Source organism: Tyto alba, unplaced genomic scaffold (genome assembly GCF_018691265.1).
Source record: "Tyto alba isolate M040663 unplaced genomic scaffold, T.alba_DEE_v4.0 Super-Scaffold_41, whole genome shotgun sequence".
Taxonomy (NCBI): domain Eukaryota; kingdom Metazoa; phylum Chordata; class Aves; order Strigiformes; family Tytonidae; genus Tyto; species Tyto alba.
In genome coordinates this window covers 3,234,555-3,489,116 of record NW_024881317.1, presented here as the reverse complement: position 1 = coordinate 3,489,116, position 254,562 = coordinate 3,234,555, and the positions used below count along the sequence as shown (strand labels likewise).

General features: G+C 48.0%; 2 protein-coding genes across 4 annotated transcripts; both read right to left on the bottom strand.

Annotated features, from left to right (window-relative positions):
• Positions 1 to 25,360: 25,360 nt before the first annotated feature.
• Positions 25,361 to 136,086, bottom strand: IGDCC3 (immunoglobulin superfamily DCC subclass member 3). Its single transcript, XM_042804314.1, has 14 exons — positions 135,772 to 136,086; positions 124,513 to 124,818; positions 74,080 to 74,224; positions 71,185 to 71,315; positions 65,544 to 65,681; positions 58,467 to 58,625; positions 50,398 to 50,563; positions 39,780 to 40,027; positions 39,077 to 39,241; positions 33,903 to 34,091; positions 33,548 to 33,652; positions 32,303 to 32,441; positions 31,613 to 31,820; positions 25,361 to 31,521 (listed from the first exon to the last, which is right to left on the bottom strand). Exons 1-14 carry the CDS (start codon positions 135,836 to 135,838, stop codon positions 31,357 to 31,359), a joined length of 2,331 nt encoding a protein of 776 aa, XP_042660248.1. The 5' UTR covers positions 135,839 to 136,086; the 3' UTR covers positions 25,361 to 31,356.
• A 4,650-nt stretch (positions 136,087 to 140,736) lies between these two features.
• On the bottom strand, positions 140,737 to 242,058 carry IGDCC4 (immunoglobulin superfamily DCC subclass member 4). Of its 3 annotated transcripts, none has more exons than XM_032994262.2 (20): positions 241,862 to 242,058; positions 206,055 to 206,384; positions 196,909 to 197,050; positions 191,256 to 191,389; positions 173,604 to 173,738; positions 170,822 to 170,977; positions 169,897 to 170,307; positions 168,969 to 169,133; positions 167,743 to 167,880; positions 166,095 to 166,268; positions 165,248 to 165,481; positions 160,040 to 160,147; positions 159,085 to 159,268; positions 158,268 to 158,395; positions 157,411 to 157,581; positions 156,740 to 156,877; positions 156,130 to 156,235; positions 154,917 to 155,151; positions 147,644 to 147,808; positions 140,737 to 145,793 (listed from the first exon to the last, which is right to left on the bottom strand). In XM_032994262.2, the coding sequence occupies exons 1-20, from the start codon at positions 241,965 to 241,967 to the stop codon at positions 145,263 to 145,265; spliced, it is 3,891 nt and encodes a 1,296-aa protein (XP_032850153.2). In that variant the 5' UTR covers positions 241,968 to 242,058; the 3' UTR covers positions 140,737 to 145,262. The 3 variants fall into 3 exon arrangements, with proteins under 3 accessions (XP_032850153.2, XP_032850154.2, XP_032850155.2); XM_032994263.2 differs by having other exon boundaries at positions 166,095 to 166,265; XM_032994264.2 differs by lacking the exon at positions 160,040 to 160,147.
• Between the last annotated feature and the right edge of the window lie 12,504 nt (positions 242,059 to 254,562).

Sequence of the window (254,562 nt, the reverse complement as noted above, 5' to 3'; positions counted from 1 at the left end):
TGGGAAATTAGGTTGGTTAAGCAGTTTACCCAAAGCCACTCATAACCTGTAGCAAAACTCAGAAGCTAGTCCTCAAAGCTACGGTTGATTCCTACACTTTTTGGGGGAGAGGGCCAGAATGTCACCTCAGCTATCCCGAATGCCAGTCTGCTGCTTTAACCACAAGACCGACCCATATCTTTTGGCCCATGTTCCCTTATTCTTTTGCTCATTGTGCAGTAAGGAAGATAGCAGGACTTGAAAGGTGGCATGTCCACCAGTCACTTGAGTCCATGTTCAGCTTTGTGTAGATCATTATAAAGGGGGAATAAAGGAATTTTTTACTTCTTCCAGACACATGAGAGGCTACAAAGTGCTGTCAGTTAATTCCTACTAGATGGCAATTTTCCAGGGGCTTCTGATGGCTTATGTCTATGATCAGGCACACAGAGAAGGCCTTTCCAGTTATTCAGGTGAAATTCAGGAACAACTCCACCAAAGTGAGTATAGTTTTGACTAAAAAAACAGCGTGTGAGGAGACCTGGGCTTACAGTGTGTAGAAAGGCAAGGGCAAAGGCATTAACGAGCTGACATTTGCTGTCTCAGAGGCAGAGGTCCTCCCTGTTTGAATTGCTGTAGCGTGTGATGTGTGAGGCTGGCGCTGGAGTTTTGCAGCGCTTACGGATAAGCGGTGGGGAGAGCAGGGCTGGTGCCACTGGTGGGAAGGAGAGGGGATCTGCTGCTGAAATTAAAACCAGCTGCTGAGCCGAGACATGGTCACTCGCTAAGAGCTTTGCTCCGCAGATTGTTTTTTCCCTATTGCAATACATGCAGTGTGCAGATAGTAGCACGTTTTAAGATTTATGATTGCCTGATTTTTCCCATTAATAGGGAGATCTGATAATTATCCATTTTAAAGTGATTGCCTAACAATAGGAAGGAGTATGCTTGTTAAAAGTAAACATAAAAGCGAGCTGGATCTATCTTAGGGTGCTGAGCCTTTGAATGATTTGCTCCTTACAGCAGTCTTTGATCTGCCACACTAGAAAATAAACTCAGTGGGAGACTGGATATGGGATATAGAGCAGTTCACCCCTGGATCACGGGCTCCAGTCCAAGCCAGGTCAGGAGCGAGCCTCCGGGTCAGCCTTGGCAGGAGCCGCCGTCTGCACCTCACCTACGTGGTGAGCCCGTGATCTAAACAAGATCGGGTCATCTAAACAAAAGGGATGTCTTCAAAATAGTCATGTCAGTGCTGCAGGGAGAGACCTGTGGGATTGTGCAGCAGTTGTCCCGGAGGCAAAGTGCTGTTCTGACTGCTTCATTGGCATAAGGCGGGCAGCTCCGAGCGTCGCTCTTTGGTATTGCCACGCGACGGCACGAGGTGACAGTGTTCATTAGGGCCAGGTTCCCTCATCTGGTAAAATCACCTTGCAGTACCTGGTGCCCCAAAGTGGCTTTGGAGCTTGCCTCTCCAGCCTACTCTTGGCAGCATGGCGCTAGCCATAAATGCTGTTCCATTACCTGCCCCTGCTGCAGCCGAGGCAGAGAGGCACGACAAGGGCTCGTCAATGCCCGGGAGACCCTGGATGCCACAGGAGCTCATGTGGGAAACGCAGCTTTGCAGCTCCAGGGTTGGGGGCTTTGTCTGTCCTTCAAGTGTGACACTGCCCAGCACCACAAACAACGTGTTATGTACAACTCCAGGGTATATTTTTTTAAAAGTACTGTTTTTCCATGACCCCGACACAAATCAGGAAGGGCTGTTATCTCAGAAATATTTGAGGCTCTATGTCTTCCCGCCTTCCAAGGGCTGATTACAAAGGAAAAGTTGTGCAGCTTTGTTTTGGAAGTGGCTGAATGCAAACGGCTTCATGTAGGAGACACAGCACATGTAACAGGTTGCAAATAAAATGAGCTCACAGCAAGCACTGACAGTGGAATATTGTAATGTTTTCTGGCTATGAAGTCTGAATTTCTGGCTATGAAACTCGATCAGAACTGAGAAGGGACATGGGAGAGAAATAGAAATTAAATGTGAGAACTGAAAAGCTTGGGGTTTCTCCCTGTTGGGGAAGTCACCTGGGTTTCTTTCTGACAGTTCCAAAAAGAGCAGAAAAGGGGATTTTGCTGCACTTCAGCTGTGTCAGATTTGGGGAGCTGGTTCTGTTTTATCAAGAGATAGTTGCCCAGGTTTTTTTTTGTGGGGTGTTTTACAGGAAGGGAAACACAAGTGAGAAAGTTCTGAAATCTCATGTAGCTCTGGCCAAAAATCATGTTATCTGAAATAACTGGTTGTCTGAAGTTTGGCCAAACCTCACTCTGCACGAGACTCAATGCCAGATTAGAGCTGTAGGGATAAATAACAAGACCTAGGCTGTCTGCTAGGAAACTGCACACCTAAAAACTGGACTTTTGAGCCCAGAAGAGCAGTCTGGTGTGCCTCCATCGGGAGCTGAAGGTCTCAAAGCGGTCAGTGGTGGGAGGTGTGCCCTTTTGCTGGTGGGATGTGGAGATGGAGCTGGTTGCACCCCACTCCCTAGAAACGTCTGGGCTCTACCTTGGGAAACATTAAGCCGCTGCCCATAGCAATTTTGCAATTAGTGTTTGCTTCCCTTTTAAACACCCGCCATCCTCTTTTATACATTTTTTTTCATGATTCAAACCAGCATATGACAGATGTGTGTTGCAGGAAGGCTACAAAGCCTTTTGCTTTAAAGGTGAGAGCAGGCAATGAGCTGTGAGATCGGCAGCAATCTGCCCAGCCGGCGGTCAGGGAACCGTGGCACAGACACAATTTCACGTGGCACAAGCTTGTGCGAGGGGCAGCCCGGTGTTGCCAGCTCCTGAGGGCAGCAAGGTCCTGGGGGCCTCAGCAGGATGTGACAGAGGAGGGGAAATGGAAATTAGAATGTGAATGACATAAAAAAAAATCTAAAAGAACGATCCATGAACTGATGGTGATGGATGAACCCTCTTGCTTCTCAGGACTGTTTGTTCTCTGTATTGAATGGGGTGTGTAGCTCTGGTGCAGCTTCAGCACCGTGTGAACAGTATGTAGGGAGCTGCCCGAGCAGCCCCACTTCTGCTGAGCTCCAAAATACCCAACCCGGGACCCAGAGAGTCCTGTCCACACCCTCACTCCACCCTCAAGCTTCTTCAACCCTCAGCTACGTGGTGCTGGAGAGGATAAAGCAGCACTTAAAGACAAATTTTGCTTGGAGAGGTCCAGCCTTCCCCTGCATCTGAGCATCCCATCTGCTGCGTTGTTTTTTTTTTTTTTTTTTGCGCCGAAGGATGCCTCTTCAGAGTGAAAATAGCAAAAGGAGGGTTTTTGATGTAAGTGGGGTGTGCTGTGCCTGCTGTAGCTCTCCTCGTACCAGGGAGGGGATGGTGCCCTGTGCTGGTTTTCATTTGCCGGCTGATGGCAGCAGCGCATCTGCACAGGGAGACCGGGCAGCTCTGCCTGCTCACCCGCCTCTTCCCTTTGCTGCTCTGACCACGGTGCCCCGAATGTTATAATTTAGAGCTATAATGCAACTTACTGCCCTTCTGTGAACCAGCCATTGCCTCTGATCAAGTAAGTTGTACACTGGAGAGTTACTGGAGAGTGGCATGGAAATAAGTCTGCTGCTCCGGAGGGGAGAAACTGCAAGAAACTTTCCTTGTCTGTACACCCACCTGCTGATTTGTCCCCTTCGAGCACAGCAGAACTGATGGATCATCTCCAAAAATAAATGCCAGGCAGTGAGTTGTTCCTCTTGTAAAGACAGGGTTGATATTTCCTCAGGAGCCAGGAGGTGACGGGGCGATTCCCTCTCCCTCGGCGGGGCTGTGGGGTTTGCCCCACTGTTATCCTGCTTTCCCTGGGATGTGTCAGTGCATGGCATTATGTTTAAAGGAAAAGAATATTCCCCTTGGATCCCCCAATGATTTTAGGGGAAGAAAGAGGGCAATACGCTGTTGTTATGTTCCCCACCTCAGCCTTGCACTGAAATATTTAAGCTCCCCCATGAATAATGCAGCTTCAGCCCCAAGCCTGCTTTGCACTTCACACTAACCGGGCCCATAAAACAACAGGATTGCTCCCGGCATACATTATGCTGTATGGGACATCTCCCACCGAGCAAAGCTTTGTTTTCTCTGCCACAAAGGCTGTTAGGATTTTTTCCCTGTCTCCAAGAGAGATAACGAGCATGAGAACTCTCGCTTTAAAATATTACTGGAAACAAGTCACCTGTGTTTTTTTACCCAGTGCTAACTAGATGCGGTCTGCACCGCATCTCCCACTTACGGTGGATAGCATGTAGTTTCCTTTTTATCCAGCTGCCGTGCCCTATAGCAGGAGAAAAAATACGCTGTATTTAGCTGACAGGCAAAGACAAGATGAGCCAGGTCACTAGACTGCACTTTTACAACAACAACCGGATTTATGTGATTTAAAGAAGAAAAAACATGCTGGGTGATTGTGTAGACTGAGTCTCTCTCTGAGCAGTTTTGCAGTGGCATACTCAGTGCCTGCAAGTGACTATTCAATCTGATTTACATCCAACTGAGAGAGGTCAGGTATTGCCAAGTACTGCGAGACAAATTGATGCATTAGGAGTCAGGATTGCTCAGTAACCCAAAATAGGAATTATTTCTTTCTCCTGACTAGGAATCAGGTACCTAAGATGCAGCAAGGAGCAGGGAGAGCATACTCTAATGGCTTGAGGCTCATACACACATAGAGCATATCCCTTCCTGTCTCCTTGTAAAATTCAGAGAGATTTTTGTAGCATTTTAATGACACTGCTATTCAGAACAGGACCCCTTTGGTGCAGGGTTTAGTTGCTCTCAGCCCTGCTGTTCGTAGTTCTCCCCTCCTCAAAGGAAAAGGAAAAATGAGGCAAGAGGGAAAAAAAAATGCCCCCCTCCCCTTCCCACGAAGATACCTTTACACTCACCCTAAACTACAAAGGTGAGACTCGATGAATTTTGGATTAAAAGGAGCAATAAGCCTCCCTGGACATCTGGTCCGTCGTCAATAATGACATTAGGATCTGTCACGTAGGAATTGCCATCTGTGATCCGGTCAGAGGCCTTTCAAAGGGAAGGAAATGGGAGGGTGGAGATCAAGGAATGGTTTGCTGCAGGGAAGAGTGACTTGCAAGCTGTGGAGGTGCACGTTCTCTTCCTTCAGCTCTGCAAATCACTTAATTCCTCCATCAGCTCAAGGGCAAAGGTAGAAAAATCTTGGGTTTTGGAAAACTCTTGGGAAACCTCTGCTGAAGGGAGGAGATGAAGTGGGGACAGGTAGGATTGTCTGCAAGGTGATTAGGAAAAAAAAAAAAGGGCCATACTGAGTGAGTGCAAAGGTTCATCCAGATCTGAACCCTCTCCCCAGTGGAAGCTGAAGGTGATGCTCAGAAAATAATAAAGAAGAAGAGAGGCATGCAGGGTGTTCCTGGTGTGCTCTGCAGCCTCCATTGTGCTCAGGGACTTCCCAGGTTAGATGGAGAATGTCTGAGTTGAAGAGAATCAACTGTGAGGTTTGCTGCAAACTACCCCAGCACAGAAAGCAAATTAAAAGTGCTGTCTGGACAAGGGTTATTGCCCCACTTCCAGGCTGCACACATCAGACTTTGACTTCTGAGGTGAGGCAAGGTTACAGGTCGCCTTCCCCGGGCTGCCCTGGCAGCACGCTGCGTGCCAGTGTGTCTCCCGCGCCTGCTGCTCGTGCTTCCCCTGCAAAGGTTGCGGCAGTGACTGCCAGGACCATTGCAAGTGAAGATGGAAAGAACAGTCAGAGGCCTAAAAAAGCTGGGAGAGGTTTTCCAGCTGCTCTGTGAATATTTTTCATCATCTGGGTTACACCACCTGCTAACCCTCTCCCAAACCAATGCTGTTTGGAAAGATGGGTGTCTCTGGAAACCCACCTGCTGCCACGGCTGCAAAAGCAATAACATTAAAATCACCAGGGACCCCGTGATGCTATTTTTCCACACGTTTTTTTTTTTCTCTTTCTTAGCTAGGTATAAACTTTCCCCATAGAAACCTAGGATTAATCCAATCACCAGCCCATCAGCTATTTATTTAAAGAGGTAAGTCCTCATCTTGTATTTTGGCCATCAATCCCTATTAGTTTCCCTGTATGGTTGATTGAATAGTCCATTGCCTGTACTAATAAGCACCCATTAGTTGTCCCGCGGAGCTTTAGTTTTATTAGAAACAATTCATGTCAGTCTAGGCCAGATGAAATGCTTTTAGCTGGATTATTTTGATTGCATTACTTGGAAGGTGGCATCTGAGCGCCTGGAAGGTTAGAGAGATGCAACATCCGACTGAGCTGCTTTTGCGTTAACGCCGGGGCATGTATGCAGTGCAGGAGAAATGCAGATGATACCATTGTGAGTGAGGTGTGGATCTGGTGCAAGGGCACACGGAGTGCATGTAAATCTGCAGAAATGGCCCTATGGTTTGCCTCGTTTAGGACAGTCTGGAAGGAATCTCTAAGGTTTTGAACCAACTCTTCTTGTCATCTTCTGTCTGGCTTTGGGCTTGCAAATGTCAGTGGATCTCAGGACTTGCCATTGGTGTTTCTTTTCCCTTTTAATTCTCCCTCTTTATTCTTCACAAGTCCAGAAACTCCCATTTTCACAGCATTTTGGGCTGCGGTAAGCTGTTTACAAGCAATTTGGCTCTCTGCTCTGCAAAAAAAAAAAAAAGTGTGGAAGGCAGGAATTGCTGCAAATCACTATTCAGCTGCTCTTCATCACGGCGGCTCTGGCTTCCATCTACCAGACAGCCCTGCTAAAAGGATAATAATGCTTTAAAAATTAGAGTCAGCCGAACAACTACTTCATAAATTCATGGACTTGCCCTGATCCTTTCCAGAAGTTTTTCTTTCAGATCGAGTCCATGTCATACCTTGGATTCCTTCCCTTTGGAATTGCTGCTGCTTTTCTACTTTCCAAGCACTCACTGGGTCACCCAGCTATGCAAAGCGGGGTACCAATTAACTTTCATTAGCTCAACATAAACAAGCCTTATTTTGAGATAATCTTGTGATCTCCCCTTCAGAGAACATGGGATAATCTCTCCGTGATACTGGGATTTTGTCCTTGATAAATAAACTGGTCTTGGAATCCTATTAAGAGCTATTCTGCCTCCCCCGAAAAGAGACAAACTCACAGATGAAAGAAACACCTGCCAAACTCGGAAGAGACCCTTAGCTTTGTCTACCTGATGGGCAACAGCTCTGTTTTGCAGGAGATGTTTCCATCTGTACCACTTCTGAAAGCAAATGAAGATCTAACACAGCCCAGGCTTTTATATAGGACTGATGGTCCTTCTCAGCTCATCAAATCCACCTCGAGGTACCAGCTGGCAACCATGGCAAATATACTGGGGGCTTGCTTGAGGTGTGGTGGGAAGGCAGCACTTGGTGGAGAGGCTGGCTGAGTGCGTGACATAGCGTCTTTTCAATCAAAGGCATGTCTTTGTGTCCAGGGATGCATTGCCCCACTGGGTTTTCCACATACCTCGAAGGTGGGGAGTGCTAGAGGAGCTGAGCAGGAGAGTTTCCACCGCTGCTGGCCGGAGGTGAGCTTCATCTGTATTGTTCTGCTTCATAATTTAGGGAATCTCAGCAGGAAGAGTACCTGGCTGACATCTTCCAGGTTTTTCAGCCTGGCCCCCCAAAGAAGAAGACCTCTTAGTCCGTGTGTCCTTCTCCCAAAATAACTCTGACCCCAGTGTATGACTTTATTTGCATGAAGAGGGGGAAAGAGCTCTCTAAAGCTTTCAAGTTTCATAAAATAGAGATTTCAGTCCTTGGAGAAGCCTAATGGCTTTGCAAACATTAAAGCCACTGTAAGACCTAATGTTTCAGGCCCTTTGAACTACCTTGGGAAGCTCTGCTTTGCCAGAGGGACTGTAGAGGGTATGTTTGCTGAGGAAATGTGAAAACCAGCAACCTGGCCAATGCTGAGCCTGCCACAGCTCATGACACAGGTAGCTTGGTCCATGTCCCCTCTCCTTTCTTTCTCTCCTAGCTCCATGCAACCAGGGCAGCCATCCCAACCATGTGCCCCAGCACCACCCACCCAAAAGGGAACAGTGAAATCCTTACACTTGCGTTGTTGGGTACAGAGCAAAAGAGGGACCCAGGCAAATCCTGTGACAAGCATCTCAGTGGCCACACTGAGAGGTAAGCCTTGGTGGGAGCTGAGCTGGTGCTCTGACTCCCATCAGAGGAGCCTGATGCAAAGCACATTTAGCTGAGACCCTGCGGAGATGCTGAGCATGGTCAGGACAAGGCTCCTTGGTGCCTGTCACATCCCTGGGTACAGCATCATCGGCCGTTAAAAACTGCATGTGCAAACATTGTCATCTTTGCTTGACTTCTTGGTTTGTGAGGAAGAAGGATCACTGCATTGATGGGTGCTTGGTGGCCTTGCCCTTGAGTTGAGAACACATTGCCTTTTGGTAGCACAGAGCTGCTGACTTCCCATGAATAAATAAAATCAGCAACAAACATACCTAACTCAGATAAGAAACACCTCTGTCTTGAAAGATACCCAGGTCTTCCTATGCCTGGGATTAAAGAGGAGCCTTGCAGAGAGGCAGCTTAATAATACACGGTGGAGGTCAGGCTCCAGGGAACCAGAGAAGGTTTTTAGGATCCACACTTTCTTGAAGTGCAGTTTTGTACCCTGCTTACGTCAGGAGTTTATTATTAATAACAATATTTTGCACTACAACACCTCCTCAGACATGAAGGCCCTGGAGCCTTTTGCATGGTGGCGGTGTGGGGTTTAGCCCAGGTTTCTCCTGTGGTTTGCTTTTTAATCATGGGGGGCTTGTTTTAACCTTTTTGTGCCTCTTCTTAGCAACACAACAGAAAAATAGACAATTTATTTTTGAGTACCACATCTGAAAATGGCAATGTGTTGGCTGGTTTCCCGTAGCAGGTTCCTGCCTCTTGGCTGATATATAGATTTTTAAGATGCAAAGAAATATTGTCTTAGCAGCAGTCTCCCAGACACCACTGCAATAAATACAAACTCTATCTTTTTAACAATCCCTGCTTACTCTTCAAATTTAGGGGCTTTATGTCATTCAGGAAGTTGTGACAATAAAAGAAAAACAAATCCATCAGTTGTGGGGGGAGTTTGAAAATGTTTTTTAAAAAGAAGGAAGATTAGATAAAAAATATTGAGTGAGGTGTAAGAATGAAGTCTCTTATTTTAGAAATCTGACAACTCCAGCAAAGTCAAATTGCTTCTCAAGGGATGTCGATGGGAAGAGAGAGCCCACCCAAGTCCGAGATTCATAAAAAAGGAAATAAATTAGTCTATGTTGTCTTAGATTTTTTTTTTTTTTTTTTAATTTTATTTATTTACTCAGAACTGTTGAGCTGTGAAGGACTCCAGTCCCTGCTATGCATCTGTAGGGTTTGTTGCGCACAGGCATCGGTGTCTCTCTGTAGCTGTTTTTATGTCTGAAAATAGTGACGGTGATCTAAACCTCTTGAGTCCTTTTCCTTCTTGGCATTTTGCTTTTGGCCTCCTCCAGGAGTTGGAAGGCAGAGGGGTGCTTCCCCCACGAGTCGGAAAGCACATCTCCTGCTCTTTGAGATGTACAAAAAGGGATTTTCAGGCTTCTCCAGTTCTGGGGGCAGAAGTATGAATACTTTTTTTGGGAAAGTATGAGTACATGAGATATATTAATTTTTCTCATATATCTGATATACATGAGATATATGAATATTTCTCATATAATAAGGCCTGTTCCCTTCCAGTGGTGTGTTGCTGTGTCCCACCAGTTCTACCCTGCCCAACCTTTTCTAGTGGCCATTAGTAATTTCCCTTGGTGCAAGTAGTAAATTTAACCCTGCAGATCAATTTTGGTGGATCTGCAGCAGGGTCCAGCTCTTGGCACAACTGCCACAAGAGGACCCACGAGCTGCTGGGAGAAGGGTCTCTCCTCCTCGCTGCAGAAACTGCTGGGTCTGTAACGTGTCTCCTGCGCAGCATCGTTGCCTGAGGACTGGCAAACATGTGTCCGATCTTCAAAAATAAATCCATCACAGGAGCGGGGAGCACACGAAGCTGCTGCAGATATAAAGGTCAAATTATAAAGGCCATGTTAAAATATGCTCGTAGGAAATGACAGCTTATAAGTACTCTGTTATCTAATTACTTATGTCAGGCAGATAAGCCTGGACAGCAATTATTTTTAACCTAAATCATGGAAACAGCTACTGTAGAAGCTTTCCTCGTTCTCAACATTTTTTTAAGTTACAATTTTGGGGGCAAAATGTGGAGCTTTGCAGGGCAAACAACTGTCTTAAAGGGTTGGTTGTTACTTTCTCCAGAGTGCGAAGGTGAGGATGCTGCTGTAGTTATCTTTTTTTTCCCCCTTCTGAGAGAAGTAAACCCTGTGCGTCTTAGTCTGCGGGCAGCCTGCAGTGCTGAGCTTTGTTTGCATTGCATATGGAGGCGGACTGGGGTTTGTTTTCCTGCTGACATTGCTGGAAATGGGCAAAGGAGAGAGCTGTGGCTGAAGACAGAAGTTCCTTATGCAGGAGGAGGGCAGCCCCTGGGTCCTGCTGGGTTGGTGAGATGAACACTGTGATTTGGAGAGGCTGAGAGTTGGTCCTTACCCTGCCACAGACCCATTATATGGCCTTAGGCCAGGTGTGGGACTGAGTCAAGGGACTGCACCTCAGAGAGGAGCCACTCAGGAGCACATGAGGCTCATTCATGGTCTACACGAACACACAAAAATGGAGATTACGCTCTCTGACTCCATCTCTAACTGCACCCAAAGTGATGCCCTGAGACGACCCCAAGCCCAGAGCAAGAGCATGGGATAGGAAACCACCTGGCCCTTTTGTAGGCAGGTGTCACAGCCTTTTGCTCCAGCCTGGCACACAGAATCCAGTTCCTCTTGGTCCAGCATCTGCTTCCAGCTTCTGCATGATCTAAAATCTTCCCTCATGTTGCTGGAGAGGTTTTCTAGCCAAAAATAGTTCTCTGTGCCTTATGGAGAGATCTTGGGACCACATATCGTCTTACATAGTGCTTCAGTCTCGGCTCTTTGACCTGTGCCTGGGGGAGCTGCCCCTGTTCTCTCAAGGTCTTTTGAATATCAGCAGAGACGTTCATCATCCCGGGGCCTCAAGGAAGGTATTGATCATGTATGATGAATCGGCGCATGTGTCGTGCGGGAGGAATGATTAGTTAATGGATGAAAGATGTGAGGGCTCGTGCTTTCATTCTGGGTTGCTGTTTGTTCCTCCTCCCTGACGGGAGGCTCTTCCTGCCGCGGCGGTGTGGGAGATGCAAAGGAGAGAGGAGAGCAAGAGACGGGCTGTGGGACAAGAGCCAGTGGGTGTTGGTGGCACCTTCTCCTGGGGACACAGTCTGGGTCTTCCCAAAAGGCACTGCCACAGTTGGAAGCTGGGTTTTGGAGAGAGGGAAGGTTAAATGGAATGCCACTTTGGTCCATGGCAGTGAAACCAAGAGGGCCTAGTGCAGCAAATGCCACAGGAGGACCCCTCGATGAAATAAAGTCTTTCTCCAGTTTTCCACCAGTGCCATGGAGCTTAAACAACCCTTTCATCTGCAGCACAGCCCCTGCAGCTCCAGTCCAACCTGTTAGCACCATGGTCTGAGCAAGAAAATGAACATCACTCCAGCAGTGCCCTTCCAAGCCAGATAGATTTCCAAATCAGGGGTGTTTATTCTGCAAGCAAAGTTAGTGTTATTCGACCAACTGAAACTGCTAACAATCAGCTTTGGTAAAGATCTACTGGTTTAAATTGAATTTTCCCTCTCTCTCCCACTCTCCAAGGATCTTTTACTTTAAAGAAGCGTAATTCATTTCACCTCCAAGGCTAAAATGTCACCTTCTTTTAGCTTTCCAACTTGGCCTGACTGAGCAGTGGGTTTGCAGCGACGCTCCAGCCATGTGGCATGGAGAGGTGCCACATTATGTGGTTCACAGGGACCACGAGGGACACGGGTGGGTACTTGAAGCAGCAGTGCTAAAAAATAGCCATAGTGGGATTGCTTTGGAGCTCCATAGCTTTGGAGACAAAGCAAGGAAGAAGGAGATATCATGTGCCTCTTGGTCATGCTGCTCACCCAACGTGCAAGAATTATTGCAAATAGTGATTTATTAAGTCTTTGTAAACCAGTGCAGTATCGCACGTCCCTGCTGAGAGCTCTTTTGCATGAGATGTTGTTCCAAAGGGCTGTTTCTGATTGATTTTTTTCACCCCCTGATTTTTTCCCTATATGAATGTTTTGGAAGAAAAGCGCATTATTCCAAATGTGATTAAGTCATTTGGAAGAGGATTATGGTGTTTTGGAATAACACCCTCTTATTCCAGAATGAGATCAGTCACACGGGGAGTTAATCGGAAACAGCTATTTTACCCCTCTGGGAAGCCTCCACCACCACGAGGAGCAGCCTGACTACCGGAGTCGCTCCCACTGCCTGCTGCCCACTGGTGCCTTCTTCCACCCGTGGGGTCTAAGGCCAGCTGGTGCATTATGGCTTGATAATTTAGAGATATACGTAAGTACTTCTGGGCTTTACTTTGTGTTTTCTCTATTAGTGAAGACCTCAGAGTCCTCCATAGGAATTGCAACAAATAGGCATTTTGTGGACTGAAGAGCGAGACAATTCATAATGGCTGTTGCCTTCAAGAGACCTTTGCTTCCCCAAAAGCCTCGCCGTTTATTTCAGTAAGGGCTGGATCAAACCACCCCGGAGTAGCATCTGCTCTCCACAGCATCGCTCTTCCCATCACCCGAGGGGCTGTTTCCCCACTGGTGAGCTTCACCCCTTGGCCACGGTCACGAAGGGCATCAGCATCGCCCATAACGCTGCAGCCTCCGCATGCACACGTGGCTCTGCCACCACAGCCACCGCACTTCATGATGCAGCAACCCAGAAACAATGGGCTTGCATATGCCACAAATTTTTTTTTTTTTCATCCTCTGATATGTATTTATTATTGAAAATTAAAGGGTTTCCTAAATTTTTATTTCCAAGCTGGGCCAAACACAGCTTAGGCGGTAAGCAATGCATATTTATTTCCAGCGCGAGCAGGAAAAATATAACTTCTTTCCTTGTGTTTCTATAATTTCTTTTCTGTGCATATGCAAATTGCCGGTTTATTTGTGCAAGATTTATGCAGCTAAATGATGGGGAATTATAGAGGCAATTCAGCACTTAGAAAGGAGGGAGACAATTGCTGCAATTTGCTTGTGCCATGCGCTAATTCCTCCAGAAGAAGCTTTTGCTCATTTATTTGCACCAAGCACCAATTTCTGCACCCCTAAGCAAGCTTGGGAAATTTTCTCTAGGGTCAGTACACTGCAAATGGTATATATTTCTTTCTGCCTGTGCTATCACCTCCCCATAATACTTTATAGCAATTAGTAACAATAATGAAATATAGCTGTGATTTCTCAGTGCTGGCAAAACGCAGCCAGTGCTTGTGAATCAAACACATTTTCTGGTCAAATTGGCCATTTAAGCATGCTGCTCAGGAAGCTTTAAATCTACCTCAATGGATCACGACGAGCTAAGCTCCGTGGGGGGGGGAAACACTGTTGGAAGCAGATTTTTTTCCCTGATCTTTTCACTGCCAAAATTGAATCTGCTCTCTGAGGAGATGCTCATGGGTTTTGGGGGGGGGGGGGGGGAACCTCTCACCCCAGTATGAACAGAAGCTTCGTGCATGCTCGCAAGGATCATCCTTGCTGACGCAGCGAGACGTTGGCTTGCAAAGCCACTGGCAGCAAGAACTGGGCCATTTCCCAGGTTTTCTTCCATGTACCTCCTGGGTGAGGCCGAGCAGGGAGATCCCACAGGGCTGGGATCATAGAGTCGTTTAGGTTGGAAAAGACCTTTAAGATCATCAAGTCTAACCCTTAACCCACCACTGCCGAACCCACCCCTAAACCATGTCCCTAAGCACCACATCTACACATCTTCTAAATCCCTCCAGGGATGGTGGCTCACCCACTTCCCTGGGCAGCCTGTTCCAGTGCTTGACAACCCTTTCAGTGATGAAATTTTTCCTAATATCCAATCTAACCCTCCCCCCCTGGTGCAACTTGAGGCCATTCTCTCTTGTCCTATCGCTTGGGAGAAGAGACTGGCCTCCACCTTGCTACAATCTTCTTTCAGGTAGTTCTAGAGAGTGATAAGGTCTCCCCTGAGCCTCCTTTTCTCCAGGCTGAAAACCCCCAGTTCCCTCAGCCGCTCCTCGTAGGGCTTGTGCTCCAGACCCTTCACCAGTTTCGTTGCCCTTCTCTGGACACGCTCCAGCACCTCAATGTCTTTCTTGTAGTGAGGGGCCCAAAACTGAACCCAGTGTTTGAGGTGCAGCCTCACCAGTGTTGATTAGGGGGGACGGTCGCTGGCCACACTATTCCTGACACAAGCCAGGATGCTGTTGGCCTTCTTGGCCACTTGGGCACACCGCCTGCTCACATTCAGCTGCCTGTTGACCAACACCCCCAGGTCTTTTTCCGCTGGGCAGCTTTCTAGCCTCTTCCCCAAGCCTGTAGTGTTCATGGGCTTGCTGTGACCCAAGTGCAGGACCCAGCACTGAGCTTAATTAATGCCTTAGATCAGATGCCCAGATGCAGGATGGAGACCGGACACAGGGACGGAGGTCCAGAGCCCCAGGAACTAACCTGGAGGTCCTCCAAAAGGACTTGTTGTAGTTAAATGTCACAAGACAGCTGGTGCCCAGCACTTAGGAGAAAGGGAAGTGATTTAGGTTTGGCCATTATCAGAAAAACATGTGTGGAGGACGGGGCAATGAGAAGAGCAGCCGTTTTCTATTAGGATAAGAGTAGGTCAGGTGTAGTTAAAACTGGGTAAATGGAGCAGGAAATGTGGCTGTATATTACTCACCCAAGATATATTGCACACATTAGCTTTGTTTGATCGGCTTATTCGGAGATTCGGTGCTCCGAGTGGTGTTTTAGGGTGGCCAAATCCAGGCTTTGTACTCTATTAAAATAAATATATTGCTAGTGTTTAATAAAGTCGCAGAGTTTAAATGTAACTGAAAGTCTGCGAGTGGTCTTTTCTGGAAGTCTGGGGTCTTAATGAATCCATGCCTGCGATGGGCTTTTGAAGGTGGAAGGTGTGATATTAATATTGTTTATGTAACAAAATAATTTATGAATATTCATTTAATGATGTTGTTACCGGCTTCCAATGTGTTTCTGCTCTCAGGAACTCTGACAGTTTTCTGTCCTGGCAGAGAGCTGCCTCATGCAAGGGCTGGAGGCCTTGCTGCAAGTGCTTGTGGGCTACCCCGTGCCGTAGAAATGCATCTGGGCTGGTGGAGCAAGGCTGGTCTGAAAACTGGAAGGCTGGCCTGAAATTCGGCTCTGAAAACTGCACTGTTTTTGCAGATGGCTTAAGAGAATATGCTTTTCTCTATTAAAAAGCCACGCGCACTGCAAACGGCATTATTGGCACCGGGCAAGTGAAAACGTGTTGGATTTTTTTTTGATGCTTGAAGCTTTTGAGTCTTGATGAAGTGTGTCTTCTCAAATGCAGAGAAGTGGAGAAGGAGTCGCTAAGGCGAATGGTCAATATACACTAAAATTAACTTGCATTAGGTGATCTTCTAAAAAATAATACTTTTTATCTCAACTGTATCCTATGCAACATCTTTATCTGCATTTACCTTTGATACTCTTTGACCGAGACCTTGGCGATTGGACAAGTTCTTTATCATGTCCCTGTGGCTCCTTCATAATCTCTGTGATAAATACGTCTGAATAATACGTGCCTCTGGCATGGCAGTGTCCTTCTTGCCTCTCAGTGATGGAGGACTGAGGTCCAGGTCCCTTTGAGGCACTTGGGTCCACACGGCCAGGCTCAGCCCATGGTTGGGTGACGTGGCAAGGGAGAGCAAACCTCCCTGGAGCCCTGCTCTGGGGCTCAGCTCAGTTCTGGTAGTCCCACATTTAGGTATCCCAGCAGAAGGTGCAACAAGTCCAGGCAGGGAACCTCAGCCAAGTGTTGGACCCATCCCTTCTCCACCTGAGAGCTCCCAAATCCCAGTCTCTGGAGAGGAGCCTCTGCTAAAGATGCTGCACATGCAAACAGAAAACCAAGCCAAGTGTCTTGGAGACTTTCCTGGCTCCCCATTCCCTGGACTGCCCCGGGGTGATGCTTGGTGCATCATCTGCAACCACCGGCCCATCTGTGGGCAGTAAATCCCGTGGCAGAATTTGGAGCTGACCACAGCTTCGTTCCCTCTTCGCCTCTGACAAAGCTTTATTGTTTCGGCGTGACCTGCTTTTAGGAGACCCCTGGGTTCCAGCCATATATCTGTCCCTGCCAAATCCTGGAGGGTGGCTGGGACCTCGGCGGGGTCAGCAAAAGGGTACGTCACGGCTGGACGGCAATTATCCCCCGGCTGGGAAAAGCCAGGGCCAAGGCTTTGCCATGACCTGGAGTCTTTTAAAAAAAAACTTTGAAGGGTCCCAGGCCAGCAAAGCACTGGGTTGCTCTGCATCAGTGTGTCCTCCACACCCTCCCCTGGGCATCCTCTACAAAAAATTTCCCTGTTTCTGCTTAGTGGTTACTTTATTTGGACATCACATAACACTTCGCCCTGCCCTGGACACCCCTGGGCTGGTGGGGAGCAGCCGTTGGCTCTTAGATGGGCACTTTCTAATGAAATCCTGCAGGACTGAAGTGCTGTGCTTTCATATCTGTGGGTTCATTGGTTTCTCGTTTCCCAGCTCTGGGCACCCTCTGCCCGGCAGTGTTTTGGTTAAACCCAAAGGAAACGGCAAACCACGAGTGTGCACACCGCGGGGCTTGTGTTAAATGTGAGATGAGAAGCAGAGCCTGGATGGTAACAAGCAAAATAAAACAAGGTGATTTGTATCTGGGACCGCTTGGGAGGGGACAGCCAGGGAGTGTTACTGTCCCCTGCCCGATGGGCTGGAGGGGAGGCAGCTACTCTGGAGAAAAGCCTCTGTGTGCCTCCTCCTGATGCTCAATAACGGTTTATTCCTTTAATCTCCTCCAAGAAAAAGCAGCCCAGTTCCCTCTCCTGGCCACAAGCAAACTCCATCCCTGGGAGCGAGTGGCAGCACCCAACCAGCCCCTTCTCGCATCTCCAGTGGGAGTGAAGGCTGCTGGCTCCCATCAATCCGCTAAAATTAAGAAAAAAAAAAAAAAAAACAAACCATAGGCAGAAGGTGCTATTTTGGGGGGGGAAGGATACTGTCACGCTGGGGAGATGCCAGTGTGTCCTGTATGCATTAATGAAACACTTTCTTTCCGGTTAGGACTTGAAGGATGCTCATTGAAAATCAGGCTGCCATGGAAACCAAAGGTGTTTAGTCTTTTGGGAATGCTGTTGGACGGAGGCAGGGAGAGGTACGGGAGGGGGGAGGAACAGCCTCTGCAGATGAGGCATTTTTAGCAAAACGCTTGATTCGCCGTCAGTCAGTACCTGTCTGTTGCGGGCGGCAGCTAATTGTGGGAGGGAAGGGTTTTATCTCTTTGCTGGATGCTTTTCCCAGCCCCAGGAGCCCCCTTGTCCCCAGCGTGTCCCTGCGTGGATGAGGCACATGGACCCTCGTGGCCGCAGAGGCTTTGTCGTAGCAGCGGTGCGGGGTCTGGAGGGGATCAGCAGCCACAGAGCTCTCAGCATCCTTCTTGCTTTCAGCACCGGGGCCCTGATGGGAGGGAGCAGGTCGGGGGGACCCTGGGCTGCTCAGAGCCCCCCAGTCCCGGCAGGATGGGTGCTGGCACCCCGGTCCCCAGCCCTGCTCCTCAAGGATGAAGCCTGAGGAGGTGCAACATGGAGAAATAATGGCATTATTGCACCTCTCCTCCTTGCTCTGTCATGTACCGTTCATTTTAATTAATGCAACACGTCCGTGCTGTGACAGCAAGGTTAATGAAGGTTAGGAGGTTATTGCAAAACAGTGCTGTCTTCCTACACCTTATCACTGCCCAGTGCTATCCCTGAGCTAAACTCCTGCTCCTTCCCCCACTCGTTCCCTTCTCCATCCTCTGGCTCTTGCTGGGAGCCTGTGGCCGTGGGCAGGAGCTGGAGGCTGAGCCCTCTCCCCTTTGGCCCCTCACCAGGAGAAGTACCTACCAATGAGTGTTTTAATTAGGATAAGTAAACGAGTTGCAGTCATTCTGTGGAGCATGCACGATGCAGCTCTTCGTGGTGGCTCATACAAAACCCTGCAACACTTGACTGTAGAAACTGATGCTGCTGGAGGTTGTCATTAAGTCTAATTAATTGCAAAAATACCGAGCGTTTTCCACTGGGCACCTTCTTATTAGAGGCTGTTGTGGCGGTCCAGTGCAGTGTGGGCAAAGCCAGGGAGCTGTGCAATGGCTCAGCCTGGGTTTGAAGGGAAACTGCAAGAAAATAGATCAAAAAAGCAAACCAGCCACCTTCTCTCCCATCAAATGTTCCTGAAATCAGCCTGTTTCTGCAGAAAAACTCGCCTTTTTTCTGGGTGTGATGGAACATCCTCAGCAAGGGGGGGTGAGGCTGTGCAGGGCTTTCAGTGCCGGCTGCCCGAAGAGCAATTAACTTGTGATTTGGATTTCTCCTCCTGCAGCAGTTAATGCTCTGCCAGTGTTTTACCACCATATCCAGATCCATAATTACAGTGACTGCACGGATCAATTAGCAGCCGTTTAAAGCCATTAGCAGCCCGGGCCCGTACAGCCCGTAGCTCATGGCCAGCAGCCCTGTACATGCCGAAACAGCATCGGGAGGGACCCGACCTGCAGTGGGCAGCTCCCTCAGTTTTTTAAAATTAAAATTTAAATCTTGTTTTCCTCATTGCACATCAGTAAAAATCTAGTGATGTCCTTAGCAGGGATGCTGGGCATCCCCAGGGTCCGGGGTCGAAGGCTTCGGTATGGATTCTCTGATGTCTGATAAAATTGGTGTCTGCCCACAAAGATACGCGAAGGCGGGCAGGACGGACTCGCACTGGGATTGCACAAACCTGCTTTTTCCTTTCAATTTGTGCTTTGTCTGGCTGCGAAGGTTGCATTTCACTGGGATTTCAGCATTGCCTCTTGGGGTTGGCCAAAAGGTGACACTTCTGCTTCATGACGGGCCGTTGGGTCGAAAACTTGTCCTTGTTCGGTGCTGGAAGAAGCTCAAAGCCCCCAAGGGTCTGGGACTGTTTTGAAATATCCATTTTCAGAGGAAAAACCAAAAAAGTTTGCTGGGGTCTCATTCAGGGGGATGAGGGAACCGCGGTGGGTAGCAGATGAAGTATGTGATGCATTTTTTAAGTCATAAGGGAAGACAAATATTTTCTCCGTGCCTCAGTTTCTCTGTAGAAAATTGAAATATTGCCTCTACCTGCTCGTGTACCCTGCAGTGCTTGAGTGACACAGATTCGGAGGTCGGTGTTTTAGGTTAAATGTTTTATCAGCCGCAGGACAACTGGGAGCCAGCCGGCTCCGGTGGGCTGGCTCAGATGAAAGGATGGAGATAAAGCTCCATGAAGTCATCCTGATGTACTGATGAGCGCAAGCACCTCAAATACAAGGTTTCCGTTCCTAATACAAGCATTTCCATTCACTTTTTGTCTTGTACCAAAAGAGGACAGCAAAGAACATCCAAAATATTTCCTAAAGAGGTAATTTCTTTGGAGGTCTCCCCAAAAAGTGCAGGTTAAAAAAGTCCTGGGAGAAGCTAGAGGTTGTTAACCAAAGCTTGTAATATTCAACATGTCACGTGCAGGGACTTTTTTTCCTCTTTTCCTTCCTTTGATGAAAGGATTTACCAGGTTTAATGGTGACACGTCCTGACCTGTGTGTCCCCATGTCCAGGGTGTCCTCGTCGGCCTGGCTGTCCCTGCGCAGAGCCCAGTGTCCCCAGCTGGGAGGACCCCTCTGCATTTTGAAAATGTAAAAGGCTGGGAAGATGCTTTTTTCCTTTTTGTCATCATTTTATCATAGCAAAAAAACCCAAACTGAAACAAAAACCTGCTATGAGAACTGCAATATTTTCAGTGGGGCTGAGGGACTCTGTATGCTGGAGACCCCATCGGGGCTGTGCTGGTCCATGGGGCAACTTGGGGGTCCCTGAGCGAAGCTGGGGGAGCTGCTTTCCCAAATCCAAATCATAAATCACACGTGACAACTCACTTGGGGCACCCTCTAAACCAGTGAGCAGCAACTGTAAATATTTCTAATCTAAAGGATTATTTTCTCTTTGGGGAGTAGATTGTTCTGTGTGTGTTTTACCTCATTTCTAGATCAGCGTATGTGGGGTTTTACAGGCACATGTGCCCTTGTATCTGCTCGTGGTTAGTCGATAATGCAAAAACATATGGGCTGTCGTGTACTTTTCCATGTATTCCTGTTATATAGGATACGAAAATAACTTGAGGGTTAAAAAAAAAATAATCTCGAGGATGGTATTGGTCGTGCTGGATAAAATCCTGTGAACAAAGCAATTGGCATCATTTCACTTGCAAATTGAGCAGCGAAGCAAAATACCATTTATGAAACTGTAATTTATTCTTGGAAAATCAAGCACTTACAATGTCGGCTTGTCGCAGGTTAAGTTACAGAAAAGGGAAAAAATAGATTAATGATGAACATGACAACATTTCAGGGTAAATCATCACAGCAAAAGCCTTTGAAAAGCTTGTACACTCCCTGCACAAACTGGATTTTTTTTTTTTTTTCTTCTCCTGAGAACACTAACTCAGTGATTCCTTCGAGGCTTGGCTGTAGCCAAGCAAGCAGTAGCAAGGTCCAGGGAGTTGCCTGCACCCCTTTTCCCCCATCCTGCTGCGTCCCATGCTGGGGAGGCCTCGCTGCCTTCAGAAGCCAAAAAGCAAAAACTGGGTCATTATTTTTTTCCCCTGCCTGCAATTAGTCCATCCCTTGATGATCCTCTTTCTTGCAGATGTGTATATTATATTCTTATAATTTGGTCCTGTGCAATTAAAACCAGGCAACGTGGACAAGCAAAATCACTCCTCCAGTGGGGACATCACCGGTGCCATCACTGGGGCATCAAACCCCATCAAGCTTCTCCAGAGGAACCACAGGAGGTGCTCCGTGGCCTGGTTCCTTGAAAAACGTCTCCCAAGGTCTCCTTCCTGCCCTGGATTTTACACCCCATCCCTCTTATCCCTTTTTCTTCTGACCAGGAGACCACTCCCCACCGCATGAGCACCCTTTGCGAGCTGGCAGACGTCGTGGAGTAGTTGCAACAGGGACGGGAAGAAAATTAATATAATTTACACAAGAAGAGAGCAGAGCTCATCAAAACAGATCAATAGGTGATTAGGAGGTTTGGCCTCATCTCCTGGCATGGGGGAGCTTCTGGACCACTTAGAGCCGTGAATCTCAGCTGGGGGTCACACTCTGGCTGTGTGTTTTATGTCTTTATTAAGGGAAATATCAGAAAAGAGTCCTAATCCCAGCAATTTCTGCACCAGCATCTTTTAAGGTCTCACCCCAAGCACTGGATCCTGCCTCTGCCTTGGGAACGGGGTCTTGGCAGGGAAGGAGGAAATTCCTGATCTTCCAAACAAAGTTTCAGATAAAGAAATTAATTAAATGGCCTCAAACGTATTATTATCGGTGGTGACCGTGTCGTGACCGGTACCCGACACGCCGCAGGGGGATGGGGGCTGTCTCGAGGAGTGTTTGGGGCTCTTGGGGTGATGCAGGGCCGTGGTCCCTGGGAGAGGATGGGGTCGGGCAGGCGGAGAACCCTTTGCAATGGGTGGGCAGCTGTGATGAGTTTGCAAGTGCTCAGCACAAGCGAGGGGACCGGGGCCGAATCCCAGCACCCCCATTCCTTTCCTCCAGCGCTCCAAACGCTCCGGGTAAGCCCCTAGATGAGGGTTTCATGCAACTGAGATTTAATTCTGCCTTTTGCAGTTTGGACAGGCAGATAATATCAAACGCAGCGGGGCGGCGTGAGCGGAGGTGTGCTTTTGGCACGCCGTGAAATCGCAGTCCCCACAACGAGCTATTTGGGTATTTCCATAATTCGGGCCGAGGCATCGCTCGTCTCCCCGCGGCGCTCGCCGAAGGTGATGGTAAAACGGAGTTCGCGACCCGAGGAGCTATTGCCAGCTGTAATAGTGTGTCACGTATTAAGGGAGCATGTTTGAAACCACATTATATTATTAAAATTCATAGGAGTGATTTATAGGGGTTTTTAAAAACAGCAGCTTGCCAATATAAATTGGCTTAGGAAAGTCAACTGTAATCCACCCAGGTCCAAATAATGACATTTCCTCCAATACATCCAAAAAGCTGAAAAGCAGAAAATAATATCCAGGCTCCAGAGATAAGGCGAGTACCCAAGGGAAAGAGGACTCTGAAATATTCATGCAGCCGTAGATTGGATGGTGGAAATGGCCGTTCCCAGCGGCTGTGTTTAAGGACTGATGAATTTAGTTACTGTACCTTTATATTTATCGCTCAATAAACAAGACAAGCTCCTTTAAGACGCTGAGCAAGACTAATTTAGCTATTTTAGCTCTAAGGAAATGGCTTTCTGGGCAAGACGAGGGCTTGATAATTTTGTATGAAATTAGGAGACTTTTAATTTAGCTGTGGCACCGAGTGTTGGTGGGCTCTGATGGAGCTGGGAATAATGGGGCTGGAGTGGCTCAGGGTGCCCGGCCCCTGTTTTGGGGGGGAACTCACACTGAGAGCAGGCGCAGCCTGTCAGGGCCACCTGCACCCGCTGATGAAGATGTTGCAGCTCTTGATTTTTAAAGATTATTTTTTGAGGCAGAGACCGTCGCTATAAAGTTTTTACAGCAGCCGTGCTGGAATTAAGCGTGGCTTCGTAAAAGTGTCAGCAAATGAAACTGTGATGCCCGAGTGGTATTAGCGCTAAAATGACCTTTTGGATAGTTAGGGCTTTATGGGATGTTATAAATTCTCCCTGTGTTGGCAGGGTTATAACTAGGACATTAGCGGTAACATCTTCTCCAGCAATACCTGAGGCAGAAACTCAGCGTTCGGAGCTGAAAATACCCAACTCAATTTCTTTTTTAGTATTTCTAGAGCTGAAGAGTTGATATGAGATGTTTCCAGCAGAAATTTGAATGTGCGTAGACAAAACAAGGTTTCTTTTATTAAAGATGAGTTTTGAACGCTCAGGTAGGGCTTTTTTTGAGACTACTAATATTTCCAACAGCCAAAAATCAAAGCGATTTAAACATATTGCTTTGGTTTTTTATTTCCTTAGTTTCTAAGACTTTAGATTAATATTGTCAAGCCTTTTTTTTATTGCCATGAAGGCAGGGAAAGTCCTTTTTTAATGAAAGCCACCAGCTTTATACAATACCTTGACTCTGCAGCTGCTATCTGAAGCACTGTATTCCACTGAACTTACACAAAAATCCCCCGAGTGAGCTAGCTCTGATCTTTTTTCACCTCTTGTGTTGCCACTGGGAAATAAAATCAGCTTTTATGCTTGTATTTATTATGAAGTATATATTTAGACAATCCGTACTGCAATTTAGGAGTTTCGAGAGCTTCGGGGAGTTGTTTGAAGCAACTCTTCACTCACCAGCTTATTGAAACCCTCTTTAGAAAGTGCTGCTGGGCTCGGTCTCATTCCTTTACCCCCCCGCAGCCCTTCACTTCTGTCCTTTGGCATCAAGAGCAGCAGCAGGAGGAGAGGACAGCACTGTTCTTCCAGCCAACTTGTCAATAAACAGTGTTTTCCCAAAATAACCTGTCCTGGGGATGGGCTTGGCTTTGTCGCTAACACCACGGAGACACTGGCTCCTCCGGAGGCGTCCCATGCCCTGGTCCTTGCTTGCAAGGCAGTTAATTACTTTCAGCAGCAGCTAATTGCCTCTGCAATCCTTCACCTGGCATCAGACCCCTCCATATGTTTAGATAAGCTTTCAGGGGGGACTGAAACCATTTTTTTGTTGCTGTTAAGCTGCTCAAAGCATCAACAGCCAGCATCCCTTGGGATGCGCAGTTTGCTCGAGCGTTGGGTGTTTAGTTTTTATTGCAGGGTACCTGCTGGCTCTCATTAAAAGCCCATCGCCACGAGTGCGCCCGGCATGGCCCTCGCAGCTCGGCAGTGCTGGCGGTGTGAGTAGAGACCTGGGAAACTCATTGCCTGGTGAAAGAAGGGCTCGTGTCGCTTCTGAATTGGCTGGTGGCAGCAGCCACCCTCGTCCTGGGAGGGACTTTCTGTCTGCGGATGGTGTGAATGAAGTAAGAAAAAAAAAAAAAAAAAAGGACCTGGAGAAGGCCAAAAGGCCAAATGTAATGTTTCCATTTTGGTGGTGAATTGATGCTCGTGGGCAGCTGGGCGGCCAGGACTTGCACCTTGGGCTGCACGGACGGGCACTGGCTCCAGCTCCCTTCCTTTGCACATGTAGCGCCTGAAAATTGGGCTGAAACAGTCCAAAAGTACAGAATATCATGAGTTGGATTTCTGGCTGGTGTGATTCGGCTGGCTTCCTTCAGGCCCTGCAGGGCTACGTCTGTGTCCCCACCGCGATCAACGGAGCCCCAAAAAATCACTATTAGCCCCGTACCAGCCACCTCTTCAAGTGGAATGAAGAAAACGGACCCGGTGCTGAGCCAGCATCAACCCCCTCCTTCCTCTGTGCAGCGCCGCAGCGCGCGGGACGCTCGCGAGAGGGTGACCCAGGGCTCACAGCCCCTGTTTTGGGGCAATGCTACACCTTCTGCATCAGCCCCGCGGACGCCGCTGTGGCATTCGGCTTTGGGCTTCACACCTGGCTGATCGGTACCTTGCCAATGGTTGGGTTTAACCACAAATGTTGGGTTTAACCACACTGCCCGAGCCGTCGAGGTTTGTGCCGCCGCGGTTGGCCGCGTGCCCGCGGCTCGGCCGTCGCAGACCAGTTTGCAGCTGGGCTGGAAAAGGCCAGAGCACGGCTTTAAGCTGAGGTTTCTGCAAAGAGCCACCAGGTAAAGCCATGCCCTGTTAGCGCCCAAGGCAGGGGGAAAAGCAGATGGCAGTAATAGCTGAGCAAGAGCCAAGATTAACTGGAAATTAATTTGCACCCTCCAAGCAGGAGGTGTCACACTGTGGCCCTGGAGCTTCTCGTCTCAACCACCTCCTCAGCTGCCAAAGAGACACCAGCAGCAGCCGATGCTCCAGCCTGCCCCTGCTGATGGTGGTGCCTGAGGTTTATGGGCAAAGCAGCAAAAGAAAAACCCCTCAGCCCTTAAAAACTGCATTTTAGAAGCTGTTCTTTGAGAGGACCAAGTTCACCAAAATCACCCAAAACTGCCCCACACGATCCCCGCACTGCAGCCGTGCACGTGCTGCGGCACGAAGAAAGCACCACTCAGGCTGAACCACTTGAGCTCATTTACTCTAGCTTTATTTTTCTTGTACAAGTAGCCACAGGCTAAAATCTAAACAGAGCAAACTACAAAAAAAACCTGGGTTTTATTTTATTTTTTTTTTTTTTTTATACAGAGCTAACAATCGTAGGATCAGTGGGATTTCAAATATCAAGACAGTTCAAAGTAAGAAACGTAGAAAATAAACAGTAGAAAAGTGCTTTGCAATTTGGGTTTTTAATATTACTCTTAACGGTTGATTCCCGAAGAGGACTGGGACAAAGGTTTAGCATTGTCTTTATTACAGAAGTAAAGATATTGCAAAGTTTAACTGATGGAAATACGATCAAAGTAAAAATCCCTCTTTGCTTTGTAAGTAAGACCCTGATCCAAAGCCCCATGAAATCAGGCTTTTCCCCAAGTCGCTGGGCTTTGCACCGGCCCCGTCCCTTCTTGCTACCCGCCGCTGAGGCTCAGACTCTGCTCCCAGAGGAAACCCGGAGTCGTTGCCCTGATTTCCAGCGGTACGGTGGGTTTTGGTGCCGAGGCTGATGCTGGTGCTTCACACGTCACCACCTCCCCGCCCGCAGCTCCAGCCCAAGCACCGTCCCTTTCCTTTCCTTTTTTTTTTTTTTTTTTTAATTTGGCGGGTGAGGGAAATAAATGAGCAGGCATCAGGTTGCTAGATAGGATCTTTAATCTGCCTTCACTGGCGCAGCACAGGGAGGGATAGATTTCCAAATGCTGTTTGCACAGATGAAGTAACTAAGGAGCAAACCCCCATGCCGCTGCCGTTTGTTTTCATAAGCTTTTAATTTCCTTTTTTTAACTGATCTTCCCAGATTTAAGTGCTGTCAGTCAGCTCAGAGAGGGCTCAGCCACTGCATCAATCCCCCTGAAATGCCCTGGGATGGTTGTCCCAGAGGAATACCTCCACGGGCAGCGAAAACCTTCCCTTCATCATCCAGAAGCAACACCGCTTCACAGCTTCTCTCCGCTTTTATTGCCAACTTAAAACATACAGTCCCTTGGTATAATTCTGGGTGGAAGCTTTAAAATTCCCAAACTGGTCCAGCACTTAAATACATCAGCATCTTTACAAAACAAGGAAGAAGAAAAATACGGTAGACAAATAAATACCTGAATCCAACAGCATGAAAATACCCTGTCACAGCATAAAACTATTCCCTGTTCAACTAAAGACAATGTGGATACTATCCCTGAGGTAGCAGCCATCTCTGGTAAACTTGAGAGCTCCAAGAATAGGTTGTGCCCATTATGGGTTACAAAAAAAAAAAAAAAAAAATCAGGTTTTGGATACTTTATTCCTTGCTGTAAGTTCATCTCACCACAGCCAGAAAAGCAAGAGGGTTTTTTTGGATCTGCCCAGAAAAGGCATCAAGTTGAATTAGTGGAATTATATGCTTGGAAAAATACTAGAGGATGAAATTCCTACCCCAAACGCGGGCAGTTGCCAGTGGCTTGTGCTGGATCCCACACCTGCTGGTTTTCCAGCAGTTTGATCTCTGGATAAAACTCTGATTCCTCCCATCAAGAGAAGGGGGACAAAAAGAAAGAAATAAGAAATCTGGCAAGCTGTTGCTTAAATATTTGAGGTGTATAAATGAATTATCGGGACGAAGGGAACACCTGCCATTACCTGATCTCTGGCACGTGGGCAAGGACGGTGCAAGGCACCGATAACGACCCTGGGACAGTCTGGCTGGTCTGGCCCTCTGGTCTGGGTACTTAAAACAATGCCTGGAACCCTTTGCTATGGCACCGCCCCACAGACGCATCCCCCCCATCCCATTTCTGGCCCCGAGGGGTGGGTTTGGTGGCCGGTGGGTTTGCGTCGTGGCTGCAGCAGAGCTTTGCCTCAAGGCTCTGGAGGGCTCGTCCCTCCTGGGATGCTGCCACAGCAGCTGCCACCAGAGGCACGGGGACATGCTCCAAGAGTAGAAATGCTCCTGGTCAATCAACAACCTGGCCTACGCCTGAAGGTGATTCTTTTGAAGAGGCCTCTGATGCCATGAAAACAGATACGGCATCATGGAAGACTTGAGCATTTTTGACGCCTGTAAAACTGCATCCAAACGACCGGCAGCACATGGGGACCTGCAGTCCTAAATCTACCCAAGTACAACATGTACCCAAGTACAACATGTCTACCCAAGTACAACGTGTACCCAAGTACAACGTATAGCCAAGTACAACACGTGTACCCAAGTACAACGTATAGCCAAGTACAACATGTCTACCCAAGTACAGCATGAACCCAAGTACAACGTGTACCCCAGTACGTGTACCCAAGTACAACATGAACCCAAGTACAAAGTGTATCCAAGTACAACGTGTAGCCAAGTACAACGTGTAGCCAAGTACAACACGTCTACCCAAGTACAATCGTGCCCCAAGCACAGAACAAAAATCTAGCTGTTTCACTCAAATACAGGGCAGCAGTTTGGATGAACTAAGGACAGACCTGAAGCTGTCCCCCATGCTGAAGCCAAACACAAGCTCTTTTTTTTTTTTCACTTCTTTTTTCCTTCTTGTTTTACAGATTAAAGGCTAGACGTACTCCAGGTGATGTTTTCCCAAGTTTTTGATCGACACAGTTTTGCCTCCAGCCTGGCTCAGGCATCAGTGAACGGCAAAAGGGGCTGTTACGTGTCACCTCCAGCTAAGTAGCTGCTAGAGGTACTCCACAGCACAAAGCCAGAATGTGCCACTTTGAGGGGGTTTTTGCCCAATTTTGTGGACTTGGGAGGCTTGGATAATTCAGGGAAGACCACGTCCTCCTGCTGGATCTCCAGACTTCAGCCTCATCCCTTCGGGGGCTGATGTGCCACAACCGTCTACGTTAGGTCCCAGTGGTACGGATTGACAAGAGCAGAAAAGAAACCCCAAAAAAGAGGAAAAGCTAACCATCTAAAAAATAGTCTTTAAAGATTTACATCCATCTTCAACCGTCTCAAACCAACACATAACCTGCATTGGTTTAAGCCCTCACATTTCTGCATAATTAAAAAAAAAAAAAAAAGAAAAAGCTCTATTCTTGACATACTATTGTATTTCAACTAGTCAAATGGCACAGCATTTCCCTTTAATAAAAGGAAGTAGTGACAAATACTTGTTACTATTACAATATCACAATAATATGATATTAAATTAATAGCATGTTCACAGCTCCAGGAAGTCTGAGCCGAAAGCTAGTCTAAATTCTGTGTTCACTTTGGCAACAGTACTTATTCAATGTGAACGTCGGCGTTACACACACAAAATAATAAAAATAAAAAAAAAAAAAAAAAAAAGGAAAGAAAAGCTGAGCTGGAGCGGGATGGCAGGAGGAGATTGGGATTTCTTTGATGTGAGGTTATAACTCAAACCATTTGGCATCTCTTCCTCCCTCCTGCCCTTTCCAAGCCCCAGCATCCTCCAGCTCCCACGCTGGGCTGGGCTGTGTTACTGGTCTTGCGTGGTGCCACCAGCGCTGTCCCCCGCGGTCCCTTCCCAGGCCACCTCCAGGTCCAGCACCGCGCGGGAAGGCGCATCCCCCCGCGGTAGATGTGAGCAGGAATCAGTCTGATGGCCTCTTTGGTGGGGTGGGGAGAAGCTATGTGAGGGTTTGATACGTAAGTTTACCCCTTCACTTTTTTTCTCTCCTGCAAGTTGCCAAGAGGAGGAGGAATTTTAATGGGAGGGGACTACGAACACCGAGCCTCAACAGCTCCTTGCTCTCGAGGTCAATGTGATTCCATCTGCTAGGGCCAAGCTGGATGATTTGATCTGGAAGGACAGAGTCCTGCTCACAGCTAGCCCAGCCCAGCCCCAGGACACAGCAGTGGGGGGAAGAGATGTTTGCCTGATCGTCCTGTATATTGTATTATTTACACAATTATCGGTAGCATCCCGTTGCCAAATGGGAAGGTGATGGGGGACATTTCTGACACAAGGGACTCTCCCACTGGTACCATTTAAAAAAATACAATTATTACTTTTTTAAACTTAAACTCATTTCCTTTCCTGATTCCTTTCACCTGTCCTTGCAAATTGATTTACCACCACCTATATAAAGAGTTCAAACCTACACATTCACCCGGTTTTCACCAACCCGCGCCGCGGGGAAAGGGCTGCCCTCCGGCACCGGCTGGCCGACGTCCCTGTGCCCCATTCATGTCCCCATCCCACCCCACGGATGACACCGGTCACACAGCGACTCACAAGGCTGCACCACACCAGGAAAACCCGAAAACCACGGTGGCAGGTTGGTGCTTGGTCTCTGGAGGTGGTGGTGGTGGTGGTGGGGGGTCACACACAAACCCTCTCTTTGGTGTCGGAGCTCCTCTGCCCACCCTGGGCATGGGGAACGGGGGGCTGCCAGCAGCCCCCCAGCATCCTCTGGCACGGAGCCCCGCTCTGCATCGCTGCCCGGGAGCCCTCCTCGCTTCATCCCTCCCAGGGAAGGGAGCCCTTTTCGGCTCAGCTCGCTCTTTGCGTGATCTCCTGCTAGCTGGAAATGCACTGGGGGCAGCTCAGTAGCATCTCAAGAGGTTTGGGAAGTGCTGTATCAGGGTCCCCCCCATAGGGGCTCCTGCTGGCAGGCTGGGCTTTGAAGGGACAAGACGGTGACAGCCAGGTTGCCACCTCCCAGGGGTGCGTTCTGCTGCTCGTGCTGGCACGTGCTGTAACTCATCCTGCTGAGAAGCAGCCTTGGGGAGCGGCACGCTGATGGGGCAGGAGGGTGCCCTGGCCCCCAGCGCTGGCATCCGAGCATCCCGTGCGCCCCGCTCCATCCCGAATACACCCAGGATGGACCCAAGCAGCCACCACCAGCACCCAAATCAGCCCTGCAAGAGCGACGGTGCATCGAGAACCATGGGGCATCAAGCCGCGTGCCTGTGACGGCCCCAACAATCTTTAAAGTAGAAAACCATGACACGAATCTCCGCCACGCAGAAATCACACCGGAGCCCCGCTACGTGCCTAGAAGTAAAGCTCATAACACTAGTGAAGCATCTTGCTTCGCGTGGGGCTGGGTGGGAGAGGCAGGAATTGGGGGAGAGGAGAGGACGGAGACGCACACACACCCACACACACACGAGTTTCTAGCACGCTTGAGGTAGAACATTGCTTTCAAAGGTTTGGAAGTGCTTTACATGGGAACGACGACAACAAAACCACCAAGGCGGCAGGTACAGAGCGTGACTGCTGAGGTAGGACCAAACTTGTACTGACCAAGTGCTACGCTACTTGTTTTTTGAACACGAAGGAAGACGCAGGTATTTCTGCTTCCCAGAAGACATTCATTCCGGTTGAGGTAGGTTCTGAGTTCACTCGGGTTGTCTGTCCAAGTCTTTCAGTAGCCCTCAGGCATCCTTTGACACACACACTCTTTTTTTTTTTTTTTTTTTTTTTCTTTTCTTTTTTTCATATTATTTAGAGTCAATCAGCAAAAAAAGTATCCTGAGAAATAGTGAAAGTGTACAAAATCATCAAATCCACGGAGAGACAGCCTTCCCGGGCCTCGATTTTTGGAGTCAAGTTAGAAGGATTTCTCCGAATCCAGTCTTCTGGAAATAAAAAATAGATCCAAAAAGTAGTCCTAAAGCTGCTGATCAGGAAAAAGTCTGGGATGCCAAGAGAAGGAGGCTCCACCATATCCCCAGTCTGTCAGAGATGGGAGAATTCGCCAAACTCTGCCAGGGAGTCTTTTACTTAGCAGCTGTGGGGAAAATTCATCGTGACCAGTCTCGATAAAGCTGTCATCGGAAGAAACACATCGAGATGCCCGAGAGAGGTCAGAAAGATAAACTTCACAGAGTTTCCAAAAGGCTGTATACATATATATATATTTATATATATATATAAAAATAAAGCAAAACAAAAAAATAACAATCAGACCGTAGAAATCTTCAATTGACCTGAGATTGACGACTCGTTGTAAAGACATCACCAGCCGTGGGTTTGGTTTCTGGTAACTCCTACAAGAGGGTTCGAGTCTTGGCAGTTTTATCCTTCATTGGCGGCACCGTGGTCGGGAGCCGGAGCAGCAGGGCTGCCGCCGCGGGGGCTTTTCGGGAGGGGGTCTGGCCGCTCCTCGATGATGCTGAACTCATCCAGAGGGAGTGCGGATAGCTGGGTGGTGGTGTGGGTGGCCGGCGGGCTGTGAGCCAACTGGAGAGAGAGAAGGGGACAACAATGACAGCGGCAGGTCACCGATGCTCTTAGCCACCCGTCCCGCGTGCCCCCATCCCGCTGGATTTACCGTTATTCCCTTATCCTGCTGCTCCTGGGACGCGGGTGCTGGGAACAACCTCTCCAGCTCGTTCATGTCCAGCTGCTTTCCATTCAAGTCCCGCTCGTCCCTGTCCCTGCGAGTGGCCCCGTTCAGGACGAGGCCCGCGGTGCTCCGCTGACTCCTGGGGATCTGCGGGGTTGACAGCTGCTCCTGCACGTTTTTGCACATCAGCAGCCTGAAAAATAAACAGATGGAGCCTGAGGGTGAGTAAACCCGGTGCTTCCCCACCTTCCTTCCCCTACGTCTGAGTCTGCCTCAACCCTCTGCTTCCTTCCTTAAATCCCTCCTATAAAGTCAGAACTCTTCCCCTCACTGTGAAATGACTTTTGCTTTACAGGGAGGGTCAAGGCTTGCCAGAGCAGAAATAATGATGCTCCTCCCAGGAAGTATCAGGTCCCTCCATGGGGACCAGAGCTGATGGGGTGTATCTGCGTGCCTGGGAGGGAGGCAGGAGCCGTGCTGCAAACGAACACCCGGCGTTCAGGGCCACAATCGCACGCTGCGGGATGCGCGTCCTGAGATGTGCACAGGGAACAGCCCATCACCACATCGGGGGTGTGAGACCCACCCTCCCACACCCCCCCCCCCAACCCAGGAACACCCACACGGCATTAGGGACCATCGCCCCTCGTGAACAGCGGCACGAGCAACCCCTACCTTCCTCTGTACCCAAACATGAGGAAAAGGACGCAGAATATGATGCACGTGACGCCGATGTGGATCCCAATGATGATGCCGGTCGTGGAAGTTTTGTTGTTCTGCTCGTCCTTCATGCAGTCGCACGGGGGATTCAGCACTGCCAGAAGAAGGGTGGGGAGGGGGGGGTGTGTGTGTCAGCGGTGCTGTTTTCCTACTGCTCCTTCCAGCTTTTGGGGAGCCCGGCGCAAAAGTTGGCGCCTGGATGGTGCTGGGAGCCGTGTGTGGGGAAAAGGAGAGCCGGGCGGGGGGGTGGGGGGGCAGCTGCCTGCCAGAGCAGGTCGCCTGCTCCTGGTACCCGAGGAAGGCAGTCGCAGCAAGCGTAGGACTGGAAAGTCCATAGAGAGCCAGGCCCATGGCTCGGGCTGTTGTCATTAGACACAATTAATGAACAAAAAAGACTCTGATGTTAATTTTTGCAAAACCCTGTGTCCGAGGTGGGAGGTGAGAGGCAGCCACCACGCCAGAGCAGGCTGATGCCTGGTGGAAAGCACCAAGCAGGCAGATGCCAACGAGATTAGTATTTACTCCAGCACAGACAGAGGAGTAATAACTATCTTTTGCAGATATTCCCACTGGAAGGCTTAAAAGGCTTCCAAGAGCAGCAGGATGTTTTTTACACATAGATGAATATGAAAGGTGTGATCAGTCAGAGATTCCCTCTAGAGAGTTCCCCTTTTCTGCCATATAATGGAGTGCTCCTGCTCTGCAGCTCTTCTCCTTTCCAAAGCCACGTGTCCTCCCTTCCTGGCACCAGTGAAGGTCAAAATATCCAGAAGAGCTCCAGGAGAGCAGAGACGCTTGGTGCACCATGTCTCACCCAAGACAGCAGCTCTTGGCTTATGCACAGGGGTTTGTTCATGTTCTCACCTCTAGCTCAAGCTTAGGGGACAAAACTGGCAATTAGAGGAACATTTGGTTTGTTTTCTCCCCCTTAGTAAATAAGTCATCAGGCTGGCCTGGCCAACAGGGATGGTGCAAGCCATGTGGCAGAGAAGCCACCCCTACCAGCACCAGGTGGTCCCAACCCCACAGAGTTTTGCTGCATCATTATTTGCGACGCTGAAAGTAAATGAGTGGCTGAAGGTGAGATGGGGGGTAGAGCCACGGGCGTCTGAGGACGTGTCTGCGGGACGTGACCGGCCTCGCCACCTTCCTGCACAGCGGTTTTCACAACCCACCACCGAGACTGATGTCCCGTCTCACCTGTCCTCTCCACGGTCTCCCTCAAGGACACGAAGCGGACAGTGGAATTTCCATCCCCGTGCTGGTTATAGGCGAGGAGCTTGACTTCATACACCACCGACGCATCTGTTTGGAAGGAGACACCAGAAGGGCATTTCAGGTTTAATATTAGCGTTATCTCCCCGAGTGCTGCTTATTTAGGAAACACACATCGTACCAAATACACAGAAGATGCTGCAAACAAGTACCTGCTACTGGGAAAGCACCCCAAAAACCTGGGGGAGAGCTTCAGCATCTCCTGTCTCATGGCTGTGCAACACAGCCGCGCTCTCCCAGGGTCGGGAGGGGACGTGGCTCAAGCTGTCACCATACTCACCCAGGTGGGTAATGTTGTACGCTGTCACGTTGCTGGGCAGTAGCACTGGACCTGTGTAGTGGGAGAGGTGGACTTTGCGGTAATACAGCTTGAAGCCTTCGTGCTGGCCCAGTTTGATGGAGGGCTCCCACGTAGCCTGGATGGCAGTGCTGTTAATGACTTTAATAAAGAGGGATGGCATGGCTGGGACTGAAACAGAGAGAGAAAGACAGTGGGTTGCATGTGCTTTTTTTAGTCTACGTGATGAGAAATTCCCCATCAGCCTTTCCCTGTGGTCAAGGCACCAAAAAATGTGCTAGACGAGACTGAGAAAAATCAGATCAGACCAGATCCTGGTTTAACAGCTTTGAACTTCTTCGGGGAGCTGTAGGAGTTTCCAGAGTTTCCTCCGCCCAGTTCAGCAAGCAAAGAGGCTACTTTTACACTCCGGTTGCAAGCTGATGCTCAGCCCCGTCGGGTCAGGGCAGGAATGCAGCAACTTTGGCAACGCATTCCCAAATTCCACTTTTTTGCCATTGGCCTGAGGGTAGTGAGGACCTTTCACAGTGCTTAATCCCCCCCGGGAGGAAGGAACCAGAAGGGATGGAGCTGGAGACATGCGTCTTAAAAGCATGCTAGGAACCTGCACTGGCTTGCAGGGTGCGTGGGAGCTGGCTCTCCCCCTTGGTTTTAGGAGGGAGGTTTGTGATTCTGTGCTGGGGACTTAGGAGAGAACCAGGGCATCTTCATTAACAGCCTTAAATACCTGAGGTCCCTGCAGAGCTGTGGCTGGCTTGTTTTGGTAGGCAGGCACTTACCTGGCCTTAGGGGCGCAGGGGGGTTTAGCTGGGAAGATGTCCCTGCTGCTGCCCGGTGTCACCGAGGCCTGATTCAAAGTCCACCAGGACGCCTTTTGCTCCAGTCAATGCCCCCAGACCCTGCCCTTGTTCTGGGGGTGTGCTGCAGCAGGGGGTCATGGCCATTCCCTCCCCAGGTCCCCCAAAAGCTGCCCGGCCCCATCCTGCCCCGTCAGCCTGGGCTGAGAGGCAAAGATTTACAAACCAAAGCCAATTTTCTTGTGGTTCAGATAACTGGGTTTTCCAAAGCTGGATCTGCACCAAACCCTGCGCAGTGCTGGGGCACACAGGACCACGTTTCCCCCCAGTCTCCTCCTTCCCCTCTCCCTCCCTTTCTCATACACTGATCACACCAATGCAGAGATGTGTCTCAGCAGGACATTTCACTGATGATTTTTTTTTCACCTCATTTTCACAAAACACCTCCAGGCCAAGTGCCCCCATCAGTTCCCCAGCATTTGGCACCATTCAGAAGGTGCAAAGCACCAGGTGCTGCAGGATCTGCTCCGGCACCGGGAGGGAGAAGGGGTTTTGGGCACTGCTGTACCAGGCAGCGAGCTCAGCTACACCCTGCAGCAAAATTATCCAGCAGAACAACAGCCTTGTTTCTCCAGCAGCCTCCAGGCTTTAAGGCAGAGCTATTTTTCCAATCCCACATGATTATAAACTCAGAAGTTCCCAAATATAAGGATTGCTGGGCTTGCATTGGACCAATGCTGTTTTTTATCTTGTTTTTCCCTGAAGGGTCTCTAAAAGATGAGCAGTGCAAACCCAGCCTTTGGCAGAGAGTTCAGCACAGCCACTTAGTGAGCGATAGCAAAAAGCGGATGAAACGTGGCCGTGTCAATCTAAGACTGACAAGAGCTAAAAAGGGCATTTCCTCAATTTAATAGTAAAAGCAAAACCACACAGCACAACAACTTGCCTTTTCCCAGGCTCTGAGAGCTCAAGCTTTCCCACGAGGAGATTTAGGGGAAGGAAAGACATCTCTCCTGGTGAGAAGGAGGGTCTGGGCAATCCTATCTCTTCCTGAAGCAATGCCTTCCTTCAGGTTGCAGGGGCTCTGCCTCACGCCCTCCAAATAAGCATGAGGAGGGGAACAAGTCCCTGCTGACTGGTGACCCATCTGCATGTGGATTGAGGAGGAAAAGCTCAGAGAGCAGCTGTCCTGGGTCAGGTTAACGAGGTCCCATCCTGCCTGAGTGCTGCCAGTGGGAAAAAAATGGGTTGAAGTACATCTTCTTGCTAGGATTTATTCTGGTGTGCATTTCATTGATGGGAAGGTTGTGCTTAGCATTTTCTGGGTGTAAAACACAGAGTAAATTCTATTTATACCAGAATGTACCATTCTTTCCAAGGCTGCATATTTTTGCAATCCAATTACATACTCTTTTTATTCTAATTCTCCCATTTCCCTCTAGGGCAAAATTAGGAATTGTCTGGATCCCCCCTCTGAGAAGTTGGACCCTTGCTTAAAGCATCATTTTCCAAATCACGAGTGAAAACGCCAAAGAAAGGGAAATCGCATTATCCCATGGACAAAGAAACACTGATGTGGGCCATCCTGATTTGCGAAGAGTTGGCTTTATTTTATGGTTGCAGAGCCTTACATTTAATAAAAATCACAAGAATATCTCTCCTTCAAAGTGTGGAATATATAGTATTTATTCAAACTTTGAGTATATATATATATATGTATAATATTGATTATATGTATGCACTCGCAGAATGCATGTGCTGTTTATAATGTTATTACACAAATAAGTGTATACAGATGGAATATATCTGCGTGTGTGTATAAATATATGTACACACACCAGTGTATAGGTGCTTCACAGAAGTATATATAAGACATAATATGGATCTACTATAAGTGAGGCATCTCCCTCATGCTAAGGGCTGGGATACTTGTTTTCCTCTTCCGTGCTGTTTGGAATTTTCCCCAGGTCATTTCAACTTTCTTCTTGAAGGCGTCTTTAGCCGAAGATGACTAAAGGAACAGTCTTCATCCTAGAGAAATGTCAAAAAGTCCTGGAGAAAACCCTAAAAAGCATTAAAAGACAAGAACAAGGAGTGTGTGCTGCTGAATGAAGCGGAAAGAGTTTGAGATTTAAAATACCACGGCATTTGTGAAACGGCGTAAAGGAGAACAACAGGGAGGAGACGAGAGGACCTTCCTAGTGAGGGAGGTTTATGGAGGACAAGGTTCACTTGGGCAGTTTTTCTACGGCGCCTTCCCTTCTACTTTCCATCCAAAATTATCACTGCCACAAAGGAAGGAGCATCGTGCTTCTAGAAAGCATTGGAGGCTTCAGCCAAACGCATGCTCAGCGTATTCCTAGCCCTGAAAAGCTGACCTCTCTGAGCCGAAAGCAGCCCCGCTCCTCAGTACCTTCACCATATTCCTCCTCCAGACAATACCAGTATAACATGGTCATTCAGACCTGTCTCCAGCTGGCAACATCTCTGCTGGCCACTGACACGCACTGCCCCGGCTCTGCCGAGCTGCCCCTGGCTGCCAGACTCACCTGCCATATCCTTCCCACGCAAGGCAGGACGTGGCAGCACGGTGACAGAGGACCCTGCCACCACGGGCCTTTGCGCCCACCTCTGTCTGTGCACATCCCACACACGTCGCAGCGAGCCGGGATGACAACCCAGAGACACGGCGTGTCGGGGAAATCCCATCCCTTCCCGAGGCTGTTAGGACAGATCCAGGGGCTCCCCAAGGCCAGGGGAGTCACAGCTCTCTGAGGCACCTCAGGAAGGCACGGGGTGAGATGGCTTGGCTGTGAGAAGAGCCAAATCTGCAGTGAAACCTTAATTTGGTGACAAAAGCCACTGGATCCTGGCTCTCTGACGTGTTCTCTCCCCTGTGAGCAGACGGCAATGGGCGCCCAAGTGAAGCAAAGCAAACAAATTGTGCCAGAACTGGGGGTTTTAAATCTCTTTTTATCTTCCTACAAGGCAAACGCAAGCTGGGGTTGAGCAAACTTAACCAAGCCAGTTTGTCCATCCTGAACATGGAGCTAATCGCTGAAGCTTTGTTCCACAGGACAAGCCTTTTTTAAAGGATAGCTGAGCAGGACAGTGATGCCTTGAAATTTCAGAGAGCCAGGAAATTTATGATCCCATTACTGGATACCTAACTATTTCTGTCATGACTGAAGGTCATAATGACAAAAAATCCTCTCTAGCTTGACCCAGACTTCTGCAGAAACACCAAGCTTTATGAAGCATGGCTGGCTTCTAGCTCCAGTAGCTGAACTCAGAGCATTGGGTCAAGGAGTTTCAAGTTTTACCTTGTGTGTCTAAATTGGAAGGAAAAACAAACTCCAAGGGTGACTGATTCCCTGCAGAGTACCAAGGAAAATAAACTTGCAGGGTAACAACCTGGCAGGGTGAGGATTTATTGGTGGTGTTGCTTAAATGTTGTAGTAAACATCTGCAAGGGATGAAAACAGAAAGAGAACTGGATCCCTCACCTGGAAGTCAACACAATCTTTCATTTGATCCTAAATAACACACTCACACCCCAGGCCCTCTCTGCTGCAAATTCACAATTACTGAGTGCTCATGAGAACTATGCAATGCTCCTATGAAATTAGTCTCAGTATGTGAGATGAGCCAGGATTCGGAGGTGCTGGAGAGGTACATGAGTCTCTAGGAAAACGTTCCTAAAATGCCAGCTGACAGATCACACTGGGGCTGCGGCTTCTGTCTGGTGTCTGTGTGCAAGGGTCCTGTATTAGAGTACCCACCTTCTTACTGGGGAAGCTAACTGGTGGCCACATCTGGGAGGCCAAGTCAGGGAAAAAGCCTTGGAGATCATCCTAACTCCCCACTAAAACAGAAGGCTGGTCCAAGTCAGGGATTTGTAGGTCAGGACAGCTCAGCTCTAGCGTGATTTCTCCAGGGTAGAGTAGAAAAAAATAAAATTTTAAAAAGTGTGGCACCTATCAGGTAAGAGCTGTGACTACCAGAGCTGCTGGAGGATGATGAGATGCTGCTTGAGCAGGAAATCTGTATTTAGCAAGCAGTTTAGGAAAAGCCCAGAGCAGCTGCAATGCACAAGACCAGCCAGACTTTCAGCTCACCCCCTGCTACAACATCAGCTGTGCGAGGCAATGCTGCGTTTAAGACAATCAGTAGACCCCCGTGTAACGATACAAGTGAGGTTTACACAATATCCCAGCGTACGAGGAGGAGCGGGAACAAGGAGCATCAACACCACAGGCTGTGCCAAAACGCTCCGCAGTGGGTATCGGGGTGACCGGCGCTGCAGCTACGCACAGCGGGTTTCAGCATCTGAAGGTCCAAGCGCAAAGCGTTCCTTACCTTCTCCCAGCGTGCTCACCACTGTGACTTCTGAGGCTTTGCTGGCACCCCGGGAGGTGTAAGCCTTTATATAGAAGCTATAGCTGGTCGAGGGCTCTAAATCAGTCACTAGCTGCTGGAAGGTGCTCTTGCTAACAGCCTCCTGATACTCCATCTCTACAGGATCTGAAGCACAAAGAAAGGGAGAACAGAGCAGTGTTAGGCTTTGCAAGATCACAGAATGGTTTAGGCTGGAAGGGACCTCAAAGACCATCTACTCCCAGCCCCCCTGCCATGGGCAGGGACACTTTCCACTAGACCAGGTTGCTCAAAGTCCCATCCAACCTGGCCTTGAACCCTTCCAGGGAGGGGGCAGCCACAGCTTCTCTGATAAGGAGACTAAACAGATGTTGTAAGTGGTAATTTTGGTCCCTAAGGTGGATATGTATCTGCCTACATCATTTTCTGCTGACATTTCTGTGTGCTTTGTTAGAGCCCCAAGCAGGCAGCAAGATCTGATCACACAGCTTCATCCTCCCCACCCTTTTGGTATTTGCATCAGCGTTACTGCCTCATCTCTGTCTTTCAGAAACATGGAGATGATGGAGAACATGGATGGCAGTGCTGTCTACTGCGGCACAGACCTGGTTTACCTAGTGGGCCATGTTGCTTTTAAATTACGGGAAGGCTGAGGATGCTCTGGGCCGCGCGTCGGGCACCATACCTGCAGCTTTCCGAATGTGCAGCACGTAGCCGATGATCTCCTTGGTGTTCTGCAGAGGCTCTTCCCAAGACACTTGGATGGTGGTTGCAGAGACTGTTTCAGCCTTCACGCTCTGCGGAGGACCGGGCAGCCCATCTGCCCACAGGACCGTCAGGCGAGCGCTGGCCTGCGTGGAGCCGGCGCTGTTCTCGGCGATGCACTGGTAGATGGCTTCATCCGCCTGGTTGATCCCGTAGATGGAGAGCGTGCTGCGTGGGGACACAACGGGGACAAGCATCTCACTGAACACTCTCTGCAGCAGATGTCCCTCCCCTCCAGCTATTCCACGGCCCCCTGTGCTGGCTTTGATGGCAGGGCATCCCACCTGCCTCTATTTCCACAAAAAGCCTCCAGGAAGCTGCGGGCTGGTGCTCTTGGGGAAGGAAAACCCCAGGAGGTGGATGCATCACACCCCGGATCCCATAACTGGGTAGGTTGTCTCTGTCTCAACTTGCAAAGACTGTGGTTCAAGTACAGCCAGATGGGGACACAGGGCGGGACAGGGAACGGCAGGATATGAAGCCCTGAATTCAGGAAGATCCCAGCCACGCTGCAGAGGTAGCTCTGTGGTAAGTGCATCCATACACCCAAACCAGCTTTAACTGGCTTAGTTCCAGTACACACCAGTGAGACCCATCCAGGCACCACACACAGTTGCTAAGCCAAGTATAATCAAGTGCAGCCAGAAAGCCCTCTGGTGATGCTCTAATTGTATTATAGCACATTAGAGCAGTCTTAGGGTAACATTGGGATTAGCTGATTTATCCGGCAGGGTTACAGTCTCAGCTCCTGCTTCTGCATTTTCAGAAACACAATCACCATGAGCCAAAAACCAAAGCTTATGAGCGAGATGCCGGTTTTGTCTGCAAAACCTCTGAGCATCTTTTTGATGCCGGCACATCAAAGCTTGCTCTCCCATGGCAGCAACCAAGACAGTTCCTCCAGCCTGCTATTGGGGACCTCCATAGGAGGCTCAGGTGCTGCTTTCAGCCCCCAAGATAAGGACAGGCTACCCTGATGGAAAACATCCCTGAAGGAGGGGGAAAAGCCAGTGATGTACCAGCTTCCCAAATAAGTGTGTTCCTGAGCCTGGTGCCCATCTCTGCATCACCTCTGGGAGGGATGTTTAGTGGCTCAGTGGGCACAGGGACAACCAGAGTCCTCGTACATGTGGGCACTTGAACTGAAGGACCTTTCTGAGCTGCAAGACCCTCTGGCAATGGCTGCGTACAACTGGAGCAAGTTCAGGGCCAGCCCAAGGCTTGCGCTGCCCAGTATCTTTAAAACAACACCAGCAAATATTGACTCAGAAATAATCGCGCAACACATCAGCTCTATCTCTTCTTAATAACATTTGTTCACAAACAGGGATCCATCAATGAAAGCTCTGCTCTCTCCAGGGCCTGCTCCCTTCCTCGGAAATCAAGCCTGGAACAACGCGATTCAATTTGTGTGAATAAAAGACCGCTCACCCCTGCCTCCCCTTTCACTTTAGAGCATCACCCAGACGTGCTCCACTCTGGATTAATCCCTATTTGTGCATCTGTATTTCCAGGCCTGCCCAGTTCATTTGAACTGTGGTTTGCTTCTGGCTTGGCATGAATGTCCGGGAGACCACGAGGCCTCCAAACTTCAGCAGCATCTCATTGGCTTATGCCACAGCTTGCAGGAGCTTTCTGGTTGCTATTTTTCTGTTAGAAATGACCCAAACCTAAACAAATCCACATCCCTTACTTGCTTCTAGGGAGAAATACATCATTTTCTTCTGTGGTGAATTCCAGGTGGACTTGGGGCTTGACTGCACGTGAGTAAAGCCCAAGCACCCCTGCTGATGTGAGGGGTACTTCACGGCTTTTTGGGGGTCATAATCAAAGCTGCCTTTTATGTAAATGAAAAATGGTACGTGGAAAGTGGAAATGATAAATAACCTGCCACTGCTTGCCTGTATGTCAGAACAAATGCTTCTTCTAATTGCAGCAAAATATTGGTCTTCCTGTATTAAAATTTATTATTGCTGTTGATTTAACATTCATATTTCTGCCTTGCAAATTATTGGGGCCATGGTGAGTGAGCAAATGTTTAACAGTCATCTATTTATGTCCTGTGCCTTTGTTTCCTTGGAAACATTGTAAATGGAATATCAAATGTGATGGTTTCAGCTGATATGGTGATTTTAGAGAATCGGCCCTAAGCTCCTCTCATAGCCACGGGCTCAAGGTATCTGATTAAATGGAAGGAGAGAGGCAGAGCGGGGAGGGGGACACAGGGAGCAAGGACCCGATGTGTGGCTCAACTGTGTCAACAAGGGCTGATTCCTGTGAGGACAGATGGCAGAAGGCAGGATTACACCGGCCGAAAGCTGTACTTGCAGCTCTGCACAAAGCAGATGTGTGGAAGGAGCAGCAGCGCTTCCTTCTGCCCTGTCAATGCAGGGATTATTTCCAGGCGGCCGCTGTGCATCTGGGCACCCAGGAGCAGCCAGGCCGGGCTGGCACACAAGTCGAGAGCGGCGTTAAGCTTCCCAAGCACAAAGCAGCCCAGGAACAACAAGGAGCATTTAGGCTTCGCTGCCTTCAAGTGTATTTATTTGCTTTACAAAGAGAGAGGAAAAGATGCGGAGGAGGGAAGAGGAGGGGCTGGTTGGAAAGCTGAGCAAGGAGACTGATGGCAACAGCATGATGCTGGGGCCAAAGACATCTCTCTCCTAGGAGGATTGAGGGGTGAGTGAAGCTCCTCTTGCATGACACAGATGTTGTGCTGGATGCCAGTGGTCCTGGAACAGGACAGCACTTGGCTACTGGGACCCAGAGCTGGGCTGAGCCTCGGACATCCCAGCTGCCTCTCTGCAGAGGTCCCAGCGTGGCCAGTAACACTTGTTATGCACAGTCAAGGCAGAAGAAATAAATAAAATAAATTTCCACAAAGTGGACATGGCAGGTAGCTGGAAACTTGCTTCAGGCTTTGAAAAGTTAATGTTCATTGAGATTTACAAGGTTGTCTTTGGATGTACCATGCAATAAGAGCCTTGGCCAGCCATTACCTAGGACCCATGTCACCTGGAACGATGTGCAAGCAACGGGGTCAACAAAACAACTGGATTTTTGGCTACGGCTATAAACCTGGGTAAGGAGCAGAAACTGAGTGTGGAGAAGTTGGTGAGCACAATGCCCAGAATCTAAACCCCAGCTCCATGAGAATAAGTGTTTTTTCTCTCTCGCTCCCTCTAACACCCACAGGCAGACCTTGAAAGGATGCTGCTGAGCTCCCTGCAAGCCCCGGCACGGGCTCTGAAGCACGCCGATAGCTGTGATGAGGAGGGCAGGAGCTGTCAGCGAGTTACATGAACCCCAGCATCATCCCAGCTGATACCTCTGCTGTGCATCCATTTTCATCTTAACTATTGACAAATTCTTCCTGCCTTCACCCACCACTTCACCCCGCCCCGGGATGCAGCGTAGCCGGGTCAGTGTTTGGTCCAGCAGCTTTCCCAGGTTTTGCTGCTTTTTGTCTTTTTTTTTTTTTTTTTTTTTTTACGGAAGCTCAAACAAAAGGAAAATATGTAGTTGCCGTGCGAGGAGGTGCAGAGCGTCTCTGCGTGTCAACCATCTGAAATATGCAGTGTCCTTTTATTTCTTCCCGTCAACAGGAAAAAAAATCTGTCACTTTGGGACATCTGCTGTTGGAAAACTTTCCCGCGAGTGCCAGACTGGCAGCGCCGCGAGCACGTCGGACGAGGCGAGATGCCAGAAGGCTTTCTGCTGGTCACCAAAGCCGCTCAGCGAGCCGAGGGCTCCATCACATCTCCGCACAATGCCCTGACAGGCATTGATAGAAGTGGGGAGAGGAGCTGCTGCAGATTCACACCCGGCTGAGCTGAAACGAGAGGCCTCTGCTGCTCGAAAGCCGTGGTATTCCCAAGCTGTCTTCCCAGTTCATAGGCAATCAGGATGACTGATCTGGCTCGGGTCAGGGGTCCGGGCCAGTGACCGGAGATCGGCTTTCCAAAGGCTCCTCTGAAAAAGTCTGAGAACTGAAGGAAGCCTCTTCATCGATTCAGCAGCACAAAGAAGAAGAGGGGCCCATCTGGAAGGATATCAGCATGCGCGCGCACACAGGCGCACAAAAGAGGGAGTGTGATGAAATTAATGCAGAGAGCAGGCTGTGGCTATCGGGGAGAGCATTTTAAGTGCCGGCAGCTACAGAAAGCCACCAGTGCTGCATTCAGACGCCCCGTCCCCGTGCCCTGCTCTGCCTTCATTTGTTACGGGCCGTGTTGTGCCGTGCTGCGCCGAATGAACCGCTCCTGGGCTGCTGGCTGGTGCCGTGCTGAAAAGGAGCTTTCTTCAGTGCTGGCTGTTGGTAGGTTTGCAGAAATGCCCTGTATTTTGAAGGTTGCCTCATAGAGGCTGAGAATAAGGTGCAAAGCTTGAAGAGTGACACTCAGCAGCCCAGAGGGACATTGCGTATCGTCCCCAGCCCTCTATAAGCACGTTCTTACACCTCCAGAAATTATCATGCAGGGCTTCCTAGGTGAAATTGGGTTGTGCTATGCAGGAGAAGGAGCCCTTTCCATACAAACTGATTTATATTTAGCAGGTACTGCAGCCCGCAGGCCAGGATCCCAGCTTGATTCTGTGATTACAGACTCACCCAAGCACAGTTTCTGGAGGGATGCTGCTGGTCCCAGTGGCACATAGGGAAGCAGCCCACCCTTTCCATCGGTGCTGGATGAAAGGGCCAGCAGACTCAGCCTGCGAAGCTGGTTAGAGATGCTGCTCCTTCTCACACCCCTGGGAGAGGACAGAGTCCAGCAAGATGGGGATTTGGCTGTACAATGTGTTTTCTGCAAATGGGATGTTGTAAACGGCGTCACATTTGCTACGGGAAGCACAGCAGCAGCACCATTTCGTCCTGAAGTGCTGACCCTTCTTTGCTGGCTTCGTGACACCTGGGTTTGCACCGTCTTGACACGACACATGGGCTGAGCCCTTCTGGGAACTCGCCACTGCTCAGGCACCACAATGGGGACAAGCAGTGGCTGGCTCAGGTCCACAATACAACTGGCCAGCCAAGTCTCTGGCCTTGGAGGCTCTGGGTCCCTTGCCTCAGCTCTTAGTCCACATCAGAGGTGGTCTGAGCCTTCCCAGGTGGGAATGGTGGAGCTGTGTCCTCCCATCCCTGCAGAGCTGGGAAGCGTATCCTGGCACAGGCAGGAGACAACAGCCAGAGCTGGCTGCTCCTTATTACAAGACTTGGTGGTTATCTGGTGAATGTGTTGGCTGCTGCTCAATAGGTTTTCACATGCCAGGGAGAGCAATCACAGATGTAACTGAATCCTGTCCCAGGGAGGGAGCAGAAAAGTCTTTACATCTGCAGGACCACAGGAAAGTACAAAACATCTCAGGAAAAGTTACTGAAAGGGAAGGTAGATTCCCATGTTGGTAGGGCTGCTAATGCAGAGGGCTGGGAGAGCTATCTGCTGCTATATGTTAAGTCCCCCAACCCTTTTTCCCAGCGAGGAGCACAGGTGTTGGAGAGGAGAAAAACCCAGCCTAACCCAGGGAAGGCTGACTTCAGGCTGTCCCATGATGGGCTCAGTTCTGCCTTGAAGGCTCCTGTGCAAGGACCATTCTCTGCAGCTGTGTTTTGCTGTATGCAACAGTTTGAAGAAATGCTGAAAACCCTGAACCAGTGATGCATTTCAGGAGCAGCTCAGCAGAGCAGAGCACAGAGAAAAATTACACGAGCAATGTGGTAGCAAGACAATCGCAGCCGCATGAGAAGGGGAGACTGATGCCCATCGCTGTCGGCTGCTCCAGAGCTGCTGCAGATCCCTTTTGTGGGATAGGCCTGTGTGATCCCAGCACGGGATCCCTGCTCGGTGCAGGGAAGGGACTTAGCAGGGCTCTGGGTGCTTGTGCAGAGACCTTCCTTGTGAAGGCCATTTCCATGTGTCTTCCAAACAAAGTCAAACCCATAAATTATTCTTCAATCAGAAGCAGCTGGTTCACATCCCAGTCCTCTACGTACTCATTTGTCATGCTTCTGGGAACTGAAATATGATTTGCTATACGGTCCCATTCCCATAATCACCAATGGTTTTCAAACTCATTCCATAAACAACCTGCAGGCTTGCCTGTCCTCCTTTGAGGCATCCAAATCCCTATAAAATCAAGAGTTTGTGGGGTGCGTGCACCATGATGGGATGTACAAATCCATCTGCATCTCTCCACACCCAGCTAATGTGGGTTTTTATAGAAAAAAGCCACCTTGTGAATGACAGGCTCTAGTTTCCCTGGGTTTGGTACCAAAAGGGCTGGCTGGTCCCACGTGCTTGGATGTTTGTGCTTGAAGGTCGCTCTCCATATCTGTGCTAGGAATAAGCGTCATGACAAGTGCAAGAAAAGCAAAGTTGTCCTGAAGTTTATTTACGGAGGAATATTTTCCCTGATGAACCCTGAACATTCACGGCCCTTGAAGTGAGTCATTCTCAGAGCACTAAAACAACTGCAAAACAGTGAGGAAGAATTTGAAAAGGAGACAGTTCATAAGCGAAGGTCACCGAGGAGAGCAAATGCCACCTGAGCCCAGGTTCTAACGAAGCCTTACAAGCCTTTTTCTGGTGAAACAAATGAAGTCCCTTAATTACCATTTTGTAAATAAAATCTTCTTGGAAAATCAATATTTAGAGCCTGCCCTCTCTGAAGATGTTGGCCTTTGTTCCTTGCTATTACAGCAATATAAACCCCATAGTGTGATATACTTCTAGGCCGAAAATTACCCCCTGAACCTGATTGGGTCAAAGGAAGAAAAGCAATAAACCTTTCAGAGCAGTAATTCGGGCACTATTTCATGCTTCCTTGTAAATTTTGCAGTAATAACCTAGAAAGCATGATTTTACACAAGCCCACAATTAACTCGGCCAGTAACTGCCCCTTCCTCCTGCAGAGATACACCTGATTTCAGGCCAGGCGGGTGATGCCGGGTGGGAATTTTGCTGGAAAAGCCTATTACACCTCTCAGGCATTTGGGTCATGATCGATCTGAATCACCCCTGGAAAAATACAGGCAAAATGCCGTCTCTGATCAACAGAGAAGGACAGATCCTGTGGCTCCTGGACATGGGGATGGCTCCACTGAAGTCAAAAAGGCTCTATCAGCTTCTCGATCTGAGAGCACGGTTTAGTGCAGCGTCACCCCAACAGCTATCGGCTCCATCCCCAGCCCAGGGACTGCATAGCAAGGCAGCCCCATCATCAGCTCCTTCAGTGATTTTTATTCACAGTTTTTAATGGAAAAACCCACAATTCCCTATGCCTGAGCCTTCATGAATTTTTCATTAACAATTATCCGCTATCCCAGAACTGCTTTTGCTTTTTGCTAATCATCGATTGGATATTTTGTTCCCACACAGCTGGCATTTTCAAAACATAACAACCACCTCTGGAGAGGGCACAGCAGAAGGCTGATCTTTAATGCTAATGTGCCCAGAAACCGTCAACACATCAGGTGATGAGAATTCACATCTGAGGGACCATGGGGGAAGAGGCATTTATCGGACGTAGCCCGTGAGACTTATTTTACTGTGCTGAAAGGCTGAAAGTTGCTTGGCAAGCAATCATCTGATGTCAGTAGCCAGATCCAATTCGCAGTGAAGCTAATCCTGAAGCTGCTGTCCCACCTTAGTGACGATGGGCTTCTGAAGTCCCCCAACCTTGAGGGTTTGCAGTTACTGCATATGGGAGACAGCGTGGGGTGGGGTGACGTAGATGCCAAAGGGCCCTTCACAACTTTCTGAAGCAACAGTTTGATGGACAGATCTTCCCATCAGCTGTGGGCTTGTGCAGACAGGCTACTGCCCGCAGGAGGGATGCCTCAAGCTTGCAGGAGCAGAGAGGGATCTCGAACACCCCGTGTTCTGCAGGTCTGGACCTCACTTCTGGCTGTGTTTGTTTACAAGAACGAAGTTGCTCATAATGACACATTTTGCAATCAATTAGCACATGATATGATTTGGGATGATTTACTCTTTTTTTCTAAAAATCCCTTTGGGGGCATTCAGACCTTTATTGCCATATTAAGCAGAGTTTTAATCCAAATGAATTTTCTAGGAAACCATGTAATCTAATTAGAAAGCTCATAGTGCAGTTTAGTAGCTTCATTACTAGTAGATTTGAGATCCATCTTTACACGGACAAATATTTTCCAAGTGCAATAGACTGATGAATCCAAGGCATAATCACAAACTGATTCTGCCTGGAACTAAGTGGGTTACAGCACTTAGTCATGCCCATGTGAATGAAACAAAGGACAACTTGAAAAAGCTCAGAAAAAAACCCAGCCGCTGGTCTGTTTTCTCCAATTCATGGAGCACCCAGCCCTGCTGTACCAGCGAGGGCATTTTTCAGACCGACAGCTTTGGAAACCATCAGGCATGGCCACTTGACTGAAGTTGGGGGTCAGAGTAGACCAAGACTAGTGCTAAAGAAGCCAAAAGTTCAACACGGTCAAGTATGATGGCCTTAGGGCTCAGCTTTACAATCGTGTTACTATAGCTTGAGAAGATGCCACGTGTCAGCTGAGCCCCAGTAACTGGCTGAGCTTCCCCAGCCTGTGCCAGATGCAATGTAATCTGATCATCGAGCTCGCAGTGGAAAAGACTGACACTAAATTGCATTAAATGATTCTCATAAGAAAACAATTACAGCGATGTTCACCAAGTCACAGTTCACATGCACATGTAGTGCAGCTCCAGGCGCAGGGACCTGGCCAGGAGACAGGCCCATGACCAAAGACACTATTTTTACTTTCCTCAAACAGTGAAGAGGAATGATTTCACAGGCAAGACATCTGGGCGAGACACAGGGCTGGATTCAGTGTGAGTTTTTTCATGGATTTAATGACTGCTTGTAAGGTCTTTGGTCATTTTTGACTCTGCTTCTTGGCCAATAAAAGGGGATGCACTAACTTCCCTTCTCCCATTTCTGCTCTGTTCATATCATAAGGGCAGACATGCCTCAGAAGCCCATGCAATGGACTAGAAGACCATGAGCCTGGATTAAAATACGTCAGTGCACACGTGAAGTTCCCCGAAGCTCTAAAAGCTTCCAGCTCGGAGAAGATCGCCACAGATTGAGAAGATTTTGTTACAATTCACACCTTATCCTTCTTGCAACTCACATCCTTCTCTCCTTCATATAACAAAGCTTTAAAAAAGCCTCACACCTCAAAAGCCGTATTATAGAGAAACTTAAAAAAATAAAATCGCTCATCTCTCTCGAGGAAAAATCCATGGTGCCTGCACAGCACTTCCCAACAGTCTAAACTGAAGGTCTGGACCCTCCAGCGAGGTTGGGTAGTTGTATTCATGAGATGCATTTATTAACACAGATAGCAGCTATATAATACCACAGTAATACCACAGAGTACAAATCTTTGCCAATAACTCTAGGTTTACAACACAGGTACTAGTCTTTTTTGGTATACTGTTCCATGCTATTTCCATAGAAACTATGCTGTCAACTTGTAATTTTCACACTAAGGGCATCCCACCATATTACCTCCTCAGCACAAACATCCACATCCCCTCACATGAAAATGCAGTTTAGTACTCTGAGAAAACACTCTCCACCAGTGAGATAAAAGACTGAAGTTTAGTGAAAATCAGCTTCTACACAAATATTATTTCAAATGTATTTGCATTTGCACATCCAGGCAGGTCAGTGTTCAGGGATTAAAGTGTAGTTCCTCCACTGTGGAGTAAATGTGGTCCCTGCCAAGTCCAGGGACATTTGACCCTTCCAGAAATACCCAGATGATGATCAGAACTGAAGACAAACTTTTGCTGGGTACCTGCATCATCAGTCAAAGTCTAATGCTGATGTCTTGGTACAATAAAGCACAAAGCGCTGAAATGTAAGCCTACAAAGTGCAGCTCATAGCACTGGAGCCCCAGTTAAATCCACAGACCTGCTTCTGAATGTTACCCCTGAAAGCCACCACCTCTTCCACTTCCCTTTCCATTGGAGGGCAGATAGTTCAAAATGATGGCTTTTAATTCAGACTCCCTCAAAAGCAGAGTGAGGGAACATTGCATCAGCCTGAAGGAGATTGTGACAGCAACCCACCCTGCCTGCAAAAGCCAAGCCAGCTCTGAAGCACTCCCTTTGCAGCAGGGCTGCAGTCTCTCTGGATCACTCCTGCCCCTCTGGGCCTTGAGCACATGAGCCATTGCCCAGCGCAACGGGGCTACGGTGAAAGCAGGGTTTGCACTGCTCACCAGGACGTGCTGCAGACCCCCCTGCTCTCTGCCAGCCTTCACCAACCGGTCCAAAATGAGCTACTGCACACATCCGCCTCAAATCTGCTGTCTGTGCAAAAGCTGAAGCCTGTGTGAGCCAACCTGCTCTTTGCCCAAGAATGACGCCTGCAGGGACAGTTACTTCTAGACCACCAGGTAGGTAATGCCAGTCCTCCACGTGCGCAGACTGATGCTGGGGAATGGCACAACCCAGCTGTGTGTCTCACCCTGCCCTCCACCCCGCGCTGCAGTGCCAGCGGCCAGTGCACGAGGACTTACCTGTTGTTATTCTTCAGCTTGATGTGGTCGCTGGTCTCCAGGATCTGCCCGTTCCTCAGCCAAGTGATCTGGGGGGGTGGTTCCCCTTGGGCCACGCACGTGAAGATGGCAGTAGTCCCCACAGGCCTGGAAATGGACTGGGGATGCTGCACAAACTCTGCGGGGGCTGCAAGGAGAAAGGAGAAGGAAGGTGAGAAAAGTCACGATGATCCCACTTTACCTTGGTACAAAGAGTAACTTTGTAGCTTGAGCTTCAATAAGCCTCATCTGCCTGGGAAGGTGGGATGCTTGGCCAACCCACAGCATAGGCAGCAGATAACTATGGTTTGGATGATGTGTCTGCAATCAGTGCAATTTGGTTGCCCATCCTGGCAGTCATGGCTTCAGAGAAAGCACCTGAAGGTCAGCTCAGTACTGTATGGAGAGCCAAGGTGGGGCCTGCAGGGTTCAGGCAAACAGCAACAGGGTCTAAGCCCACTCACCTCTCCCCAGTCTCCCACTGAAAGCAACCCCAATGATGCAAAATAATCCATGTCTGACAAAGGCTATTTAAAAATGCATCCTGCCTGTTAGGGGAGCAGGCTGGAGGGTGAGCAGTCTCTGGTCATTTGCACACACATACAATGGAAAGTGTGCATAACCTTTTGTAGCACGTGGCACCACACAGGGCCACTGCCCTGGCAGAAACGAGCCCTCTGATATGGGGACTTTGAAAAATCAGCATGTACTGACAGTATGAAGAGTAGTGAGGAAGGAAGGCTGTAACTACATGCATCAATTATAGCGTTTGTGGTTGGGAAGATCTGCTCTTTCATCAATGGCAGAGCTAGAGCAATGTCTCATGGCTTCACCCAAAGGACCCATATTGCATTAGCAAACTGCTTGCAGACGGACAGAAATGTATGGATGTGCATACACCAATCTAGCAGGTTGTTCTTTCCCCAGTAAACATCAGATTTGCTGCAGGCTGTCCTGGTAGCAATAGATTGGGGAACCTTTTTTACCCCAGATAGGTAGCCTGGGACCCTTGGGGTCCTGACAAGCTGGCAGAAGACTCCACCATCCCTGTAACTGCTGCTCACCTTGTAACCAAATGTTTTCACCTTTAAAAATAACGTTTTTAAACAGAAAGTGATTTCCCCCCTTCCAGCAGCTCAAAACAGATTTAAAATAATTTCTCAGAATAAACCAGCGTGTCAGCCTACAGAAAGCAGGGCCTGAAAGACAGTGCCAAATAGGTGAGTTTATTCAAGCAGTTACGCTTCAAAGGGCAAAGTGATAAATATACTTCATGTTGCTGCTGAAACCTAAAATCAGGTGGATCTGGCAGCAGCCGCAATGAAGACAAACAGATAAGAGGCACGGGCCCATAATGAATTTACTGACTAGCATCACATAATGGATGGCTGGTGTTAAATTTTTCTGACAAAAGCAAGATTATCCAGGGAAACACGCTCAGGGCCACTCGCTGGCATTTTCCAAGCATGGGGTTGGTGGGCTTTGCCACCAGCAGAGATGCTGGGATGGGAGAAGGGCGCAAACCGAGCCAGCAAAATGTGTTGAGGGGTGGCCAGGCTGCAGGCAGGAGCAGCTATGCCAGAGTCGAGACCTTGGTGGTTCGTGGCCAAAAACCCCTCAGGGTTTGCTGCAGGAGCACGGGGTGATAAAGCTGCGTGCACGCAAGGCACCAGCAGCACAACTCCTGCAAAAAGGCCAAAGCGCAGTGCGAGGTGTGTGTGTGTGTAAGAGCAAAGTCACATACATTTTAAGTCCTGCAAGCAGAAAAGACAGAGAAATTCATTGAAGAGCCCTTCTACCTCGAAGGAGCCCCCTCTACCATTTTTTAATAATCAAAGGGAAGCGGAGCATGGCAGGTCTGACTTATGTTAGCAGTAGGGGGTGTCCGCCGGCAGAGTTTATTGTCAGGCCACTTCTGCCAGTGCTTGGGTCTACTAATGAACCTGATCTCAGCAACCTAATGGACACATATTTCCAGAACCTCCTGCTAAACTTCCCCAGGTGCCAATCGATTCCTTGTCTTTCTTTTTCCCTCCTACATTCCACACACACACACACACACCCCCTGCCTTTATTTTTTTCCCCCTCTAGACTTATAAATGGAAATAAAATTCAGGATGGGTTCAATAAAAGTTGGAAGCATGGATAAGCAGGGGGAAAAGCCCCTCTTCCCTGCAGTGAATGGTCCCTTTGTGGCATACAGTGAGAGCATTAGAGACTTGATTTTCAAGACTTCCTTAACCTCCCGCCCCCCTCTTTGTGCTGGTGCAGTTTTGCAGGAGCAATTATTTTGCAAGTGGCTGTGCACCTCCCTGCTTTCATCTGGGCTCACGAGTTGCACCAGCAGTACTCGCAGGTGCAAACCCAGGATGCCAAGGAAGGGCACAGCGATCTTCCAGCTCCTTGCTGCTGCTTCATTAAAGATCCTGCCGTTTGGCTCTTTGCCTCCGCCTCCCCCCTCCCCTTCCCCCCCTTCACTAAATCTCAAACCCGCCATTTGTTCCAGCAGAACCAAAGTTTAAACATGGAAAGAAGCATCCGGCGTAACCCTTCTGGAATCACCGGCTCTCCTTATCCTCCCTTATTAGCCCGTGTCAAGAGGGAGTAATTGGAGCTGTGTCGCGTGTGACTCGGGGGTGACGAACGTGCAGCTGCGGCCGCTGGCCCGGCGCCAGCGATGCTATTCAGGACCACGGCCCCTTGGGTTCCTCAGGTCCCTGCTCCCCTCTGCCGTCCCTCCTCTTCTCTGTCTCGCTAAACACAACCAGATCAAAACCCCGGCCCCTGTTTAACTTGCTTAAACTCTCTGGGGAGCAGGCGGCCGCTCCTTTGAACGGCTGCCACCTCTGCTGTGTCGAGCCGTCCCTGCTCGGTGGCAACCCTCGCTGCAAGACACGGGATGCCCTTCTGCTGCCCCTGCTCCTCCTGGATTTCTCCAGGCATCGCTCTGTCCCTACTCATTTTGGCGCAGAAGGAGCGGCAGTGTGGAGCTGGAGCAGCAAAAGGGCCCAGGCCGCAGGAGAAACCCGTGGAGTTAAAAGGTTTCATTGTCCCCAACACCAGCCTCTGACAGCATCAGAGAAAGGACGTGGTCCGGGTGCCAACAGGGTCTTAACATGGGGACAGGCACGCTGCGAGGAGATGCTCCTCTGCTACCCTGGACTGGGCGCACCCGAGCCGGTGTTCGTACCAGTGTCCCCAGTCAGGGTGCCCTGAGGCTGCTGGTGCGTGCTCTCAGGGCGAATGGCTCCTTCCCGGGACAGAAGAATGTCTGCTCTGCTCCTCCCAGGTCCCCTCCCTGCCCTTTCAAAGGATTTCGACAGGAACTGAGAGTTTGCCACCTCTGGCCCTGGGTTAGCGGGAAAGGAGCAGAAGCGAAGCCCTGCCTTCTGCCAAGCCCTTCACCCCTCTCGTCATTCATAATTAATAGAGCATCTCATTAGTGCTCACCTCACCCTGCACGGAGCTGCTGTGGTCTGAATGCCTCTCCCCCTTCCACACTACATGCCAAAAGGCCATTGCTGGCAGCAAGAGGAAGCACATGTCAGCCCCCCATGAAGGTCTTAACAAAAATATTAACACAGATCACTGTTAAAAGCAGAGGATTCAAACCTGGCAAGGAGGAGCGTGCAGGATCCAGCCCCGGCTTGTAAAGTATGAAGAAACTAGAGTGTTGATTATTCAGGACTTAATGGGAGGGAGGGGATCATGCAGTTTTAATGAATATTTAAAGGCGTGACATTGGTATCAAAAAGCAGTAATACCATCCCAGAATTGTTAACAAAGTGCTTCAATAGCTTTTACTGTGCTCAACAAACTGCGATAGCATGAAGATGCACCGTAACAGCGGGGTACCAGGAGACCTGGACGGGCTCCATCTCTTTAGGGACATCTCAGCCCAGCAGTGACCCACCATCAGTCCTCTCCCAAGGTAACAGGGAGCTTTGCTGCCCTGCTGCGAGTTTGTGGTGTGGTGCTTATTGTGGCACCCGACAGCTCACCGAGAAGGGCTGTCCTAAGGATCAGGGAGCACCGACAACCGACACACCAGAGCCAGATAAATCCCTGCCCCGTGCACCTCAGTACGAAGCTGCCTTTAATTCTCAAGCAGCCAGAGTGGCAGGGTGAGGAAGGGAGGCTGAGGTGAGAAGGAAGAATAACATGGAAGCAACAAAACCTCATAAATTAGGGTTACCAGAACCTACAATAAGGATATAAAGGAGAAGACAGGTCAACAGGCAAATCAGTCAAGCACAGCATCAGAAGACAGAAGATTTAAGACAAAGAACTGCTGCCCACTTGGCTTCTCTCCATTGACTACAGAGGATGCCCAGATGCTTATGTGAATAACTTCAATAGTAAAGTTGCAGAGCTGGTGGGATTGCTAGGGCCAAAGATGGGACCTGGGACTGTGTCCCCTGGGAAACCAGCAGAGACCACTCAAGGGAGGCTCTCATGGAGAGTGACCCTCAGCCTTTGGTGGGCATCATGAAATTCTTGTCCTGGCAAGTTGCAGGCTGGAGCTCTGCAGCAGCAGGACATGTTCCCACATCACCTACCAGCATGTCCCTGGGAGGATGCCCTGGAGGGCTCAGGCACTCCCGCTCACCCCAGCATCCCGACGGACGAGATCCGAGTGCCCACCTGTCCCTGTGTGGTGGCTTTTCTTGAGAAGGAAAACGTGGGCAGGAAGGAGACTACTCCATGGGGCTCACTGACCCATGCAGCACACACTGAAGCTGATTTTGCAGCATGAATTTAGGGCTAAACTCAAGGACAAACCAAGTACCACAGAGCCAAGCCTAAAACACAGCAAACTGCAATACATCTGCTGCTGAAATTCAGCCCCGCAGCCAAGGCTTGCAATGCCAGTGAGCAAGAACGATGGAAGAAACATCAGGAAACGCAGCGGTGGCCAGATCTGCTGGACCAAGGAGAGCTGCCCGGTTCTGCCGGCAGAAAGCAAGGCAAACAAGGCAGTCATTGTCAGCAGAGCCTTCAAAAACATGTCCTTAAGATGGGCACTCATTTATGAGATGGGATCTCATTTTTCTGCATAGCTTTCAGGAGGAAATGAAGCGTGGAGTGGAGAACACTGGTGACCATCTGGCCATTCACAGCCCATCAGTTTGTTATGACACCAAACACATAATAAAGCACAAAAGATTGCACAGGAGGTAGAGAGAGAGCGCTTTGATATATTTTTTTTTTTTTCCTTGCCACCGAAGCCTGCTCTTCCCTCGCACCACACGCACGCACACCCTCCGTTTCAGCCGGCGATGCATTCGGCCCTTCGACAACTCCCCCCGTGAGACTTTCATTCGCAGCCCAGCACAAAGCAATATTCAAATGGCTGCGCCAGGATCTGAAGAGAAAATGGAAACTTTCTTGTGTGAGAACCTTACAAAAGAGATCAAAGGAGCCTAAATGGCCAGGGGAGGGCAGGGAGGGAGGGAGCGGGGGATTGATGCCTTTTCCTCTGAAGGGAGGAGGAATTCCCAGGAAGATAATAAGAGGGCGTTAGATGATCTGAAGGAGAGCCTGCAATGGGAAAGGACATTACTGCCAGAGCAAGAGCAGAGCCCTGCGCCGGGACACCTCTGCCCACGCGGCTGCTGTGATGGGGAGGAGGACCACCGCTGGCAGCAGGAGGGAGGACGTGGTCTCAGTCCCAGCCTCCCGCTAACTCCGTGCCTTACAACAGGAAACATCGCCCTTTCTCTCCCAGTTTCCCACCTATAAAACGTGCCTCCTTCAAAAGACGCAGGGCAAGTTAATTTGTGCCTGCAGGCACTTCAAGAGCCCCTGCATAAATGCAGCAAGTACCTGGCCTGGCGTGCTTTGAGGACGCTGTATTGTCCTAGCCCTGTACTAACTTCCTCTCCAACCAGGCTTTTGATAGCCCGCTCTTTGTTTTTATTCTCTTTACGGATGTAATTTGCATTGCTGACATCTTGACAAAGATAAAACCCACGGTCTCCCATGTCAGTCATTATTGCTGTTTTCTTCCCAGACAAACCTGAACGGCAATCATTTGTACCTCTCAGCTGGAAAATTCAGGCGAAATGAGATCCAGAGGAAGGAAAAGCTGCTTCCAGAGGGAGGGTGAGCAAACCTGGGATGAGCCCAGCTGCCTGGCCAGGGTCTGACATTACCTTTGCTGGGGAACAACAGCACCTCCAAAAACATGAAGCATTTTATGGATGGGCAACACCAGGGTGGGGTCCTGGACACTGCAGCTCATGTCAAAGGACGCATTGGCCACACTTCTCCGTACCACTGCCAACTTCTCTGCTAATGCTGGATGCAGGAGCATCCCCCTTCCACAGCGAGGCTGGGCTCCAATGGTCCCGTGATTACCATTTTAGGGCCAAATTCTCATCCTGGTTCCCTGGGTGAAAATCCCCAGTAATTCCACCCCAGATGAACTCCAACACTAGACCAGCTGCTCAGGAGCTGATGTTCAAATCTCCAAAGAGACTGAAAACTGCTCATCTGTAACAATGAGAAGTTTTGCTACCTTTCCCCCTCTCATGCAATTGCTAACAGGAGCAGTCAACAGTAGTCAATAGCTGTATTTTTACAACTTCACAGATTTTCCAGGTCATTTTTTCTGGCTGCCTGCCTGCTTCCAAGACAGCAGCTTGGCATTTGGGTTTAGGAGACCTTTGCTACATGCACCACGTACGGAGAGCTGTCCTGCAGCATCTCTAAAGGGCTTGTATCAGTACAGTGAGGTTGTTCTTAATGCTTGGGTTGTTTTTTTAGTAAGGGGACTCATAGGTGTACCCAATCCCAGCCAGCTGGGAGGCCCCCTCGTTGTGCTGCTCACCCAGAAATCCAACAGCAAAAGAAACAGTGAGTTTTCACCTCCTCTCATGTCTGATCAGCACCTGGGACTCAGGAGGCATCAGCAGCCCTGTATAAGCACCCTTTCCACACTGCTCCTCGCGAGGCAAAGGGGAAGAGGGATGCCAGCACCCAGGGACCACGGCTGCTGCATGAGTGGTGCAGTGCCAGATCACCGCCAGCGACGCCCGGGACCTGTCAGGTGAGCACGGGGGCTGGAGCAGGGCAGTTTCCCCATCACCAGCATGAAAGGTTCAATTAGCTCGCTCCGGCAGGAGGTATATAATTTTAGATTCAGGATATCATCAGTCAATAGTTAATGAGTGAACTGATGAGAGCGCAAGATGCTTTAAGTGGACTAGCTTGAAGAGGAGGTGAGTGCCTGTAATCAGGGGCGGATTACTGCCATTCAGAGCACACTGCCAGCTGGGTTTGCCTTCTGAAATACTTGCCTGGCTCCCCCCAGCATGGAGACTGGTCACACGAAGCATGTGGAGGGGGTTGGTTTGGTTTCTTAAGTGCTGATCTCTGGGCTGAATCACCCTTTACAAGTGTCATTTCAGGAGGACAGTTGCTGCAGGGAAGGGGAGCAACCTACATCTCCTGGACATTTTCCCCAAAGGGTGCTTTACTCATGTCGTGGCAAGGGGCTCAGACACAGTATCAACTGCTAAAGAAAACAATCTCACTGACTTTTTGGAAATTATTTTAGAATTACTAGTGCTATTTCAGTTGGAGAGCAATACTTGGTGACTGATATCACTACAGGAGTGGTATCTATCATAGAGAGGGGTCCAATATGAGAACAGTGCCCGTGTCCCCTTATCAATGACCATGCAGGGGTGAAAGACTAATTTGGCTAATTAATTCATCTACAGCTTTCTGCTGAGATGTACAAGAATGATAACAAGTAACAGCTGGTGTCTGTTAAGCCAAATAAATGCCTGTGATGGGGTGGGAAACCATTGCAACCTATGCAGCTGAGGTCTCAGCTGAACGATTGACTGGTTGCCCCACATCTGTGTGGGACACAGAGACATACACCCATCTGGAAAGCAAATCCTTTGTCTGATACCATAAGAGAAACAAAGTCAGCATCTGTCCAGCCTAACCCATCACAGTGCCCAGGTGACAGGTAAAGCCTGTGTAGAGGGCCCAGCGAAGCGGGCATCACCACTCCCCAAGCCCCAGGGTTTGCTCACCTTGTACAACGAGCCTGCCCTGCGCCGTCCTGCGCACCCGAGTGCCGGGTTTGTTCGCGGCGCACACGTAGATGCCAGAATGCTGCACGGTGAGGTCCGAGATCATGAGATTTCCTGTCCCCAGCACCTGGATCCCCTCCACACCGATCGGGCGGCCGTCTGGAAGAAGGGGAAAAGGGCGAGAGTCACACACTGGACCTTTGAGTGATGTTCTCCAGGGCACAGTCCTCAGTGAGGTCCAGTCTAAGTACTCATGGAGGAGTGGTGCCATGCTCTGGGATTTGCCAAGTCAAGTCAAGTGGGTTTTAGCTGATGCTCTTAGCAGAACTGCCTTCTGGAAAAAAATAGGATCCTCAGGTGTTTGCCCAAAACCAGACTTTGTGCTGCTTGGAAACCCAAGGTACCATCACAGGAAATGTGAAAGCTTTCAGCCACGTGTTCACATCAAGATGAAGCACCCAGAGCACTTTTCAACAGGACGGTTAAACAAAGTTAAATCTTACCAGCTTCTTACATTAGACTGAGCAGGGATCCAACCAGCTCAACCGCTTGCTCCAAACAGGAGCAGGGAAGGAGAAGACCAGCCAACCTACAGCAGTACTTCCCTGATTCACTCTCCCAGCCACCAGAAATTTATGACTTGGGGATTTCCTAAGCCAGAAATTATGCCTTTTTGCCTGCTTACCCTTGATGGATTTTTGTGGCTTAGGAAACTATGCATACACTGGATTTTTGATTCCTTAGCTCTTGGAACACACAATACCTCAGGGCCAAGGAGCCAAACTCTGAGCTGGTGGTTAGATCTGCTCAACTGCTCTGGCTTAGAAGGGCAACTGGAAAGGGCTGCCTCCATCCTGAGTGCTGGGTCTGAGGCAGGCTGGCAGGAGAGTGGTGATGTTTCCAAAAAACCACGCCTGGGCTCCAGCACAAGGTCTTCAAAATTGAAGCGCTTAACATGAAATAGTTCAGTATCAGGGAATTCACCTTTTTCCAACAAAGCCTGTTTTCACTGGAAAATTCCCAGCCAGCTCTAATTACAATGTGTTTCATTAGTATCAGGCTATTGCTTTTTATTGTTTCATTGGTTTGTGTTTTAAGACACCGTCTGACAAAGGCAGCTCTAAATCAGCCCTAGCATGTGTCAGGGTGTCTGAGCAGAGGGGCAAGGCAGGGGAGTAGTTTTACTGGAGGAGCAGTTAAAAGGAGCACACTTTCATCAGATGGGAAACGGGAACCCAGTTCCTCTCTTGCCTTTGCTCAAGGAGAAGGTTAAAGAACCTACAGAAATGGGAGAAGCAAGAACCAGCCCTGGTGATCTCTCCAGCTGTCCATCCCATGGGCACTCCATACACGTGTGGTCCGCAACAGTGGAAGAGCCTGTGTGCTATGCTTCAAAGCTGTGGCTATTAAAAGGAAAAAACAATCTGAAAAATTCCTCCTGGGAGCTCTACTGGTCTGTGCCGTAATCTTGCTAAGGAAATGGAAGAAGCCAAGTAAAATCAGAACGGCTTTGTAGCAAGCAGTGGGTCATGGGGAAAGATCTGAGATGCTCTAACTGGTTTCTACTTCTGTGGGCTACCTCCTGAGAGATGCTAGGTCATAGCTGTTCAACTCGCTTTAAAATTTATCATCACTCAGTGGGCAGAACAGTTTTCAGAGACGTCTGGTACTGAAGGACCTCAAGACTCAGGCTGGTTATCAATATTCATGGCACACAACCACTTCAGTGGCTGCATCTGGTGTAATCCAGCAATAGGAAATCTTTGTGAAAGACACAAGTTGCCATGGGGCTGCTGCAGTCACCCTGAGACACCCCATTATTCCCAAGAATTTCCTTCATAGCCTCTGCTGTACAACATGGTCCGTGATCAAGACCTGGCTCATGCCTGACCTTGGGCAGGCTTCATCCTTCAACACAAACAGACATGCAGGGCTAGTTAAAAGTTATCTTGCAATCGTATGCTTTAGATGTAATATCATGCTTTGCATCATAAAGAATATTATGAGGATCTGGTCCATTCATAACCAACAGGTTCTGGAACAGATTGGGAAAACATGAAAGCAAAGCAGCACTCAAGGGGAGGGACAAATTAACCATCAGCCCAGAAATGCCACTTTACAACATGCTGCCCACCAAGTGCTTGGATCCCCATGGCAAGGCACGTGATGGGAGGGAGAGCAAGTGTCTCTGGCAGCATTAGTGAGAGCAGCACACATTCATCAGCTTGCAAGCCTGGACCTTAGAAGCAAGGGATCCCATTTCAGGTTAACGGCAGCATCCTGCTAGGAAACACCGGCAAAACATGGACTGAAAGCTACAAAGCACTTCACAAACATATCTCCTGCCATGCTCTTTAAATACTGCTTTTCAGGGAATTTTTAAACTTACAGGTTTTCTTGCTTCATTAGGCAAGCAATGCCAGACCACTTCATTATTTGCATTGCAAAGGAAAATGCTGAGGTCTTTTAGAGAGAGAAAAACAATGTCATTAAATGATTAAACGATCACATAGCTGGCCAAGCCACTGCAGCAGTAAATGGCTCAGTCATAAAAAGGACAGTAAAACATGACCTGTCCCACATTTAATGAGCAATAAGAAGGAACCATTCCTTTCAAACATCATTTGAACTGAAGTGTAAAGAGGTCTGAATTAAATTAAAATTGAACTTGATATCATCTTTTAAATTAGACCTTTTGGAAGTCTGTATTTACAATAGGTGTAAAAATCAAATCTCTCTCTCAAGGGAGGGACAGGACCAGTGAAAGATGTGAAGTGGCCATACCTGGATGCTTCATCACATCATTGCCTTAAGAAATACCACAGAAATGTGACTTGAATGTCAGTAGTTTTACTGTATTATTTATAATGCGTTACATAATTTAAGCATGCAAAACCCCAGCCTGCAGCAGGTACGCCACACAGTCCAAATGCCTGCATCAATACATCCTCAGTTACCTCTCTAGTTCCAACTATTAATGGGAGGTGTGGTGGTCTGAAGAAACATCTCCTGTCAACCAAGCATCTTTCATTTCCCTGAAGAACAAAGATGTCCAAGCTCAGAAACCTCTGGGGACCCGCCATTTGATTCAGAGAGTGTGGCCACCCCTAACCGCCAGCAAAGATCACCGTGCCAGGTCAGCCCATATGCCTTTTACTCAACTCCTCCTTTCCTAAGTGTGCTGAAAAGAGCTTCTAGAGAAATCTCTCTACTTTCCCAGCTTGCTCCATCCTTCTTACACTACCATGCCTCACTCAACCTGAGCTGTCTTGTGATCAGTTAGAAGGTCTTTAGCTAATATCAAGTACAACTTAGTAGCACTGGCAACATATAAATAATACAGAGTATTTACACAAGAAATTCCTTGCATTCTGAAAGCTCAGAACTTTGCAGAAGTGCTGTGCAGAGGGACTGACATCTCACACCTGCTTTGCAAAGGTTGCTATCTATTTTAACCCTGCTTCCCTTACACAGAGACCTGAAGAGTGGCTTGGATCAAGGCATCCAAATCCTGAAACCGCATTTTCCTGGCATCACTTGCCATCACCAAGTCATCTCTCCATGCAGAACATCTGAAAGACTGAAAAGCTAACACTGTTGCTCAGTTCCCAAAGCTCTCAGGACCCACACAGGCTTGAAAGTGCTGCTCATTTAACATGAACTTCTTTTTATGAAGTCAAAAGCAGAAAATCTGAGGGCTGAAAACAAGTCAGTCTGGGTAGAAATGTCTGACAGATTCTCTCTGTCAATCCTCAACTGATGAGGGCAGAGGGAGGAGGTTCAGCTGGTTGTGAAGAGCAGGCGGACAAGCGATTAATAAAGGAGACCATTCTCCAAAGGGGACGTGATCCCCCAAAAAATGCTCTGGCTATGGACAAGTAAAGGCTTCCAGGTTCCCCACTGGGGTGATGTCTGGATGAAAGACGCATGCAGTTTGGGAGCTGCATTATTTATTTTTCCAAGGTGTATGTGATGCTTTCTGGAGATCGCTCTCCGCCTGCAAAGCAAGTGATTGGCACACCAGCACCAATTACAGAGACCCGTTAAAACGTGCCAGGCGATATGAATATGCAACAACACGAACGCCTTTCTTTTATAAGTAGCAACTAGAAAGAAAGTAACAACTTTCTAATGTTGATCATTTAGGTCTTTTGTGAATTCTTTGTATTGTGCCATAGTAGCCTTCCACTTTTTAGAGACATGGGTCTCCTGCTCTGGCGGACACTGGGCACTGTGGATTAGCATATTTAGAGTACATTGCAACAGTTGACTATTCAGTATGTGAAGTGGTGAAATTTACTCTATTATTTCTAAACACTTACGGGAACGGTGCTCCTGTCAACCAGTCAGCCATCTATTGCAAGCTTCTGTGTCCAATAAGTTACCAATTAATTGGCTCCTACAATTGTTGTATAGTTTACTTCTTGAATGGCTCCCTCTTTAGTAATTTCCTTCCCATTGTGCGACCCTTTCTGACAACTTCTGTATAACGCTATCAGATAATCACTGTCTTTTCTTTCTCGCCTCACTTTTCTCTATCTCTCTAAATAGTTTATTATTCTGCCTTGGTACCTTTTATGGAGGCCAGCTCAGTGGCCTGTCAGTTAAAGGGTAAGGATACATTAAAATCGTCATTCATTCAAAAGGCTTTGCAGTAAGTGCCCAGGATATTCATTTGTGCACACATACAGGTCCAAGCCTGAAGTGCGTAGCTCTGAAAGGAAAAGCCCTATCTTCCCTGAACAAACCCTTAATGATTTTACATTTCTCTCAGAGCCTGCTCTCTAATGAATGTTGACATTTCATGCAGGGCGAGACACAGGAATTCTGTTTGTGGTCAGGGGCTACAACATATTCCCAAGGAAATTAAATTCAAAATTGATTGTGTGACACAAAAACTGGCCCAGAATTTGAATTATTTCCTTCAAGAAAAATATACCTGCCTTTCCCACTGAAAACCAGCCAGGTTTTAGCAAGGCCAAAGCAAAAAGTGCAAGTGTTGTTTATGGCTTCCTTTCCCCTGCACCAGAAAGCTGTAAAAGCAAAATTGTTCTTTTGGTCCTTTCTGATAAAAGAAATGCCACAACATCAAAACTGTGAGCAAAGGGGTTCAGAGAGACGTGCCGAAATGGAAGCTTACCTTGTGCAAAGACCCAGCACAATAGCAGTGCCACGACTTTTCTTTATTTTGACAAGGCAAGAAAGATGTTCACATATAATTCACTTTTTTTTGTTTAAATTAAGTCAGGCCGATTGTTAAATCATCTGCATCTGTCTAAGACTTTGTGGCCACGGATTTTTTTATTTCCGGGAGTGGATTAAAAGTGGGTTTTTTCCTCCATTTGGTATATTGACTGGTTATTTAAGTAAACCAGCTCTGTAGGAGGAATGTCAGGAAGAAAACCTTCATATGGGAGGAAGCCACACGTACAGATGACAGACACTGGGAAGACCTCCCCGTCCAGCATAAACCCCTCTCCCTCCTTCTGATCACACAAACATGAAGACATGAAAGCGCTTCCAAAGTGTCTACAAAGAGATGACAAACCCACCAACTCATCTGAGAGTCTGTACACCACATCACTGTCAAGATCAGTGTAATACTAAACAAGATCTTGTGATGCTCTGGACAGGAAACATTCCTGCTGAAGCGGAGGGAAAATAACAGCATGTCTTTCCCATTCCGTAGCTTTAATTCTGCTGCTGTGCTGCAAAGCAGCGTGGAGAGGGTATTTATTTTTGGTGGAAGGCAATGCTGGGATCAGACCATCCAGACAAACATTGCACAAAGCTATTACATCTCCATTATTGCACTGCTCTATAGAGACAAGTGTTTTGAAGAAGGTAATAAGCACTTATAATTAAGGCAATTATAAAGTAGTTTATTATATTTGAGCACTAACACAGAGCTGCCTTGTGTCCAAAAGAACCAAAACAGTGATACAGCCTATCTGGGGAATTTTTAAAACAACATCAATCTGATGGTTATGGCTCTGGAGGAAAAAAAAAACCAAACAGTTAGTGGCAGTCACAAGCTGATTTTACAAGCCACCAGAGGATGCAAGCAGGAGGGCAAACATGGAGAGATCGTGTGATTGATTCTGGATATGTGTCCTCATCCCCTGGCAGATGGCTCTCGAGTGGGAAGTCACCCTTCCCATGAGCTGGACCCTGACCCTGGGAGAGTCCCAAATCCAGCACAGATGAGACAGGATTACCCCTGTTCGTGCTTCACAGCCACCCTGGGGGACTTGGGGAGATTAGCATCCCAAAAATGACGTGACCTCGCAGACCATGAGGGCTTGGGAAATACTAACTGAACCCAACCCCACAGCACACAGACACGGAGTTACGGGCTCTGAAAGGTAAAACAAAAACCATCAGCTCTTTGCTCAGCAGACTTCTGTAGGGCAATGGAAGTGTCGCTCTCAGCAAAATAGTTTCCGAGCTACTACCACAAAGTTAGAGCCTAAAATAACCCTTGATTTCAGACTGGGAGAGACATGGTACTTTGCTCTTCCTTGCCTGTATGATGCCATCAGACACTGCCTCTGGTTTCCATGCTGATTAAAAAAACATATCATAGACCCCAGCAGCAAGCATTTGCTTTTTCTGAGCTTCAGACATTCCACTTTAAACATTTTCTCCTCTCAACATTTTTTTAAAACTCACTGAACAGCCAGCAAGTTTCTTTCAAGTCTGTTTTACGTGAAAGATGTGTTTGTGTATGATTTTGCTTCTCTGGGCCAACAGTGGTGATGTTTTTGATGCAGCTAAAGAACACGCTGTCACTTGAGGAAAGATAAAATTATCACCTTTCATGAAATGTCTACAGGTTTAACCAACCCACTTCTCTAACAGGTAAAAACAGGATCTTGGCAGAAAATAAAAAACAAAGTGTAGACATGAGGATGAAAAGCACTTCAAGCCTACAATTGACTTCAGTAGGAAGGGAAAGGGTGAATCACTTGTTGCATAGAATAGTCAGTGGCACCTACCTATTTCCCATGTGATGGCAATGGAGAGGAGGAGGAGGAGGAGGAGGAGGAGGAAATCCCAGTCACCCTTGGGGCTTACCTAGGCGGCTCCAGGAGACGATGGGCCGGGGGTTGCCTGTTGCAATGCACTCCAGCACAGCGGTCTGGTGCACCGTCAGCGTGAGGTTCTCTGGACCGACGAGAATCATGGGGTCCTTGTAAACAGTGGAATGGGAGCCTGCAAGGACAGTACCATCGTTAAAAGTCATCTGATTCTCTCCTGTTTAATGGAAATACTCTAAGTACGAACGTTGCGGCTGGTGTAATTCTCAATACATCTGAGATGTACATGAAACAAAAGGAGCACAATGCTTGCATGACAGTCATGTTGTCTGAATGTGTTTTAAGTGTGTGCTGATATTCCTGGGGAAAACCCATCAGCCAGCCGACCCAGCCACAAGCAGCACTGTTAGAACTCAGATATGGGCAGCACGAAGGAGGAACCGCGCTGTGAACTGCAGAGAGCAGGTGTGCAGGAAAAACATGGTATGTAGGGAAGACACGAGCTGCAGGACAGTTTGTGCAGACAGGAATGCAAAATAAATGAAGAAGTTGCTTTATCTTTCAGCATCTGAAGCCAGAAAGTAATCCATGCGGCCCACAATGCCTAAATCTGCCTCTCTGTGAGCATCCTCTCTTGCTGCTGGTGTCATTTGCTCCAAAAGCGCTGTCCTGAGACACAGCGAGTGATGGAGGTGCCAGTCCCTGACTCCTGCTGAGGATCTTTTTGAGAGAAAACTCAAGGAAACTCCTTTGATGACTGCAGCCCACAGGGTGGTCATGTCCCTGCCTCCTACAGCACCCCTATCCTGGCCCACTCCAGTGTAACTGGGTGCAAGAAGATGCATCCCATTGCTCTGATATAATTGCAATATAACCATTGCACACAATGCAACCACTAATCATTGATTTGCACTACAGTAGCACCAAGCAGCAGCAACCAAGAATTAAATCCATCGTACAAGATGATGCATAGACCCATAATAAAATAAAGCCCTGGCACAAGGACTCTGGAAACAAGACAGGCACAAGACAAGCAAAAGCAACCACACTTCACCAGACAGGAGGAGACTGCGAGACAAAAACATCATCCTGTGTCAGGTATACCACAGCCGAACCCACATCTCCCGAGTCCCCAAAAAGTGCCTTATCCTGGACCAAAGGTCCCTCACTCCCATTTGTTGGGAGCAAGAGAGGAGGAAAAGAAGGAGATATGCTCAGATCTCCATAAGTAAACAGGAACACCAATAATCTCTGCATTAGTCTTTTCCCCATTTCTGACAAGAGCTGAGTTATACTCCAGAAATGCTGAGGTCAAGCAGTATTTAAGGAATTTCAACAATCTGACAGCTGCTGCTGGCAAAAATGGTCTGTACACCTGCAGAGAGAAATACTTGGGGTGGTTGTCTCCCACTGAGCAGGAGAGGGGCACAGCAGGGCTGGGGAGCTGAGCTCTGCCACATGGAGGTCTTTGCTATAGGGACCATCCCATGCTGGCTCCTGTACATGGACTTTCCGATGTTCAAAAAGCTTGTTGAAGAGAAGTGATCCACCAAAAACTATCTGCAAGGGGTTTTCTACAAGAAAAAAAAATATTTTCTTCCTGTAATTTTTAGCATTACCCTTTCACAGCAGTTCAGGGGCTGAAGTCAGGGTGTTAGCAGGGGGATTTTGCAGTGGGGTCCAAGGGCAAACACAGATCAGAGCGGCTCCTTTGTTAATCGTTCCTACAGGGGCTAAATGGGGAGCGATAAAGCGACTCAGAGGTTATGTCTAAATGGGCAAAATCCAAGAAAAATCACCGTGTCAGTGTGACTTAAGAGTCGACTTTCTCACTAAACACATTTCACTGCAAGCCATAAAATGCAGATTTTTTGATGAGAACCAGAATGCACAATAAATTCATATGACCGCCTGGTTAACCCCGAGAGATCTGAAAAACAATACCTTCCCCCTCAGTAACTCAGAGTGCCTTTAAAACCCATGTAGATTTATTGTTCTAAATCACAATACTAAATGTTTGAGCTTAGAATAATATGATATTATCATCATATTATAGAGTGATTTCAATATTTCAAAACACAGAGAAACTAAATTAATTGTCCAAGGACACCCAACAATATTAGTAAATGGGAGCTGAGAGCAAAGGAGAATTTCTAAAACACTCTATTTTGACAATAAACTATATAAAAAAAAAATCATACGCTTTGATTTATACTCTGTGTCCTAAATAGGCATTCAGGTTTTTGGGTGTGGGCTGACTGCCCAGCTCTGGAAGTGGCATTTCTACCGCTGCTCACCGTCTCCTGCCAAGGCCACGTAATGGTTCCTTACGGTTTTGCTGCCTCCTCGATATCGAGCCCAACGCCCACGGCAGGGTCAGCTCCAGGGCCAGAAGGGACAGTGACCCAGCAGGGATGCGGCAGTCAGACGCCAGCACCATGCAAAGGGGCTGACTGTGCCTGACCATCGGGGAGGAGGTTTCCTTCTCCAACAAGAAAAACTCTTTGATGCAGGGTCAGGAAGGAAGGAGTGACAAAATGAGGGACTTGTGGCAGGCGAGCACTACTGGAGCACAACAGGGTTCAGGGCAACGCGGAGGGGATTTATTCTGAAAGGGAAAAAAGGCTTTAATGATGCACGTGGTCCCCAGGGACACTGCCAGCAGCAATCGCAGGGAGGATGGGGAGGTCCCCAGCACCACCAGGAGTGACAGGCACTCTAGCAGGGACAGGAACGTCACCAGCACAGGCTGTTAGATCTTGATCAAAAGGACAGCAGCAGAGAGAGCCGCAGCTTGCACTGAAAAGGTGTCAGTGCAGAGGCAGGCAGCCCCTCGGGAGCATCTCCGCTAAGCAGGCACTTGAAAATAATCAATCACCAGGGCTGGAAGATATATCCGTGCCGCTCGCTGCTGGCAGCCCCGCCACCGCTGCCAGCAAGAGGAAGGAAAGTGCTGTGAGCAGGCTCCTTCGTCCCCCACAGGCAGCCATCCTCTCCAGACAGGCTGTGGAAGTGCCCTGCAGGGCAGGGGGCTCCCAGAGCCCATCTCCATCCTCTCCCTCCTCCACCCCCAGCCAGAGCTCAGTTTGGAAACCCCGGTGAGCCAGACCTAGTGCTCCTCTGGGGGTGAAGCAATGGCTGAAGTTGCTGCCTTGTTAAGAAAAGAGGGAGCCCTCCTGCCACGACGAAGAGCAGAGAGCACGATTCCCTTTACCCCTCTACACAAGAGGGAGGCAATGGAAATATTTGCAAGATTACTGCTTCCTCCAATCATGCCTAATGACATGTGCACAACAGTACTCACATTAGCTCAGTATTTACTGACACAACACCCACATCAGTGAAGCAACGTCCCTGTGCTACCTCTGTGGCACACCATAGCCTCTGCCGGTGTGCCAACGCCTAGGATTAGCATGCTAGCACATACCTGCTGTCCTGGTCTAACAGATATTTGTGTGCTCTTAGCAAACACCACAGAACAGAAACCTTTTTCACTGAGGTTTAAACCAGTGCAATGGGTTTTCCATGGGCTGAGAGCATGCAAATGTCCCGTTACGGCAGTTCTGCTGACATGCGGTCACTGAAGCATGGTCCAAGCCCTTCAACAGACACTTACACACGGTGCCTGTATTCATCATCCGACTGCTTTAAGGAAGAGAAAAACCACAAACATTTCACAGACAGGAAACCTGGAAAATATCCATCTGAAATGAGGGATGGCCAGATGAGAACAAGTAGCACTTTCTGCCCTGCGAGAAATAATAACTCAGACTGGTAAACTGACACAAAGAACTTCACCACATTGATAATTTACTGTTCTTTTTAACTTCCGTGTGGCTACTGTTCACACAGATCAAGAGAACAAATAAGTAACAGACATAAGAAGCTCCCAGGTCTTTCAGAACCAGTTAACCTGCTTTGTTTCCCCATCAGAGTTGATATACACAGCATCACTCTCTCCTCAGCTTCACCCCATTTCACATGTGCTGCTTTTTTACAGTTAATCTGACATTTGGTACAGGCATTAAACCTCCTACTCCAGCACCGCTGGCCAGGCAGCTGTTCTGGGGGCTGAAGGCAGGCTGTGAGACATGAGTGTACACTGGCAAGCCTCCAGCCACCGGGTACCAACCATTATATATATCTGATGGACAGGAGGATCACAGCTTATGGGGAGGAAGACACTTTGCTGCAAATAAAAAAAAGCTCACAGAGAAACACATGCCCAACCAGCCTTGTGCAGACTTCCCTTGCGTCTTATCTCCAAAGCTGTCATCTCCATTTCTACAGGGAACATGGGGATGGTGCCCCACTGCAGAGTCACAGATGCATCACCACTGCTGTCACAAGGGACCACAGTGGGTACCCAGCATCTCAGGGGGGGTTCTGATCTGCATGGAGTCCTGTATCTCAGACAGGATGTCCCCTGCCAGTGGGACACAGCCACAATTTGCAGGTGACTACTCCTTCAGCACTCTTATCTTCTCTGAAGGTAACCCGCAAATGCTCCGAAGTTCAGGAGAGGCAAGCTGTCCTGTTTTCATACAAGGAGGTTGAGCATATCAAAGGCATTTCTGAGAAGAGGGCACAAAGGTGTCATTCACTCCTGGCTGCTTGATCGGGCTGGGTTGTAAGATTTGACTTAATACTTCCCACTTCCTTCATACTAGGAAACTTGAAACATCAAGGGAGACTTCTGAAGCTAGAAGCGTTTTAATTTAAAAAGACTGGCAAATGAAGAAAGCCTAATTAGAAGGTAACAATCTAACCTCAGGTTTAGAAGCTCAAAGGGGCTCCAAGAGATCAGCTTGTGTCCTGCATGGACAGCTAATGGTGGATGGGCAATGGGCAGGTCAGCAGAGGACAGCTCTGCTACGGAAACATGGCAGTGTATTTGCACCCTAATCCTTCCTTCACTGTGCCCAGGGTCATCAATTCCACATGTCATTTTGTGTGCTTCCACAAACAAGTCAAACTTATGCACGTGAAAAGCGTGGATGGGGGTTGATTTGGTTTGCCCTTATAGCCTCATCACATCCTACCTCTGGCAGCATGAAACCAAACAGCAAGTACGTGATCTGGCCCTTTTTTTTTTGGAGAGGAGACCATAAGCACCGTCATTTCTTCAGCTGAAGCTTTCTGAGGTGAAAACCTGTTTCAGCCACTGACTTCCAGTGTGGGTTGAGAACCAAGTCAAGATTTGGTCTGGGGTGCTCAGGGCTTTTCCTTTGCATCTTCCAAAGACAGGTTAGCCTGCTTTGGTCACAATGCAATGCTAACAGCCTACAGAACATAATTCCCCCATTAGATAAATAATTGAGCACCCTGTGTGCTGCAATTACTTCCAGAGTGAGCAGGTCTCATAAGGAAATGATGAATCTTCCACATTTCCAAAAGAATTTATTTAATGTAAAGCTGCTGGAACTCATTTTCTCACCATCCGCCCTCTACCTAGAAATTGGTGCTAATTCACAGGCAGAGAGACAGATTTATCTGGTATCAAATGGACTGATCTGGCAGGAATTAATAACAATCCAGAACAGGGCAGGTGTTATGGCTGGACAGAGGAACGCTCTCAGTGCTGTTAGCCTGGAGCTCTCTTAAACTGTCCTGGTCCAGAACAATAGCAGGAAGAAGAAAACAGAAGGACAGTCAGGACAGCGCTTACTGGTACTAACCTGACACGGTAAGTCTGGCCTCCCGGCTGAACTTCACATTAGCAATATTGGTAGCAACGCAGTGAAAAATCCCACTGTCTTCTGCCCTCAGTCCCGTAATCTGCAGGACCCCTTTGGGAAGCAGTGTGTACCTGAGGGAAGAGAAGAACAGAAACAAAAACTTGCAAAGCAGGACGTGATGTGAAAGCAGGCTGCACACCCATGCAGCTGAGGCAGGCTGGCTCCCCACGTCCTGGTGCAGAGGTGCCAATACCACCTGAGTGATGCAGCCCCTGGCAGGCTGAGCCCACACTCATCACTGCATTAGTTCTGGGTTTTGTTTTGTTTTGGGTTTTTTTTTGATACTTGAGCTGCTTCTGATCTTTTTTTACACGGGGGCACGTTCCCTTTCTTTATCTTTTGATGCATCCCTGAGAAAGGATAACTTTTGCTGGAAGGCTACGAAGTAGAAGCTTCCTATTTAACCTGTGGAAAAGCTTTGGCAGTGCATTTACATGTGAAAACGGCTGAGGTAGGAGTTACCACTCATCAGCTGAAGCATGGTGACCATGGACAAGCATCAGGAGAAGTGTGTGTTCCACGCTCCCAGCTCCAGGTCCAGGATGCAAATCCACATGACCTTAAAGCCTCAAATGCATGGAAAGGCATGTCTAAATAGATATTGAGTGGGCATACATAAGTATCAATAAATATTTTATATTTTTAAATCATAGGTACATTTAAATCATGCATGCATACACACATATTTGTATACATACATTACAGGTTGCTTGGCAACCATGTGTTTAAATTGGCTGGTAGTAAGTCATTACACTGTGATGAGTTAATAATCCATTTCCGTCTGGAAGATGAAGAATAGCTTTTTCGATATCAGCATATGGTTAAGTGCCTATAACCTGCTCCCTGCGCTGGGTTCCGAACGCGCGGCTTGGTGTCAGTGGCAGCGTGACAGCAATCAGTTTTACATGTCCTGAAGTTGATTGCAATCTCTCTGGGACTTTAAAATGCCCATTGTTTTGGATGAATTATACCACAAGAAGCCTTCATTTTTGTTAACAATCTGCCCACAGCATTAGAAGATTCAATTCCAAAGCTATTATTCTGCCTTCAAAGCCTCCAAGTGCAAGACTCAGCATACAAATTTATATACACTTTATACGCAGAAATGCACAAAGCGTGATTAATGCAGAAATCCAATTCAGTTAGAGAAGCAACCCTCATCACCCAGGCCCGTTGGTGTCAGAGATTAATCTACTGAGCTGACAATAAAAATCCTTCCTTGGTAACATTCCTCCTATAAAAAGCCAAATCTGTTCAAAATCAGGTCACTGAACATAGGGAAACTGCTTTTAGCTGATATTCTCCAAGGCTTGGGCAAGCTCCTTGCCCCACTGGAGCAGCAGCGGGGATTAGCACGGTTTGGGGCTCTCTGGGTTGGAGAAAAGTCTTGGCTCCTCAGTCCTGAAGCAACTCAGTCTCAGAGAACAGAAGTCCTGGTCACACTCATACCCCTGCCACATGTCTAACCATCTCCACACCCATGACCCTGGGTTCAACTGGAAAGAGGCAATAATGCATGAGGGACTTCAAGAGAACTACACCTATGCTGCAACAGCTCATCAGGATGCGCACAAGGCATCAGGCCCAGTTCTGCATCCCCCGCTTCTGCTGATACCACCTTGGACCAGTCGCTCTGCTCTGCCACATCCCCAGTTTTGCACTTGTGTGAGTAAGGAGCCTTCAGAGGAGATCAAGTTTAACGAATCAACCTTGTGCTGGGCTAAAAAAAGCTCAGATGAAAAACACAAGGAAAGACAAAACCTGACAGTTGCAGTTTTCCACAGCACGGTTGGGCCTCTTGGGTCCTTCTACTGTAAGTTCACTGTAACACTGAAAAGGTCAGGTATTGTTCCAGCCCTCATGTTTTCTCCTGCCTCCAAAGAACCCAACCACGTTCTGCTGCAGAACTGACATTTTTAAGAATAGGGGCTTTCAGGAAAATATTTACAGCTTCCTGGTTTCGCCTATTCCCAACACACAGGCGTTAGCTCGCGATCGAGGTGTGCTGCGACTGATTGTCTCCCGCCATCGGTTGTGCGGCTCCCGAGCCACAGCTGGGACCGCCGGAGGCTGCTGGCACGGAGCATGCGTTTCCTGCCACCTGTCCCCCGCCGGGCCCCACCGCCGCTCAGAGGATCAAACCGTGATGAGGGACGTTTCCGACGCGAAGGGAGCAGCCTGTCAAACACAGGAAGCGAGGACGTGCCGTCCCAGGTCTAGGCTGGGGAAGGGGGGCAGCTGGGGTTTCTCTTTAGGAGGGCTGCACGGGAAATAGCAGACCAGGGTGCTGGCAAGATGCTCTCTGCGAGGCTCCCCTACTGCCACACACAAGGGAGTCCACCTGGGAAGGAAAGTCTAGCGGCCACGGTATAATTCAACGCTTGCAAGAGTTCAGGACCCACACGGAAGACCTTAAAGTCATGGATCTGGCTCGGAAAGAGTTGCACAAAAAGGGGGCCATGAAGGGATGATGGATGCCAAAGCTATCCCGGCTCTGCTAGGATCGCTGGGTGGGCTCTTCACACTGCAAAGTCAACCTGGAGGAGGGCTGATACTCTCAAGGAAGGTCAATGCAAGCCCTTGCTCCCTCCAAAATTAGCTAGAGGGGTTTATCTTGCTCTCCTGGGAGATGCAGTATTTCTGCACAGTGTTTGGCCAGAAGGAGCCCAGACAACCCACAGAATTAAATGAAAGGGTCTTCCATGGCAGAAACGTTGGCCAAGACCCTCAGCCCAGATTAGTTGTGTCCTAACACAACTGTGAGAGCAATAGCAAGCCTAACCACCTTTTCCCCCTGGAGAAAGGACAGCAGTACATGGCTTGGACATGTCCTACCTTTCGTTGTCTGTGTTGACCGGCATGCGATTCTTTTGCCAGAGGATGACTGGTTCAGGCAAGCCGTGGATCTGGCACTGGAATCTCGCTACACCACCTTCCTCCACCACTGCGTTTTGAGGGTGGATGTGGAAGTCAGACATCGCTAGGAGACAAAAAGAGAGACAAAAATAGTCACACGTAAAGAGAGATACACTGTCGACAACTTCACATGACCTAGAAACACCCCAATCTCCCAGAGCTAGCAAAGAGGATTATAAGGCAAGAACAGAAGGCTGGTTTGCAGCCTAATCTCCTGGATGGAGAAATAGGACTAGTGGCAAGACCTTGCCATGCGTCTGCCTCTGCGCGTTGAACTGATTGATTCAACCAGGACAGAAGATGGTGCTCCATGACTCACATGCTCCACAGCGAGGTCTACGGGTGCAGCAAGATACACAGACACTGCACTGGCACTTATGGGAGGTCATTCTCAACAGCTTCAGCAGGTTTTAGAACCAAGTTCACATCAGGAAAGCGATGTCTATCCTTTCTGTTGCTGCCAGTGTCTTATCTGCTGTAAATATCCTTTTGATGTGCATAGCTTGACTCCTAAACTCATTTTGTTTAAAATCCCTTGACCAAAAGGGCTCCCAGATACCCTAGTAAAACTTATAGCCCTTGATTTCCATCTCTGCTTGGCAGGTGCTTCAGCTCATTGCATACTCTGCCTTCCAGCACCGCAGAAGGAACGGTCACATCCCCACGCTGTAGAGCAACAGGCTTCAGCCGACAGAAAGAGCAGCTGCCAAGAGCTCAGCAAACCAAGGCTTTTGGGGTTGGGACCACCCGATAGCAAATGACAAACCTCAGCGTGCCCACGCAGGGTGAATACAGACCAGCCTGTTTCAGCACAGCCACAGCTGTAACCATTGTGCGGAAAGACTCCTGCATGCTGTTAGAGCTACATAAATAATACAGTAATTATTACTATTAATTAATTGGAAGGTGCTGCCTGTTGACTCTGCAATAAACATATTCGAAGCTAATAAACATCCCAGTGGTTATTTAGCTCATGATTCATTTATAGTGCTGCATCCGTGGGAAGATCTCTCACATTATCATACCAAATAAACTCCAAGAGAGCCTCTTGCTCTGCCGCCCCAGCCTGATAATATCCCTCTCCCCAGCAAGAAAGACTCATCCCCTTTTACATGCATCAAGTGTAATGAATGTACCTCTGCTAAGGGACAAGCTGCGTATGTGTCAGGGCAGCTTAATCATTCATCTGCAAACTCCAGTTGGGCTCAGGCAGATGGGAGATGGCCATTAGCAATCATACATTAAATATGTGTTGCATTAACCTGCACTGCTCCCGCAACCATTGCTCTCAACCCGCTGGCTGCAGATTTGTTAAGCTGATCGAGTAACATTGAGCAAAGCTCCAGCCCCACACGGTTGTAGGGTTGGGAAGGTTTTGCAACAGGGGACGGGTGGCCAGCCCCAAATCGGGATGCACCGATGGGAGCAGGACCGGGAGGTGGCTGCGCAGTGCTCCAGCCAGATAGGAACACACCAGCACAAGGCGAAAGATCATGCAAGATTATATTTCCCTTTCCCAAAATGAAAGCTAATACAAATATCCTCTCCGGTAAGGGATGGAGCCCAATGGTGGAATAGCAATTTACCCATTTCACACAGATTTAGCCTTGAAATGAGACTGTTCCTGGCCCAGAGCACTCAGCCATGTGGGAAGGAGCCCAAAGGCTGCTGGAGGGTTGTCCATACCAGGTGATTCCCCTTCCAAGGTGGCAAGGGATGCTTCAAAAATTGGGGTGTCCATGGGTGCCCGTGGCAGGATATCTTGAGGGAGCCTGCAGAATATTTCAAGGTTGCCATTTGGAGGTCCAGACCAGGGCGAGCATCTTGCAACCAAAGCTTATAAACTCTCACCAAGAAATGAATTCAAGAATTAATGAGAAAGACACAAAGCTTGTTCATAAAAAAAAAGCAGATTCAGATGCCTGCAGGAAAATTCCTTTCAAATGTACAGATGCTCAGTGCTGAGGTTTTTCAGTGGCTGACAGGGTTGATAAGAAGAGGGAGGTGTGAATGAGAACAGCCCCAGCACAGACTTCGCTCTGCTGGCTACAGAATTCATTGCTGTTCCTTTATTTCAATAATATCACCTCTTATAGGTAAAACTGCAGCAATAACCTCTATTCTTAAAGACACTAGTATTAATATTTATCATGAATAAAACATGGAAGTTATAAATAATTCAGTTATGAGGATGTTAAGTAAAATATTACTCTTCAACGACCCTATAATGTGGCTTTGAAGCACAGTTTCATGTTAAATGCCTAGGAAACACTGTGACCCTTGCCAAGACCAGCTGGTTTGCAGAAGATGCATTAAAAATTCATGCACTGAGCTACAAAATGCTATTTTTAAAACAGGTTTACGAGTTTATTTACAGTTGCAGAGACAAAAGCTTTTGTAGCATCTCCTGTAAAACAGCAGCAAAACTTGAACGCGAGTGATTACCTGGGATGCTGTTTTCAGCCTGGAAATAAATCACTGGGTGTACGGAGAGGAGGGGGATAGGAGGCACAGCTGCTTTGCAGGGCATCGCTTGGAGGGGCGAAATCTCTGCTGACCCACACGAGATTTTTATATATGTCCCAAGTGACTGTAACAAATTCATACAGAGGAGTGCTTGCTCCTATTTGTCACTTGTTTTTCAACAGCAAATGCCAGGACCCCTGTTATCAGCCGGGCACTATTGTCTCAGCTGCCACAGAGCAGAGCTACACACCAGCCCGGGTGGGTTGGCCAGCAGCCAGGGAGCTGCATCTCATTTCTATGCTAATGGCCATAATAATTTTAAAAATAAATACATGTAATCACCATATTCACCCACGAGCTCCTGAGAGGGGAGGCACCCTCTAATCCATCTGCCCATGGCCTCCATCATCCAGCAACGCAGCATCCACGTGCCAGTGGAGGGACTGGTGCTGCCCCAGGCCCCTTTTACTGTCATCAGACAGGGTGAGTGCCACCCTGTCCCCATTAAACTTCCCTCTGCTGTTGCCATGTGTAGCATGGTACTGTCCACACACATAGTGAGCACAGGGTAGTCATCAAGCCATAAAATCAACCTAAACCACACGCACGCTCACTGCTCCATACTGATGCTCCAAGCCATGGTGTCTCAGTGCTTCTGCTATCATCACATCCGGGCTTTGGCCACGGTACACACAGCCTGGCACAGGACAAGGAAAGACAAAAGAAAATGGGCTCACAGCAGATGGGGAATGGTCCTAGCAGCCCTCTCATACTGCAGGCGTGGGTGAACCTCCTCCCAAAGACGTTGGCCAAGGCTAGATTCAGACTGAGTTGTCTACAGCCACACTGACACATAAGGCAGGAGTCCCTCTTCATCTCTCCCTCCCCTGTGCTGTACCACGGAGGACCTCAACTAGGATGAGGTTGGACCACAGGTGAGGCTCTTCCCTAATGAGAACCCCATGCTTGGGATCTCCCACCACCTAACCCCCACTGGGATGCAGTCCCCAAAGGCATATCCTACAGACACAGAGCAGGTGAGCAGCAACTCTTATCCTCATCCATATTTATAGATGGATTCATTCTGGCAAACAAATTTGCTAGGTCTCCCCTAATCAAAGCGCAAATACTCTCTCCTCCATCCTAACGGGCCCTGTGGAAAGGCCAACAGAATAAAAATGAAAATAGGTATCGAGTGAAATTTTCTTTACTCCATGAAAAACGAAATTGAAACCATTAGTGGCCAATCCTTTTTTGCTCAGCACAGCATTAGTGCTAAGCCGGAGATTGACCTAGATTTGATATAGAAAAAGAAAACATTAACTTGGTATGTCAAAGCAAATCCCAGGCCTGTTAGAACCATTAAAACACAAACATTATTATCAACTGCAGGCACAAGGGGAGGAAGAAGACTTAAAAGGTTCAGTGCCAAGCACGGTGTTAGGAGAGTATTTCAGAAGTCCAGCTAGTTCTGCAACCACATTGCTTTTTGCTTTTAAATTACTTATGAGGGAAACAGATACCCACGTTGGCTCTGACACAAGAGAGAATGCTGAGGAGTTGAGCATCCTCATCGCCACTGACACCAGGCAGTCCACAAATGATAGCCCACAAGCAAAGACTCTTTCTCTGCATTTCTGCCACCCACCTGTTAAATTCAGACATCTTCCAGTGCAGGCACATGGTTAAAATGCCTCAAAGTTGACCCAGTACAAGGAACAAGAGTTGAATGGGGACGTGCCTCCAGTATCTGGGCCCCTAGATGCCCCTGCTAAGGACAGCAAAATCCATTAGCTCCATCACAACTGATGAAGGTGAAGTCTTGGAGGCAAATGGTTTGCTCAGTGTGAGAGAATAACCCATGGGCAAAGCCGACCCCTTCCAAGAGTGGCTCCATCCTGATACCAGTGACAGCTGCTGATTTTCATACTGAATTTCCCAATAAAATTTAATTTCCCCTTGGGTCAGCAGAAGTCAGGATCATTTTTTAAACATAGTGACCACCACACCAATTAAACCCAGACTTAAACCACTCTCAAATCAGCCTGACAGCTCCAGCAGAACCAACCCTCGGTATCTGTAAGATTTATTAAGCATCCATCCTCCCTGGCACCACAACTCCTTCCCAAATGCTTTCCCTGACCCAAAGCAAGCAGAAAGATTACATCCTCTTCCATTCCCTGCTGATTTAGGAGACCATCACCATTAAGTTAGCAGCCTGCCAGGGAATATTTTCAAGGAGGATGTCAGGTGAAGGCTTGGCAGACACAGGTCTCATGTTTGCTCCCCTTTGCACTCTGGAAATGGAGGATTTCCCTGTAAGAAAGAGCCACTACAAAAGATGGGGGGCGTATGCACACCACAAATCCCATCCTCTCCTCTCTTCCCCCCACTTTCAAACAGGCATGCCTTCCCAAGTCTCTCAGAAAAAGACACCATATCTTCTTTCTCTAAATTTTTTTTAAAGATGCATTTTTATAAAGATTAAAAAAAGCCCATGTCACAACAACCCAGTGGCTACTCCAGCTGCAGAGCAGCCTCCGCGCCTGCGAGCCGGCCCTGCGTGTCTAATGATGCTATTGTGCGAGGTTGTTGCTGAACTGCCATGAGCCCAATTTTGAATGCAAGTTGCTTTGTGCATAGTGAAGCGTGAACAACAGCGCCGCCCATTTATCTATTTAATTCTCCAGGAGTAGCAGAAGCGGGGGCCTTTGCTCACATCTAAAGGGAAGAAAAATCGCCTTTCTCTCAGCTTTGGAAAGGGAGGGAAATATTAAAGACCAGCCGTGCCTCTGCCAGCACAGAGGAAAATCCCCTCTGCCTCTTCCCACTAATCATAGGGGTGAAAATCCCAAATCTCTATTGTCGATGCTGGGGCTCAGATCTCAGAAGAAAAACGGCTGCAAGACTCGGAAGAGTTTGAAGCAAGGAAGACATTTTGGAGTAATGTCTTCGGAGGAATGGAAGAGATTTAAGAGGGACCAAAATACATGGTGAGATGAGAGAGGGAGGAAGCCCATCTTGCTCCGTGCTGGGCAGACATAGAGGGAAAGAAGGTCAGTCCCGCACACTTTTTATTTGCAATATTTGCAAACAAATGCTTATTCCTCTTTTGCTTTGGCTGTCGTTTGGTCAGTGCTGATATGACTGCTCAGAGCAGGGATGGAGGATGGGCCAGGCTCCCTGCCCTCTCTGCATTTTGCATCCTTGTGTCTCCATAGTTGTCACACTCAATCAAAACTGAGTGAAATAATTTAAACAAGGTTGAGAAGATGCTCCATCAGATGGATTTCTTTGGTTGAGCAACAAAATCTCCACTTGGACTGTTTTTTTCCACCCCCTGCCCTAAGCCCCTGAGATGAGGATGAAAGGGAGACAACCGAGCTAATGCCTCGCAGTGGGACAGAGCAGCTGCCCATGGGAGGGAACATGCAGCAGATATTTTACAAGAGGAGGGGAAAAAAAAATAATCTACCGCTTCATGACTCGAGTTCACCAGGAGGCAAATTGCTGTCCGACCTGGGACTATGTCTTCCCAATTTTTTGCATAACATGTGAAAAGACCACAAGCCAAATCCAGCTCAGGTCACCTCCCTGCTGCACTGCAATGAGCAGCACCAATGGACTCTACCAACCCATGATTTACTGTTTTGGTGCTTCAAGAAGCAAGTGGAAAAAAGCACAGGGCCCTACAGGGGTGTAGAGATGATAAATATTCTGTGAAGGTAATGAACACATCTCCACTGCACACAGACCACGGGTTGGAGGGAACGTGCTCAGGGGCTCCTGGTTGCTCTACCCAACCCTACATGAACCAGGGCTGGAAGAGGGAGGATGGGTTGTCCCTGCAAATGTACCTGCAGAGACTTTATTGTAGCACCTGGAAAACCGTCAAATGCCTATGCTGCAGCCCCACTCTTCTTCCTGAGGCTGCCTTGAATGTGCTCCCCATCACCTGCATGCCCAGTCTCACTGGCACAATCACACGTGCCTCCAAGCCTATCTCCCAGTTCTAAAGAATATTTAGTATATTTATGGTATTGATTATAGACCATCTATTGGAAAAATAACTACAACACTATCAGTTGTTGATGCAGAGGTACCCTCCTGTGAGTGTGAGAGATTTTTGCCTGGATAAATGCGGTCTCTGCACCACACATGGAAACAAATAGGGGCCATAGACCCCAAGGGCTGTTTTATACTGAAGCATCTTGCAATTTCTATAAAACTCACAAAGTGCTATCCCCCTCTGGAGAAAGACTGTGCCCACACTGTCCCAGCACAGCATGTCAGGGAACATCCCCAACATCCAACATCCCACCACCCTCACTATCTTGCCTTGAGAGGATGGAAAGAGCCAGGGGAGCTGCCTATGCCAAAGGAAACCCCCGAAAGCAGCTGGCCTTTGCAAAGCTCTCCCTCGTGCAGCAGCACTGTCCAGATGCTGCCTGCTCAGACCCAAAGCTTCCTGCAACGCAGCTGCAGCCAGAAATCATCTCAGCCTGGAAATAAGGAACAGCCAGTCCCAGTACATCAGCACAAACACCCTCTCTGAAGCCCAGTGAGTAGCTAGGGCTGTCTGAGCACCCTCAAATCTTACTTATAAACGTATCGGTCATTTTACAGAGTCAGGCACAGGGGACACAAAGTGACACCCACAGTCACAACCCAAATCCAGCATCATGCCTTAAGTACCAATGGCATGCTCTACCCACCGGGCAACGCTGTTCCTTATCAATCACTTTGAAAGATGCATTGTGGCAATTCCACAGACCAAATTTCTCACTTCCCTCCATATCCAGAGCACACAGCAGCATCCCATCCCATTACCTGTTATGCAGAGAAGCACAGCAGACAGCCCAAGGTGGTTATTCGTCTTCCAACACCCTCTTGTTTTGCAGGGCAATCAACTAATAAACAGCCCCTTTAGCGCTCTCAAATTGGTTCCAGGGAGAGAAGTTTCTGGCGAAGAGGGAGGCATAGCTGGGAGAGACCTTTATCAGGGAACACTATTGCAGTAATTTTTCAAGGCGAAATTGCTCTCTGGCTCATGACAGCGTTTAGTGTATCCTGAGGCGACCATTTGTGAAGTCAAACCTGTGGTCCTGCTGCCCTGCTGCTGGAGGGAAGGGGGACTATTAAATATCATAAACAACTCTTAATTTGCTTGGGTGGACTGCATATGGGGCTAGCGATTCTGCAGTGCAGGAGGAGGTTATTTGTTATCATTACAGTGCTCTGGCACCAAGGATGATGCCGGCCGGGCAACATTAGCCGCTGTGACATCTGCCCAGTGGTACATGTCACCATGAAGAGCTCCTGTGTTTCTGCAGGGTGACCTCTTAAGAAATCCCAACATCACACGAGGCTCCCCAACCCCAAAGCAGAGCTCCCCTCCAGCATCGCAAGAAGATGCTCCCTCCTGTCGCATCCACAACTCACCCCGCTTCAGGCAACGGCTTCTTCAGAACCTCACTGCCTCCCAGGCTTTCCTCTGAAGCACACGTTTGCTGTTTGCAAAATACCTATGATTTTATCCTACTCAAGTGCCCCTGCAGACCCCTGAAATAATAAGAAAATGAAGAGCAAACTGTCCTGCAAGCCTCCGGGAGAGGTTGGCTCGGTGAGGGCAAAGCAAAGCATGCAGCACACTGCCAGCAGGCAGGTCCCTCCTGCCAGATTCCCATCCGGAGCTCCTCATGTTTTTCCTACTCCGACACACACAATTAAGACAAATTACATAGTTACCATTTTGATTTGTTGCACAATAACAATGTTTTCCATCCCTCTCCCAAATATTGATGGAGATGGTACAAGAGGAAGCTACTGAACAGACATTTTTGGCCCTGGACCACTTTGTTTGCAGCCAACTCCTTCTGATATCGAGCACGGACGAGCAATCTTGCTTTTTAACAGCTTGGAGAGGCAACGAGCCATCCGAGCACAAGGCACTACCCTGCTCTGCCGCAGCCTTTGCAATACCTCCAGGTAGAAATATCCCTGCTCACACCTCCCAGTCTGCAAAGCCAGCAGCCATCCTTGGTTTTTTGGGCTCGCCAACGAGCACACGCTTCGTTTTGGCATCTCCGGAGGCAATGGTGGAATCCAGAACGGTGAAGGAAAGGAAGCTTTTCATCATGACTGCCCACAGAAATACCAGTAGCCCTGCTTTCAGACAGGGAGCTGTCCTGATTTACAGGCTAATGAATTTTAAATGAGATGCATTTTTTAATTTTTTGTTGTCAGCCCCCATTTTTCTGCTAGCAATCATTCCAATAATAGCTTTAAATTTTCAGCATCTGTTTTTACCAGCTCTCTTGTAATTAGTTTACTAATGTATTTCACTGCGCCTTTGTTATTTTCAGAGAATTACTTCATTCCCAGCTATCAGAGATAGTGCACTTCAGTCTATAAGGAGTTTGGCCTTTGTTCCCTCATGGTTATTCACATGGGGGAAGATGGCTCAGTGAATGACAAGCCTTTCTATCACCACACATTCTCCGTTTAATGTCTTTATACTGGCTCATTAATTACCACAGAAAACTCCTTTCCGAATGGAACCTGTGATTTATAGAAGACTTGGGCAAGGTGCCATTTTTATCGGGCCGACAGCAAGCAGCATCAGTGCTGGTAATTCACTCTTCATTTTCCCTTCTGCTGCAGCAGGGTCAGCCCTGCCATGGTGGGAGTTTTGCCTGGGCAAGGGAGCTCAGCAAGTGCTCGGTGCTGCCAAGCCACGGCCGTCGCGCTGCTCCTGCACGGCTGGGGTGACCAAGTCCATAGAAAACTGAGCTACAGCCCATTCTGCCTGTGTGCCCACTGCACAGACTGAGATATTCCTTTGGGCAGCGGCTGGATGAGTGCCTGGAGGGGGTGGGATTGCCCCTCTGAGGTGATGCCCTGCATCTCTTTACTAAATCTGGTGGTCCAAGGTGTTGCAGTGCATACAATGAAGCATCTTAGCACTCAGCAAAAACCCAAGCACAGCACGGAGGGAGGCTCAGGCTTTCGTTAAGAAGCAGGCAGTCAGACACGATGGACTCCATGGTACCTAGACGCACCTCTCCACTCTGTCCCGTTACACAGCACAGGCTGGACGGCAGGTTTGAGTCCCGGCTGCATCCCTCAGACTCTAAAACATTACAGACTTGCTAACCTCCCAGCAGCACAGGGTCTGGCCAGGGGGAAGAGCTGTGCAAAGACAGAAGATAAAGGCTCCCCGTAGACCCAAGGCAGTTACAGCAGAGGAGAAGGGCAGCTATTCTGCCTTCAAGAGGGAGTAACCTGAACAACAGTCTCTCTGTCTGACAGAAATTAACTTTAAAATCTTCAGAACACTATGTCTTTCACCACATCCATACTCTGTGCCGAGCATGATAAACTGCCCCCTTCTTTATTAAGGAATGAAATAGAGGTGGAAACAGTGCACATGTTGACTAAAGAAGTTATTCAAATAGAAAAACAATCACGGAAGGTTGGATTTCCATTGCTTGACACAGAGGAGCTGTTGGACACCACTGCAAGGGAAATACTCGGCATCCCTTGTGTACACGGGGAGGAGAGAGGAAAGGCCAGAGGACCCGAGCACAGACACAGAGCAAATCAGGCAGAGAGTTAGCATTACAAAGGACTGCTCTAAAGCTCCTTTCTGTCCATTTTAACTCCAAATTTCACTCAAATGCAGATGATTTTCCAAAATGCTGAGTGGTCCTCTGCTCCCATCCCTTGGTGGTGAGCACAGATATTGTGTTATGATGTTGCCCGACCCAGATTAAGGGTGATAATATCAAAGATGTAGAAAGGACTGAACCACCACAATACTGAGAAAATCCATCTTCCTCCAAGGTCTGCTTTTCCTCCTAGCAGCAACTAAGCCGTTAGCTGTCATCTCATCCCTGTGGCTGAGTTACATATATAAATTCCTGTTTGCTCCTTGGCAATAGCAACAGCTTCCTATTTTGCTGGCAGCAATCCAGGGGAAATTCAAGCTGAATTACAGCCATTCTTCAGAAAATAGGCCAAATCCACGAAAGCAGGACACATGACCGCAGACGTAGAGCTTGTCCTTTTTTCTATTTATTTCGCGGCGAGAAGCCCCGTTGGCTGAAAATAGCTTATCTCTGGAAGTCCCCCTTTCCGTTCGCGGCTGCCGCTCCTGGCTGCTAGCCAAACTATTACCACCTCAAAGAGAAAGTTCATAGCTCCGGCCTATCAGCCCCACTGTACAGGATGTGTGGTTTGATGTTTTCACCGATTTGTCTCTGGGAGCTCAGAGGAGACGGGGATTGTATTTCTGTGCATGAGCCAGCGAGTGTTAACTCCTTTCCTGTGCCTCTGCTTGGATGGTTGTACTGGGGGTTGTACCCCAGCACCACTTGTCAGCATAAACACTGTAGCGTGCATACACGTGCACGTTTGTGCATGTATGACACAGCATGGGCGGTAACACAGGCTGGATTCTGCGAGCTGGTCCCTTCAGACACCCATTCCCACGACAAGGTAAGAGCTTGTAGTTCACTCTGGGTCCATGTGAAACAGCCACTCCATCTGACAGCGTGTCCTCTCTCCTCCCCGCAGATCCCACAGCACCCTAAATATGACTGGCAGACAAGGCAACATCCCAAAACATGTGGACAAACACAAGTGAGGGCACAGGAGAACAGTTAAGAAGGATGTGGAGGATAGTTGTACAGAGGAAGAAAGTGATGGCATAATTACAAATCACAAATCTCACCATCTTCATCTTTCTCGCTATCATCAGACCATCACCAAATCCAAGGAGCACAGATGCATTCCAGGAAAAACAGCTCTCCAGGGAGGATTGGCTTCTTGTTGATAAGAAGCAGGGAGGCTTATCTCCCAAACTCACAGAGACACCTCACTTCGTGCCCTGTTTATCAAATTAAACTCATTACCTTTAAGGACTTGTTGAAAAGAGGTGTCAGGAGAAGAGTGGTGGGTCAAGGAGGCCAACGTTCCCACTGCCCGGCTGTGCCACCCCTGGCTCAGTACATTCTTACTGGCACGTGCTGGGTAGTGGTGGCCAGTGGGACAACACCACTTGTGAAACCCTCAGCAGCACCAAAACATCCCAGAGTATCACATCATGTGATACTGGGATGTGTTTGCTGCGTATAAGATGGCTTACAACAGCAGGTTTCTATCTGGTAGAAAGATAACCTCACCATGCCTATGGGAGAGCCATGTATAGGTGATTCTGCCATCATCCAATCTCCATGCTTTGGTTGTGTCATTTGATTTGTCATCCTCCATTTGGCTGTGTCACAACCAAATAGAGTATTTTGCATGTGCCTCTGTTACTGGCAAGCAAAAATAACCAAGTCCTTTCTATGGGGAATTTTTTAAATGAACAGGCAAGCAAAAGAAAATTTCAGCTTTGAACACTTTGCTAAGGCATTCAGATGTATACTTCAAATATTTATATTGTTTTGCTTTTTTTATCATAGATTAGACAAACACTGGCAACCTCAGGTGGTGTCTCTCTTCTCTTCTCAATGACCTTTGGTACTTTTTATGGGAACAGGATACAACGAGAAGCCCTGGGTAACCTGAGGCGAGGGCAGTGAGGCTTGAGAAGCCTTTGAAGAGCTTAATTCCCAAGGGGTGCTCCCAGATGGGATAACTATTAGCTTACAGGGCTACAAGGAGAGGCTCTATTGATTTGCTGGGAGAGGAAGAGATGGGAAGAGCCCATGTTATTTCCTACTCTGGAATTTGCAAATATTTTACCCAAATGTTTGTGCTTCTTCATGTGTTTGTGCATCCTGCAACTCACTTGGGTGGGTCGGGATGGGCAGGCTGTCAGACTCCCCGAGCAGTGGTCCTGTGACTAAGAGACACAGATTCTAGTGCGGGCTCATGGCTGCCATCACCTAAGCCCTCTGCAAATGTACCAAGCCCCAAGCCCTCCATCGCTCCCCACCCATGCTTCCAAATCACCCCTGGCAGCAAAATTCAGTGTCCTGGACAAAAGACAAGAGGAGATCCTGAAAAGAAGCCCAGCACCCGATGCCCAGCCTGGAGAAGGGCTCAGCGCCGCAGCTCCAACTGAAGGAAGAAGAGCTAGAAGAAAGGCTGGACCCTCCAACAGCCACACAATCCAAATTTAAATATCAGTATTTGCCTTCAAAGGCTCTCAGTAATGGGAAAGCCATACAAACCTGCAACTGCCCAGCTACAATGCAGAGGAAGGATGCAGCCACATCCCTTCTGCGAAGGCTCCCCAGCTTTGCTGGCTGGGTGCACCCACAGGAGAGGGAGATCTTGCCCTGCGCACCTGGAATTCCTCCAAACCCATCACTGCTCATGCACTTCTTGTCCCCATTCACTTCTCAGATGCATTCCTCATCCAGATGCCAGGGTTAATGACATTTAGCCACCTAAGCTCCCCGTCAGCATGAAATTTAATTTTAATTAAAGTTTGTCAAGGGTTTAGGATGAGCATGAGAGTGTGGAAACCTGTTTAGGCTGGAGTGATGCTAAATGTCCAGGAACAGCAGCCTTGCAAAAGTGATGTGGGTTTTAGAGATCAGGCAGAGGTCAAACGCTGCGCCTGAACAGTGGGTTTGCAGGGGGAGCTTTTTTTCTGACTTTGAGCTCTAAACTTGAGCTTTGCCCTGGTGTTTGCAGCACACTGGGGAAATCAGAGCCAAAGCCCTGTAAGCCTGATCTTCAGGGGGCCTCTGCAGGGATGTTCAGCCCCTCCTGCACCGAGCCTGGGGAAATCAGTCCTCTCTCCCCTGAAATGTCCATCTTCATCAGAAAAAACACTTGCACCCCAAAACAGGCACCTCTCTGTTATTAGCAGAAGAGATGAAAACGCAGTAACAAATGTGTAATTGTAGCACAGACTGTTAAGAGACCTGAAAAACTGCTGGGACACCTGAAATATCCAGGATGGTGATTAAATCTATCTTAACAAAACCTCATGGCACATAACGGTCCCCCAGGAGACCCACTATGGTACCCTAGTAACTTGTTTATGCGACCAAATTGTCCAAGAAGAGATTTCACATGGGTGTGCATGCACACGGGACTGCACACACCACGTGCACATTCAGGCAGGGAATAAAAGATGGGAAATAGCAAAGTCCGTAAGATACTTGCATGGGACAAGGCAGAAGCATCCGCATAGAAAACATTACCAGCAGCTTCACATCCCTCCCCACCATGAGACAAAATAAATAAATAAAGAGAGCTCCAGGAATGAGCTGTGAGGTTGACAGCACCGAAGAAAAATGAAAGCAGAAGTAGGGGAAAGAAAAAAAATCCAGCCCGGCTTGCTTTTGTGTTCTTGCACAATGGGGCACGTCAGCTCCGGAGCCTCCGCAAGCCATCACCCGCCATCTGGCACCGGGCTGGACCGCTAATGGGAGGCCCCGGCACCCCAGCTGACTCCCAGAGCCACGGGGGAAATCAAGCTGACGAGCTCCCCACATTAAGCCATCTAAATTAATGCAGATGCGTGGCCTGCTCACGAGAAATTTGGCTGGTGAACGGCGGCAAAGGGAGTGGCGTGAGCCGGGTACAGTGTGCCATGAACCCCACGCCAGCCCAGAGTTACAGCCCAGCCATCGTATTAAGTGGGGCTGGGGCGGGTGGAAGCCACCCTTGTGCATTTCCAAGATGAGTTGTTGGCGAGGGGATCTGGAAGAGCAGTCCTTTTCACCAAGCACAGCTCGGCTGCGAGATGCACAACGCCGGCCAGATGCAAATTCTGCAGCGGTGAAGGCAGCCCAGATGAACACCGCCTGCCCGATACGTCGCTCTCAAAACCAGCCTCATTAACTAATGTTCCTGTAATGCCGTATTGGAGTAGATCAGCTAGGAAATTACTGTGCATGGGGTATATGCAGGGAAGGGGATGAAGATGTTGATACGAGCGCTCGGGGCCAGGTTCGACAGCCGTACCTCTCCCCAGGAGCAACCCCGCTGGTTTTGGCAGGGTGGACCCCAGAGGACTCATTGACTCAAATGAACATTTGCTGCCATGAATAGATGATTTCCTTAAGCGCTATGGTACAGAATAAGGATGCCAGAGCCTGCTGTCATGCTGAAGCAAAGGGCTGGCTCAGCACCTTGTCGAGGATACAATGTCCAGGTCCAGCCCCTTCCCTTACCCTTGTTGCATGAGGAGCAAGAAGAGAACAAGCCACAGGGAATTAAGGATGCACGAAGCTCCCAAGGAATGGAAAAGCATATCAGAGAGACCATCTCCAGCTCAGGGGGAACACGAGATCCCACCTCCCCTCCTGCTCTTAACACGGCAGTGGGCTTTGGGACCAATGCAGAGACCTGTGTCCCCAAAAGCTCCCAGGGTGCTACTCTGGGACATCTGGGGATGCTGACTGGCTTCTAATGCTGTTTCTGTGGCATAAGATGCAGGTCAGGGCTCTCTGAAGGACTCGGCTCTGGCTGGAGCATGCAAAAAGAGTTTGTCCCCCCTCCATCTGGGTACAAACAGAAAAGTCAGACTTCAGGGAGGGATTTTGCTTCTCTCCTCCATCACCAGCTTCAGCAAACTGATGGGAACCCAGCTCCGCAGTGGCCTGAGCTAGGGATCAGAGGCAACGGGGTTTATTTGGACCCAGGAAAGGAGCCTGGGAGTATGAAAGGAGCATCACACAAGCCCAGCACACCAGACAGCTCTCACCACTGTGGTTTCACTACGGCATCTGCCATGCAGCAACCAGCACTGCCTGCCTGCAGCAGGTCCCCAGCCACTGCCTTGTACCCCAGCATGACAGAGGCCAACAATACTCTTGCTGGCTTTTTGCATGCCTTTGCCATGGCTGTACACAGCAGCCTGCTCATCACCAGTGCTAAAAAATAGCCATATACCTCCCCAGGGTGAACTCAATCAGCAGAAACCTCCAGGGAATTGCTGCAACAAACCTCGAGCCAAACAAAAACGAAATCTTTAACAACTGAGGCACATTTCAGCATCCCTAGGTGCAGCTGCTGGTGCACAGCCCAGGGAACCTCTCAGGGTGGCAGCAATGCTTTCCAACAAGCAGGTATTTGGGGATCCATCACTGTTGCTGACAGCTGAGCTCCTGCTCACAGCACCGAGGGTGAGCCCAGACCTTTTCTAATGATTTTGGATCCATAACCTATTCCCACAGATGCAAAATTTTATTCCCAAATGCTCAGAGAACCCCACTGCAGCAGCTTGAGTGATTATGGTCTCCGTTCTGCAGAGCTGCTATCATTTGCAGGGAGGCAGAAACACCCCCCGTTTTACCTAAAGGGGAGGGTGGTAGCATATGGTAAGCGCAGGTTACACTCAGCCCCATGAGCAATGCTGTAGCTCTTACACAGCTCACACCACCTCTGAATCACATTTCAGGTCTGTAATGTCCCACCAGAAGAGAAGCAGAATTTTTGCTGGGGTAGGAGAGTGTGAGGAAAAACCTCTCCATGCCGTTAATTTGCCTCCAAATTCAAGCTAGTTGAAATAATCTGTTGGTAAACACAAAGCACCACTGGGATAACAGCTGAGCATCGCCTTACATTAAACAAGCATCTTCAGATGAAAATATCACTCATCTAAAAGGCATCACCATTCATTCATGCTCAATAAAACACAAAATGGTTACAGATAGAGCTGATGGAAAATGAGAGAGAGAAATGGAAGTAAAGGTAAAGCTGCCAGGCAGGAAACAGCACAAGGGAAAAAAAAAAATAAAAGAAAACAACACTGTGAAGAGGTTGATTTAGCATTCTGCTTTCGGAGAAATTTCAAAAGCGGGTTTTAATATCTGATAAAACTTCACTGCTGGTTGCCACACTGCCTGACAGAAGCACAGAAGGAGACTAATAGCCCTGGCGTACGACATGATAAAACATTTTAAGCTGCATAGCTTTACTTGGACTTGCTACTTTTAAGGACATTTTACGGTTCACTGCTATCCCTCAGTGTCCTACCAACAACCCCCGAGCATGCACAAGCTCTCATCTACCCACCAGGCAGGTAGTTTCCCCCACGGCTGAGTTTTTCCAGCCTGCAGGTTGTCACAGTTGAATATTAGCACTTGGCTGCATTGCTGCGAGGAACTGCAAGGGGCTGCGTGCAGGACTGCCTGGGCTGGCAGCTCTGCTCTTCTCACCTCACATCTGGCTCCTTTGGGGCTCCCCAGTGCCCTTCCTGCCCTAACAGGACCCCTTCGAAGCCCCCCATTGTGCAAACCCTCCATCCGACCAGCCAGATGCTGCTGACTTGGCATTAATGAGACACACAGGGGCTCAGTTTCAAATACACTTCTGCTTTATAGATGATTTCCCAATCTAATAAAGAGGCAAAACATTATCTGTCTTTTCTTCTCTTATTTCCCAAGGAACAAGAAGGCTGGAAACAACTTTCTGCTTCACTAATAAAGCTTTTATAACCCCATTCCCTGATAGCTCCTGAACAAGGGTCCTTTTCCCAATGAGAAGCCTGGGATAAGCAGGGAAAGGAGCGGTGTGATCTGTATTCACAGCCTGTCCTAGCTCAGGTGGCTGCGTGAAACATCGGAGTCACACTTGGATGCAGGCTGCAAAAATACTCCCCTTCATCGGCTGCCCAGGGATTGTTCTTGCCAGTCAATGCATGCAGAAGGCTTTATTGGACACAGCACAGCAAGAGTCCCACTGCCAAGATTTAAAAGCTATCTGGCCACTCCAGGAAAAAAAAAAAAAAAAAAAAAAAAGGCAACTAAAACAACTAAAAAAAATAAAGCAACTAAGATGGGGCTTGTTGGATGGTTTGAGTCCTATTTTGTTTGATTTTTTTTTTTTCCTCCAATGGTCTAGTACCAGCTTGTATTTCCTGGCAGCCATGCTGCCATTTTCAGTCTGCTTTTGCATTAGAGGAAGAGGTGAAAAGCAGACGAATATGACCATGGGATGGACAGGTCTACCTGCACCCTCCTCTCTACAACCGCAGATCTTGGGCCATGACGTGCCACGCTAGCGCTGCTGCCAGGACAAACTGCTCTGGTTACTGGACAGACTGTGTGACAGCAGGAACAGAGCTCTTTAGACTGATACCTTTGCATTTCCAGGATTGCCAAACTGGTATAGGTACATGGGCAAAACTGCTGAGACTTCAGAGCAGGCTACCGATACCTTGAGGCAGAAGATACCAGCAACTTTTCTAAAAAGCATAGGGTCATCAGCGCAACAAATAAACCCAACAGGTATCAGTAATTTCCACGCTATGTTTCCAGATGGAAGGAGGAAGAATCAGCACTAACCAGGCTGTCTGCAAACAATATATTTCACGGTTGTCTCTGGGATGCTGTCCAACACAGAGTAATACTTTATAAATGATCCCCCCCTTCGTGGGAGACAAGCCCAGAGGGACAAGCAAGAAGAGGCACGAACCCACTGACTCCCATCACAGCTCTGGGGCTGCGTTAACTGAGAAAGGACAGGGTTGGTCAAGGCAGATAATTACCACAAAGCCCTAATTAGAAGGATGAAGAGGAAGAACATGGAAGAGGAAAAAAATCATCCAAAGCACTACGGCTTAACCTCCCTGGAGGAGCCTTCCCCAGAGGTCCGCTGCTGCCTCCATCCACACATGGATAGCTTTTAAGACTGTTTCTAAATACAGGAAAAATCTCCTGGATACAAGCACAGGGTCAGAAGGGGGATGAAAGGGGAAAAAAGTTACTGAGGAGGAGGGCAGGAAACTTTTTTTTTTTTTAAATCACATAAATCAAGCCAGGGAAAAGACTTCATGCCCCAGAAACCCAAGGCCAGGCTACTCATACATTTAATCATAAACTCCAGGAAGGAGAGTTCTTTCCTTTCCTTCTGCAAAATGATTTTTTAATGTCACAAATGGTTTTAATTAGCATGCCCAAAGCTTGCAAGCAGCTCTGGGAGCTGAGAAGCCTGCCCCATTAATGGTCTCAGAGAAAGCTGAGCACCCCAGCAGGATTCGTCCCGGCTCATCCCTCTGGCTCCAAATCAGAGTAGGGTAGGAAACGGAGAACAACGTAGGTGTCCACATCATAGAGATGGTCAGGTTTCCAAAGGCCCTTACCATTTTTTGAGAGACCCATGCTCCACAGCAAACTGCAGGTATGGTTCTGAGCAGCACCAGCCCTTTCCTCCCTGCTCCGGAAAGGTTTGCAGAGGTCACCACAAAGACCCCTAACAGGCATTTCAGCCAGTGATGCGTCAGGCTGGAGCTTTCCACGTGTGCCTGAACATTGCTAAGAGCTCCAAAAGCAAATAATTGATTACCAGTCCAACTGGGCACACCCTGCCCGATGAAGGGTCCAAGCCACTTGCAGGGTATGCATGTGACACCCGTGCATTTTGCACTTGGCCTGGACAACAAGTTTGCTCAGATCCTGGCTTGGCACACAGCGAACAGCTGGGGAACAGCTCCTTTTGGAGATACCTTTACCCTTTTCCTATACTTCTTCAGCCCAGCTGATGATAATAACCGCTCATTAAAGCAGAGTCTTATTTAGAAAAGCACACACCACCTCCCTCGACATTAAAATAGCAACCTGACCTCAATAAAGTATAAAACAATTAACTTACTAATTAGTCAACAAATAACTGTTTCACCCAAGTAGATACTAAGTTGTTAGGAAATCTATTAGCATTTCCACTGTAATTTCATGCTTTGCTGATGATGAATAAAACAAGGTTGAATGGGACCTATTCATGTCCAGAGCACAATGCCCAGTAGCTGTAAGATAGCTAGTGGGAAATTTCCTCAAAAGAACCAAATACCGGGACCAGAACCACAGGCTGGATGGTGTCACCAACACCACAGCAGCACCAAAACCTGGCAGGGATGGTGTGCATGGCTGAAAAGAAGAGCAAAGGCTGAGAAACTGATAGGGAGGAAGCAAGCTCTGCCTGCGCTTCCCATCCAATGTGTAGGACAAGTTCATGCATGCAAGTGGACTGGACCAAAAAAAAACCAACATTTTGCTTAAACTGATTCTTTTAAATTCCCTCAGCCAGCTCAAACATAGGCAACAGAAATCTTTCCAAAAAAGCTGGTTTCTTGACACATCTTCATGTGCCCTTGTGCTGTAGTCAACAAGCAAGACCATCAAAAGCCATCAACCCATATACAATCCCTCTCCACTCCTTTCCAGAGAAACCAGGCACCCCTCAAGCACAAACCAAAGATCAGCAGACTGCGTGAAGAACCCTAATTTACAGCGTCCTGCTACCAGCCCTTCCATGTAATGTGGGCAAGTGTTAATATAAGTGTCTGAGCTGGTCCCAAGGATGAAGATTGGGGTCTCCCAGGTGACATCCATTTATAAGATCCTCTTCCCATGTCAAGATGTGCTCCTTGGTTGCATTTTGAAGATGAAACAGGGGAGATGTGAGTGTCTTCCAGCCCTGCCTGCCTTCTCACCTGCCCTGGCTGTGAAACCTTGGTGTGCAGGCTAGATGGAACCCCATCATGGGAAGGGACAAGGACACAACCAGCTCAGAAGGTAAGCCTACACAATCTTGGATGAGCACATATGTGTCCAAAGGTATTCAGAGGCAGTGATGATAATACCTAAGGCCAGAATGAAGGGGCCAAGCACGTAAGCTGCTGTTTAACCAAGATGTACCAGAACTTCCTTAGGTCTATGGTCTTCTTCCTACCTATAGATGAAAACCACCCAGGAAATAACTGTGAAATTTGGATCCAATACAGTGACTCAAGAGATGCTTTAGGCTGCCAGCCAGGCAAGGCATGGTCTGTCTGCCAGGGGTACATTCAGCATGCAAACTGGTTTCACAGCCGTTTGCTGGGGAGAGGAAGGAAGCTGTAGACTCAAGCTGTCTCATTCACACCAAAGTGCAGGGATTATTGAGCCCCACAGTAGGGGCTTCGCAGGGAAAAACATTAGTCACAATGTTTAGATCAGTGAAATATTCTGCAGCCATACAGAGATCTCCCCATGAAGGAAAGGGCTGCTGTTCAGTTGCATTTAACTGACACTTTATTCACCCAAAACCCAGCATCCTGCTTAGCATCACCTTGTGATTGCCACAGAGCTTCTCAGAGACCTTGCAGCACAACACACCCAGCCAGAAACAGGTCGACACAACCAACTGCCTGCAGAGTGCCCAATTCCACTTGCATACACCCATGAAACAGAGCCCCTGCCTTCCTTTCATCCTAATGTATGCCAGCTTTGGAAAGAATTTGCATGTTAGAACAATTAGACGTGAAACATTACATGCCTTATCTCAATGATATTACATAATTGGATTTGCAACGTATACAGATAATGAAAGCCAGAGCTTCCAGCAGCCAGAAATATAAATCATAGGCTGCATTTTCTGCAGTTAAAGTTAGGAATATTTTAAGAGGCCCCAGCAAATACGTTGTTTATATTAAGAAATCGAATCATGTTATTAGGCCCTCCATTTATCTAGTAAAATCTTTAAAAAGCTCATAAACTCGTTACTTTATTAGTTCAGACTTATTATATGTATTTGAAGCAATACTCAGAGGTATTGTTAAGCTACTGCAGGCAAGGGTTACAGGTCTTATGTATTTTCCTTTTGGTAATACCAGATGTGCTGGAGGCAGTGGCTGTTCCGGGGGCTTGTTGGGAAGCCCACTGCCCTGAGCAAGCCCTAGCACACTTCTGTGCGTTACTGTTCACTGGGGACCTCCGGCACATTCAGCTCATAGGCAGCTTTGCTTTTTTCCACAGATAACTCTTCACCTGCCTGCCCACCCCTCCAACCCATCATCCCCCAGGAGGAAAGGCCACCTGAGAGCTGTCAGTGCAAACGCAGCTGTAATCCCACTCCGGAGGTAATGATGCCTGGACTTCTTGCACTAATTAACCCAAACGAGTTCCTGCTCTGCATCACCGGAGCACCCATGGAGAGCATGCAGGACCCTAGTGCGACTTGTGTATCAGAGAATCATTTACAGAGCTGCTCTCGCAGCAATTCATCTCCATCATCCTCTCTGATCCGGAAGATTTATGCAAATATCTTAATGTGTTAATTTACATATTTGATGAATATGCATTGTCGTGCCTATAGAAGTGACAGCAAACATCCTAATTACCAGCACAGAAGCCTGATCGGGCTGCAGGATGGAAGGAGCTTGCAAAGCAGAGATGTGCCATGTTTCTGCTGGCTCTGGCTGGGTTACATCACAGGCTGCTCCACGCGCTGCCCGGCAGCTCCCGGAGCTGCTGCTCCACATCTCCTGGCCCAGCTCCTCCACCACCTCCCGACGTGCGCCGTGCATCGGGACCCTTGGCTTTTATAGGAGCAGGTCAAAGAGCATCTGATCCCAGAAGCTTCCCAGTATTGCCAACATATGTGCTTTGATCTCTAGCCTCGCAGCGGCTGGCGTTCCTCCCCAACCCTGCTTGCAGGGCTCTGCAGGAGGATCTTGGCTTGGATTGGAATAAACAAGCCCGTCCCCAGTGGCTGCAGAATAAAGCCTTGACAGGGCACCCCAAAGCATCCTCAATGCCCAGAGCACAAAGTCACAGATCCTCAAAATGAGGGGGAGTTTTTCTTTCCTTCTTTGGCAATCTTGTCAATTTTAACCCACGCTCTTGATTTTCTGGAGTTGGGTCTGATTCAGGAAAGCTGAAGGCTATCCAGAGCAGGATGTAGGAACACAAGGGCATGGAGCCTTGTGAGCAGCCTCCAGCATGAGCACTCCCAGCAAGCCAAAATCATGCTCCAAGAATCTCCAAGAGACACGCAGGCCCCTATTAATTCACTTTAGGCAGCACTGCTCCAAGGGGGCTACACTTTTCACAGCTGCTCCAACGCATGGGCGTGTGTTACACCATCATCCTGCCACCACTGAAGATTGTGCCCCCGGCCCACGACCTCCACCACAAATTTAGCAAGCTACAGGGTAAAAGGTACAGGCAACATGGCTTTCCCCACGCTGCCTCCTTCATCCCTCTGCTTTCCCTGGGCTCCTTCCTCCCAGAGCAGCTGTGCACCAGGTGAGCTGGCCTGCAGGGAGGCTGGGCAAGGGGCTCGCAGCCCCCCGTGACCCTGCAGCTCCTCTCCCCTCCTCCCTGATGCCTGCCTGCCTTTGAAGCCCAGCTAATGACAAAATGACATCCTGCTCCCTCCACCTCCCCCTGCCCGCTAACGGGCCCCTCGCCTGACCTTAAGGTGTGACGGCTCCTCAGGTTCAAAGCAGAGAGAGGATGCTCGGAACCGAGCCCCAGCCGGCTACGGCGACGTGGCTTTTGGGGGAGGGGGCTGGTGGAGTGGGGGGGAGGAGGGGTTGAAGGGGTTGCAGTGAGGAGCCCCACATCGCCCCACGTTTCAGCTCTCCCCTCCGACCGCTCCTCGCCGCCTGGCCGAGAGGAAACCGGCCATTTTGCAGCCCCAGGGGTGACAGCTCTAATGGACGTCGCAAACCGCCACCACGTTTTGACTTGTACTGCGGCCCTGAAAGACTCAGGAAAATGCTGCTTTTCTCTTGCTCCTTTTTTGCCAGCTGTAACATTAGCAGATTCAATCACTACATTGGGAGTTTTTATCTGGAAATCAAGCCCTTTCCAGGCAATTGGCCACCACAGCTCCCTGTGCCACTGGAGTCTAAATACTTTATAAGGTCTAATTATTGATGCAAGCAGACAGGACACTGATCGCTCCTCAGCAGTGTTCCAAAGAGGTGTATCAGATGAGAACTAGCTCTCTATTTGATATGTCATTAAATCAGGTTCCCTTTACCTGCTTCTAGGCTCAAACACTGGTGAGGACAGATGATACTATTTCTTAAAGTGTTTCCTATCTCCTCTTTTTTTTAAAAAAAAAAAAAAAAAAGAAGAAAACCACATAACTTGAACAAAGCCCTCCCAAGTTTTCCAAGCAGAGAGGGAAAATATTTTTAATCTCTCCCTCTGCAGTTTAATATCAGCAATCAGTTACCACTGGCTCAGATTTATTTAACGGGATGTACAGCATGAACAAGCAACCATCTACTATTAGAAGCTGGGGATGCAAAAACTCCACTACTGGCGGCTGCAACCATCGTAAAGGCCATTAAGGGAGCTAGTCTGCCTAAATGCACATAATCAGCAAATTTATGGCCTGTTTCTTCTGTTCCAGTGAGGAACTGGCAGAGGCAACAAAGATGTGTGATGCTGACAGCTTACAGGCAGGGCTGGTGTGCAAGCTCAGAAATACCGTCTGCCCCAAACCTGCAACAGTTTGGTGCACAAATGTGCCACGCATCTCACGGCAGCTCCGTCACACACATACACAAAGCTGCCCACTTCAATTTAATTGATTCCCCCAAGGGCTTTGGTATGGGTTTTATAGTGCATAACTAATACTGATAAGCAGGCGTGATAAGGTAGTGTTATTACCCAACTAATGGGTCACTTCATCCACAAATACTTTCTAATTTAATTGAAAACAGGAACATGAGCTGCAAGCAGTCAAAACCTCCAGTATCATCCGCACCAGCATTCCTGGCAGTTTTTTTGCTCTCCCCTTCCCACCTTCAGTAGCTGGTGAACCACGGCAGATGTCACAAAACCGTGTTTTGTGGATACAGATTCACAGTTGAAGATCTCTGGATTCAATTCAGCTACTCAGCGAGGAAGTGCAGCTCCCAGGAACTTCAAAGAGAATTACATCCATCACTTTCAGCAGGGCTGAATTGGCCTTTGCTTATACCTACCTCCCTAGGTCTGCCCTGGAAAGGAAATTCCTTGAATAACTTTCATGTGCTTAACCCTTCGGAAATGGTAGGCATTAATAAAGCCCCTCCTCAGCATCCGCTTGCCTGGCAGAGGTTGGAGGCCATTCACGTCTGATCAGCAGAGATGTTTGCAGATCATTAGCAGAAAAACACACCTCCGCATTTCCATTCTGCTGGAAAAGAGTGTATTTCCAGTTTCTCCCGGGGACATTCCTGAAGAGCACTGCTACCATTACACAAATTGCTTTAACGAGAGTCTGGCCTCCTCTAATGACAGCTACAGGACCAGACAGAAATATCAGATGAACTTGTCAGTTTCCGGGGTACTGGAGAAAAATTCAATGACTTCTAATTCACAGTAGATAAAGTATTTTCTCCATTTTCAGTTGGTCTAGAGCTAGCCCTCCTCCTCAGGGGTATGTTTGCCCATTCTCACTGATCCTGTGCTCGGTACCGCAGGGTGCTACCACATTGCAATGCTCTAGCTTGGCTCACACTTGGAACTCCGACCAATGCCTATAGATGGAACTGAGAATTATTGAAGTATTAGTGATTACATCTCCCCCATGCGCCTGCAAACTCTGTGAGAGGCTACAAGCCCAAGTTCTCCCACTGTCTAACATCAGAAGCTTTCTTTAACTGGAAGAGACAGGCTTTAGAGCAAAAGTGAGCCCAGTCCAGCAGCAGAGGGCAAGGGTTTGACGTGGTCCAAGTACCAGCGCATTGCTTGTGCTGTGGGTGGGCACGTAAGTGGGCTCACACGGTGAGTGCACACCTCATCTGTCAGAAAACACTGGGTTTTGCAAAGCTTTGAAAATAAAATGCTTCCTAGCCCATCTGTGAGTGCATTTCCCTTCATTAGCACTAAGATCAACAATTTAGCAGGAGGCAGCTAGGGGATAGCAAGACCAATCCAAACAGTTTTACTTAAATTCCATCTAAATGAACCCAGTTTTCTGGGCTTTTAGCAACGGAGGGATAATGTATGCCTATTAAAGAGCATGTCAAAGCCCCAGTCACACAGTCTGGGCATTCAGTTAAAGCAAAGGTCACAGATCTGTGCCCTGGGGCCAGAGGAGAAAGGCTCAGAGGAAGAGGAGTGGCCATCTGGTCCCCCTGCTTATGCAGAGGTCACTGCTTTCTGTCACCCCCCCCTGTGGCCTCTGACTTCTAGGACTCAAAGAGAAGGAAAAAAAAAAGCCAGGCATGATGAAAGTGGGGCCCTGATGTGCTGAGACAACTTGCTAAAAGAGCTCTAACTAAAAACAGCCACATGCTCTGCACGGTTAAAGGGACAGCTCTCCGCTTCCCAGCGCCCACTGCAACGTTGACTCCTGCACAGGAGCATTTTTCCACACGTGGAAAATAGCTGGGATTGAAATACTGAGCACAGTAAAATCCTACCAAGCCATCAGCACTCCAGCAGCTGTAACGAGGAAGCCGGAATCCCGGTGTAATACACATGAATACATCAGCAGCATGATCAGGATGGAAAGCAAGGGGAAAAACAGAAGTACAGCCTGTTTGCAAAGCTCTCTGAAGTGCCAGATACTTGCACATGCCTGAAAATAAGATTGATGCTATTCATGCCCGGCGTGCTTGTTTCCTGCTTGGCAATGGCATGTGCACTGAATCGAATCCGCTAATTGTTCCGTCCTCACCATGATTTGCAAACTAGATCGCTTAGGAGCCATGAGAAAATAAATGAGGTGTTTATTAGAAGGAAGGCTGGTTTCATATTCTTCATAAAAGCAAAACAGCTCTAATTCTCAGCACCGTCTCCAAACCGCCTTTCTGGTTGAGATGTGACTTTGAGCTGCTAGGGCTTTTATTCCTCTGGAGATACTCATTCAGCATTCAAAGCAGAAAGGCATTATAGTAACTCTGCCATTTATTTTCTGAGTAAACAGGTTTCTTGTTCATTAATTACATGGGTCTTCAGATAACACACACTATTTCCCATTACCTGGACTCCGCGCAGTTTATTCCCTGCATGCCAGAACACTGTAGACTTTTTATCAAGCAATTCTGCTTCATTTTAATCTGTGATTTATCTGAGGGCCCAGCATCGGTGCCTGAAGGGTATTGTTTAAGTAACAATACTGATGTACACATTCCCACATCAAATGTCAAGGGAGAAGAGGGCTGCTCCAGAGGATGCATGGACTCAAAGGAAATCATTAAAAGCCACTGGCCTGCAGAAACTAAATTGTATTCGAAAAGAAAAACTAACAACAGACAGGAAGCTACTGGCAACCAGGCATGGCTTAGGAAAGCGGCTCTGGGGGGAATAGCTCGGTTTCCCCTTACAAACTCTCCTCATAGCCCAGATTTCTTTTTTAGGCAGTGACAGACACAAATTTAAATTCCAGTTCATATACACAGCCCTGGTGCGTGGACTGGTGTCGTTTGGATTTAATTCTTGTTTTTTCCAAAGTACAGCAGCATCACACCACATCCCTTTGAGGCAACAGAAAACCTGCCACCGCCCGTGGATGGAGCTGGGATTTCACCAGCTTTCCTCACTCCCCACCAACTTTAAAGCCACTGGAAATTAGTGCAGACCCACCAAAAGCAACAACTCCAATTAAAAGCTGTTGAGAACCTTTCCTACTTTATGTCCCAAATGTGCTCCTATTAAAGCACACCCTCAAGCAAGCGCAAATCAATCTTAGGAGCACCACAGTTTTGTGACAATATGAAAAAGAGATGCTTCATATTTGCTGACTCTTCTTATATTTGCTCAGGAAAGAAGTATTTATTCCTAAAATGCGATTTGCACTGCAATTGCCTTAGAAGCTACTTTTAAATTAAGGGCCCCGTTCTACATAAAAGGCTAATCAGTGCAAAGCAGGGAGAAAGCAAACCATTAGTTTTGTCAGACTAATTTTTAAAAGAGCTAATAAAGCAAGACACCCTTATCTCATCTCTGCTCATCAAAAAAGGTCAACAGATGCTACTAACATGCCAAGGATGGCAGCCGCTTTCAGGGGTGTTGTGCAAAGAGTCCTCAATCCAGCAGAGCAGTAAAGCACCTACACTATTTACAGCTGAGAACAGTGTCACCCAGTGTTGACTTTGTGGCCCTGTGTGATTCTAGAAAAGCTAATCCTCCTGGAGATCTCAAGGAGATGGGTACTACAGCCCTGTGGAAAGCCAAGCTGTGCTGGTTCCTCCAAAGATTTTGGGTTGGAGCTTGTGAAGGATAGTAGAGAAAAGAGCTGCTGGTTTTATTTTTTCAGTAACAGATCACGTTAACAGAATCTTGATGCTATGGAGGTCCTCTGCAAACATGAAGGAGCAGTGTCAGGGAGGGGGACCTTGGCACACTGTGACCCCACGGTGCTGGCAGGGACCCACGCAGATGCCACTCTGCAGTAACATCTTCTCAATGAGTTTCCAGCCCTGTCTGTACCTGTTCTCTGAGGGAACAGGGCATATTTTAGGGAGTAATTTGGGACAGGACTTTGAGCCCCAGCATCATCAGCTCTTTTCCTCTAGGAAGCCCAACAGTTTTGCAGCTCTTCAGGAGCACAGGGCACAAAACTGTTATCACCAAGCTCGGGAGCACTTCCTAAGATAAAGTAGCTACAAGGGTGCTATTTCCTTAGGAAACCAATACAGAGCAGAGGTAGAAAGGGAGGATGCCCTCCTAATTTGGCACTGACTTAGGCACCACCAAACTTTACTAGCAGGCAAAATCACAGCTGCTTTCATTTCGCTGTTGTTTTACCGTGTTTTGTTCAAAATCAGACTGCATTTGACTTTACCAACTATTAGCAGAGCAGCTTTTGAGGTCCATGTTCCCGGCTTGCTAATATGATGGTGCCCTCCGGCAATTAGGAGTTAGCTCACCAGAGTGAATTAACACAGCTGGCACTGCCTGATCCTGGCCCAATTCAGGAAACATCTCACCTAACAAAAGCCAAGTAACAGGCTCAGCCTGGTTTTAAAGAGTCTTCAGCCCACAGCTGTGTGCTGTCCTAATTTGGGATGCTTTCCAAGAACAACCATCACAGGAAAAACAACACCTTGCACCATTACCAACATTTTACTGCAGGCTGTAGGACTTTCTCAACTGAAGGACTGACAGCTCAAACCGCTTGTACAACTCCCATCTATTTCTTTTCCTTCTTCCCCAAGGCCAAGGCCATTTCTCTGCTTTAGCCACCTCCAACATGTTGTCGTGAGTCTGCACTTGCAGCCCATACAAAGTCCACCAGCTCTCCATGACCACAACAACCTGCCAGGAACCAACCTGGGCTGCAGGGTCCCAGGGACACACATTGCTCTTCTAACACTGTAGCTCTCTTGGTGATACCAAGTCCAGAAAGTAACAGAATCACCAGAAACGCCACTTATCACTCAGTAATTGATAGACATAGCTATATGTAGAGTGGTTGCTTGGTGAATTCAAACAGCAGCTCCAAGACAAGCTGGAAATGCAGCAGATCTCTCAAAACAATACAAAATACCAATGTCTTTAGGGAAAAAACATTTCCAGTGTACTTCACAATAAGAAAGGGATAGAGGAATGAGATGCTAATTCATCTGCAAATATAATTAAACTCTGCAACACTAAGACTTCACTGTTAATTTAGCTGCACATCCATGTCATATGTGCAACAAATCAGAAACAGGCCTATTAATTTACAACTTTACGTATAATATATTCAGAACATAGCATAAAGTGGCAGGAATACAGGCAGTTCCATCTAAAACTCTGCAGTTGGTAAATTAAATCTATCTGCAGCAAAGTAAATTGAAATACATTCTGAACTTATTACTGTGTCTAGTTTAATATCTACAAATGGGTTGGATTTCTCCAGGTGAATATTAGCCATATGCAGTGAAAGAAATTTGGCTGTTCCCATCTCTCTGCTCACAATATTGCTTTCATCCTGGAGGGGCTACTTAGCCCCAACTGGCACTGGAGGTTTGGGGTGAATGGTGGGGGTGTAGCTGCCAGCACATAAAAGTTTCAAAATTTTACTGTCCTCTAAATATTAATAGGAATAAATATTGTATTTTCAAAACATGGCAGTGTCTTCTAGTGTCCCTGCAAGATGTCAGACACACAACTGGAAAAATCAAGGTGTTTTGGTCCTTCACAGAAGCACTAAGATGTCTTCATACCCAGGAGACCATCAAACACTCACTCAGGAAGGTCAGGGATGTTCCAACAGCTATTACAGCTAAGGCCTTAGGATACAATTCAGAATTAAGCAGAAATTTAAGGGGGAAGAAAATACCCACATAATAGGTTTTTGCCACCCAACACAGTCTATAGGGTCCCTTTGCACCCAAGCAAGCAGACCCAAAGACAACTGGACCAAACATCTAATCGAGACACCCAGCCTGAGCTGTGCAATGATTTCCTAACTTTATTTGAAGAAAATCCAAACCAGCACTTGAGACCGTGCTTGAATTTAGTTTTCAGGAAAAAAAAAAAAAAAAATCAAAATCTCCTTTTTCCACCCCTATCACACTGCTCCTGCCTAACAGGCTTTATTTAAACAGGACTCACCAACAGCTCCCTCCCACCCCCCTTAATACTTTCAATCCATAATGCCTGAAAGGCTCTTTCCCTGGACCTTGCACAGTTTATAGGGTTAATTGAATGCACACTGATCTACTAAGTGTCCATAAGAAGAAGCGCCATTCTTTAAGATGTCATTTCTCCCCCCAGCTCCCTCCCCGGCCCCCCAGACAATGCTGCGGGCTGTACCCGGCCAGGCTTGGCCCCAGTGAGGTATTGTTCCCCGGCCGGGGGGGGCTTTGGAAAACAAAGCAAAACAAAAGAATCCCTGACATGCCTAAAAAAGGAGACTTCATGCCAGAGCTAACCTTTGAAGATTTATTCCCCGCTGCCCTTGTGACCCAATTCAACCTCCATTACTCAGGAATTCCCCAGACAAGCCCCGAAAGGCAGGGATGGAATTTCGGACTTTCTAACTCATTTGTTTGTGCAGGACAGGGTGGTCTGGCAACCCTGGCCAGACAGGGAACTCGTGTGCTGGGAGAGGCTTTATATAAATATACATCTGTATTTATAGGTACTTTAGGTATTATATGTAATTATCATGACGATTCTCTCTCCCTCTGCTTAAAATTGCAAATCCCCACCTTGCACAATGTGATTGGATTGTAATAGGCTTTTGTGTGGTTGCTTCCCTCAAGCCTTAGAATTCACCGCCTACTTTTGGAGCTGGAAACTGGAGGGAGAAGAAAAAGAAAAAAAAAAAAAAAAAGCTCATCTACATTATAAAACTGAAGCATGTTTCTCTTGAGAATATCTCTAGTGGGCTGAGAACTTGGGAAATGCTCATTTGGGACATCTGCTCCAAAACACCTCTTGCAACAACAAAGCCTTGGAAGGGCTGTGGGGTGAGCAGTGTCCACAACATACTGGGCTTAATGCAGAGCCATGGAAGATGCCCTGAGAGATGCATCTATGGCTGGCAAAAAGTCAGAGAAACCCTAAAGGAAAGATGTAAGAGTCATAAAGTCAAGACAGACCTACCCCTAGGAGCGTTATCTCTGCATCACTCTTCTGTCTGCAGATAACTTTCCCAACAACACCAGGGGGCTGGGGGAAGGAATCCAATTTAACACGAAAAACTTAGGAGGAAATAGCTTGGGAAGGAGTCATAAAAATGTCACATACACCTAGTCTCATTAGTCCAGCAAGGGACGTGTCCCCCCCACTGTGCTGAACACAAACCAAGCTGCAGAGTGTGATTATCTCAGGTCCAATTCAAGCCTCCGATTCAAGCCTCCGAACGCCAGCTCTTGCAGAGCCCTGCCGAACACGGGGTCCCTCTGGGGACAAACACTGCAGCCCCATGGGGCGGTCGCAGGCCACATATTGTCGCAGCCGCTGAGGTCCAGGCCAGGAGCTGCACCCTCTTCAGATGGTCCACTTCCTCTCCCTGCAGAGTAACATGCATGAGCTTTTTGGCCTGTATTTTGCTCAGGGCTCGCTAATCAGCCATGGTTACCCTTGGACACTTCCCCCAGGATGGCAAGGGGGATTTTGCATGCCTCAGGTGCTGGGAACAATGAGGTCTCATACTCTAGAGGAAGGGGAAAAAATTCTCTCCCCATGGGTAGCGGTAGGTGACAAAACCTGGCTGAATGGAAAATAACCACCTGGCTCTCTATCTGCCCACTGGCCATGTTCTGCAAAAATAGCTACAAGCTGCCTGCAGAATTCCTCGGCTTGGGAAGAGCTGAGGCCAAGGCATCTCTGCCTCAAGCCCACATCTCCCAAGGTGGAGGGGGACCTCCCCAGGGAATGGTCCTTACTCCAGTGCCACCGCATTGTGCTCAGTGGAGAAAAAGTAACACCGTTAGAGCTTCTGAACACCTCAGAAATCAAGGAGCCAACAGAGGTTTCTCTGCAGGAGACCTCAGAGACATTTGTCTCCATGAGACAAGGTGCTCCACACTCCCACAGCACAAAATACTCACACAGCTGCTTTCCTCCTCCAAAAGGCATGATCCTCCCTACCTATCTGGGTGGCAAGGAGGGCACTTGCAGGCCATCAAGTATGACATGAAAATATTCTGGGCCAAATGAAATTTATACCCCAGCACAGAGGTACCTCTTTGGAGAGCAGGTAGCCCTTGCCTGCTGGCAGCACCATCTAACCTCAACAGCAGGAAAAATTTCACCAGCTTTTGACACTCACAGACACAGGACATTTAATCACTGAAGTTGATTAAGTGCAATAATTAATGATCTTACCGCCATTTGTGTGTTAAAAAGCATCGAATTAGAATGGGACTCTTTGATGTTAGCTTTGAACGAGCACGAATGACTCCAGCAGAGCAGGTCTGAATTCCTCTCAGGGCAGGGCACGCCGCCTCAACAAGAGACTGAATGCTTTCACACTCCACGCCAGCTCTGCAACAGAGCTCTGGACTGTTTCAGCACCATCCTACCCCTCCTATTCCTTCATGTCCCCTCTGAAAAATGACAGTGATAGCGTTCACCTGCTTCGCCAGCCCTGCAAGAATTCCCTCACTAATCTTGGCATGGTCCTTTGTAGATAGAAGGCTGTTCTCAGCTGGAGCTGTGCTGATATACGCCAGCTGGAGGCCTGTCCCATTAAGGGGTAGGTGTTGCTCTGGTCTATGTTCAGTACCTAGGAAACAGGCTTGAGAAATGAGGTTATGCACACAGCATGGTGCTGCACGTGAACTAGTAAAAAGAGCTTTACTTCTGCCTAGCTGATGCAGCCCTGAGTGACTGGCTGATTATTCCAACTATATACAGTAAGGCTACACTGTAAATATGTCAGCATCGTGTCAAACAAACCTCAAAAGTGGTAAGTACAAGGTGAGAGTCTGGAATGTAAAAACAATCCCATTTTTTTTGCTGGTATCTGCTAAATACATTGGCTAAATGTCTAAACTGTTACAGGAAAGAGCTTCAAAGTGACCGTCGTCTAGTAGAGCACACAGCTCAGAGACGTATGCAACACAGCCCCACGCACCATGCCAGCCAGGGAAAAGTTGTTTGCAAAATTCACTATATCATTATCCAAATCATTTACCAAGTCACAGCAGACATACTAGAATGTCTCCTGGATTTCTTCTAAAACCTCCCTCCCTAGGAAAGACTTCAGAGGACATCTGTATTAAATCCCAGATAGCCACACCACTCAAGATAAAAAGCCCTGTGAACTCAAAATGTAGAGATGTCTCCCAAACAAACACAGGGTAGGCTGGAAGACCCTCACTAAGCAAAACTCCATTAAACTCTTGACCCTTCTCATTAAGATAAATGAGGTCTGACTGTCACTTTACCTTGCAACCCTTTCACTTAAAACTGAGAAGGAAGCAGATGCTTCATTAGCATCCATCATGGGTGTTCACAGGTCTCGGTAAGGAGTAAGCAATCTGCTACTTCTTAGAAATCCTGGGTGACATCCTCCATCGACCTGCAGCGACACACGCTGTTGAAGTCCCTGGAGGGACGGAGGGACAGAACTCCAGGTGTGAAACTCGGGCTTTGCTAGGAGCCCATCTCTCACCTCCACGTCTCAAGGCAGCCAGATGCCCAAGTCAAACACCTACAGCTACAAGGTCTGTGTGATTTCTGTATCTGTGCTTAGGCTTAAAGATTTTCTAGCTCTTAGCCAAGGTAACTCATCCACTCCAGTTACAGACCCAGGAATGGAGTATTGTACAGTCAAAAACCCCATACACTAGTAGACGTGCCTAAACTCCCACTAGCTGGGGAAAGGCTGGGTGGTAAATGAGGTAAATTGGCTGCATTACAGAGCACTTTGTTGTTGCTTGAGACTTTCATGCATTGGACCGCAAAACTTCTGAATCAAGGAGCACTGAAAGACTTCAGGAGGAAAAAAAGAAGAAAAAAACCCCAAACCCCTCCAAATCCCCCAAACCCAGATCTGTTTTCAAAATTTGTTAAATACCCAGGGTTTAAGTCATGCATTTGAGGACCAGCAGCTGCAAGGCGCCTCTGACACAACCTGAAGGACTCAAACAACAAATGATGTGTATACAACTGGTGGAAAGCTCCAGTCTCTTTTCAGCCCCACAAAGACAAGCTGGATTTAACACACCATGAGATCCCCTGGTCCTTATCTCCACAGGAGAGCTGCAGATTCTCTGCTAGAAGGAAACCAGAGGGAAGCAGTCTGCACTTACACTAGCTTGCTCTAAAGACTCAACCACGTGAATAGTCAGCCTGCTTTAAGCTCTGTTTGCACCCATTGCGCCTTCCTAACATTTTGCAGAACCAAGGAAAATACTTAAACTCTCATCAGTACACAGGTCCCTTTTAGAACCAGTGCTGAGCCCAATCCGTTTGCCCACTCAGACCCACATTTGTGTGGGTCAGCAGGCATCACACCCTGCTCTGCTGTGCCAGACATCAGGATAAGGGTCTGGCCTCAGCTGAGCTTCAGTTTCCTGCGCTTTTGTCGTATCTCGCTATGGTCCATCTCATCCTTTGGTCAAGTCTTTTTGGTCAAGTTGCTTTACCCAAAATACTGCAGTCATCAAGAGCTACCCAGCTTCTTCAAGGTAGATAGGAAAAGACAAAAGTAACTCTTTGAAAAAGCCAGGAGGAAAAGGACCCTGGAAGGAAGGCACCAGAGCAACGCTGCAATCCGACCCCAGAAGGACAAGAGCTCCGTGTCCAAAGTGGATCCACATGCTGTCATGCAGGGGGTCATCTCACGCCACCTTTTACCAAACCACAGCTCTATTGCTCCCTGCGATGGGAACGTGAACCAGAGTTTGCATCTGCCAGCACTATTCACCCAAAACTCAGGCAGGAATTACTACAAGGAGCACTAACGAGAAATAAGAAATCCCCAAGGTGCTGAGATTGTCTAAATAAATCACACTTCGAGGTGCAATTCAACCATTCTTGTTCCCACCTGACAAGACACTCAGTGACTTTTCTCCAGTGAAAATACAGCAAATCTTCAAGTGAGAAAGAGCAATAGATTAGACCCCTTAGGAAAAAGATAAAATGGACTATTGGCTGTTTAAAAGTCCTTGATTTGAGGAGGATGGGATTCTGGTTCAATTTTATCAGCTGCTCAATAGGTACATTTAATGAACTACATTGCTGGCGGTCTCTCGACTCAGATGGGGATTAGCATTAAACTGGAGAAAACAAAGCAATTTGATGGAAAAACACATGACTGGAGCAAACTGGGACAGAGACCACTTCGACCTCCACAATGTCATGGAAATTTGTGGCTGAACCCATAAAAAAAGTCCACAAATATCCCAGATTAAAAAATAAAATCCTTAAAAGTCACCTTTAAGCAATCCTCCATTTATTTCCCATTAAAAACTCCTGGTTGTGTAAATTGGATTCAAATGAACGTATTTACATTTGCAGTAGGAACCTGAAGTCAAGCTGTCAAAATGTCACCCTGTCACTCATGTTTTCATTGCACCCCGTCATAACACTGAGACATTTCCACCCCCAGCCCCCCCTCAACAGCCTCCTTGGACACACGGGAATGAGTGGCAGGAAGGAAGGATGGACGGCTGCTGGGAGGGTGCCTCGTAAGGATGCCGTAGTGGAAAAGTGTTATTTGCCTGTGAATTCTGGCACGCTGGATTCTTATTGTCTTTGGCTTTCAGCCAAGCACTGCCAGGACACAAAAAGTCAATTTATGTTGGGATTTTCATTGACTCACTACCCCTCGTTCCTCACGTTTTTGGGGCAACTTATTATGAAAGCTGGCACTGGCCATATGTGAAGTTTTCACATAAATGTTCATCCTAATTAACAGCATGCCAGGATGGAGAGTAAATTACAGTGGGCGAGGACTGTATTCACTGTGAAAAACAGTATGTTATTAACCTGGGATAATCTATTGTATGTCAAGGATTACATGACCCCTCTCATTTTCCTTTTAAAAAAAAAAAATCCCATGGGGGAAAAAAAAAAATCCCAGTCTTTAAAACCACACAGTTTAGAGCCATAAAAGCACACTCTTCTAAGTGAAGATTCTGAGGGCAGTAAAAATCTCCAGAATGAAAATAAATTCCAAGTAAGACCAAGATATACCACTTGAGGCTAAACATTCAAGGGAAAGCATCACTAAGTTATTACTTTTCATTTCATAATAGGATGCTAATGGTGCAGCAGAGATGAGGACTATATTTACATCAGTCCCTACACAAGGACAGGGCAATGATAAAGGACCTAACCCCACCTCTTCTGGTTTGTTCCCAGAAGAGCTTTTTCCAGGCTCTCCCTCCAGGCCTTTTGGGTAGCAGGTCCCAAACATTCTGGGATCAACTCTGGAAAACAAGTTGGAGCTGCACACAGGATGGTGAGAGGACAGCAGCATTTTAGAGCCACTCATGCAAACCAAGGGCAGAAATTAACCTCCTTCTTGGCTACCACCCGATAGATATTCTTGCAGGATCAAGCCAACAAAATAACCACAAACTGATACCACTCTTAAACAGAAACCAGTGCTAACAAAGCTAGAAAGAAAGAAAAAAAGAGATTTGCAGCTCTGAGCACCAATGACAAAGTATATGAGCTGCTGATGGAAGGAAGAAACATCCAGCAGTCAGGATGTGCACGCACCCGACAGCATGGACAAGGTCCAGGTCTGGACATGGAGGCAAGAGATCAAATGAGCAATCCCATGGTTGTTGCTCAGCCAGGCTCCCACGCCGGGAATGAGCGGGCCAGTCTCTGAAAACAAGGAGTATTAGTCTGAGCAACTTAACACTTAGTCTGAGAAATGCTACCTCTGGGAGGAGAGCCACGGAAATAAGGCACATTAATAGAAAAGCAAGGCAAATGATGGCAAAGCTTGCAAGTAATGCCACTTCCAATAAAACACAGGAGATTGACTAATCCCTACAGACCATCCAGCCGCATGCAGGGTTTAATCTGTAATGAGTGAGTACCAGTGCGATGGGAGATCTCAGTTGCCTGCCACACCCGGCTCTAGCATTGGCCTTAATTCTTCCGACCAGGTCTGGAAACCTCCCTGCAAGCAGGCCCCATTCTCTGTCAGGGAACACGACTGCAGTCGAACAGCACTGAGAAGCACTTAAAAACACTGCCCAGCAGAAAATGAGGAATAATCTTGTGCCCGACCGATAACAGGAGAATTACATCAGCACCCCAAAGGATGTGCCAGTCCTCCCGGTCATGCTGCTGCCTCTCAGGACCCAAGTTTCACTTGCTGCCAGGAAAAATGCCACCAAATCCAGAATTACTAGGATGAGATAAGGTCTTGCAGCTCCCACCTAGTTGCTTACTGTGCCAGAGCAGTTTGCTAGCCTTTCTGACCCCTACGCCATGAAGAAAAGCTGGAAAACAGGATGCTTACAGTCTCCAAAACCAGGAGACAACCCAAGGTATCTCTTCGGAATGACCTCTAAGCCCAGATTCTGATTTTTAAACATAGCTGCTCCCAATCCAGAGATGGAAGCACATCCCATGTATCAGAACATTCCGTGTTTTACTAATCAGTATTAAAAAACATGAAAAATACTTATTCTCAATACCTATGTCTTGCCCTTTTCTGTGAACCAGCTGGTTTGGACCCTGTCAGAGTCAGGAGACTGCATTAACCAGAGCTGATGTACCAACCCATCAATTCCGCACTCCTCTGAGATGTTGCCTTCAAGCTCATTATCCAAAGCCTAAATTGCAAAGAATTAGATACCTTCACTCTGCATACCAGCAGGAAAACGGAAAAAAAAAAATCAAATAAAATTCACAAGCCCACAATCTAATTAGGAAAAAAACTTCCAGTCCTGAAGCGTTTGTCAGTTTTTCATCCTGCAAAATGCATACTAATACCCTCTCCCCTGCACGCTGCGTGGGACTGCCATTACGCTGCTTCCATAACATGCCAGAAGTGATCAGCATTAGGCCTTCCTAATGTGTCTCAGAAACAATAGCAATTACAGAGTCGTCCATTCATATCTAAAAGCTTACCAGACTACAACTTCCCTCAGGAGGCTAAAGACATTTCATCGAAGCAATTATATTTATGTAGCATTAAAGTACTTTCTTTAAAGCCACGGCAGTTACCTTTTTGCATTAGAAGCAGAGCAGTAATGAGCAGCCCTCTCACCTGATCCAAACTCCTTCAAGCATATTTTTTGCCTGTTTAAAGATTGCTAACACATACACCTTGGGGTTTTTGCTGCCTTATTTTTAATGTTATTACACTCCCTTACCCAAGGGATCTGACATGCAGATTGGAGCCTATTTACATGACAAGGGACCCAAATGGAAGAAGCTCATCAGTTTATTCAGCTTTCCCAGCTCTCATCATGTCATCAAGGACCTTGTGATGTCTGGCAATGCCGTGAAGCCCCAACTTTCAGCATTTCGCAGTTCTGTCAACCTTAGCTCTTGTTATGTTAAAAGCGAGATGTTTTCAAGCTTTTTTTTCCTCCATAAATCACAAATGCTAGAAACATGACTTAAGTGTATCATAACAGCTAGAAGTCAACAGACAACCTAAAGGAACTAATAATTTGTTATTTTTAAGTATCAAGAATTCAGAACAGGCGTTATGATTTTAGGAGGGGAAAGACAGCTCAAATCAGGTTTTTAATGCTGGAAGCTGCCAATATAGCGCATTATTTATTTTCCACTTTCCCCCTCCTTTTCTACAGGAAGCAAAGCAGCTCCCTAGAAATACTTCACCTATGAATTTCACAGCATGCATCGCAGAATTGAAACGCAAAGCCTTGGTGTGACATCTCAAATCTCTGCCATTCAACAGCTGATCAGATTTTCCTTTCGAGCTGCACCAGCTGCACCCCACCAGCACTCCTGGCTCACGTGGGGCTGTCGGGCAAGTTTGGTGCCAGGGGTCCCGGCTTGAAGAGACATTTCCTTCAAAGCAAACGCCGCACCTAGCTCTGATACGCAGGGAGGAATTTTTTAGTGCTTGAAGAACTAATAAGAGGAATGGATTTCTTGTGTTTGGCCAACATTGCCTTGGATCTGCGCTCTCCATCTTCCTTCCTGAGCTCTTTATGTTGGAGAGCAAGAGCCATCATGACTCTGCACACCAGTGCTACCCAGCTCAGGATCCCAAAAGGATCGCCCAGCGCCTCGCCTGTCCTTTTAGGGTAGGAAACCAGCAGCCTGAATTTTGCAGCTGGCAGAGCATCTTGCAGGCACGAAACCTATTCCCACCCCTCCTGCCTTCCTGGGCCCTTCTGGGGATGCCGCAAGGCTGGACCGGCTCCTGGCCGCCTTGCCACGCTGAGTCCAACCGTTGTACTGGCCTAAGGATGAACTTGTTGCCATGGCAGGAGTCGAAGCATGCATTGCACTGCCGGCATGGCGGCAAGCGGCAGCACGGAGCGCCGGCTGCTCCTCCACAACGGCTTTTTGTTGTTCCTTTCTCACCGAGGCGGCCCCGCCACAATGCGCCCATCCTCTTGCCGTGCTGGAGCAGCCTGGCAAAATCCAGCTGACTGTAAAGCACAAGTAGCACCGTGGCCGAGGGCCCAACATCGCGTTCCTCTGTTGCAAACTCTGCCTCTTCCCTGCCTGCTGCAGGGCACAGCGTGGGAAAGCAGACCCCACTGCACAAGGCAAGCCTCCTGCTGCAAAGAGAGAGCATAAGGGGATGCCAAAGTTTTGAGGCAGGAGCTCTGTCAAATACAGAGAAAGAAATTTTAAGTGAGGGGAAATAGCATCACTCGAAAAGGAGATTGTCTCCAGTTAATGCATTTCCTCACTGCTGCTGTGATGTTTGTCACAGGACAGGCTTAGCTCGGCTGCTGGGTAGTGCCTTTTAAAACTCCCTTACAGCTTTGATTAGCCTTGCTAAAACTAAGGGCATCTCTCATTCATACACTAATTAATGGCAGGCTCAGAAGAGGTTGGTATCCCTCATCGCTGCAGATTTTAACAAGGAGAAATACAAAGGTAGACTTAAAAATAAAAGCAATGCTCCTTCCTGAGCAGCGGTTTCAGTGCCTTGGAGATTACAAGCCAGCCCTGCTCTGCGTGTCAGCAAGCCTTTCCAAAATAATGAGCCTGCTTCCGTCCCAAGCAGCTCCTGTTGCACTGGAGAAATGAGCAGAAAGGTATTATGGGCTCACACTCACCAGATGGATGTCCTGCTTTGTTCTCTGCTTACAGAAAACCCTACACATACAGTTTGGATTATCTTCATTGTAATTCTAATCACCACCTCTGTAAAGGAGGGAAGGAGGAAGGGAGGGATCCTTGCCTCGGTCAGGAGAGCTAATTAAAAGTTGTGAGTCATCCAGACTTCTCCGCACATTGGAAATGCTTTTGGAAGATCAGGTAATCTCTCATTCTTGAGAGAACCTAGTTAGCAAAAGAAAAATTAAGCAGGCTCCCCTTGGGCAGGGAGCTGTACAAGAACAAATCCCGTTTCCCCTGCGGGACGCGACAGCATGAATCACAGAGGTGCTTCAAACGTATGCAAACTATGCTTTAAAACAGAAAGGCTTGTACTTGTTCCCCAGCACAGAAACACAAACACCTCCTGTGTACCTATACACATGCTCGCTTTCAAAACTCCTTGTCTAAGAGGCTTTTGCATACGAATATAGCATGGAAGGACCTCTGTCTTCCCCTAAAAACTTCTGAACCCTCTGGCTGCTTCCCGGATGGTTGGGTACAAACTCAAAGGTCTCAGAAAAGCCAGACCCACGAGCCTCATGAAAATCGACAGCCAGCAGTGATGTGAGGTCCACACAGCACCCCAATTCCTCAACCCCAATTAGCCACAGAGCACTCAGCACCGAGCAGTGTGCCCGGAGGGAACCGGCCTCCCCAGACCCGCTGCGGAGGGAACGAGCTGCCGGTGCTGATAACAAGCTCTGACAGCTTCAAGTGGGGTCAAGGTCCCCCCCGGCACCAGCTCTGCACAGACAGTCCGTGGGCAATGAGCCCCCAAACCCAAAGGGGCTGGGAGGAGCTGGGGAGCACCAATGCCTCTGTCCCTGATTCCTGAAGATACAAGGGCATCGGGAGAGTTGCCCAAGGTCGCGTGGGACAGCAGTAGCAGAGTCAGGCTTCCCAAAGCATCAACCACCACTCTGCTTCGGCCAAAACGGCCAAGTCTGGATCCTTAAGACTCGTGCTCAGGCTCTGTATTTAGGATGTTGACCAGTTCCTACCATTTAGAGGTGCTGGGCAACTGCAGAGCCTGAGCCCTTGCAAAGGGCTAGAGCACCCATGGGTGTCCCAGGGTACAAAGAAGCAGTTTTCTCTTTGGCTACCATTAAAAAAAAAAAAAAAAGATTGTTTTTATTATCATCTTTCAAATGACCAGTCCAGCATGCAAAGAACTTTTTCTTGGCTCTTCCCTCGCTTTTTTTTTTATGAGAGAGAGGGAGTTTGAGCTGACCACCTTGGGGCCCTACCTCTCCTCTCTCCTGGAGCATTAGAATCACTAATGAAAGATGCAGTCAGGACTTTCCCTCCCATCCCTTTACACATTACCGTGTGAAACCATGGTGAGCTGGACATGGACGTTGCTCTGAGCAAACGAAGTGCCTCGGCAAGCACGCTCACCTCAGATGGAGCCACCATGCTGGGGACCAAAGGGATGTGGCCACATTGCTTGGCCATTCAGGGCAATGTCACCACACAGAGCTCAGGAGGAGAGCAAACCCCTGGACTGAGGCTGAAGGACCCACTGCCCTCTGGGGAAGATGCTGAGCTGCAGGGGAAAAAAAATGGTGATGGGCAAATGACCCCATGGAACAAGGGAAAACAGGGGACCACCATTTCCGCCTGATTGCTCTGGAGGTTTGCTCAGTACCATAAATCTGCTTATATTCAAAGCCATTTAGCCTTTGCTTCATGGGAACCTGAAGAACCCTCTTGGCAAAAGGGTACTCCAGCTGATGCTCCTACCTTTCTGCCCAAGGCAAATCCAACCAAAAATAGGCATGATTTCACCAAAAAGATCTGAAAACTGTTTTTTCACTAGCACAGCTTTGAGATCTGGACATTTGCAACCAGCTCATCCCAGACACACGTTAGCCCTGACTTTCTGTTGCACGTGAAGACTTGGGCAAATCTGAGTCATGTTTCCAATGCTTAGTGAAGCCATGAACCCAGCTTGCACATCCCTGGCTTTTCCTTGTTCCTCCTGCTGCATCCACGACGTCCTCCTTGCCGAGATTGACTGTCCCCCTTCCTTCTTTGACACCTTCTCCAAATCAGCATTCCTCTGCAGTCTCAGCAAAGCAGTGCATTCCCTGATAGGACGAGCTATGACCTGAGATGAGGATGGGCATCATCCTGCCCACAGAGATGGGCAGGGATCGCAACGCACTGTGCTCAAAAGTCCCCAGCCAATTTGCAGTGCCATGCTCCAAGACGGACAACGCAACTGAAGAAGCACAAGCTCCTTCTTCTGGCCTAAAAACATCTCACAGGGACCAACCATGACTTGATCCAACAGGTTTGCCGTCCCTGCCCTTCCTGGCCACAGCAGGCAGGAGAACGCTTGTTTTTTTTTTTTCTTGATGAATAAGCACAGAGGGATCGATCAAATGCAGCGGAGTACAATGCTGCAGCTGAAGTATGCACACACTGAGCCTTCTCTGCTACTGCAATACCGCCACTCATTTACACACCAGCAGCCTAAAACTATCTCTTTTGTACATCCAAATTGATCCTCACTCTTAATTAGTACTCTCAGTTGCAGCAAAATTTCATTTGTTTCTTCCAAATGTGGCCTGATCCATTGTCCCTCTCCCGTGACCTGTGAAAATTAGTCATTGAGCTCAGTGACAGTAGTAAGTGCGAAATGCAGCATCAAAGGCACATAATGGGAGCCTCTTAGGACTGACAAAAAAACACCATTAATCAAGGCATGCTCGAGAGTTGCCAACTTACTGAGGCATGTGAGTGGCGCCAGTCCCGAGTGCAGGCCCTCCTGTGGGATGTAGAGGGATGTGGGGGCACAGGAGAGCTCCCCACCGCCCCGAGGACTGCAACCTGCCCCAGGTTTCCCAGAGCCGAACACCTGACATCATCCAGCCAGCAGCACCCTGCACTGACCCTCTTGTGTGATCCCAGGACCAAGCACAAACTGCACAGACAGACCAGAGTGGTGCGAAAGCTGCAGCAAAATCATTCAGGGAATTATCCTGGGGATGGGGGCCTGAGAGCCCTATGGACAAACCTGTGCAGGTACAAAGCCAGGGCAGCCCTGCTCAGCTGGTGAGACAGCAGCAGGAAGGGTAGAGGACCAATTTTAGTTGGTGGGGGCAGAGAGAGTTTTAACATCACAAAACCAAAGCAAAAAGGTAAACCTCTGCAAAATTCAAACCTCCGCAGCAAAGCAGTGTGTCTAAACCCTCTCCTGCAAATCCATGTCATTAAACAGAATAACTTGGACTCGGCAAATCCAAATGACTCTCACTTTCAGGGTCCTGCATTCAGAAGCCCACAATGGAGAACAATGAGGTAGAGAAAAAGCCGAGGATCTTGACGCTGCATTCAGAAGGCCATCTGGTCCGGCCGGCACAGCCAGCGCTGGGAACGGGCAGCGTCGTGGGTTGAGATTTAATCTGAGCCACTTATTGAGTGACCTCAGGCGAATCGTTTGACCTCCTTTTGCCTCAGTCAACCCAACTGTAAAATTGGGTTTAAAGCAAGAACCTCTCTGAAAACCATATGCTGTGCCTAGGAGGAGTGGGAGCAGACTCCCTTCCCAGCAACAGGGCTGTGGTGGCGGGTAGAGCCAAAACTGGAGCGGAAGAGGCGGCGCATGGAGCAGGGATTCAGCATCCCTCGGTGTTGGGGAGCTCCAACCGATGGCTCTCCCCAGCCTCATCCCACGGGCCATGGGAAAGCAGCTTTAGCCCCTGTGCAGGGACTCACCCATAAGAGGGGATTTGTGAGGTCTGCCTTTGCTCCTATCACTACTGCACCCAAAGGCCCCAAACATTCAAAACAGGGTCCCCCAAATCCTGATCTCATAGCGGGCAGGCTGCTGCGGGCAGGGATCAGCACAAATGACACAGCGCTGACAAAATCAGGTATTCTTTTCTACTGCTTCCATGCCCTTCTTTTTTATTTACATATTTTGCTGTTTTCAGTAACTGTGGGTTACAGCCATGACCAGAGCTTCGAGGCAAATGCAGCGATGCTTTCCTTTAACTCACTGCTTACCCACTAGATCAACAGTATTGATTGCTCTGATCAAACACCCCCGAAAATTGATTCCTACTCACCACCTTGCCAATGAATGGCGGCAGAAAAGCAGCCTCCCTCTCACCTGGGTGCCAGCCTCTCCTCAACACTGCACTCCCTTCGCCTCTTGGCAGGCTTGCAGAGAAGCGATGGCACAGATGAAACACCATACCCAGCTAACGTGGGTCCCCAGTAAATGCAAAATAGCAATTTTCCCCCCCAGGGTGCTCACAGGGGTGTGCAAATGATGACACTGACAGTAAACCCACACTGAGTTCAGAGAGGGGAAACTGAGGCACGACTGGTGCATGGATGTTACTGGCCACACTGTGGCCAGCTGGGACCCTTGTAGGGCAGCATGAGAGTGAAAGCCATATATAACCATCACATCATCACCAGCCTGCTGGAAAAACAACCATATAACAAGTGGCATTACAAATTCTTAAGCTGAAACAGTCCTAGGTAGATAAAGAGCTGCTCTAGGTGACAGCACCAAAGAGATCCTGGGGTGATGACTGCAGCTAAGGCAGCAGAGATCTGACCTCTCGAATCAAATAACGGAGGAGGGTGGCCCCACACTTCAAGAATAGGCTGGAGCAAAGCAGCGGGCAGGGGCACAAGCAGTGTGAAAGCACGTGAGGCTGGGCACCATGCCGTCACCGTGCCTGCAGAGCCGCCCGCCCCGGTACCGGCAGAGCATCACCCCACGTTAAAAAAGCAGGCAGCAAACTCAGAAGTGGCCTCATGCTGCAGGTGCGGACAGCAGAGATGTCAGAACTTCCTCAGCTGTGCTCCAAGAGTTAATTGAGACAAATAACTCAACAGTGCTACCATTAATGAAATTCTTCTGATATATTTCCCCTGAGCTTTCTCTAAATGACTAAGTGACATTACTGCCTGCAGTGCAAACCCTCAATACGAGAGATAACACTGCCGGAGCTAAGGTTGGTGCATCCACGTTGGAAGCCTCGCGAAGAAGTGCAAGATGATATTTAAATAACTATCACACTGCTAAGAAATGAGCAGCTAAAAGAAATATGGTCTTATAATGTGCTCAATTCTCAGGATGAATCCTGGCTGTTACATGCAGACACTGAAATGCAGTGGGTGGTAAGTGACAAACTCTTTTAATCCTGCAAATCTACTAAAATTCCCAGTCAAATCTCTCCGATCTCCCCCCGGTGACTCCTATATTTGTACATTTGTTTTGCAGCACACACAGGGCCAAATACTGCAGCAGTACAGATGTGAGAGGCAGCATCACGTCATGTCCTAGAGGCAGCCAAAAGAGCTGATGGAGGGAAATAACCCACTCACACATCACATCCAGGCTCTCAAAACCTCCCAAAGTCTTTTTGCTTTACTTAATTTCTTTTTATTTCCTTTTTTTTTTTTTTTTTTTTTTCTCCAGTAATTCCTTATGGGTATTTTTCCCCCCTGAGACACACTGCTACAAGCCCAGAACTTGTTCTCGGCTTACCAAGAACCGTAAGCATTCAAAGCACAGACAATAAAGAAACATCACCGGCAGCAGGGCTAAGCCCTTCTACTATGCATCTGAGAAGAAAGGGCATTAAATGCAAGCAGAGCTACAACTGAAAAAAATAAATAAATAAATTTAATTCATGGATGGAGGAAACTTGGCATGCAACACCAGGGGCTAAATTGCAATAAAATGCAAGCAACCGTTAGCCAAAAGTTCCTGTGAGTAACACAACCAATGTCTCCAGAGCCGCAAACTGACACCAGGGCACCTGCTTCAAAAGCATACCTTTACTTCCAGCACGTGTTTCACGCCACTAAAACGTGCCATCACAAAAGTATCCTGCTTCCAACTGTGGAAACGGGTTCACTTGATCTAAGCACAAGCTATAGGTAGGGCTTTGCTGACAATATGGATACTGTACACGCACAAGAAAAACCAACAGCAAACCCACGTGTTTAAGGTCTGCCTCGATGTTTTGAGCTGAGACTCGCAATCTGCATCCAAACAGTGGCACTGCCCAGGAAATACCTTGGTGACAACTTTGGTGCCACCTTATTTAAACCTTAATTTAAAATGCTAACTTCATAATGAGTGGAACAAAACTGTGTAAAAACATTTCCCACTCTAATCCTGGTTTGATCCCCCCAGTATGGCCTTCTTTTGTAATTACATCCCTTTGTGATCTCACTCTAATGCCTTGTATTGTGACCCATAAAATAATCAGCCCCCTTTGTCTCTCCCTAATCCTTTTAGACTTCCTTCTTGTCTCTACACTCTTATAAATGCTGCCATTATTTGGGCTCAGCAGCTCTTCCCACCACCCCAGAGCCTGGAAAGGGGGCTGCAGGTTAAACCCTGAATATATTCTGTGCAGAGGAGCTGAAACGATGGGAAGATCTATGCTGCTTTAAAAATCCTGCAATTCACAACCTCCTGCCCTAGCCACACAGTGTGGCAGGGAAAGCAACTTGCAAGCATGCATATGCACCAGACCTCCCCCCTTTTTATTTTTTGCAGATGACCTTGAGACCCTTGGCCTGGAGGTCGCGTCAGCCAGTGTGTTTGCGTGGAGAGCATGCTTGGCCTCAGGCTGGGTGAGAGATGCTGCTCTTGCTGTCTGCAGGGATCAATGTAGAGAAGAGACATTACATCTGCCTTGCCCAGCCAGCAATCCTGCCTTCCTGACAACAGGGTAAGTGCCACAGATGGGCAGGCAGAGTGGGATGGAGGAGAGGGATTTGGGCAGGACGCAGAAGGGAAGGGGGTAGGGGAGCAGAGAAGGGCACAAGGATGTGTGCTGCTACGCTTGGCTACGAAACAGTCCCTCCACAGCAAGACATGACGAGGAAAGTCTTCACAAGCTCAGGTCTCTCCAGAGTTATTCTCAGGTTCCACAGTACTTCAAATACTGGGCAGGTTCCTTTCACCAAACTTCAAAAAGCCTCTTTGGCTCTAAGTTGCACGACTGACTTACTTTCCCTCTTCCCTTTTTTTATAGCACCAGGACAAACATGGAAAACTGCTACTCTCGGGCTGGATGTGTGCAGAGCCTGATCCGATACCCAGTTTGATGGTGATTTCCAATTAGTGGTAACTGCTTGTTATTGAGTGATATAATCAATGGGTCTTACTCCACCAGCTGGGCCGTGATTTATGATGATGTGGAGCCAGCTCCATCAAATTACAGCATCAGCAAAAAGGGCTGGAAATACCTTGAGACAACACGATCAGAGTCAAGTAAGGCCAAGTTAAGCAAAGAGTGGTGATGAGAAGACAAACGGCTGTGTTTTGGGGAGCTCACTGTCCAAAGGAGCGGACTCTAGCTGTTCCTACTGCTCAGAGAGTATCTTCATCCACAGACAGCAGGCATGCATCAGCTTCTGACATGCACAAGGGAAATACAGCTCCTCAGAGGCCCACAAAGACACAGCCAAGCAGTGCCTCCAGAGAACACTGCCTACAAAACTGATTTTAATTAAGACAGCTCAGAGTCATGCAAAATTATGAAACTGTCATTAGGAGAAAGAAAAGATCTGTATTCAATAACCTGATCAGATTATAAAAACATGTTGCATTCCACAACCTTTTAAACTAACACACCAGGGTTTCAACAGACGCAGAAACAGCAACTGAAAAAATTCCAACCAGTGTGTTAAGCAGAGGGTGGAAATACCAAGGGCCTCCGCTCGATTCAGTCATGTGTAGGCTTCCTGCACACTTGTACTTTCTCAAAAGAAGGTTACATTACAAAAATATTATCAATGTGTTTAGTACCTGACCTGCCAATCCACAAACCAGCCAAGGTCCACTTCCCTCTGTTGAGTATCTTCGGTTAATAATGACGACATACAGAAATTCTCTGGAATTTTAGTTAAAGAAATTTAATAAGTCAGTTCTTAGGAGGAAGGTTTTAAGAAGTGCCCGCTCCATGGGGAAACTGCATGCACCTCAAGCCCGTCGGGGCCGCACGCGCAGCAGTGGAGAGCAGCATATTCTTCCAGTTAAATTTTACTCAATGCCAAGTGTTGAAGTAAATTTGAAACATAAAAATATGATATCCAGCCCACATTTCCTGAATGCAAATATGTACATTCCTCCGAGCCAAGAAGATTATATTCCAAGCAATAATACAAAGCCAGGGTCTGTAACGGTGATATGAGACTAACAGTCTGCCTTTGAAGACAGCGAAAAGTGCAGCAGAACTCTCAAGGGGCTCCGGTCTGTCAGATCCCTTTTATTCCTCAGTAGCACGGCCTTGATCAACTTTCAAGATTTTTGTTTGTGAAAGGTTTTTATTTCTCCTTTGCTTTTGTGTTCAGATGTCAGGCTCAGAGGGAAGAAGAGATCAGCACTGGGATGAGGTTTTACCCACTGGCAGTATTTACTCTGCTCCACAAAGGTCTGCTTAGCGCTTCATATTTTTTTTCCTTCCAGGCAGCCAGCACCCATTTCTTCGATGCAATGGTCCTGTCACCTCTAAAATAGGGATAATTACCCTCCCCTCTTTGTTTGACTTGCTCACTGAGACTTGGGGTAAGAAAAATCTCTACTCCCTGTGTGTAAACACCCTGAGACATAGGGGCTTGAAGGTACAACAGTGATTCATTCTTAGGAGATTTCACCTACGTTTAAACCGAGTTCTCAGCGCAAGTGCATGCTCCTGTGGTTCAGGCACAGCAGGGGAGCTTGCCCTGAGCAGCAGCTTACATTTGCACACGACATCCTGTTTTACTCCCATTATCCACAGGCACCTGTGGCATCGAGGCCAGGTGCCCCCTGTTTTGTGTTGGCTTTGCCCAGACCTCTTCTGAGGGCTGGCAAGAAACCAAGCCTGAAGCCAGAAGAGAGTCCAGAGCATTTTCAACACAAACCCTTTTTCATTTTGATTCATGCAAAACTATGGCTACAAAAGGAAATGCTATTCAGGGACACACAGCACATCACATACATATTGATGCAGGAGGTGAGATAACAGTGTTTATTGACAATCCACCATCCCAAAGGTAATTCCTCTGGCTCTCATGTCTCCTGTTTATAGGTCCGAGAAGTTTGACATTGTGCTTGTGCGTCAGCCAGCTCCCAGCTCATAAATGCCAGAGCCGTTCACCAAAAGTGCTCCAAGGTTTAGCACCACAAGACTGACAAGTTTGAGATCCAGCTGCTAATCTGGCACGGACCCAAAGCCCTTGGCTCCTGGACAATGTCACTTCTTACACTACTGAAAAGCTAGGTTTGCAGATGGCCACTTCATGCACTCGGGAATTGTTATACACAAGGGCTGGAGTGTTCCCTTGGTGGGCTGCCAGCCGGCTCTGGCGCTGCGGGGAGCGGGCGGCAGCGCTCCGAAAGGCCCCCCAGTTTGGAGAACACAGCCAGAGGACCTCAGCCCCAGACTTTGCCATAGACTTTTCCGGCTTTGCCCCAAAAAAATCACAGGGCAATTTGCAAACGCAATAGAAGCAGCAGTTAAGTGGCTTGCACAGAAAGAAGAGTGGTAGCTATCTCCCAGAGAAGTTAGAGAACGCTTCAGTAGAACTTATTTAGCAAACCAGCATTCGGCCAGGTCCCGGGGCTGTACCGGACACCTGTCCTCACACCCATATTTAAATTACACCCAGAGGTGATTTCTGTTTGAATTCAAAAAAGGATTAGCAGCGGCACTCCCAGAGCCCACAGTCTGTGGGCAGAGCTGGCCACCAACACAACAGGGACAGAAACCACCAGGACACCTCGGCTCTGCCATCAGCCCCGGGACAAACATAAACCAGCAACCAGAGCCAGCAAGGGGGAAGCCAGCAGCCTGCGTGGCAGGAGACCCGACAGGGCCCCCTGCTCTGGCCATGGCGATGCAACAGGCTAAACTGGGTACTGTGCAGGGCTGGAATCACAGCCTGCCCTGTAATTCTTCCTCCCCCATCTTTAACTTTCATTCCCTCGCTGACATTTTCATCTCTCTCCTCCTCTGGGCTCCCCCACCAGACAATCTGTCTGGTGTTGTTAGCCTTGCCCCCAAAGGCACTGCCATGCCAGGTAGTAAATAAGACCTTGCTGCCTCCACACTGCCTGCCTTAAATAACAAAATGAAAGAAACCGTGACCTTCAGAAGGTCTTTGCCTATGGTTTGGAAAGTGCTGCCTGCCAAGCAGAGCCCAGCCGTGCCGCACAACAAAGGGGCTTCCAAACCCACCACAGGAGATACACGAACCATAGATTACTTCACTGCATGATTTTAATGTAACTTACCCCTCCAAGACTGGGAATTTACTGCTAGAAGGTAGCTTTTCGTTTTCTCTCTGAGAAGGCTGATTAGCTCTTCTTTCACACCTGGACAGCTACACAGATTAACTGCCAGCCAGATCCCCACACCAGCTCCAGGTTCTTTACACTCTTTCCCCTCTTTAATCCTCCCTCCCTCAACACCCAGCACCCACCATGCTGCCCTCCTTGTCCCAGCAAAGCCAGTGCCCCTTGCAGGATCGTCCCACGAGGTTTTGGTGGGACTATGCCCGTACTTACTCGCCGCCTGAATCTTCGCCTTCCGGCTCACCACCAGCCCGTAGTGGTTTTGTGCCGTGCAATCGTACTCGCCTTCATCCGAGGACCCATCTCCCCGGACCCTCTGGAAGCGGGAGACGTAGAGCGACCCGTTGGCCAACATAAAGGCATTCTCACTGTCCACGATCATCACGCCATTCTTCCGCCATGTGATGGTGATGGGCTGGATGCCCTCCACCTGGCAGTAGAGGATCAAGGGTTGCTCCTGCACAGCTATGTCATCGCTAGGCTCCACAACGAATGCCAGCTCGGAGGAATGGCCAAAATCTAAAATGAAGAGAGAAGGACAGAGTCAGCAGTGTGTCCACAAGAAGCAGCAAGAGCCAACTGCTACGGCACCTAACGGGATGATGAAAACGTTTGGGATGGAGCGGGCTACAATAGGACTGCAGGGTGCGTGCGTTTTAGAGAAACATTAAACCCTTGCGCATGTTTTGCCCCCCAAGGCTTTACTCTTCAAAATCTTGGGGCACAATTTCCACAGGCATAACCACAGGCACAGACCTTCGAGGCTGCCTTTGGAGACTCCAGGGAAGGGGACAAGCAGGCACACCCCGCCCGCGGCTCACCAAACCCCAGCTCCCATTCACACCCTCCCTGCAGATTGCCTCTTCACCTCCCTTTGCAAGGGTGCAGCAGTAGGCAACAATACTTGCACAAGCACAGGGGCATCAGCCATTCCCACCCCAAGAGCAGAAGTTTACACCAGTTCAAACAATCCGCTCCTCTCCCCCCAGGTAACCAGGCGGAGAGGGGGCTGCGTTGTGCCCCAGAGACCTTTGCAGCCAGAGGGGGTGAAGATGGGGAGCAGCAGCTCCCAATTCAGACCATATTGCTACCAGCATCTTTGCAACACTTCTCCTCTTGCACATAACACCATGCCCTTCTGTCGCTTCGGTCTCTCTCAGGCCGTAAGAGGCAAAAGATGCTGCTGTTCAGTCCTTAATGAAGAGCAAGTTAAGCACCGAAATACAAACGCACAATATTCTGGCTTAGCGACACAAAAGGTTTCTTACAAAGCAATTACCCTAAACGATGTCCACGAGAGATAAGTTATTGCAGAATTTGTACCAACAATAGGCAAACCCTTGCTTCCCGTCCTACAGATACATCCTAATTTATTTCTTTTACCAACAGAACATTTAAACACTACATCTTTGGCACGTTACGCTTCACTTGGTCCAGCACACCTTTTTAGGGTATAATTTGCCACACAGCCATGATTAGCTGCTACAGAAGATGACAGTTTGCTATTGTTTAAAGATTAGCCCAAAATACAAGCTGACATGAAAGACAAAAAGCAACCAACAGGAGTCAAATAAATATCTATCTGAAGGGTGTAAATGCAGGGATGGAGGTGATTTTTTTTTTTTAAAGAACAATGGAGAATAAATTCCAACAGAGTAAGAAAACTATCATTTCATCTGAATACTGGGAAAGCCTTTTTAACAGTTCTCTTGTGCAACAGCCCATTGGTGGGTGGACATTTCCAGCTGCTCAAACTTGTGGTAACAGCTTCTCCCCTCGCTCATGGGCTTAGAGGGACCTACCCCAGGGCTGCTTGTAGAACTGGGATGCACACAGGCAATTTCTCTTGGCAAACACCAACCACAGCACAGCCTTTGTAAAGCCTGTCCCTACTACAAACCCCTAATACTAAGGACAGGATCCCACTGCACTAGGCTCAAAAACAGAGTGGAGGGCAGATTGTTAATGCACGGTAAAAATAAAAGAGATGAGAAGAGGCGGTTATCCTAAAGAAAAAGAAGAAAAAAGAAGTCTGTCTTTTCTGCTCTGCAAACCCAGTGAGATTTTTCTTTCTTTCTGTAAATCCCCATTGCTTTCTACAGCAACTTAAATTGGATTACGGGGGATAAACATTGAGTGCAACCTGAGCCGAGGCAGATGGACGGAGCAGACAAAGAAGGCAGGGGCAGTGCATGGCAGGTCAAAGGTACTGCCGTCAAGGTATGAGTGTGTGCAAGGAATGGACAAACTCTACTTAGTGACAGACACCTAAAACACGCACTTTATTAACCCATTAAGTCTTAAAATGTCAGGCTAGCTCCAGCCATCTCAGTGATCTATCGCTCACTGTGACTTCTTTTTTATGAGATAGCCCTGGGGTCCTCTCAGTAAGTTAGACTGCAGTCAGCACAAACCCATCAATTACTTTTTTTTTTTTTTTTTGTGAAAATTAAGGAATTAGATGAATGCTCTGCATTTTTCTGCAAAGTGGCCAGAGTTTCAACAGCACCTATCACACTGGGGGCCCATTCCCTGTGTGGGTGCTCCTGAGAGTTAGGTAGGATAAGGACCCTCACTCCTTGACACTAAACTGAGGGAGCCTTCTGACTCCAGAAAGATTGAACAAGATTTCATGATTTAGCCTAACATGCAGTCAGAAAAAATCCCTGATGAAATAAATGCCCCATCTTCCCCCAGCTCCCCTGTACTCTCAGATAAAACAGCTTATTATTATATGTACAATAAAAGGAAGAATCAACATAATTACACGCCCTTCCCACAATAGCTGTCATTCTAATAACCATCATTAATGCCCATGATTGGAGATAATCATGTCTACCTCCACAAACATTCGGTCCACATCCTAACTTGAGGCTGCAAGAGCTGCAGAAGCAATGACACTCATAATTAGGACCGGTGCCCTCAGACACACGCTGGGGTGGGGATGGCCACTGGCTGGCCCTGGGGTCTCCTTGGGCTATAGTCGAGCGCGTGACTGTGCCTCAAGGTGTGACTCTGTGCAATGGATAGTGTGCAACTGTAACCCGCAGATACCTCACAGTGTCCAGAAAAAAAAAACAAATTCCTCCTCAATGGGTGCTTTTATCATGGGAGGCTTTTCTGACCTTGAAGAAATCCCACTGACACTTTCCTGGGGCAAGGTGACTAACTGGATGCATGAGGAGAAGCAAGCTCACCCCATCTGGGGATCTGGGAGAAGCCAAGCTCTATCTTCCACCCTGCCATAGGCTTTCCATGCAAACTTTGCCAAAGTCTCTTCTCTCCTGAGACACTTAGATGCTGAAAGATGCAGAGAGGCATCTGCTGCTCTTCAAAAGACCCTACGCCTTTCCCTGGCACCATGGGCACATCTTAGAGCTGCCTATCTGCATCGTTAAAGAGATAGATCTGAAACTGCCTTAAAAAAACTGAGCTTTGGTCCTCAAAAGGGCCTCAGTAGCCCACTCTGCAAAAACCACAGGCTCTGTCTTTCCAGGGGTAAATGTCTGAGTCTTGCAAATAGGTAAGTCACTGGTGGCATGGTTGGCAAGAACCAAGCTGGCAAGCTGACCGGAGCATGTTTCTGCACCACCAAGGCACTGCAGCCCAGCAGGTCCTCGGCATGCAGAAAGCTCTGAGGAAGTGGCCATGGGCTCTTCTCCAGCCAAAGGCCACCTCAAAGCCAGCTCCATTCCTTACAGCCCTCAGCCTCGTGGCCTAATCTGGGGGCACAGAGTGGGCTTGGTGAGAAGGACACCTCTCTCTCTTCTATCAGGCATCATGTTCCTCAGAGATTTTGTCAAAAAAGAATGGACCCTGGGATGCTGCACTGCCCAGTGCTGCACACCATCAGGAACAGGTATGAGAAACTGGTCCACAAACAGCCCAATCTAAGGACCATGTGGATGATGCACAGCTGCTCCGGAGAGAACTATGTGCAAGGCATGGTAGCAACTGGGCACCTTACATCTTTTTTGACCCCTTCTAAACACCCTCCTTCATCCATTTGGCTGTAACCATGAGATTATTTGCATTAAAAGCAGTTTTCGAGGATTGGGCTTTGAACAGGGACGTTGGGATTTGGCCTTCCAAGACTGGCACGGTGGGGCTCCAGGTCTCAAAGGTGGACTCTGAAAGCAGAGCCCTGCCTCCTTGGGATGCTCAGGATGAGAGACAAAGGGACAGGGACACTCACAGAGGAATCTCCACAGTGGGACAAGAAGGCTCCTGGTGTTTTCTCTAGAGGTCAGCTCAGACAGGCCAGAGGGAGAGCACATACAAATCAAGGAGGTAATGGGGGAAAAGAGGGACCCAACTCCGTTAGCATAAATAACTGATTGTAGTTAGTGAGGCACAGAAACTATGCTGCAAAGTTGGAAGTACACGGCACTCTGAAGGCACATGGAAACAGTAAAAGTGCAATTAATTGAGAGAGACAGAGAGGAAATCGCCAAGGCCGTGCACGTTCACTTGGGGAGGCTGAAAGCCCCATTCCTCTCCAACAGCTGGCTGCGTATCCAAACCCAGCTCATCCCTCACAACGTCCCGGGTACTTCCCGAAACGGACTGCGAGGCAGCGTGGGTCACAGCCGCTCTCTGCTCAAGGCAGAAACTGTAAAACTCGGCTCACGGCAGCTTGAGTTTGAGGCAAGGGTGTTACACAGCCAGCTGAACAGACCGCTTGTCTCAACACCGGCAGGCTGCGCTGGGGAGCGCGAGAGGGAAAATTGCTTTGCTCTCTGCAAAAGGATGGAGGGAGGAAGCGTTATTAGCTCTGACATAAAGGCCACAAGAAAATTATTGGAATCTTCATTCTACAAGTCTCCTTTTGAGAAACATTTACCATCTCCCCGAGCAATACAATCTGTGACTATATGTGCAAATATTTAACAAAAACTACTTCCCCTATTGATCAAGCAGACAGGCATACTCAGAGAAACCAATTAGCACTTGTGCTTTTGAACTAAGAGATTTATTTAGTGCTGAGAGAAAGAACTTCGAATTAATGGGAAGCTTAAAAGACACTTTGAAGTACATTTAAAAAAAAAATAAGTTTAATTATTTTTTACTTGACACTGTGATTCATGTTCAAAGCTTCAAAAGAACTTGCTCGTACCCTAGCATTGCCCTTTTCCATTTGGGAAACACGATTTTGGCATTCTTTCCTGTGCTTCTGCAAAATATAGCAGCTAATCTCACCACCCTAATTAGCAGTGACATCCATCGCAATAGACCTCAGTCACATCCTCCTGGACCCTGTCCAGACCCACAGCCAGCAGGGCCATCCCTACCCCAGGAGCACGCGGTCCCGACAGATGAAGCCTGTATTATTACTCCGGTTCTAGACAGGGAACATTAATCACAGAGAGATGAAATGACCTGCCAAGGGCCCGGTCTGAGCTCGTGGCAAGGCAAGATATTGCAGGAGCAATCAGGTTCACCATGCTCTTCCCAGTGCAGCATCAGCAGGAGCACTGGCGGGGATACCAAGGCAGCCCCAGCTCCTCTCTCATCATACCAACAGCACGATATCCACCTGCAAACTGCCTCTCATGAGCAGAAATTCACACTCTCCTGATTTACCATGTTCCCAACATAACAGCATAAATCAGCAGCGACCCACCGGTGAGCCTTACTGCCACCAAGGACAGCCACTCTGGTCTTGATCCAGTAAAGCCCCTGGAGTCCCACGAGCCCAGGACCAGAGGTTTTAACAGTGAGATGCAGGTGGGTATTAGGACCAAAAGCCTGGGTGCGGGTTGGGCCAGAGCTACAAAAAAATGGCTCCTGTTTTTTCAGTGGTGTGGGTTTTTTTCAAAACCCTTCTGCAAATGGGAAGATATGGAAGAAAGAGATATCTGGACCTAAAAGGTGTTCTCCAGCAGATTATAACAGGTTTCAGGTTGATGAAATTGGCAACCTAAAAATCCAGCTGGTGCCCCCTTAAATCTCCTTGAGGCTGACCCAGACCCTAAGGAGAAAAGCACTACACTGCAGTAAAGTGCAAATTGGCTCTTTAGGGCATCCAGAAAAATTTACATTTAAAGAAGAGGAGAATAGGCTGTAACAGGCCCAACATCTTGCTGGCAGTAAAGTTTATTAGCTCAGAATTTTTTATTCCCTTTCCTTTCAGATGGGAGGTTATATAAAGCGATTTTTCCATCAGGGCGCATAAACCACATCCACTCATTAAGCAATTGCAGGAGGTCTCTGTCGAGGACAACACGACCTCTCAGCCACCTGATGCGGAGCCCAGAGACATGCACAGCATTGCTGACCTCAGCAGGGAGACAGATTTTAGCTGAGGAAGACAAACACAGACCAAAGAACCAGAGAAGTGGCCCCAAATAATTTTCAGATATTCGAGACCAGACTGGGCAAATCCCAGGAGGTCGCTTGTTAAACACAGCGTGGAAGCTGGAAGCATTCACAGCACAAAGACCCTTTCCAGGATGAGTTCCGAGTCCTCGTGGATTGCCCCATCTCTGAAGAAAGGAGGATGAAACCTGTTGGTATAGCTGGAAAAGGGCAAAGACCTTTTCTGAGTTAATTGCCCACAGTAGCTCCATCCACAGTGAGGCATCCAGAGAGCACAGCAGCAAGCCGAGCGTAGCATGTGTCGTTATTTGCATTCCCCACGTGTTTCCCAGCCCTGACCAGATCACAGTCTCACCGCAGAGGGCATCAGCGATACAAATACGGAGCACGAAACAACCGCGCACGAGAGGACGGCAAAGGCAGCGGCCACGATGGGAAACGCTGTACCCAGAGCCAGGGTCCCTCCACGGCTGCTCTAACACAGAATGGGGGGAAGAGCTGGTTTCAGCCTCCAACCCTGCAAGAAAGCAGCAGGGAGGTGGCTGTCCCCATGGCCAGTCCCTTGCACAGAGCCGCAGGGAACGGACTGGCCACGCAGTGGGTGACGGTGCCCGTGGATCAGAGATATGTCAGCTGGGAGGAACGCGATGACACGAGGCTGACGAGAGAGCCACAGGCAACCTGGCACCACGGTCCCCAAAACCACCAGCCAGCACAGCCCCATCGCCCAGCCCCTGAAATTCAGCTTGAGTACTGGCAGGCAGGACTGGATGGTGTGCAAGGAGAGGAAAGGCAAGGTCCTCCTGGAGGAAGAGAAGTTTCTGTGCACATGAAAACCTTTGAAACTCTTCATCGCTTCAAAGTAAACACTGCACTCTCTCTCCCCCCTGCCATGTCCTCTGCCTTATCACCTCCCGCCCTGCCACACTGAAATTCAGGAGGGAGGAAAGCATCACCTCGCTCTGCTCAAGGAGCTGAACACCACACTGATCCCGGGTTGCTCCAAAACCAGAGCCATTTCAACGAAACACTAGCGCTTTTCCCCCTTTTCACATACTCTCAGGTTTCGGCAGCAAAGATCCTTTTGCAAAAGTATTTTTACAACTCGGCAGAATCACCCGCCACAACCCGCATCCTCCTGACTTGCCATTAGCTTCATCAACACATTCACATGCACAAGAACGAAAAAAAAAAAAAGGCAGCAAATCCTTGACTCTGCTCTGCAACTCTGGTTTTAAATTACCAACGCAGGAGCGGGTCTGGGCTGTTAAGTGACTGGGCTCCTCTCGAGTGGAGGGTGCGATACAACAGTGACATTTGATATAATAGCAAGGCCAGATCAGTATGCTGTGTGCTTTTCTCAGTACGCTCGCCTATTTGCCTCTCTCTTCTCTTAAAGTGCAATTATTGACATGTTCGCCTCCTTAACCATCAGTTTTATATGCTTGCCAATGACTCCTGAACATGTGTAAACAATTATTTTTATTTTCTTGCAAAAGCAAAATGTTGCATATTCTTTTGGATAAACGGACTCGAGTAGATTTTCATGAGCCCTGCTACATAATTTATTAGTTTCTAAACTCTGTAAAACTAAAAGCTCCAGTAAAGTTCAAATAAGTTTGTGATTTCAAAGTAATTTTGAATGGACTATTCCTGTTCCTGCCCAGTGTTATTCGGGTGATTTAAATGGGAGTTCTTAATCTGCAGAGGGGGGCTCCTGCATTGTTTTGTTAGATCAAATACAAGGGCAATATCCAAGGTCAGAAGCCCGGGAGTGCAAAGCATGAAATACAGGAGGGGAAGGGGCCACAGATAAAAGCATCTTCTGCCCCAGATCTTTTGCAGGCTGCAAAACGAAGCGCATGGTCTGCTCGAAGGCAAGCTGGATCAGCTCGCTGCTTTGGGGTGGGGGGAAAGCTGGGTGCCGGCAGCAGCTTCGCACGAGCTCCGCTGCACGCTGTTCCCCGCATTGGGGTCCCATCCTGCTCCCACTGGAGCCAGCACTGGATCCTAATGCTGCGGCGAGGGGAGCAAGATGGGTCTGGCCAGCCCAGCACAGCAGAGAGAGATATTTCAAGGCACTGGGACGAGGAGGTGCGGGGGGAGCAGCGTCCCAAGGGTTTGTGAAGCACTGCATACGGTCACTGCTTGGGACTTCACACGCTGCAACATGGGACTCTCCAGAAACAAGCACATCGGAGAAAGAAAAGTTCAGACAGACAGAAAAGAGGGAGAGAGGCTTTCTTGTTCGCACGCATGAAAAGAGAGCAGTTTTGCAGCTCTCTGTCAGGCACTACTGCTGCTGAGCTGCTCCACGCTGGCCCATGCCACTCTGATTGCACCAGGGTATGTGGACAAAAACCTGTGATTGAGCAGGAAGAACAGGAGCAGGGAATGGGGCTGTAACCTGGATCTGGGGCACTCTGCCCAGCTCCTCTCCCTGAGACCCTCTGCCAGATGCTAAGTGAGCTTGTGCTGAGCAGGGTCCAGAGTCTGACAGGTAGTAAGAAGAGGTGCAATTAGAGCAGTTTAGGATTTCTAACTCCCTGTGTGGGGCAGATCAGGAGGGGACCAACCTGCCCTATTCCCCTCTCTCTCAACTAGCTTTTATCTACTTCCTACGAGAAGTTTCGTTGCGGCACCGTGATGGCCCCAGCACAGGTCTGAGTGCCACCAGCACGGGTGGCTGCGTGCTCACACCCAGCTCAGGTCCCAAACACGGTGCACAAGGATACAGCTGTGAGGCGACCACCCCATTTCACAGGCTGCCTGCTGCATCCACCACGCGGGAAAACCACGTCCTGAGATTCTCCCGTTGAACCCCCCCCAAGAGAGACAAAGCTCAAACGTGGGCTTGAATTTCATATAGCGCCTCTGAGTGTTCCTGGGGAAATTATACCTGATACTCTCTATGTATATTAAGAAAAAAGACAGGTTATTACACCAATTTAGGAGAAAGCAATCCTTTTTTTGTGTCTAAAAAAAACAACAAAGCCACACAGAGTAGGAATTAGTGAAAGCTTATAGCTTCAATAATTTAGAAGTTAAGCCTACTTAAATATAAATGACAATGTTTAATTCCAAGGCTGTTACTGAGCAGAGCTGGGGAGCCTCTCGTATCCTATGCCTGCCTTTGAATGCCAGGCTCAGCAATAACAGACAAAAGCTGTCCACCACCCAGAACAAAGAGCTCCAGGAAATTAAAAAAAAAAAAAAAAAAAAGAAAAGAAAGAAAATACGGTCTCGCTGCCGAGCCCACTCCAGCACACTGACCAGCAGCTCCCAACGCCTGGCTCACAGTCGCCAGGCCAGCATTTTGGAGAGTTTGAAAACCAGAGGGTGAGAGGGGAACATCCCGTCCCGCGCAGCGCAGCACCGCTCGCGGCACAGCATCCGTCCCCGTGGCGAGGCTTTCTGCTTCGGCGCTGGCTGACGCCGATGCAGGAGGGTTTATTAAACTCATCGGAGCACAGAAACACGTTACCTCACTGTTAACCACATCTAGAGCATATAAACCCACCAAAGAGGGAAAAAAAACCCCTCAGAACAGAAAAACTTTTAAAGTGCAGCAAAGCACTCTTTAGCGGGGCCAGCAAAACACACCACAAAGTCAGGAGCCACTGATCTGCCAAGCTGCGGCATAAACAAATACACAGGGCAATTTGGACAGCAGCAGGCAAAACCAGACACAAACTCAACTTACTAAAGTTTTGCTTTCAAAAATTCACTTTTTTTCCTTTATTCCCCCCCAAAATAAGTACTTTTTCAACCATCCTCATTGCACTGCTGCGTACCCAGGAATCCCACCAGAGTAATAAGACCTGCTTCATTACATCCACTTCACGGATAACTTCTATTTTCCGGGAGTTACACCGGCTTCTTCTCCTCACCGTGGCGGCTACGAACCACGTGGCAAGATTTATTATGGGAATAGCCCACAGCCTGGTTTCTTAACCACCACGGCAGCTAACCTCTGATTAATCTAACACACACTTTTCTCCCTCTGACCATGCTGGGCTGCTTGCAATTTTTTTTTAAATAATCCCTACTTTTCTTTATCTTTAGGACTGCTAAACGAAGAGGGAGCAGGATGCACACAGGTATTTTGCTGCAGAACAGCATCTTTCTCAGATTACACCGTGGTTAAGCAGCATCACCAGTAGAAGGAAAATACTGCAATTTATCAGCAGGGCATGTGCACAGTAGGTCCAGGGAAAAATCCCTTTGATGTTTTTGTAGTTCGGTCCTGGTCCGGTGGGTGGTGTTACCAGTTGCGGCTGTGTGAACCAAGCCAGGCATTACAGAAGAGCACAATACTTGCAGGTTTAAAGTAGCTCACCATCACCCCTGCAACTTGCAGCCCAGCATCTCTTTTCTCTACCTACTGCCTTTGCTGACCAACACGACTCGCTTGCTTGGGTGCTGTCTCCCGCTCACATCGCCGGCAATGATTTTGGGTCTGGTCCCTGAGCGTGGACGCCCAACCACGCCACTGCCACAGCAGCCACCCCGTTCCTCCTCAACACTGGCCATGGGGGCGAGGGCCCCACAAACACCATGCTCCCCTCCCCGGAGCCCCCCACACCAAGTGGGGTTTCCAACCAAAAACACAGCTCTGGGGGAGCGCTTAGGGCTGTCTGCAGATTACGGTGTTGGAGGTGCTGATGTAGAAACCTACAGCCAAAAGCCGCGACCCCAACGTGCCTTCCCGGAGGGACGAGCCCCCTGCTCCCGCCGAGGGATGCTAGCACGGCGGGTGACACGAGCAGTTCCACGCTGCAACACACGCGTGTCGGAGCCGCGCTCGGTCCCCTCCAGCGCCTGGAGCTGTTCGGCCCCGTTCAGCCTCCACGGCAGCCCGATGCCACCGGGCTGGGCTGAGCGCGGAGCTGGGAGTGACCGCGGAGGCGTGAGGGGATGGGACCGGCTAGGGACGAGCAAGGGGGACCGGGACCCGCAGTCGGGCTGAGGAGGGACGTGAGGGAGCAGGAATGACCGGCCACCACGGAGGCGATGAGGGGACGCGAAGTGCGAGAGGGAACGCGGACGGGACCGACCGAGGGGCGAGGGCGGCGGGGAGCAGCGGCGGTGCCGGGCGCGGCGGCGGCAGGTCCGTCCCCCCCGCCCGCTCCCCAAGCCCCGACCGGCTCTTACCTCCGCGGCAGCCGAGCAGCAGCAGCCCCAGCAGGCAGGCGGGCAGCGCGGAGCCCGGCGGAGCCATGGCATCCCGGGCGGGCGGGCTCGCCTCCCTGCGCCCCACGGGGAGGGAGCAGCCCGCGCAGGAGGGAGGGAAAGAGGGAGGCCAGGAGAGACCCACCCCCCAGTTGAGGGAAAAGAGGCGGGAGGGGGGGGGGGGGGGGGGAAGGCAAGGTTAAAAGGGAAAAAAAAAAAAAAAAAAAACAACACAAAAAAAACAAACCCAAACAAACAAACAGGCAAAAAGCGGATTTCAGCGCTGCTCCCCTCCGTGCGAACACGCCGCCGCGCCGGGCGGGGGGGGGGGGGGGGGGGCGGCGCTGAGGGAGCGGGGCCGCCGGCGGGCGGGGGCGGGCGGGCAGCGCCTTGCGCCATCTTGCGCATCCGCCAGGCCGGCGGCAGCGGGGCCGGGCGGGCTGCGGGGCTTGGGGAAGGCGGGAGGGGGGGGGGGATGTGTGGGAGAGGTGGGCGCGCTCCCGCGTGGGGAGACTCGGCGCCCGGGATCCGCGGGGCAGCCTCAGCGGGGCTCCCCTCACCGGAGCTCTGCCACAAGAGCCGCCCTCACGGGGCTCCCCTCAGCGGTTCCGCTTGACGGGGCTCGCTCCCCTCACAGCGCGACCTCACGGGGCCCCCCTCACCGGAGCCCCCCTCACCGGTTCCGCTTGAGGGGCTCGCTCCCCTCACAGCGCGACCTCACGGGGCCCCGGAGCCTCCCTCACCGGACCCCCCTCACGAGTCTCCCCTGACCAGAGTCCCCTCACGGGTCTCCCCTCACTGGTGCCCTGTCATGGCCTCCCTCTGCCGTGGCACCACCGGCCTCGAGAGGAAATTCCTCCCAGGGTCCAGCCTGGACTGCCCGGACCAGGCTGGCCCCGCCATGCCCAGAGAGTGGCAGCCAGTGCCAGGTTCCTTCCCGAGCTTGTGGTAGTGATACGGGGAAAAAAATGTCCTTGCCTGAGGGCCTTTCTCCTGCCCATCGCTGTTCAAAGCAAACTGGTTTCAGCAGAGGTGTTTGGGTCTTCGGCAGCGGGCAAAGGCAAGGCCCCAGGCTGGGGAGCTGCCTCTTAATCTGCCTTTAAGGATGGGACCCAGGAATCTGGTGTGAAAATAAGGGAAAACACTGATGAGACAGCACGGCTTCCAACTGGTTCTGCCAAGTGTCTCCCTTTTAGCCTTTGTTTTTTTAAGAACAAAACCGCGGATCAAGGTAGCTGGCAATGCCTGGAGGTGACTGGTGTCCCGGAGAAGCAGGGCGGCAGGATCGCAAAGTGATGGCAACGAGGCAATCCCGGGGACAGAAATGATGATGAGCTTGGCTTGCCCCTCCTTAGTACTCCTTATTTTAAACACTAAAACAAGGTGACTTGCCCGGCTCAGTCACACAGCTGTTGCACCAACCAGCTCACCCTTGAAGAAGCCCCAGTGAGGAAGGACCCCGTAAGGGATGGGTCTGCTCCTAAACCCTGCCACAACCCTCATGATAATTTGTCCACCCTCCTGGCATGAAATGAAGATAATACGGCTCTCAGCCTAGCACCCACGCAGTATTCTGCTCCTCCAGCTGATCCTGCCCAGTCCATCAGCCCACATTCTCTGCAAACATATCACCCTCAGCAGCAAAAGTCACCTCTGCAGTGACAGCTTCAAGTCTTTTGTGGAGTTTGGGGAACAAACAAACAAACAAACAAACAAAAAGTGCATCCTAACAAATTTATTTTTTTCAGAATAAAACCAGAGCTTGATGAACTGGGTTACTAAACCCTGTAACTGTGCCCAGAAACCTGGTGAAAAACCCTTTGTAAAGACAAGCAATGCATGGCTCCCTGGGATGGTGCACCCTGAGCATGTTGGAGCCAGCTAACGAGGAAAGAAGACGTCACTACATCTGCTCCACATTAAAGCTTCCCTCATTTAGCAGAGAGCCGAGCTGTACAAGGTTGCTTTCAGCCGGGGAAGAATTTGCTCTGGCTCCCTCAGCCTCTCAGTAACATCTGAATTTCTGCGCTGTCCCTGACCTTTTGGCACCAACCCCACTCCTGTTCCCCACCCGCCTCCCTGGCTCCTGCCGCGGGGCCCCGCCAGCGTTTCTGTAACGTTTGCAGCCATCACTGGCTTGTGGCAGCTCCTGGGATGCCATCAGCACCGAGGACGGCTTGTGGAAATTAAGAATTCCAAGGGAAATTAAGCGCCATTTGTTTTGTAGTTGTTTCCCCCAGGAACCACAGATTCGGGGTGTTTTTGCTTCCATGTGCAGTGGTGGGACCCAGGAGCTGGGGCACATAGCTACATGTTTAGGGCATCACTAAGTTCAGCCCTGCATCTTGCAGATGACACTCGTGACATCACTGGTGTCACATTCAAAAATCCCAAGTGCAGGCAGTCCTGCCAAACAATGGGGCTCACACGCAAAGCCATGAAATTTTTTTTAAAAAAAGAAGTCAGGTTTAGGGCTCTTAGAGCCACCTGAGAGCAGGGATCCAGAGCACTCCTGTTCTTCTGTGCTCTTCTGTAACCATGAGGGCTTAAAAAAGTTGCTTTGTAGTGGAGGCAGGAATTCGCTTATCACACTGCGAACAGTAATTGGAGCCTTTTGAAAAGCAGCAGGGTTACAGGAGCAGCAGTGCCCAGCGTGAACCAAGGCTCCAAACCCCCTCCCTGCAAAACGGTCTTTGGGTCCATCCCTCCGTCCTCCCCCCCACAGAGGGGCACAGGGTCTGTCTGTCCCTCTGCCCTCCGTCTCCATCAGGTTACCCTCCATGAGAACCAGCCTCAGAGGGTGTTGCTCACCCCAAACCCCTTTCACAGCAGATTTCCATCAGTTCCAATAGTGCTCCTGATTTACACCAATTAGCTGCAAACTGAGGTCCCCAAGACACCATTAGTAGTTTCAGTGGATAAAGTGGGAGATTAACTTGTCTGAATTCACTCCATTTATTATTCTATGTGTAATTGTGGTTTTGCTGTCTGCTATGAGCCTGGGAGCTTTTCGCTTCCGTACATACATGTGGGGTTTTAGCATCTGTTTCGTGGTCAGTGAGCAACAGGGAAGGGAGCCAAAATCATGGCACCCTCCTCAAGGCACTGAGCTGAGAGTCATCCCAGACATGGTGGGACAGCCCCGGGACATACTCCTGGAAGTTGCTTTTTCCAGCAGAAACGCTTTTCTGTCTACTTTTGGCTGTATAAGGACACAGTTGTTGTGGTGGCAGGGGCCAGCGCTTGTCACCACACCGAGGGGATGCCTCCTGGCACGTACCTGCCTGGCTGAGGAGGAGCCGTGTGTTTCCATTAATTGAAAATAATCGTGCCACCAATACGGCAGTTTTGCCATCCGTGGAAAGGAGTGTGGGGAACCAGCACGAACGCCGAAACCCACGCAACTGTACCTGCCACGTGAATCACAGCGGCCCGACTGTGCTGCTGCAACCGCTGCCCCAGTGCTGTGCCGGAGGAGGAGAGGCCGGAGCCGTCCCCACGAGATGCAGTTCCCGCCACTGGTGTCCGCTGAGCAAGCGTGGAGCCTCCCCGGCCGCCTCACTGCATCACACAGCCCATCACCTCGTGCTGCGTCGTTTCCCAGAGGGTTGAGCTGGGCAACGCACTGCACCGGGCACTTGTAACTTCCTGAGTTACCTGAGCCCCCACGAGCCCCGGCTCTGCTGTAGTAACCTGGCCAGCTGCATCACAGCACACCGGGGTGATAAAGGCTGGGAAGAGAAAGAAACACAAACAAACACCTCGCTTTTATCTTCAGTTCTCTGTGGTCCCCGCTCCCCTGTAACTGCTGTGTCTGTCCGTCTCTCAGCCCACCCGTGCCACCCCCATGTCCCCTCTCAGCAGCCTCCCACCAGCATCTCATGCTGCAAATGGAGAACTGGAAGCGGGATTCGCAGTCACCCACCGCCCCCCCAAGGTCCTTCCTTGCTGATTTTGTGGGGTTACCTCTCATTAAAGACCCATCATGGTTACACACTCTTGACAGAGTTCCCTTTAACCACTATCAGAGAATACTATGCTAAGTGCAGATTTATTACCTCTGTAATGCAGATAAAATGAGATTTTATGGCTCCGTAGTCTTGGCAGCATAAAGTAATAATGGAAACTATCTACTCAAGTAGGGAACACATCCTAGGAGGAAAGGGAGATGCATGGGAGGTTAATAGTGTGTCCTCGGGCACTGCCAGATATCCTCTCACCAATCTTGCTGGACGCAAGCCACCGAGTGCTCAGCCCAGCACACCATCCACGAGAAGTCTCGCCATTCATTTGTTAGATGCTTCTGCTTATTTTTCCACACTAAGAAAATCCCCAGCAAGATGAAGCATGAAACCAGACAAATATTTTTTCTTATAGGAATCAGTTCAAAACTGAGAAATGTGCAAGCATCAAGAAATGCCTAATGAACCCAAACGCTGCCCGCACCTGAAATCCCAAAAGAATCCCTAAGGAACCGGGCACCCACCGTCATCCCACATTCCCAACCTCCACGGTTGTGAGCTCAGGCACTGAACTGGCACCAACGTGACTCCTGTGTCCTGCTCCCGCTGCTGCCCCCCACCAGCGAGCTACCCCCCTTGCCGTGGAAGCTGCTCCGCCGCACCGCCCGGCTCGGCCAGCTGCAGGATCTTGTTCAGATCCACCCAGCAGCGAGTTACCCACAGAAGCAGGAGGCTGAATCTGAGCTGCCAGGAAATGCAGATGCGGGTCTCCTTCAGCCACGCTGACTCCTTGAGGGTCTGTCTCCAGCAAACTCGGCCGTCCCCTCTGTGTTTTGGGGGGCAGAGCACGGCCCAGCACCAAACAGCAAATTTTCCAGGGTTCGGCCACTCCAAGCACAGCAGCAGGATCCTCCTTCCACAACAACTTTTTCTCAGAGTAAGAGCTGTAACAGACCAAATTGTGAGACCAATTCCACTCTTTTTTTTTTTTTTAATATTTTATTAATAACCCATTAGTTAAGGAATATAAGGACAATGTCTTCTTACACTTTAACACTAAAGAGTATTTGTGGAGTAAGAACAGTCTCTGAAGAAAGTAAGTTATAATTAAGTACAGCATGGAACCAAACACAGACACAATCTTCAAACAAGATCAAGTTCTGGTTACACATTCTTACGCACTGTGCAGAAAATTAAATGAAATTTAATTTTCAAATACAAGCAAGGGAGTACAATAACAGAACTAGATGGTAGATTTCTGCTGGACTAAACACTTCTTTTCTAACAAAAGTATTGATTAGAAAGGACACGATGATCTCTTCGAAACGTCTATTTCTAATCAGATCAAAACCAAATATAAGTGCTCTATTAAAATGGTTTCCTTACACAGCGTATTTCATGGGCTGATCTCAGGATTGTTAGCTAGTAATGTAAAAAATTCTTAAAACCTACATTATAAATTATCTCATTTGAACTATTTAAACCAGAACTTTGCTGTCTGTTAAGTAAGAAATAAAATCAACAAAAAGTTGAAGATTTTTATCCAAGTCATGTGTTTCATGTAACAAGGAATTAAAAGAAAGAAAAGGATGAGAACTGTGACTTTCGCAGCAGCATGGGGAATATACAGTTGTGTAGCCAAACAGTAACATTAATACTACAAAATTATGCCAGTGAGACAAACCTGACATCTTAACAATGTAAAACAATATACACCAGCAAAATGTTGAACAGCAATAATCTTTAGTGTTACTGAAAGGAAGAAAAGGGAGAAAGGAGCCTTATGTGTAAGAACATATATTAAGTATGATGGGTAAAGGTATCAACAGTTTTTGTGTCTGTGAGAAATCTGCAAGAAAGCTACTTATTTCATGGTAAAAAAATATATGCACTGGTTGTTTCAGCTTCACACATAAAATGTGTATTATCTGTCTCCTTCCATTCATTTCTAGCTGAAACTAGCAGGTCCCACGCGTATTCAGGACAGGGGGAACCTGGAGTGCAGCCGAGTTGGACAAGGACACCCAGCGCTCCGCGTGGACACACGTTCGTACAGAGAAGAGCTTCGCTGCTGCCGGTCAGTGCTGATCTCTTGGCTCTGAGGGAACGGCCTCAATTTCTGGGACTGAGGTCTGCCATACCAGCCCCCGGCCACCACTGAACTTGCCCATCCAAACACTGCCCGTTTCACGCGCTGGTACAATTCGGTGGGATGTAACAAGGTCAGAATAAGCCTCAGCGTGAAGAGACAGAAGTATTTTTGTGATGCAAAAGCAGAATTGTTTGCACTCTGCCGGATCTCCCCCAGAGCTCTTGGAGCACGTAACTAACTTGGTGGTCTTGTGATCGGCCCAAGGTGATGGAGGGGAGCGGTGCCACACTGGGCCTGCTGGCATTGGCTTCAGTGACAGGCAGGGATAGCTCTTAGGCAGCTCAGCAACGCTCACCCCACGGCTGTACGATTGCTAAAGTCAGTAGGGACAAAGCAGAAGGTGCAGGTACAAGGGAGTGGCCCCGAAGCTGTGGCACACTCCTAAATCAGCCGCCGGACTAAGGCTCCATCCCCACAGGCCCCTGGATGGAAAGCTGAGGGCTGGCCCACGACCTGCCCCAGGGACAGTGTCACAGCAGGGAGCGGGGAAAACTCTGGTGCCCTGGTCATCCCAGCTGCTGGCCAAAGCCCTCCCAGCGCTGCCGCCGGCAGCCGAGGCGCTGCCTGCAGGCAGATAACTTGGTTTGGGAGGTGAAAGAAATTACCAGGGGTTCCTCTGCAGCGAGCTTTTTAGAGAAAGGTCCTTCTCCCTTTCTGCACGTCAGCAGCGGCAACGTGGCTTGTACAGGGTCTGTTCTGTCACCGGGGAAGAGCAAGGAGTCTTCCATGAAACTAACTGCGAACTGAGGTCCAGCTGCAGAAATCTCCCCCCACCCTCCACACCTAGTGCCCGATACTCCCCAGCTGGGGGATTTACACCTCTGCAATTGCATCCGCTCCCATAGAACTGTGAATTGCCCTTATTGCCCGCAATAACACTTCACTGCCTTATCTGTAACCCTGCTGGGTCATTCGTTTCAAAGTCCTGTGGCAGTGAGTTCTGGAGGTTATTTATGCACTTCCTCTGCCCAGTTATGATTTCTTGCCTTTCTACCTTCCTACTCTGGTAGGGCACACACACTAACTCCTGCCTAGACTGCTCACTGGCAGATTCCCAGGCTCTGTGCCACAGCCTTCCAGAGTCACAGCACTTCAGAGCATGGAACGGCGTCGCTGAGACTCCTCAAGATACCAAGCAGCAGCTGGAGCAACAGAGCAAGCGCAAGGACTGCAAATACAGCTGTTCACCAGAACACGGTGTCACACTGGGAGGAGATGCTGTAGGATGGGGAGAGGTGGAAGCTCCAATATCCTTCCCAACAGGGTACACGGAGGCTTGGAGGTACTCCTCCCCTGGAGAGCTGGAGCTAACAGGGTTTGATGGAAGATAGCAAGGACCGGTCCAGCTCGGCTCCAAACACAGGGTACACTGTGACATGGCTCTTCACAACAGAAGCGGGGATAGGGTGTTGCTAGAGCAAGGTTCTCCTTGCTGCAAGCAGTAGTATTGCAGTCCAGATTTCACCACAAAAAAAACAAAGTCCAAGTTTTTTACAGGATCTCAGGTCAGGACACAGCTCCCCATATTGCTTTGGGGGAATTCCAGTAAGAAAAGAAAGAGATGGGCATCTTTTTCCTCATTTTTTAAACAAACAAATGGCTGGATCTCTGAATCCTCCAGGAAGGCAGAACATTTACCAAACACCCAATGAAAAGAGCTACCGATCCTTGTTACTGCTGAGGAGCCGGTCCAATCCGTAGTGTTTGCAGTCAGACTCTGCAAGCCTGGAACAGGGCAGAGACGGGCTAAAGAAAAGGTAGAAAGAAGTTCACCCCACACCAGAATGCCAGGCTGAGAGCCACAACAGCAGTAAGCAAGCAGCATCAGCAAGGAAGAGTCACTGTATGATTTTCAAACCAGACTGACTGGTAAGAGACCAAAGATTTTATTTTAATTTTTAAGCTCTGGTGGTGCTCTGCTCTTAAAAAAACCCCAAACAAACAAACAACCAAAAGCACTTCAGTGAGAACTCTCAGAAGTGACTGGAAAATTTCACTTGTTCATCCAAAGCCTTCAGCAAGTCCACTGCCTAGAGAAGACTGCGAGCTGCTCTCTGGAAATCAAAATCATACGAGATGTCTCCACTTGGGCACAAAAAAAGAAACAGATGTCCCCAAGACCACAAATTACTTTTGCAATTGTTGGTTCTTTTTTCTCTTCGCTAGTATAATCTTGTTATGGAAAGATGGAGGAGTTTCCTTTGGCCAGCTCCTGCAAAACACAGTCCTACAAAGAAACACAACCCAACTCTCCAGCTGTAGGGAAGGTGTCCTACAGCGATACTTAGAAACAAAGCAAGAGAGACATCAGATCTGCAGCACTACGCATTAAAAAAGAGTCAACAACCAGTGCAAACATATTCTTTAGAAAAAGGCAGTATAAGAATAAGTTAAAACCTATAATGGACTATAACAAAAGAGTAGGTCTACTGCTTGTTTTTCTCCAACAGACATGAGGTAGTTGTGTTGTTAGGGAGGAAAAAAATACAGAAAGAGAGAAGTAGTAAAAATGCTACTCTACATCACACACTAGTCCACTTTATAAAATTAAATAATATAAAGATGTTCCAAGGAAATAAAAATACATGTTGTACATTAAAAGGACAGATGTGTACCTAAAATATTAGGTACAAGAACCTATGGAAAACAAAGTCCAGGTTGATGAAATGACCCAGACACTGAAGAAGGTTCTATATAGTACAAGTTGTTAGAGGCACTCGTAGAGTGTGTAATAAAAGGCCACTACATCAGCCTGCTAGTACTAGTTACTGCGGTAGCGTACAAAGAGAGCCTTATAATCCTTTTAACCACGGGAGGGCAGAAAAGGCTGGTGGTTACAGCTCACTGAATTTGTTTCTGTTGGCTTCCACTCCCTTGTGGGACTCCTCTGACAAAATCCATCCCGACGCTGCGAGGCAGCAGGTAGTGCCAAGGTGCTCCCTGGTGAAGAGACAGTTGAGAAGAATCGCTCGGTGTACCCTGCCTCCTCCCAGCAGTAAAAGACGTCCTGCCAGTCGCCTCAAGGACTACAGCGAAGTGACAACCCTGGTCTAACGCAGAAGGCTCTGTTCCAGCCCATGGTTTCATGTCAGACTTTGGCAGATGGCTCAGTGCTGCCCCCTTGAACACCGAGTTACTCATCAGCTTCAGCAGGAAGATGACGGGCCCTCTCCAACCTGCCTACTGATTTCTTGAAGGCGATATGTACAGCTGACAGGTCCCAATCCTGTTCTGGTAAGATACTGCACCTCCTTAGCTCCTGCTGGGCTCAGTGAGTCGAGGGCACACAGTAGCTCACAGAGACAGGCCCCCATAGCACTTCTAGCTCTCCCATGATCAAAATCAGATTAGTTCACTCTTTAATGATTGTGGACACATGCCATGCTCTCAGATGCTGAGGATGAACTGGTTAAACCAGAGTTACTACAGAGGGGGACCTCCTCCGGGGCTGGGGAAAGGGATTGGCACTTGACTGGCTGCACATCCCCACTGCCTTCCTGGATGGAGTCCGAATCTCCGCTCTCCACTGAATCCAGACTTTCCCCGTGCTTGTGGAAGCCGTTGGTGAGCCCACGGATGCGAACGGCCTCTGTTTTGGTAGTCTTTCTGTCGGTACAGAACAGCTCGTCCTGGGCCTGAACCTCAGAATTGCCCCTGCAGTCCACCAGCCCTTGGCTCGTGTTCTGCTGGGTGCTGGGAGAGCCAGGCAGAGCCAGCTCCCCAGAGGGGAGCTCTTCAGGCTCCTGGTCCTCGGTTTCAGTCTCTTCGCTCTCCAGGGTGTGCAGCTGGGAGTCGTAGTCTCTGTGGGAGGCTGAAAAATCAGAATGGACAATGACCTCTGCTTCCACTTGGTGGAGGTTGGCTGGTGGGTGGCTTTTCTTTGCTTCATTCTGTTAATCAAACAGGGGAAAAATTTAAAAAAAAAAAAAAAAAAAAAAAAAGAGAGAAGGTAAAGTAAATGAAATTCAGATAATTGAGGCTATGACCCAACCAAGCACAGAAATGTATTTCTTTTTAATTCCACAGAGTGCAATGGGATGTACACACGCCTCTATTAACATATCTTGATATGTTTCTCAGAGCTGAAGCCTTAAAACGCATCTCAAATCACCTCAGGATCATTATTCCTATTTTACATATGGGAAAGCAAGTCCCAAGAGAGTGAAGTGATTTGCCCGCAGTTTCTTGGCAGGCTGGAGCAACCATTCCTCCAAGCCTCTGTTAAAAACCACAATTTTCAAAACTGACCCGTCTATTTCTGTAGTAAGGGCCAGATTTCTAGAGGGCAAGTGGGCAGCACTCTAGGAAACTGGCTTCTGATACAGCTCATGATACAGACCCACAACTAGATAGCAGGGCTCCCCTCTACTTCCCTGGTTTAATTTTGGCTTCATATCACAAAATGTTTGTTCGTTAGAGCCCTGGTCACAGCTTGCAAAAGTTGATGTAAATTCAAGCACTTGAATTCAGAAAGAAAACAACCAGTTCTCCTCCGCAGTGTTTAAGTGGAGTGCAGGCTCCACAAATCTGGTTTACAAGCAGGTCGTTCTGATAGATTATTGTTCAATAATTTAACAGACAAATTATTTTGGAAGCTCACAAAGAGCTCTCTAGGCAATCAGCACTCAGATTCTGGGCTGAGTGTGATTTAATAGCAAGAAACAATTCAAAGTATGGAAGTGATATCCCACGTGTAATTTGAGTTTTCTGTTGAAGCCAACTTTGTGCATCATTTACATATTTTAACACTCTTCTCCTTTTCTTGACAAATCTTGATGGGTAAGCTGTGCTGTAAATGGTGCCCTGTAATTGGGTTGTAAAACATCGTCTTAACTCTATCCACAATGTTAATTACATCCTGTGTATAATTGATTTTCACACTACTATCTACGAAGGAAACATAGGTACCTCACTTAGAAGTATTTGCTGGGGGTGGAAAGTGAACTTTTTAAAACAGTAACTAAAGAAATCTTCTGATACAGAGCAGGTGCCAGCTTGCTTTGCTGAGACTGTGGCACAGACATCACATCACAACCCTTGTACAGACTCTCCCAAACGTGGCAGTGCATATTTATTCCAATGAAGCAATATCAGAAACAGGATTTCCTCCCCATCTTTGCACCCACATAAAGACGACAAGTGCAGTGGAAATTGCTCTACCCTATCTGGAGAAGGAGTTTAAATCAACCCTTGATCTTTGACTCCTCTTACAGGCAAAAACGCGATCCCTCCCTCAGGTGAGCACGCTGTAGATCTTAATGACTGTGCTGAGCACTGCAGCTCCTAACTCATTCGGCAGGCTGCTGGCTGCACAGCCCCAGTAAAAATTCAAAGCAAACTGCTGGTGCCTGGCTACAGGTCCTCAGGAACCGGGACTGCCACAACCCTGCTGACAACGGAGCTGCCTGACTCCACTAGATCGTCACCAGAAGAACAAGGCCACAGCACAGGCCCTCAAGGGCTGGGTGGAGTCAAGACAGAAAATCAGGGGAGAGCTGAGGCTTTGAGCGCTGCTCGGAAAAAACAAACAGCTTTGACTCAAACCCCATCAGTCTCACCAGCGTACACTCCTATACCCAGGGAAAAAAAAAAAGTAAAGCCCATGATCAGCCAACTAAAGCTAGCTCAGAGAAGGAAACATTTCCTCCTATGCTGCGAAAAGGAGAAAAGGAGATGGGGAGCATAAATGGAAAAAAACACATCAGAACACACAAGTCAATAAACCACCAAAGACACCCACCATCACGGCATCGTAAACCAGAGCTTGTAACAAAAGCTTCTGTCCTGTGCTGGAAGGGAGCTTCAGTGATCCGTTCACAGCAGAGAGAGGCTCTTTTGTGATAGTGTCCCCGTATCTGGCTATGCTGTTTGTCCAGGGCTGGTTGGCTGATTTATTCCATGAAGACTGCAGAAGAAAAGTGGGAGGAGAAAAGATCCAATTATCACAGATAGCGATTCTTATTCTCATAATCCTGAAATGAGAAGCAGCTTGAAAAAGGAGAGTGCAAGTTGGGAAAAATATCATGGTGTTGGAAGACATAAGTTAAATGTGGAGAACACTTCTGATGGCATTAAAATAAAAATGCTTGCTGCAACGGGCTCACACAGTCGCTGCATTGGAACAGGCTTTATTGCTCTGTTACACGGTCTGATGCAGAGCAAGTGGGTAAAACTTGCCAGATGGCTCAAATCTGGTCGCGTAAGGCACCTTCCACTGATTCTCAAATTTTGAGGCCAACAGGTATATCATGGCACAAGGCATCCTTTAAAAGTCCACTGAAATCAACTCTCTGCAAAGCTGCAAACAGCCCAGAGTAGTATGAGCCTACTGAAAAATACCGCAAAGCTGGAAAGGAACCGGGACGGTGGAAATCTGGAGCGGAACGATTATGGCATTTGCTTTGGCACAAGGGATGCTCTGCAGTGTGGAGATGGACCCTCACCTGCGTGCACTGGCACGCGTGCTCCATAAGAGCTGAAGACAACGCTAAGCTGCTCGTGCTGCAGTGCAAACAGATTTCCTGCTCTAAGCTTGGAGGCTTGGGTAAACACTCTGCCATTCCCCATCAACATAGAGGCACAAAACTGGGGGCCTTATTTTTTTAGGTTGTTTTGTTTTTTTTTTTTTTTTTTTTTTTTGCAACAGACCACCAAGCAATTCTTAGCTCAGCTTTAAATCCCCTGGGCAACCAGTGTTACCTTGTTTGTAGATCTAATTAAATTATATGGGCTGAACGCAATTTGTTCTGGGTTCTCTCAGCTTCCCCTTGCAATAAACTGTTGAATGCACACCTCTGTGCATGGGAAATGTGTGCCTTTAAGAGCTGAACTTATTTAACAGCTCAGACTATTAGTTCACAGACAGAACAGTATTTTTTCCAGGTTCTGATTTTATTGGGCTGTCCTGCATATACCTGAGCTCAGCCTTGCTACTGACACACATACATATATACACATACATGTGCTCAGACTTAAGGAAGACATGAGCCAGTTATCTCTGTGCTTGTTCCATGGATGTTACATGTTGCCTGGCTAGAAGTGAGAGGCCCTCACAAGGCTGAAGTGAAATCCTGACCTGAGACAACGACGAGTGCACGCGTGTGCATACAGAATACTGGTGCTGTGAGCATGATAGCTGTGTCACGTGAAGATACACAGCACATCTATTCAAATCCATTAACCACCTATTGCTGACTGTCAGGAAGGAGAAGCCCAGGTTTTAGCTCAGCATATGTGGGCGCTACTTGGGCCGGATCCATTCCAACAACAGTCAACGTAGCACGAATCCGGCCGAGATGGCAAGGAGATTTCTGACATCAGCCTGACCTTGTGTGAGTCATTTGACCTCCTTGTGCCTCAGTCCATCTGGCTGGAAATTAGGTAGAAATACACGACCAGATGTTGTATGTAAGCCAGGCATTCCTAAGTCAGCTATTTAGCAAGAAGTAAATGCTACCTCGTGCTGTCAGTGCTGGCAGAAGGCGCATTAAAGCGCTCATGTATGCACTGAAGGGCTGACCGAGCCTTTCCTGAGCGCTCCCTGTCCACCCTGACTCAAGCACCAAAGGGGCTCCACACCTTGCAGGAGACAGAGCAGTGTTACATCCCAGCACCAACCCCGAGCCCTAGGAGCTTTGCTGCTGCCTCAGGATCAAACCTTAAGAAAACAAGGAGTAAAGGGCCCCTATGTGACAGCACCCTGCAGAACAGTGAAGTCCAAGCCCAGCGCTGCGGATATCAAGCATTTGCTAATTTAGGCCTGGATGCTGGAGGCAGTGTCTTTGCCATTCCTCTCTCTGCGATCCTCAACCATATATTCTGAGCCAAAAGCATTCCTTAATTGCTCTCTTTCTAAGTGGACAATCACTAAACTACACTTTAATAGCAAGAAATCAACCAAGCGATCACACACAGCTCACAATATCACTAGATGCAAGTAGTCAAGGAACGTGTTCAATTTGCTTCTGCTGCCATCTGAAAGGCTTTCTGCAGCTATATCGCTGACTGATGGCTTCTGTGCCTTTTCCAAGGAACATACGTTACTGAGCAAATACTGCCTGGAAATTTCAGCGTTGAACCTACACAAATATGCACACATGCACACAAATGTGTGTCCTATTATAGATGCTTACATGCATATTTGCCATCAGAAAGATCTGAGCATCATATGCATACACACACACACAGAGCAAACTTGAAAACCTTCTTGCAGGCATCTTGTGAATACCAAAAAACGTGGAAAGAAACAGGCAGCTCTACTGCAATCCCCAATGGACCATCTGTTAGCGGAAATGTCAATCTGCCATGTTTACATAGGTTTTGATGACTCTGGGAACAGCCTGTTCAGCTCTGGCTGAAATTGGCTGCAATGAAGAACAAACTTGTTTTGTACCAGTTTGCAACTTTCAACAAACAGAAAAACCCATCAGCCACACAACATGGCCTATATCCCACATGTTGTTCAAGCATATTATGTTTGAGAGGAAAAAAAAAAAAAAATCCCTCTCGAGGCTTAGTCTCTAAGGTTGGGCAGCGGCAATTAACTCTAGGTCTGTTTTCACCACAGACCTGAAGGTTTTGTGTGCCTGAAAGCTTCTCTGCTTTTTTAAGCAGTATCTTTTGGTGTAATAAATGATACTATTTCTTTCTACTACAGGGGGGTTAGTGAATGGCTGAAGGAAGGAAATGTTCTCTTGCTTTTTACAATAGAATAACAAAGGCAAGGAGTGTCAGTCTAATACTAATTTAAAGAGGGAAAAATCCCTTTGTCAGTTCACTGCAAACACAAGAATGAAAACTAATAAAAACATCTTCCAATGAAAGGTGTTTCCATTACAGCTAAATCCTTATCAAAGCAAACAAGCCTTTTCATTTTAGCCTTTTCATAGAAACTCTGACTAGTAAAAATGTGCCTAGCTCATGTTACCTTTTCAGTGACAAGTAATGATTTCATGCAAATATGCAAGCTGAGAATGAACATGTAGGAAATGTTGATCTTGAAACCTTTCCGGTTTTACGAGGATGGTTATTTAAACTAAACTAGCTTGAAATCCTGTGCAAAACAGGGCTGGGGACATTTCAGATGTGCCCAGGTTTTAAGGGTGTCATCGTGGAGAGAAAGGATTCATTGCTGAACCGCAGCATGACAGCCAGTGGGAGCAGGAAAACTCTGTGTCATGCAAATACACAGGCACCCCTGCCCGCAGCTGCACCCCTGAACAAGATGCAACACAACAGAGCTCTCCCCCACCAGATAAAGGAGAATCTCTGCTAGCTGTCATCGGGAGCACAGCTCTCATCTAAGACGTCTCAGAAAATATTGGGACTTTTTTTCCACACAGAAAAATTTCAACATGAAAATGACAAACAACTCAGGTATATCCAAGTTCTCTGATGCATTACAGCTTTGGCTCTCTGAGTCACAGGGATGCTCCGTGGGAAATACAGTCCCTGCAGGGAGGAGGCCCACAGGGAAGGAGTGGGACAGCAAGCAGGGAAGGTTCCAGCTCGCAAGAAGCACAACGGCAAACATCTCCAAGCCAGAACAACTTGGGTTTGGCTTCATTCAATGAAAAGCTGAAGTCTTCCACGAAAAGCAGATGCTTTTTAACATTCTCCCCCACCCCCTAAATTGCTTGGCCCAAAAGCAACAGTGACAGAGATGTCTGGAGCAGAGCCATTTTATCATCCTCAGTCCATCTGTCAGGGGAAACAGGGCTGCACCACCACAGCCTGTGCATTACTGTGTCGTGTATAACGCGGGCTACTGAGGGCATCAGTCTGGGGGTCACTTGAAAGGGGAAGAGAGCAAGAGAGGAAAATCACTTGCCAGTGTATTTACAAATCCTTGTGTGTGACCACTGGGAGACACACAGAAAGGAGGGAAAAGGACCTGTGAAATGGCCGCGCGTATTCCTGTCACCCAGACGGGCCCCGTGCCGACAGCTCGGCTGCAGCAGCACCTCTCTGTCCTGCAGGCAGGGGCAGGGTGGCCGGGGGGCTCTGGGGGCTGTCCAGCAGCACAAAGTCTGTCCCACCTTCCATCTGCACAATCCTGCACCCCCAGTAGTACTTGTAAAGGCTCAAGAGGAATCACAGCCCTACGTTTGAAGGAACGTTGTGATCTTGACTTGAAAACCATCAAGGGGTCTCCTCAAAACCCTTGCCCGCGGTTCTTTCCAGGAGTCAGCTCAAATCTCAGTGTGGTTGAAGTCTTCCTGCCCTTGGTCTCACTGTTCTTCAGTCCCCACACCTGTGAAGGGACATTCACTCACTGCTGACTGCTCATGGCACAGGTACAAACACAAAGAAGGGACTGTCCATCTCCTAACAACACGGAGCCTCCGATCTCCACTGGAACCTTGGGCTGCCACAAGAATAAAACCAATAAAGAATAATCCATGAAATGCTAAGTAATGAGCCAGCGTGTGAAAAGCCGACAAGCAGGGGAGCAGCTATCACAGCGACTGCTAACGGCAAGTGCCACCCACCCAACACAAAACAGGTTATAGGAGGGTAACTTGAGGATGGAGAGGCAAGCAGGCAACTGGAGGTCCCACAGCCCTGGAGCTGCCACTTCCCTGGCATCACAGCTATAAAAACCTGCCCAACAGCGGCAGCAGCATCAGACTAAGAGTCCGTGTCCCCACCAACATCCTGAGCTCTGTGGTGACATGGTATGCTGTTAAATAAAAGGGAATCCTGAGACATTTCTCAGTCCCTTTCTTTATTGACTAGGGATACAAGTGATAGTACCCAACCTAGAGCAGCCTGGGGAGCTTCCCATTCCCAGGCTGGACCAGGAATTCCGCAAGGATTTTCTCTTCCCTGTGGCTCTACCACATTCCTTGCCACGGGTTTTCACACCCCCAACCACACAGCAGGAGAGAATAAAAGAGAAGGCAGCGAAGGCAGCTGGTCATTCTAGGATGTGGCTCTTGGCCACACTCGGGCAGGGTCTGCAGGGCTTTGGCAGCCTAGTTGAAATGACTGCTGGAAGAAGCTCTCTGCAGTGTACAAGACAACCCAGGGAACCTACAACCCACTCTTGGGCCTTAGATAGTAGCATTTTAACTCCAAGCAGGGAGAGGTACACACCCCCAGCTGCCCCTCGCTCTGATTTACATCTGTTGTGGGGACCCAGGTATGTGTGTGCCGCTGTGGCCGTGCCTGTGAGACCTGTCCAACTCTCTGCCCACCCAGTCAGGTAAAATCACATCGCCATCCAGACATGGGGCCTCTTGGCAATTGCAGCAAAAAGATGGTTTTGGCCTAAATCTTTTCACCCTTGAATATACACATCAGAGTATGGGGAGGATGCAGCGGTGCCCAGGGCTGGCTCAGGTGGCACTTCCAGCAGGAACTGGGCAGTGGAGGGACAGGGCCTCCTGCGTGGGAGCACATCTCCCTCCAGTGCCTACTCCCAGCAACGACAGCCTGTTGCTCCCGACCACCACTCGAGCTCTCCTTCATCCATCAGGTCATCCTCACTGGTCGGCACGGGTGACAACACTGCTCTCTGGGTGGCTGTGTGTGGATGCTCCTCACTGATCCTTGCTTCCTTATCCACACCCATCAAAAAAAAACAAGCTCTTTATTCTGCTGGCAAAAATCCTCAGTGAATTTAACTCTCGGTGGCTCTTCTCCAGCCAACTGCAGAGGCAAAGATGCTACAGCCAGAATCGTCCTTCTCCCCAAAGCTGGGATCTCTGAGCATAACTCTGCTGCTGGACACTGCCAGCCTCTGTGATAGACACTGGGGGCCCTCGAGTTCTCAGACTAAGCCCCAAGTAACCAGGCCTTGGCACGGCCCTCTCCAGCCCCTGCTCTGCATACATGAAAATCTTTGGATTGCTGCTTTGGAAGAGAGATCTGGGTATGCTGCCTCCAGAAAGGCCTCCCAAGGGAGGGAGCTTCCCCTCACCCCAACTTGTTCTCGGGGTAAGTCACCATCACTGAAAACATTTGTTCCTTATTTAACAGAAAGAGCTGTAGGAAATTCCTCACAGTCTTCGGCTTGGGTCCAGACAGTCAGCCACGTTCCACCAAAATCCATAGATGTGGCTTGGCTGCAAACCACCTCTCCTTCAGCTGAGCACTGATCTGCCACAGCACTTGGGGAAGGCCAAGAGCACGGCTTCAGCTCGCAGGACTATTAAAGGCAGCAGAAGACGTTGTGGTTCCAAAAGATTGTACCTGCTCTGCCACCAGCAGCGAGGACGGGTCTCACGGTTAGGCCGGTATCCTGAACTCACCTTCCCTCCAGTGACACACGAGCACAACATCGATGCAAACGTGAAATCCCATGCGTTCACAATGCATTTGTTTTACTGAACCTCCTAATTACTTTACATGCTCTCCCTGGGCTACAAAGAGAGACATAAACAGATTAACTAAATTAGGCCAATTAAAGGTTCCCTAATGGAATGAAATGTTTCAGGCAGGCTTGAAAGAGGAAATGGGCAGGGAGGAATGAAAGACAATGCAATGTCAGGCAAACCAAGCAGGGCAGGAAAAGATTACTTCAAAAAATAAGGCTGACAAATAAAACACAATTTCACTTCTTGTATATCTTCAAGAGTATTCCAGTGACTATGCTATTTATGGACAAGGCTGCTTTTACTCTAAGCAAAGGAGTATCCTGGAAGGGAAAGCATCTACTCTAGACATCACGCTTTCTCACACCATCTATATGCCACAGCAACAGGAACAGTGCAGCTTCCTGCAGCAGTTTGGTAGCTGCTTCTCCGGGGATGAGCGGTCACTGTCCCAGGGGATGGAAAGGGCTGGCAGAGGGCAGGGGGATCCCAACCTTGGATCTGACAGCCAGGACCGAGCCAGTCAGTTTTTAGAGAGAGGAAAATGCGGGGCCGCTCAGCACCAGCCTGAGGCCAAGACTACCAGCACCTTGCAGAGCCAGGACAGGATCAGACCCTGGCTTCCCAGCAGCAACACACCGAACAAAGGCTCTTGCCCAGGGTGGGAGCCCAGTCTCCCCCTGCGTGGGTCCTCACCTTCCTCTTCCCATGGACGATGTCCTCAGAGAGGCTCGTGTGGATGAGGCTGTGCACTTCAGTCAGTTCTGTGATGTCCCCCAGGGACACGGGTGCATCCTCCGGGAGCGGGGACATGAGGGACTCCAGCTCATGTGAGTCCAGGGTAGCACTGGGAGCTGCCACCCCTTGCCGGCTCCGGTGGTAATAAGTATGGTTGCCAGCTGCCTGGGAATCCAGGCCTGGCAAGGCCTCCCTGAGGGAAAACAAGCAAGAGTTGACATCTCTGATGAGCCTCACTTTCCTCTATCCCAAACAGTCACAGACTGACAAAGTGATCCTCTCCAGGCCACTCAGCCTGTCCTTCTGGAAACAACCAGGCCCAAGCCCCTGCCCTGACGCTCCTGAGGAAGGGGATCTTCTATCCACATCCTACTGCAACAGCTTTCGCTGCAGCAGCCTCTCCCCAGGTGCATCTCTTCACCACCTTCACTAATCCTAAAGCTCATACAAAGCATGCTGCTGGATGCAAAGCAGACAACGGGAGTCCCAGCACTATAGCAAGCACTCTCCTGCCCATGGGGAGCTGTGTCACTCCTGTCACCTCTGCTTTACAGATAAGAGATCCAACAGGACAGAAAAGTTTAGTGGCCACATTACAGGACAAGACTTCAGATGTTGCTTGTTCCTAGTCCTGAGATCCGCTGTCAGCTCAAAGCTCTTCCCAACAATTAAGCTGATTTCCAGTCATGGTCTTTCCAAATGCTTGTGGCTGGATTGAAACGCCTGGAATAGTAGGGGCCAGTCCCCTGCAAACCAGCCTGCCACACACTGGGAACTCTTTCATCATTTTCCCAACTGGAAGTTAACAAGCCCTTTCCAAATATCCTTAGAGCTGTCCAGCCTCAGAAGCAAAATACTGCCCACGCTAACAGACACGTAATAATCCAGCAAATCATGTTTTTTCTGTTCTCTTGTTTTTGTTTTTTTCTTTCTCTGAAAAAAATCCTATTAGTCTAACAGTGCAAAGAGAAACTACTGAGAAAGTAAGTGAAAAGACTATACTAAGTATGCTCCTTAGCCAGCTAGCACTCTCAAGACTCAGTTTTTCTATTAACTGATGTCATACACAGCATCTCAAACAGCCCAGCTGAACACGAGGAAGCAGCTCACAATGTATTTTGTCTCCCACATCAGCCTCTCTGAGCTCCCACAAAGGCGAAGTGACACCTACCTCTGCTTGCTGTTGCGGAAGCTGGCACACATGCAGAAGAGTATGCAGAGCAGCCCCAGGCAGACTCCCACAATGATTCCTGTGACAGAGTGGATATCCAGAACATCTAGTAGAGGAAGGACAGATACAGCATTTCAGCTGCTAGCAGGAAGAAAGTACAAAGTGTCTCAAGTTCAGAGAAGCACCAGCTTCACTAAAACCAATAGGTGATGCCTCTATGCACATAAAGGAAGAGGATTACTTGGCAGTGACAATTTAGAGCAGCTTAAAGCAAGCTGGCATCTATGCACCTTCATTAATTTCATGCTACACAGGCCTAACAGAAAGGCAGCAAGATGCAGGTGGCATGTGCCCTTCCATAGGAGCTGGGATGGGGAAGAGAATTGAAGTTCGGCTGTGGAATGGGTTCTGGAGCTGCCCAAGGCCTCTGGAGCTGCCCATCTGAGGACTCTGCCGTGATCCTCTGCACTGGCCTACACACTGATGTATCTCACAGCCTGCACGGTGGCATCAGGCAACTGCTTGGCAAACAGAAATGCTGCTGCTGCCAAATCGCTGTCTTCAGCAACGCAACTCGCTTCCTGCACTGAGAGAAAGAGGAAATTCGTACCAGACAACTTCTCCCGGAGGGTGTGCACATCCTTAACGTTTGAATAGGGACCAGATCCCACGACCGTCTTTGCTCCCATCTTGAAGAAGTATCTGGTATCACTTTCCAGGCCATGCACTTCAGTGCTGAAGATATTTCCTGATCAAAAGCAAGTCGAAAGAGGTTTAAATTGTGCAGTTTCAAGAGTATTCAGAGGCTGCGGCAAAGCAGCAGTGGAATTCTGTTGGGCCCTTGTAAGTGAGGGATTTTGTGTCGTGCACTCTAAGAGGTAATTCAGACACCTCTTCAGTATTAATGAACTTGCTGCTTAAAGAGCTGATGATACAGACTACACGTGGTGCTGCTGGCATACGTTCTCCTAGGAATTACTGGCTGCCAGCCTGTATTTGCAGGATGTTTGCTGGATGATAACAGTTATTGCAACCCTAGACATCTATGATCTCATGTCTCTCGGTTGTCATGTCCCTGGACTCTCCTATATGACCAGGAGCAGGGCCCAGCATATGCTCCAAGAAAGCTGGCAGCATGAGCTCTTGAATGTTTGTTTGTATGTGCTCAAAGGGAGACAAAGATCATGGCAGCAGGACTGACCAACCAGGGCTCCACAGGCAGGGAAGAAGGCAGGAGGAGGAGAACCTGGTGAGGTGTTAGGGTACCTCGAGGAGGCTCACCTTCTCGCGTCAGCAAGGTCCACATGTCATCTGGCTGCGTGTTGTTGGCGTTATACAGGATGAGGTACTCCACAATGATGCCATTGGGCTCAACAGGGGGGCACCAGTGCACCTGGACAGCGTAAGGGTTGAGCGGGTGCAGCCGCAGATCAGATGGAGGAGTTGAGGGACCTGGAATTGACAAGCAAAGACCCAGAGTGAACAGCAGAAAAGAGGAGAGCATTCACCCTGCAGGGCACGACAACTCTTCTGTGCCTTCTCTGAATCCTTCTCAGTGGTGCCACAGACATGTTTGCAAGCATAAAATGCTAAGTGACCCGGGTGGCCAAACATCTCATCCAAACAAGCTGTGGAGAGCGCAGAGAGGAGGCTGTTGAAGCCATCCAGCTCAGTTTGAGACTGTGCAGTGTTGGTCCTATTTGAAAGAATATTCCTAGCACACCCCTGCTCCTTGTTGCTTTCTTCCCCAAAGCCCTGCTTGAACTGCAGCTCGTCCCAGCTAGAGGCAGGGCACACAACCCCTCCAAAGCCCATCACTCCTGCTATGTGAAGCTGAACACCGGAGCTCTCCCTGATAAGCAGGATTTCTCTGAACCCAGAGGAATCCCACAGTAACAACAACTGTTGCCCTAATTCTCTTTACATACTCACCTCTGTTTACAAAGCAGCACCCTTTTGATGGGCTTGGGAAAGCCACCAGGATGCTTAGCAGCTCTCAGCCTTTTATATACTCAGGGACACCAGAGCTTGGAGGTGACCTGAGATCACCACATCTCTCAGGGGCGCGTTAGGCAGGATTTGATAGAGACTCAGGGAAAGCCAGGAGAAATCAGCATTCAATTCCTGCAAACACTCACGATCAGGAAGGGTGAACCGTTCCACCACGCTGCCGAAGGGCCCATCGATGCCAACACCATTGGACTGCACGGCAAACTCATACCTGGTGTAGGGCTTCAACCCACTGATGAGAATGTCTTCATCCGAGCTGTCAAAAGAGGACATATTCACAAGGCCAGGAAAACTAGATGGTTCTCCCACCCACTGCTGCCTTTGTACCTTACTAGGAGCATTGTAAGAGATCATCCTAACTCCTACAGTATTTGATTTTTCACCTAAAGCTTCATCTCCTGCAGTCATGTGAATGCAAGAGCACTCAGCTCCCAAATACACAGTAAATTAGGTTCTCAGCCTCCAGGACCATTTCTGATGTACGTGCAGAGAAAAGCCTGAAAACACAACCTGGTTATATGCTGAAAACCTGCACAGGAATCCAGATTTAAAATACACCACCAAATTATTGTAACTGCTTAAATTCTAGCAGTTTTTAAACCTAATTTGTGAGGACCATCTCGCAAATCATGAATGCTTTGAGACTGGCCATAATTGCACTTGGTTATGTTATTAACAGGAAAACAAGCATGTAAGGTCCAACCAGAGCAGAAAAGATGCAGAGGCCAGCCAGTAGATGATCCCTTGGTATTCAAGTCATAGGCAAGCCCCAGTGCCACATTTCATCAGTTCTGAATATATCTGTGACCAAGGCAGACGTTTCCAGCATGTGAAACACCCAGGATATTGCTCAGTACTGGAGCTTCCCTGAAAGTTCCTCCTGCCCTGTGATTCTTCCCGACACGAGTGATACATGGCAGATGAACCTTTAGCATCCCTCTTTACCTTGTGTAGTATGTAACAAGAGAGGCGTTTTTCAGGCCCCAGGGGCTGAAGCGCACGGTGTAGTTGACAATTTTGACTGTTGTGAAGTCAGGTTTCTTCCACCTGAGCCATATGGAAGTTGAGCTGTTGGACTCGGCATAGACTTGGACTGGAGGCAGCGGAGGACCCTTCTGCACAGGGGGATCTATGGTGCAGGACAAAAAGAGAAGAGACACGTGGAGACGTACATGACAGTAAGGCAAGGGACAACAATCACAGACATAGAAAACATGGAATAAAGCAGGTCTAGGTTGTGAAGCCTGTACCAATATGCTGGACTCCAGAGTAAGCCTAGATGCCCAGCTTAGCCCTTCTGGGCCACACTTTTCCTGATGTGTGGGAAAGATCACAATGAGGATCCATGCACCAAGGTGGTGGTGTGCTACTGTGGAGCAGTGGAGGCCAGCTTCAAAGCTGCCCACCCGCCAGGCCCACGCCAGGGTAAGGAGGAGCCCAGACTGATCACCATCCCACAACAGACTGGCAGAGCTGAGAATGGGGCTTAGGTCTTGAGAGCTTTTACCTTCTTTGTAACACTGCAAAAAGCCTGGCATGCTGCTAATTCACATCTGCAAATCTTTGTAACGTAAGATATGAAACCCAGGTTATCTGGCATTTCCAAGACCATCCCTGAGCCACTAATGGGGCCAGAGAGAACACAGTGAAGGCCATCCACACCCACTATAAGAACAACCCTAATGAGAAGGGGGATATTTTGCTCCTTTCTCTCCTTCCCAGGATAATTCCTCCAATGCAATTTGCAGTGACTGTCAAAAGGAGTTTCCTTATATTGCGACCTTCCCCATTTTTGTTTTGTCCCCCTTCAAGTCCACCTTCTGTAATTTTACCTCTACCCTTCCTCTGAAGCCACATGCCAAGCAGAAGAGACAGACAACAAATGAAGGGCATTCCTCACCTACTGCTGTTGCAGGTGCCTTTTCTGTTTTGCCCTTCCAAACCGCTGCATAACCATCTTCGTGCTTATTGAATGCCACCAGCTTCACCTCATAGAGTTTCCCAGGAGCTAGAAAAATCAATCAAGGTTTGTCTGGAGTTATTTTTGCTACCAACCCTCCCCAGTTAGACATGGGGTTTTTTTTGATCTGACCAGCTTTTCTCACCGTCCAAGAAAGTAGCTTGAACAGAGCTGTATTTCCTAAAGATACAGCAGGGAGTCCCCCATCACTTACAAGCTTTCCACATTCAAATACTGTCTCACAGCTGGTGAATATCGTCACAACTACTCCCTAGTTCTCCCCTCATTTTTTACAGAAATTACCAGCAGCAAATGGACTTGCCCCAGTCAAGAAGGGTTAACCAAAGTCACAGCCTGTAGCACATCATCCCAGGATCTCCTGATCTTTCTCCCTTGCAAACTACTAAAGAAACCTATGTATGGTGACTTCTCTCCCCCACGGAAGTGGATGCACTGCATTGTTTATTCCTGAGGAGCGAGGACACCCTCTCCTCTCCAAAATGCACTTCCCATGTCTAAAGTCCTTTCTGATTTATTTGCTGCTGTGAGGATCATCCTTCTAGCCAGTCCTCACGTGCCTATTAAGTCACTGGCAGCTTTTGTTGCATGGTGACTATTTTGCCTCCACAGCAGAGTTTCTTGATTTGCAATTTGAAAAGCAACAGCGCACACAAAGGCCACACCAGAAACCTGAGGGTCCTCATTACACACGCTTCCCATCAGACAGCCATGCAGTCTCTGGGGAACCTCACACTTGGCCTGAACCGAGCTGCAGGACAGGGTGCTCTGTCTCCCTGCAGTGCTGCCTTGGTCCAAAATTCACTTCCCTCTTTCCTCTGGCCTTTCATCAGCTGAAATACTCCTCTACTGTGTGAAGTAACATCTGGGGTTTTTTTAATGAAGATGTTTAATCAAGAAAACAACTTGGGAGATACAAAGTTCTCAAACAAGACACCAGCTTCTCCCTTCAGCAGTCAGCTCATTCAGAAGCTCAGCAAGAGCAGTCCAGACTGTCTTTGGTTGTCTTGGCTGCAGTGCATTGATGAATTTTGTTAATTTGGGACGTGCTTGTTCACTCCCTGCCCTGATAGATCACTGCTCTCTTTGCCAGACAACGTAAGCAGAATAAAACCTCTCTTATTGATGCCAATTTTATTATTACTGCACTGATTATGCTCCCAGAGGCTAATGGTACCAATTACCAAAGGCTTTCTCTGCTCCACAACACATGTTCGCGCTCAGAATATAAAAACAGTGCAGCCACATTTTTGTCCCCAAAAGAATCCCAAAAGCAAACAGTTTTGTCTGCCTCCAAGGCAGCCTGAGATGCATTTCCACACTCTCCAGCCACAGGAAAATGTTTCAAATCCACACAAGGGGGATGAGACCAAAGGGGACTCAACTTCCAAAGGCTGGGACTATGGGCTTGGTGGAACAAAGAAACCCCCAGCCCGTCTCTCGCCAGCACGCACACTCCACCTCCTGCCTGAGCACTTGGCTGGGCTTCACTGGGACACGAGCTCATCACGGATGATGTGATCCAAAATGATGAGGAAGAGCTCACAGATGTGCTGCAGCTGCAGGCAGCTCCTGTTGGGAGAATGAAGTGAAGGAAAGGACAAGTCCTCCATCTCCATCCCTGGGTAGGATCAATACAGCAGCCACTTACACGTGAAGCCAGGGGAGCTCTACTACAAGATCAAGCAATTCACATTCTGAAAATAGGGGTGTTTTGGATTTCTCAGTCAGAGGCTTGGCTTCAATTTTTATACATAGGCCCAGATGTTCAAGCTCTTAGAACATGCAGACATAAAGCTCTATCAAGCTGTCAAGAAGGTAGTAGGCAGTATGAAAACAGATGTATTTCACTGCATTCCATCATACATTAAATATAGGCAGAATAATCTAGTCCAGATAATTTCAAATCACTAATTTGGATGACTGCATAATATATCCAATATGCTAAATATGTTGTTTCATTTTGTTTTTCAAGGTGTTGTTGGGCAGATGCCATACACCATACTTGCCTCTAAGTAGAAAAATGTCCTGATCTCCAGGGAGTCACTCCCAGAGGAACGCAATCTTCCTTCGTGGGAATGTGGAAGGCAGGATCAGGTCCTTACCATTTATTTTTTATGTAAATTATGGCTCTGGTAGTTGCACACTATTACAGAGACTAACTGCTAGAACATAGATGGAAACCAATGAGAATTTCTCAGGGAAAAGCCCTCCTGGTGTTTCAGGACAGCTTCCTTTTGATTTTGTGGGCTCATGAAATTGCTGTATTTATGTGCCTCTGAACAGCTTCCCACCTCTCTCAGACAAGATACAAGGCATGACATTAGCAATATCACTAAAGTGACGTGGTTTGCTCCAGAGGTTAGCACAAACATGGGAGAAAAGCCTGCTCTTATTTCAGACAGCTCAAATAGAGAGCACTGAGTCACTACCAAAGGCAAAATCAAGAAGCCAGATGTTGGGGGTAAGGTAAAAGATGATGAAGTCTGCAGGACAGAGAAGAGATGGTGGACAAAGCTGGCACCATTTCAGTAGCAGGACCAGCCAGTGCAAAAGAAAACAAGAATCTTGCACCAGACCAGCATAAGGAACCTTACTGCAGGCTAAAACACAACCTAATGCTACAGGAAAAGAGCGGAGGGAAATGCAGGCAGGGCTCCTTGCTGGTGTAACAGTTGGGCGATTGCTGTGAATAAAGAGCAATCGTGCTCAAGCAGCTCTGTCCGAATCTGCTTTGCACATGCATCAACCTCTGCCTGAGGCATGCCTCAAAAGGAGCTGTGTCCCCCAGAAAGTGCTTCCCCTCTTGCCCTGCTGTGCTCCTGGACAAAAAACAAACAAACAAACAAACAAACAAACAAACAACAAGAAAACCCAGGAAATCAAATCAAGTTATGCAGGAACAAGCAGTGAGACAGGAGTTTTGTCTCTCAGGCCACACCCCAAACCAAGACAAGACAAGGAGCAGAGTGCTGGCTTCAGTGACACTGCGGAGATGTGGAGCCAAGGGGCATTTAGTGACTGTGTTGCTGCAGTATGTAGCCTCCCATGGGGAAGTTGGACCTTATTTGCAATATGGTATGCAACCACATCTGAGCTACAGCTCTGCCTGTGCCTAACCCTGGTTTTCCTGACACCATTTCAAACACTGGAACAGGCTTCCTAGAGAGGCGGTCGATGCCCCAAGTCTGTCAGTATTTAAGAAGAATTTGGACAATGCCCTTAAGTATTTGCTTTAACTTTTGGTCAGCCCTGAAGTGGTCAGGCAGTTGGACTAGATGATCACTGTAGGTCCCTTCCAACTGAAATACTCTGTTCTATGTAAACAAAGAACACTGTATTCTACTCTACTCTACTCTACTCCACTCCACTCTACTCTCTTCAAGGTCTTGACCCAGTTTGTAGTTTCAGCCATGACACCTCTTCAACAGCACACCTCCCATGGGCCAGCCTGGGCAAATCTCACTCTCCCACCAGACAGCACGGTTCACCACATGCAGCCCCCTTACTCTGACATCAAGAGACACTCCCAAGAGACAGTGTGGGTATTTCGTTTGTTTTTAGAGGGATCCTAGGAGACGTTTCGACTGCTGTGCTTCCCAGGCAGACATCCATGAGCTGGTAAATCCCCCCAGCTGATTCCCCATCAGCCACAGGTCATGTTAGGGCTGACAACCTTTCCTGAAACTGCTACCCACTCTGCCTGTAAGACCCTGAATGCAGATATAAGTACCTGCAGAGGGTAGCTCCCCGTTATAAAACTAAACCCCTCTGGATCCCAACCACTCCTCCTCCTTGTTTCACATCCAGACCCCCTGTCTTTCTCAGCACAGCCAGATTCCTGACCCCTTCCTTTACTGTACGCGTGCAAGAGCACGTCATTCAACAGCGCAAGGGGGAGAAGAGAGAACATCCACGGCTGGAAGAAACCCGAGACTTTCTTCCTGACACAATGACAGCCGATACACAACCGCCAAATCATAAGGAAACCATTAGGGCTTGACGGATGCCCAAATTTAAGGAAGTAATTACAGAAGAACAAGCAGCCTTCTCAGCATCACCGTGCCAGAGCATTTGGAACCAATTCAGCTCACTCCCCAGTCCCTCCGCTAACTGACTTGCCAGTGGTTAGAGCAGCGCGTGATGATGTTCACATGTGGTTTCCTCAGTGCAATAATTACAGACCTAAATTCTTCAGATAAACTCATAACTGTTAACACCCTCTCAGTGGCAGGATGGCTGCAACATAGCTGGAAGCTTACTTAGTGATGACACAAACTGTCTTTCCAGGTACTGCAGCTTGATCTTTACACCATGTATAATATATACACTAGACATGCAAGATGAACCAGCACAAGAAACACTCGCTCTGCAGTCTCAGCTCACTGGGCAGTAACAGGGATGAAGCATGAAGTGGGGGATGGAAGAACTCTAAGAAGCAGAATCCTGCTTCAAAGATGCATCCGCCGTGACATTCTTCTCTCTCTCCATCCTGTATCAATGGGCAAATCAACTAATTGGTACAATCAGATGTTAAAAACATAACTCCTTACAGGAAACGCCAAGCACAGTTAGCCAGGGAGGCAGATCTTGTTCTCCAGCCACAAACACTCAACTCTTCTAGCCCTGTTCCCTGAGGGGGAGGTGGAGAATACTGACCCCAAATTAGCACACTGTGAATTAACCCATTTCTGCATTTTAATACAGAGAGATTTCAAATACCATGCAATTATAGAGCTTCTTAGAAATACACAGGGAAGGAGAGATCATTGTCCTGACTGGAGATTTTAATCTAAGCACTCTCTATAGTAACACAATAAAAACCACTAATTGATTCAGATCCACTTATTAGCATATACTAAGTATATTAGTAGCCCTTGGTTAAAAATATAATCTCTGCTACACTGGCATCAAAAATTTCTGTGTTTTAAACTCTGCGTAGAACAAGCTCCAAGAGCCCCACTTCAGAAATTATTTTGGGTGTTCTTACAAAAGCTCACATGGTGCTGGACCTGTGTATCTGCAGCCAAGCAGATAACTCAGCCTCTTGGAAGAATCCCGGGACAGCTACAAAGTGCAAGAGACAGACCCTGGGCTTCCATACCAACTGCTAAGATGTAACCAGCTAACCTAGTCGAGTCAGCTCGTACTGCTTCACTTTCTTCTTTAGTTTTATGGGTCCTATGTCCCAGCTCTCATCTTCAGCACCATCCAAAGGGCTTTCATTGCTGGACTCCTCCGGGCCCACTTCTCGGTAGTAGAGCTTGTAGCCAGATATCTGGGCATGGTTGGCTGGGGGCTGCCATGTTATCAGGAGAGACTCCATCTTTGCTCGGACTTTTAATTCTGTCGGGGCAAATGGAACTAGAAGAATAACAAGACAAGAGAAGAACATTCAGCCACTTGTCTCCATTTCCCTGCTCTCCTGAATCCTCGCTGTCCTCGGTAGTGAGGGAGGGGTGTGAGGAAAGGCTCTCCTGTGAGTAGGATGTCTCAACTGTCTCACAGTGAAGAGTGATACACTCAGGCTCTACTGTTGACTTTACCAGCTGGGTGATACAGGAAAAAAAATGTCACAAAGCCACTATGGAAGTTTCTCAATATATTCTGAGATATATTCAATGTATTTGGAGTATTTAACCACTGCTGGAGTCTGGCTTGGGCTCAGCTCTGTTTGGCAGAATTGTCTATTCACTCCCAAATGTCATAACATCAGAGTTTGAGGTTTTTCTTTGTTTCTTTCTTTCTTTTTAAAGAATTTTAACAGCTAGACATGGAGGGAGAAAAGACTCACTTACCCAGGCAAGCAGCAAAATATACAGCAGCTGCTGAACAGAAAGACAAAAGCGGGTACTTTGGTCTAACCAAAACCAATGGTTGTAATTCCCTAGTGAAAGCAAGTATCTCTGACTACGCCTCAAGTTCCCAATGTCTTGCACACTCTGCCCCGAATCCCAGGCATTGCCCAGTCTCCTACCATGTGTCTGGTTGTCTCTGTCAGGAGTCCGATGCTGGGTCCACTCAGAAGGGGCCCCATAGCCCACGCTGGTGCTGGCCGCGATGCGAACTTTGTATACTTTGTTGGGATGGAGCGAGTAGAGAGTGATTTGTGTCTCATTTCCACCCACTTCAATGGAGGTAACCTGATCTGCTGAAACCAAGGCGACACCATTGAAAACAAGGCTTTGTCAGTCAAAAGGAAATACAGCTGAGCAGGCACAAAGCCTAGCTACCCCCACCATGATTTGCACACCCTGGGCTGGCTTGGCTTTTCCCAGTGCAACCTCAGGCCACCAGGAAAAACTAGAACTAAAGACTGGGCAGAGCTAATATCCAGAGTGACAACCCCGTTTATCACATTCAAAACTGCAGGTTGCCTTCAGCACCACTGGGCCTGCCTGGAGGGGAGCTGTCAGAAATCTTGCTGCTGCTGACGTGACAGCAGAACATGAGCACAGCCAATGGTAGGTGATGGTATGACCCAGTGCTTCTCATTGCTGTATTTAAATCCTCACCTTAATTTGAACCAGAACTGTCCACCAGCCCTGCTTTCTGCAAAATTCACACTTTCACCCGCCCCAGACTGAGGTTTTATCGCTCCCTTTTCAGCCCACCCAAGTTCATAAGGGAGATAACAGGAAATTTAAGCTGACAATGGCCTAGGATTTTCACTGTACAACTAGTTGGTCTTGCTGAAGATTCATATTGCCTGTTTGGTGAATGCAGAGGTCTTGCTTTTCAGCTTCACATGGCACAAACTCAGCTGAGAGCTCTGTCCCTGCTATATAACAGCGTATTGCTGAGTGTGATCCCTGGACTGCAAACGTTTCCAAGGTTTTACGATGCCACAGAGCCACATGCAGGCTCAGGGCAAAGAAACAAGAGCCAGGAGTCACAGTGCAGACTACTAATCCAGATCAAACACAGGGGAACATGTCCAGCACTTCATCATACTCCCCATCCTTGTCTTAGCAAGCATCATGACCCTGGGAAGTGAGAAGCTGCAGAGCTTTGACGGTTTTAAGAGCAAATACCCAGAAGGATTTGAAAAGTAAGCACACGTGGAATTGGAACAGCCATAGCCAGCATAGGTAAACGTTACCATCCCTGCTGAAGGCTTCTTAGAGTGTCTGACAATAGAAATAAAACTGGATAAAACTCAACAATAGAGCAACACAGCTTGGCTGGAATAGTTGCTTTTTTTTTTTCCCCCACAAGGATCACTTGGATCAGGCTCCATTTTAAAGGAATCGAATGCATTTACCCTTCTTCCCTAACCAGCATAAACCTCTTCCCCCAAAACACACAGTGCCAACGGCACCAAAGGGTTGCTCGTACAGGCATTCACGGGGCAGCACAAACATGCAAGTGTCAGGCCATTCCCCTGGGGACACAGGCTCCTCCACAATCACAGAAAAAGGCACCTTAAAGTAGTGTGAAGTAGCACAGCACCAGCACTGCTGTGATCACCAACAGCAAAGCCAGGCTGAGAAAAGGCTGTCCTCCTCCCTCGGGTAGAAAGGGGTCCCTCCGTTTTCAGCCTTCCACCTCCTACCCTCGACGTAACGTGCTGATAACATGCTGGAGCAGAAGACACAAGCCACCCCAGACTGTGTTTCCCTCACCTTCCTTGAGGGTGCAGTAGTCGATCTTATACTTCGTTATCTTGCCGTTACTCAGCTCTGGAGGAAGAGGCACCCATGTCACACGGATGTCACCAGGAGTCATGCTTGACAGGGACAGCTGAGGGGCAGCACTAGGAACTGAGTAGAAGCAAAAAGAAGTCAGCAAAGAGCAAGGCAAGCCCTCAACACATCTCTGTCAGTTCTGTGAGTTGGCTGAAGGCCACTACCTGGTCTTGGCCCTGCCACAGCCACTGGTGGCATGCTGCCTGTCCCGGGTGGAACCAATATCCCACAGCTCTTCAACAGCTCAGAGCATCGGTGGAGTGTCTGGGGAGGGGAGATGGTGGGCTGCTCAGCTTCAACAGGCTCCATAGGGACCTCGTGTCCACTTCAAACTGGGAAGGTTAGCACCAACCAGCTAATCAGCCCACGCTGTATTGTGGAACACGAAGGAGACGCTAAAGGAAATGGCTCACAGGCCCAGACTTCAGTCCGGGAATCCCCGTTCCCTTAACAATCACAACTCTGGGCTGCAGGCAGCTTTCATGCTTTCAACTCAGCTTTTCAGGCTTCAGACACATACACTCGGGACCAAGCAGTTCACTATGTCAGGAGTATTAAAAGCACATAATGCACCCTGCAGCATAGCAGGGGCTTGTATGAGGTCTGCCAAAACCATCGCTTCTTGCCTCTGTCCTGCAGCCTGTTGAAAGCTGCACGTCCTCCCCCATTGGGCAGCTGTCCTTCTGGCACCCTGCCTTTACTGCTTGCAAAATCCTATGTGATAAATGGCAAAATCAACAAAAACTACAGGCTCTTAAGACATCCAACCTCAAGGCTGCTCCCACCCCTACAAGCTGCAATAGATGTCTATCCTCGGAGTTGAAATCAAGTCTGGCCCAGAGTCAAGTTTGGAGCAATATCACATTAGCTAGGTGAAAGCCCAGAGGTGCAGTTCCCACAGGATGCTCATGGGCCTCAGTGTCAGTGAGGTTGTTTTCATGCTCTTCATCACCCAAGCTGATGATCAGACCAGGGTGCTTTGCTTTTGGATGGTTGATTGGTTTGTTTGTTTTTTTAAAAGGGCTTCTGACAAGAAGCTGTAGGAGCAGCAAGCAGGTTTAGGTTTCTAGCAGCTGATACTATTCTCCATAGCATATTCAGTGTTCAAGTGCAACAGGCCAAGAACACTTTTTAGGCACCAGTGCCCATCTAATTCAACGCACCATCCTCCAGGGTCTGAACAATGATGGAAGAGGATGTCCGGCTGGCTCCGAGCTGAGAATATGCCACCACGTAGAAGACATAGTTGGTATTGGGTTCTAGGTCCTTGACTTGCAGCTCAGTGGTATCATTATTGACAGCAAACTGGTATTCCACATTATCTGTTCCTAGAGCCAAGGAAACACTGATCAGCAGGTCAGCGAACTGCCAAGACACTCCTCAAAAAATCACTTAACTCACAAGGTCTATAGTGCAAATCCATCTTAAAAAAAATCATTCTGTCTTCTCCAGTTTCTCCAGCACCTGCACAAACCCCATCTCTTATGTGAATTCTTTGGGCAGAAACATTCAGTGCCTCAATGTTAACTTCTCCATCTTGACTCAAGCTCCTTAATCCATGCTAAGGGAGCTGAAGCTACCACGTTAATTTTCAGAGGAGCTGTGGCCACAGTTCAGTAAGAGTATTGGCTTGCCAGCCATTTGGGAAGACAGAGCTCAAGAGACCCAAGTGCCTCACTTCAGATTCTGGGTGTGAATAATTTAGTGATTACCCTTGTACACAATTTGGCTGTTTAATACGTCCAGTAATAATCACACCCTTTGCATATAAAATCAATGTGTTGGAGGAAAAAGTAAAGAATAAAAACGCACTTCCAGAAGTACCTGGTCTCACTAGAATCCAGACAACGCAGCTATGTGGACATGCTACTGCTGGTCAACAAGTTAGTATATGTCAGCTAATCCACAGGCACTGTCACAAACTGATACTGACTCTAAGAGAAAATTCCTTTACCTGCAATGAAGAGGGCTAGACTAACTGGAATTGCCTCACACTTGTCACTAGCTGGGAAAAAAACATCAACCCGTGGCTTGTGTCTTGTACTCTTGTACCTGCCACACAGCTGTGTTGCACTGGTTGATAACACCTACCCACAGCCCGCTGGTAATGTAATGAGAAGCCAATGATCTGCTCGCTGTTGTACTCTGGCCGCTCCCAGGACACAAGGACTGTGGTGCTGGAGAGGGACACGGCTGACACCTTCTTGGGAGCGCTGGGCAAACCCTCCCGCACGATCACCGAGAGCTTGGCAGTGGCACAAGCCATGCCCAGGCTGTTCTCAGCCACGCACTGATAGTAGCCAGCATCCTCCAACCCGATCTGATTGATCACGAGGCTCCCACTGCTCTGCACCTTCACCCGCCCGTTGGAGAGGATGGCCTCGCCGTTCTTCAGCCAGTGAATGGTCGGGGCTGGCTCACCCTCTGCCTTGCAGACAAACCGGGCCGTGCTGGCTCGGGTGCGAGAGATGGTTTCAGGAGCCTGAGAGATGCTGGGTGTAGCTGGGAGGAGAGAGGAGAAATTAATGCAGGAAGGAGGAGGAAAAGATAGCAAAACAAATCCCTTCTCCTCCCCACTCAGTGCTATGTTTTATTCAGTAGCAGCTTTGCTTACAAGATAGGATTTGCCAGGCAGACTCTAGAGGCTTAATTTAGACTCTGTCCAAAAGGAAAAATAAATTCTGTATCAATCATGTGCTGCGTTCCCTGATCCTAGGCTGTTCTCCCTGCTGGCTTCCACGATACTGAAAGTTAATTGGTGATACAGATTTCCATGGGGGAACCCTGGAGAACAAGAGTAAGGCAGAAAACAGTTCAGTACATACAAGGAACTAAACCCCAAATTAAAGAGGTGACTCTCCCACTGAGACCCATGCCAACCCAGGGCGCCTCCTGGATCTAACCTGGCTCCCTTCCTACCCAGCACAGGCCACAAATGCAACTTCTTGGGGAGCTCCTGGATGTTGGTCCAGGTAATCTACAGCTACCTGGAGCATTTATCCTGCTCTCCACTCACCAAGGACCCGGAGCTCAGCTGCGGCTGTAACGAACTGCCTGGTCTGGGGTTTGTTAGCTCGGCAGACATACACCCCTGAGTGATGGGGCTGGCTGGAAGGAATGAGGAGATTTGTCCGGCCCAGCACAATCACATCTGTGGAAACGGGCTTTCCATCTGCAGGAAGAAATGTGCACAAATGTGGGAGGGAACCCCAAGCTGCCCTTTATGAGGGCTTGTAAACAACACATCTACTAGAGCCAGGATCACAGCTGGGGAGCGGAGAGACCCCCATATCCCAAACTCCAGCCCAGAGGAGAATTCCTGCTGGGACATTCCTTGGTGCTTGACCGAGCATCAGCCACCCCAAGCCAACACTGGCCCAAGGTTTAGTTTAGCCTGTAACAACCAAAGAAGTTGTTTTGGATCAAAACAGTCTCTGATGCCTAGGGTGTGCCTGCAATGAGACCCCTTAGGAATAGCACATTCAAGGGAAAGCTATGCTAACACACATTTTGGAAAAGCTGCTGGATCTGCCTGCTGACCCCCACGCACAAACGCACACTCCTCCTCCCCTCACTCGTTAATGCAAAGGTCAGCAAGAGCACTGAATCACTAACAACTCAGGGGTTCTTCCCTCCTCTGGGTCCTGGACATGAACCCAAATTTACTGAGCTTCCCAATTCATTCTTCGTCCCCAGCTTGGCTCCTGATCTGTAAGGTGTCAGGAAGACACCTGGTTCTCCCTAAGGCTCTGGTGCTCAGGTCAAAGATGTAGGCCATGAGCTGCCCTCTCCCCATTCCCCTGGCTAGATGCTCAGCACTGCTGAGTAGGGAGGGAGGAAAAGGTGGCTCTGGCTCCCTGGTCAAGAAGCTGAGCTGTCCTACAACTTCAAATAGCCCTACGCTCCTCAGCGTGCATTGGACTGCTCTGATGTGAGAAACTTGGGGACCACGGCATTGGTACATCTGAATGAGCATGGGGGGAGCAAAGCCAAGAGCTGGGGACAGTATGGCCAAGCACAGGCCTGGGTGGGAGGTCAGGAACCCATGGCCAGTTCTGGCACAAGTTAGCAGACTGGGAGAGCCAGCCAATTTGTACAGCACCTGTGCAACACCAGACCTTGTTCCTCTCCACCTGCAGAAGCACGGATGTCTTTCAGACAGCAAAAACTCAGCACTGCCCTGCCTTTACCTCTCACAGATTCAGCTGAGCCTGGATCTCAAGACAAAAGCAAGCTCTCCACCTCCACTGTGAGCAGCTGCACGTACTTAGCACCATCAGCAGGGAATGCAGCTGAGATCAGATCCTCTGCCCCCTCCTTCCATTCTGGGGGTCTTCAGATGGCCTCACAGTTCAGTGGCTGCATGCTCAGAGGAGGAGAAAATCTGTGCACCCCATTTGCACTAGAGCGGTTTGAAAATCTGCCTCCAGATGGTAGCAATTAGCTGACACCACCGAGGCTGGCAAGAGCCAAACTGGCAACCCAGAGGTACAGTCCTCCCTGTTACCTACATGACTAATCATCCAGTAACCCAGCCTGCTCCTTAACGAAGTCTTGGAAAGGAACATGCTTGTGTAACACAGAATTGCTAGCACTGTTAATCCATCTTTTCTAATTGAAGAGTCCACACTGGGAAGCAGAGGGGGACCAAGCAAGCACTTTAAAATAAAGCATGCAAGGAACTGTTTCACCAGTCCTTCCTCCCTTCCCTTTCCTCTTCCCCTCATCCAAAAGACTTTCATAGTCTTAACTCTAATAATATCTACTCTACTATGGGCATCAGTAGCTCTCAGTAAAGCAATGAGTAAGTGATCTAGCATGGGAAAGGTATTTCTAATTGTGAAGTGCACAGGATAAACCAGAAACATTTCTGCCAGAACATTTAATTCTTGCTGATTTGATTTCCAAAGCTGTATCCTCAGAGACTTTTTTGCTCCTTTTTTTGTGGGGAAGAGGAAATGTTTATATACACTAAAATCACTGCCTGTGGACAAGTCTGGGCTGAAGACCAACCACAATAAATGGTTACAGGGGAGAGGAGTCTTAAATCATGACCCTGATTTATGAAAAAGACTAAGAGCCTTTTCTAGGGGAGAACTGACTCCTGAGCTGGGAACATCTTCAGTCAGATCCTCTGAAACACATCTGATGGACGTGACACTTGGTGAAGTGACACCAGCATCCTACTTGTGACTTAGGCTATTGGCCCCAGGTAACGTATGCCAGTCTGGCTCATTTGTATACCTCTGACAAGACCCAAGCATCTTTTCGATCCTTCCATTACCAATCTGACCACAGTAAGATTTTTTAATAAAAACCTCCCAGCAACACACTCGGCCACTCCAATGATTAACAGATCTTATCATGTTTTATAATCCTGCAAGATAATACAAGTTATTTCACCAAGGCAATAGAAAATTCCACAGAATCCCCAACTAACCTCTGGGTCCCTGGAGGACTGGCATAGACCTGACCCCATCTCTGTGACCTTCACTGCTCAAGCTCATACACTGAGGATGACTAATTTAGATCAAAAGGCATCCACACAGTAGAACTTCATATATTTCACAGGGCAAAGAACTATAAAGTGAACTGCGTGCTTTCTAACCTTCTAGATTTAATTATTAATTCCAGTTTAGCAAGGACACCCTACACTACACCACCTGAGTCATTAGGCACTGATGTAACAAGCACCCTTCCTGTCCGACAGATTTTTCTGCTTTTTAATAGATTTTTAAAATAAAGTATCCACAGGTTCCTCTTGTCAACAAAAGCTGAATTCTGTCCCTCACGCTCACCCTGTCGTATCCAGGAGACAAAGGGGGTGGGATCAGCAGCCGCCATGCACTCCATCACCACGCTCTCCCCAGCCACCACCGTGGTGTTCTCCGGCGCGGCAACGATGGTGACATCTCCTCCTGCTGGCTGGGAACCTAATGTCAAAAATAAAAAGAAAAGTCTGTCCTTCCAAACTGCAAAGTCCCTAGAAAAACACAGAATGTAGAGCCCAGTCACCTCGACCGTGCTTCCCCAGGCAGTCTCACGTGTGGTGATGACCAGCTGGAAGAGAAAAGCAAGTCTTGTTTTCACATGACTACAATATTTTTGCTAAGGAAATGAACAAAGGGGTGCCCTGCAGATTTACTCTAATCATACTGGCCCTAGTAAAAATTAGTATCAGGATTTTCACATGGAAAATAAATAGCGTTTCAGCCTGGTACCTTCATTGACTGTTGCTAAACGATTTGTTAGACGAAACAAGACACCGCTACCCTCAAAAAGAGCAACAGCAACACAACACACCCTTTGCCAAGGCACTGTAACAGCTCAGAAAGAATCCAGTAACTCGGTTAAAGAAACTGAAACATCCAGATGCTGTACTGTAAACTGCAAGAAAGAGAGGTCAAGCCTCTGTGTCCAGGCCTTCACCTGATGCCACAAAGACTAAATCAGTCATTACACATCTGGAGGGGAGCGCATTATTTAGTTTATACATGCACAGATGAACAGCCAACAGTTAAATCAAGCAGTGTTTACAGGCTGCATTGCACAATGTCTTTGCCATGGGGATTTTTTGGTTGAAATGAACCTTCTGCCTGTATCTTCCCACTGCTGAGCAAAGGTTAAGGGAAGGTGAAGGAAATGCCTTTGCAGCAGCTGAATTTCTGTTGTCGGATTAAAACAACCTGAGCACTTTTGAGCAAACCAGACTATTCATGATCCTTGACAGCAGCAACCCTGTTCTTCCAGCTCTCCCAGATACGTCTAACTCTGACAAACACTTTTGGTTTTGTCCTCATGAAGGAAGAAATAACTGCAGAGGAGTCACATAGCACAAATAATTCTTGGGCCAGCTCCAAGTGCTCCCATAATCTACCAGAGAGAGTTGGTGGCAACACATCTCAAACAAATAAAAGCAGGAGCTTTTGCACAGCACACAGTTAAACCTGCTGTCTCAAGATGCTGCAGCATTCAAAACCAAGAGGTTCAGACAAGCTCATGAAGGACACATTTAACGGGACTGTTAAATACAAAGGTTTCACTGCAGACCCCAGCCCAAGTTGTTCCCACATCCCAGCCTGTCAGATGATGAGGGAGATGTCCAAGGAAAGCAATGTGTCCTCCTTGCCCATTTTTTTTTTACATGCTTTCCTCTAGCATCTGCTGTGGTCACTTTTGGAGATGGCACTGCAATGGCTGGACCTCCTCTGGCCTGACCCACACTGGCCATTCATGTGGCATCCAAGCAACACTCTCTCATACTTGACTTTCTTGTGAATATAAATCAGAGAAGCTTTGGCCTCAGCACACAGGGCTGCCTGCATGGCAGGAGGCTACACACTGCTGCACCGAACGCGCTGTGCTCAGCCCATCTCCAGGCTCATTGCCATTTACTCCAGCACAGAGGTCTTGCCAAAGAGAGTTGGTTCAACACTGACATCTTCTTGCCATCCATACACGAGTGAAAGGGATTTCCATCTGTAGTATTACGTGAGCACAGTTTAAAAGGAGCTAGTAAAATCCCTGAGGCACCAAGGAAAAATGGGAGAGAGCAGGAGCCAGAGCTTGTCCAGCAGATGGAAGCAGAGACCGAGGAGCGCCTGGGGTCCCCTACTTGGGGCAGTGGCTGGCCCACACTAAACTGCAACCCCAGCCCTGGGCAAACACCAGCAATAAGAGCTGCCACAGGGCACGAAGGAAAAGCTAAGCCAGCCACCCTCCTTCCCATGGAACAAGTACACTACACAGAGAGCCTGGTGTGTACAGGGCACACATAATCTCCTTTTGTGTTTCCAGTACAGTGTGGGCTGGCCAGGGCTTTGCCACATTCACATACATTAGCTGATCACATCATTCATGCCTACAGACACTTTCAGCCTAACAGCCGTCACATCCAACCACAGCACGAAAACTTGGGGGACAGAACAGTGTCAGGAAGAAACTACATCAGACTGTGGGTTCAGAGGCCTCACTGACAAACTGATCAAAGTCCTGGCCACTCCTGACTGTGGCACCAAGGCCAGGCTTGAGAACTACTGAGACATAAAATGGGCTTGATGCAAAAACAGGCACAAGAGCTTCCACAACGGGCATGTAAACTGAAGGATCAGAGAAACCCAAGGCTCCTTGGAACAGCAGCTTGCTTTTATCTCCAGCTGGAGTTCAACAAAGCACTAAAATCCACGAATAATTATTAGTCCTGCAAAACACCTGAGTGCAGGGACTCCAGTGAGACCTGGCTGGATGGGTGAGGCTGCTCAGCACATTGTTAATGCGAGGCCTCTACCCTTTCTCTGCCCCAGCATGGCAGAGACGTGAAGCAATATCAGAGAAAGAACAAGGAGAAGCTTTCCAGCCAGGATTTGTAAGGAAACACATGACAAAGCACCAGAAGCAAAGGAAAAGGCTTTTACAGCAGCCATTACAGGGAAGGCCACAGCGGTGAGAAGACACTGGAGAACCCAACAAGTTGTAGTGAGGTTGGTTTTAAGAGTGAGTCAGGGAAGGAGGTGCAAAGGAGCCAGGTGAGGGGTTGCTCTCTGCTGAGGGGCTGGTAGCATGGCTAGACATGGTCACACATCTCCACAGACCACAGGCTCAGGCCCGGCTCACCCTGCACAGGGCTCAGAGAGCCTCATCTGCCCTCTCTGGAGACCCATTACTTATTGTGGGGCCATGGCAGCTTTTGATGAAAATAAACGGGGCAGCAGTGTCTGCACTCCAGGTCCCGGGAGCAGGAGCATGTGGGGACAGACTTCCAACCTACCACAGGAGTGAGCTGCTTTATCCAACGTCACCAGCTGCCGGTGTACCTGCTGGGCAGAACATGGCTGAAACGCGCCTGTGTGCATAAAACTGTCCTTTTCTGCAGTTCTGAGGGAAAAAATACATTTAGAGTGAAAAATAACACCAGCCAGGTGGCAATATACTCCTTGCCAGGTTTCCAAGTAGCTTTCTCTACCAAGCTTAGGGCAGAGGAAGAGAGAAAGCTCCTCAAACCTGACTTAAACACTCATCTGTTGCATTCGGGTGCATGGCCCCAAGTGCCAGCTGGCCAAGGCACCTTACAGGTTCTAGAAACTTCATGTGAGGCATTTCTCCCATATCTCCTGGTCCCTAGACAGCTGCCTCATAGTGCTGCCAGTCACTAGGAGAGGGATTTTACGAGCTGCACAAATCTTCACTCTGAAACAGCGCCAGGAGCCACCAGCCCAGCTCTGCAGTCTCCTGGTTTAGCAGAGCTGCTGCTGTAAAAGCACAGCCTATAGGTTCACCTTTCCTTGTACTTCTCTTGGCTGGGGAAGGACCAGCAAAACTCTTTACCACCCTCACTCTGAACAGTCCCGCAGCAGCACCACGTGCCGCCCTTCCCTCTGGTGCTGCTCTTCCTGCACCCTGTGTGCTCTGGAAGGGAAAGAGCAAGGAGCTCGCTGATGGCCAGCCAGCAGAAACCAGGCCTGGCAACCCAAAGGGCTGACAATCAGCTACTTATCAGCTCCATACTTACTCTGCAGAAGGTACAAAGAGAGCTGATATCGGGGCTTCCTGATAGTCAAACTCAAGGTCCCTCTGACAACCAAGAGCAGTAACAGCCACAGGGATCTGGAGCTCAAACATTCATTTTTGTCTCCTTCTCCCTCAGCGAACACTCTGGTTTCAGCCTTGAAAAACTGCTGGGAAAACATATTAGCCCAGACCCCACATGGGTTTGCCACTAATTATTATTGAAATTATATTACTAAAACAAACAGTTCTGCTTGTTTTCCCAGTACATTCCTGGGCGTGTGCATGGATGAATGCCCCATATACTGCTTGCACACACAAACACATTTCTGTCCAGCTTCCTATTTCACTGTGGGTTCGTCAGAGCAAGTCTACAAGTCAAGCTCCTCTTTAAATTGAGCCCTCTTTAGAGTACATTTTTCACTTGCTATCTCAATAGGCTGGTTGGACAGGGCAGATCACACAGGTTAATGGCTATGAACTGGGTTTCATTTGGTTTGAAGAGTTCCCAAGAACAGTACTGAGCTAACCAGGAAAACCTCTGCACAGGGGATTCCAACAAACATCAAAGAGTAAAAACAACGTGAGTATTCTGTCTCCACTGCCATTAAGATAATTTCAGGTCAAGAGGGAATATTGTTAGAACCAAAGCTAAAAAGGGCCGCAGCTTCCAAGACATCTTTCACTGCCTGAACAAAACAGGTCACTGAATGCACCTGTGCCATGCTGTCCATTCTGTGGTACTAAAAGCTTTCACAGTGCTGCTATTTAAAACTTCATCTTTGAGATTTCTCCCCCCTCCCAGCTTTGTTTTGTTACTCCAAGTAGCAAAGCTGCTCTAGGCAAAATCCAAGGCACAACCCATGGATTCATATCAAAACTCACTGCCACCGATGGCCTTTGTAGACTTTTTGCCCTTCTGAATCAGATGGATCAATTTTACCTTCTTTTACTGAAAAAACACCTGTAGGGTGCCAAACACAGCTCTGGGATGACTCCAAGTAGTGCACTAGGACTGCGAGAAGTCTGCTGGGCACTGGAAGAGTAACAGAAGACTCTTTTCCTCTACAGTTCATCAACCCATGCACATGCTTGTGTTGGCACAGGGAGACGGCAAGGGTGCCATCACAGGGACAAGACTTACTGATGATCTGCAGAAATATTTCAAAATATTCCCCCAGGTTCTGTTGTATATGAATGACTCACTCACAGCAGACTTCTCCATTTATGCATTTTTCTACTTTCCTATCATGAGACAGGAAAGTCAGACCAAATTTGGGTGCTCTACTTCTTTGCACCATTGTTCTCACAGGCATCTCTCGCCTCTGGAGCTGGGTTCCAGGGCCAGGTAGTGGGCAGGCACAGAGTAAAGGCAACAAATTTCTTATGATCAAGTGTGGTATAAAACCAAAAGGAGGTGGGGAGGGGAGCACATGGAACCTTGAGACAGCAAGTGAGCATGCCAGACAGATCTCAGTACGCAGGCTGCCTAACTTCTAAAAATCCAATCTGTAATGTCTCAAAGCAAAGGGGAACTCTGGGCAGGGATGTGAAGGGAGGCACCATGGGGAGATGCTTGGGACAAAGCTCAAAATGTTTATTTGAAGTCACAGCCTGAGTTATAGCATCCATGAGTGATTTCAAACTCCAAGAGTTTACAACTTGGGTCTGCCTCTAATGCATTCATAACTCATCAGCTATCCTCTCCCGCCTCTCTGCTCTTGTTAGTGCAGAGTATCCGCGAAATATTCAGGCAGTGGAACAGGAGGAAAATGTTTTTTGTTCAGCCGATTTGTGATGGTCGTTTACAGTGACAAGAGGATGACTTCTTGGACAGGAACTAACACCTCTCTCCTGACTCCATAAACACCTTGCCTGGACGAAAGTGCTGGAAGGTTAAACATGACTTGCATGGTGACATGTTCAGCTCTCGGCTGTCAGCAGTTCAAGATTTGGAGATATCCAACAATCAAGCAACAATCTTCCGCGAACTTTCTCACCCTCTCTGAAGGAGGAGCATGAAACCTTATTCATCCCTGTGAGCCTCCTCCGGGAATAGATTCTAGCACTGAGCAGCTGTTCATTAGAGAAAGTCAATGCTGTCGCTGCTGTTATTCTGCAGACAATAAAGGAGCAAATTACCCATTGCAAAGCACACACCTTCAAAAATGCAGGCGCTGTGTTTGCAGAGCATGTCCTGCTTCCATTCCCTAGCGCTCTCCCTTTTCTCAGACAACTCACAGACCTCCCTGGACTGTTCAGGGAGAAAGCTGACAGCAACCAGGGAGGAGAAAAAACATCCTCCACACCTGCCTTCCTCCTCCCTTTACACTGTCCTGGAAATGTATCTACAGTTTATTTATACTTCTGGGCTAGATCCAGGACAGGAGATAGCTAGCATGTAACATCTCTAGGCAGGACACTTGCCTAACTGTATCCTAACACTCTGGCATATCTGCTTTGGGAGCAATATAAACAATGTCAGATCTCAAACCTGAAATGCTTGTTGCTGAGCATGTTCTTCTTTTATAACTGTTCTCATCTGAACGCAGCAGTGCACAGCTTTGCAAACAGGAAAGCAAAGCAGCCAAGAGAGGACCAGCACCAGTGATTTTTCAGAAGTGGCTAGAGATGTTGAGTGCTGCCCTTCCAACACCCTGCAATTCAGGCCTCCCCAAAGTATCACAAATCAAACACTGCCTCCTCTTCTCCCTAAAGGCAGCTCTCACAATCACACATCCTTTCTGAAAATTACCATTTGCTTTTTTGGGGTTTTTTCTTCCACCTTTGCTATACCAGTCCCCGCGGCAGTTTGAATCCAAGTTGTTTTCCTCCATCATTGAAGCTGGGGAGGGGTGACTCTCAGTTTCAAGATTATGGACTCAATTCACTAAACATTTGGTACTGCTTTGATGGTTCTCAGCACTGAAAACTCCTCCTGTGCGGAAGATCAGGCTTTGATTCACACGCCTTGTAGGAGGCTTTTAGATGTGTGCCTCAGCAGAAACTCCAGCACTGCCAATGCTTGGGTAATGGGATGGCAACAGTTGTCCCAGTGCAATCTGGCAGCACCAGTGCCCACAGCCTCTGTCATCAGAAATGCTCCCTTCTCTGCCTCTCCAGGCAGCTGCACTGTGTCTGGGTTAGTGCACGAGTCATCTCGGAAGGAAGGCTGAAAAGGAACCTGTTTTTTATTGCACAAGTGACACTGTATTGGTGTAATGTTTTTTTCTGCCCCAAAATACAAATGAGCTCAATAAATCAGTTTTGTATTGTCTTTTTGCCTCACATCCTCAAAACACTTTGTAAGCAGTAATGCATTTGTCAATGCAAACATTTAACTGAAAAGCTGAACAGGGATGAATTTATCTCCATGTTTTGGAATGGGGACAGAGTCTCTCTTCCTACTTACTAGGTTAGTGCTGCAGCAGAGCAGCTATGCATCGTCATCTTTAAAGCAGCATACAAAGAAGCATACATAAATGATTAAAACACAGAAGTTCAATCACTTTCTTTGCGCCATTAAGAGACCTCCACATACAACACTCGTATCTCAAACTACTATCATAAAATCCCCGACAAAGAAGTCAGCAAACAGATCCCAAAATACACAGTGCAACCTGCACTCCTAATAGCAGGCACAAAACCCGCTCCTTTAATGTCTGCATATATATATATATGTAAAATGGAGAATTTAATAGATAAAATACACTTCTGTGATTAAAAAAATATATATATATATATTAATAAGTTTGGATGAGGAGTGTTCATTTACTACCTGGACACACTCCTCAGACCAGCACCTGCCACAGCTTCTGGGATCTCTCCACGGAGCATGTTGTACACTGAGTGTGGCAGGAGGAGCTGCTCTAGAAACTGCTTTTCACTTGGCTTGAGAAAAAGCCTGTTAAACATTTTCCCCAGCTCTGTGACCTGTGTCTGGAAGCCTGGGGAGCACACAGGTCCCAGCCCAGACAGGCAGTGGGGCCATCAGGCAATCCTCTTTCATTCCCCTCGGCTTCTTTATACAGCTGACAGATTTCAGCTCAGAAATGAAATCTTTTAACATACTTGCTCAGCCACAAGTTGACACCCTGAACTATATGTAACCAGAAGCCCAGAAAGAGGCTGAGCAGTGGCAGGTTTCCAAGAATTGCCTTGGATTTTTAGGGGGGTCTTCCCCCACCCCCAAACCTTGATCCTTCAGGGTACAGAGTACCAGGGTACATTTAGCTCTGCTGCAAAGCAGTCGGAGTGTGCTTTGCCCGCCACTCCACTTCCTGTAAAGCTGTCAATATTGGCTCTCTGTTTGCGTACATGCATTTGAAACTGCTCTGCATCACGCCAAAAGGGACGGGAGCCAGCCAGACTGCACGAAGAATTCCTGCTTGCTTCCCCAGCGAGCGCTTGGAAGAGCCTACATTTGCATCGCTCTGAGCGGGAGCTAGGCAAAATAAACAGGAGGTGCCGCGCCGACAGCCGCGGCCACGCAGCCCTGCGGCCCCGCTGCACAGGGAGGTGCTGCTGCTTACAAGAATAAGGGCTCTTCTGGTTTTCTGCTGCAGGCCCAAAATCAGCCAACGCGTTGGAGACCTCAAGCCATGCATCTGAATCCTTAGAAGCCTTCAGATACATCACAGAGAGTTTCTGTGAGGCAGAAGCAGCAGACCTTTATCTAGAATGTGGCAGAAGCAATAGGAAACCCAAGCTTAGGGCACAGTGGACACTGACATTTACCAGAAGGACCACGTTGGAGCATCACTGATAATGTCAACATTTTAAATAATAACTGTTAAATAAACCTTTCCTCATTCTTGGCACATTTTCACCGACCTTATTGCAAACAAGCTCCTTAAAAGAAAGTCACTCAGTGTACAGGAGTTAAGCCTCTAGGATCAGATGAGAGGCCAACAAAAAGAAGTGAAGAAAGGAGCTGAGGTACCTCAGTGTCTCTGAAGCAGTTTGGAGAATGGCAGAGCTGTGTCCCTGCCCTAACTCTAAGACCCAAACAGCTTATGTTACTCAAGCTGAGCCCTTAAAGCACCGCAAGCCCCAGCCATTCACCAGCAGCTGCCAGGAACACAGACAAGACAGACAAGGGCTGCAAGAGGATGTTTTGCAAAGTTATCATCACAATAGGAACCACCACACTACACCAGGCATGTCCCATGGCTGACAACACTGACGCCAGTGTAACACGCCGTTCTCAGCAGCACAAGGGCATAACCAGGCCCCATCCTTGATGTGACCTGTGCTGCTCCAGTCCAGTCCTTCAACCTGCCTGGCTGCTGTGGGCAACAATCCTCCCCACAGCTCCAGCACAGTGCCTCAGCCCTGACCAGCCAGGACGATGTCCCAGCTCCCCAGCAAGGTCAGGATCTGGACCTGTGGTTCAAGACAAAGAGTCTCCACTGGCCTCTGCCACTAACTCACTGTGCTGTTGTAGGAACATCTCTCAGCATCTCCACAACTCCATCTGCTGAGAGTTCAGAACATAGCTAATTCACAGGAGTCAAGGTGCCAAAAGTAATAGCCAGAAAGCATCAGAAGACCCTTAAGAAAAGCCACAGAACCAGAGATTTAAATACGGTCACACCCCTCAAGTCAGTAAACACCAAATGGCCCTGGGGACCTAAGTTTGTCAGTCTCTGGGATTCAGTGGGAACATTCTCACTCTTCTTTAACCATCATTATACCAGCTCTCTTTGTAATCTTCCTAGGCCAGCACATCACCTTGCAGGGTGATGCAGGAGAAATCTCCAAGAAAAAAGCTGTGAGGCAAGTAATGATATTCTGTTACCTTTTGCACAGAAACAAGAAGGAGACACGGTCAATAGAAGATGCTTCTGGCTCACAGGTCACATGCCCCAAAACTCCTTACTCAGTCACCTCACCTTGCTTCAGTGACTGGAGCCATTTCACTCTAATAACTTCATCCTTGTGCTTAGAAGTTGATGTTTGCCAGGGGCTGACACCTATTTCATCAGATCCATTTGCAATTCAGATTTATTTGCAACATCAGATCGATTTGCAATTCACGTACATCTAGCAACAGCAGAGAGGGAACTGGCTGGAGGCCCTTGGCTGTGCAGAAGGACACAACCTGCTTTCTTTGCGATCAGCACTTGTGCTCTGCCCCATTCTGTCTGCCAGCAATGGCCGTTCACATTACCATCATGTATGGCTTTGAAAAGAGAAACATGATAGGAAGCCACTTTCTAGCGTGGCCTCCCTGATGCCAGGTACACAGAATGCTTCCTACAAGCTCTGCTTCGAACGCACAACATGCTAGGAGCCTACAGTAACACAGTCTGGCAGCAAATGGAGACTGCCAACTTGGAAGGAAGAACTAAAGGCAGATGGATGCATCTGCATTAACTCAGAACAATGAAAATCTGTTTTTCTAGGAAAAGTCTGGAAGGAAAGCTGGCTTTCCATGGGGAAAGATCATTAGTGGAACCCACAGTCTCTGTCAAAGCCCTTCGGATGGACTCTTGCTGAGTGCTGCAGAGAGCCTCGATCTGTCTAAGGCTGTGCCTGAAGACATGGTATTTGGTAACAGCACCTGCCCCTCCTTATCCCATCCTTCTCTTTTCCTGCTTCTCACTCTCATCCACGATCTATGTGGCATTGCCCCTCAGCTGCACTGGAAATAGAGTTGGGCAAGAACATCTCTCAGTTACTGAAGGCAAACTCCCAGCTGTGTCCTGAGCGATCCCTGGCATCTGAGATATCCAAGTGAGAGCTCAGAGCAGCACGGCTCAGCTCCTGACTCAGCCCCCGCCATGATCTGGGCCAACTCACCCCATTCCTGTTCCTTAGCACCATTAGGCCTGTAGATAACGATGGGTCTTTGAGACAGGGACAAGCCATCTCCATGTGTCTGTCCCATGTTTAAAGCAATGTGAAGATGAGCTTTGCTGTGACTCTGGATTCCTACAGCATCTTCACTCCACTTAGGATGCCTTAAGCGCCGTAGGGCACCGCTAGCCCTTGACCTCAGAGAGCTACTGAGGCTCTGCTGTAACATAGATGATTAATAATTAAGAAGTGCCATCAGGAACCCAACCACATCAACCTTCCTGTCCCACAGGCCATCGCAAGCTGCTGACCTAATTATGATCTCTATTCTTAGCTCCCTTCTAGCCTCAGCCTGTTCAGTACCTCTGGAAGAGGCCGGGTGTAATCCCTGTACTGCAGATGTGCTGATGTACCACAGGGTTACACCACCACCAGAAGACTCTCAGAGGAGGGCTAAATGGAGTGAACTGCTTAAACCCTGCTTCAGTCCGAGCCTTATCAAACACCAGCTCTTATTTCAGGAAGCCTCAAAAGATCTGAATTAATAAGAGATGCACACGGAGAACACTGGAGAACCACAAACCATCCCTGAGTCCCGCCATCCCTGGTCTTCAGGAGTCGGAGGCAGAGCTGCCTGTAACACACAAGCCTGGCCATATCTGACAGCTCCAAACACCACGCACAGCCAACGTTCTGTGTGAGAAAGCCCAGTTTCCCCTCAGGACCTGGAAAGAGCTCACCTATCCCCAGCCGTACATTCCTTGTTCTGCTCTATTATCCTTGACACCTCTGTTGCCATTCGCTTTGGTGCCAACCCCAGGCTTAGCTGTTCTGCTTAATGGGAGGTGAGGGCTCTGAATTTTGTATCAAACCCTCTGTCACCGCAGGCTGCTAGAGCTGTCAGGAGTGTGGCATATCATAGCCCCACCGAACTTCACAGACAGCTGAGCTGAAACTCCCCCTTCGGCTCCTGGGAACAGGCTGCTGACACTTGAGCTACACAAAGCTTTCCCTCAGCGATGTGAGTGGTGTGATGCGTGCTGGCCCCGTACGAACTCCAGCCAAGGAGGGAGCTGTGTGTTTGGGTGGGTGCCTGACGCATGTCTGCACCAGCGTTTCACAAGTTTCACCCAAAATCTGTGGTCTCAATCCTGTTCCATGCATGCTTGAAATCACTAGCACTGCTAGGCTCTGTAAAAGGGAGATGGAGTGAAAGATTACAGCTTGTGTTAGGCAGTAGGTCACTTCTAGCTTTAAAGATCTATTTATTAAGCTAGAAATGCTGTGTATCTCCTCGTTGATCTTGTCATTCTCTGATTTCACACTCACAGAGGTTTGCTTAGCATCCTCTGCCACAGCAGAGGATCAAGAGCATTTTTCACAACCCAGCAGATGCATTACGCAAACAGCCTCAGATACCTGCTGCCCAAGAAGCTGAAGCTTTGAAACACACCTAATCAGAGTCCTCATGGCTGAGTTTTGGGGATGTGAAGTGGTGAGTTGTTCCCTGCTTAACTGTTAGTAAAGCAAGAGAGCAGAGGGCAAAGAAAAACAGGATGCTAGAGAGGGAAAAGTGACAGAGGTCTGTGCCCAGAAGAAGAGGCACAAGGAACGGGGACACAGCAGTTGCAGGTGGGAACTGGGATGTCCCCTTCTCCCAAGGTGAAGCATCACTTGCTGGTTAAATCAACAATTCACAGTAAAAATAGAGCTGCCTTATCCCACCCCATGTTTTCTCTCTCTCCGCATTTCCACGACCCTCTCGTCTCCTAGAAGCACGGCCTCTAGCAGCCTCCTGTGCCCACACACACAGCTGTGGAAGCTCTCCCCCCCACAGCTCTGCCCCCATAACACCACAGGGCCCTGCTGCCTGTGCCACGTGGGTTCCTGCTGGAGGAAGACCACCCCGACCAGGTGGGACCATCACCCCACTCCGGTTAACGCTGCCCTTTGCCATCAATGGCAGCACATGCAGCCGCATCAACACCCGGTCAAGGAGGTCAGACCAGAGCAGCACAGACCTGAATCCCAACTTCCCTATCCCTAAATTGCACGGTAGCGGTGTTCAAAGCTGCAAGGGGAGCACAGCACATGTTGTCAGGGCTCAGGCGGAGCGCCAACCCAGCATCCAGCACGTCTTTCGCACATGCAGGGACTGAAAATCCACTTGTGGTAACAGCACGTCTGTTTCTGCGAGGTGGTGGCCAACTGCGAGTGTTGCTCACTTCATCACCACCTTCCCCTCCATCCCCAGAGCTCATCCCGTTCAGTAGCTGTATTCTCCTACAGCCCTTTGGAGCAGGAACCACCCGGGACCCAGCACCCAGAGCCAGGCTCTCCCTTGGTACCAGCAAGCCACTGCAATACAAACACCCAAAGAACAAAAACATGAAGGTGTTTCAGCTGCCTCCAAGCTCTGTCCTTGTTATCATATTTCATACAAATATTTGGCTGAAAAATACATTTCCTGGGACACTGCTGCAGCAAGCTGCTACAACTGTCAACGTAAATGATGTTCTGCCAACGGCAATCTCGCAGTGTCATCGCTAATAACACAGTACTAAATCCCAACTCACAGGGGACGTGCTCATCTGCTGGAAGACTCTTCAACGGCACGCTCAGCCCAGACCTCAGCCCTGCCGTACCCACGCCCATCACCCTGATCTGTTCTCCCCATTCCTGCATTGATGGTGGCACAGGCAGAGGATCACGTGGAGCACACCTGTGAGACCACCGCACAAACATCACTGCACAAACGTTTTGTCGGTGTTGGGGGCAGGCTGCTGCATATTCTGATTCTTGCTAGCCTGGTCTGAGGCAGAGGTTTTACCATATGCATGTCACAGCAACCACAGCTACTTTGCATGCACAGATCAGGAATAGGGTGCAGAGGACACAAGAAAGAAAAAAACCCACACTCAGAGTCAGGTACATACCTGCACCTTCCTCTGCAAGCACACCTCGATGCCCAGCTCACCTGAGCAGACAGACCTCCACCACCAAATGCCCATAATCACTCTCCGGACTGACCCATCGCTTCTAAGAGGGAAACTCCAAGCCTATTACATTATCCCTATTTACAGAGGCAGAAATTAAAGTGTAAAGGAACTGATTCTCCTCTGTGGCGCAACAACAGAGAGGAAAGGAGAACACAAGAGTCCTGGTTCCCAGCATCACGCTTTGTTCACTCTTCTGCAATGACCGTCCTGTAAACGTGAAAAGATACAAACACTGAAATCTACTGGAAGGAGCTGTAGGGTCAGGATCTCAAAATGGATGGTCTTGTTTTAATCTCTTTTACTTCTCCCGGCACAGTCAAAACTCTATTATATTCTAAAATTGCTAAGATCTTTAAATTTCTTTAGGTCACTTAGAGGACACCACGCTGCTTATACGTACTCAAACAAATCAAAAATCAAGGAGGAAGGAGAATTTTTTCAAGACCCCCAACACTGTACAACTAAAGATAATAGGATGAACTGCAGGGAATTGAAACTTGGGTTAGCTATGGAGAAGAGAGATCCTAGTATCCATTCAATGGGGAAGATGCAATGGGAGTTAGGGGGAGCCACACTCCTTGTGCCATTTAAAAACTGAATGGATTAAATCCTTGCAAAAATCTACTGTGCTAGCAGAAGCACAGCCTCTGGTGGTTATTTGTGCTGCAACGGGGATGTAAGCCACAATGTGACAGTCGTGGGGCAAACACATAGCAAGAGGTAGTCCCTATCCCCAAGAAAACATACAAAGAGCAAGCATGTGCACAGCACGGAGAGGGAAAGCAAAGCGATAGGCAAAATGACCTGCTGAGACCACAAAACATCATGTTCCCCAAGCCTTCCCACTACTCTTTTTTGAGAGCTGCTTTACGAAGCGTGACACCACTTCCTTGTTTATATCAAGGACCTGGGAACATGAGCAGGACAGACAAGACATTAACTTTATGCATGAGTTCAGAGTAGGGCTCCAGGGCCTGCTTCCAGAAAAAGGAGTCGCAAGAAAAAAGACACAGCCCCATCAAGAACTGACCCCAAGCAAAGGCAGCACGCACAGACGGAGCGCCTGGGAAAAGCATCCTGCAGCCAGCTCCTAATGCCCTTTCTGGCCGCAGTGTTCAGTCATCTGTCCAGGTGAGGGGTGAAGGGACGGAGCTTCCAGATGTGTTTGGTGCTCCATCCGCCGGGGAGCACTGGACATCCAAGGGGAAAATCCAAATTATCCCCATTTCAACAGCAGGCTCTGTTTCAGGGCTGCGTGACTTTATCCTGCTCTCCCGTCTACTCTCTTCCCTTCCAGCTCAAAACGCCGCTTCCCCAGGGAACGTCTGGAAATTTGCACCATGAAGTCTGCACAGCTGAAACATCTGCAGCGCTTACAGCACCACTGTGCACCGCCGCTCTCTGCCCTGCCTGTGCAAGGCCAGCGTGTGTTTAGCCACCGACACACAATACAGCCTTCCCCACGTGATGGGGAAATCACACTGTCAAGGGAAACGACACTTTTGGGGTTTTTAGGCCATGCTAATATGACAGAAGGGGGTCGTGCTAATTGCTGCCTCTACTGGGAAACGGCTTTTAATAAGGCAGATGAACAATCCCTAACCATCGTATCGGGAACAAGGGGGAGAGGGGGGACGAAAAGGACAACTGTGCAGAAGAGCTATAGGGAAATGGATTATTTTGCTATGCACAGCCAGTTCAAGTCCAGTGCTGTCTGTCAGGGGCAGAGGCATGAGCATGAGATGTTCCCAGGCCTGAGGGCTGGCAACCCAGGGCAAGTGGAAGTGCTTGCACTATAACCAGCACAGCCCCAAAACTTGTCACGAGTACCCAGACATGGTCATCACCACACAACACTGACCAGGGCTGTCAGAGGGACACCAAAGCTGCAGGCACAACTGCTAAGGAGACACCAGGTCCCACTGCACAAACCTTTATTAGGAGCCTTGGCAGTGCAGCAGGACTGAAAGACTGGACTCCCGTCTTACCTCAGCACAAATGACTCACTAGCCATCAGCACAGAGGGGAAAAGTAGTTTAGTTGCTCCTGTGTGCAGACACCCAGGAGTGTGGTCCCTGACATTTCCAAATAAGCAACTCAAGCAACACTAAGTATCTGTATTTCAGGCTATTGTTCATTTGGCTGGGTTTTTTCGCCTGGAATTTTTTGTTTGTTTTGGTTTAGTTTGATTTAATTTTTTACAACCAGCAAATGATTTCTGCCTGACCACTCCAACTCCATCAGATGCTTCTGAACAGGGAGGAAAATACTCCTCAAGACAGTCCAGGCATCCAAAAATGTGCGTCTGATGGTGAAGTGCTGAAACAAAAAAGGATCAATACCATGCCAGTCACTCACGGAGGAGTTTGCAGCCTGCACAGGTCACTACAGTTTCCCATCTGTCTCAGATACATTTCTCCCCAATTATAAAAAAACCCAGAGATTTAACAGGCATGTTTTTCATCACTATCAGCTCAATCTGGTGAAAAACTCAACCTCGCATATTTGTTTTTGCAGCCAGCGGGTGGTGTGGTGCTGCAGAAGCGAGATTTGGGTGAGAACTCCAGGCAGAAATCTGCTCAGGCCGGCTGGTGCTCCAGAAGGAACGCTTCCCATTTAACCTCTTCCATTGCCTCTATTCACAAAGCAGATTAAACATTACAGAGTTACAAGATACAATTATGCAGAATGAGTTATGATGCCAAGGACAGCATATTCACCTTTGTAGTTTGATCAATATTACTTATCAGTTGCGAACCAGGCCCAACATGGGAGCTGTCTCTGGAGTGTAGAACTGCCCATAGAAAGCGCTCCCCTCGCCTCCGTGCTTCATTAAGTGCACAGAGGATCTGGCAGGGGCTGGCAATTAGATACAGAGCATTCAACCACTCACGAATACTCTGCAGATTCCATACAGATTACCTCCACGACACAATCCATTGATCAGAGGTGTATTCTCAGGCCCCACACTTAATTACACTCCCTGCTGATGGATGAACAGCAAAGCCATCTCTTGTGAAAATACGTTGGTAGCAGAATGCCAAGCAACGCAATCCTAAACAAAGACAGAAGCGGCTGGGAAGGATTTCAGAGCTTTCAAGGTTAAAGTTGCCTACAAAATATACTGAGGTCGGCACGAACAGGAGACAGACGTGGCAGGGGGGCACCGTCCCGAGAGAAGGGACAGCTCAGCCAAACTCCTGGCCCTCGTGAGTTTGTCCACTTGCAGGACAGGGATTATACAACACTGGGGAGGCAGCCAGGCTTGCTGGGAAGGATGCTGGAGTCTGGGGACCCCCCACTGCACTCATGCTTTCAGCTACTTTCTCATGTCCAGACTTGCCCACTGCACTCTTAGTTTACAGAGAAAAATGCACCAAGAGACCGAGGCCCAGATTGGGAGGTGAAGGACCCCTCACATCCAAAGCCTTGCTCCAACAGTCTGTGTCACCAGAAGAAATCCCAGCTGAGACTGTTCCCAAATACCACAAAAACATCTCTGGAGCCTACCCAACAGCTCAGCAAAGAGCCAGCAACACAGACACAGAATGCAAGTCAGACGTCGATGTGCTTAACCTCCTCTGGATCTTGCTAGGCAACCCAGGCTAGACACAGCCCTGCCAACTACTCCAGCCTCCAACCAGCCTGGACAAGTGACTTCCTCTGCCTGTGCCAGCTTTTGCTCATCCCGTCACCCAAGGCCACTGGAGATAAGATTACAACAACCTGCACTTCCCCAAGGTGCAAGCAGGGTGCCTGACTCCTTCTAAAAGCCCCGGATCATAACATAGTGTAGGGCTGTTAAAATCCACTTGTTGCTACAATCCACCTGCAAAAAGAATCCCTTGGCACAGAGAGAAACAACCCCATTATTACTGTTGGCTGCCTAGTCCTGGGGTTGGGCGGAGCAGCCAGTCATGACTCCCAAGTGTCAATACCTCCCAACCCAACCTTGCTTATCCCATGAGAGCAAAGAGAAATCTTTAATAAAATGCCTTCTCTGCAAGTTTTAACCAAAGCCTGCCATGTGCAGAGCCACACCAGCAGGAGAGATCACCACTGATACTTCAGCTCAGCTTGCCATCACACACAATGGCTCTCTGGCAGACACGTGCCCGGCCTGACACACTCCTGCCTGCACCTTACCTTTCAGGACACTGAGGACTGCATCATTGCTGTAGCGTTTTCGGGCAGCGTTGGTTGCCACGCAGTGGTACGTCCCAGCATCACTCTCCTGCACATCCACGATTTGGAGAACGCCATTTGGAAGAGTTATAAACCTGAGTGACCAAAAGAAAGAGTGTGAGACTGGCACAAAACTCTCTTATCCCTTCTTTTTCACCTGCTGACATACCATGTACAGACCCTGGTAATCACAGCAGAATGGGACTGACAAACCTTTGAGCCACCCAGCTGGTGGTTCTTAAAAAGCAGCAGGTACAGATCTGTCTGCAGCACTGGAGTTTTCAAAACACAGGATCTGCTTTCAGGAGACCAGACCAACAAGGCTTTGCTGATACAAGCCAACTGTATAGTATAAAACAACTACATACACACATAGAACATTGCTACATGCAGATCTGTAGACATCTCCAAGTGTTCAAGTGCCTTCACACACGCTACAGCCAGTTTCACCACTTGCTTTCCACAAAGTTTTGTTAGACAGTGAAAAAATACATTGCGAAGAATTATGATCATCATCTCTTTCCTGCTGCATCTCAAGCATATGAAGGGACCAAATGATACACAGATACACCTTTGTGGCCCAAAGCAGCCAGGACACAGCTCCCTGGAGCTGCACCATTCCTGGGTTGTGTTGATTGCTTTTGTTCTCCCAGGAGTTTCTGGCTTTCACAAACTGACAAACTTAGAGCCGGGCATTCAGTATCCCCCCCTCATTTGCCCATGGGGTGATACCACAGAGTGAAATGGCTACATGGCTCATAACATGAACACAGTCCTTGCTGCATTATACTGAACAAAGCAGATGATTAGCAATTAGCATAAAAGTAGGAGCTGGCTGTCAGCATCTCCATTTTCTGCCTGGATTCCTAGATGGCAGCCTCTTTATTCTTGAATGCAAGGCGCAAAGCCTACGTGATCCTTTTTAATTATATATGAGATCCATTTTTAATTGCAAGCCTCTATAAACAGAGCTGCCGAGCTTTGACAGGCAGCTCTGGGTTATCAGTCTTCATTATGAAGAGGACACATTCAAAGGCAATTGCTAAGGGGAGGGATAGCAGCTATTCCACGGGAACAGCACAAAGACAAGTTATAACCATGAATGCCAGTCTTTCCACCCACAAAGATCCCAGTAAGTAAAACTGTGGTCCTCCAGTGCTGAGACAGCTGGAGTGCTGAGAGTCATGGAACCAGGAGGACCTTAAGAGATCACCCATCCTGCGTTCAAGCCATGGTCACCAACAGCACATCTGTTCCTGCAAGCATTTATCCCAAATCTCTAGTAATGGGAATACCTCCCCTGCCCTAAGCGGTCTGTTCCAGAGACAAATATCCCTGCTGTGAGTCTAGCATCTATCCTGAACCTTAGCTGCTGCAATCTGAGCTCACCATTTCTTGTCCTCTTCACAGCTGATGAAGAAACAGAAGAGCTAACAAAGCTCCTCCAGTGACCATACTGCCTCTACTGGCACAGTCCTACAGCCTGATTCATGGACACAGACTTGCTGAAGCTTCCCATTTACACAGGGGCAACTGCCCCACATTCCTAAAGCCACGCTCCTGCTACTAAGACACTTTTCTCAGGATCAGGATCCAGAGACCTCAGAGGAGGTGGTACCCAGAAAGCCCTCATCAAAATGCCTCATCAGGACACAGGAGAATGGAGACAAATATTTGCATCCTCTCAGCTCTGTGGAGAGAAAGCCTCCCACTGCGATAATATTTATTTTTGTCGTGCATCTGCTATTTGAGTCTGTAATTAATATCAACATATTTCAAACACCAGGCAAAGCATCTCCCAGCCACAAAAAGACACTCCAATTATGTATCACTGATTCACTGAGGCTGGGAAAGACCTCTGAAAATTGTCTATGGTCTTTCCCCTCTCAGAGCAGGGTCAGCTAAACCAGGTTGCTCAGGGCCGCGTCCACGGTCACGCTCAGCCAGCACACTCGGCTTTTCTTGAGGGCAGAAAACAAGCCACTGTGTTTCTAAAGAGAGCAGGAGCTGGAGGCATGGGGGAGGAAGTGGGGAGACTCGATCAACACATAGTTCAAGATGGTCCCTTCGGTGAGGCCAGCAGTAGACAGATACGCATTGCCCTCCCAGGGAAGCAAGGAGAGAAGAAAGGCAGGATTTCTCTACCCACAATTTCTCCCAGCTGCTCATAAAGCCTCCCAGCTCTCAGCTGCTCACAAAGCCCCCAGCTCTTCAGGCTCCCAGCAGCCCTGGACTAGAAGCCTCCAGGCAGCCTGCAAGGGCATTCTGCTCCATCCCCAGGCTCTCTGCAAGGAAGCTGTTTGCCCCATGATTCAGAGCAGGCAGCTGGTGCTAGCTTTCTTTCCACAAGAAGGGCAGATCTTTTTGTCTGCTCACCTTTGCTACAGATTAAGCGGAAAACAAAAACCAAAGGACAGACAGATAAAGGCCCTGGTAGAAACAAAAATGCTGAAAGCTCAGCAGTCTCAGGAGTTTTGATGCTGACTGCTATAGCACCAGGATCTCACAAGAGACTGACTTGAATGGGGGTGGAAGGCAAGCCCCCCACTTGAAACAAGTTGCTGGTTAAAGGGCAGCACACTCAGACCAGGGCCCAAGTGCCACGGGCACAAAAGGCAGCACGCTGCAGGAGCAAGAGGGCACAAACATGTTGCTGTTCCCCCTCCTGCTCCCCTCTGAGCAGACTCCACACCAGAGCACAGAGGGCGCCGGCAGCTGCTCCCCTTTTCAGTGACAATAACCATGGCAGTGCTCAGGAACTGAAATCAAGCACCATTGCCACCAGTGCGCTGCGCTGTGTGTATAGCAGAGAATATTCCAGCATTAACAGTCCAATTCCCTTTCTTATTCTCTCCCCAGCAAACTGCTGGCACACCCTTCCTCACAGCATTCTGAAGGTATACAAAACAGACAAAAAAGACTCGTCCTCATGACAAGTTAGGAACCTGCAGCTTTGTTGCAGACTCCAAGTTTGCAAGCAAGTCCTTTTGCTCACAGCTCAAAAGCCCTGTACATGAACATCAGCCATATACCAAAGGCACTTCTGACACATGACAGAAGTAAACTCTCCACACAGATAAAACCCTCACTTAGGCAAAATGTGGAAAAAGATGTTGTGATTGAAGACCATGTGGTCTACAGGGTATGTGTTTATGTGCAGACCTCCAAAGACCTCCAGTTCCTAGCAAGTACTCATCTTGGCTCTAGAGAAAATAAACAGCACTTTGGAGCCTGGTGTGAAACCTGGCCAGCACCTAAAACAGAGAAGAGATTAGACCAAGAAATGTACCACGCTCTCCAAAGCAACTAGAGAAATCCTGCAAGTCACCTCTCAGCAGCTGCTGCAGATTTAAGACCATATTTTAAAATAAGTACTTCAGAGCCAGAATTGCAAAATACTTCTGTGCCTTACTCATATATGAAAATTAGGTTTTGCCCTGAACTTCATCAGGGCAGAAAAGATATTCTGAGAACATCAATAAGCACTTTTCTACCCTTCGGGTTGTTTAAGCATCTTCAAGGTGGTACCACGCTAGAACCTGCACACAAGGGCAAAGGCCAAAGAGAGTGATCAAAGAGAAGATCAACACCATTAAAAAAAAAAAAAAAAAAAGAAAGAAAAGCAGTGTCAGTTTCTCATGATTGTTCTATACCTCTTAAAAGAAATCATAAATGTTGATGTAGTAGCGTTATCTCAAAGGTCGTATCTACAGCCCCAGAGCATGACTTTGTACATACACCTAACCAGGCTATTCTGGAATACAAAATCATCATCCTGACGCCTACCTATCCAAATGATTGCATTTCACAGGCTCATCAGAAGTGTGCACAGGAGGGAGTCCACAGTAATCAGGCTGGCCTGAGATCTGGTCCTTAGGCATGATGCGGTGAGGATAACAGAGAGCTCTGGTTGGCAGCCAGTGTTTCCTGGAATTCATTTAATTCCTTCGAAAGCCGGTTATATTAAATCCAACAACAACAACTAGACAACATCAAAAAAGCAAATCCTTCTGAAACAGCGTATTAGCTAAAACACGATTTAGAAAGCAAGATCTGCAGCCAGAGATTATGGTCTGGCTTTTACAAGTAAAACAATTTTCAGGCTGCCTGTGTTGAAAGCAATCTCTGAGCAAGTAATTTCACAACATCCATCGAGCTGTCTCATTAAAAAGCCATTGCCCTATCTATGGCACACTTCCCTCTGCAATCCCTTCTTTTTTGTTTTTTCTTCTTTCTTTTTTTTATTAAATAATTTTCTTCTCATTACAAAGCAACAGTCTCCTGTAAACCTTTAGATGCCACACTTCAGACTCAAGGATCTAAGTGGTTATTCTTACAGAATCAGTCATTGCTGCAAAATTATTCCTAAACCTTACCCCACCCCTCCATCCTTCCTCTCCTCTTCCTGACTCTTGGCTTAACTTCCCTGGAAGGGAAACAGCTCCTCCTGCAGAACAGAAAATGAGTTTTTAAGAACTAAAGGACAATGCAGTCACTGATTCCCTGCAGGAGTGATGTCTACAGACCAACTAACAGGCAACTAATCGTTTATCGTTTTCTCATGCCTGTAACTGACCTTCATTAAGGAAAAGGTGTCATGCTGCAGGACTCTTATCTTCCCCCCCATGCTATTCCAACCCCCCTCCCCCCCCCAAAAAAAAATTCAGGGTCTTTTACTAGATGACCTTTAACCATGGGAATAAAACAGACGGAAAAACCTCCCAGATCACTGAGCACACAGTGCTCTAAAAGAATCATTAACCCTGAGACAAATCTGTGTGGAAAAAACAGTGAAGAAAATGACCAACTCTAAAACCACAACCAAAATGAAAGAAAAAACACAGTTGGCTATGCTCTGTACCTCCAGCACCGTACCCCCCAGTCAGCTGGAATAATATTCCTCATGCCAGGCCTCAATCCCCCAAAGACTTCTACCTCACTTAACTTTGCACAAGAGGATGAGCCAAAGGCAGTTCATGTCACAGCCTGCTGTGCCCTCTTCCATACACACACAGGCCCTTGCAGGGTGCAGGTTCTGTGCTGGAAGAACTGGCACAATTTCAAGTTTCTCTGTTCAATTTTATGCTGCTGTCTGCCCCTCTGCATATGCTCCTTGGTTTCCCTCCAATGCTCTGGATGGGGAATAAACAGCTGATGTAAACTGTGCTGAAATTGTGCATCTTTCCATACAGACCTTCCAGGCCACTGGAGAACTGAGACTTGAGTCTCAATTACCTTGTTTATCAGCCGATTTCATATTCTTTAAACTATCTTTTATAGACTGAGCACTTGATCCATCGTGGAAAAGGTTCCACAACAACAGATTAGTAACAAAAAAGGGCTTGGTTGGTTTTGGCGTTTGTCTGTTTGTTTGCTTTTGGTTGGTTGGATGTTTGGCGGAAAGGGGAAAGTTAATTTTATTTAAGTGTTTTATGGACCTGTTTGCATGGGCCCCCTGAACACCTCCTCTTACATCACTTAATTATCTGGTCCAAACCTGGTCTATCATCAATCTCTTCATTCTACCTTTTAATGAAGGATTTCCCCATCCTAAATGGTCAGGTTTTGTTTTGCTTTTTTTCAAGCTGACCCAGGAAAGCAATCAAGGAATCACCTGGGTTCTGCTGGAACAGCTTCATGATCCTTCTCCCACGTGATGACAGGAGAGGGCAGTCCTTCGATCCGGCACTCAAACCGGGCCATGCCATTTTCTTCCACTGTCTGTGACTCTGGCTGTTGGAAAAAGCGTGATAACGCTGGGGAAAGAAGAAGGGAAGGAAAGTTAGTAACTCCATGTTTCTGCTGAGAAATGCAAACTCGTTATGATGTATGAGATAAGAGGAAGGCTTTTCTCTCCTAAGGATAGCCTGAAATATAATTCCTCACTTTCCAGTGCCCTACAGACCCTCTTCAGTCCTAACAACAGTGGCTGAAAGGTTTCAATGTGCAAATTTGCTTCTTGCCTCATTTTCTCCTTTAAGGCAACAGTGTGAGAGAAAAGACAGACAATTAGCTCGTTTCAGTAGTTACCTTCCCACATTGCTTCCTTGTCTGTTCACTTGTTCCATTTGGGAAGGACACGTAGAATTAGAAAAAAAAGAGGGGAAATGCCACAACCCCAAGAGACAAGAGTTTCCCTTTGCCTTGTAGCATTCCTGCAGCCACAGGAAATTAAAACAAGGCAAGAGGAAGAATAAAGCCAGATGTCAAGTTATTTACACAAAACAACTGCCCACAGGCTGGCAGTGCTGGAGACTAGGGGAAGAGACCACAAGGGTTATGATCCTCCTTCTCCATAGTGAACAGCTTCACCTGAAAAAAACAACTTGATCCTGCTCAAGCAGATGAGATGCAGCCAAAGGGATACAGACACAGCCACAGCCACCTGACTAAGAGGGGGGATGGATTTCATACATGTTTGGACACTTGTTTGATCTCCAAGGCTCACCCCTGTCTACGTTTCTTTCTATACTAAAGAGGCTGAAATTGCTTCGAAGACAAAGCACTAACGTTAGTGATTGATCTTGGACTGCACCCTTCCTGTCGTTCATACGCAGCTGCCTCATCTTCCTCCCCTTCCATGCACACAGCAAAACCCTGCTGACATCAGCGGAGGAGAAATCCTGCCCCTGGGACTGTCAGCATCTGTCCTATCAATAGCATAACCCAAAGGCATCTCAGTCACACGGTGGAGTTTTGAATATGCAAGCGGGCTCCTTGATAGGGGCAGAAAGCTTGTATTCTTCTCCACCAGAAGAACCGGCTTCTGCTTTCAATAACCCTCTGTTAAACTGTCTTTGCTGTTAAACCCACCCTGCCATGCAAATTCATCCAGCAATGCTGTAACACAAGTACCAGAAATCCTGAACATGGCACAATAAACATAAATTTCAGCCAGAAAACAAGCTTGACTGCTGGACCAAGCACAGTGCTGTGCTTATAAGGACCCCAAGTGACCTTCTAGTCCTCCAACACAATTATGTGCTTGTCCCACCACTGCTTCCCAAGAACATCCATCATTGCTTTGGATTTTATAGGACTCCAAAACTGAAGTTTTCTTTGCATCGTGCACACACACACAAACATACATGCACACACGTACAAACTTTATTGCACTGTTAGCTTGAGAAAGTATGTACAGTTTTGAAAATTAAATGCTTTTACTTGACTCATTTTAACCTCGGTGTATTCTCAGCTGTCATTAGTGTTTTTCTTTAATTTAAATAGTTATCACATGTTTAAAGCAACTCATTGCTCTCCGCAGCAGCTACAGACTGAATTCTCCCACCAGCTGTCCACCAAGTCTAGTTTTTCAATTCAATACAAATGGCAATGAAAAATGTTTTCCTGGAAAAATTTGAGAAAGACGTTAATATGTAAGGCCCCAATCCAGCCAACTGCTTTAGTATTTTCAAATATACACTGCAGATCACTTTAACACAGAGTAATTTCTACGGATTACAAGATCTTTTAAGCTCACGTTAATAAAACTTGCTGAACCAAAGAGTTTAAAATAAAATCCATCAAATGCCAGCTCACATTCAGGATGGCACCATCAAAACATCCTTCTCCTGGCAGCACGTATCCTTAATTCTCTTTCCCATTATTCTCTTTTCATCCTACAAGTGTAAATGAGAATACTTTGGCAGGCTCTGAAGAGTCATGTACCTGGAAAGGTCAAGATGGGAGGCAGGAATCCTTCTAAAAAGACAAAATCTGCAAGCAGCATCTCTGTTTCCTCTGCTTCATGTCAGGTCACCTGTCTCTCTTCTGTTCATTATTAAGTGGCATCATCTAAACTGATACAATGAGGTCCCAAAGTTTACAGCAGCTTTATACCAGTCTCCAGAGACTAGAAAACCTAAGTAGCATATGGTGTGCATGAACAGCAACACCACTGTCACCAACAGTGGTGAAAAGGCTCCATGAATTCCAGTGGGCAGCTCCCCACCCTCTTTGTCCTCCCTCACGGCTGCATGCACGTATATTTTGTACAGTCTGGCAAGGGATGCAGGACGTTTAGTGAGCTAGGCTTAACTCTGCACATTCTGGCATGAAGTGCAAAGGCATACAAAAGGTGATAGTGACTCCTGGGCTCCCTGGGGTTAGCCAGACAATAACCTGTCCCAAAGCAAGAGGCTGCTAGCTATTACTGCCCATCACCTGCCAGACCTGTGTCTGCAAGCTTGAAATTCCCTGCTGAGAACCGGATCCTGCCCTTCACCTCCTTCCAGCCCCATCTGCCTGCTGTGCTGGGCTCCAGAACGGCTCTTCAAAAGTAAAGAGCCAAGAAATGCACCCGTGACAGATTTCTCATTAGGATGTGGAGGAGCGTGACTAAACAGCGACCCTGATTAGGGAGCGCAGCGTCCCTCTCGCTCCGAGCAGCACGCAGGAACAGCCAGGCTTCCCAAGCAAAGTCACAGCTCCCTGGCAGAGCCCACAAAGCCCGAGAGCTCAGTGGGTGCCAGAGGTTCAACCTTGGCATGGCAGAGCAAACCGTGTTTCATCTGCTAGGGCCTTCTCATGGTAACTCTTGGGGTGGGATTTAGAGGCTGAGCAGCTCTGTCGCATTCCTTTTACAGGGTCAGGATAGGGATAGCGGGGATCGCTGAGGACAGGCTGAAAAAAAAAAATAAATCACTTCTGTAAGCTCTGAAAGAAGCAACCTGCAGCCTCCCCAGTGAAGGACAGGACAGAAAACATGAACAGGGATCTTTTGTGCAGAGAAACCAACACCAAAACAAGATAAGAACAGTGAAAAGCTTTCTTTGAAGCAGGACTGAACAAGAACCCTGGATCTCTGCACTGGCAAAGCTCAGGCAGACACAGGCTTGCTGGCCAGGCTCACTGATGCTGCACAAGCATCCTCTGCATCAGCTTGGGGCCAAGACCACAGCACGCTGTGATCCCTTGTGTTCCTCCTCTCTCACCCCAAGGGGTATCAGGGTGGAATGAAGGAAGCAGAACATGTCCAGCACCTACAGTGCAAACAACCTAGGCTCTGAGCTGTGCTGCAAACAGCTGGTGCTCAGAGGAAAGAAGAGAATCAGCCAGAGCAAGGCAAGCCTGCCGTGGAAGGAGAGAACTGGAAAGCAGATCCTGCTACTCTGAGGCACTGCATAGAAGTGAGTGCGGGTCACAGCGAGCACAAGCAGGCTCCAACACACTGCTCACCCTAGGGCCACAGGTATCCTTAGGAGGGGCTGTTCTCCCAGAAACACGCTGTGATGGAACGGACTAACTGCAGAATTGCTGCAAGTGAGAGGTTTTCACATAGGGAGGCAGGGAAAGAAGATGCTTGAGGGGAAAAAGGAAACAAAGACAACAGATACATACTTGACATTATTTTCAACTCCTCAGCTAGGGTTTAGCTTGCAAAGCTATCCCAAGTCACAAAACACCCCCCAGCCCTGTTGCACTGATTACCCCGAACACCTTAATAGGCCACTCAGGAAAAATTACCCACTGCAGGTGAGAAGGTGAAGAGCATTACAGCAAACTGCCTTTAGCAACGGTGCCAAAGCACTACACTCTGCGCCTTCAGGAATGGAGCACGCAGCTCCCTCCCCGCTGACACGTTAAACCCAGCTGGAGCCAAGCCGTGTGTGCCAAGGCTTTTAGCCCCGAGCCCAGGGGTGACTGCAGTGTGGTGAAACACAGCACCCTCCCCCTCTCCCAGCAGCCTGATCCGTGCAGGAGGCCATGAGCTTGGAAAGCCTGCCAGCCAGCAACACTACACCCCAGGCAGAAAATGCAGTCTATGCAAGGAATTCAGCCTTCTGAAACGGGCTTGCAGCTCTCTCCCACAGCGCTTTGCCCCCAGACTCTCCGTGTGCTTGTCCCCTTTGTACCTTTTACAATTATTAGTAGGTATTTCTAAGATAGGGGCAACTTCAGCCCCTACTAAGATCACGTACACCTCCCAGAGGACCTGCCTCTGAACGGCTCACCTCTGAACAGGCCTGGGGGGGGTGGAAGGGAAACACGCATATAAAGTCATGGGAGCAATTTGCCACGGCCCCACAGTGCGGTGGAGGCAGAGCCAGAACAACGCTCAGTCTGCCGGGCCATATGGCAGCACAGGACCTGTGCTGCCCAGCTAATCCGTACAGGGCTTGTTCCTGCCTCTTCACAGACACCACTTCCCCACCAACTCAAAAGAGTATCTGAAAGTCACATCTGTGGACGGTCCAGAGCCTGTGGAGGTTTTGCTTCCCAGCCTGGCTTTGCCTACAGTCACCAGCATTCACTCACCTCTGCACCTAATCCGCAAAATAAATAGCATAAAATAAATCCTTAAAAGAAGAGTAAATCCCAGTCTGCCTTTCCTCAAATCCCAGACACACCGTGCGTCGCAGAGAAGAGATGCTTTCCTGGTGGAGAGCGGATCATGAGAGCCCACGTGCGTTGATTCCTGCTGTGGCCTGTCCCTCCAGGTGCAGTAACACACCAAACCTCTCCTGCGCTCGCTGCCAGCAGCCACATAACGCAGACCCATTCCCTCCAGGCACAGCAAACGTCTTCATCTGACAGTCACAATTACTATAATTTTCTAGAACCTCCCTCGCACAAAATGTTTAAGCTAAATTAACAGCTTTAACAAATCTTCACAAATGTAGTTATTAACAGGTAGAAAGCTATACCTTCCCACAACTAAAATAACGCCCCTGGTATTTCCACATGGGAGCACGCAGGGCTCGGAGAAACCCAGGAATGTAATTCATCAGCCTGAGCAGCTGTTCATTTAACAGGCACGCTCACACCAAGAGTCGCCACAGAGTCACCCCTCCACGTCTGCCACGGCCACCACTGCCACGAGGTGTGGATGGCCAACCACGGATGGATCCCCAGCCTGGGGAAGGAAACACACTTCGGGTCAGAAGGACAGGCTGATGGCAGGGATAACATATCCCACCTGCTGAACAGGTTTTCACCGCCCTGTACTGATCAGCAGTGCCCAGGGCAATCAGCACAAAGAATAACTCCATCTACACATAAACAGCTTTGGATAGACTACTGTATTCAGCAACAGAGGGGGGAAAAAAAAAAAAAAAAAAAAAAAAGGCCTTTACAATCCTCATTTGCACCAGCTGAATGCTAATGGAGCAAGTGCTTCTGCCAAACCCACAAAACAAATCGAATCGAGATGCATTTCATTAATCAATTCCCTTGCTGCTCTCCATTCAGAAATGAATATGTTATGTCAGGTGCGTGTGTGTGCCACAGCAGCAGCGCTTTCCCTGTGCAGATGGTAATAAAAGGAGACATATGAGTATACACAAGGAGAGAGTTCACCTGAAATTTCTTATTTCTGGGAGAAACCCAGAATAGGATGGAGAGACACATCACCTATGTACGCTCCTCTGGAAAAATCCAGGGGAAGGGAAGGGCAATTTAAATCAGTCTCATGGTTTTGAGACGTTTCCCCTGTTCTCACTCGTGAGACATCGAACGGTAAACCCAGGTCCACAGATTTTGTTGAGGCACAAACTGTTGCCACCAGACAAGAGGCAAGGCGCAAATTTCAACACAAGTCACCCCTAAAGGGAATATATTCTAATTCAGGTGGCTGAGACTGGAGCAGGAGCAGCTGAATAAATCCTTCTGGATTAATGACACCTTTTCTACTTCTGGTCTCCCAACTCCCCAGACAGCATCTGCATGTAGGAACCCTGGCTCCATCTTCACAGACCTCAGGGGTCCCTTCACTTAATGAAATACTGGAACCAGCTATTTATCTGGCACTACAAAACACTGAAAGGAGGGAACAGGAGGGATGAGTGACCAGCAATCTGTGGGTGCTGCTGCTGCTAAATTTTCTGAGCAGAAAAGGAGGACATATTGCAAGGGTCAAAGATTTTCCCCAGATCTGGCAAAAGCTTCACCTAGGGAGTGCTAGTTCCTACAGCACTGAAACACACTCTTGGACAAACCTGGACCACACTGCCTGGGGTACCAGAGGCTAAATACACCACAGTGTAGAGTGGGAGTTAGGGCATCCACTCTGCATCCTCACCTAGCACAGCTCTGAGCAAGTGCAAAAGCACCTCAGCCCTGATGGTGTGCTGTGCAGCTGCACTTATCAACATTTACATAAGTCACTGTACTAGAGACAAGTGTTACTGTATTTGCATTATTTTCTAACCTCACCTGTTTGGTCGATCAAGGAATCATTTATTAGCATTCACACATTTAAAATAGCTCCAGAAGCCATTCCTGAATACAAAAGAATTTTATTCTTGAACGCTGCCCAGCGATTCAATGATTCAGATCTTGGAGTGTCTCAGAGATCAAAATGAAAAACAGCTTGAAAAGCTCTTTCTTTCATCTCTTCCATTATAAAGAGCTCTTCACCTCACAAGGCAGTCCCTGACACCCAGTGAAGCCCCCGACTCTGCAGCCGTCTGTCCCAGCCTCCACACTGCTCTTCTTTGACTGGAGTTTCCCCTGGAGTTCAGAGATTTACACCGCGCTGAGATGGGGTAAATTCTGCCTCTTGGGAACCCAGTGGCACCTACTACATTCACCAGCTGCTGAGGGAACTACAGCTGCCTGGTTCTGCCTAGTCACAACGTTCCTTGCTCAGCACCGAACTCCCCAAGTCCCCTCCACGTTCCTCCCCAAACTGTGCTGTCTGTTTGCCCGGGAACCCAGAAGAGACCAACAGTGACCTGGAGGCAGCTGAGCTGATGTGCACAGCCAAACCCAGTGCATGAGACCTAGAGCACCTTCCCAGCACTGCCATCCTCTCTGCTTCTGGCTCTGACCTCCCTGCAGCTCTCTAGTTGAACTTGCACTCAGTTCCTTACAGAAGAGCTCTTCCAAGTCTTTCCAAGACCAGACCACCCTGTCACAGCAGGACAGGCTGGAAAGTACTTGATCAGCTCCTCATTTGCTCTGCACCTAGCTCTTCAGGCCCAGCACGGAGAACTGGGACTGCAGGAGGGGATGCTTCAGATTAGCAAAAAGGTGCCAGAAAAAGTTACCCTGCCCTGCCTGTCTATTTCAGTTCAAACTCCCCCTTTTGCAGTTCTGACACTGCCAACACCACTCAAATGCACCATTAGAAAGTCAAGGACAAGAACAGCCCAGTAACCTGCATCACAGAGGAGAGGCAGTCATGGGTCCAGCAGCTCTGGGTCCTTCTAGCCATGGGGGCCTGGCAAGATTTGTCAGACACAGAAAAAGATGATGGTAGAAGGCTGCCTGGGAGTACAAGTCCAATGCCATGGTCTAGTTTGGTCTCTGTGGGAGGGGAGGATTTCATTATAGGCATGTCAGATCATGCTGATGCACCAGGATTTCCTTATCCAGAAGCCCTGAGCACACTGCTCTCTCCCACTGCATAATGGAGTTGAAAAGCAGGGTGCTGGACTTATCCTTCTGTGCTGGGACATGCTCACTGGCACTGAAGCACTGTAAAACCGTTTTGGCTTATCTGCTTCCTCCCAAATCTGAAATCAGCAGCACTGTGCTTTAAAGAGAGCATGTCTGGGAACTGAAATTCAGTCCATCTGTCCCCACTGGGACCCTGGTACCTTCCTCGGCTCCACAAGACACAGAGAGTGCCTCAAAACACTCCTGCTCGCTACAGTCACCAGCCTAGGCTCTCATCAGATAAGTTGCTTTGCCAAAGACCAAGCTCCTACTATTCACTGTGCTAAAGGCAGAGCTAAGCTTTCACAAACAAAAGCCATCAGAAGGGGAGATGTCCAACATCCCGTCCATCAGGACCTCACAGCGCAGAAGATGAACGATCCCAAGGCCTCCCACAGCGCATCAGTTCCCAGCTATGTTCACAGTCTTTATCATTTTCACGAGGCTATACTGAGACACACTAAAGCCATCAAAGTCACCAGACGTTCCAAATGGGGAGAGCAGTAGGTGCCCCCAGAAGCCGGTTAAGATCTAAGCCAGATACTGAGAGCAGGGACAAAGGGGAACTTGGACCACCTGAGTACAGCCTGGCTTGTTTTCAGTGCTTTTTGCCCCTCAAGAGACCACCCACATCCACCTGACCGTCTCTTAGTGATTAACTGTTTTTATCAGCGTATCCACACTCTTCACTCAGGGCAGATCCTGACCTGGACAGAGTTGCAGGCCACCCACTGCCACCTCTGGGGTGCGGATGGGATAAAGAGCTCAGCACAGTCGAGCTGGGAGCACACAGCACACCGATGCAAGCAGCCCCGTCCCAAACACAACCAGTCCTTCCAGCTGTCCCCATGCAGGTAATGCGGGTGCATTCCTGCACGCACCATCCAGAGGTGACTCATGCAGAGGAAAGGCAATGGGTGCTTTCTCCCAACCCCTTCCCTATCACTGGCCCCTTAGCTTCAGCCAGTGCTCACAGATTTAGGGCAGTGCTCCTTATCTATGTCACTAGGGCAACAAGGCCGTCATAGGCTTGGCCCAGACCCCCACAGCCCCCTCCCCAGGCAGAGGGTCCTGCACTCAGGGATGTGAAGTGTTGAGTTTGCTGCAAAAACAAGCACTGCCTTTTGGACAATGAGGAAAGTCCTGTGTTTCATTCATGGCTGATGGCACTTACCTGGGAGGGTTACACAGGATGGTAACAGTGGGATAACAGAAAGACAGCAGTGCTTATTTGTGGACTATCCCAAATCCCACCTACACATCATTAACAGAATTTCATTTCATAGACACTTTATCTTAAACTCTTTGGGAGGCAGACGGTCTGTATAAACACCACAAGGGGAAAAAAAAGAAAATCAACAAAAAAACTCCAACACTTACTTGAAAATCTGACTGCAGCCGTTTGACTGGTGACAGCCCCTAGGGAGCTGTGAGACACGCAGGAGTAATTACCCTCAGCACCAGCCCTCTCAGGATATTTACTGTCCTTTGCCACAGCCTGGGATGAGATGAAGAGCGATCCATTTGGAAGCACATGGAGATGTTCCTGCTCCACTAATGGAAACCCATTCTTCTTCCATGTGATATTGATCACCTGCTCAACAGGGGACAGGTTACAGTCCAAAATCACGACTTGATTTGGCTCCAGTATCACCTTTGCAGGACCAGCACTACAGCTCAGCTCCAGCGAATCCCCTTCCAACAGCCTCCCTGCAAAGAAAAGACAGCGTTGCAGTGGGGTTTGCTTTCCTTGGTTAATCACATCCTAGTTTTACACAGTGAAGGAATCACAGTTCTCCATGAGTGTGGTTGGAGACAACAGGTGAAATTCAGCCCTGTTAGGTGACAAGCACCTCCCATGACACTTGTGCACTGCATTCTCCATCACGCATCCCTAGGGCTGCACAACCTGCACTATTTCTGCCACCCTGAACTGTGCCCGGCAGCCACCCCTTCTGTCCACACTTGCTTTTTCCATGCTGGATGCAATCAGAGAAGAACAATCAGAAGAAAGTGAAGTGATGGCAACAGCAAGAGGAAGCACAGAAGATGCAGCAAGGGCCCCAACCTGCCATGGTTGCCCATGACAAGGGAGGACTCTCCCTCACCTGCCTGCACACGAAAACCTCCTCCAAAACTGATCAATGCCCAGAAAACAGCTAAGTGCAAGCAAAGGTATTCAAGCCCAGCTTGGTGCCCCAATGCCAATGATCACAGCTTGATTTGAGCAGCTCCCCCTCAGGGGAAACTGGCGGCAGGAACTCAAGCCCAGCTGGGAATCCAGAAAGTGTCTCTCACCAGTTCATGTACGGGGAAACTCATTTCAAAGGAAAGACAACAAAAGAACAACTAAAAATGTGACCTACTGTCTCTGTGCCTTTTATCCCATATAGGTGAATCCAAAATGAGAATGGATGGATGCGTTTTTCCCCACTAGAAAAGGATGTTCCAGCTGCAAGCAGATAGTACACAGAACATGCCTTTAGGCAACCTGCCTGCTGCAGCTGGAGGCCAGAGCAGTGACCAGCAGCAGGCTAATCTGAACAGGTCCTGGTCTGGCCCATTTCCAAACCCACGTACTCGTAAGAGAACTCCACCTCTGAAACAAGGCTCAGCATTTCCTAAAAGAATATTGCCATTAATAAAATGCATTTGCCGTTAGAGTTCTCCAGAGACACTAAGTCAATGTTAGCTGGCAGCGCTGCTTCCACACACCAGCAATTTCAATCTCTGCTGTGCTCAAACCATCACCATCCACTCTTTTTATGGCTCTGCTCCAAATTATTTTGTCACTGCTCCAATCAGAAATGTTTCCTGCCTCTATAACAAGTTTATCAACACTGGATATGAACCACATGGCTCCCTGCCCGTCTCCTATCGCAGAAGGCTACAGATTAATTTTATAGGAATTCAAACACCCTATTAAACCTGCTACTACCTACTGCTGATAAAAGGGCTGCATTTTAAAAGAGTATGTGTTAAGCATGCAATTAGGGGCAATGACACGCAAAATTACACATGCAGGGAGATGGAATTATTTCAAGGCGTGTGCCGGAAACCGCAGGTGCCCCTGAAGGAAGAGCCTAACCCTGCCCACGCGCGGGGCTGATTCGGTGCCCACCCAAGCTCCCAGGGCTGGGAACTTGACAGGTTTGCCATCATTGTCAGTTTGCAGAATGACCACTGAGAACTTGATCTTGGCCAGCTATGTCCCTTCAGCGACGAGGAGGCTACACAAGAATCCTACCTGTCTGCTGCCTGTTGATTGTCATCACTACGGGACAGAACAGACCCTGCCCCAAGCTCTGTTACCTTCACTAGGATGTCCAGGGCACACTCTCCCAGCCCCCAAAGCCAAACCCTGTCAGGATGCAGAGGTGCCCATTTCACACCACGCTACACACACAGCCAGCACAACACCCACGCACTGTACTCCATGAAGAAAGGGCAGCTATTGCCAACACAGAGCTGCCTGCAAGTGCCTGGATTTAGGGTTTTCCCACACAGATGCTTCCACTGTGCTGCTAACTCACACTCTGTGGGAAGAAGGCACACTGAGAAGCAGCAGACATCACTGCGCTCCCAAAATGTAATTTCTGAATTTCTCAGCCAGCATAGCCCTGGCAGGTTCCTTGCTGCCCAGCCCCCTCAGGTCTGGGAGCAAGCTGAGGAATGCCACTACGCAGGAACTGTCATCAAATGCCCTCCTGTAAGGGCAGTTCTGCCTCTTCACGTCTCCTAGGGGAGATTAGTCCCTTGAGGATCACAGCAAGCTACAAAACACACTCACTGGTTCCACAGGAGGCTAGAAATAGGGGAACATGAAGCTGAAAGGCTGCCCCAAATGCTCTGGAAGGACACTGCCACTGGAAGCCTTCCATCCAAGACAGCTGGTACAAAACTTCTGTATCAAACAGGGAGAATTTAAGCACAGAGCAACTTACCATCAAATATCTGTGCAGAAGGTGACATGGCCAAACACAGGAGAGGGCGAACAGTCTGAGGCTGGGGAAAACCTCAGCTGAGATGATGACAGGAGGCACATTCAGAGCCACGACCCTGTTGCTGCTGTGAGAACACCCATCCACAGAGGAGCAGCAACCCAGACACTTTTCTGAAGGGATCTCCCTGTAGCAGCTGCTCCTGGCAGCATGTCACACAGAGCTTAGCCTGTGTGCATGTACCACCTCCAGGGAGGTAGGGCTGCTAAGGCAAAGGCTGGGGCTTGTGATGCAGAGCTTATTTTAAAAGTTGTTGAAACTTTGTTGGCTAAATTCTTAATCTATTGCCTTTCCTTAAATCTGTTGTCTTTAGAAGCTCAGGCAGAGACTGAGGAGACAAGGAATTAACTCAGGTCACAAATCGGTCCCCTTAGCCGATGGCTCCAGCTTTCTCTTTGCATCTTTCCCCTCAATTCCTCCTTTACTTGTCGCTGCCAGAAGTGACACATAGATGCATCCTGGACAGCTCTTGTGTGCCATGAGCATTATGGGCACCAATGCTGCCTGTGCCTACTCTTAGGCTGCTTCAACACCAATCCTACCTTAATGCAGCAGGGCTGGGTGGGCATGGCCATGTGGAATCAGCTGGCTCTTCATGCTGGGCATCCCACATGCCCTCTGCCACCACACACATGGGCTGTCCTCCTGCCTCCATATCCACCGTGGGCTCCTGCTCCATGCCAGGCAGTCCTGTTCATCTTCTGGGGAAACAGCCTGTGTATCTGTCCTATTTTCTATTTTCTTCAGACAGTAATTAAAATGGCATTTTGCTGAAAGCACTCCTCCTCTTTAAAAGGTGAAGCGCGAGGGGACAGCTGGCTGGCTCAGGCAGCCAGGAATAGAGCAGAGATCTGCAGTGCAGCTTCCCACGCCAGCACAGGCCGGAAAGAAGCAATTATCAGCCTCTCAAACTTCAATCCCTTAAAAATCAACTCAACCTGCTTACAGCAGAGTAAGAACAGACAGCTCTATACTTTGCATCACTGCAGAAGTAGTATTTACTTTTCAAAATCATGTGATGATGCTTCTTTATCCCTAAGTATCACCCAGCTCTTTCCCCCAAAGTCAAAACCTACCTGGATCCAAGCTTCTGGTTGTTATGTTAGAGAAAAAAGGGCCAGATACAAAACTCTGTGGGTGCAGAGCTCACCCACACCAAACCCAACAGCCTGGTTCAGGTCTCTCTGCGATACCAAGAGAGGAGAAATGACCATCGGAGGGAAGTTCTGCCACATCCCAGGAGCACACTCGCCGAGGAACACACTAACACCAGCAGCAAAGGATCCTCCACCAGCAGAGGTGGGGTCTGTTTCTATCACCAGTATTTGGTGCACTTGCTGAGCTGGCCATGACAAAACTGGCTATTGACAGGAGGAGGTTGTTTTCCTTCATGCCTTCACACCAATAAATGCACGATTGCACAACATCTTTAAAGAACAATAGTCACTCCTTTCCTGCAAAACTGTTCCAACCACATAATCCACCTAGTAACAGCAGAAACCATTTACAAGCAACCAACCTCCAGGGTATCAGTATGTTTCTACTTGGCAAGTGTCTACTGGATCACCAAGCAATGCAGGCTGCATGTGACAGTGAGAGCTCGTGACCATACTCAAACCACCGCCCTTTATTCCAGAAGCACCGAAAATGTTTCTAGACCAAGAAGCCACGTAAAAACCCAGATGTACTCACAACCCTCAGGGCTCAAACTGAGCACCTGGCAGAAGACCATGACAAGGTCAAACACATGCGATAACCCAGTGCTGTCTGTCACTTAATGCAGCCTGGGAAGGTTTCCAGCTGGGCAAATGAAGCCTCCAACTGACATCAGGCTGCTCTGACCTGTCCTGAATCGTTCAGTTCTCCTTCCTGCCCTTTTGGCCCCAAAATACTGCAGGTTTTTGGGGACAGACCATTTGCATGTACAGAGATTGGAGCAGCCCAGCCCAAGACCTGAACTTGGCACTGCAAAAAGCCCCACTACTGCTCTTGTCCTAAGATGTTCAAAGAACTGTATAAACACTCCCTGCTTAAGGAAAAAATACCTTCCAGGCTCTGGAAACGTAGGAGGAGGTCTGGTTCAAAACACCACACTAAATTAGCAAACCTGACAATGAGATAAAAGCCCCTTCAAGGGAAAGGATCAGAAGAGAGTAAAATTACTCCAAGTGAGATCAAAGACAAATGAAATCAGGAATGTTAAGTGATTACAGAAGCTGCTGACTATTTCCAACCTCCATTCTTCATCGTATAGTGACAGAAATGGATACAACCCTCTTTAAATACAAAGCCACACACTCACACAGCCCCCTGCTCACCTTCACCCTCTTACCTGCCGGTGGTAATGCTGTAATGAATGTAGTGAACACTACCCAAAACAGCCACCTGCCTCATACAGCAAATACAGCCACTCCAATGGACATCAATAATAACACGGAGGTGGGTTTCCAAGTTAGAAACTTTTCACATATCAGTTCAAGGCAGGTGTTTCGGCTACAGACTTGTGCTTTGGAGTCCGAGAGCTTTTTGCCTTTGGCTGCTCCTGGATGTAGTTTCAAGCATCAAAACCTGGCAGCACTCAATGTTTTCAGCTCATGGATCTCTAAAGCGAGGCCAGCAAACCCTGTACAGCGCTGCCCTATGATGGGCAACATCACATATACGTTCAAAGCAGGTTTTTACACCACAGTACACAAAGCTGCCTGTCTACTAGCCACCCAGAAACGACCCAACACAACTGAGAACATCTCAAAATACTTCTCTGAGGGAAAAGAGGCCAAAAGCAGCATTGTGAGTTGCGAGAAGAGAGGAACAGCACAGTTTGTGCCCATCCAGTCCCAGGTAACCCTCAGAGTTCATACTGAACTTCACTAAACACAGCAAACGGCTGAGCTATTCCAAGGCAGACAGTAGCAGCTTTGAGATTTTAAATGTATATGTAAATACACACTTACATGTAGATATATACCACATACATGTGCATTCACATACACAGAGTTCTAGGGGAATGCATATGTATTCAAACATAGAACATGCCCCAAAATTGAGTGTCTGATGCAGCAAGTTAAAAGCATTTTGTTCCCATGAAAATTGTATTTTCTGATGCAGGCTCTGCAGGGGTTTTTTACTCTCTCCCATGTTCCTAACCCCTAGGCTACATTACTCACAAAAACAGCCCAGGAGAAAAATGTTCTTTTTCTCCCATCTATTTCCTCACTTCCATCAGCCATCCATCTACCTCCGGTGTCCAGGCCCAGAGAAGTAAATTAAAAAGTGTCCTGCTGAGTGGCATAAAATCCAGGGCGTTTCAGATGAACAAAGGTTGTAAAATCTTCAAGGCACAAAGCTGTCCTCTCCCCTCTATGGGAGCACAGCCCCTGCCAGCAGCAGGCTTGATTCCAGATCCAGAGCAGGCATCTGAAAATCCACGTCAAACCAGCCAACGTCTCCCTTCCCAAATCACACATCCCAACATACAGCCAAAACCCACTCCTATCATCTCCTCTCCCCGATTTCAAATGAAGGCAGGAATAGCCCAACTTACCACTGAGTAAAGGGGAAAAAGAATGAATTCTCTTGGTTTTGTAATTTAAAAACTATAAATATAACCAGGTGAAGTGTGAGCTAGCAACACAGCGAGGTGTGACAGACTCCTGACAATGCAATTACTTGGTCAGAGGCAAGACCCTCAGAGCAGTGTTTTCACATCCAAGACCTGCGATACTCCAAGCCCATAGATCTGTTTGGAGCTTGCACTCCATGGCTGAGAACAGCACAAAACCCCACTTGTCTCCTTGTATATCGTATTATTTCCCTTCCCTGGGATGTAACCACTTAAAACAAGGAAGAAAGACCTAGACAAGGGAGATGCTTGTTCTGGTGAAATTTTGGCTATCAGCAGTAAACATGTCCTTGAACTCTGTTACACAGCACAAGCAAATAAAAGGTTACTGTTCAACAGGAGACAAAATGGCTTTGTTCAGAGGAGGATGAGTTGTGGTTTAGTAATTACTTTAAAAACAAAACATACAGGCATAAAAGGGATGCGTTTCTTTGCACTGGCATATCTATGCTTATTTTTTTTGTACAGCACCTAGCACAGCTGGAATCAGCTGATCCAAAATCCCTGAGTAAGTTTATTGCCAGCTCCCAAATGGCACATCACCATGAGGACACAGTGCTGTCGTGCTGGTTGAGACACCAGTGTATGCCCCAGCTCCAAATGCAGCACTGCCATAAACTCAGCACATAAACCCCTCCCAGTTAGGCAGCACAACTCAGGCTCTTCTCTGGCTGGTGTAAGGAGAGCCCCAACAGCTCCCTGTCATGGCCACAAGCAACCCACCACCCAAAGGGGCTGTCCCAAAGGCCGACAGAAAGGCAGCACTGCGGGGAGATGTACTATCTTCTCTTTGTCAAACTGATTCAGCCGGGAGCATTCAAAGAGATTTAGGCACATACAAGATCTCAAGGGACAATCATTCCTACAAACACCCAGTCCCGCAATTACAAGGCTCAGACCTTCACTTCAAGGCAGGGGAGGCCCATCTTTAGCACAGCTGAGTGAGGCCCCAGGATCAACTCAAGGACAGGACCCAACCCAAAGCAGCTAAAACCACTGACAGCTTCCAGTGCCTTCACACGAAAACCCTCAAACACTTCCAGCCCAAAACAAATAAAGTTGCACCAAGCCAGACAGGACCCATTACAGCACAGGCCTTGGAAGATTAATACTTCACAGAGAGCAAAGTACAAGGGTTTCTAATCTGACACACTTCCAGAGTTGACATCACTTCTAGTTCTTGGCAGCCAGAGATTTTCCTGGGGAGCTGCTGTTGTGCTGCAGGTCCCACAGCCTGGAGCCTGGCCAGCACGTTTCCTATTCCACACACATCTGGCACTTTGGAACTGGCTTGTGCACCTTGCAGAGCTCCAGCCAAATAAAACCTTCCCAGGAGCAAGGAAAGCAGCTCAGGCGAGGTGAGCAGAGCACTCGGTCATCGTGTGTGTTCTTTAGGATACCGGGCAGCAAGAGGCAAGAGCTCCTCTCTCCCCTCCACATCCCGCAGGAGGTGGCAGGAATTCAAACTGCAGCTGGGCCCCTGCACTGTCGCCTGTCTTAATTTATGTATTTATTTTGGATGCTGAACTCGTGGAACTCAACAGCACAATTAATCTCATTTAATCAGGAGTGAACAGCACTGAAGTGGAGTTACTACTTCCAAAGGGGTTTCCTACCTCTCAGCAAGCCAACTACTGTGCCATTGTTCTGCTCAATGTAACCTTCTGCCGATGCTCTTCAGACGCTCTTAGAGCTGTAGAAAATCTTTACGTTCTCACTGTCTAATTCAAAGAGCAACTATACCTCAGTGTGTCCCCATTAAAGCAACACAAAGCCCTCCTTCTTCTTGGAAACTTTATGCACTGACAATTAAAAGTCAATAGCTTGGTCTCAGCCTGTTTTTAGGACAACTGCACTTGGCAAGTGGTGACCCAGAAAGAAATCTGGATGGAGATCTCTGATGCAGTCTGCATTCTGGATGCTCAGCAACATCAGCACTGAAAGCAGAACTGGAGGAGCTCTGGGGTTGGGAGCACCCAACTCCCACGATCTCTACAGAACAGGAGGCTGAAGGAGTCACTGGCCACCTAAACGCCCTGTGCATCAAGTCTTCAGCCTCCTCATGGCACAATGAAACAGAAAACATTCTTCCACGCAATCGTAATGAGACCTGTGAGATGGAGGAGTCAAGATGCCTTCATTCCCTTCCCATTTACCAGATGTTTCTGGAACTCTCCATCCTGTAATGGCAACACAAACAAGCTAAGAGTAAGAAAGTTACACCTTCAGCCTCCATGTAGCCTCTCTGGAACAGAAAGCTCCTAAAACTATCTCCAGGGCTGCTGGAAAGACCATTTTATTAACACTTGATATCCACGCACAGCAGAGCGGTTCTAGTACTGAGCAGCGCTCGCCAGTGGGAAGCAGGCCTTATCCTAATTCTGCATATAAGCAAGCTAGATGGTCTGTTTAATAATGCAGCATCTCCCACTGCTGCAGGAATATTTATCCAGCTGGCAGCAAGGGACTCTCAGATCATCCCCTGTCACTAAGCAGATCCCAGCCTTTCATGAGCAGCTGGGTGCCAGACCGGCACAGCGTGCAACAAGAGACTGTGCTCAGACTGTCACAGCGTCCTCGTGTCGAGGGTAGGGTACGAGGCCATGCTGGGAGCGATCCCCTCACACCCCACATCGACCCAAGCTGCAGGAGAGGGGTGTCTCGGTCAGTCCCCAGCTTGGGCTCGGCAGCACGGTAGCACCCCTCGTGTCCCAGTGCACATCGGCACCCAGCATGAGCACTGGCAGGGCAAGCTCAGCTCTGGCCACACAGAAGCACCCTGGAGCTGGCTGCTGAGCACAGGCTTGGCCATCCCATAGCCTAGGCCACTCTCAACAGTTACAGACAGCTCTAGAACTGTATTTTAGACAAAAATACTTTGTAATATGCTCTCAGGATGACATGCATTGATCTAAAGTTTTAGGAGGGTCATGGTCCAAACACCCTCCTGATCGAAGTGTTTCATGGGAGCAAACACACACCAACTGCATCTGTCCAAGCAGGTGAGCTGTGCATCCCTGGAAAGGTCAAAAGGGAGCCCAGTTACTACAACAAGACCAGTGGAGGGATTATGCAGAAAAACACCCTCTTCCTACAGCTCTACTTCACTTAATTATAAAGATCTTTGCATCTAACATCTTTATGAGGCTTTGTGGCTCTGGAATATTGATCCAACCCATTCACTTCATAGTGGTCCATTACTATATTTTCACATGTATACAAAGCCCTTCCATTGGAAAGTTAAATTAATCATCATTTATCGATTTGTTGCAGCATGCTCCAAATGCAACTCTCCCTGAAGAACGATGCTGGGCAAGAGCCTCCTGCCTTTGTTCTGTTCAAAGCCCCAGTTAAAAACAAGAGGGCAGAAGGGATGGCATGAAAGAAACATTATCTAAAACACATGCAATGCCGCATCGCAGTTTATAGCCATACCTGAAAAGCATGATGTTATCTAAAGCTGTAATTAAGGTAGATAGGTTAATGACTAGACTCACTCAGATAAAAGCAAAGGCTGCCAAAGCCCTGAGTAAATGAGTATCTTTGTGTATAAATATAACATATCAGGCATCAAGGAAATAAAACAGCTGAAACAGTCCCTGTCTAAGCATTTTTAAAGACACTTCTGATGCTCCTAACGCTGAAGCCAACTGCAGCAGCTCATTTCAGCCACCCAAGACCATCAGAGCCACCAAGCCATGGCTCATGTAACCCTGGAGCCACCAATCCAGTAAAGTATCAGCTGATTCCTAGGAAGGACTAAAGCATCATCTATAAATTGGAGAGACATGCATTTGATGGATGGACCATTCAGTGGATAAGGAATTGGCCCAATGGCCGCACTCAGAGAGTTGCGGTCAACAGCTCCATGTCCAAGTAGAGACCAGTGACAAGTGGCGTTCCTCAGGGGTTGGTGTTGGGACCACATCTTTGTCGGTGACACAGACAGTGCGAGTGAACCCCCAGCAAGTTTGATGACAACACAGAGCTGTGTGGTGCAGTGACACGCAGGAGGGCAGGGATGCCATCCAGAGGGACTGGGACAGGCTGGAGAGGTGGAGCTGTGCAAACCTCATGAAGTTCAACAAGGCCACGTGCAAGGTCCCGCCCATGGGTCAGGTCAATCCCAAACACAAATCCAGGCTGGGCGAGGAGTGGATGGAGAGCAGCCCTGCAGAGAAGGACTCTGGGGTAGTAGTGGATAGAAAACTGCCTGTAAGCCAGCAATGTGTGCACTCACATCCCAGAAAACCAACCATGTCCCGGGCTGCAGCCAGAGCATGGTGGGCAGCAGGGCCAGGGAGGGGATTCTCCCCCTTTGCTCCGCTCTGGGGAGACCCCCCTGCAGTGCTGGGGCCAGCTCGGGGGCCCCCAACAGCAGAAGGACATGGAGCTGCTCGAGTGGGGCCAGAGGAGGCCACGAAGATGCTGGGGGGGCTGGAGCAGCTCCCCTGGGGGGCCGGGCTGAGAGAGTTGGGGGGTTCAGCCTGGAGAAGAGAAGGCTCCGAGGAGACCTTTGAGCGGCCTCCCAGGGCTTAAAGGGGGGACAGGAAAGGTGGGGAGGGACTCTGGATCAGGGGGTGTAGGGATGGGACAAGAGGTAGCAGTTTTAAACCAAAAGAGGGCAGATTTAGATTAGATCTAAGGAAGAAATTCTTCCCTCTGCAGGTGGTGAGGCGCTGGCCCAGGGTGCCCAGAGAAGCTGTGGCTGCCCCCTCCCTGGAAGGGTTCAAGGCCAGGTTGGATGGGGCTGGGAGCCCCCTGGGCTGGGGGAAGGGGGCTCTGCCCGGGGCAGGGGGGTTGGAACTAGTGGAACTAGATGATCTTCCAAGCCAAACCATTCTACGATTCTATGATAAATGCTCTCATGCTTCTGTAGAAGCACCAGGTTTGCCCAAATATCTTACCTGTATCTACAGGTAATGCCTAGCATATAGGGATAAACACAACACCAGCTCTCAAGATTGAGTTCAGTTTCGTAGAGATGTGTGTTATTCTGATGTATCCCCTGCAATCAAATGGTCCAGAAAGATGAGACAAATCAATAGCAGTAATAATTTATTCATCATGTTGAATTGTCAACGGCAATCACAACTGTAAAATGCTTGACTCTTTCACTAAGGTTAAGTCTGTATTTTCTTCTCTCTGACCCCAGAAGGGCTTCTGAAACAGCAGCTGAAGCCTAGGAAGCCAAAGACTTGTTAAACTCGGACTTTTTTAGTTCTTCTCCCCAGAGTGTCTCACCCTATTGAGAGCAGAACAGGGAGAGCTGTCCTTGTGTGCAGTAGTATCAGCACCAGCCTCCCTTGCATCAAAGGACGCTTATTTGAAGTGCCAAAGTAAACACTAAAATCACTGAAAACCTCTTCACAATCCCCCACACTGCCCAATCCAGGGAGGGCTGAGCTGTTTCTGTTCCTTTCCTACCTGCTCCATGCCAAGCACACTGAACTTCAGGCTTTGCTCTGTAAACATCCCTGAGGAAGCCTCCATCTCCTAGCTGTCATCTTTCCCTTCTTAAAAAGCCAATGAGGAACAGCTGAGCCAATCTCTGCAGAAGCTGCTGCAAGTGCAGGATGCGTGGGGAACTTGGGACAGAGCCTCGGTCTTGCATTCATAAATTTACGGTGTAGAGGCATATTAAAATTACAAGCTTGAACAAGCGCACTGGAACAATAACACATCAGAGTCCTGTAATTGGGCCCTGAAATACACTTAGTGAAAAATACAGACCAGCTGCAATGTTGGAAATGCTCCTAATGCAATCCAAGGTAATTATTGGTAACAGACCATCAAACAAGTGCATTAATATGCTCTGATCAGAAAGAGAATCAGATGGACAGTCTGGCACAGCAGCTTGTACCTGCAAATTATGTAAATGATTTGAAAGAGCAAAGCCCCAAAGCCCTAGAAACAGTAACTCTAATGAAAGTTATTAAATGCTATTTTTGTTATCTGCTGGTGTTAACATCAGAAGGCCCATTTGCCACAGTGACTGTAATTTTGCTGCTGAGCAGCAGTCCGAGCTGAATAAGCCTTATATTTGCCATTTTAAAGGACCACATCATGCTAAAATGACCGGCTTAGATTTGCATGATTTCAAAGACAACATTTAAACACATAACTACTTCCTGCATTTTTCACTGATGTTGGAAAGTCATTTTGCTCTTGTTACATGCAGAAGTTCCTGATTTTATTTCATGCATCGTATACACGTTTGATCCGCAAACAACACAGGGGAGTCTGAAACAAGATCTCCTGTTCATCATTACCTATTTTTGCACTTGAACTATTTAAGTTCAGCATATTTTTAGGATATACTTTCATCTCTGCATGCATGAGAAAGCTAAAAGTATGCAATATGATACAAGCTTCAGTATCATGCCTCTTGAGAATAGTCATTGAACCAGAAACTAATATTACAAAATAAAACACACAAAGATCCTTCACCTGTGGGCTACAGTTAAAACTTGAAGTGTATTTTGTAATTCTTTTCTCCTGGTTAGTGGCTTTGTATATTCCAAAGATACAAATATAAACACATTACATTGAAAAATACTCAGCTCCAACAGTGAATTACTTCATCTGTCAATTTCTCACCACCCTACAGAAAAAATAAACATTATACCCATTTTCAAACCTTGGGAAAAGTCAATGCACAGAGGAATGAAACAGTGTCCCCACTGCAGGTCTGAAACTAGCAGCCAGACTTCCCAGCAAGTAAATCCCATTCTCTCAACCAGAGAATTCTTTAGCCTTTGCAACTCAAACTTTTACACACAAAATGCTGTGTAAAGCTCTGGAGCAAGCTGACAGAGCATATCCTGCCTCTCCCTCATTTTAAAGGCCTCCAGAAACTTGGGCTACACTTTCTAATTTCCAAAGACAGACACCACTTGAAATTTTTTTTTTTTTTTTTCACATTGCAAGGTTGTTGAAACAGCGATGGAGAGCCACCCTGGCTGAGTGGGTAAACATTAACCCTGTGATAAGCAGCCTGAGGTCACAATGCAGGGATGGCTGCCTGAGCCATCCATAACAAGATGGACACGCTTCCAGCTTTAACAGAAGATCCAAAGGCTCATCCACTTCCAAGACACGGGTGCAAATCCAATGAGAGCCAGAACCCCAGTGGATTTCATGGCTCAGCTCATTGTCCGTATTGCTTCCCAGCAGGTCAGCCATGTCGTGTCACCAAGGACAGCAAGCAAGCTTGGCAGCAAAGGGAAAAGGAAGAGCATGTTGCAGGGAAAGAATGCAAGCCCTTTGACTCTGCCCTCGCTTGGGTATACAAGGTCTGTGCTTCCACGTGTCATCTTGGCCCAAGAGCCCTAAATCACCCACCACGGCAATATGCAAAGAAGGAAGGCAATGACAACAGCTGCTCTAATTTATTAGCTGTCTCTGTTCACGCTCATCAAGCCTGCACTAGGATGCACTGCCCCACTTGCAACCAGACGGAAGCCACGAGTGTGACTTGAGGCAGTGGGAGAAACACTTGTCCATCAGGTGCACCTTCCCCTTCACAGGCTCCGCTTCCAGTCGTCTTGCCTGTCATTAAAAGGAACGTACAACATACCGCTGAATGACGAACTGTAATCAATACAGCTAGCCATGAGATCCCCTGAAAAGGATGTGGAAGTACAGCTCAGTGGTGATATTTATGAGTGCAGGATACCACAGACCAGAACAGCCCCAACTCTCCCGAGTACTTCCACTATTTACACTGAGATCAGAAAATTAAAATGATATTTTACGCTTAATGGTTCAAACAAGACCTGTGAAGTCCTTCTCGCGGTCCCATTTACAACACAAACGCCAATGACAGAGCAGCAGATGGTCAGAAACACTCCCCTAGAATATTCAGGCGATTCAACTTGAATCTGTGCCCAAATCATTTAACTTTAATGGATTCTTTCATTAACAACCAAAGAAAGGGAATATGGTTGCCAGGACATTAAAATCACTTTTTCAATTATACTGTTATAAAATCGAACAAATTAGCTGTAATTCTTAGCTGAAGCCTAAATGGAAGCACGACTTTATGAAAGAAATGAAAATTGATTTGGATTAGTGGGCATCAAGGGCTTTTTAAAAATTAACAAGATTCTTATGACTTCATAGCATGGATGGATTAGCTGGAGGTTTCACTGCCCTGCATTTGCTACCTGCCAAAGCACAGCAGCTGGCTTCACAGCATTTGTAACAGCGGGTTTTAATTAGACTAAGGGGAGAGGATGCATGGATTGAAGCTGGAAACAAAGTTCTGGAGAGGCTGGGTGGTATCTGAATTCACCTTTTGGACCTGTCCCAGCAGGGTCTTGGCAAAAAACAGGGAAATCAGAACCTCTAAGCTTTAGCAGGGTAAGGACTGCAGGCTGCATTATTTTGCTTGGGGTGGTCTTGCCCAAAGATCAAGGCAAAACTGTGCTGGATGCTTCACAAACACAAAATAAAAATCAAGCCCAAAATGCTTGTTGTAAAGAACATACAACTTTAATGCAGTCTATTAAAAACAAAACAAAACAAAACAAACAAACAAACAAACAAACAAAAAAACGAACACACCACAAAAAAAAAAAAAAAAAAAAAACACAAAGCAGGTAAGAATAACAATGGAAGCAGCAGAAAGAGCAATTCATAAAGGAAACAGGAGATGTAACACTGGGCACCAGATGCAAGGTAACTACAACACAGAGCAATGTGGTCACAAGAGGAAGGAAGAAAAATGTCCTTTATATTGTATAATATGAATTTAATGAAACAGACATTCACTGAATGCAACTTGCATTGAACCTACAGACCAGGAACCCTGAAATGTATTTTAGAGAGACAACCCCCTGCCAGGGAAGGTAGTGATTTGGAACTGCTGCCCAGAAAAAACGAGACTGAAAACCAAGCTGGAGACTTTTACACCTGCACTGGACAAAGCCTTTTTAAAATTTATTTTTGAAAAAAAGGCACTGCTGGGAACAATCCTGTTTTGACCCCTGTGAGGTGGACAGGATGTTTTAACGCACATGCTCCACGCCGAACATCTCCAGGATGATGCACTGAGAGAGCACCTGCTGGCTGGCAGAACTGGCCTCCCTGTCAGGTAAATGCAGCAGAACACTTCAAAACCGCTTTCATGAAATCTTGCAACACAAAGCACTTTAAATGACTCCCCTTTACGAGTCAGCATTTCATATTTAGCTATTTCTACTCTTTATTGCAACACAGTGGTTGACAATTTGCATCAGTAAAAGCTGGCTTGAAAAGTTAATCTTTCTTTGGACAAGCCTGAATATTATTTCTTTGCCACAGTCATGCTGGTTTGTCGCCCTGTATCTGGCTTTCAGATATGGCACAGGGTATTATTTTCCAATAAACCAAGAAGAGCTGTACCCTTTGAGCCAAGCCTTATATTGTAATTGCTGTGGGTCTCCAAGTGATTACTAGCAGTTTTTATATTTAAGAAAATGGGAGAACAAATTTTAATCCAGAACCTTTCAAGCTCCATGTATCTTAAAGTTCTTTTAATGATCCAAAAATCAGGGCACCCTCTGATTTTCTGTTATAACTAATGGCAAGATTTGGCCTAGTAGGGTAGCAACTATATAGACAAACATAACATGCACAACACCAAGAGCTTTATCTCATCTAGGGTAGTGATCTGAAAAGCCTGGAGTTAAAGTGCTTTAAAAAAGGACACCCCCAGAGGAGACTATCACTGACAGGGATCTTTCTGCAAGGCAAAGCAGAATGGGCTTCTCCAAACTGATGCTTTAGCCTGAAGGTGACTTAAGCAATGTCCATTTACTTTTGCACCACCACAATGGCATAGGAGCACGCACACAGCAAATTACTGTGCTTCTGCTGAATGGCAGTAAATGCCAGGGTAGGTAACTGTAACTTCCAACTAAGAGCATAGGAACTTCCTGACCCAATGAACCAGCACAGATAAACACATTCAACTGGACCTGTGAAATCTGGTCTCCAGGCTCACACTACTCCCAGGCAGAAGCAGGGAGAAAACCAGCACTTCTCACCACACTGTACACACACCAGCACCCTCCTGTCCATCAGCTGTGATGTAAGAGTACCTGCAGGGACTTCTGAATATCCATTTTGACTATTGTCTGTGAGAAGCTTATTATTATCATAATTATTAGTAACAATTATACAACTATTATATATGTTAATATATGTCAACAGAATAAGAATATTAATATATTCTCTACAGGGTATTCCACAGAATTAATGAGATCTAGTAATGAGCCTAACCTCTCTGACACCTTGCTGACACTTAATTCTATGCAAGCTACTAAATTCAGTGTGCATCTGCTCAGGCAGTGCACTGGCTTGGAACTAACTCAACACCTGTAGGTCAAAAGTACGTAAAAGCTGGTGAACAAAGGTTTGTGCCTTGCTTGGGGGTAGTGATGGAAGAGGGAGACATGGATTTGCTCCTGCTACCTGCACTGTCAAGCTGGTAACCTCTACCACAGGGACAGGCAGCTTTGAGCAGCCAAGCCTCAAACCACCCCAGCTGTCTGCTGCCATGAATGCCAGTCAGTCCCCAAGCTCTTTGCCATTGCCATATTAATTCAAGAACACTGCGAGGCTGTCCCTACCTCCAGTCCCACTTCCTCTCAAAGACTTTCAAGCTTGGCAGTGCTGCAAGATCAAGGCGAATCTAGTGAGGCTGCTGTTCAAAACACTGCTTTGCTAGTGGTCTCAGCTGGGACACAGAGCTTCGCATCCTCTAACACCTTCCCATCACACTCAGGTGTCAAGGAAAAAGAAATGAGCGCTCTCCAACTCACTGGGAAAAAAATCCCAGGGCAGTCTTAAAGACAGTAAAATATGCCCCAAGAACCTCAGAGCCAGTCACGGTGAGCACACTGCAGGGGCAAACAAGGCAACTTTTGTGTTATTTTGCATCCTACCTCCTCTACAAGTTGGGACTTGGGAAGAACAGATAACTTGCATCATTTGAGCAGCAGACCCTAAAAGCCCTAATTCTAGTGAAGTCAGCAACAGAATTCCCACTGACAGAGTGGAGGATTTAACCCTAGAGAAGTTCAAAACAAAAGCAGCATCTGCGACTCACCCGTGAGACCCACGGCGCACAACAGTGTAAAAATTACATTCACATGGACCCTGATGCTACTTCATGGAAAACAACTCCAGAGCCTTTCTGCTCGCAGATCCCATCTCTGAGCATGCTTCTCACCCTCTTTTGTTCTTTATAGGATATTTGCATGGAAACAAGAGCTCCATTTCTCAGCTGTTCATCTCCTCCTGCTGTCTATCCTTCCCCGACAGAAGACAGACTTTACAGAGAGCCTGTTTTCATGCAAATAGCCCTGAATGATGGCTACAGAAGGAGAGAGAACATGAGCACCTCCCAGAGCTGGTGTGCCACACTATGGATACCCCATGGGCATAGAAACCACCTCACCATTTTGCTGATGAATGCTGCTGTGTATATGGGAAGTGTTCACTGAGAGACTTGCAGAGCATTTTCCATGGAAATCAAGTCTTTGAGACCATATTGAGAAGGTCCAACTGTGCAAGATGTAACATCAATCACCAGCCAGGAAAATGTGATGTGGTATCATCAAACTCAGCACTAACATGTGGCACTGGGGAAGAGGAACCATCAATATGAGACTCAGACTCCTTCAAAAAAACAACACAACAGTTACAAGAGGTTCAAGTTCTGCTCTTGCCCCTGAATCTTCCCATAATTTTTGCTCTTTTATAAGCATATTACTGTCGTTCCAGTGGGTCAATTATTTGGAAAGTCTAACCAAAGAGGGGAAGCTGACAGTGACCTGCTCTGGATATCGAACTCCGAGTGCAAGCCAGACAGCACTGTCCAAGGGCAAAGAATACCCTCTGGAAACAAAACCTCTTTGTTCCTCTAATTTTGTTCCAGTTAAGTCAGTTCAGCTGTTCCATATAACCAGTCAAAAACATTCAGCATTTCCCAAAGTATTTTAAGACTTCAAAGTTGTTGGTTTTATTTTGACAGTTTTAAAGCGCAAAGCTTTTTTTTTTCTTTACAGATTTTTTTGCATTAAAAACAAGGCTGTTTAATAAATTAAGCTTTACAACAACCACTGCCGCACTGCTTTCATCATGGCTTCAATTAAAATATTGTTTCTTGAAGACAGCTAACAGCTTCTGGGGGGAGAAAAAAAAAAAAAAAAAAAAAAAAAGAGGGTGTTTCACTGAGAATGTTTTCAACAGACTCAATTTGTTAAAACTTGTGATTAAAATCAAATTCCAAGTAGGGCAGCCTCAAAACCAGAGGCGTTTTAAATTTGTCCAAGTTGCTGATCTGCACTCAAAAATTCACATCCTTAAATGAGCATACTCACCTGAGAAGTAAACTCTCCAACACTCAACAGTGAAGAAAATGTAGGAAAAACACTGTTTAGACCAGTGCCTGGCAGCTCAGCAGTAAAGGGAGCTGATCAGGAGCAGGCTGTTCCAGAACAAAACCTTTCTACATAACCCAGGCAACAGATCTGACCTTTTCATCTACAAAAAAACAGTCAACCTGGCACTGAACTCATTACCGTGGGAGATTTGCCCCTCAAAACTGTTTTGTTCACAGTCTTGGGGTCAAACCTGTTCTGACACGGATTGCCTCCTGTCAGGAAAGTGCTGGAACAGCTCAGGGACAAGACCCGTGCTGAAATCAAACCTGTACTGAACTCTCCCCATGTAACATGAGCTTCACACGCTCACACCGACATTGTCACAATACTGAATGGGAGCCAGGCAAGAAAGCGAAGGACTTGTCTTCAAAAGCAACCAAAAGAGGGTTATAAAAACTAATTAGCTGTTTGCGCTCACTACTGCGCAGTGTGTACAACTGCAAAGCTGTAATCACAGCAGTCTTTTTGAAGCAAGTACGCCTCTGAGGGCTTCTTACAAGCAGCACTGGGATGGACTGGGCTTGGCCAGCTTCATGGTGCCAGCAGCACATGCCCTAATCCCACAGTTTTGAGGCCAAAGCTCCACTTGCACAGTTCACAGTGCAGCCCACAACCAGCTGTGTCAGCACAACCGAGCAAGCAGGATCAAGCAGCCATGGGGAGGGAGCTTTTAAGCCTACAATGCTGCCAAATGCTTCGTATCACAATCCTGCCTGTTTGCATTTCTGCCTTGGGCCCCATCTGTAGCTTCCCATCCACGTATAAGCTGTCCACAGGGAGAAAAAAGGCCACTGTCCATTTGTTCAAGACATCTCAAGCGCATCCAGTTTCAAATGAAGTAGGTGGTAAAACTCCTCATGCTAATCTTTTCCATTCAAATCTGAATCTCTTGTCATCTGGGGGCAGGGAAGATCAAAAATGGAAACAGCTGGTCCAGCAACCCCGATCAGTCAGCATCAAACACCAGTGCAGCTCCGGAGTCCTGCTTCCCAGCTCCCAAGCCCTCCAAGGCAGCACTGCATCCTCACCGTTAGAAACACACATGCGCTTGGTTCTTTTCTCTGACTTCTACTTCAGACAGTGATCTTACAAAGTAGGTCTCCAAATGCAGTATCAGTTAAATCACTTAGCAATAACACATAAGGAATAAGGTATCTTTAAAATAGGGCTACATTCTGTTCCAGAAGTCTTAAGGGACCATATTTTTAGCCCAGGAACAACCTGAAAGCCCACACAGACATACTGCAGGCACGGAAACTATGTCACTGCAAAGCCACTTCGTTATGAGCCACAGCTCTCTTTGCAAAGACAGTTTCTTCCAACAGCCCAACAAAGCCGGTACAAGATTTTCCAGCATGCATATGTGTAGGGTAGCCAGAAATGAGCCCAATAAACCATGTAGAAGTTGAGAACCAGGAGAAAGAAACCAGGAAACACAGGAGATCGGTCCCTTTCAACACACGTCTCAGCAGAGGTCACTGCAATGACTTCAAGCTGGAGGAGAGCCAGGGCACCACGCATGCATCTGTTAGAGATCCCACCCAGGCTCCAGGCAGGCATCCTCAGACACATGCTAACTGCATGACTGGAGGAAGCAGGAGCTCAAGCTGAGACCACCCATACTCGTGTTTCTCACTACCTGCAGTGACAAACTGTCCGGCACAGCCAAGGATGTAAGGGCTGGCAGAGCTGCACAAGGGAGACCAGACCCTCCTCAGGCAGCCGCTGCTTTCAGAGATTTGTTCACAGCCAGGTCAGCACAACAGAGCCACCAACACCTGGAGGTGACAGGCACGTGGAAGGCAGAGGCAAGACCAGGCATCTGGCACTTCAACTTGCTTAAGATCCATGTGAGCAGCTCTGGAACAAACTTGGGTCTCAGCGGGATCCAGAGATGTCAGCGCCAGGCACTCCAAGGTCATTTCTGCTCATGCACAAGGATCTGAAGAATTTAGCAACCCTCGCAGCAGCTCAGCCCAAAACCCCTGGCTTGAACACTGTGCTCTGACTGCCTGGGGATCCTGTAGAGCTCATGAGCTCAGAGAGAGCTGAGGAGAAGCATCAACACAGCCTCCACCACCCATGGACTGAGGGGAGCTGCATTGCTCTCCTATTCCCTCTAAAGGGCAAACAAGTCACGGAGATGCCCCAAGCAATTGCTGGAGAAGCTGAGACATTGTCTAACTCAGATCAGTGCTGTGAGACTTCAGACACTGCATTTCTGGAAGCTGCTCCTCCCTGCATGATCCTGGAAGAAAGCTGGAGTAAGAGAACACCCACACAGTCCTTGTATCTCCCTCATTACAAGGAAAAGAAGTTGCCCAACAATCTAAAATTGGCTTCTCCTCTGAATCAGTTCCAAAGCTATCTCAGGAAAGGCATGTTATCTCACACCAGCCCAAACCACTCCTATTTGGTACAGGATAATAAAGCCATTAGTACTGAGCAATCAGACTATTACACTGTTGTTTTACATGGCTATAATTTAAGAGTTCCTCGCTGTTTGCTTTAGGAAATCTATTCTTGAAAGGTCTATAAAATTATGAACTCTTGCTTCAGTTTGAAAACACATGCACAAGCAGGGATTTCTGTTCTCTAATAAATCATGTTTTCCTACTAGTAAACACCAACTTATAAGAAACATCTTTTGTTTATTGAAAGTAAATGGCATGTGGACATTTTAAACAAAAAGAAGGTGGGAGGCTGAGGGGAACAGACAGATTATGTTTTCCACTTTAATTTTGCCTTGTGTCTCAACAAACGTTCCTAACAGCTTTGTTTTCCAAACCAACTTTCTCCCAGCTGCTGTCTGGAACCACAGAAAGGGAAAGCAATACTCAAGATGTGCAAGGATTACTTGACTTTGCACACTTGTTTTACTCAGAAATCAGTGTTTAGGATACGCAAGCCACAGGGAGCGTTCTTAGGAGAAGCAATAGCCTTGTAGACTGGTTGGCTTCACCTACAAAGTAGTACTGGGAGGGTTCACCCAGATCCCTCAAGCCATGAAAGGTGGAACCAGTATTTTGCGAAGCTTTTGTGCCAGGTCAGCTTGCCACAGGACCTGAAGGACTGCCTTCCAGCCAGCCACAATCACACATAAACTTGGAAGATGACTCAACACATACAACAGCTAAGATAGAAGACTAGAGAAAACAGCTCCTCAGTGACCAGTCACCTATAGCATCTGAAAAACAAGCTATTACCCTCAATGCTTTTTGGCTATGGTCATGGCCTGTTCCCCTAAGAAAAGGGCAGCACAGAGATACTGACCTAAAGAAGACCCAAGAAACTGTGCCAGGGTGGAGTAGATTTCAGTGTTTCTGAATTTTTCATCTTAAAGATCAAAGATCTTAATCATCAAAGATCTTTCTCATCCCTCTGCCTTCAACTGATGATCAAGGCATCAAATATTCTTGCACTCCTTTTCCTTGCCTTCTTGCTACATGCACTTTACTGTTACTTAGACCATCTTTGCCTCAGAAGCTCTTTGCCTACACAGATGTGGCAACACTCTTCTAAAGCTTCAGGATGGGAATAGCTACAGTTAATAATATTTTGACCTGTTTCACTCAAATAACAGAAGATTCCTTATATCTAAGCATAAATACAGAGATATGTCTCCGCAAGAGTCTCAGAAATGATGTGCAAATATATGGCTCTATCACAGCCCTTGCACACACCCCACAAACTTGCTACATTTGACCCACCACCTTTGTAATTATACCTCCTAGCTCACAAAACTATACAACAACCAAAGAGCACCTCTGTAATGAGGGGGATAAAGGGACTGCATTTCCACAGCAGTGGTTAGGCACCCATGCTCACAGAAGACCTCTGTGAAATAACCAGTATCTTCTATCCAAGTTAAAAGGAAAGCCCCCAGGCAAGACACACTGTCACCTCACTCTGGCCCACCTTGACACAGAAGAGACATGTCTACATCTGAAGTGAGGATGGAGCTGCCCACCTCTGGCTCCAGGATCCTGCCTCAGCTCCCAAAAAGAGGGCTACAGCTGTGTTCTTTTGGGAATATCCATCTTGGTTTTGCTCCTTAAGTTAGTTTGTGAAACTGCTTCATGTAGCTTCAGCAAACACCACCTCTTCCCTTCCTGGGCATCCTTGGCCATCTCTTGTCACAAGCCATCAGCTGTGCCCTGTCCAGTTGTTACTTCCAGAAATGGCCTCTGGACTTCAACGTGCTTCATAAACAATTCCCCCCAACAGAGTCCCTTCTGCCATTGCCCTTTTCAAGGTTACAGTCTTGCTTTGCATCTCTCTTCTCTTAGAAGCAAACTGAGTAGAAAAGAGGGAAGACTCCAGTTTGCCAGAACCCTCCATACATAAGACTGTTTAGATACCTTCACACAATCACCAAACTTTCTGCCAAGGAAGCCATTAAGAAGTCACACACAGAAAACAGGCCTGACCCTTCCCCAAGGACAGCAGATGATGTCTAGCCAAATGGCAGATTCTACATATCATTAATCTGCTTTTACAGCCCTGAAGAAGAAAGAACTCAACCTTGCAAGCTGGACCTTCATAAGCATTACCCAAAAAAGACATTTGCACGGCCATTGATGGAGTCCAGAACACAGTAGCTTTTCACTTGCACATCATTCACCCCATCCAGGTCTTGCAGGAAATCCTGCAGCACCTGTACAGCTGGGGAACATGCGTGCAGCCCAAGCCAGCCTGTACTGTCAGAAACAAGACCTTTCATGAGGCCTTTTTCTCTCACCCCTGTAGAGCTGGCACAATAGTTAAGTCTCCCTGACAGCATATGGATTTCACTGCTACTCACAGCACAAATAAGATAATTGCATCAGAAATCTTCAAAGCCCTGCCACTGCTGTTGGTAATGAGATTCTGCAGTTCACCTGAAAACAAAAAAAAGGAAGGAGGAGGGCAGGTAAAGCCCCTTCTCCACCAACAACCTGAACTCTAACTGTGAAACCATCCATCAAACAGATTAGTCCAGCTTCCATTAAGAGGTTCCTCTTAGCAGCTGGGGAAGTCTACCTATGAATACAGCCCTTAAAAAACAGGAGCATTCATATGGGGAAACCAGTGGCACAACATATTTGCCAATAAAACACCAGCTACAGAGAAACTGTGATGTTTCAATCAGTGACAGCCCTTTTATCTTGCTACGTGCTGGCTTTCTCCTCGCAAAATGGGACCAGACCACATCTCTGTTCTTAACTTGAAATGCTGTCTGCAAAGAAAAAGGGCAAAGGACCCTTCTGCATGGGTGACACTGCTCTGACACACATCCCAAGACACATGTACTCCTCAGACTGAGCTGAAAGCTTTCACAAACAAACAAAATCCCCTGGCATGTATTTAGAACCACTTATTGTATGTTTCTTCTTTTTAAAGTTAAGCAAAGAGCCTCTCTTGTTTGCTCACATTTTCTTGATAGGCTGGGGTTCAAGTGTGGAGTGTCCCTCTTCAGGACAGGGTGTAAAGTGCCATAATACAGAGCAGATACAAAATGTCAAGAACAGCTCTCCTTTCAGTCCTACCAGGTACCCAAAAAATCTGAACATGCAGCCCCTCCCTCTCCTCCTCATGCCTTCCAGCCCTCTTCAGAACAGCCAACCTGTTCTGCAGAGCAGTGGCAGCGAGGCCTGGGTGTGCAATTTGCCATTCCAAGATGACAAGAACCAACTCTCCCATGCCGTATCGTTACAAAGTCACCTACCCCTAAGAAGAAAAGTAAGGCTCATCAAACACCTGCCACCTCTCCTGCATTTCCCAGATAATTGCACAAACCATGAATTAATAAGAAATAATGAACCAGCACACAGGGGAAGAGCAGACATTTCAGAACAGCAACAAAGAAAACTAATAGGAAAGTATGTTTTAATAGCTCAGTGCAGACGACTGTCCTTGCAAGCCTGCATCACCCCACGAGAGGTTTCACTTCTCTGGGTGGACACGAGGACCGCAGAGCACACTCATCACCCACACAGCACAGGCACACAAGAGAAAGGTGAGAGGGGCTTAGGCCAGGAGTTAATTTTGCAGAGAACAGACAGTGTGGGCAGTCCAGACAAAGCACCAGACTCTGTCCCCAAGCACGGCTTTGTCACCATCCACCGTACGGCCTCCGGGAAGTCACAAAACCCATCTGTGCTTTACCGCCTGGCTACAGGCTGAAGTGTCGGACACCAGCTCCCTCCATGAGTGTGGACTACCCTGGCTTTATCTAGCCACGCTCTGCTCCTTTTTGTTATCACTTAACCCACAAAGGTACAGTATCAATACAGCTAGCCAACCAGCCTTACTTGGACCACAGCAGATAAGAGGGTAGGTCTGAGAAAAAGACACTGAAAATAATAAAACAGGAGATGCAAAACCGTTAAGTCAAAGGAGTACCCACAGCTAGACAATGCAATGATCTTACCAAGTACTTGACCATCTCCTGACCTTGTATCCTGCTGGCATAACTTCTCACCTAGTCCAGTTTTAAAAAACAGTATCTGATTGTGATCTGGAAATTCAGTTATCACTGAAAATGCAAATTGAGCTCTTACAGCTCAGCAATTGCGTTAGGAGAAATACCCATATCCATGGCTACTGGGATGCACTTGAAGGTGGAAGAATACAAGAAGCAGTACCACCTTTTGAAGATGGTTAGGACCAAGGGTCAAAATGAGTGGGAATTTGCCCTCCCTTTTCCAAATTTAAACTTACTTCTATCTTGACAACGGGATGAAAATATATTTCATAGCCTACGCTCCAAAATCCCGCACACCTACTTGGCTGTTTAACTTTCCAACATCTACAGTGCATTTACCCACTGTCAGTGCAAGTTCCTCTTCAGAGCACATAAATCTTTCCTTTTTCCAAAGCTGTAGCCAGCTGAAACCTGACAGTTTGAGGACAAAGCAGTAAAAGGACTGGGTCTGCTTCCAAACAGCAGAGGACACACTTTCAACGCTACAGTATCTAAGCAGCCAAATACCTATGAGGACCATCACACCGCTCTGGGATCCTCCTGTATCAGCAGGGTCCAGGCTCAGATGTGATGCTTCTCCCTGCTCTCTCTTCTTTCACCTTCTAGAATAAGGCTTCTACTTATTTCACCAAAACACATCTAAAAACAACACGCGGACTTACACCGAGACTCCAGCAAAAATACCCAAATGACTCATTTTTCTCCGTGGTAAGGAGAGGTTTTGCCTCTGTGCATCGGACTGCTAGATGAGCACTATAGATGGTGGCAGCTCTGGACCAAGGAACACAACCTCATTTATTACTAGAATCAGATTTATTTCCATTAATCTAGACTAATTGCTGCTGCTTCTCTTTTAATGAGGTCCTGTGTGCCTCAGCATAACAGAAATCCTCATCTTCATAACTAGGCAATTTTGGGGCATTTGTAATAGCTCCTCCTCTAGTGTAAAAGGAAATTACGAGAATGATGCATCTTCCAAATAACTAGTTTTATTTTAGGGAATGCTGTGTGATCATTCTCATGTCCAGGTCAGTAACAGCCTTACAAAATCCCCTTGACTTTATCCAACTTTTACTACTGCTGAGCAGGGATTAACATTAATTGAGCCCACCCCATATTAGCCAAGGATTATTTGTTAGTTACCAGTCCTATAATCACTTGCACTTTCCAGCAGAGACCTTCACATCACTCAGATAGCTAGCAGGATAATCCAAGTCACATTTTTAATGAAATCTACATAAAAACACACATCCACGCCCTTGTCTTCCCCTTTCCAAAATACCCAATTAGTTCAGCTTAGGAAATGCCATAAAAATTAGTACTGTGAAATTTCCAGTCTAACAAGTTTCTGGTGAGAAGAAAATATTCCCTATGAGGGCAGTATTTTTTTTAAACCCACAAACTTTAAAATACATAAACAAGTAATCAGGAATTTTCATTTACAAGCCTTCACATACCACGTATACATCTCTGTGTTCACACTGCACCCATACACATCCAAGGTTGACGCACCACAGACAGGTAGGTATGACCTTGTCTGCATGGCCACAGAAACAGATGCATTTTGTACAGCACCTATTCCCCATCTCGACAGGCCTCTGCATCTGAAACACACACCTGCAGCACACTGCCCTGCAGCATCTTGACACCTCCACCCCAGAAATATTCATGCTCGGCCTCTCTGACAGGAATTTTAATACCTCATTTTACAAATTAAAAACTATGATGCAGACAAAGGGTTGCCTGAAGCCACTCTTAAGTGTGTGATGCAGCTGGGAACCAAACATTTCCATCCCAAAAAGTTCTACTATTGGTTTCCTACTTCTAAAGGCTCACTTCATGGACACAGCTGGGCAGGGGCTGGAGACATTTGCACAAGACTATAAAAAATGCATTGTGTAGGTGACGTGGAAATGGGCTGAGGCATCTTTATGAGCAGGAGAGGGCAAAGCTCCACAAGTTCCAACTGTACTTGAAGTGCTAATGGAGGATATGGCTGAGATGTTATTTGGTGAAAGCTGCTGTAAGACTAAGACAGTACTTTTCTATGCAAGTGTAACTACACAGAGTGATTCCAGCCTTTCTCTTTAAAAGCTATATGGAAGCTGTACATACATGCCCCATCTCAATTTTTCCTCTGGTTTTCTGCGGGTGAGTGTCCTGCTGCAACACCTGAAATCTGCCTCAGCAACAGCTCAGCTGATCAGTAAAGAGGCATTCACGGAGCTGAAGGTTTCTTTACTTTTCCCTCTGCTTGGCTCCGATCCCGTCACATCCAGAATGCCACATCCAGCATCGGCTGTCCAAGCTGAACAGCAGCTCTGCGCTGAGCTGAGAGGGAACGGGTGCCCCCCAGGGACCCACAGGGTCCAGATCTAAAAAGTCGGGCTCTGAAGTAGCTAAGAAATTTCCTCTGTTGAGCAAAAACCTAACTGCTGAGAAAAGCTGGGCTTTTACTTACACTAGTGTTAGCTACAGAAGGCTGAGACTATGGGATGGAAAACAGGGGAAAGACTCAAGGACCTGCATGTATTCAGCTTAGTACACAGCAGGTTACCAGGAAATCTGATCAGTGTAAACCTACTCACAGGGAGGCTTTTCATACTGGTACCTGTCTTCATATACCTGTATATGCCTCTAAACCACAGCAAGGTTAAATTCAGACTGAATGAAGGTGCACATTACTGAGCGAGGACATCAAACCAGCTTATTGAGGGGCTGTAATGGAGAAACATCCACACAAAAATATTAAGTCAGAAGTGGGTGCTGTTCTTTAAGAGATGCTCTTGTTCAAGTACAACCATTAAATCTGAAACAAGAAATGCCCTCAGCTTCCCACAGTACACAGGAAGGCAGCGCAGCCTCACTAGCCTTAAACCTACAAAACTATCCAAGTGCCTTGACCAGTATAAAAAACAAAGAGAGAGAAGAATTATTTGACAGCTCATCCCCCTGCCCGGGTGCTGAAGTGTTACTGAAGCCTTTCACCCCGCACTTAACTCCCTCGGCTGCTAAACAGAAAATCCTGGCAGCAGTCACAAGCGTTAAGTAAATGGGAAGCTATTCTCTGCCAGCAGCTGGGAGAAACTTCCTTCTCTCCCCACTTGCACGTAAAGAAAACCTCACAATAGTACTTGAGGTAATGCTGCTAGCCAGATTTTCAACTGACAGACTCTTGACGAAAGCCTCCAGATATGAAGTCTGCTCCTAAGGACCCTCTTCAAGTGGATGACATTTGACTTTGGGAACGTACAGCTCATCTCCTCAAGGAAAGGTTCACTTTGTTTTCACTACAGAGAAAAGAGTACAAAGGAAAAGAGATAAAAGTTGCATTTACTGTGACCTAGGAAAAACAGAGCTAAATAATTTTGATCAATATTTTGATTTCTCTGACAAAAGCCGCAATCAGTGCTGACATAAACAACTGGTTAGCAAGCCGGGGAGGGGCGGGGGGGGAAGGGGAGCAGGGAGGGGTAAATCAAACCAGAGTTTCAAGACACTTATCTTTCCATCACAACAATTGCCACCAATGACAGTAATTTACATGGCTAATAGGCAGTATTATGTTTATAAAAATCATTCATCGGAAGGAGGATCTAAACCATTTTGCCAATCCAGCAAAGGATTGGATCAGATGCTGAGTTTCTTTTTCCCCTTTTATTTTCTATGTGTATTTTGCCAAGATGCTTTGCTACGCAGCAAGGAGTAGTGCCTCTGCAAGCACACACAAACCTGTGGAGGACGCGTTCACTCTCATATGACAACCTGAATTTTCCAACAGCAGGGCTGCTTGAGCCTTTACAGCAGGGCAAAATATCTACCAAGCAGGAAATAAAGGAGTCAAGTCAGCAGCCCCAGATCCTCCACCCCACGCCACACTTCTTACCCACTGCTGAAGATAACCTCAAACAAGCCCCAGCATCTTGTACACAAGCCTTATCTCCCATATAGTGACAGGTCCCATCCCAACACCACAGGCTAAACCCCTTAAACATCAGCCTGAACACCTGCTAATTCTATGCTCTCCCCGACCCTTATCTTTGGTTATGAAAAGCTCCATGTCTCCTTCTTAAGAGCTTTCTCCAGGCTTTGCCAGGAATCAGACAGGCGAGTGGGACTGGTAGGGCACAGAAATGGGCTGCAGCTAGCCCAGTCCCTCACGATTAAGAGAAGGACTATACATGCTATCCTTTTAAAGCAGCAATATTTCCAGAAAGGTAACAGCACATTACATTAGCCCTACAAGGAGCACATTGGAGTTTTCCACTAGAGCATCTCCAAAAAAAGAGACAAAAAAGGGACAAAGATTTCCAAAGGAACATAAAAGCCTTTTCAGTTGCAGTAATAACAAATCAGTAAACACTTGACTAGTTTTCTTTTAATATTAGGCACAATTCCACTTTTGTCTGGAAAATACATGCATCCATTCTGCAATTGAATCCAACCAGCCAGCCAAAAGACACAGAGAGAACAGTCTTGCATCAAGTGCAAAACTTCACATAATTTTAAAACCTATAAGCACTGCTGATGCCTTTGAAAAAGATTTATCAAATCCCCGCACGCACAAACAGCCAGGTTTTGCCAAAACCCTTGGTGTATTCACACAACGCGGGACATCCACCCCATTAAGTAATGACCTTTTTGGTCACACCATTTAACTTGATCATCAATCGACAGTCAATTTAAAAACTACCAAGGATATACATTTCCCAGCATAGACAGTGAAGCATAAAACAGGACCTTGCCACAACCCCTCCAACCCACAGCCAACCTGGTATCACTCCTGCAGCCCAGGTTTGTTCCACCTCTGCTCCAAGCGCTGCCATCCCAGCGCATTTCTCCAGGGTTCCATTTTAACTGTTTAATTTCCCAAACTCTTACATTTAACAAGGTGCTAAGCCATCCCAACTCCAAAGGGAACGTGGTTCAAAGACCTGAGCAGGAAATGACAGCAGGGAAGTCAGTCAGAATAAGGGAAAGGGCCACAGCATACTGAGCACAAATGCAATGGCTTCACACACTGGGTTTTAATTCTCCCACCGATTTGAGCTGCGACCAACCTCTGGGGATGCTCACATTTCATTAACACACCTTTAATATTAACAACCTGTCCTCAAGAAATCCACATGAGAGATTTAAAAAAAAAAAATAAAAAACAAGAAAGCATAGAATAAACTAGGTTATTCAATATCTCAGCTGAATTTAATAAGGCAATAACAGGCAACAGTGTTTAAATGCAGACACAGATTTTTAAATCATTTCAGAACATCTGATATGAAAGTTTCAGTGAAATACAGTAATTGCATATCACAACCACCAAAAAGTATGTTTATCATCCACAGAAATAACACACCACATCTGCTGGACTTCTCAGAATCAGCAGGCCCTTATCACAACAGCAGGATCCCAGGGATTAAGAACAGGAGAAGATCTGACTCAGAAGCACCAAAGGGCATCGCTGACATGAACGAAAACACGTCCAGGGAAGAAGCACTGTGACCTACGCACTCACAAGCAAAGTGTCTTGAGACCTGCAACCAGAAAGTTTTAGATATGCTCAAGCTACGCTGATGACAAGGATTTCCCTGTTCTCCCAGGTAATTTCTCTTCCAGCTCCAACTCTAGCAGGTATTTACCTTCCTGGAAGTAAACACTGACGAGCTCCTTCCCTCTCTATGAAGGCTCTGTTACTCTTCAGAATTAGGAAACACCAATGGTGTTTCAAGGATGGCTTCAACATACCAGTGAAAGTCAGACGAACTTGTAGGAGCTCTTCGGTCCTTCCCCCCCCATCTGGTGTCGGGTTTAGCATCTCTAGAAGGGCTCATGAAAACACAGCTCAACTCTGCTGTTTATTAAGATGGTAGATTCGGTTTTAACAACTGTGGATCCTCTTACCAAGAAGCCGCTATGTCAGAAAAGTATAAGCAGCACTTGGAGGTCACTTACTCATGGAATTTTAATAAAGGAAAGAATGGTACTTAGAGTGACAGCATTCTTCATGTACTTACAGTGTGCAACAGCATCTTCTGCCCAGCTGGAACAAATGGGGAAACTGAGGCAAGTGACCAACACAAACACAACAGGAAGAGCCAATGTCACAGCAGCTCCAAGTGTTGTGTTTGGAAAATGCTTTCCCAAGAAGAAAGGAAAGCAAAACAGCTACCAAGCCCCTGTGATGCGAATGCTGGCATAACCATAAAACAACAGCATGATTGAAATGCATTACTTCAAAATTAAAATAAACAAGTGGGTATGAGGACTTGAGACTGTGATTTCCTGCAGTTTTGTATCTTGTGACCAGATTACCCTGTCCTACCTGAACAAGGTGCAAGCTCTGTTCAAAGCTCTTCCCGCAGCTGAGGCACTTCAGGTTCCTCCCCTAGGTGGGTTTTCCACTGCCGTCTCCTTCAGTCTATGCAGAAACTGCATCTCTCCTCTACTTGATCACTTATTTTCAAAAACTCTGGATTCTCCATATCCACACTAGCTATGAGTGACCAGCAGGTCCAAGCATTATTTGGAAAAGAAAGGGAGATGGACAGACAACCAGACAGCATGACTACGTAAGCCTCTTTTCCTTAGAAAACTTGGCTAAAAATACTGTAGACAAGCAGGTCCAGTTCTTCTCCAGAAAGCAACAAAATTGCACCAGAGTTGATTTTGGCCCAACATGCACTTGGCAAATACTGATAACAAGGATTTACCATATCCCCTCTAGTATTACAGCTGACAATAAAGCAAACATTTGCTTCCTACAGATAACAAAATGACTATGATCGCTCTGGGTTTGTAAAGGTTAGGGTTTCTGCTGTCACCCAAGGCAGGCCTATAATTCAAAGTGTCCAAGCAGAAAATCCCCTATATATAACACTGGCCCCAGTTTTCCCTCAGGTAGCCACTCACCTCACGCAGACACACAGTTTGGGATGGATTCCAGCAACAAATTACAATCAGATTAAAAATTAATTCCCATCTTAATTATATAACCATGACTAGGCTTAATGGCCAGGCAGCCATTTAAACAGGAGAGGAGCATGTAAATCGTGCAAGAAGTATCTCTTTACGCTGTAAATGACCAAACTGGGTGACAAGCACCTGGATTTTTCCCAGGGAGAACAGACAGCCTTTGGGAAGGCAGCTCCGAGGGAGGTAGAGTTCAAACCATCTGGCAAGCAATCCGGTATCAGGAATCACGAATTTGTGAGCCAACACAGGACAATGCAGCACCCTGCCCTCGGGATAGTTGTACACTCTAGTGACGAAGACTGTATACGTGCTGAATAGATATTGATGGATTTTATCCTCTCAACAGCTTCGACAGAAAAAAAAAAAAAAAAAAAAAAAACAAACGTGCAGCATCTCTACTTTTGTGTAAAGATGGGCCTTAAGGATACCAGAGCAGATGAAGCAACTGGCCCAGGATCACAGCAGGCGCTCAAGCTAGGTGTCCCACGTGTCACAGCAACACCCAGCCCACCCCAGCAGCTCCCAAACACAGGTGGCTCCGGTGCCCCTGATGCACAGCCCTGTGCCTTAGCACAGAAGCTGCCTCCAGCTCCAAATCTGGCTGCAAACATGCACACAGGGAGACTCGTCTCCCTTCTTCCCCAGGGAAAGGCAGATTGCCAAACATTTTCTTTTTAAATTATTACTTGCGCCACTCTGAAGTGGCTCGCGTACCATCAGCGATACGCCCATCCCGCGTGGGGCCCCCTGCAGCAGATCAAACTTGCTATAGCTGCCAAGAGAAAGTCTGCTGCAGAAGCAGGGGGGAGACATCAGAAAATTACTGGTTCTGCTTCACTTTGGACTCCAAGGTGGTGAAAGGAGAGGGCACAAAAAAAGAGGAAGTGAAGGAAAAAGCTAGGGAAAACAAAAACAGAAGCAAGCCTAAGCGGTTTCTCCTTCAGCCTCACACCACAGAAGAGAAACAGAAATGCCAGCAGAAATTTCCTCACTTTTGAGCACCTCTGTCATCAGGGCTCGGAGACTGGCTGTCATGACAGCCACAGCACAACAGCAGCAAGATCCAGCACGAGAAACCTGCCCCAGGAAACACGATACAGGTAAAACCCCACTAACACGGTGTGCACGAGTGTTTGGCATTGTCAGCACCCCCTGTTTCTTGGGGACTGTAAGAAACACCCCTTCTCTGCACCGCTCATCCTGCCTCCTTGCAACCCAGCCCACGGACAGGCAAAACTGCAACACCACAGCCAAGAGGGCAAGCGGATCTGCATGCAGGTGACGTCCTGCAAAGGGCAGGCGAGCGCAGCAGCGGAGACGCACGATCCCCGAACAATAGCAACACTGACTTCCCCAGGCAAAGGAACTAACTGCACGCAGCAGGCTGCCGGGTTACGCCGCCAAGATGAATGCGACAGGAAGGATAAAATAAATCAGAACTAAAGTTAGGTGATGTAGAAAAAGGAAATCTGTTCTATAGCAAGACGCCTTGACCACAAATCCAGATGACATAAACCCAGATGGATTTCAACTGACCCCCTGGATGGAAAGCTCAGCCCATTTCCCACCAACACGTCCCCTGTAGAGAGCCCCAAGGAAAGCAACCAGCACAACCCCCTTGCCAGAGTCAACTGAAGAGGGGTTGTTTTGTTTTGTTTTGTTTTTTTTTTCCTTAAACCCTTTCCTGCTACTGCAGGGAAAACAGTCTCAAAGTAGGACAGGCAGCAGGCTTTCAAAACACTGGATCACATCGCCAGCTTGTGTAAACTGGCACGGCTTCCATCAAGTCCACAGAGGGGGAAAGGTTTTCCAGTCTACTTCTCTCCTAAGTATTTCATACCCAGAGAGGCTTGAACTTTGGATCAAAACACGTGGGCTTTGGGATCAAATGCAAACTTTCCCCAAACCATTTCAACCCTCTGCCAAATTCATTTCAGATTGAAACAAGTCCATGTTTTTCTTTTCAGAATCAAACCCACCTGTTGGAAAGCACATCTGCATGTACCAAGTGGCACGTCCACAGACTGTGTGGACGGGCTCACTACCTCCCTATACAATACATGGCCCACTGAGAGAAAACAAACACAAACAGTTTTCACTAGTTGCCTAATCGCTTGCAAAAAAAAAGCAGAGAAGCCACAACTGCAAATTCCCGCAAAGCATCTGAAGTTTTCTTGTTGAAGTGGATTTGGAAAACAACATCCATTCTACTGCCCCCTTGTTTTTGTTTTTTTTTTAAATCATCATTTGCCATTACAGGCTTCAGGATCCACTTTGCTGTTTGCTCCGACATGCAGGGGACGCAGCTCCCACCCACCCCAGCTTACCCGTTCGTCTGCTGGTGGGGTCACAGACTGTCATCCATCTAGAAAAACCCACATGCACTAATGACAACGGGCCATTTACATGGACCGTTGGTCATTTCTACACACAGCTACCGTAACGCTGCACCTATATCCAATGATTACCTACCCCTTACGGGAGCTCAAAATGTTCTGAAAAGAAGAGAGAAAAGAAAAACAACGCTGCAGCTGTCCACCACACTCTATTCGCCCCCAAAAGGCTATTTTCAAAGACATAAAGACTAAACATCCTCTCCACTGTTATTACGTTCTGTCAAAACTGAATACAACATATAAAGGAATAAAAATGCGCAATGACATAGGAATGGCTCCTCCACTGCAATCCCCCGTTTAGGAGGCTCTTTTAAACGAGAGCAACTCCAAGGGCACACACATGGCTCACATTTTTCAGTGCAGCTCTGCCAGCCTACACCTTTCCAACCCCTTCTCCGGGATGCAGACAAAAGCTTTTGCGGGTCTGCGCACACACAGGGAACGAACCACGCACCCCGAGGTCCGACAACCCTCGATGCAAACTTCGACAGCAAAGGCAGAAAGTCCCGCCAGCGCGACAGGCGTACGTGTCCCCACACACGGAGCCGTTTGTGTAACGGTTGCAAAACGTGGGCGCGAGGAACACGGCTATTCCTCAGTCGCTTCCTTGCCCAACGGGACATCTGCCCACCCGGGTGTCCTGCGCTGGTGGGAGCGGGATGAGGGGAGGCGAGGGTCCCCGCCACGGCCCTGCCAAATACCTGGGCCTGCTCCGCGCCGGGCAAGCACTTCAGCCGCCGGCCAGCCTGGCACAGCAGCCATCCCTCCAGAAAAAACTCGCCACTGGCAAGGCAAAAGCCTGGGGGTCGCTGCTGCTGGCCCGCTCCCTGCCCCAGCCCGGTCCTCTGAGGTGGGGTCCCTGGAGGGGGACAGATGGACACACACGCCCTGTGTCACCCCTAAAAGGTGACCCCAAAGGAGGCACCGTCCCGACACGGGTTGAGGCCACAGTTGTGGTCATCACCCGACTCAGGGGTGGGGGACGAAAAGCAGCCGGGGGAGAGAAGGGGATGGGGTGGGGGGGGGGGTGAAAAAATGGCCACGGGGGAGGAGGGGGGTAGGCTACTGAAGGAGCGGGGAGAGGGCGACTGGTGAGGGGAATGGTCACTAAAGGGCTGCTACGGGAGGGGCAATAAACGGCGGGGGAGAGGGTCCCGGGCGCGGAGCGCATCCCCGCGGGGAGCCGGCTGCTGCCCACGGCCGAGCGGGGTGCGGCGCCAAGGCAGGTGGCGTCCCGGCCCCACGCGCGACCGCGGCCGTTCGTGGGCACACCCCTTCTCCCCCCATCTCCTCACCCACCTTGCACAGCCAGGACGGCGAAGGCGGAGAAGCAGAAACAAAGCAGGTCCTCCAGCGCCATGTAAGCCCCGCCGGGCGCCGGGTGCAGGGGCCGCCGCGGCCGCATCTAAGAGGGGAGCGCGCTCTCCCGCCGCCCCACCGCCATCTTGTGCGAGCGCCCCAGCCCCAGCCCCAGCCCCGCGCTGCCCGCCGGCGCCGCCGGGCCCCGCTGCCGGGGGGCGGCCCTGGCCTGCCGCTGCTCCGCCTTTGTCAGCGGGTTCGCCGGCCGAGGCGACGGGGGCTCCTCCCGCCCTCTTCGGCAGCGCCGGGACCAACAGGTTGCTGCCAGCCCGCGGCGGGGGGAGCGGCCCCGTTTCCTGAGGGGAGGAAGCGGGGGCCGGGCAGCCGCGGCAGGTGCGGGGCTCCTCCGCCGGGCCGGAGAACGGGGCATTATAAACATCATGTGGTTTTTGTATTATTATTTTTACCCTTCCCTCTAGTTTGTGTTTGTTTGGTTGTTTTTTTTTTTTTTTTTTTTAGTTTTTGCCGCGGGTGAGCGTGGCGAACACCGCGCTGCTCCCAGCCATCGGCTTCTCCCCTCACGGTGCCCCGGCGGGACACACACACTCTGTCCCCTCAGGGCTGATGGCCGCCCTCCCGCTGCCCCTCTGACAGCCGGGGCAGCCCTGTGTCCGTGGGGAGGAGGTGAGGCAGCCGGGCAGCGGAGGCAAACAGACACCGGTGACCACATCCATCGGTTTGCAATCCCACTGGGGCTCACTTCGAAGCACAGCTCCTTCAGGCGTGTGGCATTCCTTGGGCTTTTCAGGTGTCAAAGTCCAGCCCACGCTTCTCGGCTGTCTTTAAAGCAAATAAAATACACGGCGCAGCCCGCACTCCATCACCACAGAGCAAGGCAGGACCCGTCTGCAAGCCAAGCCAAGCAGTTGGAAATGAGGCAGGGAGACGAAGGGCGCTGGAAGATGGAGACCGAGGCCGCTGCCTCCCCAGCTTGGCTGGGACCCAGACACAAAATCACACTGCACGTCTGCGTGTAAAGCCGCAGGTGCAGGTTTAGTCCTAAGAGCAAATGACACCAAGCCCTTCTTTCGGCAGCTGGCGCCGAGCAGAAGGCAACCGCATCTGGAGCAGGGCAGGAGGGGGTCTGCTTTGGCCTCCAAAGGGAGAAGAAGCTGCCCAACACACCGAGATGTTTTATCGCAGAGGTGTGGAATGCAGAGAGGGCTCCAGCTATGCAGAATATGAAAAAAGAAACCTTTTTAATCCAGACCCTCTTATTTATTAGCTTGTATAATGAACTATAAAAGCTTAAATGAAACCAGAAAGGCTGCGTGGTGAGAAGCAGGTTTCCCACGTGCATGAGTTATGCAACTGTGAGTTAGTACTTGGCACTATCGGCGCAGACCACAGACAAGCCCTCAGAGCCAGCAGCCCCCTGCTCTGGACAGGTGTGCAGGGAGGCTTTGCCCAACATCATGACCCTCCCGGCTAGGTGGGGACTCACCATGGACCTCGCTTGGGAAGAAGGGAGTAATAAGGCCACAGGAAATCCACCAACTCTGTTCCTGCATCATCCATACGCTTACCTCCCTGCAGAAAGAAAAGGGGATAGTAATAGCCACACTCCCTTCTGCACTACTCCAGTGTGGAGCTAAAGATTAACAACCTCCACAAACCCTCCTTTTTCTCTGGGCCTCTCCCACCTGCTCCTTTCTGCGTGAGGTGGTTTTAAAGGTGTTGTCAAATTGCTTTAATGAGGCTGTAGAGGAATGTCTTCTCATTGTGTCTGCCTGTGGTTTCCTTCAGATACACACCTGCCCCTTTTTCTGCAAATCCCAGACATTTCTCTCTCTCTTAAAGCAAGGAAACCTTTACCTAAAAGTCAGGCAAAATATTAATAATGGAAACTGCCTGTGGTCAGCAAAATACTGCATGCTCTGGCTAACAGCACCTGTCTGTGTTAAGGCATTGACCCAGCTCCCTGCCAACAGGTCAGGGTTAGAAGCAGGCACTTCCTAGAAATCAAAAGACCCAGGTCTAATTCTTTGTCTTTGCTCCCTACCTGATATTACAGTGTTACTCGACTCCTCTGTGGCACCTCTCTGTCTTCCTGCATGTCAGTGGAAACAGGAACTAAACCAGTATTTTGACAAACCCAAGCTTGCAACAGATGTATTCATTGAATATCTATCCCTGGGGGAAAAAAAAAAAAAAAAAAAAAGTTAGCAAAAAAGCAAAAAACAGCCCCTGAACTGTGAAAGCGCCAGTACCGTGACCCAGAGCAACAGCTCCTTTCCCACTGACAACACGTGTACTCTGTGACAGTAACACCAAGTCCCCCCCGTCCACCTGCATCGGCACAGACAAACTGAGCTCGCGACAACCAGCGTTTCCACAGGGTGACTCCTTCGCAGCTGAAGCCAACACCAGCTGATGTGTGCCGTTCGCAGGAGCCAGTCCTGTGGCTGCAGGGAGCCGTTCCTGGGGTCACAGCTCCCACACAGGCATTAGCTGCTTCAGCCACTGCTGGGATGCCCTGCGCTGCCTGAAATGACTTCTTGCGGTGTTCACAGAGGAAGGAGAGCCTGGAGAAAGAGCCACTTTGTAGATTCAGGAAGCATCAGATAACTCCCTGGCTGTAAGTCCATAAAGAACAAAGTAGCAGCAGACGTGCCAACAGAAGGGACATTCCTCCCCCAGACAATGGCATTTCTGCCCTAATACTTACAGCAAGCAAAAGCCCCCATTTATGTGCTGCACTCCCCAATGTTTCCGTCCCTGTCGGTGAGGAGTTTCTTTCTACCTTTTAATAGCTGCAAACCTCTGATACTTTGAGCTGAGAAAGCATGAATGGCAAAGAGTAGCAGCAGCAAGTGGCAGGTGCTTGTAGTTCAGCTTTTGTTCCCCTCTTTGGGAGACATCATTTCTGTGCTCCAAAAAAAAAAATCTTTGGTGAGTCAAGTATACGGTCAGTATATCGTACACACCTCTTCATTTGTATAAGATCCCAGCAATCCAGCAAAAGCTGCTATAAATTTATCTATCTCAGCAGGAGCTTTTCTCGTGCCACCAGCCTGGGCCAAGGGGGTTATCCATGCTTTTGAAAGGTTGATGTAGATGCAAGAGGCCTCAAAGCACAGCAGCACATGTTACAGAGTTATCTGAACCAGAATTTCTCCAGGCTCTGAGTTCAAATGCATGCTAAACAGCCCCTGTCCACTTCCAGCTGGCAGCTGTCGAATTCAGACTACCAGGATCCAGTTGTGCAAATTACTAAACAAATACAGGTAAAGAACAACACTTGCTCCCAAAAAAAGACCCCCTAAAATAAGAGAAACCCGAAGAACAGGGAAAAGCTGTTTCAGAGAGAAAGCAGTGAAGAACATGAAGATTCACAACACATTGCGTGTTTTTATTAAATAGGCAGTGCAGTATGGTCCCAGTTCTAGGTTCAGTCTGAATCCTACTGTTGAAAATGCTTTCTGGCTGCCTCCTGTGGGTAGGGGTTCAGAGCATTGGGAAGCTGTGGTCCACGGTCAGAGCGGTTTTAAATCAAATGAAAGAAATTGAAGTTAATTCAAAGTTAAGGGAGACAGCAACGTAAAGCAGAATAGCGATTTTTAAAATCATGATGAGGATATTCCTTATTCCAGGCAGAGGTTGCTTTATATTCTCTTAGTTTAATCCACTTCACACTGAAGAGGACTGTTTAAATTTGGAATAGGCACTTTTGCAGACTGAGCGTGCCCCTTCCGACCACTGATCAGGAACAGCAGCTCAGACACAAATCCCCAAGCTGCCAAACCCTATAGCTCTGAAGTTAGAGCTTGTTGAACCTTTTGTAGATGCACTTGGTTGAAAGCGCTTTCCTTCTCAGTGACAGCATCCCCCCCAGGGGTTAGCACCCTCCCGTTTGGCAGATATGAAGTGCTGCCCCCAGCTTACTCATCCCCCATCTCGCAGAGGGTCAGTGCCTGAGATGTGTTTGGGATCATGCTTAGGTTCTTTCTCTCCCAAGCAGCATTAAACTTCCCAGTCTCAAATACAGCCTTGCTCTGGTTTCTGACCACCTCTGATTCCAGACAGATCTGCAACACTGAGGTTAACATTCTGTGATGGATTTAAACTGCTTTAATTACGAAAAGTTGGCTGCTCTTTCCTTTGTGACGACATTAGTGCTTGAATGAGCCCAGAGCTGGACAGAGGAAATGATGGTGCTGAAAACTTAATTGGCAACAACAATAACAACAAAATCAGTCCCCTGCTCCAGCTCCCTGTGCAGTCACCTCAGAGTTAGTGCCAGCACAAGGAAAGCAATGGGAACGTACAGACAGAGGCACGAGGAAGCTTTCGATGGCAGCACAAAGCTGGATCAGCTCAAACTCCTCGCAGAACTGCAACCTCAGTCTTCCCAGGAAAGGAGTCTCTCAGGGACCTTTACCACCAGGACTCTCTTCGTTGCCAGACTTCTGGTCTGGCAGCAACTTCGGCGCTGGAGGGAACGTTGACTTCCAGACGAGAGAAGTGACGGTAGCCTCCTGTTCTGTATGTGTGAGCAATGCCAAACAGGAGCAGCTGGTTGCACATAATAACATGCATTGTGTAAGTGAGCAACACAATAAGCAATTTGCTCAACAACCCAGGGACATCAGGACAATTCTGTGTAACAGAGAAGAAAGAAAAGAGGAAAAAAACATGCGATGACCAAACCCTAAGGGAGCCTCAGTATACTACACATTCATTTCATTACGCTTGCTCTTATAAATATTTATTACACAGCCTATCTCATCATTCTTCCAGGAATGGGTGTTGTGTTATTGTTATACCCAGGGAGGGCTTTCCCTCTTCCTCCGGTCCTGCTGCAGGCGGTCGGCAGTTGCCAAAGATAGATAGGGAGCAAGAGTGTGACATTAATTATGGAAAATGCTACTTAAAATGGGGCTCAGGGGCAGATATTGGCAGGTGCATTGTTAGGAGAAAAACGAATGGAAGAGGAAAAGGCAGCAAGTAATGAGATTCGGAAACTTGTATTTAAAATACTTTCACGGTAAAAGGGATTTCTGCAAACAAGGGCCCTGGCCCCACAGCCAGAGCCATGAGTGAGCAGAGACTCTTGCACTCTGCAGAAACCTGCACGGATCCAGGATGAGGGGGTTTTGATTCAAACAAGTGCCAGGCTATGAAACAACAGTGAGGCTAAGGTGTATTCTGAGTATCAACATCACCTGTCTGTCCACATGAGGAAAGTTATCATGTTAAAGTAACATTAAAAAATTCTAATATTTATAAAGCTTTACACATAAAACTTGGAGAGGGTTTTTTTTTGTCTCTGATTTCTATTGCTACCTGGACAACCCCTGTGCCTTGTTCCTTGCTTTTACCAGGACTTGTCACCCAAGTGAGGCTTTGCAAAATCAAATGCCTAATTCATTATTTGATGTGGGTGACTTGGGTTGGGTTACTGATGTTCTGATTTAGAAAAACATGCCAAGACAATCCAGACTGTGTAGATTTTAGATTAAATTAATCTGTTCCATTTCAGTTAGTCTCCCTTGCTGTCACATGAGTCTTTTTTGTGTGTATTTGTTAACCAGCTCGGTCACCATCAGCTATAATCAAAGAAAGACCCACTAAAAACATCCCAAAGTGTTATAAACCAGTTGTATAAGAACATCACTGTCTTGTAAACATGCACAACTATGAAAAATAATATTTGCTCATAAACAACATCTGTGGACTTCTCCCTACAGCAGTTACCGAGTACTAATAAAAGTTTTGATCCCTAAATAGTCTAAATTTTATACGCTGCTACGGTACCTACTAACTAAGGCTGGTTTTAGGCATAAAGAACACATGTAACATCAAGGAACACTGCACAGTCGGGGCTGCCGTCAGAAACACCCGTCAGGCTCCTTTGTAGTGGGAAATGTGTTCATGTGCCAAAAACAAGGATCTGTTCCGAAGTTTTATTAGATCTACAGAGCTGGCTATAAAATGCCACGCTAGAAGCCAAACAGCCGAAGCAAGGAGCCTGCCTGGTGCACATCATCATGCCACCCTCTTGTGGCTAACCCCAGAAAATATAGCGCTGTGCGCCCACGGACGCCGCGTAAATGCCACCGGCTTATTTTCGGAGTGCCTTGCTCCGCGCTGACGAGCACGCCGCGTGTGCAAGCAGCAAGGCCCACCTTTTGGCTTGGTGTCAGCTGAAGCTAGCTTAGGAGCAAACAGCAAGGTTGGAATAAAACCATTCCTGCACTTTGGAAACTTTGGGATCTGGAGCTGAGCGGAGGATGGGGTTTAATTCCAGTCCAACACACTGAAGGTCTGCAGATGCTCATGGTGGACAGATGTTTGACTTCTATGTCTCTGGGTTCCCTCTACTCAGAAACTGGGACCATATACCAGCCTCTTGAGATAGTTTCAGCTATAAAATTCTGTCCTTTGCTAATATTTCACACAGAGACAGAGAACCTGATGATTTTATGCGCTTCTGTTCCTGCATCGAGAACCCCCATTGCCCTTTACCTTCCAGAGATCCCCACAGATGAGCACCAAGAAGGTGACCGGGAAGCTCTCACACCCCCCATCAACGTGAATAGTTTTATTGCTGTTACTCAGAAATGGCCAGTTTGCACCTAAAGCAGGTGCTGGCCCTCACAGCGTCCTCAGTGCCCTCGTTGTATAATGCAGGCTATTCCCATCCATCAGACAGTTTGCAAACCTAAATAGATGATGTATTTATTTATGGATTACTGACCACAAGAAAGAGAAGCTTTGCACTATTGTCAACCTTACAGCATTCGGTCTGCTATAAATAATGCATCATTGTTCGGTGTTGGTTTATGGTTTAAGTTCCAATGAGCATCGCGGACCAGCAGACTCAGCAAAGATGAAGGCAGCACGGGGTATTAGTAAGAGAAATAGAACCATCTGACGAAGAGTATTAGAAAAACAAAGCAAAAATGTAATGTTCTCAGAGTTATTTTAATGTCAACTTCTGCTGCCAAAGACCTGCTTTTACCTCTAATTGAGAATCACACAAATCTATGATTATCCTCTGATTTTCACTCTGCTGTCTCCCAATTGTGAGCTAATTCGATTTCAGATAAACACTAATTAACACAAGAGGTCACCGACCGTGGCCAGCAGGCACCGTTGCAACGTGGCATTCAAACACACCAAGAGATCAAAAGAGCCTCTGCTGCTTTCTTTGAACTACCCAATTAAAATTTTCACAAATAAAGCTATTGTTTTACATCTGCTTCATCCAGGGGGGAGAGAGGGCAGAGAGCTAAGAGATCATTGCCTCTAATTGGGCTGGTTTCCCTCTCTTCTTACAGGTTTCCTCTGTGTGTTTTTTTTTTCTCTGGACCAGTAGAAGAAAAGGATGTCCGGACCATTTGCGATGCCGCTATTACACTGCAATGCTACAGCAGGCTGAAAGCAAAGCCGCAGGGAATCTGATTTCCCTCTCGTGAGCAAAAAGGGCATCAATGCCTTTCTTGGAAAGTTTGATTGATAGCCCTTAAGAAGGACTCATAAAATGTGTCTCTCTCTCGCTACTTAGGCAATTCTCTTTTGAAGATGAAGGAGAATATTAGATTAATCCAACTGCTATAATAGCATTATCTCCTGCTTTTAAACAAAATGTATTTTATGGTGTCCGTACTCTTAACGGAAACAACCTGCAGCTGCACAAGCCCTGGGCTGGTGCTTTGCTGCTAAACGTGCCATGGTCTCCTTGGAAGGGGTCTTCATCCAGCTTCTGGGGAACTTGTGTAAATACCAGACTTGTGCCACTGTCCCATGTAGACCAGTTGTGGACAACAGAGAAAACCATGGCCGGGGCAGAGCACGGGGTCTGCATTCCACTCTTATCCGTTGGGGAGCTCACCTAAACTCAGGATTAAGGCAAATTAGTAGGAGCGTAAGGAGAAGGCTGCCCAGCAGCTGTCTGGGCTGTACAAACAGGGAACATCAATCTTAAGAGCTGTCAGCCCAGAGCATTCTGGAAAAAGCTAGATAGAAACACCAATCGAGTATCTGGTGTTCCCCGCCTGGCAAAGGTTAGCAGCCCTCAGTGCCGGGAAGCAGATGGGTGCAGCCCTGCGAGAGCACACTGCAATGAGTAACCCGCAGGAGGGGGCATTCAGTCCTCTATACAGGCAAGCTGCAATAAAATCCCCACTGCTACCATCCAGTATCCTGAAACATCACCAGAGGAGGAATGCTCTTAATGGGGAGGGAACTGCGGAGCAGGTATGTCTTGGATGGGGCACACCGACTTACCCCCGCATCAGCCCGCTCTGTTTGCTCGTCCTGGTCTGCTGGTTGCCAGCACCCTGGGGAATGAGGCAGCTCGGCTGACAGGGACCTTGTCCCCTGGGCAAGGAAGAACCCATTAACTGATTATTCACTCCTGGAAAGAAACGTTATCTCCTCTCAGCAGCACTGAAAAGAGAAAAATATCAAGATAGTGACCACAAAGGAGATCAAGCCATGGCTTATGCTAGCTAATGGCTTAAACGCACCTTCTGGGGAATTAATTTATTGGTGTCAAATGATGAAAGGAGATTGGGGACTCCCCAAAACCAAAGCGGTTGCTGTGAGTCTGTGACGTTCAGCTCCTTGCCTGGCCCTGAAGCTGTGATGAGCTTTGCCTGGCTTCCAGGTCTCAGGGCAGAGCCAGAGAGCAGCTGTACCGTGCCAGCCTTATGCACCGAGCCCCAGCAAGTGGCCAGTCTTTATAATATTTGAAAGATGCCTGGCTTCGCAGGTCTAGCTTCTCACCTTGCACTTTGAGCTGGTTTTTGGGTTGCTTCTTCTGCAGCTCCACTCTTGTACCTTGATTCACCAGCTGAGCCAAGCTGACCCTCTGATGAAGACCCTACGTTTCCTTAAAATACTCCCTTTCCCTGTAATGTACTCCTGGATGCTGCAAACAGTACATTGCTTGTCCCATGATTTATTCAGATTAATTAAGCTGCACTTGTATTAATTTAAATTACAAGTATCGGAGGGCTCAGCCAAATCAAGTGATTTATGGGCCATATCAATCTAATTAATACCACCAACTCTTAAAATAAAAATCGAATAAATGAGTTTATTATACAGATGTAAGATCAACTTACTAGCTTTGGGTCTCTAGTGACATGGTCGATTTGATGGAAGTTTTATATCCTTCTGGGGAAAAGGTCGTTTGGTGGGGTTTTTTTCCTTCTCACTTGCTGTATTTTTAACAAGTATCTTCTACAGGGCAGGGGGAGGGAGGAACAACACAAGCTCAGTTATGAAAACACTAGCCAAGCCAAGAGGTCCCCAAAGTCTTGCTGTACACAAATTGTGTGGGTTTTATAACTGCGGGTGCCCACAGGAGAATAGTTTATCTGGCTTCTTGCAGGCAGAACCTGCCCTAGGTCTGCGTGCTTACTGTTAAGCAGTCTGAAACAGTAGTTAGACAGGGGATGGGAATGAAAAAGGAATAAGAGAATTAACAGTGTCTCAGAGCGTGCCTTTTGCAGGAGGGAGTTGGGCTGGTGCAGAAGGTGCCTCTGCGCTGCTCAGCAAGGTGACTTTGTCAGGCTGTGATGGTGCCAGCTGTGACTGCTGGAAAGCCAGAGTGTCCTAAAATGTCGCTTGCACGGGGACAACTTAAAGATGCAAAAAGCTTCCCTTTGTTATTGCGGTGTGGGATTTCAGAAGTTATTCTGGAAAAAAAGAAAAAAAAAAAAAAAAAAAAAGACTACTTTTCTGCAGAGAAGCCAAATGCCACGGTGAAACTAATTACAGAGAGTACAGGAGACACCTCTACTTCGCAGCCCAGGTGAAACAAAGTGCAGAGCGAAAGGAGGAGGGAGAGCCAGGCTCGCCTGAGCTGTTACCCGTCCCCCAGCCCGCCAGCTGCTCTCCCCATCGTCGCCCTTGGCAGCTCGGCTCTGTGTTGACTGGCTTCTCAGCGAGATGCTTTTGCTTCACTCCTGGAGTTCACGCTCGATTTCCTGAGCTGTAAGATTGTTTCCCTTGCTTTGCAAATCCCTCCTTGGAGCAAACAGCCGCGTGAGAGACGCATGATGGAGAAAGGAGCAGGCTCCATCTCTTTACCCTTTGCTTGCAAAATAAGTTCTTCAAACGTGTTTGTCTGATTGTGTTCAGGATAACAACCTTCTCCAGCAAAGAAAAGGGAAGGAACTAGGAGGACTTTCTGGGGGAGAAAATGGGGCAATTTATGGAATAATTACATAAAGACAATGCCATCCTGTGTGTCTGTTGCCGTGATTTATTACAGTTACATAGAAAATTGGCTGATTGGACCATAAAAGATGGCTGCAGGCAAACCTGAACCCCTTTGCTTTCCTGTTCGCCACTCCACACATACAAAAGCCAATGAATTAACTCGGCAACATTTGTAACACGCTTGGAGAAATGACACATTTTCACTCTTTTAAAAGAGGTGCCAGAGCAAGGGCTCTGTAAGGAGCAGTTTATCGGACACGGCCACATTTACTATTCTTGCTGCAAAGCCGTGGGCTGGCTGCTTAGGTGGGAAACCTCTGCAAACCCCACCGCCACCTCTGCTGATGTACATCAGGGCCTGGGGGTACTTTATTCCATTCCACACACTGTTAGCTGGATCACTCCAAAGAGTTTTTGCAGTAACCTCCTCCCTGGCTGTTACACTTTCTATGTGCCCCTGCTATCATACACCCTCTTTCCGTTCATTGCCCCCCATTATCATTTACGTTCAGTTCCATTTTCCATTGACCAGCTCACTTGGCTAAAACATCCCAATCCCTTTTGTATCAGCTCAGGTGGCTTCTACTGCTTTCTACACATCACTCTCATTTGAGTAATTTATGCTAAAAAATAAAAGCATTTAGCAATCAAAGGCACTGTTAGCTGAAGGAGGGGGGACTCTGGTTAGGAGGGGAGCAAACAGGAGGAAACCTAAACCTCCCAATCCAAGGGGAACTGGATTTGGGCATTTTCATTCCTCTTCAAAGTTTAGGACTGCATGTCATCCAGGGTTGGGAATTCATTTCTTCCAGAGATGTTTCATCATTGGAAAAACTTTCCCACGGTTTCTTTGTGCAACTACTGTTTGACAGCTCTGCCAGCTCTATGCTACCACTTACCAAGATGGTTTTTTTAGTGGCTCCCTGCTCACGCCAAAACAGCCTGTCTGGCCCAAGCATGCCTCCAGAGGAAGCAACAAGCTCACATCTTCCTTCGTTCAATCCCTCAGCAACAGCTTGTAAAACTTTATCCCTTTGGTCCATGGGCAACCTGCAGTGTATCGCACCCACACGATCCCGGAGCAGCCTCCCTTCAAAGGACGGGGCACAGAGCGGCAGGACAGTGTGGAAAACTGGGGGCTACCGTGGGACTTGGGAAAGAGGGTTGATCCTTAGCCCTACCGCAGCCCACCACGGGGCCAGGTGAGTCTGAAGATCCCCACGTCCTTCGGCTTCCCGCTGGCCAAGGGCAGCCGACGCACGACCATTCGCAGGGTGAAGTCCCTCGGGTTTGTGCGGGTTGGGTGTCACAGCGGGACCTGGAACAGGCAGGCGAAAAATAAGCTGGAAAGCAAAACAGCGACAGCACATGGGGAAAATGAGCCATGGGATGATTTACAGGTGACCAAATTCCCTGCAAAGCCTGTCGGGGAAGGTTTCCAAAACACAAACTCCTCTCCGATAATTCCTGCTCACCAGTCGTAAACCTGCTTGCTGCGAGCAATATTCATTGGTGCTTCAGGCTGGGTTGGAGATCACCAGCTCCCACTAATAAAAAGATTGGAAGAAACATTTCTTTCAGCTAAAACAGGAGAACTCATCTTTATCTTTCCCACTGGAGGAAAGTTTCTTGTGGCTGCTGGGTGCAGAATAGTAAGCAGACCTCAGTGACCATAATTTGTAACAATACAGCAGAATTACTTATTTTATTTAAAAATGCATGAGCTGGAAGAGGAAAGAATTTGAGGTACAAATAGATTTTATTAAAAATAATTATATCCAGGAAGAGTGGGGATAGGATTTATCACAGCTGTGGTTCCAGGCAGCATTTCTACATGTGGGCAGGGTCATTATAGCAGGTCTCTTGGAAAGTGATGTCTGCTGAATGTGTGGCCAGTTATCACAGAGAAATTTTCAAATGAAAGCCTGAGCTAATCCAGGAACAGCGCTAAAAGGTGTAAAATGGCTGAATGGCATGGAAATGTTTAAATCTGTCCTTTTCTAAATGTTAATGGAGAAACTCTGTGTAATACAATCAACCTCCAGCAGAAGAGTCAGGTCTGGCCAATAAAAGGATGAAAAATGAAAACTAGTTTTTCATAAAGATAAAAAGTAACTTTTACTTCAGCGCAGCTTCAAGCTGCATTGGAAAGAGTTGGGTTTCCTTCTTGGACAAGCTATATATATCTAAAAAAAGAAGATTTTAATTTAGTACAAGGTTGTAGTCTGGCTGCAAAGAAAACTAAACCTCAATAAAAATACAATGATGAAACTGGGATCATTGAAAACAATAATCATGAAAATCACGTCTGAAAGCAAAAACAGCCCAAGGGGCCGATGCTCTTAGAGTGACACAGAAAGGGTTTCGGGAGCAAATCGTCCCCCTCGGATGTTTTGCACCCTGGTTTTTAGGGTCTGCAGAGATCTCAGGTGTGTTTGCACGTGTATGTGGACATGAAGCTGCTC

Coding starts and splice junctions, on each gene's coding strand:
- IGDCC3 (XM_042804314.1), bottom strand. CDS start 135,838: ATGGCTCCGCCGGGCTCCGCGCTGCCCGCCTGCCTGCTGGGGCTGCTG. Junction 33,653..33,902: donor GTACAACATTACCCACCTGG/GTGAGTATGGTG, acceptor CCTTCCAAACAG/ATGCGTCGGTGGTGTATGAA. Junction 31,821..32,302: donor ATGTTTGGGTACAGAGGAAG/GTAGGGGTTGCT, acceptor TTTATTTTTCAG/GCTGCTGATGTGCAAAAACG.
- IGDCC4 (XM_032994262.2), bottom strand. CDS start 241,967: ATGCGGCCGCGGCGGCCCCTGCACCCGGCGCCCGGCGGGGCTTACATG. Junction 158,396..159,084: donor CTTGTTACATACTACACAAG/GTAAAGAGGGAT, acceptor CTCTTTTGACAG/CTCGGATGAAGACATTCTCA. Junction 147,809..154,916: donor TCGTCCATGGGAAGAGGAAG/GTGAGGACCCAC, acceptor TTTCTTCTGCAG/TCTTCATGGAATAAATCAGC.